This window comes from Malaya genurostris, chromosome 2 (assembly GCF_030247185.1).
Source record: "Malaya genurostris strain Urasoe2022 chromosome 2, Malgen_1.1, whole genome shotgun sequence".
NCBI lineage: Eukaryota > Metazoa > Arthropoda > Insecta > Diptera > Culicidae > Malaya > Malaya genurostris.
In genome coordinates, this window is record NC_080571.1 from 348,526,215 (window position 1) to 348,814,572 (window position 288,358).

The 288,358-nt window shown below is 38.5% G+C and overlaps 14 protein-coding genes across 18 annotated transcripts in view; 6 read left to right on the plus strand and 8 right to left on the minus strand.

The window, feature by feature from the left end:
* Window positions 1-1,563: 1,563 nt before the first annotated feature.
* Window positions 1,564-12,539, plus strand: LOC131432057 (acetylcholine receptor subunit alpha-like 1). 2 transcript variants are annotated; one of them, XM_058598104.1, is made up of 7 exons: window positions 1,564-1,777; window positions 2,444-2,564; window positions 2,655-2,724; window positions 9,982-10,311; window positions 10,378-10,699; window positions 10,764-10,933; window positions 10,996-11,296. In XM_058598104.1, the coding sequence occupies exons 1-7, from the start codon at window positions 1,705-1,707 to the stop codon at window positions 11,194-11,196; spliced, it is 1,287 nt and encodes a 428-aa protein (XP_058454087.1). In that variant the 5' UTR covers window positions 1,564-1,704; the 3' UTR covers window positions 11,197-11,296. The 2 variants fall into 2 exon arrangements, with proteins under 2 accessions (XP_058454087.1, XP_058454088.1); XM_058598105.1 differs by lacking the exons at window positions 9,982-10,311; window positions 10,378-10,699; window positions 10,764-10,933; window positions 10,996-11,296 and adding exons at window positions 11,326-11,649; window positions 11,710-12,031; window positions 12,088-12,539.
* A 9,119-nt stretch (window positions 12,540-21,658) lies between these two features.
* On the plus strand, window positions 21,659-22,350 carry LOC131432060 (ATP synthase subunit g, mitochondrial). Its single transcript, XM_058598108.1, has 3 exons — window positions 21,659-21,781; window positions 21,844-21,906; window positions 21,986-22,350. Exons 2-3 carry the CDS (start codon window positions 21,867-21,869, stop codon window positions 22,243-22,245), a joined length of 300 nt encoding a protein of 99 aa, XP_058454091.1. The 5' UTR covers window positions 21,659-21,781; window positions 21,844-21,866; the 3' UTR covers window positions 22,246-22,350.
* LOC131432059 (tubulin-specific chaperone C) lies at window positions 22,324-23,649 on the minus strand. The gene is made up of 2 exons (XM_058598107.1): window positions 23,510-23,649; window positions 22,324-23,440 (listed from the first exon to the last, which is right to left on the minus strand). Exon 2 carries the CDS (start codon window positions 23,409-23,411, stop codon window positions 22,365-22,367), a length of 1,047 nt encoding a protein of 348 aa, XP_058454090.1. The 5' UTR covers window positions 23,412-23,440; window positions 23,510-23,649; the 3' UTR covers window positions 22,324-22,364.
* On the minus strand, window positions 23,600-24,319 carry LOC131432061 (protein CEBPZOS). Its single transcript, XM_058598109.1, has 2 exons — window positions 24,038-24,319; window positions 23,600-23,912 (listed from the first exon to the last, which is right to left on the minus strand). Exons 1-2 carry the CDS (start codon window positions 24,165-24,167, stop codon window positions 23,752-23,754), a joined length of 291 nt encoding a protein of 96 aa, XP_058454092.1. The 5' UTR covers window positions 24,168-24,319; the 3' UTR covers window positions 23,600-23,751.
* Window positions 24,320-30,317: 5,998 nt separating this feature from the next.
* LOC131432062 (cytidine deaminase-like) lies at window positions 30,318-32,661 on the plus strand. Of its 3 annotated transcripts, none has more exons than XM_058598112.1 (3): window positions 30,318-30,387; window positions 31,181-31,298; window positions 31,360-32,661. In XM_058598112.1, the coding sequence occupies exons 2-3, from the start codon at window positions 31,238-31,240 to the stop codon at window positions 31,764-31,766; spliced, it is 468 nt and encodes a 155-aa protein (XP_058454095.1). In that variant the 5' UTR covers window positions 30,318-30,387; window positions 31,181-31,237; the 3' UTR covers window positions 31,767-32,661. The 3 variants fall into 3 exon arrangements, with proteins under 3 accessions (XP_058454095.1, XP_058454094.1, XP_058454093.1); XM_058598111.1 differs by lacking the exon at window positions 30,318-30,387 and adding an exon at window positions 30,457-31,000; XM_058598110.1 differs by lacking the exon at window positions 30,318-30,387 and adding an exon at window positions 30,462-30,896 and having other exon boundaries at window positions 31,360-32,660.
* A 12,657-nt stretch (window positions 32,662-45,318) lies between these two features.
* Window positions 45,319-53,296, plus strand: LOC131429385 (uncharacterized). The gene is made up of 3 exons (XM_058593463.1): window positions 45,319-46,247; window positions 48,272-52,343; window positions 53,258-53,296. The coding sequence occupies exons 1-3, from the start codon at window positions 45,319-45,321 to the stop codon at window positions 53,294-53,296; spliced, it is 5,040 nt and encodes a 1,679-aa protein (XP_058449446.1).
* Window positions 53,297-57,595: 4,299 nt separating this feature from the next.
* On the minus strand, window positions 57,596-60,842 carry LOC131432065 (protein HIRA homolog). The gene is made up of 5 exons (XM_058598114.1): window positions 60,632-60,842; window positions 58,598-60,579; window positions 58,421-58,535; window positions 58,116-58,365; window positions 57,596-58,059 (listed from the first exon to the last, which is right to left on the minus strand). Exons 1-5 carry the CDS (start codon window positions 60,666-60,668, stop codon window positions 57,705-57,707), a joined length of 2,739 nt encoding a protein of 912 aa, XP_058454097.1. The 5' UTR covers window positions 60,669-60,842; the 3' UTR covers window positions 57,596-57,704.
* A 2,082-nt stretch (window positions 60,843-62,924) lies between these two features.
* LOC131432066 (V-type proton ATPase subunit H) lies at window positions 62,925-66,519 on the minus strand. Of its 2 annotated transcripts, XM_058598117.1 has the most exons (7): window positions 66,301-66,519; window positions 65,619-66,106; window positions 65,050-65,298; window positions 64,455-64,589; window positions 63,617-64,179; window positions 63,424-63,537; window positions 62,925-63,365 (listed from the first exon to the last, which is right to left on the minus strand). In XM_058598117.1, exons 1-7 carry the CDS (start codon window positions 66,347-66,349, stop codon window positions 63,287-63,289), a joined length of 1,677 nt encoding a protein of 558 aa, XP_058454100.1. In that variant the 5' UTR covers window positions 66,350-66,519; the 3' UTR covers window positions 62,925-63,286. The 2 variants fall into 2 exon arrangements, with proteins under 2 accessions (XP_058454100.1, XP_058454099.1); XM_058598116.1 differs by lacking the exon at window positions 65,050-65,298 and having other exon boundaries at window positions 66,301-66,517.
* A 5,394-nt stretch (window positions 66,520-71,913) lies between these two features.
* LOC131432067 (protein brunelleschi) lies at window positions 71,914-77,402 on the plus strand. Its single transcript, XM_058598118.1, has 6 exons — window positions 71,914-72,617; window positions 72,679-74,456; window positions 74,515-75,659; window positions 75,718-76,133; window positions 76,215-76,422; window positions 76,486-77,402. The coding sequence occupies exons 1-6, from the start codon at window positions 72,425-72,427 to the stop codon at window positions 76,673-76,675; spliced, it is 3,930 nt and encodes a 1,309-aa protein (XP_058454101.1). The 5' UTR covers window positions 71,914-72,424; the 3' UTR covers window positions 76,676-77,402.
* A 6,359-nt stretch (window positions 77,403-83,761) lies between these two features.
* LOC131432068 (uncharacterized) lies at window positions 83,762-84,852 on the plus strand. Its single transcript, XM_058598119.1, has 2 exons — window positions 83,762-84,504; window positions 84,557-84,852. The coding sequence occupies exons 1-2, from the start codon at window positions 83,832-83,834 to the stop codon at window positions 84,850-84,852; spliced, it is 969 nt and encodes a 322-aa protein (XP_058454102.1). The 5' UTR covers window positions 83,762-83,831.
* A 2-nt stretch (window positions 84,853-84,854) lies between these two features.
* Window positions 84,855-85,467, minus strand: LOC131432069 (COX assembly mitochondrial protein homolog). The gene is made up of 2 exons (XM_058598120.1): window positions 85,287-85,467; window positions 84,855-85,226 (listed from the first exon to the last, which is right to left on the minus strand). Exons 1-2 carry the CDS (start codon window positions 85,360-85,362, stop codon window positions 84,913-84,915), a joined length of 390 nt encoding a protein of 129 aa, XP_058454103.1. The 5' UTR covers window positions 85,363-85,467; the 3' UTR covers window positions 84,855-84,912.
* A 4,396-nt stretch (window positions 85,468-89,863) lies between these two features.
* On the minus strand, window positions 89,864-167,210 carry LOC131432070 (uncharacterized). The gene is made up of 10 exons (XM_058598121.1): window positions 164,121-167,210; window positions 132,920-133,267; window positions 125,991-126,119; window positions 125,593-125,930; window positions 125,424-125,523; window positions 118,354-118,378; window positions 117,697-117,841; window positions 117,469-117,614; window positions 117,287-117,407; window positions 89,864-91,691 (listed from the first exon to the last, which is right to left on the minus strand). The coding sequence occupies exons 1-10, from the start codon at window positions 167,208-167,210 to the stop codon at window positions 89,978-89,980; spliced, it is 6,156 nt and encodes a 2,051-aa protein (XP_058454104.1). The 3' UTR covers window positions 89,864-89,977.
* An 11,016-nt stretch (window positions 167,211-178,226) lies between these two features.
* Window positions 178,227-179,185, minus strand: LOC131432071 (uncharacterized). Its single transcript, XM_058598122.1, has 2 exons — window positions 178,832-179,185; window positions 178,227-178,770 (listed from the first exon to the last, which is right to left on the minus strand). The coding sequence occupies exons 1-2, from the start codon at window positions 179,119-179,121 to the stop codon at window positions 178,227-178,229; spliced, it is 834 nt and encodes a 277-aa protein (XP_058454105.1). The 5' UTR covers window positions 179,122-179,185.
* A 3,033-nt stretch (window positions 179,186-182,218) lies between these two features.
* The window catches only part of LOC131432073 (cadherin-related tumor suppressor), a 317,261-nt gene continuing 211,121 nt past the window's right edge, over window positions 182,219-288,358 (minus strand). The window contains exons 5-11 of the mRNA XM_058598123.1: window positions 286,112-286,345; window positions 282,950-283,151; window positions 262,872-263,059; window positions 262,376-262,792; window positions 261,081-261,594; window positions 191,396-196,769; window positions 182,219-185,904 (exon numbers count right to left, since the gene is read on the minus strand). Of these exons, the coding sequence (XP_058454106.1) occupies window positions 183,201-185,904; window positions 191,396-196,769; window positions 261,081-261,594; window positions 262,376-262,792; window positions 262,872-263,059; window positions 282,950-283,151; window positions 286,112-286,345 (9,633 nt within the window). The 3' untranslated portion in view covers window positions 182,219-183,200. The remainder of the gene's footprint in view (window positions 185,905-191,395; window positions 196,770-261,080; window positions 261,595-262,375; window positions 262,793-262,871; window positions 263,060-282,949; window positions 283,152-286,111; window positions 286,346-288,358) is intronic.

The window sequence follows — 288,358 nt, forward strand, 5'->3', positions numbered from 1 at the left end:
GGTCATCATTTTCACGAATTTTTTTTCCAGAATTATCGTTCAACAAAATAAATTCAAATGTTTTGCATGATTAAAAGCATCATTCGAACAACATTTTGTAATTTTTTCGATGAAAAGTATTGAGAAATAAGTCGGTGAAGAGGTATTTTTGAGAACGCTTCTTAAAAATCATGATTTGCGGTGTCCACAGTATCTCAGCGCACGCTAATCAGAAGTGAACAAATGAATGCAGCATAGTTAGAGTAGAAGTTTTTCTAGACCCCAACGTTTCTGTTTGATTTTCTTTTTAATTTTTAAATTTTTGGTGGTTGTTCAAAGTGAAAACGAAAAAATTCGCCATTTTGTAGCTATTAAACCTCCCCAAAATAACAAACAACGAAAAAGAAAACGTTGAGGTCTGGTTTTTTATATTTAGAAAGTGTGTGCAAAATTTGAAAAAAATTGGTGCAGTAGTTTTTGAATGACGATGGACACGGACTTTCAAAACCTGCTTTCGAGAAAAACGCGTTTAAAGTTTTTTGTCTATAAAATCAATGGAAACAATTAATTACTCCAAGGAGCCCGTAAAGATCATATTTTTTCTTTTTAATTTATTATAACGAAACATTTCAAGAATGTTTTGTCAAGTTTTGAAGTCAATCGAAGTAGAAATCTTGGGCCTGTGCGCCGAGCTCTTACGTCTTCGTAGAATGAGATAGTCATAGATAAATTCTTCAAATGTTTTACTATAAGAAAATATAACGAAAATATTAAATGATTTTTCAATTTGTTAGACCCTACCCGCCCCTTAAGATCTACTTGCTGCTCAGTCAACTGCGCAGGCTAGAACGAATTAAATATATCACGTGTTTTAAAGCTACCCAGTAGGTAAGGTAACGCAGAAATGAAATGCCGCTTACTATTTCAAGATCGTCCTCGAGAGTACGAGAAAGGCAAGAACAAATTTACTGTAGGTGATCGTTCTAAATGATTTGCACTTGGGGCAAATAGTGTGATGAAAAGCATCATAAACGGTGAGATTTTCGGTAAGCAACCGCTTTCGCACAATAAAAAAAAACGTTGTTTTTACGCGATTTGGCTTCATGCCACTACTCCAAAATTGTGCAGGAGTTATATACCCATTAAACTTCTTATGGGACATGATGAAGTTCGAAAGGAACGTCGAAACCTATGTTTTCCTGATTAAAGTCAAACTCCCGTTAGGCTGTAACACTGCGAGAATGTGTAGATAACGACTCCTCAGAATTATGCCGAAGAATGAATGGCTAAGAATAGAAGTATTCGGGGTGCTTTATTTTCAGCTCATTTTGTGGGATCGTCGTATAACATACGGCTTATATTGTCCAACAATGCAAAGGGAATCGTGTATCGTTTATGATGGGGTCCGACTAGCACTAACTGCAGTACTGAGCTGCAATCAGTGTTCGTACCGAACAGAAGCACCCTAATCAACATAAATGTAGCAAATATGTTTTTTATCATGAATGGTTGTGCGTATTGCTGCCATAGAGCCGAATTATAAAAACTAGCTCCCGGAGGTCAATCAGCTTCAGTTCTCGCGTGGAAGCCATTCGGATAAGTTCCCAGTTCAGTACGGAAGTGTTGCAGTTGGATAAAGTGTTTAATGATAAGAGTGCAGGCAACGGCTACAGCACATTGTACCAGTAAAGTTAGAGAAATCAGTTACTTAAATAAAACATAAAAATGGGCAAAGGTTACACGTTGACCTTAGCAGTGATCATATGCCTTGTGAAGTGCTGCTACACGAATGATGCCTGTAAGTCTGCTGATAAATTTACATAATCGAAACCAAAAGTTGTCACTTCTGTCAGAGAGTAGTTTAATGCATGAATAGTAGATGTTGGATAGTGCGGTGCAAATTTGAAAATAACAAACCGGATGTTCAATTGGATCGTTAAATTTGTGCCAAAATATAAGCATGAAACGCTAACAAAATAACAATGCACTTTGTATCCGTGAGTAACAATGATTGAATATTCATGCTTCTAGAAGAAGATTATCAAGCAACGGATGTGTCGTCAAGTCCGATTTGAAAAATCAACCAAAGTGGCAAATAATGGATCATAAAAAAAAGTAATGATAACATCCATCATGTGACTAGCGGCACATGCTAAAGGGAAACTAAATTATGTGGCTTGCAGAAAGTGCAGTTTTGTGTGATCTCATGATCTCCTGATATGAAAAACAGGGTAAAGCGAGGTCAAATCGATAATAACAGACCGCGCTAGTGTGAATTTGAAATGGACCTGACAGATGCTGATAAGAGTGACGGAAGGATTTTTTTTTTCTTTCTATCCGGTGGATGATATCTACTAATGTGCTGCGCGAATGATGATGTATCACCGGCTTTTTTACAAACAATAAAATATTAAGCAATAAAATCTGTGAACCTAATGTTTGCTCCTTCGCTCTTCTTCTGCAGCCGACGTAAAGCCATTGACTGGTCAGACCTGGGCTGATAAATTGAAGAAAGATTTGTTGGCCAACTATGATCGAAACATTAGACCGGCTCAGCACTATAACGTAACCAACGTTGACATCAAGTAAGTATGGCGATTGAGTGCTGCCCAAACGAATATACAGTATATTTACATGGTATCTTTTTGTTTTCTTTTTGCTCATTTTTCTTCAAGCATGACTATCACACATGTGGACATCGATGAGGAAACCTCAATTTTCTCTGTATATGGTTGGGTAAAAATGGTGAGCTGCAATTGAAAATCCGTATTTATATTATATCTGTAGATGTACAGAATATAAAAAAACCTTTTACTTTTTAATTAGTCAAAATTTATACCGGTGATCAAATTACCGCAACGTTTTTCTTGAAAATATTAGACCCGTATTTTCTTTCATGTTGACATTAGGAAGACTATTTTCATGGTAGATCAGAAAATCGATTTTTTTCGATTTTTTGGAACACTAGCAGTGTTCCAAAGTTTCAGTTTCAGAATTTTATTCCTGAATTCAGCTTAAATTTTATTATTTCTGAATTCAGTTTCAAAATATAATTCCTTAATTCAGTTTCAGAGTTTAGAACTTGAATGCTAAAACTAAATCCCGAATTTTGGTTCTGCAATTACTTTTTGGAACTGAATTCAGTTTCTTAATTCTGGTTCGGAATTTATGCTCAGAATTCCGAATTCAGAATTCTAGAACTAGATTCGGATCCTGTATTCTGAAAATGAATTCAGTTCCAAAATTCAGAAGTTTGTGGAGTGCATATCGTATCAGTATATAAGTGAATAATATTTTACCATTCCTAATGAGTTTTTGAAGGAATTATTGATACTTTTTGTCCACGGTTGGCTAGTAGATATCAATATTATATATTGAAGAAATCTTAAATTCGTTTTATGGATATTCTTTCAAATCGCTATACAATTTGTATTTTCGAGACGGGTTTTACAAGTAAGTTATTAAAATTAACGTCATAGTAATTCCCAATTTAAATTTATGGCGTTTTCGTTTTTAATTTGCACTACACCGGTGCAGTGCTACACTGAGGCATAAATAAACGAACAAAAATGACGAAAACATAAACAGTAACCATTGACTACAATACACGATTCCATTGCACAGAGCTACACCAAACTTTTGATGAGTGCTACACCAGTGGTATCGGTGCAGAAAAAGTGTAGCACTGGTGTAGTGCAATTGGTAAAAACGAACGGTTTCAGTGCAGCTTTCGCTACACCAGTGTAGTGCAATTTAAAAACGAAAACGACATTAGAAATCATATCAGGTGTACAACTTTGCTTCCGCCGTTTTTTTTTTCAAAATTAAAACCTTGATTACGAAAAAGTGCTTATAGATGTATTATTCAAAGTATTGTCCGTCGCTAGCGACAACTTTCTCCCATCTTTCCGGCAATTTTCGGATCCAGGCTCGAAAAAAGGAGTCCTCTTTTGACGCTATCCATGGAGCAATCCATTTTTCCAACTCTTCGAAGGATTGAAAATGTTGATTTCAAGCCCAGGGCCTTGAGACGTTTTAAAATGGCTTGATGACTCACTCCCAATGATTCGGCAAGCTCTTCTTGTGTTTGACACGAATCTTCATCAAGCAATGCTTCTTGTTGTTCATCTTCGACATCGAAATCACCATTTTTAAAACGTTGAAACCACTCCCGACACGTTCTTTTACTCAGAGCAGCATCACCGGAAGTTTCTGAAAGCATTCGATGCGCTTCAGTTGCATTTTTTTTCGAATTGTAACAGAAAAGTAACAATTTGTAACAGAAAAGTAAAACTTCCCGCAAATGGCGAGAATTGGGCACATAAACAGACATTTTCGAGCGTGAATAATACGAAAACAAGAACAACTGTCACTGAAACGGCGATGACAATTCGTTAGGCACTGTACACACTCACTTTAAAGGCATTGTCATTTATGTATTTTGACCAGCTTCAGCCGGTACAGCCACAGGAAGCAAAGTTGTAGATGGCTAAAAACGTAGGTTTTGCAATTTATGAATGAATTTGAACATTGTACGTTTAATTCTATCTGTTTTGTACCCTACACAATCCCGTATTATCCTGCTTTCGTGTGTTCCGTCTTATAATTCTACCGTTACTATTTTGCAAGTGACGCATTGAAAGTTTGCAAAACTCACAGAATCAATTAACTAGAACGTGTGATTATCGATATTCGAAAGTGAGAAAAACGTGTGTCAGTTTTAATCAAGTTATTATAGACGTAGAAACAGTTCTAAATAGCTGTAATCATTCTTTTTCTCAAATTAATGACGCCAGAACTATTGTGGCTGATGTCATTAAAAATACTTAATTGAAAAATCCACAAAATATAGGTGATAAAGAACTAGTAAAACAATTGCGGGAAAAGCATTATGTTAAGGCTGATAAGGGAAATAAAGTGGTAATTATGAACAAAGAAGATTATGACAATCTGATAACACAAAAAATCAATGACGGCCCTTATGAGAACAAATAGCCGACCCCCTTCCAGAAATTATCAAAAAAGTAGATAAAACTCTTCATGAATGCAATCCAAACTCTTTATCCAAAATCAAAGGACTACCAAAGGTTCATAAACCTGGTAACGAAATAAGGGAAACGATTTCTTCAGTGGGAGCCCCAACTCAAAAAATCTCCAAATGGCTAGTAAAAGAATTCCAATCTATACCAAAAAAAAATCTTCAGTAAATCAGTTCCCAACACACAGGTATTCGCTATTCAATTTCAAAGCTCAGGCGGAATTGAAGATGACGAAATGATGGTATCTTTCGATGTAACCTCCTTATTCCCAAGTGTCCCGGTGAAGGACTCAATCAATCTGTTGGAAGACTAACTCGGCTTTGCACGGATTTTTTTCAAATTCAGTGGTGAATTTTATAAACAATTACAAGGGGCATCCTCGTTTATATGTGAATTATTTGTGGCAAACCTCGGAGAACTTTAAAAAAAAAACAGGGATTATTGACTAATCGCTTGTGGAGATACGTTGATGATATATTTTGCATCATCAAACGCAACGACTTATCAAACTTCTTAGAAATAATCAATAATTTACATAAAAATATTATTTTATCAATGAGGAATAGAAAGAAAATACCTTATGATAATAAAAGAACCGGAATTTTATTAAAAAACGCAAAATTTCAATTTTTAATAAATTTCTTTACTCTCCTCCTGCGGCAACACATGCATGCCAACGCTTGATCCAATTTTCCATACAAGTTTTATGGGCTGCCGAAGGTATGGCCTTTAGTTCACGCAGCGACTTCTCTTTTATGGTCTCTATGGTTTCAAAACGCGTTCCCCGCAATAGCAATTTGAGTCTGGGGAAGAGGAAAAAGTCACACGGGGCCATATCTGGAGAGTACGGTGCTTGGTTGATGATATTGGTTGAGTTTTTGACCAAAAACTGCGACACAACCAAGCCGGCGCATTATCGTGGTGTTCAGCTTTTTTGGCACAAGCCGAGAAGCGACGCGTTTCAAACCCAAAACATCAGTTAAAATGTGTTCGGCTGATCCATAAGAGATGCCCAACAACACAGCAATCTCTCTAATCGGTACAGAACGATTTTGCAACACGATTTGCTTCGCCAATTCAATGTTTTCTTCAGTAATAGATGTTGTTGGGCGGTCAGGGATCTCATCATGATCCAAGTTTGTACGACCACCTTTGAAGCGTTTATACCACTCGTATGCTTGCTTTTTTCCTAGACACGATTCACCAAAGGCCTTTTCTAACATTTTCAACGTTTCGGAACACTTAAATCCATTTGCAACACAAAATTTGATGCACGCACGTTGTTTCAAATTTTCATCCATTATAAAAATCGCCACACGAAAATTTTTCAACTTCTTTGTATAGACGCCAAACAAAAACTAATCGTACGATATGCGACAGAATGTGTATAAAAGTGTTGCCAACGTTGAGAGAATAAAAGTTTACCGATTGGACAAGCGCGGGAATTTTAAAATGAAAATTCCGGTTCTTTTTTTATCATAAGGTAGTTTACCTTTATAGATATCCTCATTGTCAGGAAGGCAAAATCCATAGCTTTCGAAATATATAGGAAGCCGGACCAATACGGACCGTGTCATACCAAATATTTCTAACTATTCCCACCAACACAAAATGGCAGCATTTTACCATATGATTCACAGAATGCTATCCTTGCCCCTTAGAAAAGATGCTGCAATTAAAGAGAAATTGAAAACTTTACTAAGTTCTACAAAATATCCAACAGATAAATTGAAAAAATCTGGGGATTACAAAATCTGGTCTTGTCATTGCGATAAAATATACATCGGACAAACAAAGAGAACACTAGACATTCGTTTCAAGGAACACATCTCAGAAATAGCGAAAGCATACAAGTAATTGGAAAAGGGACTACCACATCACTTCAAGTCAAAAAGTAGCAGAGCATACCTTTTTTGAAGATTATGAACTCACTACCAATGACATTAAAATTTTAAGACAAATTCCCAATCCATGGAAATTAGAAATATTCAAAAATAACTCCACGTCTTCAATAAACCGATACCAAGGGAATAGATCTTCCTGGCTTTTAAGTTACTACCTACACACAGGGGACAAACAAACATATACCGTTTTCGTTGATTGATCAGAGCAGCCCGAGAGCTGACCCAGAGTCGCCCAAACAACTTCTGATGTGTTTGTTTTAGCAACCTGGGGTCGCTCTAGATCGGACTCCATTCGCGTAGTTTCGCTCTGAAAATTTTCTCGGGTCGCAACACGCATCCATGCGAGTTTATTTATTTTTTCATTTTTTCATGAGTTGTTGTTTAGGGCGCGTACCACGTGTTCGTTTTACTCGGAGTCAGACTCGCCCGCGTCTAGGTTCAAAAAGTTTTGTCGTGAATACGACTTACTTTACTATAAGGCGCCTTTTCAAAATTAGCCATATGGAAGAATGGGCAGAGCTTAATCGTGAATATCTCGACTTGTATTAAGGGCAGCAACATAATTCTTTCGCCATTTCATCAAAAATATGATCAGGAATTTAGGATATCATTTTGAACAGATAACAACAAACAACTCAAAAATGAAGATTCCTAAAACTTTGAAAACAACGCGGAAAACTCTTTACTTTTGCTTGGCTTTTTCGCGCAAGGACGACGAGTTTGAGGTAGTCAGGCACATATTTGAATGCATATAATGCGATTATTTCATCTTGTGTGTTGGGTGGAAGCAGACGTCGTGAGAATGATTTATCATTTGCTTTCCGGTCGTCGAGGGAGCGATATCATCAACCAACAGTGACGGAGAGTGCACTTTCTGCGTGGTTAAAACCTCAAACGCTCAGGTAGCAACTCTCATTCGCTTTCCGGTCTTCAAGCCTAGACTCTGAGTCTGCTCTTAGTTCTAAATTTGGTTCTTGAACTCAGGTCCAGTTCCTTATTCCAGAATTCTTCTGTTTGATTCTTTTTAGAATTATAATAATACTTCCAAAGAATTATGTGACATTTTACTATACTCTATGCAACCCATTTTGGTAGTCTTGGCGAGAAATCGTCTTCAAGCTTCAGAGCTTTTTTCCGGAATATGGGTTTAGAATTCAGAGCCTGCGTGCTGAACTGGATTCTGGAAAAAGATTCCGGAACTGATTTCAGTTTCGAAATTGTAGTCTACTAAAATTCAACTGAATTCCTTACCTTACTATGGGGCGCCTTTTCAAAATTTACCCTGTACAAGATTTTCGTGATTAAATTTTCAACAGCGTGAAAAACCCTAAAAAATAATTGAAAAACAAAGTTTTCTAGAACTTTTGAAAAAAATTTATCACGCTTGCTTGCCTTTTTCGCATCCGGACGACGGTTTTGAGGTAGTCAGGCACATATCAGAATCTACCGAACAAATAGAAATGGAAATCTTTGAATAAAGACTGTTCATTTGCTACAGACGAAACTGGATGTCGAGGTGAGGTTCTCCCACCAACATCAGTAAGAACAAACCAAGTATAAAGCGTGAAAGTCTCATTTAGACTTCGGTCGTCAGGAGGAGCAGTCGGCAATGAAAGTTGACCTTTTGCGTGGTGTAAAGCCTCAAACGCTCAGGTCACAGAGCCAGTTTTCAGGATAATTTGATAAGCTTTGTGCAATTTTCGCAGTGCAAAATTCACAACAGTGTTTAATATCTTAGAGAATTACACAATTTGGCCCTTCTGAATGCCAGAAATTTATCTCGTACGGCATTTAGATAACTTTTTTCACTGAAATATTTAGATCCGAAACGAAATGATTGACATCAAAATTCTGTATAGTTCTATTTAGAACAATAATTGTATACCCAAAAAATTATGCGAAATTATCTTCACTATACTGTATACGGCCCATTTTTCAACCAGTTGAAGTTTGTAGTAAAACTTTCTGCTGATTTGCTATATAAAATGCATAGCACCGACTTAGAAGCCATTAATGAAGGTTTCTTTCAGAACCACCATTATTTTATCATTAAGAACTACACTATATATTTCGTAATATTTAATTGAGTGTCAGAACGATTAATGTAACTAATCTGTACTTTAGTTTAGGAGTATCGTTTCAAATTCTAGTAGTGAAAAAGAGGAAAGCTTGCACAATGCACACAATCGATCAACTAATTGATATTCGAAAGTATAAAGAAAGAGTGTCAGTTTTATTCGTATTCACGACATCCAGTTATGTCTCTGACATTACACATCCGTACTTTTTTTTAGTTTTGAGCCCAGTTTTGAACAAAGTTATGGTTTAAAAATTACCGGAAGTCGGTTCTGGATGAAATTCAGGAGGTTTATATAAAATTTCATGTGAAAATCGGTCTCGCCATCTCTTACGAAAGAGAGAAAATAATTTGAAATTACAATGTATGCTCTAGTCACCGAGTAATTCCTGAACGGAAAGTCTGATCAATATGAAATTCAGGAATTGTCTATTGCATCTGATGACCTTTTATTTGAATCAGTTCAGCCATCTCCGAGAAAAGTGAGTGTATAAAAATGTTACATATTGATACACAGTGAAATGTTACATACTTAAACACAGTAGCGGAATAGAGTAACCAGTAAAACCCTAAAGTAGTAAAACCCTTAAAAAAAACTGATAACTAAAAGCGGCATGTGAGTAGAAACCCAGTGCAAATATTCTTGAAAAGTTTTTCTTACGCCCGATGCCAGATGGTCTCGAGCCCGGTTCTGTCCGGAGATGGGTGATAGGTACTATTCAATCTATGTTATAAAAGTCCCACAAGCTGAAGGTGTGAGCTCTGATCCAAAAATTGCTCCGTTAGTTCTTTGTTTGAAGACGCGCGAAACTCAAAATTCAACCTACGTCTACACAACGATCAAGTGAGTGCCTTTGATGTTATTGCGTAAGAAGCATGTAAGCCAATGCATGTTGTCAATTCTATGAAAGGCATGATCTATCTCTCACATTTATTTTAAGTCGCAGGTTAAAAACGATTCCTAACATTTCCTCATTTCTAGCACTGGTTAGACAAACGATTGATTTGGGAACCCTCGGACTACGGTGGCCTGCAAACGTTTATTGTACCAAGCTACTACCTGTGGGATCCTGAGTTAAGTATCCATTCGACGACACTGGAAACGGCTGGCACAACTTTCTACGCGTCCACCAACATTCGAGTAGATAACCGAGGAAACCATAGCTGCACGGTGAGGGTAAACCTGAAAACATTCTGTGAGATGAACTTCCGCAGGTGGCCCTTCGATACACAGCATTGTTCGGTTGTATTGGGAAAATCGGTTACCCGGGAAGAAGAGACTGTCCAAATGAATGTGCTGCCAGGGGAAATAGTAAGAACTGATCGAAAAAGAACTGAAAGAAGCTGTGAAACATTGTGCGTTTTTATTCTATTAAAGGTGCGATCGAGCCAAAACAATCCTAGCTGGAAAGTGATTGACATGCTAATTGAAAGATATGATAATCCGATGGAAGAGGATCGTGGATCGTTCACCGGTGTTCAGTATGGGATTATAGCTCAACGGAAAGTAAAGATATTTCATAGTACGGTCATCGTTCCGGCTGTCGTTTGCATTCTCATGACACTGATCAATTTCTGGCTACCACCAAAGGCCACTGAAAAAGTATTATTGCACTGTATAAATGCAGCTATATTATGTGCATTCTTACTTTACTTTACGATGCATCTACCGCTGCTGGCTACTAGAACACCGTTAGTAGGTTAGGCATTTGAAAATTACGTTGAATTGCAAAATAACACTTCTTTCACAAACACATTTTTCAGTACTATTTTTCAGCAACAGTTTATACTTGACTGCATTCTGTATGGTTATGTCGGTCATCACGATGAACATGGCTAAATCTAAACATCGGAAGCCTGTGCATCCGTTTGTCAAAAGCTTCCTAACTCTTCCCGGTATTAGTATTTTAGTTTGGTCAGGATCTAATATAAGGGTAAAAAGTCTGCACACAACAATTATGCAGCAGAACAACTCATTACTAATTTTGTACTACAGGAAATTACTGAAGATGAAGACTGGAACGAAGAATTGAAAACGGACTCCTTGGCAGTGGAGTCGAGTTCTTCGGCGGAAGAAACGACAAATGAAAATAGAAATCAAATAGACTGGATAAAATTCGCAGTAGCTTTGGAACGACTTTGCTTCATCGTTTACGTATTTCTCTACAGTGTTATGTCGGCTTGCTACTTGAACTAGTTATTATACATATATTGACTACCGAATCTATTACATAAACAATAATAAAATATTGACATGATTGTACTCTTTTAATGAACTATTTTTTACAATTCTGCGAAATTCATTTATGATAATTACAACTCTCAGGTTTGGACAGACGAAAAGCTCAAGTGGTCCCCAGCCGATTACGGAAACTTGGATTTAATCCGTACTAACCCGGACAGTGTTTGGAAGCCAGATCTGGTATTGTACAACAATGCCCGAGGATCGGATAATCTGCATTATGGCAAAACCAACGTACTTATCTACAATAACGGACAAGTACTGTGGGTCCCCCCAACCGATTACCACGGGTTCTGTGAGCTGAATCTACGATTGTGGCCGTTTGACTACCAGACGTGTATGTTGAAGATCGGATCATGGACATACGATGGCTTTAAGCTTAATCTTACCGGCAGTGGAACCCCCGAGGTAAACCACCCCCAAATACGTGCATGTTTGATCAACCCACTTCATATTTTCGTATTCTAGATCAATATTAATGTACCGAACAATGAATGGAGCATCCGGAAGGTCACAACCGAACGCCACATTGTCTATTACGCGTGCTGTACGGAGCCTTACCACGACGTCCAGTACAATGTCACACTACAGCGCCATTCATCGACGCACAAAGCGATCGTGATTAGTCCGGCGTTCGTAATTATGTTACTGGCGCTATCCGTCTTTTGGCTTCCATCACACTGTAGTGAAAAAATTGTTCTCAACGGAGTCATTATCCTAATTGTGACAGTGTTTCTGGTCTACTTTGCCCAACAACTACCGGCTATGTCAGGGAACACACCGCTCATTGGTATAATCAAAGCAATCCATTCGTTTTATGACGCCCCTTTAAACTTTTACTTTCAGTAAATTTCTTCAGCACCACCCTGTACCTAGTGGCTATCAGTACCATTATATCGGTCATTGTGCTTAGAATTACACGTACGAAACACTTTCAACCTGTTCCGAAGTTCCTGAAAAATCAAGTAGATGGATGTCTGGGATCAGTTCTGGGTGTTAATAGTAGCAGTGGCACTCTGCCTTCCGACGAAGACAAAGAATCGGCCGGAGGCGAAAACATCGGCGATCCAAAACAACGTGACTGGTGTCGAGTGGCGGCCTTGATCGATCGATTGTTTTTCGTTATCTATTTAATTATTTTCATCATCTCAATAATATATTACAGTCTCTAGAGATGATATACACGTGTGTTCAGCAATCTTTCCGAAGTTTTCGCTAGTGTTATAATTTAATGTTACCTCGCTTTGTTATCATTGATAAATTTACGATTGAGCAAATATATACGATAATTTTGTATATTTGATTGTCTGTTCATTGAGCTTTGCATTCGACTTAAGGTTCTATTTAACCATTGTTGGAAAATGCAAAAGTTTTTTTTTTGCTGCTGCTAGATGACACATCAAGCGAAAATAGACGGGTGGGTAATGCCAAAGACATAACTGGATGTCGTGAATACGAAAACAACTGACATATTCCTTAACACTTCCGAATATCAATTAGTTGATCAATTGTATGAATTATGCAAGCATTCCCCTTTTCCACATTTTTCGCAAAAACAAAGAAGGCTTCACTTGATCTCGATTACTGTGAATTTCACACAGAGAAAAGTGCAAAAATCTAACCAAACTGTTCTAGATTTGCACTAAACTGAGCATATTTCCTTTCGATTTGCGAACAACAAATCCTAATAGTTCTTTAGAAAACTTTTAGAGCCATGAGAACGGCTGATTTTGTGTAATGCTCTCCACCGTTGCTTTTTCGCCAATGCGAATGACTGGCAGCTGCGACGTCATCGCTCTTGTCGGAAGCGAAACTAGCTTTGCAAACGACACAAAATACATCTGCTCGCAGTGGCGATAGAATCCAAACTGATCCAATTTTTCTTGAGAGGCTTGTTTTTACCAGATTTCGTTTGTAGCTTTTTCACTAATGGGCGGTCCTAACGGCTATAAAAATAGCAGCATATAGAATTTTAATTTCGATATTTCATTTCGGATTTGCGTATCATTGAAAGAAACTATCAGGATGCTCTACGGGATTCATTCCTGCCTTTCAGAAGGACCAAATTGTGGGACTCACTACGATATCAAACACTGTTCGGAACATTTTCTAGAACGATACAGATATTTTATTCTCTTCCCCAGAACGCGTTCTGATTGGCTGGTGTTGACATGGGTCGAATGAGACAGGGTTTTCAATAGTGTTCTATTGAAATACTTCAATGCTTTTTCTTTACACGCTTAAGTTGAAAAATTTCGATTCTATTGGTAGTTAGATTATATAAATCCTTTCACAAATCACTGAGCTATGAGCTTTAAAAATACGAGAAAGGCAAACGCGCCGTATGAATTATCCTCTTTGATACTCGTTTATACCAAACATTTCAGAAAAGTTTAATTTTGAATTGTTTGAGATTAACAACACAACTGAATATTTTATCATAAAATTGTGATCATATTTCCGATGGCATGTAGCAAAAATTATGTTGATTCGTTAGATACAACAAGAGATACTCACGATCAAAAACTTATCACTCTCTCAGAGGGTAAATTTTGAAAAGGCACCCCATAGTAAAGTAAGTCGTATTTACGACAAAAAAACATCAGTTTATTATCTTTTCTACTTTTGCGTTTGGCAACAATAACTGTTTTCCTAAGATTGTTAATCACCCCTTAAAATCACAAATTTTCGTTTTATTCCGATTGAATACGTATGTGATTTAAACGACTTGGGAAAACGAATAAAATGCGTGTTTTACGGATTTTCGCCATACAAGTCTGGCAGGACCATTTTGAATAGGTTCTTCATTTTTAGCGCCTTCGGTTTTTTTTTCATTATCATGTCAATTGTATGGGTGCGCAGTGCTGCTATTTTTGCGCGCACGAATTTGACATTTCTCTCCCCTACTTCTGTATGCGAGATTCGATGTGGACTCGCCTGAGGGCGCCATACTTACAAAAAAGGATGTTGCCAACGATTTGTTCGGGAAATGTTAGAGCTGGATATCTTGTTATCAGGTGTACAACTTTGCTTCCGCCGTTTTTTACCAAAATTAAAAGCTTTTTTGCGAAAAAGTGCTTACAGATGTATTATTCAAAGTATAGTCCGTCGCTAGCGACAACTTACTCTCATCTTTCCGGAAATTTTCGGATCCCGGCTCGAAAAAAGGAGTCCTCTTTTGACGATATCCATGAAGCAATCCATTTTTCCAACTCTTCGAAGGATGTTGATCTGCCAGGCCGTGTGCTATCGAACGGAATAGGTGGAAGTCAGAAAGGGCAACATCTGGGGAATACGGCGTTTCCAGGTACTTTTTGACCACTTTTGCGACGTGAGGCCGAGCATTGTCGTGTTGGAGGATGACTTTGTCATGTCGCTCTTGATATTGTAGCCGTTTTTCTTTTAGAACGCGACTAAGGCGCATCAGTTGCGTTCGGTAGCGATCTCCTGTGATGGTTTCATCCGGTTTTAAGAGCTCGTAGTAAATCACACCGAGCTGATCCCACCAAATACAAATCATAAGCTTGGCGCCGTGAATATTCGGTTTTTAGCTCGACGAAGTAGCATGCCCAGGCTTTCCCCATGATCTTCTGAGTTGAGGATTATCGTATCGAACCCACTTTTCATCACCGGTTACGATTCGATGTAAAACCCCTTACGATTTTGTCTTTGAAGTAGTTGCTCACATACAAATAGACGGGGCTCGATGTCCCTCGGTTTCAACTCGTACGGCACCCAGTTTCCTTCTTTCTGAATCATGCCCAGGGCCTTGAGACGTTTTAAAATGGTTTGCTGACGCACTCCCAATGATTCGGCAAGCTCTTCTTGGGTTTGGCACGAATCTTCATCAAGCAATGCTTCTAGTTGTTCATCTTTGAAGGTTTTTTCTCTTCCACTACCATGTTTGTCTTCGACATCGAAATCACCATTTTAAAACATTGAAACCACTCCCGACACGTTCTTTTATTCAGATCAGCATCACCGTAAGTTTCTAAGAGCATTCGATGCGCTTCAGCTGCATTTTTTTCGAATTGTAACAGAAAAGTAAAACTTCCCGCGAATGGCGAGAATTGGGCACATAAACAGACATTTTCGAGCGTGAATAATACGAAAACAAGAACAATTGTATAAATACTAAACTAAACGTATACTGAAGGCGTTCGAGCAAAAGAAGGAGGTTTCAGTTCGGGATGTGGCCAAAAAAGTGGGCACTTCGAAGTCAAATGTTCTTCGTGCTAAAGAACGTTTGAATCTTCGAACCTATAAGAAGCAGAAACAACCAAAACGTAGTCCGAAACAAGAAGCATCGATCAGGCCGAGGGTTCGAAATCTGTACAATACGATTCTTGCTGGAAATTTGAACTGCATAATCATGGACGACGAAACCTACGTGAAACTCGATTACAAATCCTTGCCGGGACCACAATATTATACGGTGCGAGAAGGGCAAGCTTTCAACCAGTCCAAGACATCGATTGAAGTCGAAACATTTGGTAAGAAAGCTATGGTCTGGCAAGCAATTTGTAGCTGCGGTATGATTTCGAAACCCTTCATCACCACTGCTTCAATGAACAGCGAATTATACATCAAGGAATGTTTACAAAAACGACTTCTACCCATGATTCGAAACCACAAGGATCCTGCTGCCTTCGGACCAGATCGTGATTCTTGCCACTACTCGAAATCAACGGTAGAATGGTATACTACCAAAAATGTCACTTTCGTCCCAAAAGACATGAATCCACCAAATTGCCCACAACTTCGACCAATTGAGGAATTTTATGCATTAACGAAGGCACATTATAGGAAACATGTCTCGGCAGCCGAAACCATTCAACAGTTCGAAAAAGATTGGAAAAAAAGTATCAAAACTTGTCGCCAAGAAGTCTGTACGGAATTTAATGAGGAACGTTCGCAAGAAGGTACGGCAGCTAGTCTACAATGGCTAAGTAGCAAATGTTGAGAATAATATTCTGTTGTTGTAGTCTAATATTATCAGTATATCGAATAAAATTTGATTATCCAACACTTGTGAATTATTTACAACGAAACCAAAGTGCGTCCATACTTTCTGGGACAGTCTTTATTTCGTTTTATTCGAGCTTCTCAACAATTCAGGCGTAAGTTTTTTTTGTTTCGATTATAGAGGTTTTAACCTTAAGGTCATTCATCTCTTCGGCCAGGAAAACTTTCTATGTCCGGGGTTGGGAGTCGAACCCAGGTGGGCTGCGTGAAAGGCATCGACTTACCCATCACGCTTCACCCGTCCCCCAGGCGTAAGTTAATTGTGGTTAGTTAATATCATTACTATAAACTGCATAACATTACATAACTCGTTTTTTCTACAAAAACTAGGGTAACAGAGGTACCACCTCATATATTTTGGCCTACCTAACACACTTTTGGATTTAACCGACGTTAAGTAACCCATATTGCAATTTGAAGCTAATAACATTAGATTACCTATTGGAGAGGTATTTTTCAAAGATAATATAATTTTGGTAGATATTCTTACAAAAAATCAGTTATTAAAATTAGGCAGTCGGATTACGAAAAATTAAGAGGAGGTTGAATTTTCGCAATCATTTTTCAAAAGATATTGCATCTCAAATACGACGTGTTTTGTGTGTGTAATTAAGTAAGTCAACAATTGCACACTATTTGAAGTAAGGATCATGAAAATAAAAGTAACGCCATATTATATAATTAAAAATTACACCATGTTTAAAATAGCTTCCAAATTTTAAGAAAAAATGCATTTTCGTCATGACTTTTATTATTGTGTAAGCTTGCATTGTCAACAATAACTCTCTGCAAAGACGATTATCTTTGATGGTGAATTGTGTTTGTCAACATTATTCAAATATATCTATAAATGCATGCTCAAGTACTTTATTTTATCGTAAGGTTTAAAAAAAATACACTTCATTTGCTAAACCTAGTTTTGGACGGAACTCTCTGAATTCTAGAATCGCGTTGGAATACCGCGATCTACTAGAAAATTCCGCATGGATAAATATTACAAGCAAAAAAAATCAGTTTTGGACCATCTACTGCACTTCGAAGAAACAGAACTGGATTGTCCTTGGCATCTTAGAGCTAAGACTTATTGAATATATCATTGGAAAAAAAAACAGAACTGGATAATTGGATATTAAAAGATTCCCGGAAAGATTTTCCAGTTACTAAGTTAATAAATAATAAGTTCCGGTTAATAAATAGAGCGTTGTTTTTTTCTTCTTACATAAGATTTACTTTCTGTGTTATCTACAGATAGCGCACGGTTTAATTACCTCATGAGCTTGCATATTCTTGGGCGATTCGCATTGCAGAGACTTGGGCGATTCGCATTGTTCAGATGCCTAAACCCGACTCCTCTGGTAGAAGGTAAAAGTTAAGTTACTAAAAGATTTCTCCTTGCCTAAATGACCCTCTGTCACGTCTCTCATTTTCCGTTCTATATATTCACATCCTTGCTCTCTCTTGAGTACTATCATTCTATAATTTTCATTTTCTGTTTCTACAAAAATGGTCTCTGGTTAGGTGAATATCGCATAAAAAGAAAAAAACTTGCATATTATGTTTAATATTCGTGAAGTATCACAATGTTACAGAACTGGATACACGACTCGATATTCGGATTTGGTTCAAGCAAGTGTTAGTGATTTTGAAAGAAGATGGGCTCTCTGTCCAATTGTTCTTACTTCACGTCGTAGATTCCAATATGTAGCGATACCTTTTTTGCATTTAAATACAATGTTGCTCATATTCTTCGTATAACAAATTCATTCGTCCATCTTCAGTGCGCATATCATATATTACTCACACCTGCACAACGTTGAACTATTCACTGCACAAAAGAGAGAAGGGTGAAAATGAATAAGCAATAATCGTAGAGAATCTGAATTTACTAATACACTCTTCGCTGCTGGTATACATCGTGCATGTTCGTTTTATACATTCGTTCATTTATTTTACTCTTCAAATTGGTTCCAATAGCGTCATTGCGATGATCGTTGGATTCTATTCTTCGCGAAGCATTCTTCATCTTATAAATTCATCATAGCGCGTTGGGTAGCAGCAATGAGAGAGTGCTGGGATATAGTTCATCACATATACGGGGGGAACGTCTTAATTTGCTTGTTTCAATGACAGCACGAACGATCATCGCGAATGAAATTTTGACGATGATCGCTGCATGAATATTCGTTACATATTCGCCTTAAGCAAAGACATCATAGTAACAAGATATCCAGCTCTCACATTTCCCGAACAAATCATTGGCAACATCCTTTTTTGCGAGCATGACGCCCTCAGGCGAGTCTGCATCGAATCTCGTACATAGAAGTAGGGGAAATAAATGTCAAATTCGAGCGTGCAACAATAGCAGCACTGCGCACCCATACAATTGACATGATATGTTGAATGTGATGCCGTGCGAAGTCGTTGCTGAACTGAAGATTGATTTCGCTCTAAGCTGACAGGGTCTGCCTTAAGTCATTTGAGGGTATGCTCAATGCAAATGACTGCAAGGAATACAGGGTCCGGCACTCGAAGTGTAACCAATTAAAAAGGCCATAAATTCAGTTTGGTAAATTACTTTTACTTAATTCAAAGTACAAAATGTGTAAAAATAATACAAAATTCAGAATCAATTCACTTTTGCTCGATATGACCACCTTTTGCCTTGACTTGATGACTTGAGAGAGCGAAGGAGTTGCTTCGTTTGGACGAATGTGACTTGCAGGTATTTTGGCCCAGTCGCGGACAATAACTTTTTTCAGCGCCTCGAGACTGGTGTATCTTTTAGCTCGGACTTTGCTCTCCAAAATGGCCCAAAGAGAATAATCCATTGGATTCGCATCTGGTGAATTCGAGAGCCATTGTGTGGACGTGATGAAGTTCGGAACTTTGTTTTTCAGCCATTCTTGGTTCACTCGAGCTTTGTGAGACGGTGCCGAGTCCTGCTGAAACGTCCATGGTCTGCCACCGAAATGTTTGTCTGCCCACGGCTTCAAAGCAACCTCCAGAATACTTTCCCGATAATATGTCGCATTTACCTTGACGCCAGGCTCGATGAAAACGATTGGAGAGCGCCCATCTGCGGTTACAGCGGCCCAAACCATTATCTGTTGCGGGTGCTGCCTCCTGGTGGCTAATCGATGACTCAAATTCTCGTATGAACGGTCGGTCAAGTAAACTCTATCGTTTTGAGAGTTTACGAATTGCTCAATTGGAAAAATTTTCTCGTCAGAAAATACAATGTTCGGAAATTGACCGCTTTCGGCCAAACGAAGCAACTCCTTCGCTCTCTCAAGTCATCAAGTCAAGGCAAAAGGTGGTCATATCGAGCAAAAGTGAATTGATTCTGAATTTTGTATTATTTTTACACATTTTGTACTTTGAATTAAGTAGAAGTAATTTTCCAAACTGAATTTATGGCCTTTTTAATTGGTTACACTTCGAGTGCCGGACCCTGTAGATCTTCATGCGAGCGTCGCCTTCGTTCGCACCCGAATGTACGGACAAGTCCGAATATCAGAGCGATTATCGAACAAAGGCGAAGGGAAACGAACGATGATCATTGGCGTTCGTCGAATTTTTTTATATTCAAGCAACATTCCTTAATAGACAGATTGAAAAATTACGTGCTGCGTTCAGCTGAATTGGAGATTACCGGTTTTGTTCTATTGATAAATAGAATAGCTTTGCAGTCAAGCTATAGCCTAATTTTAAAGTAGGAATGATTTATTTTAATTAAAAAGATCATTTTTTAAAGTGGGCGAAAATATAAATGATCCATTTATACTATGGCCAAAATATAAATGAGGTGGCGTAAATAAACAAAAAAACATGATATTTATAATCGTTTATCACGAATACAGTTTCGATGGTTTTATGTCACAATATGTTTCATATAATACAAAAATTGTGTATTAGTAATCTCTATATGAGATTTTATCATAGTGTATGGAATTAATACATGAATTTCACAATATTCTGCAATTGCTTCCTAAAGCGGGCCAAAATACCTCTGTTACCCTATTACATTTCCACTGTGTTTTCCCTAGCATTTTCAAGACTTTTAGGGACTCATTGGCAGTGTGTGATCGATTTCGGAAATCTGTGTAATTTCTAAAATCAGAACTGCATACTAAGTATTTGATTAAGCTGCGAACCAGGGGTGGAACCATGTAAGGTGATAAGTGACTATCACCTCTTGGTGATAACGAGGTGATCACCAGAATGTTTGGAATCACCGAAGGTGATCACTTTTACTATCACCATCACCGGTGATTGAGCCAACTTCACTCCATTTATCACTTGTAAAGAAACGTCAATTTTTCAGAAGTAAAATATGAATGTGGCGTATACCGTTGATATTAGGAGGAGTAACATATGAAAGTGGCGTATACCCATATAATATTTTAAAATCTAAATTTTTATTCCTATAGTTTTCAATCCTTTTCATTAATTCGAGTCATGTTTATCAATGATGATTTGTATGGATCGAAGAGTAACGTTGAAAAAAATTGCCTGCGCACAAACAAATAAAAAAAATCACTTGTTGGTTTAATTTAGCGCCGATTTTTATTTTTCAATGGAAATCAATGTCACAGTCAATTCTTTGGGATAAATTTGCTAGCTTTGAAATGACACGAATTGTTAGATCTTCTTGATGTTTCACAACGAATGGCATTCCTCTCGAATGAGAAAGATCCGTTAAATAATTTCTTGTATAGTTTTCATTCACTTTACGATTATTCTACTGAAAATGTTAGCATAGTTTTTTTATGTTACGTTATGTGCAACAGGAGATGTCTACATTCATAAACTTATCACTTTTCCAGAAAGCAATTTATCTTTGATTTTACGAATACCCCAATGATATTCCTTCAAATAATAATTATAACATAAATGAATTGATTTAATTGATAAATACTACCGTTCATTCTATGAATTCTTTAAACTATATAAACTAAGTTACTTTTCATTTTGGTATTTAATTTTGACACAATATGAGTACGAATTTCATTAAAAATTATCCTCTCCGACCAATATTGGTAGGTTATTTTTATATCAGTGGCTTAAAATTCACCTAACGGACAATAATTTATAAAGCCACTTCTCAAAAAATCAAATCACTACTGAAAGTGATAACTAAATTGCTATCACCTCCATTTTGACATGAAGGTGAATAAATCGTGGTGACTATCACCTTACGTAATGCCAACGTTTGATAGTGATGTTAGCCTCTCAGCAGTGGTGACAGAACTTGGTGATTATCACCTTACGTGATTCCAAATTTTCAAAAGTGATAATCACTTGGTGATAATCACCTTACATGATTCCACCCCTGGCATCCTTGCAAAAAACTACACATTCATTTCAATGATTAATTTACGTTCATTGTAATATTCTTACTCCTCAAAATCACTGTTCACTATAAGTTCATCGTTTCGTTGTGACATTGACATTTCGCTATCTTTTTCGCTCGTGTACTGTTGGTTCAATTTTTCCGAAGTGACGGATCTGCAATGTATGTTTCCGTAAGATTTCATCGAATTTATGCCTAATTGAAGTTTGTTTCGATCATTCCAGCACAACAATATCCATTTTGAACTATGGCTGCTTTAGCAAACAAGGGATCTGCACTGGTATCGAGTAAGCATCGCACACCATTTTGAGAATAAATCTCAATGGCTACTGGCTAGGTTACATAATTTACGATGTACATTTCCAGCTCTGCTGACCCAGGCCCGACCAAAATTCAACGTTTTTCTTAAATATGCCAAAGTAGAACTCACGCCGCCAACCCCAGGAGATATCCCGGCTATTCGAAATGGCATTGCCCGGATCATCTCTGGAGCTCGCACCGGAGCATGGAAAAACCTGACCGTCAAAGAGGCATGGTTAAACTCGCTAGTTACGGCAGAGGTGTTTTTCTGGTTCTATGTAGGCGAGTGCATTGGCAAGCGTCATCTCGTTGGTTATAAAGTTTGAACGAATTTAGTGGAAAACAATTTGAGTTAGTTGCAATCGATAGCCAGGACATCGGCATAAAAGAAGAAAGTACACAAATACATACTACAAAAAGCGAAGCGAAAAGCCTTTTTTATCTATTATTCATCGCTGTTAGATAGATTATAAGTTATTTGATGCTGGCTTTGAAACAAGTTCCAGTTGGTGATGACTTGATCATCCTTCAGAATGGACCAATTCGGGGATGGTTTGTCCGTGGCAAGCCAGTCGAAATCATCTAATTCATTCCAATTATTAGCTGCTTTGTCCAAACCAGATTTCTCCAGGTCATTATGAAATTCGTCGTAGCTCATATTGTATTCGGCCACCTGAATCTGTCTGCAATCCTCAATAATAGCGCGGGATGTTACTTTCAGATATAAATCGCAGTTCTTCGAACGATGACATCGCAGTTGCTGACAAGCAACTACAAATTTACAATCGACGCAATCATCCAGAAAAATTGACCTCGACGTTGGCCCGCAAAATACTAGGCAATTTTTAAGCTTGGAAAATTGCAACGAACCTGAATGCCCTTCCAGCCGAACTATGCAGTTGCATAAATCTGATCCCGTAATTGTTTGATCGTTGACTGCAGCACGAGATAGCTTAATTAATTCGTTCCGCCTTCCCGAGAAAGTCCACTTCATACGGTCTTCCGCAGTTTCAACGCTTGCTGCATTCGCAGCTTTGCCAATAGCATATCGTCCGTCTTGACTGTTTTTAACCGTCTTCTTACTCTTGAACCCAAACTTTTTCTTGGGAATATGTTCGTTTTTCAACGTGTCCAATCGTTTGCAAAGCTCATTGATCGTATTCTGACACACCTTGATTTTGTACTCGTGAAGAAAGAACGTCGACGTGGACAGATATCGTTGCAGATTAAAAATATCCTTTTGGACATTTTCGAAAATGACGGCTTTGCCGCTGTCAATCGTTACTACCGTATCCAAGTTGTTACTGATTTTCTTAACCTCTTGTTCGAACGATGCATCAAAATATTCAATAGCTTCTGATTCGTCCGCATCTTTCTGACGTTCTAACTTCGCAGATTCAATTTGATTTTTGCGCTCCTTGTGCCGTCTATCAAGAAGGTCAGTTATTTTCTCCTTTTCGCTAAATCCACCGTGTTCCGTTAGTTCTGACATGTCTACGTTTTATACTAACGATGTAAAACCTGTAAAACAAAAATTGGAAATATGAAATTTTCTTGCTCATTTGCATGTCATGTTGACAGAAATCATACTAGCTTGCTATTATTATTCCTTTTTCTTTTGTAAATAGATAGGGTCCTTATTCTCAGCTGCTTCTTTCAATTTTTGCATAAACAAGGCTTTCTGGCCAGTTGCTTGCCCAGAACTAGCTTGCTTTTGCTTGATTTCGTCGATTTTTGCCTGACTAGGTTTAGTAATTTCTAGCAGCACGTATCCAATTCCACCGAAGACTGCTAGATAAACTGCGGATTTGATGTACACATTCATCGTTTATTTACTTGCTAGTCGTAGCGGTGGCAGCAAGGGAAGCCTTTTCTTGCTTCCAGACCAGCTCGTCGTGATTGCGAATTGTTTTGTCGCCGCTTAGGTACTCGCCCAGCTGGTAATAGTTTTCCAAAATCGAGGGATAATTCTCCTTTATGTAATGTCGAAAATCTACACCAAAAAAATTTAAAATAACAATAAATCAATGTCAGAATTTAAAAGGAATTGTTTGTCTCTTTTTCCACAGGTAGAGTTAAATCTTACCCGCAGCGAATAATTCAGTCGTCCTTACATACCTCTATTTGTGTTGAGTCTTTGCCACCCAGCGTAGGTGACAGCGAAACCTAATACTTCGATAGCGAGCAAGATCGTAGCTGATTTTTTTATAAACCTCTTATAACCGGGACGTGCATTCTTGTACAACATATCTATCGAACAAAAACCTCCGGCATGGGAAGCTGTTTTACGACGAAAGGCTGCCAAGGAAACCGAATACCGCACAATGCACAGACACAGACCAGAACAGTCGTACAAAACGTATGGCGATGATGATTCACGTACGTCACACAATCTCGAAAGAAAAGACGAGAACCAAAAAAACGTGCGAAATGAATATCGCCCGAATATCTTCCAGATTCATTTTACACGCTGCCAAAAAACATCTCAATATTGAGTGCTTCTAACTAATCTAGTGGGTATGTGCTGAGACAAGATGAGAAGCGGCTCTTACACGAGAATTATAAATGTCATTTTAATGACTACATTTCAATTTTGTATAGAAAATTCATCATTACTGCCCTTACACGTTCATTAAAAATGACATTACTCGTTAGTGATCGTTTTTTTTTTGTTTCGATTATAGAGGTTTTAACCTTAAGGTCATTCACCTCTTCGGGCCAGAAAAACTTTCTGACCCTATGTGCGGGGTTGGGAATCGAACCCAGGTGGGCTGCGTGAAAGGCATCGACTTACCCATTACGCTACACCCGTCCCCCCGTTAGTGATCGTGTAGTGCATACTCGATAGCTGGATTACCGCATAATTAAAAATGGCAACTGGTACAGTTCAAATTATATAAAAATCATTAGCATCATTTGTTATGGTATATTTTGGATTCAATGATAACATGGTTTTCGTTCAACGTTGTACACAGATGATATGATTTGTTGTTTTGTTATAGTATATGGTTATTTTATGATATGTTGTAACAACACTTCTGGAACCATCCCACTTGAATTCACTATGGCTATTATCGATGTAATATAGTTTTGTATGGCTTCATTTTATAATGCTCCAGCCACTTACAGTAATAAATGAGCGAATTTTAAAGTTCTATTTGGAGTGAAAAGCCTTGGTATTACATTCCTGTAGTGGAATTTGACCTTCTGTTTCAACAAACTTCGCAGCCGATTCAGAATGTACAGACACATTGCATGGCTGGTGCTACGACTCTAGTGACACTACCAATCTTTCCAGGTCGGGGCTCGAACATACGACAACTGGTTTGTAAGAACAGTGTCTTATGCATTAGGTTTTGCACGATGACCACTCGAATGAATTACTAATGAACTGCCGATGAATCAAGTTCACCATTTATCAGCTATCAGTGGTTTGTTTACATATCTATTAGGTTTTGCACGATGACGACATAAATGAATTGCCGATGAATCAAGTTCATCTTTGACAGTTGCCGTGTACTTGTTTTGTTTTGCGACTGCAAGTTAAAAATTGAAAAAATGACGAAAAAGTGTCTGTTGAAAACGTATTCCACAGTGAAAATAACTAAAAAGATTGCCCTGTATGTGTTTCCAGCATCTAGGAGCGATATATGTATGAATCTGTTGAGTGTGAGGCGACTTGCAATTTTTACATTCGACCGATGAACTTCTGATGAATTTTTAAACTGTAAACAAGTACACGTCGACTGTCAAAAAAAGTTCATTCTGTTCATTTTTGTGAGGTTATGTCATGTTCGTGCAAAACCTAATTAGGTTTTGCACGAACATGACATAACCTCACAAAAATGAACAAAACGACAGTCGAGGTGTACTTGTTTACACTTTAAAAGTTCATCAGAAGTTCATCGTTGGAATGTAAAAATTGCAAGTCGCCTCACACTCAACAGATTCATACATAAATCGCTCCTTGATGCTGGAAACACATACAGCGCAATCTTTTTAGTTATTTTCACTGTGGAATACGTTTTTAACAGGCACTTTTTCATAATTTTTTCAAATTTCAACTTGCAGTCGCAAAACAAAACAAGTACACGGCAACTGTCAAAGATGAACTTGATTTATCGGCAGTTCATTTGTGTCGTCAAAGTGCAAAACCTAATTAGGTTTTTTACCGTCACTGCTAACCTCAATCGGATGAACATATTTTGACAGTTCAGCAGTACTGTTTGTAAACAGAAATTTCTTTTGTTTGTTTATTGACAAATTGGATCAGACCATTTACGATCCGTATCGCCTAAATAAAGTTTAAAAACATTTGTTCACGATTGAATACGGATCGTTTTTGATATTTATTAAACAAAAGTGACTAGTTGCAAAGTGTAAAGATGATTGTTTTAGATGTGCTCTTCGATTTTTGTTTAAGCTTGTTTGTAAACAGTACCGCTGAACTGTCAAGGATGAATACTTGTTCATTTGTGTCGTCACGATAAAAAACCTAATTAGGTTTTTTATCGTGACGACACAAATGAACAAGTATTCATCCTTGACAGTTCACCGGTACTGTTTACAAACAAGCTTAAACAAAAATCGAAGAGCACATCTAAAACAATCATCTTCACACTTTGCAACTAGACACTTTAATTTAATAAATATCAAAAACGAACCGTATTCAATCGTGAACAAATGTTTTAAAACTTTATTTAGGCGATATGGACCGTAAATGGTCTGATCCAATTTGTCAATAAACAAACAAAAGAAATCTCTGTTTACAAACAGTACTGCTGAACTGTCAAAATGTGTTCATCCGATTGAGGTTAGCAGTGACGGTAAAAAACCTAATTGAACCGACAACCCTATTTGGAGTAAGGCCAACTTGATTATTCTAATTCACATTTAGAGTAACTCTATCTTCTACGGAACATAAGATCTACTTTTTCTAACCAAATATAGCAGCAATACATTATGACCTATCATACGCATTGTTAAATGTAAATATTGTACTCATTGCTTCTCGTATATATTGAGCTTATGAATACTCCGGACCAATTCAGAGTCTTGGATTACAGCTACATGTTCGATTTGATATTTTTTTTATTAGTTCGTCGAATAGATAAAATGTATTATTTTGTCCCAACTCTACATCACACACGAGGATCATTTGTCACTTGTCACAAACCCGAAGAATCTACTATTGAGATTTGCAATTTCTGAAAAGTGCAACATATTATGAGGAGGAACTAATGACTAACTCAAGTGCAACTATAGCTCAATTGGATAAAGCGGCAGGTCTTCTCTAGGATATAATCAAATTCATTAGATTTACATTCATCGGTAGAGTGGAAATCAACATTAAACAAAGGAAACGGAAGCAACACAAAACATTTATAATGATTTTTCCTATCCCTTTTGACACTATCGATGAAACAGTTGGATGAGTACGCTCAAACAATTTTGAATAGTATTTTGCTGTAAAACGATAACAGAACAATACTACAAATGGTTGAAGTGGTGATTAGAAATCAGAGTGTAGACAAATATATATTGTGGTACTGAAACTCACTGAACGAGAGTAATGCTAAAATGGAATGTAAACAAGCAATTTCTTTTATCGTTTCTGCTAAGAATTCTTCGAGAAAATTACCATTTTTGTATGGTTACGTTACTTAAGGTCTGAGGACAGAGGGTCGCGTATTGAGTTTTAAATCGACCACGTGGCTCGCTCAATTCCCTTTGCGCATCGTTTTTCTCTTGTACTCTCTCGTATATGAGCAAACTGTACCGGGTTGCCAGCATACATTTTATTATTTTGATGAGAAGTTTTATCACATTAATCTATCGTATGGGTTAAACATTACATGGATTCCAATGAACAATGGAAAAATATTCAACTTTCACAAAGATTGAATGTCTGTGTGGTTGGCAGCCTTATCGAGCCAATTTTATTTCTCTCTCCTTTTTCAAAATGCTACCAGGAAACCAAAGCGAAAAAAATGGAGGATGCATTGAAACTGACTTTGTTTCACAGAAAAATACAAGACTTTATTTTTATCGCGATAACATATATGTTTTTATGTACTAATCGCATCTAAACTAAATTATCTAGACTTTGCACTGTAGATTTATGATACAAGCTTTCAAAGCCGAGATATTCGATGAACAAGTAGAGGTATGCATTTCCGAGCGTTCCAATTTTCAGAAGTTCTTCAGTCAGAAAAAAATACAATGAATCATTCTGAAAATTTCACAGAATATTCTCAACTAAATTTCGAAGACATTGTCAGGTGGGTTTTTCTATATTCTGCACCATTTCCAAGAAAATTTAATTAAAAATGGGAAAATAGCAAAAAAACCTACCACTTTACGGTACTGCATTCAGCCCTTGACAGCCTATTCGGTATATTGTAAAATTGGGTATCCAGGAGAATCGTATGCAACAAAACTATACCATCTAGACAAATGTCTAGTGGACGAAGCCGCGGTCTCTACCTAGCAACGTTCCTATAAACGTATCAACGATATTGGAAATCCGCAGCTGTGTCGTGCTTTGCTGGACTGCGGTTCACAAGTGAATCTTCTCATTGAAAGAACGGCATCTTTGTTACGAGTAAAACATAAATTTATCGATATGAAAGTTATGGGTGTCGACGGTACCAAGACTAGGGTAACCAGTTCGGTAAACGTGGAGGTATATTCTCAAAGAAATCAATCTTTAATCAATATGGAATGACTTGTTATTTTACGGGAACGATTCCTTCAAACTACAAAAACATTTCGCATTGGCCGATACCAACGGATCAAGAACTGGTAGATCCAGAATTAAATCGCCCACAAGGAGTGGACTTGTTGATCGGAATAAGACATTTCTTTGGTTTACTGAAAACAGGTAAAGTCAAACTTGCCGATGAACTGCTATATTGATTAGAAACCGTATATGGATAGGTCGTTGGTGGTCTCATAAATCCAGTGGTTGGCAGTACAGTCTGATAATGATCGTTGCTGTGTGGAATTTCCCAAGAGAGAATCGCCAGTTGACAATTATCGCAGAAAATCGAATCGATGCTTCAACTTGATGATTCTCATACTAGGTTGCAATATTTCAAAACACTTGTGTGGAGCATTCACACACATTTTCATAGACACAAAGGTTATATGCACAAAGTTTAAATAAGCGGCAATAGTAAAATGATTCTATCGCAATTAGGTTTTTTACCGTCGCTGCTAACCTCAATCGGATGAACACATTTTGACAGTTCAGCAGTACTGTTTGTAAACAGAGATTTTTTTGTTTGTCTGTTGACAAATTTGATGAGACCATTTACGGTTCATATAGCCTAAATAGAATTTTGTGCACTATTGGATATGATTTGTTTTTGAGATTTATTAAATAAAAGTGACTAGTTGCAAAATGTAAAGATGATTGTTTAAGATGTTTTCTTCGATTTTTGTTTAAGCTTGTTTGTAAACAGTACCGCTGAACTGTCAAGGATAAATGCTTGTTCATTTGTGACGTCATGATAAAAAATCTAATTATCAACTGCCTGTATAGAATCGGATCGCGAAACGAGAATAAGCGACCGCTTGTTGCTTCAGAGAGGAACCCCACAGCAGTGTGCTAACCTATGATTCTCAGAAATGTCATCGAGAGAAACTCGCTCTCGCACTGGTGTCGATTCTATGTTAAATGAGCCATGCCGAGTTTTTGTTGTTGCGATGATATCCGTCTCTCTTTGATGGTACTGAATCAATCGTGTGAGGAGTTGCCAGTGAGCGTTCTTTGATACGATGAAAGCCATCCTTGGTTGCAGCGTCTTTTTTTTAGCGAATCACTCATTAATACAATTAGCACTTGATGAAGGCCATGCTCATCCCCTGACAGCAGGGATAGTGAAGAACGATTTTTACATCGATGATGTGCTTACGGGAGCTGAAACATTGGAGAAACTAGTAGCGGTTCGTAAAGATCTGGATGTACTTCTTAGCAAAGGTGGTTTTACACTGCATAAGTGGTGTTCGAACTCTGCCCAATTTCCAGACAACATTCCAGAGCATCAACAAGAGAAGCAGGTATTATTTGAACAAAATGGTATGAACCGTTCAATGGAAAATGGGACGGGTAATAGCTGTTCACCCGGGTAAGGGTTCTTCCATTGGACGAGGGCGATACGAATCACGGATCTTATTGAACCCCGAGGAGTTCAATGGCGGGGAAGATGTTCAGTCCTAAAGAAAGACAAATATTTAGGTGAAAAAGAAAACCATAATTAGGTTAATACCGGGTCTAAATAAACCTTATAAAATGAAATGCTCAGTCGTCAAAGAACCTGGCAGCACGTCTTTCAAAAATGATTTTTATTGACTATGACTAATACGCATTCATGCATTTCCGTTTCCTTTCTTATAGAGAAAAAGTTTAGTTGAACAAAGAACGTTGAATATAGCCACGCATTTTTCTGATATCGCTACACCAGGTATACCTATTTTTGACCTCTACACCGCAATATAGATATGTTCTCCTAAAATACCGATAATTAACTGATCATACAGATAAATACCAATTTTGGGTTTAAGCTAGGATAGACTTGAGAAAAAATTGTCGCCTTTTTTTGCTCACCTAACTGACCCCCGGTGACATTTTCCTGGTACTTCTGTAGCAGAGTCTGTAATACCGATATGGTTCAGATAGATTTTTATGCCGAAAACAGATTTTTGGAAAAATGACCTGGCAACGCTGATAACTTCACAAGAATGTAAATAAATGTTGCATGCAGGGAGGGCGATAAATTCAACTGGTGTTATGTAACAGTACCCCGAAACTGCTGATACTGATGTAAACAATACCCTGAAACTGCTGATAAATATGCAAATATTTGTGTAGCCATCTGTGATAACATTTTCGAATAAAAAGCTTCTTCCTTTCTGTCAGCTCTGTTTGGCTAGGTCAACATCGATGTCGCAAATTAAAAAGGCAAACTGAACGGTGAGTTGTAGTGCAAAACGATACAGCATCTAGGTATTCGCCAACTTGACCTTGTCGTTTGATTTTGCAAAATAACTATCAGTAGACTGGTTTGGTTGCTATAGGTAATAAGCAGATCTGTAGTTTGATTGATTGCTCCAAATGCATTCTAGGGAAAATGATTTCTTGATGTGACGATGTGATACTGAAGTTTTCAGATCTTTTTGGAAATGAAAAAAACTGCGCTAACCAATGTTTTGAGCTTTCCTTTTTAAAATAATCTTAAATTGTATTTTTTCATGCAGGTGGCTATTAAAACTGCAAAGTTTGTTTCATATACTAAATAAATTTAAACAAAGAAAATGAATAACAATCTGAACGGAACGGTGGACGGAGAAACGATTGTGGAATTTACTTCGCTCGGTAAGTATGATGAGTGTTTTGAGATAAAGTACCTACATTTAAACATTCTTATTTGTTTTAGAATCGAATGTACACCAATTAATTGAGGCAGCGATTCAAGTGCGTAAAAATGCCTACTGTCCGTACAGTAATTTCGCAGTAGGAGCAGCCTTGAGGACGACAACCGGAGAGATCTTCACCGGGTGTAACGTCGAGAATGGCACATTTGGGCCAAGTGTTTGTGCTGAACGAACGGCTATTTGCAAAGCCGTCAGCGAAGGTTTTCGCGAATACGCAGCCCTGGCGGTAGTCGGTTTCCAGGAGAAACAGTTCACAACCCCTTGCGGGACCTGTCGGCAGACGCTGTCCGAGTTCTGTCGCCGCGATATTCCGGTGTACCTTGCCAAACCAGCCCCGGCTAGGGTTATGGTAACATCCCTATACAAACTACTACCGCACGCATTTTTTCCCACCTTCCTGGATAATTGATCTTTATGCACCATTGTTAACACTGACAGAAGATAACTTGTTCTACCTCCAAATCAATCACGAGGCTAAGATGTAATGAGATGTAATTAGTTTCGCATTGACAGGTTGCATCTCTTAAATGAAACCCAAATATATACAGTTTTTTGTTGATTCAAAGTGCGCATTCGGTGTGCATAAATAATATAACCTTTACGATTCTGTACTACTTTAAAGTCATAGCTAGTGTCACGAGAAATATTTTGAATGTAATTAACTCTACCAATTTCAATAACACCTCAAAACTATACATTTCTACTTTGTTTCTAAATGTGTATCATTGCATAAATGAAGTCAGTAGATTTCAATACAAACAATAGTTATGAAACGATTTTCGATATTCGCTAATTGCTATATAAATTAAACTAAATGTATCAAGTCCAAACGCTTCAAAAATTTTTTCAACTAAATCGTAGTACAACGAAAATTTTCATTCGTCATGTTTTAATTTCTCTACATACCTGTTATTTCGTGTAATTCGATCGGTGTTGTGTGTTGAAAAAGTATAGTTAAAATCGGACTTAAATAAAGTAATAAATTAAATAGTTTTGTTAGTGTTAATTTCAAAAAGTTGAAATAAGAATTAAGTTGATCTTATTATTTATGATTTACAAAAAAAAATGTAAAATACCACGTCGTTACATTCGTTACATATAATTTAACTAGCGTCAATTTTTTTTGTTAAGCAAAATACACAATTGAATTTCAACGATTGACTACAAAAGCTATAGAGAAATCCTTCAAGAATAATTGTGCCCGTAGACAATATAGACAAAATAACAAACCGTTCAAAGTTCTGTGCCGAATTAAAATTAAACTTTTCGTCTTCACATTCAAAAGTGATGGAGTTGTGTTCAACTTTTCTGGAAATAAAACGACCTGATATTGTGTATTTATACCCCTGGAATCGGAAGTCATCATTATTATAAACCTGAATACAAGTGGATAGATTTATAAAATCAAGAAATTGTAATACTTTCTTCGGAAATGGAGGCGAAATTCTGGTTTTAACATTACGATGGATCCGTTTCGTTCTGCGTTATCATTTAGAGTTTTAGATAAATTGAAAATGAGTTTCACATCAGGACCGCTTTTACAGAGGGGCAGTGGGGGCAAGTTTTCTAGCACTTACCTTACCTAACAGCTATAGGCCTGGGGTGTCCTTTGCTGTATCAAGCATACGTCTCCACATAACTCGGTCCATGGCTGCTCGTCGCCAGCCACTCAAGGCACGGATGCTTCTGAGATCACCCTCCACTTGATCGATCCACCTTTCTCGCTGCGCTCCTCTTCTTCGGATTAGATTCAAGAACCATTTCACTGGGCTGTCGTCCGACATCCTTATGACATGCCCAGCCCATCGTAGACGTCCGATTTTAGCTGTCCGTACGATAGGTGGTTCTCCTAGCAGCTGTTGCAATTCGTGATTCATACGCCGTCTCCACGTTCCGTCGTCCATCTGCACTCCGCCATAGATGGTCCTCAGTACCTTTCTTTCAAAAACACTGAGGGCGCGTTGGTCCTCTGCCAACATAGTCCAGGTCTCGTGGCCATAGAGAACAACCGGTCTAATGAGCGTTTTGTAGATGGTCAATTTCGTGCTTTTCACGATCGGAGGGTTTTTCTGAGTCCAAAGTACGCACGATTGCCTGCCAAAATACGTCTATGGATTTCTCTGCTGGTGTCATTGTCGGCGGTCACCAGTGAGCCCAAATGCACGAACTCGTCAACCACCTCGATATCGTCACCGTCTATCAATATTCGTGGTGGAAGGCGTAGTGTTTCTTCTCTAGAGCCTCTTTCTCTCATGTATTTTGTTTTCGACGCATTTATGGCCAGTCCGATACGCCTAGCTTCATCTTTCAGTCCGATGTAGGTTTCCATCATCTTCTCAAGGTTACGTGTCACAATATCAATATCGTCAGCGAAGCCAAAAAATTGTACGGACTTTCGGAAGATCGTGCCACTCGTGCCGATCCTCGCTCTTCGAATCACACCTTCCAGGGCAATATTGAACAAGATACAAGAAAGTCCATCACCTTGACGTAACCCTCTCCGAGATTCGAAGGGACTCGAGAGCGTCCCAGATACTCGGACGTAGCACATCACTCTATCCATCGTTGCTTTGGCCAATCGCGTCAGTTTATCCGGGAAACCGTATTCGTGCATTATCTGCCATAGCTGTTCTCGATCGATTGCGTCGTATGTCGCCTTGAAGTCAATGGTGATGCGTGGGTACGTTGTATTCACGACACTTCTGGAGTACTTGTCTTATCGCGAATATGTGATCCGTAGTGGCGCGGGCTCCAGTAAATCCCGCTTGGTACGGCCCTACGAATTCCTTAGCTATTGGCGATAGACGACGGCAAAGGATTTGGGAGAGTACCTTGTAGGCGGCGTTCAGCAATGTGATTGCGCGGTAATTGCAACAGTCTAGCTTATCGCCTTTTTTGTAGACGGGACATACCACTCCATCCTTCCATTCCTGCGGTAGAATCTACTCCTCCCAAATCCTAGAAATCACCCAGTGCAGCGCTCTAGCCAGTGCCTCTCCTCCATGTTTGAGCAGCTCGCCTGGCAACTGGTCATTGCCCATAGCTTTGTTGTTCCTCAGCTTGCCGATCTCCTCACTTATCTTCGACAGATCAGGGGCTGGGAATCTGTCGTCGGCTGAGCGTGCACCCAGATTGATTCCTGTACCGTTCTCTGTATCTTGTACTTCGCCATTCAGATGCTCGTCAAAGTACTGCTTCCACCTGTCGATAACCTCACGTTCGTTCGTGAGAAGGCTACCACTGGTATCTCTGCACACTTCGGCCTGTGGCGTGTAGCCTCTACGTGAGCGGTTCACCTTCACATAGAACTTCCGTGTGTCATTTGCGCGCTGTTCCATCGCTTCGCGATCTTGGTCTTCCTGGTGGCGCTTTTTCTTCCGGAAAACCGTGTTCTGTCTGTTCCGCGCCTGTCTGTATCGTTCCTCGTTCGCTCTAGTGCGGTGTTGCAGCATCCTCGCCCTTGCTGCATTCTTCTCTTCGAACCAGTCATTTCCTCGATTCGATAACCTCGTACCTAGAACGGTTGCAGCAGTGCTACTCACGGCGGACCTTATGTTCCTAGCTGTCGTAGGTTCGTTCCAGCTGCGCGTAGAATGGTTCATTCTCGTCATCGGGTCTCGTCTCATTGCACGTTGATGATGCTGTAATTGAAGAAACGGCCCTTGATCTTCAATACGCACATTCTATCACTGATTGGCTGCCACCCAATCATGCGCTGGCGCATTTTGCCCAACACTACAAATCCCGTTCCCAGAACGTTGGTTGTGTCACAGCTCTGGTAGAAGGTAGCCGCTCGACGGCTACTTTTCCACACCTCCTGTCCCATCCAACAATGTTCCTGCAGTGCTACGACATCGAAGCCGCGGATTTATAGCTCATCATGCAGCATTCGGTCGTATCCCGGGAAGCCAAGCGATTTGCAGTTCCATGTGCCAAGCTTCCAATCGTAGTCCTTTGTTCGTTGCGTAGGTCTTTGCTGATTATTCCGTGTCGTATTTCTTTCTTGATCGTACGTAACATGTGTTTTCCGGGTGGCTTGTTAGGCCTGCACCAACCTCCTGTCTCGCCGGAGGGCCATCGTGTCCGCACTGTTTAGAGTCCCACACTGACACAAGGACAGTAATCAGCCGCTCCTAACATGGAGAACAGACGCTGTTTCGAGCCGCCCCAACATGGAGAACAGACGCTCGGGTAGGCTCGCTCTCTGTAAAGAGAAGGCAAGCCCCCCCCCCCCCCCACCCCTTTATCAGCATACGAGGTCCCACCGAGGTTTGTTACCCGATCTTTCCTATGGTTACTCGTATCCCAGCCGGCACCGCGGGAAGGTAGGGATAGGACTTACTGGACAAGAGGCTAAAAATAACATTGGAGCCTGACTTGCGCATTGTCCAGTCGTTTACCAACCAGTTGTTCACAAAAAACCGGCATGGTTAATTTAACATAGAATTGACACCAGTGCGAGAGCGAATTTTTCTCTCGATGACCCGTCTGAGCATCACAGGTTACCACGTTTCTGTGGGGATTCGCTGATTCTCGTTTTGCGATCCGATTATATATGGGCAGTGGATAATTGCGATAGAATCATTTTACTATTGCCGCTTATTCTAACTATGTGCATATAACCTTTGTATAAATTGTGTCTATGAAAAGGCGCTTGCTGGCCAATGACAGCAAAACGATCTCTTTATATTGCTTTGCCGTAGCCAAAACGTGACGTTCTGAACTCGAGCATTTTTTCTTGTTTCCTTATATTACATTTTGGTGGGGAAAGGGCTCCAATCAGCTTTTTACAGCCCTGTCCAAAATGTATTGCCCTCCCCGTTAGTTTGTATCAGGCCGAATTAGCGCATGCGCGCCATATAAACGCCTCTTTCAATATGAGGAAATTTTATTATTACCCAACAGTTTTTATTATTCATTTATGTTGGTTTTCTTACCTTTGGTCATAGTTATATTCTGTTTTACCTTAATTTCAGTGTTCTATTCAGCTGTGATTCGTAAGTGTCTTTTGTTGTCATTTTTCACTCCGTACTTTTGCTGGCATGTTATGTTGTTTCCTTAAATGTAAAAGTTAGTTGTATGCAGTGGTGTTTATGTTCTTACCAATATTCTTTTCTAATTCTTTCAGCTTTTTCGTATTTCTTGTTCCTCATCCAATCATTCGTTTCCAAAAAAAAATATTAGTGTTTCTTTGATCTTTGTAGAGCAGCTCATCATGGTTTGACGGATAAGAACTGAGGACATGCGTTTTTATTTAAATGATATTATTACCACTTGGGTTTTGTTACACGGACGCAACAAAGCTATTGAAATCCATAAGAAACATTTATGATATTTCGCTGCAAGTTTCCAATATGGAAATCATAAGTCGATCTTATGATCTTCAGAAAAATATTTTCATTGTCCTACTTATGGATTTCATAAATCATACTTATGAAGTTCGTTAGGTAGACTTATGATTATTATTATGATTGATTTACTTATGATTAATATTTATTTACATATTGCATAATCCCTACTTATGAAATTCATCGCTACATCGCTATCTTATGGTTTTCATAACTGATTTCCTTGGTGAATATATGTATAACTGAAAAACACTTAAAATTTTCATGATACAGAATTTATTCTTCACATTGTTTATTTGTTTACAAAAACCGCACCTACCTACTACAAAAAATCTTCTTTTTGTCTGAATAGATAATGATTTCCTGTTTCGTGGATAGCAAATGATGGATTTCTGCATGGATGGATTTAAGTCATGTAAAAACGAGTCCGAATTAACAAAAGCTTCCGATTTCTGGATGTTTTCTTCCTCCACAAACGCAACATTTTCTAAATGCTCTGTCATGCATAAACAAGGTGTTACTATCATGAAATAAAATAATTAATAGAGACTTACATTTCTTTTCTTTCAATCCGCAATCCAATTCCAAACAATTTCTGAATGAACTGGATATTTTGAAGCTAACGAATTTAGTTCTTCATCTCCACAGGCAATCAACTCTATCAATTGTAATTTCGAATTATGAAAAAGTGTTTTGCACGCTTCACATGGTGCGCTTTGCACAAAGTTTCGAAACAAAACAACGGTGTCTTCGTTTTCCATTTTTATGGTTTGACTGTTCTTATAAGGAATGACATTTTCACAAGGTAGACTGTTAAAAAAATCATAAATTGTGTTTTAAGTAATGTATATGTCTTTGATATGAATTTCATAAGTCATGCTTATAAAGTTCATATGCGTGCTTACTAAATGCATAAGTCTTCGATGAAATCAAAATTGTTCTGGTTCATAAGTCACAACTTATGAAATTATTAAGTTTATTTTCTTCGGTGTAGTATTGCTACAGCATGTTCACATTTCGTTATCTTCGGTTGATCCTTGACAGCATTACCATCCGCTCAGACACTTTAGAACATCTGGTGTACACTGACTCACAATCGAAATGCATCACAACCAATTTGATACAACGCACCCGAGGGAACGGTATAATGTATATTGTACACACAAAAAACACATACATACACACAGGCACACACGCATACACACATGCATACATACCTACATGTATTCCACAAGCAGGCATCACAACATTGAGTTACTATTTCTATTCTAATAGATTCTAACTAAAATTTGTGTGCCTTTAGTCATCTCAATAGTAGAGTCACCATGTTATTTTACCGATTACTCGACTTTCAATAAGTTTATTGTGATAAAATCGAATACAAAATCTTTACCTCGTCTGTAAGAAGCAATGGCGTATAAAAGTAGTTCGGAAATGGTTCAATACTGCTATTTTAACGAAGCAAAATGCTCCAAATTTCATGTTACTCTTGAAATTGATCTATCAAAAAGAGATAACAGATCTCACTCTAACTAGTGGTTCTCGTATATGAAATGACTAATGGATTTGAGATGAATGGGGGTACCGTTACCCAATTTCTATCTCTTTTAATGGTCGATCGTTAGTCCTGACCTGAAACGATGGCCTTTATTACCATTCTTGCATGCTTACACTTACATGCTTACTCTTACACTTCACTCACACATCATCCCACCCATCAGGTCCCAAACGATACATCCTCACAATATAAACTGGATGAACATCGTTTGACAGCTATCAGTGGTTTGCTCATTGGTTCGGTCATTATTATTAGTTCATTCTATTCTACAATATTCTATTTCATTCCACAGTATTCCATGGTACACAAACCACCAATAAACGTCAAAGATGGACTCGATTTACCGTTCATTTATTGTCATCATGTGAAACCCAATTGGGATACGTTTACTCTACTTAATTCTCACTTCTCACTGGTAATAAGGGCCGGTAGTATGAAAATAAAACATAAAAAAGAGCTCAGTTAAGCCCTACCGGCCTCTCCAACCCCGGATGTTGGAGCGTAATGCAATCAACATCTTATTCAAGTCGTTCCATATATTATTCATTTAATTCAATTATGAAACTAAATGCTGTAACGCATATCTTTATCAAATTGTAACGCTAATTGATTGTATGTGATGATGTTTGCAATACCGTCAAGCCCACCAACCAATGGGAGGGAACTCGAGCATTTTTTCTTGTGCAGTGGAATTGCGTGTATTTATACTCATCTCATATACATCCAACTTAAAATTTCAAGTGTCTTTTCAATGCACATGAGTAACTACACATAATCAAGAAAAGAAGGAATTGCTCAACTCAGCTCTGATATTTGTTGTTTTCGCTGTCACGTCACGCTCTGTGAGTACTTGTATGCACACCTTCAAGCGAGGCTTCAGTGGCATATGCTTATGGTAGTTGAAAACAAATTGCTGTCTCAGTTGCACCGTCGAAGCGGTTTTATTGATGAAGTTATTGACAAATTTACTTGCCATACAGAGCGCCGAATTCTTCTATTGCAACGATGATGCGAAATAAGTTCAATAAAAAAAAAATCCCGTCCAAAAGTACATTATTTCCTTGTATTGAAAAACACAAACTAATATCCATTCCTCAAACTTTAGTGTTCATTTACAACGAAATGGTACATATGATTTCATACCACATAAGCAACGCAAAAGCCGTAAATTTTAAAACGAGGCGCCACTGGTAGTAACCAATTTACCACCGCAAGGTTACTGTGATATCCTACGTGAATCGCAGGAGTGGTCGATATTGATAGGGTAAAGTGTTATAATATGCCCCCATTGAGAAAACATTAAGATATTATTTAATTTATTGATTTACACCCCGATTCTGCAATCCGACGGATTTGTGATACGAACGAGTCTACACTTTCGTTCGAGTTCGAATTTTGCATTCTTTATTCCGTTCGACTTGTATGATTCGATCGACTCTCGTTCGGGAACACTTGAAATTTCCTTATCCTTATAGTTTTCTTATATTACATTTTGGTGAGGAAAGGGTTCCAATCAGCTTTACAGCCCTGGCCAAAATGTATTGCCCTCCCCGATAGTTTGTATCAGGCCGAGCTGACTCACAATCGAAATGTAGAATGTAGAATGGTAATAAAGCGAGCGAGAATGGTAATAAATAATGTATATTATACACACACGCATACATACCTACATGCATTCCATCAGCAAGCATCACAACATTGAATTACTATTTTTATCCTAATAGATTCCAACTAAAATTAGTGTGTCATCTCATTAGTAGAGTCACCATGTTATTTTACCGATTACTCGACTTTCTATAAATGAAGCGATAACATCAAATACAAAATCTTTGCCTCGTCTCTAAAAAGCAATAGCGCATAAAAATAGTTCGGAAATGGTTCCATACATGGTTACAATGGTTTTAGCGACGCAAAATGCTCCAAATTTCATGTTACTCTTGAAGTTAATCTATCAAACAGAGATAACAGATTTCACCATAACAAATGGTTCTCGTATATGAAATGACTAATGGATTTGAGATGAATGGGGGTACAGTTACCCAATTTCTATCTCTTCCAATGGTCGATCGTTAGTCCTGAGCTGAAACGGTGGCCTTTATTACCATTCTTGCATGCAGTTACTCTTACACTTCACTCACACATCATCCCACGCATCAGGTCCCAAACGATACATCCTCACAATACAAACTGGATGAACATCGTTTGACAGCTATCAGTGGTTTGTCCATTGGTTAAGTCATTATTATTTCGTTCTATTCTACAATATTTTATCTCCTTCCACAGTAATCCATTGTACACAAACCACCAATAAACGTCAAATATGAACAGGATTTACCGTTCATTTGTTGTCATCGTGTGAAACCCAATTGGGATACGTTCACTCCACTTAATTTCCACTTCACACTGGTAATAAGGGCCGGTAGTATGAAAATAAAACATAAAAAAGAGCTATCCTTTTTGAATCTGCACTGAAGAAATTACCGAAAAAATCAGGAATGTTTCGCAATAATCGAAAGAGAAAGTAAACAAAGAGAATCTCAGATTGTTACATTCGTCGTTTTAAACATTTTATACAGATTTGTCTTATTGCATTGAAGTAGATGCACACGTTTAATGTCAAGACGCATTTGCTCCTTAAGCAAACCTTCAAGTTCTCGTATCGAAGGTCGAGTTTTGCACTGCTTGAAGTCAACAATAATTGTATTCTTTCGTGTCAGCGGTAGCTTTTGTTCGTTTGGTTTACTCATTTTCGAGGTCGTACTATTGTTCACTTCACAATACTGTACTTGGTTTCTTCCGTCCCGAACGTAAGCGGTTTTGTTTTATCGACTGACTTGGATGAGATGTGAAAGCGAACTGGTTTCCGAGCTTTTGTCAATTTACATAATAAATGTGTCAGGTTTTCTTAGCGCAACCCTGTATAATGGATGGCAAATATTTTATGACCGATAAGAGAGGTTACGTATCACACTTCAGATTTAACATTAACACAACCTTGAGACAACCGTGAGGCTTTCACGGTCCTAGGGATTGTATGTATCCTTACTCAATGAAGAAGGATGCACATCAATGGTGCCATGGGTGATGCCTGACATAAAAACGTGCTTAATCCACCTAGCAGTGAGATGATACCTTTTTTTATCAATCCGCATGTGTTTTTTGCATGAATATTCTTCGGTGTTTCAGTTTTCATGACATTATTCTAATGTCCATCGATTCAAGTGGCAATTTGAGATTATAATCACTCATTACTCTGTAATGTCGAAACAGCAAATCGGATCGAATTTGAATCTAAAAGTGTAACAATCGATTAAACATTCCATGATATGTCGAAATAATTTCCACTTTAGAGTTTAGGGTAATTTAAGGTACTACCAGAGCCGGTATTCAAGAACCAGCATAACCCAAACCCAATCGTATGGCCATATGACGATTAAATTGCAATATTTTTGAGTCCAACTTTGAATCTTTTCGGGATTGTTATCTTCTATATCGCCTTGAATTTTTAAAATTCATCATCCTACAATTCCAGAATCGGAAGTCAGAATTGGATAAAATTGGATTTATTTTAATTTGAACTTTTGTTTCTGAAATTCGATTTGGCTTTTTTTAGAAAACGATTGAGCTTTGAGAATCGATTCGATACTGGAACCGGAATTCAAAATTCGGTGTAGCCGAAGTCAGACAAATTTATCTGAATAGCTATGTAGTTCACATTTGATTTAAAATGTTTAAAAATCAGTGCAAACATCTTTGAGGAATCGTAGCGCAAATTAAATTTTTGAATACCTTCCGAATCGAAAACTGAGTACAACCAAAAATGAAATAAGTTTTTTTGGTTATCGACTATACAAATCTGCTAACCCGATAAATCTGATTAATTTATTTGAAATAGACATTTTTATACTAATCACCATGTATCTCTCTAAACCGGAAGTTGGATTTAAATGAAAAGCAAGATGTTTTATAGAATCTTAAAACTTTTCATTTGAATCTTAGATGATTCTTAGATTTCATTTAAATCTTAGATCGGTTCAGCCATCTACAAGTAAAATGAGTTACGCAGTTTTCATTTCGTTTCACATATCATCCTGTAGTTCCGGAACCAGAGGTCGGAACCAAACATAATTCAGGAGTCTTGTTTGGGAGTATACGATTTTTCATATGAATCTGAGTTTGTAGAACACGGTTGAGTCATCTCCGAAAAAAATTGAGTGAAATTATTGGTCACACACGGATTTGCTGAGCTTGAGCTTGAGCTTGAGCGACCACCCCTGGTTGCTACTCCGTTACTGATCGGGATTAGCTGAAATTGTACAGGGAATTTCTAGATGATCCGACCTGGGACTGGTACCTTCAATGTACATCTTCTGGTAATCCCGGAATTCAGTGATCAGTACCGGTGCCGGCCAGGCCCGAACGTAGATCGTCTAAGGAATGGGAAGGGATGTTAGTCCAACACTTGTTGTTACTAGAGGCCGTATATACTACTGCGCACTCCACAAGTGTCACGGGAGAAGGATATTTGTTAGTAAAAATTTCAGTATTGGTATTATTCGCGCGCGACTCAGTATGTTCCGGTTTCAAGATGTTCGGATGCACCACTAAACTTATTGACTTCCCGAGTGAACGTTTCAACAATATCCTATATTGAAGTCCCGGCAAGTCTTGATTCACAGCTCTTGTTCAAGTAAACTGAAGAAAAATTTGCAATACTATCGCGTAAAGAATAAAAACTTCCCCATTTTTATAACTGAAATTACGTGATACAAAATAAACGAGTGAATAGGATTTAGACAAAATAGTTGATTCATTGCATTGACATATTCTAAACAGTTGTTATAAAATCATTTTAAATCACCAAATAAAGGTCAACCGATTTCACGTGCGTCTTTATTTATTATTTATTATTATTATTTCCGCTTTATTATTTTAATTACTTATTAAAATTATTAATTGGTTATATTGGTTGATCTGGGCAGCCGGCTACCGAGAAAAATATTAATTTATTGTTTGAAATATTAATATCAAGTGTTTTTTACTACGTGTTCAATATATCGATATATGTTATCTCTGTTATTAACTTTGTAATATCAAAGGATTTGCGCAATAGTTATAGATTATTTATTTATTTACCATTCAATTTATAATCCTGACAGACAATCAATAACATGGAAGAAGAAAACATTCCAAATAAAACTTTTTTTCGAAGTTAGACGGAAATTGATAGGTTGAATGAAGAGATAATTTAGTAAAATAGAATTTAGTAAAATAAAAAGTAGTAAATCAGAAGTGAAACATTGAAAATATCTGATAACTAAAAGGAACAAGAAATTCCTGCAGTTGTCGCCTTTTACGACATGGAAGCAGGAACCCAGTGGATCTATTCTTGTTTCATTTTTTTCCGCCGGATTCCACACGGCATCTAGGCTGGTGGACCACAGCCCCTTGGTCACACACGGATTTGCTGATCTCGACGAACTGATTCGAATGGTATATGGCTGTTATTTTCTTCCAGCATTTATTTCTTTAAGTCGTTTAAATCAATATAATTATGGAATTGCTTTCAACTCGAAAATTCGTCTGGTTTACATATGTCATATTCGAACGATTATGTTGCCAAAAACGAACCGTGCTAAAATCGGTCCGAGGCAAAATATCATGTTGTACACAGTTTTTTGGGTACTTAAAACCAAATGTATGTAACAGTATAAAAAATCGTGTTTTATGTTGTTCCCAAGCATTTCTTTGCCAGACAGCGCTCAAAACTTCTACTGCTGGAATAGGGAGAAAAGTCGTTTACACAAAAATTTCGATATCTCCATTAAAAATGGACGGATTTTAACAATCTATGGCTTGTTGGATAGGTATTATCGTGCGGAATCTAAGTCTGAAAACATATTCTGTTTTCAAGGTCAATTGTGACAGATACTGCCAAAAAACTGAAAATTTTGACATAAAACTTCGTATAACTCAAAAAGTAAACATCCGATCTCAAAACCATTCAATAGCGTTTTGGGTGACTGGGAGACCTTTCATTTGCGACTAGTTTGATCAAAATCGGTCCAGCCATTTCTGAGATCTCGACCTCTTAGTTGACAACACACATACAGACACACACATACACACACACACACATTTGCTCAGTTCGTCGAGCTGAATCGATTGGTATATGTCATTCGGCCCTCCGGGCCTCGGAAAATTTTTCGAAAGTTTGAGCGAATTCTATACCTATTTTTTATATATATAAAAAAAGGTAAAAAGCAAGAATATACAGAAGGAGAACAATAAAATATGATGACCGAATCATGTTCTCTCTATTGCCGCTTATGGCGTGGACAACACCGTCCAACACTTGCAACACTAGTAGTTTAGTTGCATGTTAAATTTAGCTCTCTCTTAGATTACATTGTAGAATGCTTGCATTTGCACATAGTGATAGGACCAATACACAATCCCTGGTCTACCGAAGTGTTCAGTTGGCCAACATAGACATTGATGACACGTGTAATTGCATTTCGGTAGACCCCTTGGCTTAAGAACTAGAACTCAAGTGAGAGAGAAGAGAGAAGCTGGACTTCATAACTCAGTTAGAAATATACGCTTGTATCGAAAGCACGTTTTATTATTTGACTCTTGGAATCACCATTAAACCACCTGAAACTTAATTCCTCTGAGCTAAATTAGCGAACATTTTGATCCATACGAACCGGATAGAAACATTTGATATGTTTATTGTTGGTTTATGGTGATATTCTGACAAAAAGTGATGCCTTTTGTTTCGCGATTTTCACATTCTGAAAAAAATCCGCCATTTTGCAAACGACGCGTCCTATAACATAGTGTGTGCGCGAACCTATGTGATCGTGTTCGAACACGATATACGAATCGAAAAGTGAACCCACGATTTTCCTATGAGTGGAGACGAAAAAACTCCAATAGTGACGCGTAAAAAATCCCCGAAGAAACTTATAGACTGTTTAAGTGGGGAATCTATGAACGATTCAGTGAAAGTGCAAAAACAAAAACAAAGTGACAAAAAGGCAAAAAAAGCCATGGCTAAGCGTTTGGAGAAAGTGATCGATCGCCAAGACCTGGCGAAAGAGAAGCTGTTACGGATTCATACGAATATGCAGAGAACGGATAAAAACATTTATTGGTTAAATCTACAGTTGGAGAATCTCCGACGGACCAACGATGAGCTGGAAAAATGTTATTTGGAGATTTGCGAAATTGTTCCCAGAGACGATCGAGATGAGTTTAAACAGAATCGATTTGAAACTGAGGAACTCTACGATGAACTGTACGTGAGTATTCAATTGGAGATTGCAAAGTTTAATGCGGAAGAAGCGGAAAAAGAGCATCAAAAATTGAACATGTTAGCATGTACAGGCAACCCTGTCGCCCCGCAGCCGGTAGTGATGAACAATTCGACACCTCATCTGCAAGTACCCCTTCCAACCTTTGACGGTAATCTGGGAAACTGGTACTCTTACAAGTGCATGTTTCAGACTATAATGAACAGGTACCCTAACGAATCTCCGGCTATCAAGCTCTACCACCTGAAGAATTCGCTTGTCGGAACTGCTGCCTGTAAAATCAATCAAGAAGTCATTAACAATAATGATTACGCAGGTGCGTGGAAGATGTTGGAGGATGCGTACGAAGATGAACGATTAATCATCGATACGCACATTGACGCATTGTTAAGTTTACAAAGGATGACGACTGAAAGCGGCGAAGAACTTCGTAAATTAATCGATACCTGTACCAAGCATGTTGACGCTCTCAAAAACCGTAAGTTTGAAGTAAGAGGATTAGCCGAGATGATTTTAATGAATGTGGTTGCTAAACGTCTGGATAAAGAAACACGGAAACAGTGGGAGTCGCAGCTATCCCAGGAGGAGCTGCCCTCATACATTGAAATGATGGATTACCTGCGCGAACGAACCCGCATTCTACAGAAGATGACTGGACCATCAATGTTAACTTCCCTCTCTGAGCAGCCTAGATAGCCGTGTAGTGTCGGTAGCGGTTTCCCAACTGCTAAGAATAACGCTACGGTCCACCTGTACCGGTGGTATAAGTCCACCAAACAGGTAAGCCGTGTGGCATCCGGCGGAATTATTTTTTACCAAGAATTGATCCACTGGTTTCCTATTCCATGTCGTAAAAGGCCACATAAATAGGAACTCCTAAGTCAAGGTGTATTTCCGTGCCGATGGCTGAATGGCTGCAGGAGGTTAAACATTGCAGTCGTGAACGGAATATCTTGGGTTTTTCCCGGGAAAAGAGAGGCTTTTGGAAAATCATGGGGACTCAAACCCAGATATATTCATTGGATCTACACAACTATCGTTAGACCAATTTTAGCATATGGATGTCTTGTATGGTGGCAGAAAGGAGAAGTCGCGACAGTTCAGTCAAAGCTAAATCATCTCCAAAGGATGGTCCTAATGGCGATGACAGGAGCATTCACGACAACTCCTACTGCTGCTCTAGAGGCGCTACTGTGCATTAAACCACTACATGTGTTCCTAAAACAAGAAGCATTATCTTGTGCATACCGTCTTAGGGTTACAGGGCTTTGGAACAGTAACCCATTAGAATATGCTACCAGTCACACTCGCTTGTGGTCCCAAATGGTTCCGTGGGATGAGTATTTACTCGCTCCTAGTGATCTAACTCTCACATGCAGTTTTCCTTTTAAAACATTCAATGTGAGCTATCCTCTTCGTTAGGAATGATTGTCTGGTTGTCTGGAACGACAACTTGATGAACACATAGTTTGTTTTACGGACGGTTCTCTGTTGAATGGTCGTGCTGGTGCTGGTATCTACTGTCGTGAAATAGGCTGGAGCAGTCTCATTCACTTGGTAGATACTGTACTGTGTTCCAAGCAGAAATCTACGCAATTCTGTGTGGAGTACAATCGGCACTTCAGCAGAGGATCTGTGGTAAACGTATTTATTTTTGTTCCGACAGTCAGGCAGCCTTAAAAGCACTCAGTTCGAATGACTCACGGTCGAATCTAGTGATCGCATGTCGAACTCAAATTAAAGACCTCAGCATTTCAAATGCTGTTTACTTCTTATGGGTACCCGGCCATTCTGGTATTACTGGAAATGAATGGGCTGATGAGTTGGCTAGAGCTGGTGCAACGAATGATTTCGTTGGTCCTGAACCAGCTTTACCACTTTCAACTAGTTGGATAAAGCACAAGATACGTTCTTGGGCTGCATCCAAACATGCCAGCTACTGGCGCAGCTTGCAAACTGGCGCTCAGACAAAGCATTTCAACGTGCTGAGTATTATTCGTGTGATTTGTGTGAATGCGATTATGGTACTTCATATCATCTGATATGTAACTGTCCCGCATTGAGGCAGCTACGTATCCGGGTTTTTGGTTCTCCATACATGGTTGAGTCTGTGTATGCGGAGCTAAAATTGAAGGATATTCTCTCGTTTCTCACCCAATGTGGTAAGGAGCTATAGTCAGAAGGGTTCATCGTTCTTCCTGGAGTGAATGAATCCCTTCTGTATTAACCTTAAATAGGGTTTGGCAGATTGTTTGGCATCCTCTGGGGGGTACCGAATTTACTTCTGCTCGTACATACTGCGAGTCGTTCTGCATTCTTCCGGGAGTGCAGAATGATGTCGCTTTTGTAAGATCTCTAAATCCTCTCGGGGGTTGGAGGTTTTATTAACAGCAGACTGTTCGGGACCTCGTAGAGGTTCAGAATTTCCTTCTGCTTCCACTAAATGTGATCCTCAGCAGATTGTTCAGCATCCCTTAGGGGTGCAGAATTTACTTTTGCTTTTATGTGTTTTTGTGTCGTCAATTTTTCCCATCCTCCTAGTCCAACCCTTACCATTTCCTTTCAATCCTTCCCTCTTATATATCGGGAAAATGATGCTAAAAACAAATTGATGGCAAGGCACAAATCTCCAAATATCAAGGGGAACGTGCCATTTGAGCCAATTTGTTCTGATTCCTGATTCCTGAAGAGGATTAGCCGAGATGATTTTAGTGAATGTGGTTGCTAAACGTCTGGATAAAGAAACACGGAAACAGTGGGAGTCGCAGCTATCCCAGGAGGAGCTGCCCTCATACATTGAAATGATGGATTACCTGCGCGAACGAACCCGCATTCTACAGAAGATGACTGGTTATGCAGAACAAAGGCCATCCAGCGCTCTGAAACCGAGAACCAAATCAGAACAGAAGATCCAGCCAGCAAGAAACTTCGTACAGACAAAAGAATCTTGTTACTGTTGTAATGGAGACCATCTCATTTACAAGTGTGGTCAATTTAAGGAACTAAACGTAAGTAGTCGATATGCCAAGGTGAAACAGGCCGGACTATGTTTCAATTGCTTGCGTCATGGGCATCGTACATTGGATTGTAATTCTGACAAGACCTGTAAGAGCTGCAAGCGAAAGCATCATAGTCTCCTTCATGAAGAAAAGCCTGTACCTGTGAACCAATCCGACAACCAGCCTACTGAACAAACTCCGAAGTCTGATGATCGTCAAGAAGCAGCTGCGCAATCTGGATCAGTAAATTGTGCAACGTCGCTGATGGTGACACAACAAGTGTTGCTGTCCACTGCAGAAGTACTTGTTACAGGAGCTGGAAATATTAGCTTTCCGTGTCGCGTATTATTGGATTCAGGTTCGGATTCGAATTTAATCTCTGAGCCGTTTGCGAAACGATTGAAGCTCACCCTAGTAAAAATCAACATGCCGATCAGCGGATTGAATAACACTGAAACTCAAGCTAAGTATAAAATTTCCACGAAAATAAGTTCACGAGTCAATTCTTTTAGCGCTATTCTGGAGTTCTTGGTTGTACCAACCATCACAAACCTACCAACGGCCAAAGTAGATATTCGATCCTGGTCGCTACCCGCTAGTCTTGCTCTGGCGGACCCGTCTTTTTATGTTCCCAAAGAAATCCAAATGATCATTGGCGCTGAACTATTTTTCGATCTCGTAAAAAATGGACGCATGAAATTAGCAGCTGGAAGTCCTATGCTGGTTGAAACCAACCTGGGATGGATTGTCAGTGGTCCCGTAAAGGGTCAGTGGTCCAGTCGTAAAGGAGGTGTTTGTCAACTAAACTTGTGCGAAGAGCAGATAAACCACACACTTGCAAGATTTTGGGAATTGGAAACTGTCCAAGAAGCATCCCCATTTACACCTGAAGAACAAGCCATCGAAAATCACTTTGTAGAAACTCATTCTCGTGACGACATTGGTCGATATACTGTACGATTGCCGTTCAACAAAAACAAGGGTCAACTTGGTGACTCGTTGGAAACTGCTCGAAGTCGATTCAATCGACTATTGCGATCGTTTGTAGATACGAACAAACAGATTCGCTATACTGAATTCATGACAGAATACCAGACTCTAGGACACATGGTTGAGGTTTTCGATAATCCTAAAGATGGTTACTTTCTCCCGCATCACGCGGTGTATAAGGAGTCCAGTTCAACTACCAAAATACGTGTAGTATTCGATGCTTCGGCGAAGACCACATCCGGTCTCTCGTTGAATGATACATTGGCTGTTGGGCCAACTGTACAGAAAGATCTGATTACGATTCTATTGAGATTCTGTTGCTTTCCGGTTGTTTTGACTGCAGACGTACCAAAAATGTACCGTCAGGTACAGGTTCACAAGGACGACCGAAAATTCCAACGAATCCTGTGGCTAAATTCGAAAAACGAAATTGGAACATATGAATTAACGACCGTTACTTACGGTTGTGCTAGTGCACCATACCTGGCAACGCGCACGCTTATTCAGTTAGCCAGAGACGAAGCAATGGAACTTCCACTTGCTGCAAAAGTGGTCGAAGAGAATAGTTACATCGACGATTTCCTCACTGGAGGTAGTACCGACGAAGAAGTAATCGAAATTTACCGACAGCTGACAGAGCTGCTACGACGTGGTAGGTTTGGAGTACACAAATTCTGCTCCAACAGCGAATCAGTTTTGAAGATAATACCAGTTGAGTTGCAAGAAAAACAAGCTAATTTCAAGGATGCGGATATCAACAATGCGATAAAAACACTGGGGCTCATCTGGAATCCACACGATGACTATTTTTGTTTCAACGTAAAACCTCTTGATGGAAAAGTGCCGACCAAATCGAGTGTACTATCTGCTATTGGTCGCCTCTTCGATCCATGCGGCTATCTCGGTCCTGTTATCACAACGGCGAAAATGCTAATGCAAGATTTATGGCGACTGAAGCTTAATTGGGACGATATTCTGCCTGACGAACAAATGAATTTATGGTTGGCCTTCTGCAAACAACTTCCGTTGGTCAACGAATTGAAGAAAAAACGATGCGTTGTCAATGGTAACGCAACTGAAGTAGAGCTACATGGATTTGCAGATGCGTCTCTGCGCGCATACGGGGCTGTCTTGTACACAAGGTGCATCTCCCCTAATGGAACAATTGATGTGCAGCTGGTGTGCAGTAAATCTCGCGTTGCTCCGTTGAAGCCGGTGACGATTCCACGTTTGGAATTGTGTGGGGCACTTCTTCTCGCACGACTGGTTAATAAAACTGTTGCAGCAATGAAAATTCCGTTCAAGAATGTGACACTGCATCTCGACTCGCAAGTGGTTTTGTGCTGGTTGAGAAAATCACCGCTTGCTCTTAATCAGTTTGTTTCAAACCGTGTTGTCGAATCCATCGAACTAACACAAAACTATCGTTGGCAGTACGTACGATCTGAGCACAACCCAGCCGACTTGATCTCACGTGGCGTGCTTCCAGAAGACCTTTTGATGACGAAGCAGTGGTGGGAACCATCCGTTCTTTTGCGACAACAGTTTCTAGAATACGACGAAGGTGAAATCCAGCTGAACGATGATGAAATTCCTGAATTAAAACTAGCGACGGTTGTGGCTACTGTGCAACGAAAGCTTTCGATTGAATTGACAAGATTAAGTAATTTTAGACGACTGCAGAGATCATGGGTGTACGTGTTGCGCTTCATCATGAACACCCGCACTAAAACCCGTGACACATCGGAGTTCAAGGCACACGAAATGACTGATGCACTTCATGCTATCGTTCTGTTGATTCAACGAGACGAATTTCGAGAATTATTTCACACTTTGGAAAACAACGGTAAAAGGCAGAACAGATTCAGTGGGTTAGCTCCATTTATTGGCACTGACGGTCTGATGAGAGTCGGTGGTCGGCTCAAATACTCTTCCATTCCATACGACGGAAAACACCAGATTTTGCTTCCCGAGAAACATCATGTAACACGTATACTCATCCAACAACTACACGAAGATAATCTTCACGTCGGACAGCGAGGATTGCTGTCGATTGTTAGAGAAAGATTTTGGCCTGTAAACGTGAAAATGTTAATCAAAAGATTAATTTCGAAATGCTATGTATGCTGTCGAAACAATCCTCAACCAATAAATCAATTCATGGGCAACTTGCCGGATTATAGAATCACTCCTTCAGCCGTGTTTGCCAACACGGGAGTCGACTATGCCGGTCCAATATATTTAAAGGAAATGGGAAGGAAGACAACGTTGTATAAAGCATACATTTGTGTGTTTATTTGTATGGCCACCAAGGCTATTCATTTTGAAGTGGTATCGAATCTCACGACAGGAAATTTTATTGCAGCACTGCAAAGATTCGTAAGTCGACGAGGATATGCTGCTAATTTGTACTCCGATAATGGCACTACGTTTATTGGAGCCAATCACGAACTTGCTGCCATGCGCAAACTATTTGAAGATCAAACACACCGGAGCAAATTGAACGACTTCTGCACTGCAAAGGGAATCCAGTGGCACTTCATACCTCCTCGTAGTCCACATTTCGGTGGCGTCTGGGAAGCAGGCGTCAAATCAGCGAAGCACCATCTGAAACGTGTTGTTGGTGAAACCAAATTAACATTTGAGGAAATGACCACTTTCTTGGCGCAATGTGAAGCCGTATTGAACAGCAGACCGCTGATTCCAGTTTCCAGTGATCCGAACGACTATCAGGCGTTGACTCCATCACATTTTCTTATTCAAAGAACAGCAGTAAGTATTCCTGAACCGTCATACGAAGGGCTGAAGGTTGGGCGGCTTGATCGTTGGCAACATATTCAGCTTATGAAGGAGCATTTCTGGAAGCGATGGTCCGCTGAATATTTGCATCATCTTCAATCCAGATCTAAGTGGCACAAAAACATCATTAAAGTTGAACTCGGTGCAATGGTAGTACTCAAGGCAGGCTTCCCAAATGTACCGCCGCGCGACATTATTATTGAGGATGTCATGCTACTCTTTCCATGACAGCCTTGTGATAGGTTTCATCACGACAGCCCTTAGACAAATAGTTCTGTACAGCCAACGTTGCCGTCATTCACTTCGTTCGACAGTTCATTCCATCTCAAGACATTTTGTCGTGGTCCACGACAGCCGAAGAAGCATGAAGTTCTCGCTATTGCAACAGTTAACTTCGGGTATCAGTCACTGCGTTGTTTCTGTCGAGAGCAAAATATTACTCTCCCTTGACCAGGTCTGCGACAGTAGCCGGTGCGGTCGAATATATTTCTCTAGGTTTGATATGACGATTCGAGGCAACATGGGGGTTTTTAGTTTTGCCTTTGGTGATTGCTTTGCGCAGCGGTTGATCATTGCGCATAGCAATCACCGTTGTTAGGGCATTGATAACAATATAATTGATAATTAATAATATACGAAACTACTAATACGAAACGGATTGAAGAAAGGACTTTGGTTTTAATGAAAGTTAATTTTTATATTTTGGTCGATCTTCTATGAATCGATCGATCGATTAATTAAAAAGCAATGTATTTCAATAGCTGAGACAGTTCGGCGTGCTCCTTTCAGGCAGTTTGCGGTCGGTTTGTGGGCTGTAACATTCATAGTGTATGCGCGCACTGATGTGCGTGGAGCATTATTTTCATCCTCTTTATCTCTTCCTTCAGGGTAGTAAAGACGCGATCGTTCCTTATACGAGTGTATAAGCCAATTGAATCAGATTTTAGATTTATATGTTAACGGTAAATAAATGTTGGTAGCGAAAGATATATTCAAATCAAAGATTCCATATTCGATACTCGTTAGTGTTAGCTTTGCAGTCGACTTGTAAGTCTACGGGACTTTTGCATGGCCAGTGCTGCAATACTACGGACACTAAGAATCCTTTCAAGTCAGGACTGAAACATACAAAACCTGGCTCGTTAAGTTCGTTATACATTGAACCACCAATCGAATAAAAACCTTGAGTGTAAATTTTGGAGTCGGAATTTGCAAGGCAAAAATCATTTAGAAACATCTTATTTTCAGGTACCGTACAACAAAGCTTTGAATGCAAAAACTGAATGGAAAATTCCGGTTCTTCCAAAAAATATGTTTCCAAGCGTGGAATGCAGCATGGTTGCCCGTAACAGATTCGAATGTTTATTTTGTTTTATTTAGAAAAAAAAAGTTTTAATTCCCCAAGTTATGTAATAATGTCTTTCTTGAGTAATGTGGTCTCAAGCTTTCCAGACATATCAAGTTCTCTTCTATATATGAATAGTATAGTGTTTCTATTACCCTGGGATATATTCCAAAATACATATCGGGTACTGTACGGTTACTTATATGATATAAGGTTGTGCTGATAATCTGCTGAATCATTTTCTTCCTGTTATGCATAGAATTATCTTATTTCCAGAAACAGCATATTAACTATAACATTATTTTGGTCATAGCTACCAGAAGTTCGCGACTTTTACACACGTTGAAACTGTCACTTTACATTGTAAAATTTGAATCTCGGTTAAAGCGTATCTTTCATCAAGTAGAAGCTTGTATTCAGTATATTTTGAATTCTTTAACTTAATGTCGTTGTTTGCCACAAAACTTGCTATAAAAGTAACTGAGGCCCAAATTTATATCTACAGTTAAAAGGACAATTTCATGTAAACTTCTAGAAGTATCTCAATCATTTCCTCTATGTGCTTTTACGCTCAATCCAATTTTGGAAATGTAGATGTTGCAATCACGAGCCGCACGCAGAAGAAGATGCGGTGCATTGAAATTTCAAACAGCACATCCAGTTTATATGCGCTTGCTACAATTCTCGTACACATTTTTGGTTTTCTGTTTGAGTAGGCTCTCACGGAAAAGGAAAGTTGTTCGTGAATAGCAAAGCGAACTATTGAATTTAATTCGGATCCGACTTCCGCAGTTACAAGTCTAATAATGTCGAAAATTTTCTAAAGTCGAATTGGCTTAGTAGCTTGTGTCTGCATTTAAAAAAAAATCAAACGTTTGGAACTATAAATATTGTAACTAAATAGTGAAACATTCTGAGAGCCGAGTTCATTGCACATATTAAACAGTTTTCTTTCTGAAAAGAAATTATGTACTGAAAAATGTAGGTGTAAATCCCCGGTGAACAATTAAGTTTGAAACCGGGAATAAATAAAAGATATAATAAAAATTATAATAATAATAATCATAATAATAATAATAATAATAATAATAATAATAATAATAATAATAATAATAATAATAATAATAATAATAATAAGAATAATAATAATAATAATAATAATAATAATAATAACAATAATAATAATAATAATAATAATAATAATAATAATAATAATAATAATAATAATAATAATAATAATAATAATAATAATAATAATAATAATAATAATAATAATAATAATAATAATAATAATAATAATAATAATAATAATAATACTAATAATACTAATAATATTAATAATAATAATAATAATAATAATAATAATAATAATAATAATAATAATAATAATAATAATATTGTAGCAGTCATTTCCGGCCCTAAGAAACTCATTGTTTTAGTTATCCTAGGAGAAACAGAAGTATATGACACGAATTTGGCTTTCATTTATTTAAAATTCAAAAATTAAATTTTTAAATTCCCAGTTTTGGTACTGATCATCTCTTAATTTCGAAACAAGAAGTTGGATATGGATGAAACTAAATGGAAGGCTTTTAATTAAATGATTTGCGATTTGAAAATTTCTTCTGAACTTTTCTTCACATAAACAACCATCTGTTGAACTACTTTTTATCTGAGGGCTCCCCCAATCAACTTCATGGTTGCGGACCCTGTATTTGTGTAGATGGTATTAAAAGATCTACCACCTCAACGAAAAAGAGCTCAATTACAAGGTCCGGGGAGTACATAGAAACTTGCAATGAGAGCAAAGGGAAAGTCAATTTCAGCCGCAATGAAGCTATATTAATAGGCACTGAATTCCATATAACAAAATTATAAACTTATTTTTCTAGTTTTGTGATATTTATGAAAACAAAAGAGGTTTATTGAAGATCGGTTTTCAAAGGTAGTAACAAATTAAGAACTCAACGTTTTTATATTCTCATTCCTTCAACTGCTGCAAAACCTATGTGAATGTTAAATGAACAACTAAATTTAAGCTATTTTAAATAAATTTAAGCTATTAGTTGATTGATTCCTATGTGAAAAAGAACAATTGAGAATACTAAATTTGTAACAAAGTTTGGGGTAAACCAAAAAATTTGATGCTTTTGGGATAAATGATGGTTTCATCATATATTTCTTTTTAAAACACTTTTATCGAAAATCTGAAAGCACATGTTCACATATAAACATAAAAGTTGCTCATTCAATTTTATGGTCGAAAACTATTCAAAGTGCACCAAACATCTTATTTGGGTTAAGAGTATCATATTCTATAGTTTCAACGAAATCGGTGAGGCACGGGTACCAAAGTGTGCCGACAATTGGTGGAGTAACGTTAAATACACTAAATAATTGAATAGTTGTGAAAAGTAGCTACGATTCGATCCAAAAATCAAACGTCATTATTCAGGATAAGGGTGAATAAGACATTTTCGGAGTATTATTAATGAATGGAAGTGTATCTGTTTCTTTAGGAATAAGAAGGAAGCACTAAGGATGAATATTTTAGAAATTCATATATATGAGCCGTTACACAAAACTCAGTGCTTATCTTTTAATGTAGTTATTAAAATTCATTGCCCTCGCCGACAGTATATATAAATCTAAAACAATTTCTTTATTTCACAATGGTAATGTGTAATGAAACCCTAATGTTTCCTGCAAAGGTAATCCCAACAACGCAATCGTATGTACTAGTCCCGTTTCATTGAGGCAATCGAAATAGTGCGAGCGCACTATGAACCACAGCACGTCTCCAGAAACAGCCGGTTTATTGCTTCAAGAGAAATTGATGAGACAGCCGGCCGCGACAGCCCTTCGTAACAGTAATTCCCTAAAAATCAAAGGATGTCTTCGATTTTCAAAGGATGTCGCCGTAACAGTTCATGCGAATGAGCTAACATAAAGAAACAGGATACAAACAGCCCGTTCTGTTTGACTACTCTCCGGATAGAATACTCTCATCAATCTGGCGAGTACAAACTGTCTCAGTGACAGCATTCATTTAGGCATGCGAGCGCTGTTGCCATTACAGTTCGGCGTATGCTTCACACATATTGTAGACTGAGCTTTCGACTTTGCGCTCAGACAGTTCATGCTATCTCGTGGCGGATGTCATTGAAGAGCAGTACTGCTGGGAAGCCTGACTCAAGGAGGACAATATGCCGCCACACCAATGGCGACTGGGACGCATCGTAGCAACGCATCCAGGAGCAGATGGTATAGTTCGAGTTGTAACCATCAAAACAGCTACTGGAGATTTCCGGCGAGCGGTGACAAAGATCTGCTTGCTTCCTTCAGTTGATCCGGTGGACTCAACGGGGGCAGAATGATGACACGTGTAATTGCATTTCGGTAGACCCCTTGGCTTAAGAACTAGAACTCAAGTGAGAGAGAAGAGAGAAGGTTGACTTCATAACTCAGTTAGAAATATACGCTTGTATCGAAAGCACGTTTTATTATTTGACTCTTGGAATCACCATTAAACCACCTGAAACTTAATTCCTCTGAGCTAAATTAGCGAACAGACATTCACATGAAAAAAACCGGATAATATCGTAGAATTGACGGCAATCCCGACCAGCAACGAAATAGAAACCAGGGGTGGTTCAAACCAATTTATCCTCACCATTTTTTCATTCATTAAACGAGAAACGAAGAGAAAAGTCAGTTTTAAAGTGACAATGATACAGAATATAAAATGTTTATCAGAAGCAAACGAATACAACCCTTTAAGAAAAACCCAAACTGAGCCTTAAAAACACTAAATTCTTTTTTTTTTCGCTTTATACATCACGGTGGACTAGGCGCGTTTCGGACAGTTCCAGAACCGTAAAAACATCTTCTTCGTAGATCTTTTAACGTTGAACAACGTCGTTTTAGAGAAGCATTTCATGCTTCCCCGGATGGAAGCAACACAATTCAATCACAAACATAGAACGGTACTAACTAGCGGTATCCTTACTTGTGTCATCCGGTTTTCGCATTTTTATCTGGTCCGTGTAGTCCATGTAGAGCCGTTGCCAACTAGGTTGCGTTTTCAACTGGCCAAGAATTTCCTGTGCAATGTCATACTTTGGAATACCAAGAATAGATGCCTCCATGTCTATCTCAAACGAAGTTCCTAGCAGGTCGTCCAGCACTTGGCGAATTTTTTCCTCTGTTCCATGCTGAGCTAGTTGAAAACCTAGCATCAGATACCAGTGTCTCATCTCCGTCGGTGAATTTATCGTCTCCGCTATTTTTATTTGATTCTCGACAAATGCCAGCATTGCTGGATTCTGCCAGCTGGTATTCGGCCTACAAAAGATAAACGATGAAACCAATTTACAGGTAACTTCTTCGTTTCGACTTACGCCTCCAGAAAACTTCTCGGATTTATTGCTGGGAAGTTGGAAAACGACTGGACCGCAGTCAATGGGAAGGATTTTATATTACGCACTGTAGGAATAACTTTGCTGCCGAACAGTCCATGTCGCATAACTGGGTCCGGAGAATTTGTGATTACCCAACTCTCCAGCTTTTTGCTATAAGAGAATGATGACCCATTGGCCAGGATAATGAAAGGGACCCCATTGTCGGAGATGTGTAGTAAAGTAGCATAACCTGGAAATATAGAATCAAATGACGCTGAGTAACACGGTAACACGTAGATACTCACTATTGCCCATGATATCTTTGCAGCTACCATTGAGGAATACACTTTGATCGTCTAAATCCCACACTCGCATGGTGCAGTTCTCAGTGATAACGGCACCTAGTCTGCAATCGGAACTCTGTCGAAAAATATAATTTCATTTAAATTATCATCTCAAACACAGTAAATTTCATAGCTTACAAAAGCACATTGAACAACCGGACTCGTTAAGCTTATTATCGGCAGTACCGGTGCTCCAGTATGTATGTTCACGTAGCGGATGCTTCCATCCATACTGCAGAATACGACATACTTCTTTGCCACAGCGTAGTTGACGACAGGTGAACCTATTACAGATTCCCAAATTTGTTTATCCTTGCGCGGAACCGTAATAAGATTGCCCACAACCCGGCATAGCATACCGTAACCAGTTTTGATGGAACCGTTAGTAACCGTTATCCGATAATCACCCATAGCCTTGATTATAGTACCCTGGAGAGGCGTAGCTTTGCCAGAAACTACCGGCTGCTGTTGACTAGTGTCGGCATCGGATCCCTTGCCTGGACTGGTAGGAGTTTTCATATTCGCAAAAGCCTGTGTTCGAAGCGGAGGTTCTATCGGCTTGCGTTTTTTCAATCGTATATCCAACTTACCGGTTTGGTCAATTAAACTTTCTACACTAGCTGCTGCTGTTTCGCCTTTCGAACTACTTTGTGAAGTCGTTGGTTCTGGTGGTTTTTCTATGGTAATAATGCTGCTCTTGTTTGCACTGCTGCTGGAAAACTGCCCACTCGTGCTAGCAGTGACTTCTGTCTCATCGGACAATGGGATAAACATCGGTGTGATTCTTCGTTTTCCGTCGGCAGTTTTTGTTTCAATTTGTTTTAAAATTGGCCTTTGCGCTTCTTGACTTACAGATGAGGAAACAGAAACAGCACTTTCTTTGGGTGTTTCCTTATTGGTGGCAGTTTTCTCCACTTGAGATTGTTGTTGAAGAGGAACCAACGATGGTACAGTCAACTTTTGCGTAACGTTCAGTAAATCCGCATTTTCAATTATCATATCTTTACCCGATGGAGCATTAAGACCTAAAGTTATATCTTCTCCATACATTCGCTGGTAGAGACTATTTTTGTCCTCTTCAGAGAGAGGTTTCCCCAATTCTTCTTCACTGAATTGGAGACATGCCACATGTCCGTCGCCACTGCAAGCTAATAAAATATAGCCATTATGACTCCAGCTGAGATCTAGAATGGAGTCTTGAAAGAGATCGTGAATCACCACCAGAGGTCTTTGTAAGGCAGTTAGCCAAACAGACAAGCTTTTATCTCGAGCTCCGACAGCCAAACAGCAATACTGCTGAGATTTGTTAGTTTTCGGAGCCGTTCTCTTCAAAATAGAATTGTGAAATCGAACACAAGTGACCGCTTTCCGATGACCTACAAAGTCTTTATCGCATTTCCATCCATCTCGTTCGATTATCTGCGCCGTAGGACCTCCGCCATTCATTGCATGGGCCGACACTAAATATTGGCCATCCGGAGACCATGATAACCGCAGAATGTGCGTTGTTCCTCCACACTCTTCGAATGGTTCTGTGATGGTTTTAAACAGCTTAAAATCTGTCGTTCTCCAAATTTTCAATGTTTTATCATCGCTTTGCGATGCAACAAATTTTCCAACCGGATCCCACGCTACTCCTTTCACGAGCCCTGTATGCCCTTTCAGCACCTGCAATACACTCGGAAACTCCTTGGCATCCCAAATTATCACCGTGTTATCAACACTAGAGCTAGCTATGAATCGGTCCTGTGGAGACCATGCTAAATCCAACACATCTCCGGCATGACCCCGTAGTGTCGAAATACACCGCCAGTGTTCAACTGTTTTTGTTGATCCAAAAGCAATCCCACCACCAGTGGATTTTTTCCATATCATTATAAGTCTATCATCTGCACAGGAAGCTAACATTATTCCGCTGCCGCTCCAACGCACACAGTTTACACATGCTAAATGATTGTCCATCTGACATAATATCCTTGGCAGGTTTGGATTTTTCTCCGCTTCTTCCTTGACAACCGGTGCCAGGTTCCAGATGACAACTCGACCAGAGTCGTTCCCTTGACCGCCGGTTGCGAACTTTTCCCCTCCAGGATGGATGTCGATGGAAAAAATTGATTTCTCTGCAAATCGCCAAAATTAATTGTAAGTTTAACACTCAAACTTGTTTCATACCATCGTGATGAACCCAGCTAGGTTGAAGGATTTTCATGTTGATTAAACTATGTATAACGAAGAATATTGTCCACTCCGTATTTTTCCCTACTGATCATGCATTCCGCTAAATATTAGTTGTTGCTTTAAAGAATGATAAAATATATATTTTCGTTTAAAACGAGAAAATACCGGCCGATAACTAGATTAGCGCCAACACTAAATAGCAGAAGAAACTTTATACAGTTTGACATTTGAAGTCAGAGGGCCAGCGCCACTGCAAAAAAAAATGTTACGTACACACTCAACGAATAATAGTTTCAAACAGACTTAATACGTTTACACTGAGCAAAAATAGATTAAACTTTGAAGCGTTCCATTTTCGTTTCAAACTTAAAAATATTTTCACCACAGTTAATAGATATCTGCTGTTTTTTAAAGAAGGCCGAATCTACTATTATTATTTACTATTTTATGAAAAAAAACACAATCGAAAATTAAAATACGAGATAAAATAATAGTTTAACAAAACACAGGCAAGATGAGCCCTTACTTGGCCTTAGCCTGTCACGTTAGTGACACAGTAAAGAAAAAAAACTGCAAGTCCAAAAATTTAAAAAGGCGCAATAATACAGTTAGCGTAGAGTTTCGCGGATGAACCACAGTGCAGACTAACAAGTTTCGTAGCAAATAGTGTTTTTGTACGCTAATAATCGGCTAAGAAGTCTGTTGAAACAGAAAGGTTAAATTCCACAAAATTGATGTAATACCAGGACTCTATATTCAATGACAAGAAAGGTAGGCATGGCAAACAGCGGTCACTTAGAGCAGTTGTTATTCACAGCTTAACACACATGTCAGTACTGCACAGGAATCAATCTGTTTTTTTTTCTGATGCACTATAACTGCAACAGGGGCGCTATCAAGAGCACAGTTTATCATAGCAACGCAACAACTCGCATAACAATTAAGTTGGTCGTTTATTACGTTTGAGAGCTATGGGAATAATTTAGATCAGAAGATGAGTGCCTCATGAATTGTCTGATAGATAGAAACAAAACCGAAAACCCATCAGTGAAATACTGCTCGTCAACTACAAAATGAAAGTCTTTTTTGCATCGAATTGTTATTTTCCATGAACATACCGTTCATTTCGTGAATCACATGCGAAAAAGACAATTTTTTATCGCAGCGATAAAGCCAAGGAAAGCTGACAGCTCACAGCTCTTTTTAAAAGAACCGCAGCTCACCAGCACACTCATTTGCTACCCAGTTCGCCGCATTGTGAAGAGGAGAAAAAGCTACGAGTTGAACGGATCTTCGGCACTTGAAGAGCGAGTTCTAAACGATAAAAAATGTTTGCACCAAGTTTCGTGTTTTCTAACATGCCTGCATCTATCCTTCTTTAATGCCCCGTTTACACTTCTGCTGGCTGCCAGCATGCTGGTGTCAGTGTACTGCCCTCTTAGGAAAAAAACGTTCAACGGTGGTCCTTCGTTGGTCTAATACTTTGGATCATTGGACCACAGTTGAACGTTTTTTCCTAAGAAGGCAGTACACTGACACCAGCATGCTGGCAGCCAGCAGAAGTGTAAACGGGGCATAAAGGATTGAATGAGACATTATCAGTAAGAAATCTTACCTCGCACGGCGCGAGAAAAACGGATCACAAAATTAACCATCAGTTCCATCTAAATGAGCTGATACATCGAATCGATTCATTTTGGTGAGCTGCTCACCAATATGAGCTGTTTCGCACACCTCTAGCTCAAATCCCCGTTGCTAAGTGCGAGGCAGGTGGTGAATGAGATTTTTCGAACAGGGCGTGCCGAATTAGTTTCTACGTTAAAATCGATTAAAACAGCCATTTTTGTCACAGACAGTGTATAAATTTAGAAAAAAGGAGGAATCTTATGTCGTTTTTCATTGAGAACACTCGTGGAGTGTTTTGCTCGATTCGTGCAGTCGGGCAATCAAAACAGGTGCACTGTGTTTCATTGATTTGCACCGCACGAAAAAAAATGCACTTTCGGGGCAAATCGCGAGCAACTATTTTGCATCCGTTTTCTTTTCCGAGCAGCACGCGTGCAAACCAAACTTTACAAAACCGTTTCATTGATTGGCTGCCAGGGCAAAACACTGGCACCGAGCGAGTGGAATCAATGAAAAACGACATAACTGCTGCCAACAACATTTGACCAGAATAATAAGTGTAAGAAAATTTCGTAGGAGTTATAATAATCCAAAGAATCTCATATAGATCTGTTACACGAGGTTATGGTATTTCGGGTTGTAAATGATCACAAAATCAATATTCTAGCATATAGGGTTTCGTAACACGATTGTAATTTATTTCTTAAAATACATTTGCTGCGCACTTCGAATGCTATTTATGACTCGGCATACGACACTATTCTCCAGTTCTAAGTTTACACTATAAATCTTAACAATATTTGATCAATAATACATCATTAATAAAACGCAAATAGTCCAATCAAAACGATCGTAGAATTCTCTCGACGGCCATCTACACAATACATCAATGAAAATCGGGAAACGGACAAGTTGATAGTAGACGGGAATGTTATACCGGTCGATCCACAATTAAATCTTCTTAACTCTTTTATGCTCAGAAAATTAACAAGAATAACAAAGCTATATTATATGAACAACAAATTAAGCCTTTCCGCTGATTGTAGCTCCTGATTGAGGAGCCTTTTCGTTATCTTTCTCCAGTTGTTTGCCAAGATATTCCCTGAAAATAAGCGAATGATTTATTTCCCTGCTAATAGAGAGACAGAAGGTTGTATTACCAGTTATGAACCATTAGCTTTTGAACTGCTAATAATGCTTCGTAGCGAACGTTCGGATCTTCGTGGGCCAGTAACTGCATGACCAATTGTTTTCCTCCCAGTTGCTCAATGACACTATAGAAATGAAATTGATTATTGAGTATGCAACTGAAGTTTTGAAGGATGAAACGAATACGATGCGTAAAATACTTACTGTTTGCCCCTCGGGTAATGACGCACGTATTCACCAATATCGTAGCTTGCAACTGACAGTACCAGGGGATCCTTTGAGGTTTCCAGTAGGTGTACCAAAATGCGTAACAATTCATAGTTTTTCTCATTCAAACGTTGGGCATTTTCACGCCAGAATTTAGCCGACTTATGAACAGGTGACCATTCCAGCCGAGCACTCTTGATTTCCGTTGCGTACTCATCGAACGAACTTAAATCCTGAACCGAGTTTTGCAGCTTCTCGATTAAGAACTCTAGATCTGCAGAAATGTCCTCATCATCGAACCGACGTTGCTCCAAAATCTGCAACTGTTTCATCACCTTGCACTGTACCATCGCAATACAGTGCTCCTTGGCAACCTGTAAATCCTCCGGCTTCTCGATCATGTTGCGAAACACGGCTAGGATGATACGGGTCACCTTTTCCTTGGCGCTATCACTTAAGATGTCAGCCAAAATGGGAATCACGTTGAACTTGTTCATCTTCTCCGCCAATAACGGGTTGAACGTCAGAACCCACAAGCAAAATACCAGCTGGTATTGGACCTGGCAATGATTATTTTTCATGTTACATTTTTATTCATCGCTATTAATTTGTGTTTTCGAAAAACCATTCTGCTTCGTTCTGGACCGACATGTTTTACTTTACTTTTAACTTTTTTTTTTTTTTTTTTTTTTTTTTTTTTTTATTGGTTTATTTAACCCCGGTTTTAACCAATTGGTCATTCGCCGGGGGGATGACTTTTAACTTTTATCAAATCGTTCGTTTGATCCAGAACGTGATCAGAATGACGTTTCTAAAACCCGTTCGAACATTGTACCTGGAAGTTTACGCGCGATGACAGAATACTAATCAACGTACTGATGCCGTCAACAGTGACAAATGCGAATCTGTATTCATCCACACGAAGCATCATCTGCAGACAGCGACCCACCGATTGGATGTATTCGTTGTTCTAGATAGGAAGATAGCATTCGATGAAAATCTGTCTACCATTTTTCCATCCATGATTGAAGAAGCAATTGAAATGAATGTACACCAAGATTATCAGCTCTTTAAATTTATGATATTGTTATTGTTGCCATGAAAAACGTAAATATATTGGTTAGAATCTGGTGATTCTACTTTAAAATGAGTATCATGTTTGAGCATAAGACAAAACGATATTTGAATTTATTTAAAGTTAGTCGGGTCGTTTTCAGTTGTTCAACCGTTGATTTATCAGTAAACAACAACTTGTGGAAATGATTCAGTAACAAGTGTTTCAATGTCAAAACACAAAATGGTATGATTCTTTTTACATCAAACAACAAAATTTATCGTGAACAGGATATTGATGATAGCTAGTAGATAGTCATAACTAGCTGTAGCAAAATGGATTTCAGAACAAGATGAAACGATTTCTGATCGACTACCGTTAGGGAGACATTCAGTGGCTCTCCTTCCACGCGCTGGCGTGGCTCATCGATGGCACTCGATATCTCACGGAACTTTTCGGTTATCTGGTGGTGATGGTGATGATGATGATGATTGTGATGATCACCACCGTTGACTCCCCCGTGATGAGCGTGATGTCCGTGGCCGTAGTGGTGTGCGGCTAGAGCAAGTGCTTCTTCCGCACGTTTCTTTTCTGCAGCTTCAAACTCGATAACCAGCTTTTTTGCCTATCTCAAAGAATATTTTACAAACAGTTTTACAACAATTTCGAGCATTCTTTCAAAATAATAAACTGTTCACAAACACAGCGATCTGTTTCTAAGAATTTAAGCATTTTCGAACAATTCAATCATTAGTTGGTTATAAAAGCAGTGCTACATGCACTTAAACCACTACAAAGCCGGGAACGTCACACTCATTACAGTTTTGTCCTGTTAGAGTGGATTTTTTGTTATTGAAACATTAGTATCACGAAAGAGTATAGCTAGTTTTGTTAGAATAAAACCAGTGCCAATAAACCAGCAAATCTCATAACATTCATACTTACAGCAACTGTTAGCTGATCCTTTAACCACTGCAGATAGAAGTGCAGATCGGATTTTGGCATCAGTTCTTGACCCCAGCACGCAAGCTTCCCGACGACTCGAGATGCCATGTTCACAATAAATCCATCCTGCCGATTTAGAAGATTCAGAAACGGCGCCCAAACGCTTTCCTTATGTCTGTTGGCATAATCATGGAAAATCTGCACTCTGGTACGGTCCTCCTGCAGCAGATCGTCAATCATCACCAGAATGTATTGAATGGTTTGGTCCTTGGAGACGTGAGCTAGCAGATTCAGGAACGTCTTGGCACACTGACTTGGGTTGTCTTGCAAATACTGACTCTGCGACTTCTTATCTTTATCCAAACTACCAACACATGCAAAATCCTCCTGCGATATCATCTGCGACTGCATGTAAGATGACCAGTTTGGCTTATTCTGACGAATATCTCCTGCCTGTTGTTGCAAAACGCTGGTGGCAGCAATCATATCTGCAGACGAAAAGTCACGTGATAAAAAATATTTTGATCGAATTATCATAGGCTGTTTAATTTAACTAAGCATCAATCATATTGTTATTAAGAACATATTCCCTCTGGTACACCAATAATAACCACTACAATTTTATTGATTTTCTAGGAATTCGAGCTCTGAAAAAAGTAATGTTGTTCATATTTACACTTACCAATTTTATCATCCGGAAGGGACGACATTAGATCCTGCACTTCCGACATTGTTCCCACCTTTTAGGATTGTTTGTTCTGGCAAAATTTAGAAAATTTTAGCTTCAATTCAGTTGGTCGGAAAAATAATTTCCGATTTTTCGCAAAAGGAGTTCGCAAAATCAGCTAGATGAAAATTCTGTACTGCGTATACTCAGATGAATGTCATATGACTTGGGGTCAACTTGCTAATAAGTGGCAATGTTTGGTGACGTTATGGTTTGCGTCCCAGTGGTTGATGAAACGTACGATTGATACATACATGCGAGGGGAATGACAGTTTTATGAAATTTTGTTTTATTTTCTTTTTAAGGATCACATTATTGATTGATAAAAACTAGGGTAACAGAGGTAAATTGACAAGCTTTAGGAAGCAGTTGCACAATATCGTGAAATTAATGTATTAATTCAATACAGTATGGTGAAATATCAAATAGAGATCACTAATACAATATGAAACATATTGAGACACAATACTTTTATAGTAGATCGCGGTATTCAAAAGCGCATGCTTGCACCACAGACTAACAGACAGGACACTCAAATTAGATTCTTCAATCATTTTAACGGTCATTTCGAATATTCCTTTATTTGGGACAGTACTCACATGTGTCATGATGGCGCCACGTTACCCTTCCGAAAACATCCTGTCTGTCATCTAGACTGTGTTTATTTTTTTCATTTACCAACAGAGTTGCCATTCATGCAGAATTACCTGTAATGTATTGATTTGTATACGTCCATGCGAATTTCATGCAGGATACAAATTTAATACATATTGCCAAAACTATATACAGAATTATGCCTACTTCTCATCCTCCAACGCAATACAAAATCGAACCCGTTTTGTTACAATATTTACTTGCTTCTGGTCTGCCGCCACTTAATTTTGGGTGAAAACTACCAACACAATAAAAAATCCTGTCTAGATGAACTACGTTGAGTCAAATAAATGGTTACCTTCCAACATCGCGAAAAAGTTAAATATATTATCAACGTAATCCAAAAATTTATTGTGACGATTCATTTTCAAAAATTTTGATGAAATCAAGCATCCCTGCAAGCAGCTGATCGGTGTTGACAAACGAGGGGAAACCAACTAGTAGAAAAACTTTTACGTCACACAAGGGGTGTACCGATAGTAAATAGTTCGCGCAGTACAATATAGGTGGAACTAATGCATCACGAAAAATTATTTTTATAAGAATTTACTCATACTGTCATGTCTGTTAGTCTGTGCTTGCACTACGAAAAGATATTCCGCTGCTTATCTCACTGAATCATTTTAGCCCTTTTTTCCGTGTACTTTTTTCTCGATTGTTTTGTTGTAGCCATCTGAAAACTAAAAGAAAATATATAGTTATGGACGAACCCGAATAACATATGGCACGTATATATAGACGCCAGCAATAAGGCGCCAGTGTTTTCGACACATGGAGATGTCAGCTACTCTGTTACCAATTATCGAAACGCTGACATTGCAGCAGATATTCGGACATCGTGGTTGCATCAGCCAGGAACTATTTGTAATTACATCAACCCTAACTCCCATACCGCATCAACGACTTCGACATGTTCGCACGAACATCCAGATAACACAGGCTAGTCAGTTCTTTTCCACAATTTAGAAAGTTTAGTCCAAAATTAAGTTTAGTAAATGAAATGTAATTATTTTCAAAACCCTTACGATGTTGACAAACACAATTTACCATCAAAGCTAATCAATTCACACCAAGGGGTGAAAACGAGAGTGGCAATATTGAGACATGCACCAATGCATTGTGTTAATGTGTGTTTGGAACACTACTCTAAGCGACCCACACTTTATTTACTTGCCAAATGACATTATGCCAAACATGTTTATGTCAATCAAAAGTTATGGCGAACAAATTTATGCCAAACAAAATTCGGTCAAATTACTTACACCCCTCGGGCACAGAGCATCTCAGCCGAAGGTTTTTTTTAACTTCGAACAATTAAATCTATTGACATATCCATTTCGTTAGAATGATCCGATGCGATTGTTGAAGCTCAATGCCATAAACTCTAAAATCGATGCATAGCGAATGCGAAACTATGAATACATCGTTACTTCTCGGTCCACTTATACAATTTGAAAATGTTATCTGAAAACTAAATGATATCCAAATATCTTGCAGCAGTTTGATTCAGCATATCTGAAATAAATATACATGCAAACTTTTGCCAGCAGAATAAACAGTATTCACAACAAATTGAACTGCCGTCACTCTGACAGTGTAGCATGACAGTGTCTGGCATGCCGAAAAAAGACTCCTCGAAAATTTATCGGAGCATTCCGTATTATAATTTGTATTTGCTTTTAATGCAGAAAATAGTGAATAAGACGATAAAAATACCCAGAGATTTGTCTTTGTCGCAAAATCAGCAAATTTAATGAAAAATGCGAAAGGGCATAACTTCATAATTTAGACAGGAAGCATAAAAATAAACAAATCGATAAAGAGCGATGTTGATTTATTCAGTGGATATATAAGGAACGTGGTAAAATGTGCATGCTTTAAAAGATAAACCAACAATTCATCGACTAATCAATTGATCTGAGAATATACGATAATTTCTAAATAGGATTTGAAACTGCAGTCGAAACATTCAACGATGTTTTTCTCCATTTGCTGTCAATGTTAGATTCGCCCTTCTTTGAAAAACAGCTGATATACTTTTGGTCAATTGAGGTTACTATGCCTGGTAAAAAATAAACGGGCGACCCTAGTGAAAAATGGGCGGACAGTATATTCACTGATGAAAACAAAACAATATGTAAGAGTGATTCACACATGCGTCAAAATTTACAGACTTTAACATCGTTGCCACCCTTTTTTTGCTCGTCAAGTCAGTTTAGCGTCAGAAATATAAACATACACTGAGCTAAATTTTCTTTTTCACATTATATGATATTCTAATGATTTTGCACTATTAGCATTTCCAATAATAGTTACAAGATGTGTTCAACATCATGTCAAATATATGAGATAATCTTATGAAACATAAAACTCTTCTTAACGTTATTTTTACAGGATTTCCATATAACGAATGAAATTTCCAGTCTGAGTCAAATTGATTGGCGCGTCTTATAACCATTACTAGATATCCGCACAACATGCATTGGAACAATTTATGAAGCGCATATAATATTCACTTCGATTTTATTTAGATAGGTTCATATATACCATATGACTAGTTTTAAAAAATTGTATATATATATATATATATATATATATATATATATATATATATATATATATATATATATATATATATATAACTTTCAATAGAGCTCATACGAATAGCAGATAATCGCCAACTACTACTTTTCTTTGAGGATTCAAGCTTTACTAGTATTCCGTTCGGTAAGGGAGCACCTCATGATATTTGCGAAAAAGAAGTGAGATTCCGAGACTGAAAATAAAAATGAATCTTACTAGACAGATAGAGTAATGAAATGTACCGGATATATATTTCATGGTCCGTTAACGCATATCCTTGAACGAAGTTGGATGAGCTGTCTTGTCAGCGATTTAAAATTACATTGAGATGCGGAACTTCCTGAAAAAAAATGGTCTGGAGCAGTTGATGAATATCGGAGACACAACTATTTCTTCAGCTTCAAGCAGTACGATTCACGACTTCCATCGGATTTCCATATAAATTATATGGGATATTTTTATAACTTTCATTATGATAACGTCCATTTAGATTTGACGTACACATTAAATAAAGATTATAAGTTTCCATATAATTTCTATGAATTATATTCTGCATATGATTCATATGACAAATCTAATGAATATAAATAAGATTTTCATTTCAGTGTACTTGCTAACTGCAGATTTTTTTTCGGATATACAGACTTTTGCAACCCTGTCTGAAGATATTTCTCGGGTGATTTTTCAATAGGGCGTATAAGCAAGTGACAGTTTATCTTTAATCACTCTCTCTTTCGATTATTGTAATGTGATTAAAAAGATTTTCTTTAATATCACTATTCTTTTTTAAAGTCGAACGTTTCGGGTATCATTTCATGCAAAGAGTTGAGTGATAAACGTGCAAAACTACTTGGTTATTAACAGAAGAGAGAGTAACCAAAAAGAAACTGTCACTTGCTTATACGCCCTTTTGAAAAATTAACCGAGATTTGAAATTTTTGCCTGGTACCAGAGATGCCAGGTATTTTCAGAGAAAATCTGTATTACCCTGTATAAAAAATCTGTATTTATCTGTATTCAGAGATGTCTATCTCCTCTGTGTGACGAAGAGCAAGCAAAATTTCTCCCCCCGCACTGACAACTTCAGCGAGAGCTCATCTCTTTCACATTTATACACCACTGTTGTTTAAAGTGTGCACGCATCATGAGTGCGTTTGTTTATTTCCTTTTACCTCTTCCACTGAATCGCACCAAAGTGCTAGAGCATTAGCTAATAAATTCTCTGAGGTGGATGCAGATACTTTCACAGAGGTGTACACTCCGGTGAGCACTCTGCTGTATGGTTTGCGTAGAAGAAGCGTGGACACGCAAAATCAGCAAAATAAAACAATTTATCGTAAAATTGTCGGTTTTCCTTGCAAATTTTTCATAGCAAGGCCAGATCTACTCTCTATTAATTGAAGTTCACAGAAGTGTTCGCTCACCATCACGCGCCAGTGGTCACTTGGGTGTATTTAGACGAGAGCGCGTGTGAGCGATTCATGCGAAGAGAATGTGTTTCACTCGCGCCAGCTGCTTTAACCACAAGCACACACTCAAATGCTGTCTATTCGACACTGAGAAGAAGTGCGCTTTCCTCTTTGTGCGGTGCTTCGTTTTTTGCATCCTCGGTCTGGACAAGAATCTGACTCCAGCGTGTATCACTCTGGTGAAATGCCATCTCTGTCTGTATTCACTAATAAAATGAAATTTCTACAATGAAATGATGTTGAACGCTATCTCAACAGATTATGGTTATATAATGAGAGTTTCAATGAGCATTTATTTTTTATCTTCGTGGATCACAAAAATATGCAAAGAGTGGTTCACAAAAATATGCAAGTGCATTACTCGCTTTGGTCAGTACCAAATTTGGCTCCGCTTCATCGTGCTCATTCTGTCTACGACCTTAGCCTATCAATAATGCTTCAAATTGTGATATAAATGTTTCTTTTGTGTTAATCATCAAATATCTGCACATAATTTTTTACTTTAATTTGTGATTTGTCGGTTGATTAAAATTTTTTCAAATCGTCACTGCAATCAAATACTAAAAGATAGCTCAGATGAAAACAGTTGAATTTTTCTTTATTACTTTTTGTGACATGTGTATAAATCTGTATTAAATTTAGGGAATCTGTATAAAATCTGTATTCTGTATTAGATCTGTATGAGGATGTAAAAATCTGTATAATACAGATAAATCTGTATAAATGGCATCTCTGCCTGGCACCTCTGAGGCTAATAGATGATCTGACATCTTTATCCCTCATTGTCTATCCTTTGCGTAACGCACGTAATGTAACATGCTATTTGTTTTTATATAAAGTAACACTCAAATGTCAGGTCATATATAATTGAATCAATTTTGTTTGTGTGAGAGCTGATCGTGATGGAAAAGTTGCAAAATAATCCTTTTTAAAACAAAACTTCTTGTGTTACTTGTCGCTGAGCCTTGTTTATTATGATTAGTCTTTATATTGTGGTAATCATGATCTAGAATACATTTGAGTCAAGGCCAGTTCCAGTTTCGTTCCCATGAACAGAATTGATCAATTTGTAGTGTCAGGGAACATCAGCAGAACGTAGAAACAATAATAGGAGGTGGCAAGGGAAAAGCAGCACGCAGATCGAAACTGAGACGAAAAAGATGATGTGTCAAAGTGAAAGAGCTGATCATAAGATAGAAAAGCTCTCTTGGTTCGAATAAAAACAAGTTAAATTGTGGGTTGTTTTATCAGCCACTAAGTTGAAAAATACGAATTGATTGGTCTACATAAATTGCTTTAATTTGGAGGATATTTGATATCGAAAATCAATTCTGATCAAGTATCCAAAAAAAGTGTTACTAAATGAAGATTAAATGAGATCGACTGTAAGCTATATGTTATCGCAAGGACCAGGAGACCCGATAATGGCGCACCCAGATTATGAGCAACATCATTATCACCATGGTTGTCTGCTGATACTAGTGCGTGGAATCGGTCCTCTCAAACCACGGTCACTACAGCGAGTGTTCGAACGTATCCAAAGAGTAAACAATGTCAAAATTCCAGGTATTGTTTTAATGAACAATAAAAAATATGTGTATATTTATCAATTTGGTATTTCGTACAGATTCTTCTGGCTCGACAAGAGACATATGGGTTCGCTATATTCGAGAGCATCCGGTGGAGAATAATGATTGGGGTGATTTCCAAACTCATCGTCGTTTGCTAGGCCTAATCACTGTTGGCAAATTTGACAACCAAAACGAGCTTAACGAATTGTGCCGTGTTCACGAATCTCTCAAAGTAAAGTACACCAATACGCTTTTTGATTCGCGGTGTCTATTGTTTGGTCCGGCCAGTGAAGAACTGCATAAAATGGTCAACAGTTTGGAAGAGAAGAAGGACCCCACAATCGAGAGCTGTTTCCAGACACCGTCCAACTTTAAAAGTAGAGCTTTTTTCTACCCAGAAAACGATTCCTGTTCGAATCTGGAAACAAAGATTTCAGAATTTATCACCTCTCTGTATTACATCTTGGAACTCAAACGTCTTGAGAAAACACGGGAGAAGGTTGATAAGGTGCCACTTCTGCTGGCTCCATTTGAAAAGAAAGATTTCGTTGGACTAGATCTTGAAAGTCGAAATAATAAGAAGCGTTGCATCGGTCGAATGACAAAGCATTTGGGAGATCTAACGCTACAGGCTGGTCTGGTAGCCGAATCGTTGAACCTCTTTCAATCTGCGAGTGAAACTCTACGTGCCATAAGCGATTCGCTCTGGCTTGGGGCGGCCTTCGAAGGATTGTGCGCCGCCTCTGCCATCCTGTTGTATCCCAATTTTCGCTACGCGATGTCAATTCAGCGGAACTCTAGTCTACAAGAGAATACGTCATCATCTCCGCAAAAGTTCAACCTTGCTCGTAGTCAGCTGGTTTCGAACAATGGTTACAATGGAGAAGTAACCGGTAACACTGTTAATCAGAAGAAAACTGACATGATGATCAATCTTAACTCGGAAACTGCCTCCATACCGGATAAAACTTCGGCCTCCTCTAACTCGTCTGCTTCGTCAATCAGTTCGACGTTTTCCTCTGGTTCCGGTGGGAGTACGGCTAGTGGTAGCTCTTCCTCTCTGACTGATTCCGGTACACTGGTGAACAAATCAGCAGTAGCACAAAAATTTCCACCGAATATTCTCCAACCAGATGATATTCCTTTGCGCTACCGGGAAGCCATCATCAATTACAGTAAATATCGCAATGCTGGTATAATTGAAACGGAAGCGGCTCTCAAAGCAGCCCGTATATGTATTGAACAAGGAAAGAATTTGGATGTAGCAATGTTTCTTCAGAACGTGTTGTACATAAATCTGAACATGAGTGAATTGCAGCGGGTTCGGAGATTTGAAGTGCTTACTGATTTGTATCAGAAAATAGGTTACAATCGAAAGGCAGCCTTTTGTCAGCGGTTGGCTGCCTGGCGCCATGTGGCCGTCAGTAACACTAACCCGGACTGGGGTCAAAGTTATCGACTCATGTTGGAGAGCTTTTCCGGTCACAAACTTACGTTGGAACCCCACGAAGTACTGGAGAATAATACCGGTTGGCCAGTGTTGCAAATTGATTTGCTACAGCAATTGGTCGGAACAGCTCGAAGGCTGGGTCAACCGGCACTGGCAACTAGGCACATGACATTCCTGCTACAAACCATGTGGAAACATCTGACGGCACACGATCAAAAGGAGATGGCACTGCAGTTGCAAAATCTAAGCTCGCAGTGTGAGGGTGCTCCGGTTCCATTGGTGTTGGAAAATGGAACTGTGATTCCACCGGCGAATTTAACCGATCTACCCTTGTGCAGTCAACTGGTGGTGAAAGATTTGCCGTCACATATGAGACCGATGAAGGTAGGTGGAGCAATAATCGAATCGAAAACTTATCACGACAATGGTTTTATGTTTTTAGATTGTAATAGCCAAAGTGGACCAGGGCCCGTTCCTGTTTACTCCCATTCATTTTAGTTCGATGGATCGTCGTCAGGCAAAAGACGACAGCAAAATTTCCTTCAACTGGATTCAGAATGATGTGTGTGAAGTCAATGTGAAGCTGACTAATCCTTTGCCGTTTGAGCTGCAGGTGACGGATATTCGCCTTTTGACCACGGGAGTCGTGTTCGAGGCATTCCCGCAAACGGTAATGCTACAACCGAATGTGCTGACAACGGTAGCACTGCATGGAACACCGATCGAGAAAGGTGAATTGGATATTCAGGGTTACAGCACTCATACGCTGGGTGTAAAATCGAACTGTCGTTTGAAGCACATGTTGCACCGAAGGCAACGCAATCTGCCTTCGCACTATCAGGTCAATGTGATTCCGGCGCTTCCAAAGCTAGAACTAAAGACAAGCCTCCCACAGACTGCGACTTTTAGTGGAATGCCGAACGCGGACTGTGTCACAACTTCCGCCAGCATTACACTGTACAATGGCGAGAAGGGAGAATGTGTAGTAACTCTGACCAACACCAGTAACATCCTGATCGAGTACATTGATGCAACGTTTCATTCGAATATGGATGCAAATTTGCAGAATAGGATTTTTCAATTAGCATATGATGAACTGATGTCAAAACTACCTATCAAACCGAACGAAAGTATCGATTTCAAGCTTATTATTTATGGCGAGGCTGATTTTATGGGAGCTGTGGCAAACGGTCAACAGTTGTTTTCCCATCACGACGGTATAAATAGTGCGGGACCTCAAAGTCTAACGGCATCCCACAGCGGAGGTGTCATGGGCGGTACCATCAGTGGTAGTGGCAATCCAAGCATCCCTAGTCGAATCAGCTCACCAACTAATACCCAAAGGCGGAATGATCCGCTGACGTCCAGTTTTAGGTCGTCACATTCGGGCCACTCTTCGTTGGCTACCCTTAGTGTCGGAATAGCAACAGGGCATATGCCCCGGCAGCTGGAGGCACAGCTGCGTTTCAAATACTCAGGTGGAGAAGGCATGCAGGAAGGATTCTGTAGGCAATGCGCGATTTCGTTCAATGTTGAACTACTGCCGAGTGCACAGATAACTAATTGGGATGTTCTGTCAGCGGAAATGTAATTATGGTGATGTGTTACGGTGAATGCTAATAATAAGTAACAATTTTTTTTCTAGCCCTTCTCAGTTTTACTTGGTGTTGGATGTTGTCAATCTAACCGTTCAGGAAATGTCCCTCAACTACACCTCCAATAAGACAATACTAATTGAAGCAAAGGAAAGTTGTCGTGTTCCGGTGCCAGTCGATCGATGTCCGTTGGAGCGAATTCTGTCGGCTATGGAACAACAGCTTCAATCGTTGAATAGCACATCTGTCGATGGTCACCCCAGCATGCTAAGTGGGGTCGGTGTGACCACTACCAGCGGTGACACGGCAGATCTAACGGAACGGGTGTGCTCCGAACACATCTCTGAGAACGTAAGTTTGAAATGGTCTCTGCCAGGATTGGACTGTAGCGGAGTTGCTTCCCTGAGAGGAATTACACTTTCACCGACGATGCTGGATCTAGTGACCGTACCACCGTTGCAGTGGGGTAATTTTAGTCTATTTTCACAATTGTCACTTTAGACAATTGTCACTTTACCAAAATGTCAATCGAAAATATTTTTTGCAGAAGTAAAAGTCGATAACCAATTGGTTGCTCCCCAGTCGGAAGTAACATGTGTGACGGGACAGTTCATGGCACTGAGCATCGGAATCTGCAATTTATCGGCATCAGTTTTGCAAAAGGTACAACTCTCCGTTCAGTTCTACCAGGACTATCAAAATGGGCACCACAACTATCGACTGGAAACACGAGTCACAATGACCGGTCCGAATCAGTAAGTTTAGTTTTTTTTTATATCTACAAACTAGCCGATTAATGGTTAATGAAAACTTTGCAGCATCCTCATCCCATCCCTCAATAAAGATGAGAAAGCATTCCACGAGTGTTCGGTGCTGTTTTTTACACCCGGCCGCTTCAAAGCGGACATTCAGTGCCGATCGCTAAACTCAACCGGGGATCATGGGTCATCGTCTTCGCACGTGTGGCGCTTCATACCACCTGTGGAGATAACCGTAATCGATCAATGAAGGATTAGTTTTGACTCACGCTTTGTAGCTTGTTCGTTCGTTACTGTTAGGCGACCGAACAAAACGAGCTATAATTATCGCCAAACTACTATAACAACTCAGCTAGGCTCACAATTAAACGAAGAAAGTTTCTATCGTGTGATCGGGTTTCGCATGTGTAGTTTCTTGAAGATCTTTATTATAATTATTATTTTATATAATTGTAAGTAGGTTGGTAGCGAGTAACTGGTCTGGTAAATAATTGGAAAATATAACAATATAACGAGGAAATTAAATAACTTTGTCAGAGATAAGAGCTGTCATGATTCCAGATCACAAATGCAGAACAAAAGCAAAAATAGTTTTCACATTACAATTCTGTTTTTTTTTCTTGTAAGATTATTACTCTTTCAAAATGCTAGAGCATCTAAACTACATAACGTAAAATGAAATTTTTTTCGTACAGTTTTTACACTTATGATGATTCTCACACTTACGGTTTTTTTTGTATGGACTTGGTGAGGATAGTCGAATTTAGTAGATATTGTGCAAACGTATAGCAACAAACAAAACATAAAAAAAACATACAAACATGAAACTGTTAAGCCAACAAACGTACAGTTTAAAAATAAGAAGAGCTATTATAGGACGCTGCAAGAACACTAAGATTTTTCTGTTAACATGAAACAATGGATGTTATTTATTATCTAATAAAGTTGCTGAAGCAATGCTTATTATGAATTGTAAATCATCGTTTTTTTAATGTCCTAACTTACCATACCTGCCCCGAACCATCGTGGTTGGATTGGTAACGATTTGTTCCGTTGTTCTAAACAAACGGAAGTTTTGTGCGTGTGTTTTGTTTCGAAGCTTACATACTGCGAATGATATTCTACCACACACGAGCCAACTCTCATACAGTCCGTGTGCTGTACCTTTTCAAAAACACGCACACGAAGTCCGAAGCACACGCTTGTGTGCCATGTTGCTACTAGATCGAGAGACGTATGCTTCGAAGAACCAGCTCGCGATGCTGGCCCATGAGCTGGAATGGGGGACTAGCTCGTGAGCTGATTCATGTGCTGACTTCAGTGTCCGTTTTTTATTTTATTTAATAATATAATATAATATTTAATCACACAGTGTCCGCTCCTTATTGTCTCTTGTCAGTAGGTGGACTACACAAATAGCACACGCTCATGAGTCTGGTTTGAAAAGCACAGCACACGAGCTTATTAGGCACACACTGCAGGTATAGAACAGCTCGTGTGCTGAGCTCGGACATCACTGCTACCGCAACACTATTTTTTATCTAGTGCACCATCTAAGTTTTATGATTTGAACTAGCAGAATGACGATTATTTATTTTACTGTCTGCTACGGAGAACTCATATCGTTTTGATTATTTGATAATTTACGGATCTTTTACAAAAAAAAACAGTTTAATGAAAAACGTGAAAAATATGTGTTTCCTTCAACTACATATATAATAGGTGTATAAATAAGTTTGAGCTGACTTTTTTTCGAGATTTGAAAGTTTATTTATAAAAAATGTGGGGTGGGGGTTCAAAAGATTGAAAGAATAGAGCGTCCACAATATTGACTCTGTAAAACAAATTCTGATAACGAAGTATGAATTGTCAAGTTATTTGCACTTTTATATAATACTCTATTGTTTATGGAACTTGATAATGTTGAAAAATATTCCATACGGTGGGAGAGGGAAGGGGCCAAAATCCCTGCACACATCAATTTCTCTATAAAGTATGATACACAAAACTGACTTGGCGAGCAAAAATAATAAAAAAAACCCTTCCTAATCCACCTAGTGGTGTGATAATGCCTTTCTCTTCTTTCATAACAGTCTCATGAAATATGTTTCATACTTTTACTAAATAATTTTGGATACTAATTTTGTCACCAATTGATTCAGATTGATTCGAGTGGTTCACAAAAGCATGCTTCAGTGTTTATGTCACACAGTCAGCATCATTTTTCCAAACTAGTGCTTGACATTTACGTTGCCTATTTGTAATCAGTGATGCTAATCTAAAAAAAGCCTTCTTAGTGCATATAGTGGAATTTTCATATATCTTGAAAATCACCATAGGGGGGAGTACATGAAATTTTCGAAATCGAAAAAAAATTTTTGATGCCAAAAGGCTTAGAATTGCATGAAACGTCGAGATTTAGTGTCATCTCGAAAAAATTTTTTTTGAAAAAGTTGACTTTTTGGGACTTAGAAAAAATATGAAAATTTTTCTAAGTCCCAGAAAGTTGATTTTTTCAAAAAAATTTTTTTTTGAGATGACACTAAATTTCGATGTTTCATGCAGTTTTAAGAGTTTCGGCATCAAAAAAAAATTTCGATTTTGGAAATTTCATGTACTCCCCCCTATGATGCTTTTTCAAGATCGAAAATTGTCAAACCTTTACCACCGGGCAGCACCCCTTACGCATGTCCGATTTAGCTCAAATTTTGCATGAAGGCTTTTTTCGAGGTGCTAAAACTTTTGAGCACTAGAGCTTAACGAAAATAGAGGTGATCCCAAAATTTTGGCACCCTTATATATATAAGAGCGGTAAAAATCAATGTGTTTTGTCGGTTACGTCACTTATTTCCATCATATATCTGGAACCAAAAGTCACAACCATTTGATCTTCGAACTCGATCAATGGCTCGACAGTAGCTTTCAAACGAGCCCAAGTTTGTTAAAATCGGTTCAGCCATCTCTGAGAAAATTTAGCGCGTTCAAATACAACGCTTTTTGTCGGTTACGTCACTTATACAACCATATCTCCGGAACCAAAAGTCACAACCATTTGATCTTCGAACTCGATCAATGGCCCGACAGTAGCTTTCAAACTAGCCCAAGTTTGTTAAAATCGGTTCATCCATCTCTGAGAAAATTGAGCGCGTTCAAATATCTTCGAAAAGTGCACACACACACACACACACACACACACACACACACACACACACACACACACACACACACACACACACACATACACAAACACACACAGACATTTTCCGATCTCGTCGAACTGAGTCGAATGGTATATAACACTATGGGTCTCCGAGGCTCCGTTCGAAAGTAGGTTTTTCCAGCAATTCTAATACCTTTCTATAGAGAAAGGCAAAACGTCACGTCAAGTTCAAAAGTCTGCGAAAAACTCGATTTTGAAAAGTCTGCAATTGGCACAATGACGCCAAAATGAAATGTAGAGGCACCGCTTGTCAAATCGGTAGGAAAATTTTTAATTACTTCTCCTTTTCAAAGGTTTTTTATAATTCATTTGAAAAAGCATATAGAATCAGTGGAAAAAATGTTTTTTTTTGTGATGTGGTCACGTTGATCTTAATTTATTGTGCGAAAACTAACGTTGATTTAGAATGGAGCATTCAACCTGGTTCAATACCATTTTTCAAATATCCAGAAATAACAAATAAAATATCCAAAATACATGGTATTCGAGAAACAACATAACACTGGTTTATGTTTAAAAAACTACAAGGATCAGCCCCATGTGGTTGTTCGAGCCATTGATGTGGAACAAGACAACCAAAATTTCGAATGACCTACAATCAAAAAGTTCAATCAATCGTCAAACTTTTGAATCCGCAATTGCACGAGAGTCTGCTTAGATTGATCTTGATTAGGAACCAACACCGAACATTGTTTGTCTTGATTTGTATTTGTTTTATAGCCGACGAAATTACACCAATATCCCAAATGTATGCAATTATATCTTCGTACATACTTGCGATACGGACTTCGATATTTAAGCTTCTCTTCGCCAAGCTTGTGTTAAAGTTTTGTGGGCGAGCAGTTATTTTTATAGCGTTAAGTTTCTCTACCATTCTGCAATTTCGGTTGAAGTGATAAACTTTTTCTCATTATCAATCGAGTTCATCTTATAAATTAGAAATTATTCTTAAGCACTCAAAATTTACCCTGGGGTTGTTGCGAATTTCTCAGGCGAAAACGACATAACACAAGATCAAAGAATACCAATTAAAGCTTCAAATCGTTTTATGGCAGTATTTGTCTTGCTGTCTAGCAACAACCTACCTCTAGCATGCTACGCGTAGGACTGAAACGTTAGCTATAATTTCGCTTCTATTTATAGATTCGCCTGCTTCTATTTATAGACTTTTGCATCGATTGACCAATCAGAGCGATGCTTTCCCTTTGATATATCGCTAACTCCTTCAAAACCGTCGTCTATGCCAGGGAAATCCGATATGCCGGAGATTTTTAGCAGACAAAATAGGACACTGCTCGCTACTAATAAAAATTTCAATAATTTATAATTGAAAATACGTGGCTTGATACATTCAAATCGAGTCTTAGAAATATTTCCAATCAAATGATAAAATAATATTAATAATTGATACAAAATAGACTGAGCTGTAAGTGTTTAAAACCTGACCACATTTTTACGTGTAGTTTTCCTTGAGTTTCTGATTTGCACCCTTATGTAGAAAATAAAGATGTGTTCCACATCAAAATGTTGATACGCAAAAACCTAACCTTACCAAATTTTACACATTACACAAAATTTTCCATGTTTTATAGCAGTTTACATAAAAAAGTAGTATTAATTACTTGAAATCGACTTTCTTCTACTCCGAGTATGTTTTTATTGCTGATATTTATTCGCTACCGTCGATTCAGTTTTGCGACAATGCACAGAGGTCCAAAAGCTCAATTTCACAAGCTCAATTGATAACTCATTAAAAACTTGGTTTTCGAGCTACAGTATCTTCAGCAAAGTGGCTCAAAATGATAGACGCCATATTTTGGCAGATTTTATTTTTGTGATTAATCCCCCTAAAAGTGAGATAAAAATATTGTTTTAGCTCAGGGTCAACATAGGGGCTAAGTAACTTCGGCAAAGTTGTTTAGAAAGTCATTTCAAACAAATTTGCAGATTTTGGTACTATTCTCGGAACTTGAGTGTTTGATTTGATTGACATCAAATTAGTCAAAAATAATCCTGCTCGAGAGAATGGTTATTTTTGACAGATCGATGGTTATTTTCCGACACTGAAAAAAAATCTCGCAATGAAAATTCTAATATTAATTCTTTAGTTGAAATTATTTCCAGTGGAAAATAAACCCAAATAACCTAGGACAGGACCAGACAACTGGTTTCTTTTTCCAAAAAAATATTTCTCTTCCTATTCCGTTTGCTCCCTGCTGTAAATATAAAATGCCTCGCGATCACTGTTGCCAGTAGAGATAATTATTCATTATGAAAACTTTCTCCCCTTATAACATTCAATTATTTATCATTTGAAAACACTTAGACAAATGTTATATCGGTCAAAAATATAGCTCTGGATTCATTCTGATCAGATGTTTGTTTTGAAGAAACCGTTTAGTTGAAACAGCTTAATAATTTTTTTCGAAAACACTCAATTTTGGGTAATTAATTTCTGCAGCTTTATTAACTAAATTATTCAACATACTCTATTTGAGAAAAATAATAACATACAGAAGTATCCAAAGATTCGGTGCTATTCTCAACCAACATAATCAATATTCTCGTTCATATCACACTTCGTGATTTCAGGCTTTCTCTTTGTATCATCCAGTGATTGTTAAATTTACTCGTATACTTTCCGCATTGACAGGATTTAAAAACAAATTGAACTTAAATCCTATTGAAATTAATAATTTTGAAAAGATGACCCGAAAAATAAAATATCCAATATCAAGCTACATTGTTACCGACGATACTGACAACACTTTTTCTACCACCCTGCAGTAATCTTGATTTCAACAACTTGTACTTGCTTATGTCAATTTCAACCAATCACGAGCTGGTCTGAAATTGGTCCTAAAAGTGGATTAACAATTGTCAGGTCCTGTCCTAGCAAATAACTTTCCTTCCGTCAAATTTCGAAATGGGCCGCAGTTTTAGTTAAATTTAACTACTCGATACAAAATAACCACTCAAGTGGAGGAAATAAACATCGTTTTATTTCGTTCTTTCTGTATTTAGAATGCTTCCAAAACTTCCGTTTTGGCGAATTTTCATAGACCACTAGACCAAGAACGCAAGTAATAAGGTTGATGATACAGATATACATATTTAACACAGGGCAGAATGTTAAGACGATTAACAGAAGCATTCGAACATTTATTTATTCATTTATTCATCCATTTTTTTTTTTGTAAAGCTGACCTAAGATTTATATTTATATATTTCATTCTACGTATATTACATCCTCCACAAGTGTGAGAGCCACGGAAATGCATGAGCGGTATGGGCGATCTGAAATTGTGTTTCACAACTAGAGGTGTCCGTGTGCGAGGAAGCGGGATATTGAAATAAATCAGTTGTAATTCCATTTGGAAAAAAATCTATTTTTCTTCTCCTATTACGACAGAATCGATTGAAAATTCACTGCTGGATAAATGTTCCTATGTATTTTTGACAGCTCCATTAAAAAACACCATCGTTTAACCAACAACGCAATCAAATTTGTGCGTACACAGGCACACAGATTTTCCAAGTTGAAACGCAGATTTTAAAATGGCAACTCTGCTTGAGAGCCGCGGTTCAATTTTGAAGAGCCGTGGTTCGTTCGCTCATTGCTACGAGTCGGTTCAAATGAACGGCTCGTGAGCGCTCGCCCATCACTAGATGTTATTAAAAAGATTTTCTTGGGTTTCACAATTCTGTTTAAAAGTCGATTGTTTTGGGTATCATGTTATACAAAGAGTTGAGTGGTAAACGTGGAAACCGCTTGGTAATTAATAGAAGAGAAAGTAAACAAAGAGAAACTGTCACTTGCTCTTATGGCCTTCTAAAAAATCGACCGAGAAATGAAAAAAATAATTCTCGTTCACTGGAACAGCTCAGGAGCGAATTGCTCATCTCTACTTCAAACCTTCTTTATACGGTTGCGATCGTCGGGACTTGTATTACTAAAACTTCTATTTCATAATAAAATTGATCAAATTGGTTTGAAATCAAAGTGTACCGTTCATTGGTAAATACAGATATTTAGTAATTTTAGAGAGATTTCAATTCTGGAGTACGAATGTTCCAACAAGAAAGCGTTAACTTGCAGAATAAGTCACGAGAGATTCCAACGATTTTATAAAATTTTATCTGGCATCCCTGGTAACCATGCATATTCTGTATATATCATTGCACCATGAGCGACGGATTACATCCGCACGTCCCGAAGGCGAAACGATATACGCCAGCAGCTTTAACGACCGTGGATTCACTGCCAAGAAATGCTACCGAAACATCAGGAAGTAAATTTGTTGGAATATTCACTGGACTCTCAGTGGAAGTGTGTGATCCTGAAGCAATCGCACAGCTTTCTCTTGGTGGTTGTTTTGGTCAAGGAACGATGTCCCGTTCATTTCCCGCGTCTATTAGAAATCGTGAACAAGCTGAAGTACCGCTGGAGATGATACGAGAAAGACAATTGATAAGGCGAGAGGAATGGAGCCGCAAATATGGACTAAGTACAAGTAAGGATAAGACTAAGGTTTATGTGATGAGCGAAGTCATCGAAAAGCAAATAGAACAAGAAGTTCTACCTATCAGAGAATTTAAAAACAATGCTGATACCGTATACAACTCTTATCCTGTTCAAGAAAATCTTAGTTTGTTATTTGAAGAAGCGATGTTTTTAACGGATAAAGTGGGATGTCTGGAAGTATTTACTTTGGATGGAGTACAATTACCACCTGAAAGGTTATTGTTAAAAATAACGGAATGTACTAACAATTTCATAACTTCATACGTATCCTACATTTATTTTAAATCGAAAAACTGGATAATCAAAAGCGGCCTTAAATTTGGAGGCGATTTTCGTAAGTTGATGTTAATGACAGCGAAACATTTCTAAAGCGATTATTTTTACAGTGCTCTATCAAAAGGGCCCCCAATTCTTCCATGCGTCATTTATTGTGCTTCTACTGCCATTTCAAAATGGACAGAAACTACCAGGTCATCATGATTTTCAGTGTTTGAATCGAATAGCAGAAACAACGGCAAAGGAGTTATTATTACTGGAAGTTCACTATCCGCGTGGTTTGTTTCCTACGGATTATGTAGAATGTGCTAAGCGATTGCATGAGTTCAAAGTAAGTGAGACGTTTCCAAAGCACCACAACTACTTAGCTGCCCGTGATAGTCATCAGCAAAGCACCACCAATTGAAGTAGTTAAAGAACTGGTCTGTTTCACTGTTAATAAATTCTATAACACAACACAAAATATCTACTGATTAGCTTGCTCTAAATTCCGATATTTCTTTGGGATTCCAGTCCGTCTATATTCGCTCCGTTCTTTAAGATAAATCTCTTTGCACTCTGACTTGAATTGTTCGTCATTGTACCATTTGAGGCTGCAGGCTTTAAGAGCTTCATTCTGCTTTTGACATTTCACAGTCATTAGGATGCCCGAATCTTTGCAGCAGGCTTCAAATTTAGAAACTTCCTCTATGCATTTTTCCACTTTTGATCGTTCTCGCATAATTTTTGGGATGAGTACTTCGACTTCAACTTTTCGAAGGCTTCTGTCGTTGGGATCTCCTATGTGTGTAGAACGATGATGTAAGTTTACTTGTTCAATTGTAATGAAAATGAATTTACCCAATCCATGAGGATTCAACTGACTGAGTCCAGTTGTGTTGATGTTATACTCGCTACCACCATAAGATTGAGCCATTAGTACTACCTTTGGTTTTGAATTACGTTCTGCTTTTAGAATTCTTGGCAAAATGTTGAGTCGCCGCCGGGAGAATCCAAAACAATCTTCGCTGACTGCACTCAGCTGATTGACAAATTCAAGATAATACACATGGCAGGTGTATGTATTTGCGGTCGTCTACACGCTACCAGAAAAGTGGATATTTCTCGGTTAATTTTTCAAAAGGGCGTAACAAAATCGTAGGCCTAACTACGTAGTTCTGGAAGTCAACAGAACTAAAATCAATTCTTAATTTTTGGAATGAAATTATAAAATCGAATTGATATATGTGTACTTGTGTATGAATATGTTTTTTAAGTTCTCATATAGGGGACGGGTGTAGCGTAATGGGTAAGTCGATGCCTTTTACGCAGCCCACCTGGGTTCGATTCCCAACCCCGCACATAGGGTCAGAAAGTTTTTCTGGCCCGAAGAGGCGAATGCCCTTAAGGTTAAAACCTCTATAATCGAAACAAAAAAAAAAAAAAAAAAAAGTTCTCATATTTTTGCTTGTAAAATAGCGGAATCACAGAGTGATAAGTGAGAAAAATGCAATTTTCAATTGTTTAATATGGGGCACATTCTATGTATGAAACTAATCAGTAAATTCTCCTACACATCTATTTTTTCATCGAATTTCGGCATTGCCGAGATTTGCACCGCCAAGTACTCAGAAATCAAAAGATAAAATTGCGGAGTCTAGGCACTCTCAAATTTGACAAACGTCAGTTATTACCGAAACTAGTTCACTGTCTGTTTGGTATATCCTTTACTGAATGTTCGGCAAAAGCATCGAAGTGAAATTTATGAACTACTAAGCCTTCAACAATTCAAAGTAAACACTTTGTTTTTCTTTAATTGTGAACATTCAATTGTGGATCAAGATTTCATTTTATTTTCGTATAAACATACTAAAAAATAATCACTACATTACTTATGTTTCGGAGATGAACAATTGTAAAACATGCATTCAGGGTTGGCGGTTCAATGCATAGTACGCTGGTCTTATAAGCCAGTTGTCGTATGTTCGAACCCCGACCTGGAAGGATTCTTAGTGACAGTAGGATCCATAGAACTAGCCATGCAATGATCTGTACACTAAGAATTGACTGCGAAGTCTGTCGAAACAGAAAGGTCAAATTCCATAAAAGGAATGTAATGCCAAGACTTTGCTTTGCAATTCAGACTGTTGTCGGACTCTTTTTTTCATAAATAAGTTTATTTGATAGGCAATATACATAAGTTTTTCTTCGCCGTGGCATCCACAATACATAGTTATTTAAACCTAATACATTTCGAATAACATATTAGTATGTTGGTATTCATTAGTTAATCTAAACACTGTTTTTATCAAGCGAGTTGCTATTATAAATTACATTAAATGAAATACATTTATTTTGTACATGATCTTATAATTATTTCAGGTTTGTTTGTATCAGTTCATCACTTTTATTTAAAATAAGATAGCTGGCTATTGGTGGAACTCATGGAAGAGAAAACAGTCTAACATAAAATAAAATTTAAATTGGAACTCCAATGGACTTAATGAAATAATAAAGAAGTTTCATGTAAGGAACGTCACGACAAGAGAGATCTGACATCACGATACTCCACGCATGTCCAAACAACATGGTCAATATCGCGGTAACCATCGCCACAAGCACAATGATTAGTCTCGGAAAGTCCAATTCGAAGGAAATGTGCATCTAACGTATAGTGATTGGCCATGAGTCTGGACATCACACTAATGAAATCTCTACTCACATCCAGTCCCCTGAACCATGCCTTTGTCGATATTTTAGGAATAATTGAGTGCATCCACCGACCCAGATCATCTTTATCCCAAGAAGCTTGCCAGCTGGCAAGTGTTCTTTGGCGAGACGGGCTATAGAATTCGTTGAAAGCAATCGGTCTCTCATAAATTTCACCCTCAATAGCACCACGTTTGGCTAAAATATCGGCTCTTTCATTGCCTGGAATAGAGCAGTGAGCCGGGACCCAAACTATTGTGATTTGATAATTATTATTCAATATGACGTTCAGGCACTGTTTTATTTTCCCCAAGAAAAAAGGTTCATTTTTGCCAGCAGCGTTTGAGCGAATGACACTCAAACACTCAAACTATAATGAACTGCTGCTTACTCTGCTATATAAACAGATGCAGGTTCTTGAAGCCTTAATGAGACCGAAACATTATTGTTGAATATACCAAACCCAGTAGCCTCTTCAATTCGTGATCCGTCCGTGTAAAATATTTTCTCAGAGTCAATATGCCTGAACTTACTTGAAAATATTTTTGGGATTTCCATCGAGCGTAGGTGTTCCGGGATTCCACGCACTTCGCGCTGCATGGATGTGTCGAAAAATAGAGTTGAGTCAGGGACATTTAGGAGGCTGACACGGATAGGAATATATCTTGAAGGGTTGATTTCCTGTGACATATGGTTAAAATATACTACCAAGAATCTTGTTTGAGATTGAAGCTCAACTAGCCTTTCGAAGTTATTAATAACCAGGGGATTCAGTACTTCACATCTTATTAGCAGTCGCGATGAAAGCTCCCAAAAACGATCTTTCAATGGAAGAACTCCCGCCAGAACTTCAAGACTCATTGTATGTGTCGAATGCCTGCAGCCTAAAGCAATTCGCAAACAATGATATTGAATTCGCTCTAATTTGATAATATGAGAGTTTGCAGCGGAACGAAAATAAACGCATCCATATTCCATCACTGAAAGTATCGTTGTCTGATACAATTTTATTAGATCTTCCGGATGAGCACCCCACCAAGATCCTGTTATTGTTCGAAGAAAATTTACTCTTTGTTGGCATTTCGTTATCAGATACCTAATGTGTCCTCCCCACGTGCATTTGGAATCGAACCACACCCCGAGGTATTTAAAAGTTAAAACCTGTTGGATCATTCTTCCCATCATATGGAGCTGAAGCTGTGCGGGATCATGCTTTCTTGAAAAGACGACTAAATCTGTTTTCTCCGCAGAGTATTCGATACCAAGATGAACAGCCCAAACGGACAAGTTATCTAAGGTATCTTGCAATGGTTTTTGCAGATCAATAGCTTTGGGTCCAGTAACTGAAACTACGCCATCAACTTGCAAGGTTATGCAAATAATTATTTATAACCGCTGGGAGTCCATGTTGGTGGAGCTTGTCTGAAAGAACATCAATGGAAACTGAATCAAATGCTCCTTTAATGTCTAAAAATACAGAGGCCATTTGTTGTTTTTGAGCGAAGGCAATTTGGATGTCAGACGAAAGTAATGCAAGGCAGTTCGTCCCTTTATTTCTACGGAAGCCAAACTGAGTATCTGAAAACAAACCGTTCGTCTCGACCCAAATGTCGAGACGTCGTAGAATAATTTTTTCGAACAATTTTCTGATGCAGGACAACTTCGCAACGGGTCTACATGAGTTGTGATTGGAAGCTGGTTTCCCCAGCTTTTGAATGGCGATAACTTTCACTTGCCTCCAGTCAGGTGGAACAATATTTTGCTCAAGAAACTTGTTAAACAATTCCAACAAACGTCTTGTTGCGAGGTCGGGCAGATTCTTCACCAAGTTGAATTTAATTCTGTCCAACCCACGAGCGTTATTGTTAAAAGATATTCATTCAATTCATCAAAATGGATTCAACCGAGAGCATTACTATTACGTTTAGAACTGAGGCGGTGAAAACGTTGTCTGAGAACATAATTTCAAAGTCCCGACGCCGAATATTTTCAGAGCTACTGTTCTTAAAATTTACACGCGCCTTGCCTTTGAAGCACATAAACTTTGAAGCATGTTTTCTCCAGAGATGTCCATCTCATCTGTGTGACGAAAAGCAAACAAAATTTCTACCCTCGCACTGACATCTTCAACGAGAGCTCTTCTCTTTCACATATTTACACCACTGTTGTATAAAGTGTGCACGCATCATGAGTGCGTTTGTTTATTTCCTTTTACCTCCTCCACTGAACCGCACCAAAGTGCTAGATCATCAGCTAATAAATTCTCTGAGGTGGATGCAGATACTTTCACAGAGGTGTACACGCCGGTGAGCACTCTGGTGTATGGTTTGCGTAGAAGAAGCGTGGGCACGCAAACTCAGCAAAGTAAAACAATTTATCGTTAAATTTTCGGTTTTCATTGCAAATTTTTCATAGCAAGGCCAGATCTACTGTCTATTAATTGAAGTTCACAGAAGTGTTCGCTCACCATCACGTGCCAGTGATTACTTGGGGTTTAGGAGAGAGCACGTGAGAGCGATTCGTGCGAAGAGAATGTTATTCTCTCGCACCAGCTTCTTTCAACACAAGCACGCACTCAAAGTCTGTCTGTCTGGACACTGAGAAGAAGTGCGTTTTTCTTCTTTGTGTGGAGCGCAACAAATGTATCCGCAGTGTATAATTGAAACCTAAGTAAGTAATGAATAAAAAATAAAACGTCTTGTAGATATTTGAATAACATTTAATCGTCTAATCATTGCCATATTTTTTGTACAGATGCCGCATTATCAATGATTCAACGAACGCGGTTGAAAGTGAGCTATAAAAATAACGGAAAATTAGTCTATCCTGTGCTATAATAATAATTACATCTGCCTGATGCTCTTCAGTGCTTTCTCGATGTTGCGATAGATTCGCGATGGAATGACCTCCAGTAATACTTTGTTGTAATTTGGATGATCCGAGAGCTGTTTGAACATACTCTTGGTGTAGTTTCGCGTTTCGAGGGAACCCTCGAGTAACAACTGTGCACCGGTTAGTACCAGTTTGTCCCGGGATTCCTTGGGCAGTGAAAATACCTTATCTGGACCGATCTGACGAATGATTCTGTCAAGCAGTTTGGCGGCAGTCGTTCGGACAACAGCATTCTGATGGGTCGCCCCCTTGGTGGAGATAATGTGGATTACTTTTGGGTGGGATAGATTCTCACACATCGATTCTAAGGCATGGGTAGCGTCGGCCCGAAGGAACTTGTTGGTATCGGCAGTACGGTGCAGTAGGTGAGTGGCGATATCCTCTGCTTCCCCTTCGATACAGCGTCGATGGGTGGAGAAGAATTCGGCTGAAGCTTGACATGCTGTTCGTGCTACCTGAGACCGTAAATTACGCACTTGCTTTGCCAACGCCACCGACAGAAGGTGGATTTGTGAGTCTATAATGGCAGGGTGATGTCTAATCAAGCGTACGAAGAATTGCAAGCCACTGATGTTCTGCTCCCAGTTAGGACTTTCCAAGTGTTGGATACAGTTTGACAGTGCATCCTTTGGTTTATCGAACTTTCGCAAGTTTTTCTGGAACATACTCTCATTAATCTTGTTCTTTGCCTTGATTCCGCTGACCACATCTTTGACGGGTGCAACCTTACTTGTCTTCCGAGCGAGGTATGGTTTTTTAAGAATTTTCTTCACCGGCGATTGTTGGATGTTTGTCTCTACGGTCTCCAAATGTTGGAGATTGCTTAGACTAGCCGATTGTACGCGACTTTTAGATGGTGCTATTTCGGTATCCTCGGTTTGGTTATAGCAGTTGTTGGATAATTCTTCAGTGGAGTAAGACGTTTGCAGGGGATGTGGACTAGGAGTTGGGTAGCGTTTGGGAGTTACCGTTCGCTTCGGTTCCATCACATCTTCTTCCACATCGTCATCGTAGTCGGATTCATATTGAACTTGATTAGAGCTAATCACGTCCTCACTTTGCACCGGAGTACCTTCTCGATCGTACCATACTTCATTCTGTCTGCTCTTTGCCGATCTGTTGGACTTGATCGATAGGTTATCGTTCGTTTGTTTCATAGAGAGATTGCTGTATGAAATGTTGCTAGTTCTCGAGAGTCTACCGTCGCTTTTCAGGATACCAGATCCAATCGATTTGCGTGAGGTTACCGATTGAGGCCTTGACGAAAGAATCGAAGGAGGGTGACTGATGTTCGGTGAGCTAGGGTAATTGTTACTTCCTTGGCCACCGAAGTTAAATGTGCTGTTCGAGATGATTCGTGTCGAGGTCGAATCATTGCTAGACTTTTCGTCATTTTCACTATCATACTGCTCGTCACGATGAATTATGTAGCTCTCCTGGTTGATTCCGCTGCCGGTACCCTCAGCTGTTGTTTCCCCTAGGAATCGTGATCGACTCGGTGTCCCGATTGTGTCGGCACCGGCAGCGGAGGCGACGAAGAAGCGCCCATTGCCGTTGTTGTTTTGGTGGTGGCCGACGTTACCGTAGTTTTTATTGGGTGATAAACTGGGCCGCTGGTCTACATCCAGCTTTTGCACATGCGCGTTCACTTGTTGTTTGTTGTTGCTGGAAGTAAATAATGGAGAAAAAAGAAAGGATATCAGGTGAGAATGGTGTTCGCCCGTCGATGTACTGCTGTGCTTCATGTGGTCAACATTTCGTGAATAATTAACCACGATGAATAGAGCAGAACGTGTCCGAAGAAGTGGAACTGACGTAATTGAGGTCATGTACACCGATTTGACTTCAATAGAATATATAGGGGTATTTTTTTTTCAAATTTTAGGACGTTTTCGGAGAATCGCCTGAGCCACGGGGTTACGTTGACTTGTCGACCTTGTCTGTTATCACATTTGAACTATATAAGGTACGCTTGTTAGTCTAGTATAGATGATCGATAAATATGTTGGTAGAATACAACAGTTCTATCAGTAGATGAAAACATGCTCGAAGACGCCAAATTACCAGGTTTACTGAACAAAGAGAATCGTTGCTGCCTATAATTTAGGTCATGAGGAGCCCATTTTTAACTAGGGGAACGTACCACTTGAGCCAATTAGTTCTTATACATTTAAACTCTCTGCCATCTGGGTTCAAGTTTGGGTATTACTTGAACCCAGATGGCAGAGAGCTTAAATGTATAATAACTAATTGGCTCAAGTGATACGTTCCCCTAGTTAAAAATGGGCTCAAAATTAGAGTTTTCCTGAATGTTTGGTATGAACGAGCATTAAGGTGAAATTTAGTGATAAAATAAGGCGCACAAAGCGTATCGTGCAAAACCGACATCTAGAAAAAAGGCACTATTTTTCACCTGGAGCTGTTAGCGGAATATATTCAACAGTGTACCATTGAATTCCACTATTTCACTGTCACGTCACGTTTGTTATGCATCATTAAAGTATAGTGACTTTGTGAAAGTGTAATAACGTGACAGTGAAATAGTGGAATTAAATGGTACATAAATAGTGCAACTGTTGAGAAAAAAAGGAATATTTTTACGTTTAGAAGAATTTTTACGTTTTTTTACATTATAGCTTTTATAGGTTGTAATTTCGTACAATTTACTGCATCAACTAATGGAAACATGATACTTTTAATTTAAATGCGAGTTTGCGAAGGTCGGTCTGACCGTTTCTGAGAAATTGGAGTGATTTATGGTTTGTAGCATACGACCAATTTTCTGGAAAACCAGGAACGATGATCCGGTATACCCAAAACCAACGTATTTGGTCATCAACTAACCATACCTGTCTGATTGAGGAATTATACGGCTATTTAAATGCATTTGGTTTGATTTTCCGAGTTATGCATAAAAACACAAATGAATTTTTTATACTTATCAGCCTGTAATCTGAGAAAATCGGGTGCTGTTTTCTAGTTCATTTTGCATATTTAACCCCGTCCTCTAGAACCGGAAGTCGAATCCAGAAGAAATTTAAAGTGAACCTATGAGCTGTAAGGACTTTAATTTGAATCTAAGTTGAAGAGAATCGGTTGAGTGGTCTCTGAGAAAATCGAGTGCACTTAAGAAAATTAAGTGCACATTTTGGTTACATACACATACACTCGGTTCAAAAGTCGGTTTTCACAGTGATTGCATAGCCCTTCTATGTAAGAAAGGAAAAACAAGTTTTTTTTGTAGGGAATCTGCTCTTGAAAATTTTTAAACATACTTTTTCACTCTTCCGATATTGGTACCATTTTTGATTTTTTTTAGTAATAGGGTAACGGCGAAATATCATTACTTAGAGTGTTGATAGAATAACCTTAAGCAAAGAAATTGTATTAACAAGATCACCAGCTCTCACATTTTCCGAACAAATCATTGGCAACATCCTTTTTTGCGTGCATTGTGCCCTCAGGCGAGTCCGCATCGAATCTCGCTAGTAGAAGTAGTGAAAAGAAATGTCAAATTCGTGCGCGCCAAAATAGCAGCACTGCGCACTCATACATTTGACATTACATGTTGAATGTAATGCCGTGCGATGGCGTGCGATTGATTTCGCTCCAAGCTGACAGGGTCTGTGTTAAGGGTAAGATGAAAATAGGTTCATTCGCTTCGAGTTTTCGAGTCGCTGTAATAGCAGTTTTGAACAATTTCTTTGAGCCGAAGCAAAGATATTGGATCAGATTTTATTACAGTTCGTTGATTGAAAGTCGAGTAATTGGAAAAATAATACGCACGGAAAAACCAGCGATTGCAAAACAACAAAAATATAAGCTGTTTTTCTGAATTTGATTGGTTAAAATTTGGTACAACTAATCGATTGTTGTTTCAACTAAACTGTCATTTTTTATTTATCATGCTGGCAGTTTAGCAATGACACCCAGCAAAGACACGCACCACAAACGAGCAATGAAATGTTACATCTGAGCAATGACATATAGCGTAAGGGCATAAATCAAATAAACATAGATTTCCCAGTGTAATACTAATGTAGTTGAGCAACCCGTGACAGCAAAAGCACCGTCTAGTGGAGAATGGGTGCGTAAATGCTCCTAAAATGCATGCATAAAGTTGCCTGCGCATTCAACAAAACCACAGTAGCTAATGGAAAAAAGTACACCCGTTTCTCACTAGAGGTGCTGTTAGTGTCACCGTACAGTCGGAAATCTATGTTTATTTGATTTATGGTAAGGGGTAAATGAAACTGAGCAATAACACAATCCCAGCAAAGTTACCCGTATGCATGAAAACGCAAATTGTCTGTTGTTTTAACCAATTATTCAGTTATTTGAATTTATGAATGTCAAGAGAAATGTCAAATTCGTGCGCGCCAAAATAGCAGCACTGCTCACCCATACAATTCACATGTTATGTTGAATGTGATGCCGTGCGATGGCGTTGTTGAACTGAAGATTGATTTCGCTCTAAGCTGGCAGGGTCTGATGAAACGGACACTACAACTTTTGTTTTGCGTGTTGCTGTTTTTCGTTCTCCCCCAAATGACAGTATTTAATTACAACAATTTCGTTTACCTGAATGGTTATGACAAAATTAACAGATATGTAATTTAAATCAATAGCATTTTAGTCGAAACAATCAGGGCGTGAAACAACAATTGCTATATTGTAATTTTGTGATCTGCGGATTCTCCGTGCAGTGACTTTATTAATGAGATGACTATTGGTACAATAGTCCCAAATAAATATTTTTGAAACACGTTAAAGTGCTTCGGTTTCATATTTTTGCCTTTCTCATATTGAAAGGTTATGCAATCACCGTGAAAACTGACTTTTGAACAGAGGCCCTGAGGGCCGAGTGTCATATACCATTCGATTCAGTTCGTCGAGATCACAAAATGTCTGTGTGACAAATAATGTCACTCAATTTTCTCAAAGATGGCTGAACCGATTTTCACAAACTTAGATTTAAATGAAAGATCTTTTAGTCTTATACAATTTTCCTGAGTTTTATTTGGATCCCACTTCCGGTTCCGGAATTAAAAGGAAATATGTGAAAATTTATGAAAAAATATGCAACAAACCAAGAAGCAAATAAAAGGTCTTAAAATTCTTTAAAAAGTCCCCGAAAAGTTGATCCAGATCCGACTTCCGGTTTCGGTATTATAGTGCGATAGGTGAAAATTTTCAATTTCATGAGTATTTTTTCACAAGCGATGGCGAAATGAGGTGCACATTATTATAAAACTTACTGCTAAATTGATCTAGTTGACGGATCTAATTAGTTGGTGATTATATAAAACTACTTTGGGACTACAAGCTCCCGGTTTCCGCTTCCGAAAGTACCGGTAATAGTGAAGAAAATCTGCAAAAATAGAACTCCCGTCGATTTCTCAGTAACGGTTAAGCCGTTTTTTCACGATTTATGATTCAAATTAAAGCTCTCATTGTCTTTAAATATACTGTGCAATTTCATCCTGATCCGACTTCCGGTTCCAAAATTATAGGGCGATGAGTGTCAAAACATTCAAATTCAAGATGATGATTCAGGGCAACGGGTATAGCGTGATGGATAAGTCGATGCCTTTCACGCTGCCCACCTGGGTTCGATTCCCAACCCCGCACATACGGTCAAAAAAGGTTTCTAGCCCGAAGAGGTGAATGACAACAATGTTAAAACCTCTATAATCGAAAAAAATGACGATGCAAAACTGGTACGCGACGGTACGTGCGGCTTTGCTTCAATCACAGCGTGTTTGTTCAATTTCGTATAGCGTGCAGGGTTGCCACATTAAAATTCATATTTTTCAGGTGAAAATATGTTAATTTCTAATCCTTTTATTCAATTTGTACTTACTTGTTAATGTTATTGCAAGATCATGATAAAGATGCTTTTCAATAAAAGTGCACTTATTACCTTTCTCATAAAGAAAGTTTATACAATCACTTGAAAAATTGACCAGTAGAAACTGACCCGAAGGGCTAAGTGTTCTATATAATTCGACACAGTTTATCGAGCTGAGCAATTTATGTGGGTGGGTGTCAAATAATGTCACTCTCGTAGTTCTGTAGGTTGCTATTGAATTTCACACCGTCATTTAGAGCGACGAAGGGTAAAATTCTTCTAGATTTGGCTTAAAACTGATTCAATTTGTAGGCTGTATTAGTTACTTACTAAACGAACCGACTTCGGCTATACTGGTTCCAAAGATCCTGGTTCCAGAAGTACCAGAAGTAGTAGTCAAAAAGTTTAAAACGAGACTCACTCAATTTTCACAGAGATGATTCGATCGATTTCCACAAACAGGCTCAAATAAAAGTTCCTACAGTCCTACGGCTGTTTAATTTCATCCGGGTACGATTTCCGGTTCTAGAACTATAGGGTAAATTGTGTTTAATCATTTAGTGCGACGATGCAAAATAAAGAAAAATTTCTTATAAACTTGACATAACTGAAAATTTGAAAAGGTTATGTTAGTTTAACCCAAAGAAAGTATTTTATTTTATTCAAGATTGCAAAAAAATTTTTTTTCACAAAATCTTCTGGTGATATTTCTGAAAATATTAGTGATATGAGAAAGGCATCATTACCCCACTAGGTGCATTAAAACATATTTTTTAAATGACGATCACAATATTTGATTTTTTCTATAAAAATTAACAATCGTTTAATGCGTTTCCATTGAAGCTCTATTAGAAGGAAATGCTTGGTGCTTAGTTTAGCAGTTTATGCACCATGTGTTTTCTTAATAATAGAAGTTCAGTGGTGATTTAGGAAAACTCAAATATTGTTATCGTTTACATAGAATATGTAGAATAATCTTCGAAAAAGTTCGCTTTTAAAGTCTCTGTACATTATTAGAGGAACACAATTTGTCTCTAATTGAAAACAAAGTTGGTGAAAATCGGTCACGAATCTGAGGAAAGTGAGTAAGTAATTTAAAATTGAAATTTTTACACTAATCACCCTGTTTTTCCGAAACCAAAACTTTTGTTCATATAACATTCAGGAGACGTGATTTAAAGCTACTACACCCAAATCCTATGAACATGTATTATTGGATGTGTATAATATAATGGATAATTTATGAACGAAAAACCTGTACAGGAAAATGATGTTCTAAGTCGCTTTAATATCCAAGATGGCGACTTCCGGTATATCGATATTCGTTACAAACCATCAGAATATGAGTATTTTCGGAATGGGTTTGATGAGTAGATGTCAGAAAGCGATGTTTGAGGTAGTTCTGAATTTTAAAATACCGATCAAATCAGTTTCAAATTACCAAGACATTTTAAGCTAGACGAAAGGTGACGGTAAATTATCAAAACTCATTCTTTTTAAATTTGAAATATTAAACGGTTACCTAAACAATGAGAAATTCTGCTCCAACGCCATCTGACTGACTTGCTATATTCAATTCACCGCCCACTGCAGATCGCCAGCTGAAAGCTGAATTCTCGAGTATACGCTACCCCGATACTACATTACCTAATGATATCTAGTTTTTAGTTAGTGGTTAATTAAGATTAGAAAATACCCTTGGCATCTTAGAGCTTAAGCAGTGTGCCTTAAAATTATATTATACTATTGAATAAAAAAAAGAAAATTCCGAACCATCTCAAACATCGTTTTCCGATATCTACTTATTTAATTCGTTCCGAAAATCCTCATATTGTAAAGATGTTCATAGAATATCAATAAACCGGAAGTCGCCATCGTGGAATTCAGAACCATCTCAAACATAGTATTCCGACATATCAACAAACCCGTTTCGAAAACACCTATGTTATAAGGGTTTTCAAAGAATATCAATGAACTGGAAGTCGCGACTTTGAATTTCCACAATACCTCAAACATAATTTTCCGAAATATACTCTTTAAACCTGTTCCAAAAATACCCATATTGTAGTATATTCCATGGAATATAAATGATCCGGAATTCATTTTCATTACCCCTTTTACGAAGTAGGTTCGTAAAAAATGTTCACGCTATTTTAGATTTGGTTCATAAAAAGACTTACGTAAAAACGTAAAAAATGTTTACGTAAACGGAGGTTTGTGTGTATAAGGCAGTGCGGTAAAACTTCATTACAATTGACTATTATTAGTTGGCTGTCAGCATATTCCTTCTCATTCATTTTACTTTTGTTTGCCGAAGCTCCCAGAATTCATCGTCAATTGAATAACCGTACCTAGTCACTTGAAGGACTTGTTCACTTGCTCAGTTTGTAGTGCCAAGCCGTCTACTGTTTCATTGTCTTCACTGTGGGTAGTGAGCGAGTGCGAATGAATAACATAAACATAAACTCGATAACACAAAACTCTCACTGACCATAATGATAAAAAGAGGGTGGCGGTTCTCATTTGAGTGTTCAATTATCACCAGCAAGTTAAAATCAATAATTTCGACTGTTTGAAATGTATTGAGATGTGTTTCGAAGTATTTATTATGAAAACTGAAAGCTCCCTCTTTATGTTAATTTATGTTTATCCTGCAATTGATATTTCCTAGATTAAATTAGTCTAGGAATAGACTTCTAATTTAAATAAGTCTTGAGAAAGAGCTGAGGAGCTAAAAAATACTGTCTTGACTTAGTCTTGACTTGTAAACTGATTAGCTCGTAATATCAAAATTATTAGTGTTTAAACAGACTGTTAGTGTTTTAGGTAGTTTTGAAAAAAGAATTAGCCAAAACTAGTGTCAGTAATGAGGGAAAGGTTAACTTGATCCAATGCACTGTTTGAATCTGGATTATCGAAAATTTCGTCACCTTGAAAAGGTTCACTATCACGATTCTATTACAATACATAATTAATTACTTCTCTTCCATTTCGTTCCCTGATTCTGCAGTAGAAGCGGTTGAACAATGCGTCAGTCCTTCTTCGCTAGCGCCCGACGACCTCGGACTTGGTCCCTGAGAATTCCTTTTCGTCAACGCGTCGTCCTCCGGTTGGTGTTGAACGAAGCTATCGGCATCTAATTCTACCACCACCCGACAGTCGCCATTTTCCTCTGCTTCGCGCGCGATAAAATTTTTTGTTGGGGTGTAAATTGTGCTACCATCGAGTGGCACCACGTTGATTACACTATCTCCTACGTCCCCATCGTAACCACCGCACGATAGCCCTGTCTGCCGATTGTTGGGACTGTCCGTGGGTGATGATGAAGCACTTCGATGTTTCATGAAACACCAACAGCAAATGCGAACACACTCCGGAGGTTCATCGTTAAATTTTTCAAACGCATTATGCTTTCTCACCCGTGTCCTAACGTGATTGTCGGTGCCATTTGCGTGGTGCTCTGGAATACCATCATTCATCAGCACTTTAAAGCTACCATTTTCGATACCATTGTGATTGTTCACATTAGTTACATTTTCACTCGACGTCGTACGTAAAAATCCCAAACAACAGCTCGTACATAAATGATAGTAGGGAAGAATTTTCACAAACATTTTAACACACAAAAATCACTTGTCTGCAGAAAAAGTTTGTCCAACGCGCAGAGATTGATTCGGAGTTTCCTGTGTTTTCAATGGCCTATTTCCATATTTACAAAATGCAAACATTGCCAGTCGCACGCGATTCACTTCATTAATTTGAAAAACATGTGCTCTCCATTGGTCAGCTAACAGGCTACTAGTGGACAATTCTCCAAAACAGCAGGGGAAAAGTCATTCCACACGTCCTCACGGTAATGTTGGTTTAACTGTGACTGAACCACTCGACTGATATCCTTCTGACTGGTAGCCAACTTACCTACCTGGTAGAAAGCTGTTTGGTCGTTTGGCTGTGGTAGTAGCGTTCTATCCTTAAAAGCCCATTTCTTCGGGGTGGAATTGGTGCTAGGGAAATCGGACTGCTGCCAACTGAGGGACGGGACGAGTGACTAGAACTGAGGAACAACCAAAGCACTGTGTTAGTGTGGGCGTCATTTTCATAGTTCGATTTCCATTCTTTGCTGTTTTGTTTATAACAACGACTACGAGGGTGGTACCAATCGAGAAATGATGAGATTGCACGAAATTCTACGGGCTGCGGGTTGCGTCGTTATTGGGTATTGAAATTATTTCGCATTGTAATCTTGTAATCGTGAGCTTTATTTTTGTAACTGTTCAACAATCTTCGAACAACAGTTCTTTTCACAAACTTAGATTCAAATGAAAAGTCTCTCAGTCCCATAGCACAGTGGTTTGAATCGACAAAAACGTGAACTTTTTTCTCTAGCTGCTAAACCGTTGATCCGATATACATAGTTCCTTTGGAGGTGGGGACGGGTATAGCGTGATGAGATAGTCGATGCCTTTCACGCAGCTCACCTGGGTTCGATTCCCAATCCCGCATATAGGGTCAGAAAACTTTTCTGACCCGAAGAGGCGAATGACCTTAAGGTTAAAACCTCTATAATTGAAACGAAAAAAAAAGGTCCTTTGGAGAACTCATTCACAAAAATATACCTCGTGATTTGATCACAATAAAAATGTGCAAAGCCTACTACGATAAAAGTTCATTTCAACAACTTTTTTCCCTTAAGAGATAGAGAAACGATGTCTTCTACAAAGTTTTAAAACTTCTAACGAGAGAAAACTTTGCCGAAAAAGCTATAGGTCAAACGCAAAATGTTTCGGATATATGAAGCAATTTCGTTTGAAACCACTTAAAACCAGTTTTTTGTACATAACTTTTTTCACAATTGTTTCCAGTGTCTACTATGTTCGAGACAATTACTAAAAACATTTTTGTTAAAGACTGTGCACGGTTTGGCTTTTTGAGCTTGAGCGACCACCCCTGGTTGCTAATCCGTTACTGATCGGGATTAGCTGAAATTGTACAGGGAGTTTCTAGATGATCCGACCTGGGACTGGTAAATCATCCTTCAATGTACATCTTCTGGTAAACCCAGAATTCATTTATCAGTGCCGGCGCCGGCCAGGCCCGAACGTAGATAGTCTTAGTAATGGGAAGGGATGTTAGGCCAACACTTGTTGTCACTAAAGGCCGTATATACTATTGCGCACTCCACAAGTGTCACGGGAGAAGGATATTTGTTAGTAAAAATTTCAGTATTTCTATTATTCGCGCGCGACTCAGTATGTTCCGGTTTCAAGATGCTCGGATGCATCACTAAACTCACTGACTTTCCGAGTGAACGTTTCAACAATATGCTATATTGAAGTCCCGGGAAGTCTTGATTCACAGCTCTTATTCGTGGAAACTGAAGAAAAATTTGCAATACTATCGCGTAAAGAATAAAAACTTACCTATTTTTGCCTTTCTCTATAGAAAGGTATTAGAATTGCTGGAAAAACCGACTTTCGAACGGAGCCTCGGAGACCCATAGTGTTATATACCATTCGACTCAGTTCGTCGAGATCGGAAAATGTCTGTGTGTGTGTGTGTATGTATGTATGTGTGTGTGTATGTGTGTGCACTTTTCGAAGATATTTGAACGCGCTCAATTTTCTCAGAGATGGCTCAACCGATTATAACAAACTTGGGCTCGTTTGAAAGCTACTGTCGGGCCATTGATCAAGTTCGAAGATCAAATGGCTGTGACTTTTGGTTCCGGAGATATGATTGTATAAGTGACGTAACCGACAAAAAGCGTTGTATTTGAACGCGCTCAATTTTCTCAGAGATGGCTGAACCGATTTTCACAAACTTGGGCTCGTTTGAAAGCTACTGCCGGGCCATTGATCAAGTTCGAAGATCAAATGGTTGTGACTTTTGGTTCCAGATATATGATGGTATAAGTGACGTAACCGACAAAACACATTGATTTTTATCGCTCTTATATATATAAGGGTGCCAAAATTTTGGGATCACCTCTATTTTCGTTAAGCTCTAGTGCTCAAAAGTTTAAGCACCTCGAAAAATGCCTTCGTGCAAAATTTGAACTAAATCGAACATGCGTAAGGGGTGCTGCCCGGTGGTAAAGGTTTGACAATTTTCGATCTTGAAAAAGCACCATAGGGGGGAGTACATGAAATTTCCAAAATCGAAAATTTTTTTTGATGCCAAAACTCTTAAAACTGCATAAAACATCGAAATTTAGTGTCATCTAAAAAAAAAATATTTTTGAAAAAATCAACTTTCTGGGACTTTTCATATTTTTTCTAAGTCCCAAAAAGTCGATTTTTTCAAAAAAAAATTTTTTCGAGATGACACTAAATCTCGACGTTTCATGCAATTCTAAGCCTTTTGGCATCACAATTTTTTTTTCGATTTCGAAAATTTCATGTACTCCCCCCTATAGTGATTTTTCAAGATATATGAAAATTCCACTAAGTGGACTAAGAAGGGTTTTGCCTTTCTCTATAGAAAGGTATTAGAATTGCTGGAAAAACCGACTTTCGAACGGAGCCTCGGAGACCCATAGTGTTATATACCATTCGACTCAGTTCGTCGAGATCGGAAAATGTCTGTGTGTGTGTGTGTGTGTGTGTGTATGTATGTGTGTGTGTATGTATGTGCACTTTTCGAAGATATTTGAACGCGCTCAATTTTCTCAGAGACGGCTGAACCGATTTGAACAAACTTGGGCTCGTTTGAAAGCTACTGTCGGGCCATTGATCAAGTTCGAAGATCAAATGGCTGTGACTTTTGGTTCCGAAGATATGATTGTATAAGTGACGTAACCGACAAAAAGCGTTGTATTTGAACGCGCTCAAATTTCTCAGAGATGGCTCAACCGATTTAAACAAACTTGAGCTCGTTTGAAAGCTACTGTCGGGCCATTGATCAAGTTCGAAGATCAAATGGCTGTGACTTTTGGTTCCGGAGATATGATTGTATAAGTGACGTAACCGACAAAAAGCGTTGTATTTGAACGCGCTCAAATTACTCAGAGATGGCTGATCCGATTTTAACAAACTTGGGCTCGTTTGAAAGCTACTGTCGGGCCGTTGATCAGGTTCGAAGATCAAATGGTTGTGACTTTTGGTTCCAGATATATGATGGTATAAGTGACGTAACCGACAAAACACGTTGAGTTTTACCGCTCTTACATATATAATGGTGCCAAAATTTTAGGTTCACCTCTATTTTCGTTAAGTTCTAGTGCTCAAAAGTTTAAGCACCTCGAAAAAAGCCTTCATGCAAAATTTGACCTAAATCGGACATGCGTAAGAGGTGCTGCCCGTTGGTAAAGGTTTGACAATTTTCGACCTTGAAAAAGCACCATAGAGGGGAAATGGTGAAATTTCCAAAATCGAAATTTTTTTTGATGCCGAAACTCTTAAAACTGCATGAAACATCGAAATTTAGTGTCATCTTAAAAAAGTTTTTTTTTGAAAAAAACCAACTTTCTGGGACTTTTCATATTTTTTCTAAGTCCCAAAAAATCGACTTTTTCAAAAAAAATTTTTTTTCGAGATGACACTAAATCTCGACGTTTCATGCAATTCTAAGCCTTTTGACATCAAAAATTTTTTTTCGATTTCGAAAATTTCATGTACTCCCCCTATGGTGATTTTTCAAGATATATGAAAATTGCACTAAGTGGACTAAGAAGGTTTTTTTTAGATTAGCATCACTGATTACAAATAGGCAACGCAAATGTCAAGCACTAATTTGGAAAAATGATGCTGACTGTGTGACATAAACACTGAAGCATGCTTTTGTGAACTACTCGAATCAATCTGAATCAATTGTTGTCAAAATTAGTGTCCAAAATTATTTAATAAAAGTATGAAACATATTTTCATGAGACTGTTATGAAAGAAGAGAAAGGCATTATCACACCACTAGGTGGATTAAGAAGGGTTTTTATAAATGAAATTACGAGATACAAAATAAACGAATGAATAGGATTTAGACAAAATAGTTGATTCATTGCATTGACATATTCTAAACAGTTGTTATAAAATCATTTTAAATCACCAAATAAAGGTCAACAGATTCCACGCGCGTCTTGATTCTTTATTATTTCCGCTTTATTATTTTAATTCTTTATTAAAATTATTAATTGGTTATATTGATTGATCTGGGCAGCCGGCTACCGAGAAAAATATTAATTTATTGTTTGAAATATTAATATCAAGTGTTTTTTTTTACTATGTATTCAATATACCGATATATGTTATCTCTGTTATTTACTTTGTAATATCAACGAATTTGCGCAATAGTTCATTTTTATCATTCAATTTATAATCCTGAAAGACAATCAATAACATGGAAGAAGAAAACATTCCAAATAAAACTTTTCTCCGAAGCTAGACGCAAAATTGATAGGTTGAATGAAGAAATAATTTAGTAAAATAGAGTAATCAGAAGTAAAACATTGAAATTATCTGCTAACTGAAAGGAAAAAGAAACTCCTGCAATTGTCGCCTTTTCTGACATGGAAGCAGGAACCCAGTGGATCTATCCTTGGTTCATTTTTTTCCGCCGGATTCCACACGGTATCTAAGCTGGTACTGTCCGAGAGAGCTCATAAGTACTATCAATCTCCTAGTGGATCCCAGCCCCTTGTGTGTGAGGAATTCAACGGTTGTTCGACAAAGTGGTCACAAAGTAGCAGTGCTGTAAAACTGCATTCAATTCAATTGAAATCGAATGTGTGCACACACTGACGAGCACTCTACTGCAGTAAACTTCACATTCTAACAGAAGTCAAATAAATGAGAGGGATATGCTGATGGTCAACGGCCATAAATTTCATTTTCACAAAAAAATATTCGATTGAAATGAAGTTTTACCGCACTGCCAAGTAGTCCACTCGACAGTAATTTCAAATTTCATTACCAGTCCAAATTCTATATACCGGAATCTAAATTCAAAGAAAAAAAAAACGAATTGACGAAATTTACGACATAGATATAGATTCAAACCGGGATACTGAACAAATATATATTATATATAAATATACAAGAAAAAGAAAATACTCATCCGTAAATGCGTTCATAATCTGAGAATGCAGAAGTTGAAAATGCTGCGCTAATGGTCCTCCTTGATAGTTTGAGGGATTACTCCGTAGACTCTTGTACTTTTGACTTATTTTGATTGCTCGTTTTCAATCTTGACTAACTTAATTTCTCTAATTTATTTCACTTTCACTTCCTACAAACTTCATACCGGTTTTACTCCATAAACATGACTTAATTTTCCAAATTTCGGAAACAAAAACTGACGGGAGCGAAATGTTTTGCTTCCGATATTTTTGGCGCCGCCTACTTTTCTCTGTGCACGGTTTGGCTTTTGCCTTAAAAAGTTATTTAACATTTAAACTTTTAAATACACTAACTTTAACTACTAATAGGAAGCAGGGTCGCAGACCAAAAGGCACATACATATACTTTTTGGAAAGCTTAAATCAAGTAATATAAAGTAACGAAGTGTGTAGCGTGGCCTTTTTAAATTGTGTGAATGAGACAACAAAATATATTGAGTACTTTTTGGCCATTTTCTTAGCAAAAACATTTACTAAAACGACTATTTTTGGTTTATTAAAAGGAGCTTTGTAGGAAATGTTCAAAAAATGGAATCGGTCGTTAGTGTAGCTTTGGTGCAATGGTGTAATGATTGAATATAATTTCATGATGCATTCTTGTATGCAATTGATCAAACTAAAGAAACAAGTTTTACTTATTCTTTTAATAGAATATTCCTTATCCGTTCTTTTAATTCCAATCCAATTCATTTCAAGGATGATATCTTACACCATTGCCAGTACGCCTAAAAACAAATACGTTCTTATGAATTAAACCATACACTGAAAAAATAATGAAATTCACGCTATTTCTGAATAAATGGTACTATGAAATGGATATCAGTTGAATAAAAAATTCGATTCAAAACCATCCTCGATGTAAAACTAAATTGGAATACATTAATTTCAATGAATATGATCGTCTATTTATATTGATTAAAATTAAAATTAATTTTTTTTAAATTTTTTTTTGCAGTGATTTAGCTTTGAGGATTCAGAGCCGAATTACTTATCGGTAAATAATATGGTAAATGTGAAAGTTATTGAGCGTTTACATACCTACGTGAAAGGTATATATTTATTTGAACGGTTGAATGCAAAAAGCGGAAGTTGCACTTCTTCGTTTTCAAAATCCGTTTGAGTATTTTTAAATCAAAAACTGGATGAAAACATTGAGTTAATAGATCGGACACGGATTTTGCTATGCAAAAGTCGTGTGTAAACATATTTTTTGCAATAGTTTCCAAAAAACTTTTAATGCTAAAACCGGATAAAAACTGTCAAACCATACACTAGTGTTATTTCCTTTGTCAGCCCGGAGACTTTTCGATCGACGTGTTATAGAACGAAAGAAAACGAAAAGAAAGGAAGAGCAGTCTGTGACGCCAAAGGATCGAAATGTCGATAGTAAACTCAGACTTTCGTTTAACCTTTAGTTAGCTTTCACCACCAATTCAATTATTGTATAAAACATTTTCATTCGGAAAGTGAAGCAATAATGTCTCATCATTTATGGATGCTCACTCCATTTACAAGTAAACCACACAATCAACCTTTTCAACGCTTCGAACCGCAGTTGCTGGTCAGTCAGACTGTCTGTCAGTGGCTAAGAATAATTGTGGGTGTCGTGTTTGAAACCGGTAAAGATTGTGTATGTGTGAACACCGCGTCATTTCTATTCTGACAGAAATGGGGTTAACAAATTCTTACCCCAAGGTCGTCCTCGAGTGGGGTTCGATGGGTGATTTAAACAAAAAGTTGCCCACCCTTCTGGTCGAGACTACGACTATCTATCATTAATCATACGTTTTACGAAGGTCAGAGTGCTTTAGATAGTGAAGGAAAATTTGAATATCATGAGAATTCAAAATAGAAGTTCAAATACCTTTATCGTGGGGTTTTCTATCCGATGTGCGTCATTTTGTATAAAAGAGTACATTTGAGCTTCCTTCAACGACGTGGTTTACTGGAAGGGAAGGTGGGAGACGAGTTCCAGTACGCTTGGGTTTTCACTAATTGGCATTGCGTACGATTATATCCCCTCTATCAGTATATCACAAGAAGCCTGGTTTCGTAAACCTGGTTGTAGTTACTCAGATCTACCATTTAGAGGCCGTTGATATATCATTGGATCACAATTACGCTACCAGATGCATTTCGAAAAGAGCGCAAAGTAATTGAATTGATGGTAATAGCTAAATTGGAGCATTGCGGAAATCAGAACCATAGGAAGGATACAAATTTCAAAGTCAAGGACTGTTGAAATGTTGAGAATTCTCGTACAGAGCGACGCTAGTGATTTCGCAGACATTCGATAGACTACACTGCTATGAGTAATTTCTTCCAATCTTCAGATTGGAACTCTTTATTATCCAATGAATGCAACTCAGCTGCAGTAACTTGGACTCACATTGTGCATTACGCAATAGATTAGTTCATACAAAAAAATACACCCCGGAAAGCAATCCACCCACCATATAGCTATTGTAATATGAGCCTTCAAGACTAAATCTCCTCACACATCCCAGACCACACGCACTTAAAAAAACCCGTAAAAGCGCCCTTTCATGAAAATCTAGAAACCTACATAAAATAAAAACATTACCTACATGAAGCCAACTAAAATGTCAGCACTTGCACTTTCCGGTGACCCAGCGAAAAACGCCGTGGTCATAAAATTCGACTACAGAAACAAGGAAGCATCAAGTTTCAAATCGTTATGTCATCGAAAAAACAGAACACAAAAACATAACAGCCTGTGTCGCTTCCCCCTTCTGCACGTCCCTCATGTCCCACAATCGATACCAGTCAACACGACCTAGAATAACAGTAACTCAGGAACACACACTAATTCAAATCGACACTCACGAGAATAACCCAACATGCTATCGCCCTCTCCTCTCCGTATCACATCCGCTCACGCTCATCAAGAAGCTTTACTCCCCCAGATTCTCAGAGATCCTAATTGTAAGAACTAATTAGCTAGGCTAGGAGAGAATAGGCTATATAAGTAAACGAATTTATAAAAATAAAGCTAATCTTAATCTTGGAAGTAACATCAACCCATGTTTTAATCAATCAAATTTGAAAGGGTTATGGCAAACATTTCGAGTTCGGGAGATGTAATCCAATATGTGACCTTATCGACAAATCCCAGTGTTTTTAACGCCCCAAATTTTCTCTGAGATGAGATAATCGATTTCGAACGACTTAGACTTGAACTATTCGCGTTTGAATTATCGTGTCTAAATGTCTAAATAATAGTCTCTACCATAACTACCAACAGTGGATTCACAGCAGTCTTAGATCGAATCTGAAAAGCTTCTAGAGCTATGTCAACAAACAACGTAAAGAAATGGACTTTCAACATCTTTCGACATCTGTGATCTTTTTCGTTAGCACTTTAGCAGTGTTTTTTTTCGGACGAAGTTTTAACTGACGATCAAATTCATGGTTCTTATCTAATTATTACGACCACTGTAGTTAACGAAGCGTGATTTAAGCTGAAGTTATCTATCAGGGACATAAGCTTATTCGTTTTGCGCTTCGCCAACTACCATGGAGAGACCCCCTAATTCAGAGTTACCATAGATTGTTGCAAGCTCATAGATTGCGATCTACTGTCCGTTCGCATAAATGTATTTCAAGTAGTTTTCATTGCAATTTGATTGCTCGGAGCTGTCATATTTGCTAGATGTTGATATTCGTCGTCCTTGTCTTCAAGCTCGTCCTCTCCTACGAATTTCTTCCGCTATAACTAACTATGGCCACAACGAGTCGATTGTCAGTATGTGTCGACTGTTTAATCGCTGTTCATGTCAGTTCGACTTTCATCTAACCCGTCATACTATCAGAAAATTGTTTTATCGAACATTATCTCTTTAAACATTTATCGTTAGTTTTAAAAATTTAGTTATATAGTTATAATAGATAATAACATGAAATGTATCACTTGGATATTCAGTAATCTGTTGGTACAAAAGATGAGGAGGTTTTATGCCTACTGGAGACATAGTGATAGATTGATAATAACTATTCTCCAGTGGGGTTTTCCCTGATCCGGAAAAAAGAAGGAGTTAACGCAAGTAACCAAAAACAAAGATCGACCCAGGTGTGCGCACCAGCAACGGCGAACCCAACCCACCTAAAACTCCAAGGAGAAAAACCTGTGGGCCATCCGCAAGGGGGCCGGACCCCCTTGGGATGACTCCCGCGGCCACAAAACAACTGGCGGAGAAGGAAAATTAGGTATACATAAAAAAACACTGAACTCTGTAGGCCAAAACTGTAAATTTTTTTTACCTCTCCGGTGAACGACCAAAATGGTTAAAGCCGGGGGTAAAAAAAAGAAGGAGTTAAAATTTTATTAAAATTTGTTAATTTATTTTACAAGTGTTATACCAAAGATGTAAGGGGTTTGAACAGAGCCAAAATTGTTAGAAATTCCACAAACTCGAAGACTTTTTACTATCGATTTTATGGCAATTATAGAATCTCATTATTGGAAACAATGTGGCTGGGAAAGGAACAAATAAATTATTGACAAGTTTAAGGAGTGTATCGAAAATAAGCTATCTACATACATTTGTGTTGTACGCATGTATTTGTGATGGTTTTTTATGCTCAGATGACAGTATGCTGTACGTTTGGCTGTTAGCTTTCGTTTGTTTACTTGTTTGTGCGGTTGAAATTCTGCGTTTTCTAAATGTCGCGTATTAAAGAGGAAGTGAAAATTAAGGTTCTGGACACATGGCTAAGTGAGAAGGGTATTATTATGTGAAAATTGGCGAAGCGGTTTGAAATTCATCATGCCAGTGCACAGTGGTCCAAAACGGCAATTTCATGACTTTAATTATTTTTCAGCAAAACGGTGGACTTTTCATCATTGGTGTCTTATGAAAAGTTGCACGAGTTATTACTGCGGTTTTATGTACATGGACGGCCATGTTCCAGTACACGTGTAAAGACAGATAAACAAATTAACTTTTTACTGGAAGCAGCTAGAGAATTTTCGTCTTCGACAATATTGTATAAAATTAAATTTCGAGTAACTTTACTTAAGAAAAAAAAATTTCTAACTCTAGCCGTTAATTATTTTTAGGTGGTTTAAATAATAAAGTTTTAAAAATCAGTTTTTTTGTTCTAACAAGTTTTATATTTTTCTGAGAGTAATGAATTTTTCTACAAAACTAGATTTTGTGCAAATACTTAACAGTCTATAACATTTCAAAGTGCTATGATAAATTTCAAAAGAGCTATGAATATTTTTATGTAAAATACAGTCGAAATTCAAACTTATATATCGCAGATGAGTGCAAAAAGTAGCAGATCAAACAGTTTAGGTTGGATATCAATTTCGATTTAGAACAAAACCTCGAAGGAATGGTTTGTATCCGATTGTATCCAAGGATTATATGGGTGAATATATGTCTGGTGTGAGGTTTTTATATATTGTATATATTTTTATGCGCAAGAATAATAAAAACAAAATCAACATAATGAAATAGTTCTGTATATTACATTTCATCTTCTGAATTGTCACTAGAGGTGTATGCTGATTGCTCATCCTCTTCGTTAAAATTTAACAAGCTTCTCGCATCTGATGAAAGAGATTTCATGGATTTTTGAGGTAATCTAACGATGGAAACTCGGCGCGAATTTTTTTCTCCTTTGCTGACCAAACAGCTAAGATAACGGAGATTGAAGTTAATGTACTCAAACGATGCGGCAGCATTCTTCAAGCAATTGCATCTGGCTATAAAAAATCAGCTGCTATCTGGCTATCTAGCTGCTTCCAGTAAAAAGTTAATTTTTTTATCTGTCTTTACACGTGTACTGGAACATGGCCGTCCATGTACATAAAACCGCAGTAACAACCCGTGCAACTTTTCATAAGACACCAATGATGAAAAGTCTACGGTTTTGCTGAAAAATAATTAAAGGCATGAAATTGCCGTTTTGGACCACTGTGCAGTGTTAAACCCATCATTAATAAGTTTGGGGAACACTAATCTTTAGATGAGCTACCAGGAAGAGGCAGTAAACCCGGTTTTTCTAACCTGAAACTGAACCAGAAAGTGGTATCTCTAATCATGAAGAACAAATCAGTGTCAATACGTGATTTGGCCAAAAAAGCAGGAACGAGTGTCGGAATGATCCAGCGTATCAAGACGCGAAATCACCTGAAGACCGACAAGAAAAAAATTTCGAAACAAAGTGTAGAACAGAAGAAGCGAGCAGTAGCAAGGGCCCGGAAATTGTATTCGCGTCTTTTGCAGTGTCGGGATGCATGCGTTTTGATGGACGATGAGACTTATGCAGGCCCGTGCGCAGGAATCATCAATGGGGGGGGGGGGGGGGGGTGGTTCAAGGGGAGAGGTGGGTGTCCAAAAGGCGAAAAGGTGCCTCATCCACTATATTGACAATGTAAAACTAATTCTGACAGGCTCGTGCGCAGAAATCATTAAAAGGGGGGAAGGGTGGGGGGGGGGGGGGGGTTGGGGTCAATTTTGTCGAACATTTTTTAGCGAAAACGATAAAAGAAATAGTTCCCCTGTATGTGAGTATTGGGCTTTACTCTAGAGAAAAGATGCGCGTTATTGAGAGCGGTGGTAGTCGGTACTTCGGGCACGCACTATACAAATGCGTAACATCGATGACTGCATTTCCAGTAACACTTGACAGAAAGTGGGAAAGGCGCTAAAATTTGAAAAAGAAAGTTGCGTCATCCACAATATTGAAACTGTAAAAAAATTCTGAAAACGTAGTATGAATTGTCAAGTTATTTGCACTTTAATATAATAAGTACTCCATTGTTCATGAAACTTAATTTAAAAAAAATTCTTCATGGGGGGGGGGTTAAAACCCCCAAAACCCCCCCCTGCGCACGGGCCTGGACTTATGTAAAGACTCAAAAACCCTTCCAGGTCCACATTACGTTACTGTCGTCGTTGGGGAGGATGTGAGCGATGCGGACAGGTCAATTCCAATGGAGAAAATTGCTCGAAAGGTATGGCAAGCAATATGTTCCTGTGGATTGAAGTCAAGCATTTTTTACACTACCGAAACTATAAACGCAGAAATCTTTCTATCCAGAAGAGATTGTTGCCTTTATATAAGAAGCATAGTACACCTCTATTGTTTAGGCCGGATTTAGCGTCGGCTCACTAACCAAAACCGGCCAAAACCACTCTGAATTGGCTTGCGGAAAAGGGTATAAATTCCGATGAGAAAAATATCAATCCACCAAATCAGCTTCGACCCATCGAACGTAACTGGGCAATCGTGAAGAGTGTCTTCCAGAAGACTGGTAAGGCAGCTGGGAACATGCAGGAGTTCAAAAAATTTGAACTCAAGCGTCCAAAAAATGCGATGCATCACTTGTCCGGAACTTGATAGAGAGCGTTCGTTATGCTCAAGTTTAAACTCGTACAATAAAGTATCAATTTTTAGTTTGAGTAAAATATCGTTTTTTATCATAGTTTGAAATAAAAATTTGTGGATAGCTTATTTTCGATACACTCCTTATACAGATTATTGGGAAAAATTTTCAATAAATCATTACTAGATAGATAAAATCCAAAACCAAACCAATCGAAAAGTTTGAAACAAATAAGAGAAAAAGTGGACAAATAAAAGTGAACCTTTTAATTCCGGTCAGATTTGTACAAAAAATAGGAAGAGTGAGAATTTCAAAATTAATTCTAACATGATGCCTGATTAATTCTAACATGATGCCTGATTAATTCTTAACATTTCATCAGGTGATTCGTAGTTTATTTTGAACTTCAATAGTAGTAGTGCTTGGAATAAAAGAATTTTTCATAATTTCGAGACAATCATGAGTTATAGCTACAGTTATAGTTGTTTATTTCCATCCCTGTTTTAAAAATTTGACCATTCGTCGGGGAGTCATGGAGTTCAATGAAGGGAACGATGCTACTTGTGTATTTGTACACAAAATTCAAAAAAGAAGTCCACTTACAATGGCAATGCAATCATTTGAATTTCTTTAGGATGGAAATTTTTAAAAGAGCCTTCACACACGAAAACTTTTTTTCCTAAAAGCGTTGTTTTAACAAATGATCTCTGACAAGATTTTCAAGAATCAATGTGTTAGTCTGACACAATTGTATTCGATCTCCCAGGTAAGCACCCTACCAAGAATATTTCGTTCTAAAGCATGTTTAAATGGAAAGTATTACGGAATCAGTCAAAATTTGTAACGTGGGAAGCAATTCGCGTAGTAGAATAAATGTCCGGATGTCAGATCCGGATGAAATTCAGGAATCCTATATGGCACCACAAAACCTCTCATTTGAACCTGATTTTGTGAAAATTGGTTAAGCCATCACTGAGAAAAGTGAGTGAGATCTATTTTGGAATATATGACCACTACTTCTGGTGCTTACGGAATCGGAACCGGGATTCAGGAAAGCCGGAATTTGTTTGGTTGTCTACTGATAATGGCTACCGATTAAAGTAGTTTCTTGGATAGTTTAGAACTTTACGCTATAATTACGGAACTGGAAGTTCGATCCAGATAAAATTCAGGAATTTACTATGGGACCGCAAGACCATTTATTTAAAGTTAAGTTTGTCAAAATCGGGTCAACTATTTCCGAGAAATCCTAGTTAGATTATTTGAGATTATTTATCAAGTAGAACACGCGGTGTGCTTCGTTCATAGAGGCGATGTAGTATTTTCATCTTCCGTAGCAGCGCATGTATGTTTCATATGATGGTTTAAAAGTTTTGACACTCCTAACCCTGTAATTACTGAACCAAAAAGAAAAATGGAATGAACGATCAAAATTCTGAATACCGTATTTTTTTCAATCTTAGTAATATTGATAGAACAGTTTCAGAAAGTCCAGAAGTAGGTTAAAAAGTTCTAGTCCAAGGAATCTTTTTCATTCTTTTCTATCCCAACTCATTATCTAACGTTTTCCGTTGGGTACTGATCGATAGTTAAGCGTAACTCGTTGAAACGAAATGTAGCTTTGAAAGTCATCGATCGTACTACGACCAGGCAGATTTTTTGTAAGTCCGGCAACTGCTTCTAGGCCCAGCACTGCCGGGCGGGGCGATGACGAAACGATCAAAGATGCGAGCAGATCATCTGTTCCTAAATACTTACTGGATAGAAATGAGAACACATCTCCAGCAAAAAATGGGGTTTCAACGAGATCCACTAATAAAACTTTGGTTGAAATTCCGGTTCCGTATAATCTATAAATCTTGAACCGTTCCAAATAAATCATTTAAATATGAAAAATCAACTAAATCAAATTACACCATACAATGTAATTTCATCAAGACCTGACATGATATTACAAACTTAATTATATCGAACGTTTCAAAGTTTCACACGAATGGAAAATCAAACATGAAATTTTGCACGTGCGAGAGAAGCATAGCAAGCTAAGATGGGACCGTTATGCGAGTATCTTTTCCTTCGTTAACAAAAGTACTCGCATATGGATTCCATCTTGTTGCGTAAAAGATTTTATATAAACGAATGACAAAAATGTAATATTTCATTCCAGATGGAAAGTTTATAATGTATTAATTTTGCCTTTCTCATATAGAAAGGTTATGCAATCACTGTGAAAACCGACTTTTGAACCGAGGCCCGGAGGGCAAATTGTTATATACCATTCGACTCAGTTCGTCGTGTACGCAAAATGTCTGTGTGTGTGTATGTGCGTATGTATGTATGTAAAGTTTTTTTGCACTAACTTTTCTCGGAGATGGCTGAGCCGATTTCCCCAAACTTAGATTCAAATAAAAGGTCTTGTTGACCCATAAAAAATTCCTGAATATTATTTGGATCTGACTTCCGGTTCGGGAGTTATGGGGTAAAATGTGCAAAAAAAAAGAAAATATGTGTTCTAACTTTTCTCATAGATGGCGCGATCGATTTTCACAAACTTAGTTTCAAATGAAAGGTCCTGTGATCATATACGTAATTCCTGAACTTCATGCGGATCCGACTTCCGGATCCGGAAATATAGGGTAAAGTGGGTTAAAAATTGTATACCATCACTGAAAATGGGGAAAAACCTTAAAAAAATTCTAAATCGACCTCAAATATTTTCCAATTGATAGTTTTTATCAGTAGACGGTCAAACAAACCGGTTTCGGTTATTCTTTTAAGAATCGAAGAAAATTATTTTGAAGAATACCACAGTTTTATATATGATAGTATGATTGATATGAGAAAGGCATCGTTACACCACTAGGTGGATTAAAACAGGTTTTTATTATGTTGTTTATTTATACCCGGCGTTAACCTAGTTACGGTCGTTCGCCGGGTTAATTCATAGTGTAATTCAAGTATGTGATTCAATAGTATCACGAATCAATCATTTTAGTAGCGGAAAAAGTCTTTTCTCACCTTGTCTATTTTCAATATGGGACAGTATACTACTACATGATTGAAAATTGTAAAAATCGTCTCTGGGAAATCAGAATAAGTTCCATTTTTATATTTTAGATAGCTGTCTGCTATCCCTACTCAACGTATTGGTTCAAAAGATAACACGGATATTGAAGCATTCGTTCCAAAATTTCGCATCGTTCCATAGTAGAGATGGGCAATTCGTTCGCGAACGGTTAAAAAAAACTAGTTCATTTGAAAGAATGAACGAGCTATAGTTCTTTTTTCGAGAACGTTAGTTCCTCAGTTCAAAGTCGAGGGATCTTTTTATTTTGTTTTTTTTGAGCAGCGCATTTTTCATATTAGATGTTCTTTGATATTGTTTCCGTCGAGTCTTATCTGTATATGAACAAGCTGACTTCGGTTCAACTGGTTCCCGGTTTCCTATTTCGGAATTACTGGAAACAACCGTGTAAAACTTCCAAAAAGGACTTACTTTGGTTGTTCAAACGAATGATCTAAGAATCCCAGGGTTGGCACTGATTTTAACTTCTGATTCCGAATGTACAATATTACAAATTGTCATCTAAAGTGACGATGCAAAAGACTTAATAAATCTTCTAAAGTTGGCTCAAAACTATTAATATTCGTAAACCCTGGTAGTGAATGATCCTACAAATTCTCTTTGGTGTATCGACTCTCGTTTTTCGCTTCCTAAAGCACCGTAAGTAATGGTCGAAAGACTTGGAATACAAACTTCCATATATTTCTCATAAAAAGCATCAGGTGGATTGAATCCCGTGTTGGCGGTTCAATGCAAAGGATGCTGGTCTTACAAGCCAGTTGTCGTATGTTCGAGCACCGACCTGGAAGGGTTCTCAGTGTCAGTAGGATCCATAGTACTAGCCATGCAATTATTCTGTACACTAAGAATCGACTGCGAAGTCTGTTGAAACAGAAAGGCCAAATTCCACAAAAGGAATGTAATGCCAAGACTTTGACTTTGGATTAAAATCATGCTGATCACAAGGACCAAACGTTTGAGAAAATTTTTCTAACTTTGCAAGTGAAGTTTTTGAGCTTTGACTGAATTTTGAATTTGATTTTTGAAACGACTTCAACCATCGTATTTCGACATCTACTCATCAAACCCAAATTAATTAACAAATCTTCCAAACTTCACTCATTTAATCCGTTCCAAAAATACCCATATGGTTTTGGTTTGTAACGAATATCGAAAAACCGAAAGTGATTTAGAACATTCTTTTTATGCGTGTTTGCATTATATTCTTTCCTGAAATATCCATTATACATTATAAGGGAAGATTTGATGTTCGTTCCATAGTAACTTTCTAGAGTGAGGAAGACGATTTTGATTGTTTTACTCCATTTACCCCAATCTAACAATATACACCAGGAAAGCTTTTTTAGGTTGAATGTTTCAAATCACGTAAACGTCATGATTCGATTTACGAGCCTCGATTATTATTCAATATTCAGTTCGGTAAGCAATTTGCACCTGATCGACTATTCCGTAGCGTTGTCAATTCATGGTGAATGAACTGTTTTTTTTTTCTCAAGCACTCAAGCGGAACAATCGGATAAGACATTCTGTAAACTTGTTGATATTTAAGAATTGAAGCAGTTTGCGTAACATCCAAAATACAAACAGTAAGTCAATATTAATGGTTTGGATCAGATTCCTAGAAGTTGACAAGCGAATAAATTCGCGACTCGAATCATCCGGCCGTCGAATGGATATGAGCATTCCTGTTAGACGCATACAAAATAAAGAGACTTTAAGTGTAAATGACAGTACCGCGTACTCTCACTTTCATTCACACAAATTTCCGGTTCATTTTCGGTAAAATTTGTTGACCACATAAAGAATCCTGACCGAAATCAGGTCCAGTAGATTAAATACACCAACGGGAACTCACCTGTTCATTAAATTGGGATTATAAAATCTCATTCCATTCCGTGACTGCCTTATCGCTCCATTGTCGATGGCCGGATCCGTTGCTGGACGAGAATTACTCTGCAGGACTCTATTGGCGTTAGCTAAAAGAAAAATTATGTCAATTTTTATGCATTTAATCAATTCTTAACTCGAATTGCTTACCGATCGTATCACTCATAAAGCCATCACTCATTCTCGAGCACAGCCTACTGCGCATTGGGCGAACCGTTTTCATCTCATAAGGGTTGGAATTTTTCCCATTCGATACGTTTCTTCCGGTCTGCTTTAGGTGGTCCATCTCGGGGAACCTGCAACCGATTTTTGTTTTAGCAATTGAAGGTCGAACATTGCCAACCGTTTAAAACACGTTGTTCTGCTGTCGGTGGTTACCTTGAAATTGTCGGTTGCTTGGAATGCCGGCTAGCACCGGTGCCGTTTGCTTGCGATTTCCCGCCCTTTCGGCTTTGCGGCTGTTGGTGTTCGGACAGCTCCGGATATGACCGCGATTGTAAGTTTCCAAAGAAAGGTCTCGATCCTGATGCCGGTTGTGTAGTAGTCATTATCGTCATTCGTCGGGGGTTGGCCAGGCGGTCGGAAATAGAGGAGGAGGAGGTGGGGAATCATTAGGATATGCATTATGTTTTCTGAAAAAGGGCGAACAGCAAATAAGTGGAGTGAATTGTTCTGGAAAGTGTTTTATCCAAATTAGCATATTTTCGCTGGTGGATGACGATGACATATTTACCTACTCGGCTTTGTTGTGACGATGTAGGAATGTATGTCAAGTAGGTATATTATGTATGATTACGAAAGTGGTGGAATTTCGTGCCTTCGCAGTTGGAATCGGTTTCGTGAAAGTGTGGCTATGCCTTATATCGGCACTATTTTGAACCTATAACTCTCGCCCCAGAGGTTGTCAGGTGTTGTAGGCATACGTGCACATTGGTTTGACTTTATGGGATGGAATTGTGTCGGCAGTCCGTTAGACCGGTGTTTTTAAAGTGAGAAGTGCATTTGCTGTAGCATAAACGATATTTCGGAACTCACCATTATTGCCTGCGATGTTATTATCCTATAGCACGCAGCATAGTAATGAAATTGAATGTATGTTTAGATATGTCTTGAATTATGACTTGTATAGGGTTTTGCAACGAAACATTCAATGAAAACCAAAAATATCCTTTCCTATAATGTGTGATCTTTCGACTAATTTAAAGGCTAACTTTGTGCTTTGATAACATATCAGTTTGATAGACTGAGGACAACATGACAAAAAGCAGTCATTGTTCCTGTACACATGTCTACTAATTCAAAACTCATCCATTGAAAAAAATATCTGCTACCTAGTTTCCAATAAAAAGTATTGTTGTTTTTCTAAGAATAGAATTTCGTATCCCAATTTTCACCCAATAACACTCCAAATACCAAGCCTGAAAACAAGTTGGAACGGTAACTTCGAGCTGTCATAGCCCTCGAATTTTGTGAAGTTCGTAGATTGATTCAAAAACTTTGTAGGAGATGATTGGTAAAGAAAAACCAATGAAAATTTGATTTTTCCCGTTTCAGGTTCTTTTTAAGCTCAAAATATACCCTATCTGCATTCATGCGGCACCTGCATCGCGAATAGGATAATGAGAATTTCAACTTTACCGAGTCATAACTTTGTTGTTAGTCAACCATTGGAAAGGTACTACCAAATACAAATTATAATACGGAATACTCCGACAAATTTTCGAGGACACATTTTGCGCTATGTGTCGAGGTACACTGTAAGAGTGACAGTGTATTTTAGAGAGTTTTCTGTAAAACTGGCAATGCTGAAGGGTACGATTCAATTCACCATAGATACAGGGTTGCCACATATACAGATTAATCTGTATTTTACAGATTTTTCAGATAAATTTGTGATCAAGATTCTGTATATACAGATTTCAGATTTTTGGCAAGAAATACAGATTTCTACAGATTTATGAGAGTGTGGATTAAAAATTGAATAATGATCGAGTTAAAACATATTGAATCATGGTACTGTTGTTTCTCGAGGTAAAGCCATTATCTTGATTTTGTGTTAATTCTTAAAAGAGGGTAAAACTTACATAAATAAGAACACCAAGAACAGTAAACACAGATGTCCTATCTGCTAATAAGGATTTTTCTATGCTGACTTCATCATTTCGAAAGGCTCAACCTCAAAAATAACTTCCCGCAATTTTCCAACTACAACATAAAAAAATTCAAACCAAGAAAGACTTTTTCATTCCGTTCTGCTTCGATTTCTTACCACATTCCACATACAGATTTTCAATACAGGTTTTTGATCTCCTGATACAGATGTACAGATTTTTCTTCTGAAAAATGCAGATTTATATGTGGCAACCCTGCATAGATACTGTTTATTATTTTTTTCGGTTGAATAAGAAAAAAAATGCTGTTACGAACAAGGCATGTTTTTGTGAAATTAATTAAAAAGGATTTTGTATTCTAGTAGCAAAAATTACTTTGCTGATAAAGTATAACTTTCTGTGTTTTCAGCGCTGTCTAATTTATCTTCATAACAGAAAATGGTTGAATCATCGAGACAGTCAGACGAAGAAGTGCTGCTCATGAAATCCGCTTAGAACTCATCGTAGTCTCGTTTGAAACCGTTTTTAGGTTACACAATGAGAGTTGTCGATTGTTATATCTGAATTTTAAACTTGTCGACGTTTTCTCTCTATCTAAAGAAATTACTACCAAATAGTTCCCTCCCTACGACAAGCTCCGCTTACAGGTACAACAGAATTAAAATCATAAATACGATGGTTTGTGGTTGTTACGATGATCTTATTATCTAGGGCATTAACCAGAATTCCATCAAACCGAAATTCTTATCCTGGAACGATCGTCAACCGTCCTGAGATAAACGAAAATCTCTAAAACCAAAAAATGCACCAAGACATTGAACAGCCTAAATATTACTTTATTACTGAAAAACACTTTATACTTAACCATTCCATCATTCAGTTAATAAAAAAAATGGGACGCTGAAAATCATTCCGTAAAACTATCTTTTTAAATCTATCCATTTAGTGACATTCGACGCCTATTTCTTTGAAAACGTGGTAGATTTTCATTCAGCTCATCGACTCAAGGCTCTTTCCAGGTATCGGATTTCATCATCGGAATTCGGTCCACAAAAATAATACACATTATTATGAACGGTTGCACTTTTTTCGAAAACAACAAAAATACATTTGAAAGATAGTTTAATCGATAATTTGACAATAAAAATTTTAGTTTTTGATGTAAATCTGGAGCGATAGATTTGAACTCAAGCTGGCTGCCAATATGTTTCAATGTTATAGTCCATAATGACAGATATGTTTCTCCAAGACTGCTCAATATTTATTACAGGGCATGTAAAGCTCATACATGTCGGTGCAATGTTTGTGTATCTAAATCCCAGCTAAGATCGCTAAGTTGATTATCTCTTTGCTCAGAACAGAACATTGTCCTTCTGTCCGATACATACAGTTCGGTTTTCGGTCTTAGCCAGTATCTGTAAGATGCAATACTTCCGATAAATACATATATTTGCATAAAGAATAGATTTATAAGTACCTCAGTTTACAAATAATTGAATACTATCTTTTTCACTACAATTATATTTTAATATTCAAAAATGGTTTCTGTCAGATTTGTAAACAATAAAAATAAATAACAACACTAAAATAACCATAGTTACATTCAGAAAAGTTGCCAGTTTCGTCAAGTCTTCCTTGTCAGAATGGAGTAGATTAGAGTGACTATAATATAATATAATATAATATATTATATAATATATTATATATTATATAATATATGGTTATAGGCACTCTAGAGTAGATAAATGGGCCAAGGTAAATTGATCATCTCGTGAACCAAACAATGACGATCGTTTTGTATGGGACCTAGGGGTATTATTATTTGTATTTGGTACTACTTCCAGAAATAAAATGCACTACAAAAACGTGTAATAGGGTTGTCTACCCAAAGTTATAATGAAAACTGTAGATAGATGACCTCAGAAAAAGTGAGACTATTTACAATTATCGTAAATATCTCGAATTTCAAAGCGATGACCTATATATTTTTACACATCATTCGATTGCTAGTGATACCAGCTACAATTTTCGCCCAACTACCATTCTTGCACTGTTAAAAGAAAACCTAAAAAAATCGATGAACTTATAAGTATATATGAATTTTTCATTTTTGTTCACATGTTTGTTTATAACTCAAAAATTAAAGCGATGACATGATGACATTTTTCTACTCCAAAATATTGGAATCATTACCAGAAACAATGTATTGATGAACAAAATTAAATATCCGTTCAAAGAATCTCAAGAAATTTGGTACAAAAACAGAGAATTTAAATTATTGGAAAAATTTTGCAAAACAAAATCAAAACGAAACTTTTAAATTATATGACATATATTTTTTATTATTTTAGTTGAAAATTTATTTTGAACAAAATTTACAACAAAAAAACTGAAACTTGGATTTCACTGACAATCTTAAAAATTTTGGTAAATATACCTAAACTCTAAAAATAATTATATTTTTGTATTTGACAAAAGATTTAAACAATTTTTATGCACAACCCCCCACAACGCAATTGATAACTACTACAATTCTAATTTTGTTTTAGGTTTTCCGTAGAATCCTAGAAAAAAACGGTAGAAGATCGGAAATTTCAAAATTTTAAAATCATAAATCTTAAATTTTCAGCTATCCTAAACAACATCAATTATAATCGACAGAATATTATAATTTATTTTTCACAAACTTAGAATTATTCCGGAATGTACAGATTGCGAAAATTATTTGAATTTTCTATTTGTAAATTTCACTCGAAAATCTATCATATACTTGTTTTACAATTCAGAAAAAGTAGGATTACGAATTTAGCACAAAAAATCTCACGAAATTAAGTAGAACCTGTTTTTATCCACCTAGTGGTGTAATGATGCCATTCTCGTATCTCTCTTATTCTTATGTAAAAAATGAATGGCATTCTTCAAGCAATTTTGTTTGATTTTTTAAAAACATAAAGGCTAGTGCATGAACTAGTGTAACGTACAGAATGAAACAGTTCTCAGATCGGTTAGGCCATCTTTCTCAGTGAAGTGAGTTCCACTATTCCAGGTACTTCTGAAACTGGAATCGCCCCGAATATTGGCTTTGCAGCAGCCTTTGCGATTAGCACCAACAGGTTATCTACCTGCAGCTTACAGTTGTTTTCGTCTCGAAAAACAACCTCTCCGTTTGAATGCTTTTTACTGAATGAAACCCTTCACTGCCAATATTCTGGGATCATCTTTAATTGCGTAAAGCGGTAGGGGGATGAGTGGTGCCAGCCGGCCTTGGAAGTTATTTAGGAATTAACCTTGTTTGTGCTAGAGTACATAATCAATTTCATTATGTTTACGTTTCGGTTTAGCCTCGGCGGTTCATGTTGAACTGCAGGTGGCATAGCAGTTCAACATAAACTGCTATGCACTGACGAGTCTAAGACGAAACGTAAAGATAATGGTGAAAGTTTGATAATTTTCCATTTTGAAAAATCACCGGTTTCCATGAAATTTCCGAAATCGACAAAATTTTTTCAATTCCAAATATCTTAAAATTTGCCGAAACGATAAGATCTAGGTCATAAAAAAATTTTTTTTTGGAAAAAAATCATCGAAATCGGAATTTATTTTTTATATCAAATATCTTAGAATTACCTGAAACGAGATAACATCAGATCTCGACGCTCGATTTCGGTAATCTTAAAATTAAAAGTCCCAGAGAATCGATTTTTTTTCAAAAATAAAATCGAGATGACTCATGATCTCGACGTTCGGTGAGGAAGCGTAAGAAAGTCGAAATTAATCAATACACAGGTATAGAAAAATGCAATCGTTTGGTGAATCTGGAGGAGGTAACATTATCAAATAGATTAACAACCAACGTGAGTAAACTTCATCTTCCCGAATATGCACCTGAGTTAGTTTTAACACTCTTGAAGACAAAAATACCTTATTGTCATATGAAGCTAATAAATGTCTCACAGTGTAGTTATTAGAGTATTTTTCAATAAAAAAAACCAATGTTTAAACACAGTTTAAAATATAAAAAAAATATCTCCTCCGCCTTTTTTTATAAACATGTTCGAAAGTATCTTCTGTCAAATGCAAAAAACGGATTTTTTTTCGTTTGCCTCAATATTAGATACAACAGTTTAAAAATAATAATTTTTGAATTAGTTTTGCTCATAACTTCGGTTCAGAATGCGACATCATCAAAAAATTGGTTTTAACAATGTTCAAAAATACATAATACGAAAAGTGAAAAATGAAAATGCTACAGTAAAATGTTTGTTTTTTTAGGAACACCCTAAGTTGCTCTTCAAAAATGACTGTAACACTAAAACCGTTGGAGATACCACAATGGTGTCTTCAGAAAAGCTGCTCGATATAAGTTTATCTTCAATTCTGCCGAAGGATGCAGTCCTCTATCTCAACACATCCGCAAATAATTTTTGGACCACCTTCATAATAAGAGCCACCCTAATACCATGTACATCAAAATATGGCTTATTTTTCACTGATCATTTGGTTTGAAGACATCATAGCTCTAAAGTATAAGGTTAAGCCACAAATATTTTTGTCCCCCTAAATTGTGGATCCGGATCACTGTGCAATGCAATTAAACTCGTAAATTTTAAAATTTCCAATCGTCTACCTATTTTTTGAGATTCTACGGTAAACCTAAAACAAAATCAGAATTTTAGTAGTTATCAATTGCGTTTGGGTATTGCATAAAAATTGTTTAAATCTTTTGTGCAATACAAAAATATAATTATTTTTAGAGTTTATATATCTAAACTAGAATTTTTTAGACTGTCAGTGAAATCCAAGTTTCAGTTTTTTTTGTAAATTTTGTTCATAATAAATTTTTAACTAAAATAATAAAACAATATATGTCATATAATTTGAAAGATTCGTTTTGATTCTGTTTTGCAAATTTTTTCCAATATTAAAAATTCTCTGTATTTGTACCAAATTTTTTGAGATTCTTTGAACGGATATTTAATTTCGTTCATCAATACATTGTTTCTGGTAATGATTCCAAGATTTTGGAGTAGAAAAATATCATCATGTCATCGCTTTAATTTTCGAGTTATAAACAAACATGTGAAAAAAAATGAAAAATTCACATATATTTAGAAATTCATCGATTTTTTAGGTTTTCTTTTAATAGTGCAAGAATGGTAGTTGGGTGAAAATAGTAGCTGGTATCACTAGCAATCGAATGATGTGTAAAAATATATAGGTCATCGCTTTGAGTTTCGAGATATTTACGATCATTGTAAAAAGTCTCACTTTCTCTGAGGTCATTTATCTACAGTTTTCATTATAATTTCAGGGTAGACAACCCTAGTATTCGTTTTTTTATTCAGTGAATTTTATTTCTGGAAGTAGTACCTTTCCAATGGTGAACAAATATTGAAAATCGGTTGACTAACAATAAAGTTATGACTCGGTAAAGTTGAAATTCTCATTATCCTATTCGCGATGCAGGTGCCGCATAAATGCAGATAGGGCATATTTTGAGCTTGAAAAAAAACTTGGAAGGGGAAAAATCAAATTTTCATCAGTTTTTCCTAAGCGATCGTCAATAATGACATACATAAAATAATCTACAAACTTCACAAAATCCGAGGGTGTAAAATTTATCGAAATTGGTCAAGTAACAACTGAGCTATGATAGCTCAAAGTTTGGGTTCCAACTTTTTTTTAGGCTAGATATTGGAAGTGTTAAATAAGATAAAGTTGTTCACACAAATTTCGATACAACTGAACGACAATAAATTGTAGAAAAAACGGAACTATTCCAGATCGTTAATAATATGCATAAAACGATAATACTGTCAAAAAATAAATAGGTTGCGTTGAATATTACAACGAATTTCGTACATTGGATTAGCTTTAACCAATAGCATATAATCAAGTACTGCATATCATTACAATTATTATTCACGATAACGATATCATCGTAGCATGACTGCTTCAGGTATGGAATACTATATTCAGTTCGTAGTTACTCACCGTCTGGCTCACGGGGATCTTGGATGACCAGCCGGAGATGGTACCTTTGCGTGTTTCGGATGGTTGGCTTACCTCATCGAACACTTGGAAGCTTGGTTTTCTGAAAAAAAAACCAAAACAAATGTTAACCTTTACCCGGAAGTTGTAGTAGTTTGAAATCATGTAGTACCTGCTACACTCGTCGTATAATCCACCGTCAACCTGGAAGCTAGGATAGTGCTTGAACCGTGTCGATGTCGGTGATGCAGATCCGCTGCCGGATTCGATCCAATCGACATCAGCACCGAACATGATTACGGAGCTGTTTCGACAGGAGGGCACTTTCAGTGCATACTCTACACTACCATCGGGACCGATGAACGGGAGTTGTTTCCGGGCCAGGCGAGCCTTGACCGCTGCTATCAGATGATTACCATCCGGACGCTGGGCTGCGGTAGAACATACCACGTCTAAAACTAGTTTAGGGGAACTGATTTGTCCTAATACTGCGAGCACATCGAGCGCCCCCTGTAACAACAATCGTCGTGAAAGTGATGACCCAATAGCACGATGGCTGGTTTTACTCACGTGTCGGACTCGTTTTTTTCGATCGATCGCCGCTTCGGTGGCTCTCGATATTAGCGTGTTGATATCGAAGTACGTGCTAGGAAATGTCATTAGAGCAAACAGAACCATTTGCAATGCATTTTCACGGAACTAGAACAATAAGATAATGCATTAATCTCGTGACTAAGATTAGGTTTTAAGTTTCATCAGCATATGAAAATATAGAAGGTCTGAGAACGATACAGATTCATCACTCTTGTTTCTAGATGGTGCTAATATGTGTCATTTTTTTCATAAATTTGCACATATTTCCTTGTAATTCCAGAACCGGCAGTCGGATCCTAATGAAGTTCAAGATACCATAAGATCTTTTATCTTTTGAATTTAAGTTTGTGAAAATCGATTCAGCTATCTCTGAGAAAGTTGAGTGGCGTTATTTGTCACACACAGACATTTTGTGATCTCGACGAACTGAGTCGAATGGTATATGGTATAATCGGCAACCCAATTTTTACGACATCTCAAGCATCTCAAACTTAAAAAAACATTCTTAAGATTGCTCTAATTTTATTAAACAAGACGGTTGACATACAAGCCGGCGGTAGAGCCTAGTAAGGTGTCTTTGCATGTAGAAACAAGTTTGTTCTACAGACAGCAGTTCGCATCAAAAAAGTTGCAATTAACGGCAACAACAAATTGGAACAAATTCAACGATTCGGTTCATTTGAGATTCGAAACATGAAGCTTATTGGGGCTTTTTGATATTTTCATCCGATGAAATAAAGCATCTTCACCCGATTTGGCAATGAATAGATTCTGTTGAATTTTTGATTGCATCAGCCCCGCCGCAGTGACTGTAACCTTCAAATGACGCAATTATTAAAAAAAAGCATTATTTCATTCAGCATCAGAGCGACTATCGATATCCGGAAGTTTGATGAAAATAGATCAGTTTTACTTGTAAACAGTGTATCGTTTAGAATTTTAAACGGTACATATTAAATTCATTCTCGAAATTCGAGTTTTATTACGATTATCACCAAATTTACAGTGAGTTAAAAGAAATTAAAACAAGTTTTGACATCAATCATTTAATTGTTTTCGTCTTTGTATCCGAATGCGCGAACCTTGGCTGCACGACCTCAGAATCAACATTTTTTGCATATAAATATTTTCCTTTCCTAATTACTTTATTATGGGCTAGTATTTTTCTGTTAAGCTCTAGAACGTCCTCCGTGGTAGGGCATGACACCAAATCCGGCCAGAAGATCATCAAACCGTCACCTTCAGAAGATTGAAACGCCTCTCTTAGTAGCACCCTTTTAAATGCACCTGTCCATCCATGATGCTTGCGATGGCGAAAGGTATACTCCACATTCTGCAAGTACAAATCGTTTGCCAAACTAAGAAATTTTCGACAAACTTCGACATCTTCTGTGTCCGTTTGTTTCGGGGAACCTTCGGACAGTGATATCACAATGGCCGCTGAGACCTGGCTTTGATCGATCAAACCTTTCAAAGAAAAAAACACTATTGTCTATTACACAATAACGACATAATCTCGTTTCGATCGTCCGGCACTGGCCTTCACACACACAGCACTGGTTTTCAGCGCTTTCGCAGCAAATCCAAAGTACTCGGAAGGTTGAAACGGTAATGGCTGCAGTCGCTTGAGCGAAGAGAGGTCATACAAAGCACTAAGTGCAAGTCAATAATCAGAAACATTTAGTGTTTTATTATGTGCAATATTTCTGGCCAGGCTTAAATAACGAATTATATTTGCTTTGAACATCTCCGAAAAGCTATGATTTTCAATATCCCACATTTTTGATGATGTTCAAAGTGAAAACTACGATTTTTCACAAAAAAAATCCGCCATTTTGTTGCTGTAAAACCTTCCCAAAGCAACAAACTATGGAAAGGAAAACGTTGCGGTCTGGTTTTTGTATGTAGAAGTGTGTGCAAAATTGGAAAAAATGGCGCAATAGTAAATCGTACTTTTTATTTTATAATTTATTATAATAAAACATTTCAAGAATGTTTTGTCAAGTTTTTAAGTCAATCGAAGCAGAAGTCTTGTGCCTGTGCGCCAAGCTCTTACTTCTTCGCAGCATGAGATAAACAAAGATAAAGGCCCATAACTTGCTGAGTTGTTTTCCGATAGGCTTTAAAATTTCAAAGATTATTTTTGAAATGTTTAACTATAAGAAAATACAAAGAAAATGGTTTTTGAGAAATGTTAGACCCTATCCGCCCCTTAAAGGTTTAAATTTAGTCCTAAGTAACCGGTATGGAAACTGTGATAAAGCTATTCCCCAAGTAGCAATCCGCAACTAGTTCTGATACGACAAAGTCCAAACTATGTTGCAACAAGAGCACGAATATGTTTTACTGGTTAAAACATGGTGACAGCAATGTTTCATCATAACATAACTAGTTACGAAATAGTTATTTAGGTTTCCAATAATAACATCTTTGTGTCATATTGAATTAAATATAATTTATAAGCTATCGTTACTTAATCCAAACATATCTTTAATCACAACAATGCTTCTAGCTACTAGTTGAAAATAAGTTTATTTGACTTCAATAGTAGCAACCCGAAACTAGTTTTGATATCACTTAACCCAACTGTGTTGCAACAAGAGCACGAACATGTTTTTATGTTATACTGATTAAAACAAGGTGACTGCAGTGTTTCTTTATAACGTAAACATTGAACTAACTATCATTTGTAAGTTATCGTTACTTGATTCTAACATATCTTTAATCACAGCTATGCTTTTAGGTACTAGTTGAAAAAAGGTTTATTTTCCGTTGCGAAACCATTATAAATACATAAGCGTATATGTAAATCGTTACTGTGAATTGATGTAGTAATAACTTAGATATTATAAGATTATAACATATAATTTCTTCATTGATTCAGATAGTTATCGGTAGGTTTTCCCAACGTTATGATAACGAAAATGCAAACAAAACAACCTTTGTTGGCTTGAATATGGTGAACACAATATGGAGTCTCAAGAAGTGTATGAAACATAAATAAAACCAGGATATTACTTGTTTTAAAACTACTTTTTGCCGAAAATAGTGAAAGGCAGAATAGTCATTTTTGTTCTATGCACTGTCATAAACACGAAGAAAATAATATAGGGATTGAACATCGATTGTGATAATATCATAGTTCTCATGATATATGAATTTAAAATGATGAGAAATCACTCTACTTGGAATAATTTTGAGCATTATGAACATAGTGTTAATTTGCTGTTTATTTTTTATATCTTTATAAACAGATTTTGATTGAAGGCGCATAAAAAACAGTTAAGTAAAATTTAATTCCGCTCGACAGTTTCAAAATCGTTGTGAAATTTGTACCTTGTATCAAGTTTGTGATTTAAAGTACTCTTCTGCTTTTTTATTGATGATAGAAAAGTGTTCTGTATTCATTCAATGTTTATAATGTCGATTGTGACTAAATTTCAACTAGTTTACTTGAAAACAAGTTATTTTCAAGTTATGAAAAGATAAGTTCTTTCAGTATGGCATTACAACGTAACGACAACTTATTTTTAACCGACATAGAAACTAGTAGAAACTGCGCTTTTTGAGTCATGCAAGTGGTTAGATGTTAGTAACAATCACTCAAATATCTGGTTGCAAACTAGTCACAAACAAGCTAGCGTAACAAAAATTGTTACTTGGGTCATTATTCTGGCCAGCTTTGGTAAGATCTTCCGATTGCATTCACCATAACATATATTATGAAGTATGACATACTTTTGAAATAAATACTGTCTAAATAATGTAATGCATATTATACTTAGGTCCAAGGATGGCTTTTATCGTATCAAACAACGCTCACCAGCAACTCTTCACACGATTGAATCAGTGTCATCAAAGAGAGACGGATATCATCGCAACAACAAAAAAACCGGCATGGCTCATTTAACATAGCATGGACACCAGTGCGAGAGCGAATTTCTCTCGATGACATTTCTGAGAATCAAAGGTTAGCACGCTGCTGTGGGGATCCTCTCTGAAGCAACAAACGGTCGCTTATTCGTGTTTTGCGATCCGATTCTATATATATGCAGTAGATTATTGCGATAGAATTGTCAACTTGCGATTCTCTCTTGGGAAATTCCACACAGCAACGATCATTATCAGACTGTAAATTTTTTTTAAGGGCCGTGAAATACTCAGAGTATGAAGTGGAACGAAGAAATGTAGCAAAATTGCATTGAGAGACTCGAGTTCTTGTAGCATCTTCTACCGGATTGAAAATGTTGTATACAATATATGTAGATAGCAATAAAGCAGCTTCTGTCAAATTTTCGGCAATCACCAACACTGCTTAGATCTGTTTCATTTTTATAGCTTCGCGTAAGCCTAGCTTGCGTATGAAGATTGCAGAAAAACTATAAAACTGCAACATAATAAAATCGTTTTTATTGTTTTCCTCTTATCCCTCTCATATAATTCAGATTACGCACTAGTACGAGGGTTGTTACATATGTATTTAGCCTACAAGCATTATATTTTATCGGAAATGGTTTTATTGTTTGCATACGCTTGAACTAATTTTCATAACATTTTTTTCACTCTTCTTGAAGTACCCTTAAAACATGGCCATTTAACGCTTCAACAGCTGCTTCAGGAGTATAGAATCGCTCTCCACGCAGTTTATTCTTCACGGAAGGAAACAAATAGAAGTCGTTAGGTGCCAAGTCAGGACTATTCGGCTGGTGGCCCGTCAATTCGACGGTTTGGGTGCTCAAATATTTGGTTGTTTGAGACATTATCGTGGTGAAGAATGATTTTACGTCAATCAGTCATTTTACATCAATATTTAAAAAGCAAGAAATTGAATTTTCAAAGGAATTTGTTGATGGGCCTAAGTTAATTTTAGTAAAGGGGTCCATGGCCCAAAATAATTTGGGAACCCCTGCTCTGAAGCAACGAAAGGCGATATGTCCGTTTATACCCAAAAAACAAGCCACCATTTTCTTTTAAGTGCTTCGAGCGCAAACAACTTTTGTTGGATTTGGTTCTTCTTGCAACATTCATTCAGTCGACTGCAGTTTAGCTTCGGGCTCATATGAGTAAATCTATGTTGCGTCACCTGTGTAGATGTTATACACAAAATTTGAAGCTCCACGATTGAATATTTTTCAGCATTTTTTTACACCAATTGTCACGAATCTTTTTTGAGCGATTGTCAAATTATGTGAGATTCAACGAGAACAAATTTTTTTCACGGCCTAATGTTCATGCAAAATAACATAAAAGCTTTTTACACTAATGTTCAAGGCTGCCTCCATTTCACGGTACGTCACATGGTGTTCTTCTATTATCAGATTTTTTCACAGTATCGACTGTGACTGTGACCACGATTGAAATCGTTATACCAGTGTTTTACAGTCGCAAGGAATGGTGCTACACTGCCAAAAGTCGAACTAAGTTGAATGAAGCACTCTTCTTGATAATCTATTACGAAAATCGTAATAAATCATTGCACGAAAATGTTAACGATTCAATTCCATTTTTTGGCTGTGGTAAAATTTTCAACTCACTGTAAACAAAACAAATAGCACTTGAATGACAGAATGTTCTGAAAATGGTTAATGGTTAATGGTTGAATGGATAAAAATTGTCTAACATTGTGGAAACGCGAAATCCTTCGGGCAACATTTAGTGTAGTCGAGGCTAAATACATAAGTAACAACCTCGGACTTTGATGTACCGAATTTCACGAATTTTATTACTATACATTTAGTTTTGCAGCGGTATTGATTCCTACATGTATTTTTATGTTTCGACTCGTTTGTTTGATTTGTTGATTTGTTTTGTTGATATTTGTTAATTGCACCTAATACGTAACCAAGGTTACGGTAATTAATAAACGAATGATAACAGTTCATCGGTCCAAGTAACCAGTTTCTGAAAAATTTTGAGCGAACTCATTTTGACATTACGAGTTACTGAAGGGTACTAAAATTCACGACACAGTTTTGATGGACGAGTGATAGATAGTGTCGTCGGTTATAGCTTCATTATATAAAATTACACAAGCGTTAGAGCAAATTCAGCAGCTGCAAGATTCATATGGGTGGTCTATAATGTAAATGAAACTGAAACAGACGTATCCCCAGCAATCCGTTTTAGTTTTATTTATTCGACCAGTTCTACTGTCAAATTTAAAACTGGTATACATTGCCGTTCTATTTTTTTTATATTTGAAACACAGATAAAACGCTGCTGGGGCTGCCAGTTTATTTTGTTATAATTTCTAGATTTAAATTTTAAAACTGACATAAATTATGCAACTAGAACTAGAACACTCCTGAATATGCCCTTACAAGTAGTACAACCGATTGGGTTACGGTACCAGCAATCATCTTAGCTCCCTTTTCATCTCATATAGGAAAACCATTAGCTAGAGTGAGATTTGCCATCTCATGGCGTTTTCGTTTTTAATTTGCATGAATAAACGAACAAAAATGACGAAAACATAAACAGTAACCATTGACTACAATAAACGATTCCATTGCACAGAGCTACACCAAACTTTTGATGAGTGCTACTCCAGTGGTATCGGTGCAGAAAAAGTGTAGCACTGGTGTAGTGCAATTGGTAAAAACGAACGGTTTAAGTGCAGCACCGGTGTAGTGCAATTTAAAAACGAAAACGACATCAGTTTAGTCCATTGCATTGCTTCAAAGGATAAGATGCAAAAGGTGCGATCTCTTCGCACATTCGCGTCACAACAACAGAAGTATTGCACATTTTTCCGGACCGAAGCAATTTGCAATTGCAGTAATGAATAATTTCGGGACTGATAAGACTCCATTCACCACACTGTGGATCGGTCTGTTTGCAGTTTAAATTAATGAACAAGTTGTATCAACAAATTACTATGAAGAAATTATAAGAAAAAAACCTACCTTCGAACTTTTGGCATGCAGAAAATCATCGGACAGCAATCGTTGCACAATCGCGGCCGTCGGTAACCGTTGCATCAAGGCCTTGGCGACGGTGTTACTGCCGGGACCGCCCTGTCGGCACAGACCGATCATAATCTGATTTATGCGGTCTTCCAGGTTCTCCAGCGGAAGGCGCGACACCAGATTGACCATCATTCGTACCTTGTCCTCGATGACATCCGGATTCCGCTCCGAGGAGAGTAACGTTCGCAGTAACGATTCCAGATACGGTTGAACCTTGGCCAGATTGTCGGACGATTTAAGAGATTCCTCGATGGCACAGAAACCTTGAGAACGCACTCGCCAGTCCTGTAATGGAAGTCATCACTTGCTTACATAACTGAACACCCTGGTTGGCAGTCCCACCCATGTAAAACGATGCAGTGACATGCATAGCGAATGTGCAGAACATAAATTAACACCAATAAACGTTACGAGAAAGGGTGTGTGGGTGGGTGTCAAGAATTTCCACTCGCGACAGGAAGCGATTAATTTGGCTCACATTTCTCATTTCAACTTCTCGATTCGTGCTGTAACTGAGTTTCGTCCTGATGGACTATTATTTTGCCGTACTCGCTATCTGGTAGAAAATCTAAAACGTAGAGCTTCACTCGAGCATAACTTCTCTCACAAACACACGAAGTGATGATTTAGTTTAAAGTTTTCCATGCATGAGCTTTAAGGATTAAGAATAGTAAAAAGAGCTACCGTTTATCCTACGAGCACAATGAATCAAACGACTGCTTCCAACTGCAACTGGGACGGCTCAATTGCGTTGAACAGAACGTTCGGTACGCCGGACTGCAGATTCGAGACTGTCGATTGGGAAAACCCCAGCCAATGTAAAAGCTTGCGTCCTCATTGGCCTCCAGCCGGGTTTTCCAATTCGACCCGATGGCGACCAATGGTAGTGGCCAGCCTAGAGGGCAATGTCTTCGCAGGAAAGAAAGTAGCAAACGAATGAAATTGATTTACTTTGTTGACACTGTTTCTAGTCTAGCGACGGTTGGTTCGGCTGGTTGGGCTGGTAGGAGTGATACCAATACTAAGTAGATCAGTTTTAATGACCGGGTGCCAGATAAGGACTTCGCCACCACTAGGCAACGCGAGGCTCGAATTCTGAACACGTCGCATTCGACGGTATTGTAGAAATAGGGATGGAAAATGAGATGGATGTAGGCAAATCGCATACAGTTATTCAGGCTTACACGGTGGGGGGGGGGGGGGGGTTGGTGAATGAGTACCTAGGGAAGGTGTGTGTCGTAATTGTTGTTGTCACGCACGCGATTTGGCGTTCGACATATTTTTTGATTTTTTGGCTATGTTCTAGATTTGTTTTTGCGTGCAGTGGTGTTTATTTTTTTGCTACCAGCAGAATGAGGTGAAGTTCTTTGGGTTGATGGAATCGAGTTCATTTATTATCGTAATGCTTTAGAGTTTCAATTGCATGTTGTTTGTTTGACTTTTGCGAATCGATAACTGGTGTATCTTTTTAAATTGAACTGAAGAATTTGATTTTTTTGCGAATCTATTAGAAGCATTTACTAATTCAATCTTATGCTGTCTCATATGCAATCGGGCACTGATCAAATTTCTGTAGGGTAGAGTGTACCAAAGCGTTATCTTCTAATTTAAATCGGCGACAATTCAACACGGAAAGAAATCCGTTACTGCGGTCATGATTAGAAAATCACGAAACCAATAATTTAAACTTCTCATGAAATCATGGGCAATAACCCTTTTGCGATGAAAATTAATCATGGTTCGAAAATGCGTTACTTTTAAAGCTCGTAACTCCAATTTTCTACCCGGATATCAATTTGAATGTTTACTTGATTCTGAAGCATATTCATTTAACAATCGTGATAGAAAATTGACAACAAAAAGATAATGAACCGAAAATTGACATCATAAAGCTTGCTTCATTTAGAATTGGAACAAACTTTTGCTCATATTGTGGCGCTCCTGGTGGACGGATTTGGAAGTTCTTGTGACGCTCATGGTGGACGGATTTGGAAGTTCTTGGCGCCCACGTGTCAACTTCACGTATGATTTTTGACATTCCGCAAATCGACTGTACTTTGTAAACAATCAACATGGAAGCCGAAAGAAGGGAAAAAATTGTGCACAGTTATTTGGAAAATCCATTGTGGTCTGCATCTAGGCTAGGTAAACAGCAGAAATTGCCCAGAAATACCGTAAATCGTCGGAGTGGAACTGTCGACCGGAAACTGCGTGGTAAGATTTTGAAGACGATTAAGAGGAATCCTAATCTGTCGGACCGTGATTTGGCCAGAAAATTCGGTGCTGCCCATAGTACCGTGAGGAGAACTCGACTCCGGGAAGGAATCAAGTCGTATCGAGCTAGCAAACAGCCAAATCATACCATAAAATAGAATAGTGTGGTCAAAATTCGTGCTCGGAAACTATATGACTAGGTGCTGACCAAGTTCGACGGGTGTCTTCTGATGGATGATGAAACCTATGTCAAGACTGACTTCGGGCAAATCCCAGGTCAAAAATTTTACTTGGAAACGGCTCGGGGGGATGTTCCAGCCAAATTTAAATTTGTTTTTTGCCGACAAATTTGCAAGAAAATTTATGATTTGGCAGGGCATTTGCAGCTTTGGCAAAAAACACGAAAGTTTCCGTTAAAAATAAGACAATAACATCGAAACTATACCAAAAAGAGTGTCTCCGAAAACGAATTTTGCCGTTCATTCGATCCCACGACCATCCCGTAATGTCTTGACCAGATTTGGCAAGCTGTCATTACAGCAAAGTCGTTCAAGGATGGTATGCAGAGAAAGGGGTCCAGTTTGTTCCGAAAAACCTTAACCCACCCAACTGCCCCCAGTTCCGCCCACTTGAGAAATACTGGGCAATCATGAAGAGGAGACTCAAGGCAAAGGGAAAGGTTGTCAAAGACATCAATCAGATGACGACCTGGTGGAATAAGATAGCTAAAACGATGGACGAAGAAGGTATGCGCCGCCTAATGAGCCGTGTGACACGAAAAATTCGAGAATTCCTTCGAAACCGTGACGAATAATTTTACATTTGTATAAAAAAAGATCTTGAATTCAATAATAAATAACTGAAATACAGGCAACTGTCTTTGTTCCAATTCTATCTGAAGCAAGCTTTACATTTTGTTTGAATGTATTTTTACATATTTGATGTGACCATTGTTGTTAGATTACTATTCCTAGAGCTAACGTAAACCAAAAAATAAATTCGATTATGAATTTGGAACACCGCCTAACGAAAATCAGAAAAATTTGTTTCATAGATATAACAACACAAGCTGTATTGATTCACCTAAATATTTTAAATAAGATGATTTTGCAAACGATGTTTTGAAATCATAAAAGGTATTTGCAAGAATTCGACATAGAATTTCTTTTTAGGAGACTTTTTTCATGCAGTTCGTTTAAGTGTTTAAATTCTGAAACACAAAATCAAAACTGGAGCAATGATCGCCAATAAATACGTTATTTTAGTATTCGTCGTCGTTTTTCGAAAAAAAAAATATTTTAATTGTTAATGATTCTGATTAAAACAAGTTCGTTGTGCTTTTCACTGTTTTGCTATTCAAATGCACATCTTTTGCGACATTAGTTAAAATCTTTTGCGACATTAGTTGAAATCATCATATACAAAACATAACGCTTGAATTTATGTTGCAAAAATTACCATCGTAGCAGAAACACGCCTGAAGTTATACCCAACAAGGTCAAGTGCGTAACATTAAAAGACGTTACAGTGGGGTCTCGTACAACGCGGATTCGGTTTTGCCGGTATTCGTTGTTGCCGGATTCGTTATTGCCGGATAACCGCGATAAACGGGACCCAGAGCATATGGGATTTCGACTGATTGGGGCTGTGAACGGTTATCTCGCTTCGGTCGACAGATAGAGCCACACAATCTTCGGCAAACTTGTTGTAGATACTTAGACCAACAATTTAGTGTAGTTTGACAGACAATTAATTAAGAACTGCTCCGCTGGGGGCGCTTTGAAAAATGCATTCGCTTAACACAGACAAAACGATTTGAGCTTCAAGTAACTCGCAAATTATTGTATTTTGAAAAATGCGGGAATTCAAAGTTTGCCGAACAGCAAAAGTATTAACTTGGACTTACTCCAACAGATGTATCTAGTGTGCTTGAATACAAATATAAACTATCAGAATTATGTTTATTTATTCTGTGATATCTCTAAAACCTGATGGTATAGATTGGCGGTGTTTTCGGAAAGAAAGTAGAGGAGGTAAAAACAGATTAAATAGTGTGAACAGTTGTAAAAAATTTTCCCACTTGGTGAGGCTGGTGTGCAATTCTGGGTTGGAAATTCCTGTAATCTTGATTTATTTTGATTTATTAGGATCGTTTTTTCGAGGGTTTACAAACTGGTTAGAAGATTGAAAAAAGCTTGTGTGTGATAATTTAAGAGCGGTGTATCTTCCTGGACATTGCTAGGGATATCAAAAAGTATTGGATAATGTGAACAGTAGAAAGGTATTTTTTGGGAAAATTATATTTGTTTGTTTCGTGATTTATACTAGTTGACGGTAGAGATTTCTTCTACAATGCTTGTGTAGGAATTAATAGCTGTCTAGTCGCGGACAAATTTGACAATAAATATGATAACTTTTATGGGATTTCTCAAGTTTCGCAATATGCGGTTTCTATATAGTTTTCTAAATTTTTCGGTTTGATTCTTTCTTTCGTTTCATTTGGTTGTGTTAGAGACGTGAATATATAATTGATTCCTATAAATACGTTGTTGCTAACTTTATATCCAGTAGAAATCAAGCAGATAGGGAATTTTGGGTGCGTGAAAAAAAACTGGAATGGGAAAAATCAAATTTTCATTGGTTTTCCTTTACCAATCGTCTGCTACAAAGTTTTTTAATCAAATTACGAACTTCACAAAATTCGAGGGTGTAAAATTTATTGAGATTCGTTGAATAACAGCTGAGCTATGACAGCTCGAAGTTACCGCTCCAACTTTTTTCAGGCTTGGTATTTGGAGTGCTCATAATGTAGCTAATGCACGTGATTTAAAAAATTTGCAGCCTTTGAATCTCCCAGTACACTACCGGAGCAATAAAAAAGGCTGGATGACTCGTAGAAAAAAATTGATTTCAAGAATTGCTTTGATTCCATTCAATCAGTTTTAGTTCAAATTAAGTCAACAACGTTGAAAAATTGCTGGAAAAAACTACTTCCATTTTTTTTGGAGCCTGGTACACAAATCGATGATATTGAGAATGAAAGAATAATTTCTGAAATTAAGGATTTCGGTGGAAAGATGGGTGCTGAACATCTTTCTCGTGAGGAAATTGATAACATCATCGCTGATAAATTGATTACGGCAGAAAAAATTGTCACTGATGTTGATCCAGATACAGATGATATAGACGATATTATTATTCCACAACCAAGCGCTGAAGAAATCAACTCAAAAATTTTGCAACTCAACGAATTGGAGAACTTTTGTTCTTTGGATAACAACATCGAACAACGAGAACAAATGCAACACATCCTTATACAATCTAATACACAACTAAAGAAGTTATTGATTGAATGGAATTTGAATAATATCTTCATTTTCGACTATTTTTGATACTATTTGTTATTTCAATAAATTCAACCTTCCACAACAATTTCTAAAACTAACATTAGCCAATGATTTTAAATTAATTAATCCTTTCAAAGATCTGGGTAATACCAAATTCCCACAGAAAAAGCTCGATTATTTTCTCCAATTGATGCGGTCTCAATAGAATGGTTTTGTATGCATCAAAATAATTCGTAAATTCTTTCTATCGCAAACGCTCTACAGTATTCGACCATATCGCTTCCCGAAAGGTTTTCAAACGGAATTCGACCGTAGAGAATTTGAGAGTTAGAGGCGATATTCCTCGCCAAGTTTTTCGCACCGTCGGCGCTGGAAAAAACTCGGCCAGGAATATCGGTGGCAATCAAATGGATTTTATCCCGGATCCGGGATTCCAATACATACACACGCCGGCAGCTCAGTCACCGCCGATGAGGAAAAAACGTCCCGGATAGTCCCGGATGGTCCCGCCCCGGTCGTCCCGGATAGTCCCGGATGGTCCCGCCCCGGTCGTCCCGGTATAGTGCGAACAGGCTATAACTGGATATCCACCGCGTCGAAGCCATTCAGAATAAACTTCTTCGGTTTGCTTTTCGTAGTTTCCCTTGCAGTGATCCCTGCAAACTTTCCAGCTATCAGGAGTGTTATAAATTTATCGATTTTTACTTTTTATCAGTTCACAGAAATGTGTTTACGTTTACGTAGCAGCTTTTGTTACAATCTCGAATTGGTTATCCGCACTTGTTAAAAAAACTGAATTTAGAGGTTTACTGCCTGATGAAGAGTGTGACTATGAAATTTTCGCTCCATTGGGCATTTCCCTGTTCAATAAAGAAGGTTTAATTCAAATAAAAAATATAATGAAACAATATGAGCAATATATGTCACATTTAATGTACTTAACATTATATACAATAACAGTTTAAATTCTGTCTCTCCTTCATCAACTCATTCAAAAACTGATCGATAAGATCACTCTCATAAACAAGTATGGTATTCAGTTACATAAGTTCACATTGTAGATACAATAAGAACTGTTTCATCAATCATTCAATAGGTATTGGAACCCTCAAACTTCTCGAAGAAACCATCTTAATAATTCAACATGATTTTGAGTTGCTGAATTGCACACTAGAGTCAGCCATGCGAGAAATTTGAATTACTCAATTACACCATTTGATCTGTTTTGACCTCCGGAACATTCTTTCCGAAAACACCGACACCACCGAAAGTAAAATATTCGCGATATTTCATGTTCAAACTGTTTTCCTATTGTGAACATATGAATTATTTCATGCTCTTTTTAAAGCGCTCCTGGCGGAGCAGTCAGTTGTCAGTCAAACTATACTAAATTGTTGGTCTAAGTATCTACAACAAGTTGGCCGAAGATTGTATAGCTCTATATGTCGACCGAAGCGAAATAATCGTTCACAGCCCCAATCAGTCGATATCCCATATGCTCTGGGTCCCGTTTATCGCGGATTCGCTTTTCACGCCTCCGGTGTACCGCGTTATACGAGTATTTTGATTTCTAAGCCTAGCGTTTGAGTTGCATAAACTACTAGAACAAAGCACTATGCGTTTCCTTCTAACAGAACTTGATGGGGACGCATGGTCGACTGTTATTTATTTTTTAGATGATCCCACCTCATACCCCTACAAAGGTGTGAGCAGAACGAGTTATCTAAATGATAATTAATATTTTTGCACATATCTTAACCAGTAAACAAAAGAAAACGATCTGATTAATCTAGCAGGTATTGATTCTTCTTCAAAAGAACGACTGACCACAAAATAACATTCAAATATTTCGGATTTACTATCCAGGGTTTATCAAGAAAATTTTCAACTCGGGAAGACCAGTACCAGTATCAGACAGTAATTCATCTGGCCCTTCCCGCCGGACCCGTTCATCGCTACACACATCAGCTACGATGGAGTAACGAGACTGCGGATGAGCAGAGCCAAGCCCAATTCCATCAATAACAGTCGATCCCAATTAGTTTCCTGAATCTATTCCTTAAATTACTAATCAAACCTTGCGATCAAGGTCAAGAGCAAACTTAACACACCGAATGCTAAGGCTCTTCGGCCAGTCCTGTTCGCTTTCCAAATAGTCACTACCTGCTTCGAGCGTGAGGCTCAAACGTTTGTAGACTGCTCATTATTTTTAACTCTCAAACAAACTAAAAATCCATCATCATCATACCGAACATAGTAACTTAATACGTCTCACAATAATTTATATAAACAAAAAAAAATACAATCTTCGTAATACGTAAAAAAAAATAAAAAATCTAAAAAAATTGAACTAACTAACTAAATATTTGCTTACAAAGCGGACTTTATGTGTGAAATACACAACTTTTTTAACTACACCAATGTCGCCGCGCGCTTGATTTCTCTTGGCATCGAATTGAAAAAACTCAAATCATAAAAGGTATTTGCAAGAATTCGACATAGAATTTCTTTTTAGGAGACTTTTTTCATGCAGTTCGTTTAAGTGTTTAAATTCTGAAACACAAAATCAAAACTGGAGCAATGATCGCCAATAAATACGTTATTTTAGTATTCGTCGTCGTTTTTCGAAAAAAAAAATATTTTAATTGTTAATGATTCTGATTAAAACAAGTTCGTTGTGCTTTTCACTGTTTTGCTATTCAAATGCACATCTTTTGCGACATTAGTTAAAATCTTTTGCGACATTAGTTGAAATCATCATATACAAAACATAACGCTTGAATTTATGTTGCAAAAATTACCATCGTAGCAGAAACACGCCTGAAGTTATACCCAACAAGGTCAAGTGCGTAACATTAAAAGACGTTACAGTGGGGTCTCGTACAACGCGGATTCGGTTTTGCCGGTATTCGTTGTTGCCGGATTCGTTATTGCCGGATAACCGCGATAAACGGGACCCAGAGCATATGGGATTTCGACTGATTGGGGCTGTGAACGGTTATCTCGCTTCGGTCGACAGATAGAGCCACACAATCTTCGGCAAACTTGTTGTAGATACTTAGACCAACAATTTAGTGTAGTTTGACAGACAATTAATTAAGAACTGCTCCGCTGGGGGCGCTTTGAAAAATGCATTCGCTTAACACAGACAAAACGATTTGAGCTTCAAGTAACTCGCAAATTATTGTATTTTGAAAAATGCGGGAATTCAAAGTTTGCCGAACAGCAAAAGTATTAACTTGGACTTACTCCAACAGATGTATCTAGTGTGCTTGAATACAAATATAAACTATCAGAATTATGTTTATTTATTCTGTGATATCTCTAAAACCTGATGGTATAGATTGGCGGTGTTTTCGGAAAGAAAGTAGAGGAGGTAAAAACAGATTAAATAGTGTGAACAGTTGTAAAAAATTTTCCCACTTGGTGAGGCTGGTGTGCAATTCTGGGTTGGAAATTCCTGTAATCTTGATTTATTTTGATTTATTAGGATCGTTTTTTCGAGGGTTTACAAACTGGTTAGAAGATTGAAAAAAGCTTGTGTGTGATAATTTAAGAGCGGTGTATCTTCCTGGACATTGCTAGGGATATCAAAAAGTATTGGATAATGTGAACAGTAGAAAGGTATTTTTTGGGAAAATTATATTTGTTTGTTTCGTGATTTATACTAGTTGACGGTAGAGATTTCTTCTACAATGCTTGTGTAGGAATTAATAGCTGTCTAGTCGCGGACAAATTTGACAATAAATATGATAACTTTTATGGGATTTCTCAAGTTTCGCAATATGCGGTTTCTATATAGTTTTCTAAATTTTTCGGTTTGATTCTTTCTTTCGTTTCATTTGGTTGTGTTAGAGACGTGAATATATAATTGATTCCTATAAATACGTTGTTGCTAACTTTATATCCAGTAGAAATCAAGCAGATAGGGAATTTTGGGTGCGTGAAAAAAAACTGGAATGGGAAAAATCAAATTTTCATTGGTTTTCCTTTACCAATCGTCTGCTACAAAGTTTTTTAATCAAATTACGAACTTCACAAAATTCGAGGGTGTAAAATTTATTGAGATTCGTTGAATAACAGCTGAGCTATGACAGCTCGAAGTTACCGCTCCAACTTTTTTCAGGCTTGGTATTTGGAGTGCTCATAATGTAGCTAATGCACGTGATTTAAAAAATTTGCAGCCTTTGAATCTCCCAGTACACTACCGGAGCAATAAAAAAGGCTGGATGACTCGTAGAAAAAAATTGATTTCAAGAATTGCTTTGATTCCATTCAATCAGTTTTAGTTCAAATTAAGTCAACAACGTTGAAAAATTGCTGGAAAAAACTACTTCCATTTTTTTTGGAGCCTGGTACACAAATCGATGATATTGAGAATGAAAGAATAATTTCTGAAATTAAGGATTTCGGTGGAAAGATGGGTGCTGAACATCTTTCTCGTGAGGAAATTGATAACATCATCGCTGATAAATTGATTACGGCAGAAAAAATTGTCACTGATGTTGATCCAGATACAGATGATATAGACGATATTATTATTCCACAACCAAGCGCTGAAGAAATCAACTCAAAAATTTTGCAACTCAACGAATTGGAGAACTTTTGTTCTTTGGATAACAACATCGAACAACGAGAACAAATGCAACACATCCTTATACAATCTAATACACAACTAAAGAAGTTATTGATTGAATGGAATTTGAATAATATCTTCATTTTCGACTATTTTTGATACTATTTGTTATTTCAATAAATTCAACCTTCCACAACAATTTCTAAAACTAACATTAGCCAATGATTTTAAATTAATTAATCCTTTCAAAGATCTGGGTAATACCAAATTCCCACAGAAAAAGCTCGATTATTTTCTCCAATTGATGCGGTCTCAATAGAATGGTTTTGTATGCATCAAAATAATTCGTAAATTCTTTCTATCGCAAACGCTCTACAGTATTCGACCATATCGCTTCCCGAAAGGTTTTCAAACGGAATTCGACCGTAGAGAATTTGAGAGTTAGAGGCGATATTCCTCGCCAAGTTTTTCGCACCGTCGGCGCTGGAAAAAACTCGGCCAGGAATATCGGTGGCAATCAAATGGATTTTATCCCGGATCCGGGATTCCAATACATACACACGCCGGCAGCTCAGTCACCGCCGATGAGGAAAAAACGTCCCGGATAGTCCCGGATGGTCCCGCCCCGGTCGTCCCGGATAGTCCCGGATGGTCCCGCCCCGGTCGTCCCGGTATAGTGCGAACAGGCTATAACTGGATATCCACCGCGTCGAAGCCATTCAGAATAAACTTCTTCGGTTTGCTTTTCGTAGTTTCCCTTGCAGTGATCCCTGCAAACTTTCCAGCTATCAGGAGTGTTATAAATTTATCGATTTTTACTTTTTATCAGTTCACAGAAATGTGTTTACGTTTACGTAGCAGCTTTTGTTACAATCTCGAATTGGTTATCCGCACTTGTTAAAAAAACTGAATTTAGAGGTTTACTGCCTGATGAAGAGTGTGACTATGAAATTTTCGCTCCATTGGGCATTTCCCTGTTCAATAAAGAAGGTTTAATTCAAATAAAAAATATAATGAAACAATATGAGCAATATATGTCACATTTAATGTACTTAACATTATATACAATAACAGTTTAAATTCTGTCTCTCCTTCATCAACTCATTCAAAAACTGATCGATAAGATCACTCTCATAAACAAGTATGGTATTCAGTTACATAAGTTCACATTGTAGATACAATAAGAACTGTTTCATCAATCATTCAATAGGTATTGGAACCCTCAAACTTCTCGAAGAAACCATCTTAATAATTCAACATGATTTTGAGTTGCTGAATTGCACACTAGAGTCAGCCATGCGAGAAATTTGAATTACTCAATTACACCATTTGATCTGTTTTGACCTCCGGAACATTCTTTCCGAAAACACCGACACCACCGAAAGTAAAATATTCGCGATATTTCATGTTCAAACTGTTTTCCTATTGTGAACATATGAATTATTTCATGCTCTTTTTAAAGCGCTCCTGGCGGAGCAGTCAGTTGTCAGTCAAACTATACTAAATTGTTGGTCTAAGTATCTACAACAAGTTGGCCGAAGATTGTATAGCTCTATATGTCGACCGAAGCGAAATAATCGTTCACAGCCCCAATCAGTCGATATCCCATATGCTCTGGGTCCCGTTTATCGCGGATTCGCTTTTCACGCCTCCGGTGTACCGCGTTATACGAGTATTTTGATTTCTAAGCCTAGCGTTTGAGTTGCATAAACTACTAGAACAAAGCACTATGCGTTTCCTTCTAACAGAACTTGATGGGGACGCATGGTCGACTGTTATTTATTTTTTAGATGATCCCACCTCATACCCCTACAAAGGTGTGAGCAGAACGAGTTATCTAAATGATAATTAATATTTTTGCACATATCTTAACCAGTAAACAAAAGAAAACGATCTGATTAATCTAGCAGGTATTGATTCTTCTTCAAAAGAACGACTGACCACAAAATAACATTCAAATATTTCGGATTTACTATCCAGGGTTTATCAAGAAAATTTTCAACTCGGGAAGACCAGTACCAGTATCAGACAGTAATTCATCTGGCCCTTCCCGCCGGACCCGTTCATCGCTACACACATCAGCTACGATGGAGTAACGAGACTGCGGATGAGCAGAGCCAAGCCCAATTCCATCAATAACAGTCGATCCCAATTAGTTTCCTGAATCTATTCCTTAAATTACTAATCAAACCTTGCGATCAAGGTCAAGAGCAAACTTAACACACCGAATGCTAAGGCTCTTCGGCCAGTCCTGTTCGCTTTCCAAATAGTCACTACCTGCTTCGAGCGTGAGGCTCAAACGTTTGTAGACTGCTCATTATTTTTAACTCTCAAACAAACTAAAAATCCATCATCATCATACCGAACATAGTAACTTAATACGTCTCACAATAATTTATATAAACAAAAAAAAATACAATCTTCGTAATACGTAAAAAAAAATAAAAAATCTAAAAAAATTGAACTAACTAACTAAATATTTGCTTACAAAGCGGACTTTATGTGTGAAATACACAACTTTTTTAACTACACCAATGTCGCCGCGCGCTTGATTTCTCTTGGCATCGAATTGAAAAAACTTATTCCCTTGTACAATAATGAATTTTGCGATCTGGCTAACAAAAAGCTTGGTGTTCTAGCATCAGATGCGTTTCTAGTATTGTACCTATGCAAATCAGTTCCTTTTTCAATTCGATCACACAAATATCGAGGCAGCATGCCATTTAAGATCTTGAAAATAAATACCATGGTTAAGTAGTAAATTCTCTGTTTCACTGAAAGCCATTGTAATGCGTTCAGTAGAAAATCTTAGGAGGTATATCTACTACATTTAAGAATTAATCGCATGATTTTATTTTGCAGTCGCTGTAATCTCAAGATTTGTGTGTTATTAACAAGAAACAGAATGGATGGGCAAAAGTCAATGTGTGGTGAAATGACTGTTTTATATAAAAGAATCTTACTATGGGTCGTTAAGTCATTTTTCAAACAACATAATACACCATACTTTTTGGCAATCTTCTTGATGACGTTATTCTGTGACTTTTGGTTCCAGAGATATGATGGTATAAGTGACGTAACCGACAAAACACGTTGATTTTTACCGCTCTTATACATATATAAGGGTGCCAATATTTTGGGATCTCCTCTAATTTCGTGAAGCGCTAGTGTTCAAAAGTTGAGGCACCTCGAAAAATGCCCTCATGCAAAATTTGAGCTAAATCGGACATGCGTAAGGGGTGCTGTCCGGCGGTTAAGGTTTGAAAGTTTTCGATCTTGAAAAAGCACCATTAGGGGGGAGTACATGAAATTTCTCAAATCGAAAATTGTTTTTGATGCCAAAAATCTTAAAACTGCATGGAACGTCGAGATTTAGTGTCATATAAAAAAAATTTTTATGAAAAAATCAACTTTCTGGGACTTTTGATATTTTTTCTAAGTCCCAAAAAGTTGATTTTTTTCATAAAATTTTTTTTTCGAGATGACAAAACTCGACGTTTCATGCAATTCTAACCCTTTTGGCATCAAATTTTTTTTTTTCGATTTCGGTCTATGAAAATTCCACTAAGTGGACTAAGAAGGTTTTTTTTTTAGATTAGCATCACTCTTCTTATATAAATAGGCAATGCAAATGCCAAGCGCTTGATTGGGAAAACGATACCGAGTATTAGAGATGGTCGGGTATCGGGTATTTTACCCGAAACCCGACCCGTACCCGTACCCGACGGGTTTTTGGTCGGGTACGGGTAAAAATTTTTATTTTCGATCGGGTACGGGTCGGGTACGGGTAAAAAAAATTTACTGCTTACTCGGGTACGGGTCGGGTCGGGTAAAAAAATTTACTACTCACTCGGGTACGGGTCGGGTACGGGTAAATTTTTTTTTTCTGATCGATTACCCGAGCATTTGTACTTCACATAAATATGTTTACACGTTGACGAGAATTTTTTATTGCAAAACAGTTGTTCCGAAAAATAAACAATTTGATTCAAGGGGTTTTGACATTCGCGCCTAGAACCAGACCTGAAAACTGGCATCTTTTTCCAGAAAAAAACATTTCTTTTCTTCATTTAAAAAAAACGATCAATCATAGTTACGTGAAAAGTTATGTGAATATTTTCCACCCTACTTTTTTATAACATATTTAATAAGATACACTGCCTTAGCTCTAAGATGTTGCGGTCAGACCCTACTTTCCACGTAGGTTTTAATGGACTCCCATTTTTTTTGTTACAATTATAGAGGCTTTAACATTAATGTCATTCACCTCTTCGGGCCAGAAAAACTTTCTGACCCTATGTGCGGGGTTGGGAATCGAACCCAGGCGGGCTCCCATTTTAAAGCTGTTTAATGCACAATCCAGTAAAAATTATTTGATTAATATATAAAATGTAGTGTAGTACTCATATCACATTCAGATACCAGAAAACTGTTATTTTAAATATTGGTTGGAGATTTTCAAAATTTACATATAAATCATTAGGATTCTAACCATAAAAACATGAACATTTATTTCAGAAAATCTGCATAGAAGTTCTTCTTATTCTTCACTTCTGGGTGGTGTCACCTCACTTGAAATGACACCGATTGATGGCACAGCAAGTTGAGCTATATTGCCAGTTCGATGTCAACATTTCATAAGGGCACATAAACCAATGAGAGTTTCTCTTTGTTTACTTTCTCTTTTGTGAATATCTCCTTAATTTTCACGTGTACCTACAAAGTACCTACAAATGTTCAAACTACTAACACTTGAAGGACTCACAGTTCACCATTTTCAAAATTGAATTTTTCACACCGGGAATACACGTGAATTATTCGATGTTTGGTCAATTCACGTAAACGAACCGATGATACTCTATCAATTTTAGGGGATGTTCGTGATTTTTCAAGTGATTCTAATGTGAATTTTTATTTGTGTGTCAAGATAATGAGCACGCTTACTTGTGGTTCTAAAGAATTGGATCAAAAGTCGCACTGTTTCGTAAAAACCATACCTACCAAAAATTGAATAGAATGGGTATTACGACATTTTGTATAAATATGCTTCTCGAAAAATTTGAGTAGATATTACTCCCTTTTGTTGACATTTGTAAATGAGTATAAAGTACCAAAGACATTGGAAATCTATTCATGCTTCACAGTGTATTTATATCACAAACGAATTTCCAGACATGACAGTCACGATCTTTTTTTGGCGCACATCTACGGTCCTCCGTGAAACTGGCACCAATGGTGATAAATTGGTTGCACTGCTGAGTTCCCATCATCGCATTCATAATGCCAATGTCAAACCGTGAGAACCCTTTCGATACGTTAGCTCATTTGTATATATTGAGATTTCATGGCACACTTTGGTCGAAATGATAACAATGCAATTAATCTCGCGCTCCACCAAGCGGTGAGTGCGGTCATTTCAGAAGACCGGGAACGGACCAGATTTTTATTTAATACTAGCTGAAATACCCGGCGTTGCTCGGAAATTTTCGTGAAGGGATGACCGAAAAAACTTCTCGAAGTTGTCCTGCTTAGTGAAATACTCTTGTAGTGAAACATAACTTAGACGGAACCCCGATCGAACAATACTCCGTTCATGTTCAAATTGCGAATGATCAGTGCCCCATCTCAGATCTCTCAATAATCATAAATTTCATTTCTCGACAAACCTCATTTAGTTGCTAGAAATTTGTCAGTGAACGTACTACAGATTAGAGATGGTCGCGTATCGGGTATTTTACCCGAAACCCGACCCGTACCCGTACCCGACGGGTTTTTGGTCGGGTACGGGTAAAAATTTTTATTTTCAATCGGGTACGGGTCGGGTACGGGTAAAAAATTTTACTGCTCGCTCGGGTACGGGTCGGGTACGGGTAAAAAAATTTACTGCTCACACGGGTACGGGTCGGGTACGGGTAATTTTTTTTTTCTGATCGATTACCCGACCATTTGTACTTCACATAAATATATTTACACGTTGACGAGAATTTTTTATTGCAAAACAGTTCTTCCGAAAAATAAACAATTTGATTCAAGGGGTTTTGACATTTCCAGAAGAAAAAAAACATTTCTTTTCTCCATTAAAAAAGCGATCAATCATAGTTACGTGAAAAGTTATGTGAATATTTCCCGCCCTACTTTGTTTATAACATATTTAATAAGACACACTGCCTTAGCTCTAAGATGTTGCGGTCGGAATCTACTTTTCACGTAGGTTTTAATGGACTGCCATTTTAAAGCTGTTTAATGCACAATCCAGTAAAAATTATTTGATTCATATATAAAATGTAGTGTAGTACTTATATCACATTCAGATACCAGAAAACTTTTATATTGAATATTGGATGGAGATTTTCGAAATTTTCATATAATTCATTAAGATTCTTACCATAAAACATTTATTTCAGAAAATCTACATAGAAGTTCTTCCTATTCTTCATTTCTGGGTGGTGTCACCTCACTTGAAATGACACTGATTGATGGCACAGCAAGTTGGGCTATACTGCCAGTTAATTTTCGTTTCTTTTCACTGGACTACAAGTGGAAATCTCGATGCGTGACAACGTGGAGTCGCAAAAGTACGGGTGAAAATCTTTTCTCGCGAAATACTCAAATTTTCACCGTGTTCACTCGTTGAGGGTTTCACCGGAGGCGGCACAGAAGTTCAATGGCTGTAAAAACCACCAGCTACCGTTAACATCGTGGGTGTGGGTTTGTGAGGCTTACAAAACGGGCACAGTTGACAGATAAATTTAAATCAAAATCATAATTCATTTTGCTTTGTAGTAAAAAATTGCAACCAAAAAAAATTCCTGCGAATGTTCATACTACTTACACTTGAAGGACTCACTGTTCACCATTTTTAAAATTGATTTTTTCACACCGGGAATACACGTACATTGTTTGATGTTTGGTCAATACACGTAAACGAACTGATGATACTCTATTCATTTTAGGGGATGCTCGCATAACATTCGTTTTCGTCACGTATAATATTCAATTAGACATTTTGGAACCATTTTACGTGATTTTTCAAGTGAATTTTTATTTGTGTGTGAAGATAATGAGCACGCTTACTTGTGGCTCTAAAAGCGGACCTTACACGATCATTAAAAGTGTCATTAATAAAAAAATAATATCATTTCAATGAACGTGTAATGGTCAGTAATGACGAGATTTCTGTCAAATTTGAAATACATCATTACTTAGTCATCATTAAAAATGACAAAAATAATGCTCGTGTAAGGGCCGCTAAAGAATCGAATCAAAAGTCACACAGTTTCGTAAAAACCATACCTACCAAAAATTTAATACAACGGGTATTACGACATTTTGGGTAAATATGCTTCTCGAAAAATTTGAGTTGATATTACTCCCTTTTGTTGACATTTGTAAATGAGTATAAAATACCAAAGACATTGAAAATCTGCAGGGTCCGCCATCTAACATTTATTTTTGAACTAGCGGTTATTTCGACATTAGTAACCTTAATGTCACTTCTGATTTGACAGAAACTTAGTTGTATCCTTCCGCTGAACGAAAATGGTTGTGTGTACGCTTGAGAAACGTGTGAAAATAGTGCAGTTTTACTTTGAAAATCATGGTAATGTTGCGGAATGTGTGCAAAAAAATCATCTTCTCGGATGAGGCGCATTTTCATCTCGGCGGGTTTGTTAATAAGCAAAATTGTCGCATCTGGGGGACGGAAAACCCGCACGTTATCGTGGAGAAGCCGATGCATCCTCAGAGAGTGACGGTTTGGTGCATCATTGGCTCATTTATCTTCGTAAATGAGCAGGAGCCGTCGCCACGGTCAACGGCGAGAGCTACCGCACCATGATTAGCGATCCTGTTACTTGAAGAGGAAGACTTGGACACCATTTGGTTCCAACAAGACGGCGCTCCGAGCCACACAGCCAACGCTACGATCGATCTTCTGCGCACAGTCCTCGAAGATCGAATTATCAATCGAAATTCGAATGTTGTTTGGCCGCCTCGGAGCTGTGATTTGACGCCGTTAGACTATTATCTTTGGGGAGCTTTCAACGATAAGTGTTATGTGGACAAGCCAGAGACAATTCAAGCTTTGAAGGACAACATTCGTGCAGCCATAGCTGAAATAAAGCTGCGTACTGCAAGGCCAGCCGAGGCAGCCATTTGAATGAAATTATATTCGACAATTAATCGGAAGGATTGTACTTTAATATGAGAAAAATAAATTTTGAAATCGAATGAACCGTTTGTGTTTTATTGCATGTTTAAAAAAAAGTTACATGGCGGACCCTGTATTCATGCTTCACAATGTATTTATATTTTGTCGTGAATACGGCTTACTTTACTATGGGGTGCCCTCTGAGAGAGTGATAAGTTTTTGATCGTGAATATCTCTTGTTGTATCTAACGAATCAACATAATTTTTGCTACATGCCATCGGAAATATGATCACAATTTTATGATAAAAATTTCAGTTGTGTGACATAATCTCAAATAATTCAAAATTAAACTTTTCTGAAATGTTTGGTATAAACCAGTATCATAGAGGATAATGCATAAGGCGCGTTTGCCTTTCTCGTATTTTGAAAGCTCATAGCTTAGTGATCTGTGAAAGGATTTATATAATTTAACTACCAATAGAATCGAAATTTTTCAACTTTAACGTGTATAGCAACAGCATTGAAATATTTCAATAGTACACTATTGAAAAACCTGTCTCATTTGACCCATGTCAACACCAGCCAATCAGAACGCGTTCTGAGTAAGAGAACCAAATATCTGCTGCTGTACAACAAATCGTTCGAGAAAACTGTTCCGAACAGTGTTTAATATCGTAGTGAGTTCCACAATTTGGTCCTTCTGAAAGGCAGGAATGAGTCCCGTACAGCATCCGGATAGTTTCTTTCAATGAAATGCAAATCCGAAATGAAATATCGAAATAAAAATTCTATATGCTGCTATTTTTATAGCCGTTAGGACCGCCCATTAGTGAAAAAGCTACAACCGAAATCAGGTAAAAACAAGCCTCTCAACAAAAATTGGATCAGTTTGGATTTTATCGCCACTACGAGCAGATGTATTTTGCGTCGTTTCTCCTCCGACAAAAGCGATTACGTCACAGCTGCCAGTCATTAGCATTGGTGAAAAAGCAACACTGGAGAGCATCACACAATACCAGCCGTTCTAATGGCTCTAAAAGTTTTCTAAAGAACTATTAGGGTTTCTTGCTCACATATCGAAGGGAAATATCCTCAGTTTAGTGCACTTTTCGCTGTGTGAAATTCACAGTAATCTAGATCAAGTGAAGCCTTCTTTGTTTTTGCGAAAAATGTGGAAAAGGGGAATGCTTGCATAATTCATACAATTGATCAATTAATGGGTGTTCGGAAGTGTTAAGGAACATGTCAGTTGTTTTCGTATTCACGACATCCAGTTATGTCTCTGACATTACCCACCCGCCTTTTTAAATGTAAACAAGCATTTTAATGTATTTTACTTACCAACTAGAGCCTGGTACGGCTCGATATCTAAAACACTTTAATTTTTCCATACTGAATTTTGGTAAAATTTTTCCTACTCATTCGGGTCGGGTACGGGTACAGGTAATTTTTAATCGGGTACGGGTCGGGTACGGGTAAAATTTTTATTTTTTTTTCGGGTACGGGTCGGGTACGGGTAATTTTTTTAAATTATTGATCGGGTACGGGTCGGGTACGGGTAATTTTTTTATTTTTTGATCGGGTACGGGTCGGGTACGGGTAAATTTTTTTGCTGATCACTCGGGTACGGGTCGGGTTCGGGTATAAGAATTTCTATACCCGACCATCTCTACCGAGTATGTGACATAAACACTGAAGCATGCTTTTTTGAACTACTCGAATCAATCTGAATTAATTGGTGTCAAAATGAGAAAAAATTAGTGTCAGAAATTATTTAATAAAATGTTAAAAAATTCATGAGACTGCTTTGAAGAAAGAGAAAGGTATTATCACACCACTAGGTGGATTAAGAAGGGTTTTATCATTTTGTTTGGCATTTTACCCCGTTACTTCCGAACTGGAAGTGCGATGCGAATGAAATTCAATTGTAGGCTATGGAACCATAAGAACTTTCAATTGAATCTAATTTAGTGAAAATCGGTCCAGCCATCTCCGAGAAAATCGACGACACATGCATGTTACATACAAACACGTACAGACATTTTGCGTACTCGACGAGCTGTGTTGAATGGTATATGACACTCAAAAAATCATTGGCTCTCACGCAAGGCGAACGGCGCATAAAAATCCGCGTAAGACCTATTTTCTGATGAGAACAGATGATCCTTTTCCACAGTGTTAACGAAACGCACACAGTGCAAATCGGTTCAATATAGCCGCGTCCATGCTATGCAAAATGCAAAATGATCTTATGCATACGAAGTTTTCGTCTCTGCTAGGGAAAGCTATGAGAACGACTTGGTAAATAGGGAAAAGTATACATTGTTCGTTATTAATTGAAGTATTAACCACCAATTATCTCAAATTTTTAGTTTTGTCGTGCCTTTCCAAAATTAGCCATATGGAAGAATGGGCAGAACTTAATCGTGAATATCTCGACTTGTATTAATGGCAGCAACATAATTCTTTCACTATTTCATCAAAAATATGATCAGGAATTTAGGATAATATTTTGAACAGTGTGAGATAACCACGAACAATTCAAAAAAATAAGTTTTCTGAAAATTTTAAAACAACGCGGAAAACTTTTTACTTTTGCTTGGGTTTTTCGCGCAAGGACGACGATTTTGAGGTAGTCGCTGTGCGAAAATCGTTCGAAATAAATGTTCCGAACTGTGCTAAATATCGTACACGGAAAGAAATCCGTTACTGCTGTTATGATTAGAAAATCATGAAACCAATCATTTTAACTTATCATGAAATCATGAGCAATAACTCATCTCCCATGAAAATTAATCATGGTTCGAAAATGCGTTACTTGAAGAATGCGTTTCTTTCAAAGCTCGTAACTCTAATTTTCTATCCGGATATCACTTTGAACCCTCTACCTTATTAATAGATTAATGGTAAAGCAAAAAGCAGACATTGAAAATTAATACCTACTGAAAATGTTTACTTGATCCTGAAGCATGTTATTTAATAATCGTGTTGTTTTACCCACCGGTTGATAGAGAATTAAACATAACATGAAAATAAAGATAATGAACCGAAAATTGACATCATAAGAGACTAAGCACGGCTACGCTTTTCATTTGACAAACATCAATGTTACATTTTGTTCGAATGTATGCTTACATATTTGATGTGATCGTTGTTGCTAGAATAATATTCCGAGAGCTATAGTTTAATTCGATTGTGAATTTGGAACACCATCTAACGAAAATCAGAAAAATATTTTGTTCAAAAACTTTGATTGATTTGTTTCATAGATATAACAACACAAGCTGTATCGATGCACCTAAATATTATGAACAAGACGATTTTTTTCTGCAAGAATTCGACATAGAGTTTCTTTTTAAGAGGTTTGAATCACTCGAGTTTTTTCGTGCAGTTCGTTTAAGTGTTTAAATTGTGAAACACAAAATCAAAACTGAAGTAATGAACGCAAGTAAACACGTTATCTCTTGCGTCGTCGTTATTCAAAAACAGAATATTTTCATTTTAAAAGAAGTTCGTCGTACTTTTCACTGAATTTATATTGCAAAAATGACCATCGTTGCAAAAATCACACATAACGCCTGAATTTATGTTACAAAAATTACCATCGTAGCAGAAACACGCCTGAAGTTATACCCAACAACTTCAAGTGCGTTACGTTTAAATTTCATAGAAATCAGTCCAAATGGATCATGATCCGAGAAATTTTAATCATGGTGTATTATCATAACATGAAAATATAAGACTCGTATACCACGTTTGAAAAATTCCTTTTTCTCAGATTCTACGAATGACCCCATTTTTGGTGGTGTCGTAGTTTTTGAAACTGACCTGACAAGTTATGCGCCATGGATTGGAGCAAATGGCAACCGTATTTGGCAATGTCTGATAAAAAAATGGCGGCTGGCAGAACTTTTCATTGCAGCGATTACAAAAAAAAAAGCTTTCACAACTTTCGAAACATGGAGTCTTGCATTGTCATGAAGCAAAAATACTACGCCATTGCGTCCGCTTTTCATGCAATGCTCTGTCCTACTGCATCAAGTGTAATATGTACACTAAGGTCACTTTTTACACAGTATTTTTTCGCACGGTTTTTTTTATACACGGCTTTTTTACACGGATTCCGGAATTAACACGGTTTCTGATGAGAGTTTGTTTTTTGAGAAAATTTTTTAAAAGGGACAGGTTGTCTGTAAGAAAACGATTATTAGAGCTAATTTAAAGTTTAAAAGTTAACTAAAATCATTCATTCAACAATTCACGAGATCATTGACTATCGTTCCATAAAATGTCAATCAGTTGTTAATGTTGTTAATCAGTCTTCAGATTTTAATCCCTGTCGTAAATTACACGACAACGTCTCTTCCGATCAGTTGTGGTGTATGATGTCAGTATCGTCATTGATATCATCGAGAATTTCGTAGCGTTGAAGAAATAGTCGGATTTACTAATCTCTTCAACTCTTCATCATATCGAGCAGTACAGTATTTTATACCCATTCGAATGATATAGCTGTAGTAGTATTATGATTTGCGCCGATGGAATGAGTTGTTTCAGCATGATATATAATAATACCTTTTCTAATTTGATCCATATTCATCTTTATGAATTCTTCCCCTTTAATTCTGTCGCTGCGTACACAGATCTTCTTTCAATACCCATATCTTCCCACTCAGTTTAGTTTAAAATGACAGTTGAGATCGTTAGAGTTTACTACACATTAGGGATGTCCGATACCGAGTCGATACTTTGAGGTATCGATACTTTCTTTCACGAATCGGGTATTTTTGGTATCGATATAGCATCAGAGCGATACTGTAAATATCGATACTTTTGGTCTCGATACTTACAGTATCGCAACAGATTGAAGTTAACTTCTATTACGACGGAGCATTTTTTTTATTCAATTAAAGAGACTTTAACCTTAAGGTCATTCACCTTTTCGGGCTAGAAGAACTTTCTAACCCAATGCGCGGGGTTGGGAATCGAACCCAGGTGGGCTGCGTGAAAGGGACGTTATCAGAGCTAATAAAAGTCATTTTCATTGACACAAAATAGACGAAAATGTCAATAAATTACTGTCACTCTCATCTTCGCTTGCAAATTATGAGAACGAAATCCATGTCCAGTCAATGACATAAGCGGGACAGTTCTTTCTTTCATTTACCCTTTCAGTAATTTGCGGTTTTCTGTGAAAATGCCATAGTAAGCAGTGTCGATATTCAACCAAAGCTTTGAGAATCGAAAATGACAAAAAAAGGTTTCACAACGACTTTTACCTGTTACTGCTCGAATTTGTAGTAGTTTTTTTTCAAAGAGGTTCTGGAATGTAATTACTTCGATATGTCATATTTTATTCCCTCTTTATAGCCAAACATCACACATTGTCAATACATCGATGAAAAAATGAGAATTGAAATTTTGCTGATGCTCCCTGAAGACGTTAGTTTGGTTTCGTCTTGTCATAGAGGAAAGAGTGACATTGGCAATTATACTCTACTTTCAATGAGAATCGAGAATAATTCGTCTCTCTTTATTTGTTCTGGTGTAGGTCATTTACAATGAGACAGTAAAATATTGAAAATGAGGCTGTTGGATTGAATTCTTTCATTGAGAATGCGTGACAATTTTAAGCTCTGGACGCTATGCCCGTCCCCAATGGAACATTTTTATTTCTTTGGCTTCGACAAAGCGCCAAGCTCGCGCATGTATTGGTATGACGTGGACTAGCCGTCGTTGAAATTCGTTCTCGATAATTTCGCTTTGTCCAACAGGTGCGCTGAAAGAGAATGCAATGTGCAAAACACGCACATAAAGATCATACTCTCAGAGGATTCAATCATTTCCATTTTTCACACTCATTGTACTCTCTTTCAGTGCGCCTAAAAGCGATGGAATAATAGCAACAGGAATTGGCTTTTAGTGTAGTATTCGTGTATCGACCTAAAGGTTACGCCATGTAAATTGTTGAGAAAATAAGTGAAATGTGGCGTGCAGAAATTCTTTGACGTGGACCAGAAATCGCGAAAGGCGAAGTGCAATCTATGTGGCAAGGAATATGCGTATACTGGTGGCAAAACAAATTTATGCACAGCAAAAAAAAAAGAATTGTAACAATCTTATCAAATGCAATAATTTCCAGTTTTCAAAATATATTGCAAATAAATAACACTTTATCACATCGAAACAACGTATTGAGTAGATTACATCAGCTTGGCTGAAGACTTAGACTATTCTGGTAGGAAATTACACTCACTACAGCGTTTACGATATAATATCATACCAATCTTAGTGTCGATCTTAATGTTGTAATATTACACGAAAAGATGCATAATTTCCCATCAGAATCGTCTCAGTATTCAGTCAAGCTAATGTAATTTACAAAATACGTTGTTTCGATGTCATAACATGTGATTTATCTGCAATATTTCTTGAAAACAGAAAATTATTGCATTTGATGTTCAGTACGTCTAATTTTTTTCACATCGATTAATAATCACATAGATATTAATTTTTTTTTGCTGTGTGGAAACATCTTTCTGTACGCCAAGTCAACAATTTTATTTTGAAATGATTGCTGCGCAAGTATCAATTGATACTTACAGGTATCGATACTTTATTGCTTTTTGATACATTGTATCGATAGATAAAATTTCGATATTCCGATCCCCTAGGTATCGATACTTTACCTTCCGAGTTCTATCACTACTACACATCGCACCTTATTCTCAAGCTTTATTTGTAGTGAAAGTGTTTATGGGTGGTATTATTAGTACTTCTTTAGTCGAACGTTCTAAATTGTACGTGTTATCGTTCTTTTGAAAACCGAATTCATTAATCAGAAGGCATGAGCCATTTAGATTAGTTTGCTCATCATACAACGTGTTTCCTGGGTGTTCTAATTTTGATTTGTCATCCAATGTGTTTTATCAAGTATGACTAGACCTTCTCGTAACCTTTTACTTTTCCGTTTTTATTGTGAAAAAAAAAGTTACATTTTATCAAAAACAAAACAAACAAATACTCAAATATACGGTTTTTGGAATTATTACGTCAAATTTTCCACGCGGTTTTTTGCACGGTTTCCGCAATTAACACGGTTTTATTTTACACGGATTTTTTTAACACGGTACGTAACCCCCGTGTAAAAAGAGACCTTAGTGTATATGGAACCAGTGATGGTGTCACCTAATTTGAGTAACTCATAATAAATAGCGCCCAGTTGATCCCACCACATGCACTTTTTCAGTTGTCACTTTTATAATTGTTACTCTCCCATCTTTACTCATAGTGCAATAAACTTCATCAGTTGCAAGTTCAGGAATCAGGAATCAGAACAAATTGGCTCAAATGGCACGTTCCCCTTGATATTTGGAGATTTGTGCCTTGCCATCAATTTGTTTTTATCATCATTTTCCCGATATATAAGAGGGAAGGATTGAAAGGAAATGGTAAGGGTTGGACTAGGAGGATGGGAAAAATTGACGACACAAAAACACATAAAAGCAGAAGTAAATTCTGCACCCCTAAGGGATGCCGAACAATCTGCTGAGGATCACATTTAGTGGAAGCAGAAGTAAATTCTGAACCTCTACGAGGTCCCGAACAGTCTGCTGTTAATAAAACCTCCAACCCCCGAGAGGATTTAGAGATCTTACAAAAGCGACACCATTCTGAACTCCCGGAAGAATGCAGAACGATTCGCAGTATGTACGAGCAGAAGTAAATTCGGCACCCCCTAAAGGATGCCAAACAATCTGCTAAATCCTATTTAAGGTGAATACAGAAGGGATTCATTCACTCCAGGAAGAACGATGAACCCTTCTGACTATAGCTCCTTACCACATTGGGTGAGAAACGAGAGAATATCCTTCAATTTTAGCTCCGCATACACAGACTCAACCATGTATGGAGAACCAAAAACCCGGATACGTAGCTGCGTCAATGCGGGACAGTTACATATCAGATGATATGAAGTACCATAATCGCATTCACACAAATCACACGAATAATACTCAGCACGTTGAATAGTAGCCATGTGATAATTGAGTTTGCAATGTCCAGTCAGAGCTCTGACCAGAATACTGCAATGTTGCTTGGAGAAATGCAGTAGACACTTTGACATTTTCAGATTTAAATCTGGTAGAAATGCTTTTGTCTGAGCGCAAGTTTGCAAGCTGCGCCAGTAGCTGGCATGTTTGGATGCAGCCCAAGAACGAATCTTGTGCTTTATCCAACTAGTTGAAAGTGGTAAAGCTGGTTCAGGATCAACGAAATCATTCGTTGCACCAGCTCTAGCCAACTCATCAGCCCATTCATTTCCAGTAATACCAGAATGGCCGGGTACCCATAAGAAGTAAACAGCATTTGAAATGCTGAGGTCTTCAATTTGAGTTCGACATGCGATCACTAGATTCGACCGTGAGTCATTCGAACTGAGTGCTTTTAAGGCTGCCTGACTGTCGGAACAAAAATAAATTCGTTTACCACAGATCCTCTGCTGAAGTGCCGATTGTACTCCACACAGAATCGCGTAGATTTCTGCTTGGAACACAGTACAGTATCTACCAAGTGAATGAGATTGCTCCAGCCTCATTTCACGACAGTAGACACCAGCACCAGCACGACCATTCAACAGAGAACCGTCCGTATAACAAACTATGTGTTCATCAAGTTGTCGTTCCAGACAACCAGACAACCATTCCTCACGAAGAGGATAGCTCACATGGAATGTTTTGAAAGGAAAACTGCATGTGAGAGTTAGGTCACTAGGAGCGAGTAAATACTCATCCCATGTAACCATTTGAGACCACAAGCGAGTGTGGCTGGTAGCATAATCTAATGGGTTGCTGTTCCAAAGCCCTGTAACCCTAAGACGGTATGCACAAGATAATGCTTCTTGTTTTAGGAACACATGTGTAAAAAGAAACACATGTGTAAAAAGGGTTGAGTAACTCATAATAAATAGCGCCCAGTTGATCCCACCACATGCACTTTTTCAGTTGTCACTTTTATAATTGTTACTCTCCCATCTTTACTCATAGTGCAATAAACTTCATCAGTTGCAAGTTACAACGTATCAGAAAATAAAAATAATAAGATAAGGAGAAATTTTTTAAAGATTTAAGGAAAAAGTTCGTTTTCTCAGTGTATACATTTTCCACACAGGTTTAATAATTATTTGAAACATTAGCGAAAGTTCCTAAACACGAAATAAATGGCCAAATAGCTGTTTATTATGATTAGCAATGCGATAAACTGGACAAGAAGATTTGGGAAAAGCTGAAACCTATTCTCTTAATTCTCAAACCCGATAAAAACTTATTTGAAGCAATTATCGACCAATGAGGTTACTTCCCTTTTATTTGTAATTTTTTTGAAAAATTTACTTTGGTAAAAATGACAATTAATATCGTTACATTCTCACCGGTGCCGTTATTTGATCAAAGATCCAGCCCCATGCGCAAAAACATCGTGCGCAGCCCAATGCTGTGTACCGTCTTTTCGACAGGGGCAATCTTGCTGTTCCATGGCAGAATTTCCACTTGGCTGTGGTTTTAAGCGGGTGCATAATAGCAGAATTGAACATCCTGTCAACAGATGGACTTAATTCTAGCACCACGAATACCGAAGAACGTGGAAAATCGACCCTTTAGATTTTACCTTTTTTTTGAGATCTCAATAACCGACGGAAATTATTTTTCAAGAAAAATTTTTGACGGGAGCGAACACTTTTTTCAGTTACCTTGTATCATAGCTTGATATGATCATAAAGTGCTAATCACCCTCATTCTTGTTTACGTCCGTATCCGCAATACGACGAATGGGTACTTTCGAACGAATACGAATAATCTATTCTTGTTTTCACTCGAATGAATTCGAACGCGACTCGTTTGCCACAAAATATTCAAATATCTGTAAACTTCTTCAAATAAATGCTAAGCCTTGATGAAATCAGTCCAATTCTTGTGAAACGCTAAAATGTATGCCAGTTTAGCTTCAAACGAAACGTGTATTCGAACATCATTCGTACGAACGAAAAATCCCATTCTCGTTTACGGACGAATAGACGAAATGCCGTGGTTTCGATTCGTCAGTTTAATGTTGCGTATCAACCGTTCGAACACATCGGAAAAAGTTTAACCGATTTCTATCAAAATTATTTTCGAATCTAAAGGTGATTTGTAATCAAATCATAAATTTGTGTTTTGCATAAAACAAGAATGACTTGTTCGCATTCGTTCGAAAGTATGTGTTCGTCGAATAGTCGATACGGACGTAAGCAAGCATGATGATACAAAATCAGCGAAAAAAAAACAAGTCAAATAACAAATGATATCAAAGATTTTTATTTACAACTCAAATTTGTACCAGAACTGATAGTTTAAAGTTGGATTGGCGTTGTTTTTATGCATGTACGATGTTTAAAAGTGTGATTGATTCGAACGTAAACGGAAATACGAATTTGATACACTTTCGAACGTATCGCATACGGCCGTAAACAAGAATGAGGGTGAATATAAAATGCTCAAGCATTAGCGATATATTATTTATAATGGATTGAGGAAAAGCACAACCGTTTGAAACAAATTAATAGTTATACCAAATTTACGAAATGTAAATTTTAAAACCATGCTTCTCTTGTTTATTCGGTTAATTCTGCTCCAAGTATAATTTAAAATCGAATAATTAAATCTTTCGACTAACCAGCACTGATTATGAGAATATTCTGAACAAAATCATGATGAAATTAAAATTTCTGCACTAAATGATATATGGAGTTTTTATCAAAGAAACCGAAAAGTTTCCAGGTTTGAAGTTATTTAAAGCTAATCTCGGCTTGATTGCCTCATTTTGACATTTGTGCATGGTGTTTTAGAAAACATTATTATTGCAGACGTAAAGCAATCAATCTACGCATTAGCAACAGCTGAATATTTCTCCACTTGTGGTTACTGCAACATTTAGCTTTTTGATCAATTGGTTTCTCGTCAAAACATTTATTTCTCGTTACCGGCCAACGTTTCGAAGGTTATACCTTCATCTTCAGGGCAAAACTACTACATATATTAAAATAGTTGGTGCTAAATCGAAGTCGATGTGCGTGGGAAGTGCTTGTTTTAGAGTAGCCGTTTCTCAACCAACTATTTTAAATGTTACACCATACTTGACGAAAAATATTTGTAGCCTTTTTGCCCTGAAGATGAAGGTATAACCTTCGAAACGTCTGCCGTTAACGATAAATAAATGTTTTGACGAGAAACCAATAGTCCAAAAAGCCATCTTTTGATTCGAAGCAACATTAATTGGTCACACCCGCATCAAATAAAGTAGCATTTAGAACTGATGAGTCTTTAATGGCATTTCCTTGTATGAATATAGAGCAAATACATGACATAGTTTTGCTGCTTATTATTTCGCAAGTGAATCTTCTACAGACCTCGTGCTAGTGTTAGCAATGCGAAATGTGCCGAATGCTATGAGCACTTCCTGTTTTCAAAAGCCTGAATGTTGAATATCTTTATGAACACAGAAGCATTAAGAAGAACTCGCAATGACCGTTAGAAAATCCGTAGCAAAAAACCAAAATCGACGAACTCACTGCAATCTTCTGGTACGCGCTGGTGGAAAACACGTGCTTACGGTAAGACAATCAATGCAAAGTTAAATCCGACTACTTTGATGGAGTAGATTGCTGTCATTGCTATAAGTGTATGGACGTAGAACATATTTCATTACCTTTGAGTGCCCGAGCAAAAGCAAGCATGTTGGGCTATAAAAATATTTTTCTATAAGTCAGTTTGGAGTAATTTTCGAATCTACCTTCTCATACAATTTTTTTGGTTGCAAATGGTGGAACACCAATTACCAGTCACTCTGTAAATGACAATTTCCACCAGCTACTACCAGCAACGAATCGTAGAAAATTTTCAAATCAAATCGACACGAAATGGTCCGGTTTGTTTTCATCATTTTCATCGAACCAACCGAAATGTGTGTGTGTGAGTGTTACGATGCGATAGTCATTATGCAAATTACCCAAATTTCCATCATTATGCGGCATCGTATTCGAACAAACAAGGCTGTTTCGGTCATTTTCACTTGGCCATTCAACCGAACAGTAGTTTATCAAAATCGTTAGAATGAGATTCTTCGCCTCGTTTAAAGCCCTTTCTTGGGGTTCGCAAAACACATAAACCATCAACCGTCTCCATCTATTTTTTTTTCGCTTTCCGAAGTGAAAGAACCCTCCGAAGGTAATTCCCATTACTCTGGAAGTGCCTATAACCTACACCTTCTGTCGACGCCTTGTTGGGTAGTCGGTTCCGAACAGGGAGAAAACAATATCCTTATGTACAGTTAATCATCGCGTGTTGCACTTGATTTTGCCGAGAGTTTTTCAGCTTGCCCGACTTATGTGCCCCAAAGCCGGGAGGAGGTTTGCGTGCCGGCGAACATCAGAGAAATGAGACCTCCGTGGAATTTAGTCCATTCATCGTTGTGTTGGTCATCACGGCGACTACGACGTGTGTCCGGCGTCCGGTGATTATGATATGAGTGAATGAGTTCGCTTTGACTTTCAGCTGAAAAGAGTTCCGAAATGGGGTCGTCATGTTTGTTGCGCACGACGACTCCTTCTGAATGGTGGTCGCTGACGTTTACTATTTACTACACTAGATCTGAACTAGATTTTTACCTCACTTTTTCGCCCTACTAGCTCAGATGAGTGCGAACAAAAGAGGAAAGAGCAAGACGGTGCCGGCGGATGAAGCCAAATTAAATTACTTAGGCTAGTGGAGCAAAAAAGGAAAAAAGGAAAAGAAAAATCAATGACGGTAATTGTGACTTACTCCACTTTTCAGTTGAACCAGAACGGACGCATCAACGATGCCCAGATCTTCCCAGGAATGGACAATTCTAGGGTGTAAAATTTTAGGAGAGCCGGATCGTGGCGATCGTCGTCCGTCCGTTGCAGGTAGATTGTTATTCTCGGCATCGGTGCTTTCGAAAATGTTGGCAATGTTGGAAATCTCCCCTTCCGTATCGGATCTCGAGACGACAACCGATGGCGGCACAAACTGATCGACTGAGGTCTGGGTGGCTATCGTTTTACCGAAAACATCGTAAATATCATCCTCGTTAACATTGACACATTTATCACTTTTCGTTCCATTTAGGTTGTTCATTTCGAGACTGTTGTTGTTTTTGTCACTGGCAGTGGAACGATCTCCGGCGGAACCTTTGCGCCGGTTTCGATTGGGAGAAGTCGATGGGCTTCTTAGCAGATTGTGCATAATCTCGATGCCGCTGTGCGGAGCCGGACTCAAAGCCGACGGACTGATGTAGGTGCTCCGTTTCAGGATTGCCGAAGTCGCTGATCGAGTCCGACGCCTCGAACGGCTTCTGTCTTCAACCGAAAGCAATTTACTCGGCGAAAGACTCGACTCGTCTGGTTTGGAGGGTGGTTTGTTTCTTCTCGGCGAGGGCATCGTGTTCACTTTCGGTACTCCGGTCCTAATCATCTTCGGTATTTTCGAAGCGGGATTCAATTTTTCGGTGATCGGTTGAATGTCGTTTATGATTTTTTCCTCAATTGGAATTTCAATGTTCAACTCTTTGGTGTAATCTTTTTTGTCCTGGCTTAGCCCAATATCTTCCGATTCCAGATTGTTTTTGGTGTCGGTGCTAGTATTAAGCAAAACTTCCAGTGACAAATTCGGTTTCTGTAGTTTTGGTGACGAGGCAGTTGCCGAGTCGACCGACTCTGTTTTCATAAGGATTTCTGTTTTCTTGGAAGGACTTGTTGGAAGTTCCAAAATGTCGGCATTCCTCAAGACGGCATTAGTAATTTTATCTTCGATACCTTGAATTGCTAGTTTCACTTCTTCTATTTTTTCGGCTAGTATGTGATTCGATTCGGTCGGTTCTGGTTGGCTTTGATTGTCTGGGGTTCCGGAATGGGACGCAGTTTCTCCTCCTGTCGGTTCTGTCTCATTGGGAGGTGATTTTGTTGGTTCGGATTGAGCAGAACTCGCCGACGATCGGCTCGATTTAGGACGAGATGTTTTCGGCCGTTCGGTGGCTGCTGGTTCCGGAGGCTCCGGTGGTTCAGGGCTTGGAGACGGTGTGTTGGAATAATCTATCGTGGTCATCGATAGGCTCGATGTTCGCATATCGTCTTCATCAAATGTGACGCTTCTTCGTCTGGCGAAAGCAATGTGTCGTTGATTTGCGGTGTCTTCTGAACTGAAATAATCTCTGGATTTGGCAGACATTGGTCTTTGGTTTTTGCTGATATACTCGCTGTTTATTGGTGGCGATGATCGTTCCGTGTCTGCCGACTGTGAGTATTGTCGCCTTAGTGAGGAACTCGACCGGTCGATTGATGAAGTGGAAGATTTTAACGCTGAACGTTGAATGACCGGTGATAACTTATCGGAAGAGCTCACCGTGGCAGATGAGTTGTTGTTATTTACATTATTGATAGCACTAGAACTAGAAGACTGTGAAGCGGTTAGTACGTCTTGATCACTCTGTTCGAACGTATCACTATCCGGTGTTCTCATTTTCACTATTTCTCCACCAAAACGAACTCGTCTAGGAGTACTCCGAACATACTCATCGGACGAATTATCCAGATTGACACTAGATGTAGCCAGAGTTTTAGTTCCTACACTATCGTCAACTTCACTATCGGTTAACACACGCACTATACCGTACCGCTTGGAAATATCCTCGTCACTTTCGTCACTAATCGACTGGGAATTTTCAGCTTCTAAGATACGCATGGTTACTGATTCTTTGTTAATCTTAATCTCAGTTTCCATGATCACTTTGGAGTCATCGATTCTATCGATGTTGTCTACACTGATCCGACGAACAACGGAACTGCCATGGTGGGGAAGTTTACTGATTGCGTATGGATTGTGATTGAGCCGATCGTCTGACGTCGATCTACTATCGTAACTATCCAACCTCGAGATATCATTGTGGCTTCCGGATTTCCACCGTTGCGCTTTGGGAGAGAGATGCTTGATGGGCTGATGAATCTCTGTCGTAGGTACTTGAGGGACGTGAGGTTTCCACGACTTATGCATAGTAATTGCCGATCCGGGTGGGGTCAGATTCAATGCTGTCTCTCGACGTGGACTTTTCGGTGGATTTGGAAGCCCATACACATTACATAACAGATCGAAATCTCTCCGATAGGATATCGAAATACATTCGTAAAATTCTCGCGATCCGATAGAGTTCTTTATCTTCAGTAAGATTTTCAATGCTATTTCCTGGTAGGTTATCTGCGTCATTTTACCACCAAGCGCATTGATGACGGCCCGTAAAATAAATGTTCGTTTAGCGGTTAAAATTGCCGGTTGTATAAGCGATGGTAGTGCCAGCATAACGCCCACAATGTACCGAGTGCTGAGCGGATCCTTCGGGTTCCGATCCATTCCGTAGTTCATAATTTCCAACATCACCGTTTCCGGCATTTTGGTTTGTGCGATGTACACTTTTAAAACATCCAAAGCCCCTTTCCGAACGGCAGGCGACGGGTGACCCAAATTGTCAATGATGGGCGGTAACAAAGGGCCAAAGTACACATCGGACTCGTCACGGAGCACAATCAACACGTCTATCAGCACTCGCAGTGAATGCTGTCGGACTTGATATTCGGGATCGTGTAGACGCTCTAAAAACTCCCCGAAAAGTTCGTTCATGTTCAATCCGGTTGGAAGCTCATTGTTGCGGATGATGTACTCCCACAGTGGAGTCAGTTGCAGAACCGATAGCACTCGTTGATTGTCCTCAACGTTCAAAACACGACGATACCGAGCCGGAGATGCACTTACCATATTCGAAGAATTACTATTGGAAGAGGAACCCTCCCCGCTCGTCGATGAACTTCCATTGTTTTTCGCGAAAACCCTTCGAAAAAACATTTTCCAACAGCGCTTGTTTCAACTATCACATCGGCGAGTACAAATTTTCCACGGTTCACGAATGCATCGGTCACAATGAAACTGTAGTTGAGACCCGTTAATCGACCGGAAAGGAAAAAAAGTATTATCAAACACCGAATCGCACGAAAGCCACGAGATGAATATTTCCATAGGCACAAATTCTGACACTTTCCACTAATCAACACCGACTGACATCAGCTGAAACGTCTAGCGATTCTACCGCAAAGCATGCGCCGAAAGATTGTTGTGCCGTCCAGGTAACCAAGGACGACCGCCGCTTGGATTTCAGTCTCGCGTTGATGTTTGGACATACATATATGGGCCTGTAGGCTACTCTTACTACTCGCTACGTTAACCTACATTCTTTAATTTCTCTAAACACATACCACAGGGGTAATGTCGGTAGAACGGAACCGGGGAATTGAGGACTATAATAATGCTTCACGGAGCTAGTGTCAAGTGGATCGTCGGTTACTGGTTCCTAACAACGAATGAATTAACCGTGTCGAAGGAGTCGGAGGAATGATTACAGAACCATCTCCTGCCGAATTTAATGAGCATACTAGGCGGCACGTAGCTAGATTAGTCACGGATCATTGATTGTGGGTATTTTAGATAACCTGATGTATTTTGTAGGAAAATTAAGAAAGATTCCAACCATGTTTACCAGAAATGGCATAATTATGATAGTTTTCCTTCAGTCTCTGTTGTGTAGTTTCCCAATTCCAAATTTGGTCCTTTGAATCCAATCTTGCTGTTGAAGAGAAAAGCTCCGTTCTCTCTTGTATCCAATAATGTAATGAGGGTGTGAAGTCTCAAACGATTGCTGTGATGAAGATAAACTGGTTGCTAATGATTGTGGAATCAAGTTATACGTGGTAACCATGTTGTGGCTGGTACCACACATCCTCCCTCATCTCTAAATAAAGTATATGTTTAGGATAAATTTATGTATATATTTTAATCATTTATTCTATTGTTTTTCGATTGTGCTTATATAATTGTGCAGGTATGCTGGAAATCTTTTTTCTCTAACTGGACGTTTATTTATTTCCATTCCCGTAGATACCTTTTTACCGTATTGGGTTATTGTTTTGTCCTGTTCCCTTTCGTCAGACTGTCTCCATTCTCCAACTCTCTTGGTTTGGGTAACATGTCTCTTCAGTACTTGTCCATTTTCATCACCTAAAAGAAGCATTCCGTTCTTTTCTTGAATCACTGTATATTTGCGTGGATCGAAACGGGAATCGGTCTTTGTTCGAACTTGACGTTCTATAATTACTTCGTCTCCGGGCTTAACTTGACAAACGCGGGCTCCACGTTTCGTATCTTCACGAATTTTTGCTTGTATCTTTGATTCACGATCTCTGCTGGTAAGCAAATCGTTGTCAAACACTGCTTTTCCGCGGCACAATAGAGGAAGTCCGCGTTTTATTTTTCTACCCATCATTATCTCTTCTGGTGGTATTTTTGTAACGGAGTGGCCAGCTGCATCGTAAGCGTTCACTGCAGAATTTAGTTCTTTCAAGTAACTGTTTCCACTTGAAGAAGCTGCGATCATTGCTTTGTTGACTAATTTCATGCAACTTTCTGCCAAACCGTTCTGTTGTGGGTATAATGGGGTAGAGTAAATAGTGCTGATACCACGCTCACGACAATAATTTTTGTATTCTGTTCCGTTGAATGGCGGACCATTGTCCGATTTTATATTTTGTGGGAAACCCTCTTTTTCAAAAACGTTTTCTAATATTTTTCTAGTGCACTCGAAACTTGTTGAACTAACCGGTCTGGCTATTATATACCTAGATCGATAGTCTACGATAACCAGGATTGAAACTCCACCAAACTTTGCATAAGGTCCGTTAAAGTCCATGGCAATCGTTTCCCAAACTTCGTTTGGTGCAAAAACTCGCTTCATAGGTGTGGGTTTTTCAGGTTTTCCATTTGTAGCACAAATTAGACATGAGCCAACCCATGCTTCAGCATCTTTCGCCATTCCGGGCCACCACACACGCTGTCTTAGGATGCTCTTAAGCTTTGCTGTAGAGGGGTGTCCTTCGTGAGCAATTGCGAGTGTTTTCTTACGTAGATTATGTGGTATAATTGCACACCCGGTTTTAGATAAAATTCCTTTGTGATAAACTAACTCGCTACTTACTGCTTTGAATCGTTTCAAATTTTCAGGCCAAATATTAGTTTTAAGGGCATCCACTACGTCTTGTAACTGTTGATCACCCAAAGATTCTTCTACCAACTCTTCTTCAGTCAAAAATTTTATCGAATTCGCCTCAAGGGAAGCTATTTCCCATGGGCTTCTGTAATCATCAAAAGCATCATCATTACCTTCGTATAATCTGAAGGATGGATCTGCGATATTTTCACGTCCTCGCACGTATTCCACATCAAATTTATATGGACTTAGCCTGAGAGCCCAACCATCCGCACGGTTTAACGCTCGTTTAGAGTCTTCACGCGTTCTGTTTAAGATAAATGTAAAACCCTGTGCATCTGTTCGAAGGGTGAACGTTCTTCCAAGTAAAAAGTAGGCAAAATGTTCAACTGCCCACACGGCACCAAGTGCCTCGCGTTGGTTCTGAGGGTAACGTCTTTCTGTTGTAGTCAGGGTTTTTGATGCAAAACTGATCCTGATGATCCGGGGAGGTTGTTTATTATTAGATTGAACAAATACCGCACCGAGGGCGTTTGGTGAGGCGTCCGTGTACAATATTGTTTTGTCACTTTCTGAAAAATATCCAAGAGTTGTTGTGCATTTGGAAATTTGTTTTTTTAGTTGATTGAAAGCTATTATATGTTCTTCATTCCAGGTCCAAGTATTGGAGCTGGTGACTGCCCAAAGTGGGCTCGCGATATCAGCGAAGTTTTTTATGTAAGGGCTAACATAAGATGCCAATCCCAAGAAACTCCGGAGCTCGGAGACAGTTGAAGGTTGTCTAAATTTTTCAATATCCTTTATCTTTGTCTCATCAATATTAAAGCCGTTTTCATCAAGTTCATGTCCGAGAAACTTCAACCGGGTTTTATCAAACTCGCATTTGGTTTGATTTATTGTTAGATTATTGTCTTTCAAAATCTTCAGAACATGATCAACCGATTTATGCAGATCTTCCAAGTTATCCGCGTAAAGAAGGATGTCGTCGATGTATATTATTTTATTATCTATGTCTCCGAGAATTCGAGTCATTTCCCTCTGGAAAATTTCCGGGGCACAATTCACACCAAACATTAACCGTGTGAATCTAAACATGCCTTCTTCTGATAGAAAAGTGGTTAGGTCTCTCGAGTCCGTATGCAGTTCCAGATGGTAAAAAGCGTTGGTCAAATCAAGTTTACTAAAGATCTTCGCACCATGAAGTTTTATTCGCATTTCGTCTAGTAGCGGCAACCGGAAATACTCTCGCTTTATCGCTCGGTTAGGAGCCCGCATGTTGACCACAAGACGGAAATCGTCTTTACCTTTTGCTACCGCAGACATACCGCTTATCCAGTTAGGAGCCGTCGTAACACGTTCAATTATTCCACGCTTTTCCATTTCACGAAGTCTTTTCCTCGCACTTTCTCTGAAAGCCGCAGGGACATTATAGTATGCATTTTTCGTCGGAGGTATGGACTTGTCTACACTGAATTTTATAAGAACACCCGGTACTTTTGGAAACTTCTCGATGAGGTCAATCACTTCGCAGTTATCAACATTTATGCCAACCTTTAGTAACCTCAAATCGCTAGCTGTGGAACGACTTAATAGTGAACGAAGACCTTCCTGGACAACTAAAAATTCAGTGGTAATCAATGGTTTATGGCATCCAACCACCTCGATTTCTGCCTTAAATCCACATTGTACAGAGATGGGTGTTTTCGAAGCATATGATCTAAGATCATTTGTGGTCTCTAAACTCACTGGTTCAAGTTTGGCTAAACCTAAGTCAAACTCACGCTTCAAAAGTCTCCAGTCATTACCACCGATAATATTCACATCAGCCCCAGAATCTATTAAAAAACGAATTGGGGAAGATGATCCAATTTTGCAATTGATTAGTGCATCTGTTAGCGATATAGAGTTACTTTACTGGGTAATAACAATGATTATTTAATTTTTTTCTTTTTTTTTTTTAATTACTCAAAGTTCATCATTATATTCATTTACCTTGATATTTTGATTTGGCCATATTGACGAATCAACACGTTTACTCGAAATATTGTATGCATTTTTCTTGCGACAAGCAGCTGCGAAATGTCCCAGCTTTCCGCATGTGTTGCAATTGCTGTTTACTGCCGGACACATTTCAAATTTGTGAAATAGATGGTTACATTTGGGACAACGAGAGCGACGTCCTATACTATGAGATTTGTCATTGGCAAATTCTTGACGATTTTTTTTATGATTCCATTCATTGCCAGTTGTTTCAGGTCTACGTTTCAGCTGTTGTCGTTCGTTTATGAAGTTCTGTCGTTTTTGGGTTACTGCAAATGCTTCTGAATGTTCAGATAGTGTGGACTCAGATGAATATGCTTCGTCGCGAGTTGCTGCTTGCACAATAAAAGTCGTCCCATATCCAAAAGTTCTAGCAGTTTTGACTAATTCCTTGTTTCGCATTCCCTTTAGAAGCTGCGCTCTGACGAATCTGTCTTGGTCCTCGGTAGTATAGCCACAAAGACGAACTTTTTCCATTAAACGTGAATGAAATGTTATTGTGGATTCGTCTAATCCTTGTTTAAGATTTGAGAATGCTTCGTGCTCCGCGGTGATATCGATCATAGACTTTAAATAATTTTCAATATTCTTAACAAAAATTTTGTAGCAGTTTGGATCTTGCAGGCTTGGGCGAAGTCTAGCGGCTCTGGATATTCCCTGAAGCTTTTCACCCATTGATAGGAATAGAATCTGTGCGCGTTTAGTTGGATTGTGTATGTTTGAAAGAGATGCGGCAATTTCGAAACGGTCTATGAATTTGTTCCATTGTTCCCTCATTTTGTTAGCGGGAACATCGTTTGGAAAAGGGTGAATGTGTTCCCATCTAATGCTTGCTATACTTGATGATGTATCTGTCTTATCACTTTCGATGTTCCAGTTGTGATCATCCTCATACAATGTTGAAGTATATACTCCCAGCGGTTGATATGAATTTACTGCCCGTGTCAGAGTATTCAATGTTTTTTCCATAAGCTCCATTCTAGTTTCGTAGTCTTTTATTTTATTCTTGTTTGTTAAAGGATTTCCGTTGCGCTTCTCGTTGATAGAGTAATTGTTTAATGTTTCGTGGTTAACAATTTCGCCGGATAACTGTACAGGCGACCAATCAATAGACGATTCATTGTCATCTTCCGAATCGTACTCGGGTGCTCGTACATATTTTCCCGCCATTCTGAATTAGTAATCTACAATAAAGAAATACCGAATGTATAAACTATTTGATTTTAATATCTCTTTTTAAAGACAACAAAATAATAACAAATATCTTCAGCAGACGTCCCGATCCGCGCTGAAATATCTCACGGCCGTCCCGGTCCGCGTAATTTTTTTTTTTTTTAGCGGTCGTCCCGATCCGCACTAAAATTTCTAACGGCCGTCCCGGTCCGTGTCCATTTTTTTTTCAGCGGTCGTCCTGATCCGTACTAAAATTTCTCTGGGCCGTTCCGGTCCGCATATTATTTTTTTTTTTAGCGGTCGTCCCGATCCGCGTTAAAGCATTTAAATTTCTCACGGCCGTCCCGGTCCGTATCATTTTTTTTCAGCGGTCGTCCCGATCCGCACTAAAATTTCCCGATCTGCGTAAAAGCGTTTAAATTTCTCACGGTCGTCCCGGTCCGTATTCATTTTTTTAGCGGTCGTCCCGATCCGCACTATCAATTCTCAGGAATCATAACCGCAATATTCATTTGCCGACGTATAAGTTAAGTTGCTTTATTTTCTTACCTATTTTTTTTTTTTGTTTTGCTTGAGGAAAATTTCTCCCGTCAATTTGCTATGACGATCAAATCAACTTGCTTGACGACAGTAAAACAAAATTTCTTGCAAGTCTTTTTTTTTCGAATTTATAAAGGCGCTTTGTGAGCTTCGTAAATTCGTAAATTATACTAACCGGCTCCTGGCAGGATTGCCAATGTGTAGTTTCCCAATTCCAAATTTGGTCCTTTGAATCCAATCTTGCTGTTGAAGAGAAAAGCTCCGTTCTCTCTTGTATCCAATAATGTAATGAGGGTGTGAAGTCTCAAACGATTGCTGTGATGAAGATAAACTGGTTGCTAATGATTGTGGAATCAAGTTATACGTGGTAACCATGTTGTGGCTGGTACCACACATCTGTGAAAATCGTCAACCGAGGCCCGAAGAGACGTCATTTCGAAAAATATGCTCTCATAAATTCATATTCATACTAAGCCTTCATATTATTCTAAGCTATTATTCTGTATTAGATTTAATGAAGATCTTACTCCAACCAACTACAGAATATAAACAAAACTACATAGAAATCAGATAATTTATTTTGTCGTGAATACGACTTACTTTACTATGGGGCGCCTTTTCAAAATTTACCCTCTGAGAGAGTGATAAGTTTTTGATCGTGAATATCACCTGTTGTATCTAATGAATCAACAAGATGGAACTTAAAATAATTTGCACCGTCAGTAACACATTCACTTACGAACGGCAATGCAAAAGTGGAAGTGATGATGTTGAACACATCTTCATGCTAGTATACAAATATCCCGTGCGAAACAGAGTTGCCACGTATACAGATCAAAATGTATTTTTGTCGTGAATACTTTAGTATGCGGCCGAAAACAAAAATGAACAAATTGTTAGAACAATGGTTTCCACTTGAATTGCGCATTCTACTTTCCAGGCGTATCAGAACTGCCTAAACTTAAAGCAATCTTAAATATTTCTTTATCACAGTGATGTGATCGTCCTAAAAAGGACGGGGTTTTCAACTCCTCGTCGTTACGGATGGCCAGCTGCAGATGGCGAGGGATGATTTTCGTTTTCATGTCACGGGCAGCGTTACTGGCCAGTTCCAACACTTCGGCAGCCAAGTACTCCATCACAGCCGCCAGATAGACCGGTACACCGGCACCGATACGCTCGGCGTAGTTCCCCTTCCGGAGCAGACGATGGATTTTGCCAACTGGGAACTGCAGACCAGCACGATTTGAGTGGGACTTTGCCTTGCCCCTAACTGTTCCTCCTGTGTGCGTTTCTGTGTAAAAATTCCACACGATGCTGTTGACAGCTAGACAGCCAAATCAGTATTACTGGCTGCCGCTCTACTAACTCTCTCTTTTATGTCGTCTCACTGTTTCCCGTTCTGCGAATAAGGAAAAGCAATTTTGGCAAAGGGGCTGTCCTTACACCGCTGCCAGTAGCAGGTATAAAACGAAATGTCATGTGAGAAATACCGTCATTCGTAATCTAACACTCGATGTGGATAGACGAATAACCTACGTCTAATTTCGATTTTGTTTTATTTTTTATTCGCAGTTGTCTACCTACCCAAGCTATGGGTAAAACGCGCCATAGATCCGAGAAGGATCCAAAGAATGCTAAGCGTCTGAAGCCAAGTGATGTACAGGTAAACGATCGTTTGCTGAGTAAAAACCAATATGCTGATCTGCCAGTTGATGTCGAAGAGGAACTGCAGAAGAAGGAAAAAATGCCGCCTTTCTACCTGAAGGGCTTCCCACCAACTCAACGCTTGGATTTCAACACACTGATCAGCAAAGGACTACAGGCAACAATCCGTTTAGTACTGAAGGCTACAAAATAACTGTTCCGGCTTTGAACCACTACAAAGGAATGGAATGTTATCTGAAGCAGACAATAGCGGAATACTTCACACACGATATTGCCGCCAACAAACCTATGAAGGTTGTACTTCGAGGACTACGCGACATGATGGAAGCCGAACTAAAGCAGGCACTGTTGGAGGCTGGACTAAAGCCTATGATGGTGTTTAAAATGAAACGACATAATACGGACAAAAAGTTTAGAGATCAACTGTACCTGATTCATCTGGAGAAGGGCTCCATCACCATGAGTCAACTGAAAACGATTAAATCATTGTTTCACATAATCATCGAATGGCAAAAGTATAAACCGGTACATCGGGATGTCACACAGTGCACGAACTGTTTGAACTACGGCCATGGAGCGAGGAATTGCCACATGAAAAGTCGGCGCGGGAAAAATGCCGAATCACATAATACCAACGATTGTGTCTACTAGATGACATCCATCTACTAGCAAATCGTGTCCCAAACGTGCTGAGTTCACAAAAATTCGACAACAGGCGTCCCGTAAACAATCAACGCGCAAGAATGTTCCACAGAAGGATGAAGTTAATTTCCCACGGCTCCCACCGAAGAGGGATATTCCGAATTTGCCGCCACTTCCTCGCAGCAATCCAAAAGATTCAGCCGCTGGATCACAAAAAGAATCTTCCTCAAAAATCCCTCCTGGATGGGGCAAGAATCAACCACAAGCAAAGGATGACTCTGGTGATTTATTTTCTGCTGAACAACTGATCGTCATTTTTGAAACAATGACAACAAAACTACGAAACTGCAGAACGCGGTTAGATCAAATCAACGCCTTAGGCAAATTCATCATCGAATATGTAATATAATGAGTTGGTTATAGTAAATTGGAATGCTTGCTCACTCAGGAGCAAAACAGCTGAGTTATCCGACTTTCTTCAAGAGAAGAATGCCGATATTGCTATTTTAACTGAAACTCATCTCAAACCTGAAATTTCTATTTGTATTTCCAATTACAGGATTCACAGGCTCGACAGGGCAACTACCAGAGGAGGGGGAGTTGCCATTGCCATTAAACGATCCATTCAGCATAGGCTTATGTCAGCCTTTAAATTGCAACTCATAGAAGCCATCGGAATTGAGATTACAACGACGATGAGACCCATCATCATCATTGCAGCGTACTGCCCCAAACAAACCAATCTTCGAGATGGTACGTGTGCATCATTGAAGCGAGATCTGGCTATACTCACTCGACGACAGAACAAATTCATCATTGCTGGGAACGCACGGCATGAGCTGTGGAGAAACAGAAGACAGAATCGAAACGGATTCGTACTTGCCGAAGATTACGAAGCTGGACAATACAACATCTTCGCTCCGGATCAACCAACGCGACTTTCCAGATCGGGAGTTCATTCCATTTTGGATATATTCATCAGCAACATCGCCATAGACAGCTCTCCGGTTGTCTTCTACGAGCTCTCTTCTGACCACTTTCCAGTAATATTGACGTTGGGATCTTCACCAGAAACAGTGCCTTTTCAACCACGGAGGAACTATTATCGCACCGATTGGGTCCAATTTGAACAAATCGCCGACCAACTTATTAATAACGATTTGCCACTTGATTCCCCGATGGAAATCGATGCGGCCCTATCTTCCTTCCAGCATTCAATCACAGTCGCTCGTGATAGGACGGTTTCAGTACAACATATGCCGAGTTCCTCTCTTCAAATTGACAGTGTCACCAAGAAACTCATCCGACTTCGAAATATCTACCGGAGGCAGTATCAACGAACTGGTATCCTAGATAGGAAGACTTCTTATAACAACTTAACTGGGATAATCCAGGAAAGGATATCTGAGCTTCGCAACAGGAACTTCCAGCAAAAGCTTCGAGAAATTCTCCCACATTCAAAGCCCTTCTGGTCCTTAATGAAGGTGCTTAAGAAAAAACCGAAGCCTATTCCTCCTCTGATGTCACCCCAGGACGCAGCTGAAGGAATACCTTTAATCACACCAGTAGAGAAGGCAAATGCGCTAGGCCAGCAGTTTGTGTGTTCTCACAATTTAGGACTCAACATTGTTAGTCCATATGAAAGAGCCGTTGTTGATAGCGTAGCTGAGGTTGACCAATCAGACAGCTTGGTTCCTGAGGAAAGTAGAGTCACTGCGAATGAGCTGATGGCTTTTGTGAAAAAATCCAAAAATATGAAGGCCCCCGGTTTCGACAACACATTCAACATTGAGCTGAAACATTTGAGTATTCGCTCATTTGTTTTCTTAGCTAAAATTTTTAACAGGTGCTGGGAGCTTGGTTACTTCCCTTCAAAGTGGAAGTTAGCTAAAGTTATCCCAGTTTTGAAACCGGGGAAAGATCCTTCCTTTTCCAAGAGCTATCGGCCCATCAGCTTACTCTCTGCCCTATCCAAGCTGTTTGAAAAGTCAATACAGAGGCGAATTCTTGCTTTCGCAGATGAACAGGATATATTCTGGAAGAACAGTTTGGGTTCCGGAAAGGAAGATCCACCATCCACCAACTTACAAGGGTTAACAACGTCATCCAGCAAAACAAATCAGTGTCCAAAACGACTGCCATGGCAATATTGGATATTGAAAAGGCATTCGATAATGTGTGGCACGATGGCCTGGTGTTTAAACTGCATCGGTATAATTTTCCCATGTATCTTATTAAAATTATCAAAAATTATCTTGCAGATTGAGCATTCCAGGTTTCTCTGAATAATTCACTTTCAGAAAGATTTACTATTCCTGCTGGTGTACCCCAGGGAAGTATCCTAGGTCCCATTCTATACAACATTTTTACATCAGACATCCCACCTCTTCCGGGTGGTGGTGTTCTGTCACAATTTGCTGATGATACTGCCATTCTTTACAAAGGTCGTGTCATTAATGCTCTGAAAAATAAACTACAGACAGGTCTGGACGCTTTAACGGAATATTTTACAAGCTGGAAAATTGTGATCAATGCAGCAAAAACTCAGGTCATCTTGTTTCCACATTCAAGATCTCCAAAACTTGTTCCATCAGACCAAAAGGAAAAAAATGGAACTGAAAAGGATTTTTCAGTCTAACTCAAAAGAAAAAAAAATGCGCTATGGGGTTTTCAATCGATCGAAATAATGAATTTTGAGTTTAAACTGAGTTAGTTACAACACGCTTCTAATTCGAAGGAGATAAACAAATTTTTACTAGTTCTTAAAGTCCAGTGGACAAAATGGTATTCATGCGTTCCCAAATTGTTTTAAGCCACTGCAGCCAGCTAGAGGCATCTTGGTCGTCCAGTTCGCCGTATCTGGATATTTCGTTTACTAAATATTCGACGCGATTCGCCAACAATACGGTTAAGTATAGTATCAGGCTGGTGATCAAAATAATCAACGTTATGCTTGTGATCCAAACGCACGACATTCCGACCGATTTGACATTCTGTTTGTTGTTTGCTTTACAGACGTTCATGAAACTATTGCTGACATTCAGTTTACTTAACCGCTGACTACAGCCACTGGAATCAGGGTCCATTTGATTTTCGCGCACGAAGCTGAACACAACATGCCTCTCTAGTCCACCGTCGAGACTGCTACTGTCGCGTATAAAAACTCGGCTTGGCATCTCCTGGCAAGGGCTGGGAATTCCGTAAAACGTTGCGGAATCGATGGAATTTTGATGATGTAACCCGGATTCCTGTCTGTCAGTAAATATCATCGTATCTTCAAGGTTCAACGGCTCTTGGTATGTATTACTGTTGAATATGAAGAATATTTTTCAAACCTAGAGATACTTTCGGAAATCCGCATTCATACCTTTGACTAGATAAACCTTCCACGGCCCGTTGCAGCGAATAATCGGCGGCAACTTTCGTTGCAGAATTGCTATCTACTTGCTGAGGTTCCCCAATGTTTTTATTTTTCCTTCCTTGCGGAGTGACATCCTGATGCGGTGAAGTGAATGGGCGACCGTCAGCTTTTAGTATAACTCCCGACGGAGTTCGTTTTGCACCACTAGATTGTTTCAACGGTTCTCGATACGCCGAACGAGTTGGAATTTTTGAGGAAACTGGTCGCCGACGATTTAGTGGAGTTTTGCTGTCCATAATGGAAAAATGGGAAGTAAATTCTGAAGTTTAAAACGATTACTAGATTGCATATCAACAGTTGTGATGAAGTAAAGTTTTGTTGTGACGGATCGTTTTCAGCCTGCTATGCTGGTTTGATTTAAAAAATTTTTTCCTAGTTTGTGTTAGATCAATTTCTAATTGACATCTTAACGCAACTGGTTTCACAAAGTGAATTGTATTGTATGGCATAAAAAAGCAGTTGATTCAAACCAAGATATTCCAGAACTGTTATGTTTGCTTCATCAAAAAACAAATCATTAGAACTATCTGGATCTTAATCATTTTTACAATATTTTTTTCGGTTAAAAATAGAAAAAGTAAAATGAAACAAGTTCGTTAATGTCCCAATATTTTCTTGAACAACAGGAACCGAGGCGGATTCACTGATATTCAACTCAAATTTCTCGGTGTGGACAACACCCGGACGGCTTCCCTACATTTTCAATGTGATGGACTAGCTTAGTTAACCATATTCGGAAAAGAGTCAAAGGACGCGGACAAATTGGGCCCATCACCACCTAGACGCCATAGAACATGCATTAAAAAAAAGCTTCAATCAACGAAGTGGAACACTTTCAATGATAGCTCCGCTAACGATTCACCACATAAGAAATAGCGATAAGGAACGCGTATGAATTGAGCCTACCACAAGCTATAGTTTTGAAGAATAACATGAAAGAAGAAAAATACTTCCACCTGATTAGACTGTTATTAAAAGCTCGAAGGAATAGAAATATAGAGGAAATAAAAACACTTAGTTAAACTATGTAAGTTCCAGAAATCGTGGCCTTTTACGACATGGAAGCAGGATCTACTTATGGCTAAATTTTTGACACCGGATTTCACACTCGCTCCTATTCGGAGAAAGATAATAGACACTATCAAACCCTGAGTTAGACCTCAGCCCCTGCTCAATCCGATGGACTCATCGATGGCGACCGAAACCTTATTTAGATTGACAAGTTACCGCATTTTATTTTAAAGTCTTTTAGCTCATTCCACTAACCGTTAAATAATAGTTTTTGTTTGTAAAAGCAGCCAATTTTAGGTTTCACGCAAAGAATGGCGGAAATGAAGAAAAAGCACCATTTCTGCGAATTTATCGTTAAAAAAAAATACAAATGTCGGTGAAGAAGTATTTTCGAGGACACATTTAAGAATGCATGATTTGCGGTGTCAACTGTATCTTAGCGCTCAATTGTCAGAAGTGAAAAAATCACAGCAACACATTTGTAGTAGATGTTTTTTTTTTACCCCTACACGCTAATTGGACATAGCTTAAAATTTGAGTTGCGATCACTCAAATCTACTAAATAAAGCAAACATTTGAGTTCTGATTTAATTCAAGTTCTCTTACTCATACGTTAAAGAGTAAGCATTGAGTTTTCAAATATTTAAGTGAAACAAAAATCTAACCGTCATGTTCGGTGTGTGTTGTTTAAATACTGTCAAGAATATAATCGATTAAATGTGTTGTTCATTGACGATTCGAAGACGCTTTCCTGACATAGTTCGCTATTTTAGTTAAATATGTTATTTTTATGGGTGTTCTAGGTTTCAATTATATTCAGAAGAAATCAAACAGGAATATGGAAAAACCATTTAATTTTAGTCCCATACAGGTCACTTCATTATGGACTGTTGGAACATTTTGGTTCAACGTCCAATAAATCTAGAAACGCGGACTGGTATGAAACAAAAATTAAACGATTTTGAATATATACAATACAATTTATGAAATAGAATGTTTTGAGGTTAAAGAACTCAATGTTTAGTAAAATGTACTCAAATATGAGTGAACATATGTTATTAAAATTAGAGTTCAAACAACTTAAATTTCTAGTTAACATTTCCCAAATTTTTAGGTAATACACATTTTTCCTACATCGGACTGAAAGCTGAAGCTAGGCGTATCGGACTGGCCATAAATGCGTCGAAAACAAAATACATGAGAGGAAGAGGCTCTAGAGAAGAAACACTACGCCTCCCACCACGAATATTTATAGACGGTGACGATATCGAGGTGGTTGACGAGTTCGTGCATTTGGGCTCACTGGTGACCGCCGACAATGACACCAGCAGAGAAATACAGAGACGTATTTTGGCAGGGAATCGTGCGTACTTTGGACTCAGAAAAACCCTCCGATCGAGAAAAGTACGCAACCGCACGAAATTGACCATCTACAAAACGCTAATTAGACCAGTTGTTCTCTATGGCCACGAGACCTGGACTATGTTGGCAGAGGACCAACGTTCCACAGTGAAAAGAACTAAAAAGATTGCCCTGTATGTGTTTCCAGCATCAAGGAGCAATATATGTATAAATCTGTTTGGTGTAAGGCGACTTGCAATTTTAACATTCAAACGATGAACTTTTAAACTGTAAACAAATACACGTCGATTGTCAAAAAAAGTTCATTTTGTTCATTTTGTGAAGCTATGGCATGTTCGTGCAAAACCTAATTGGAAATGTAAAAGTGTCAATTGATGTTCATCCTGCAAATTTTGTGAGGTTATGTCATGCTCGTGTAAAACGTAATTCAGGTTGCCTTAGTCATCATGGAATTGGTATTGTTTGCTATATGTTATCGGTTGCTTTGGCAGCCACAGCATTTTATCGAATAAAGACAATTTTTCTGAGAACTTTGTCCGAATTCGATTTGAGAAAATTCTCTTCTTTTGCAAAAAATAAAAGAAATTCTTCCTGACGACAATTTTTCAATTTATTGTTACTACTTACTACTACTATTGTTGTTTCTCATTGTATTGCTAATATTGTCATGATTTTTCAACGAAATTTCTCAATTATTTGCCGGTGTGAGAAAATTTGACCTGTGGTAGTGCGGGCGCCAATGAACCGTAAACCTTTTTTGCGTGAGGTGACTGAGGGAAGGCCTACGCGGTGCTCAGTCAGAGAACCTGGAAGAAGTTGCCGAGTGCAATTAAAGGGGATGTACGTGTAGTGCGAGTGCGGCAGCCCAAGATCGAGCATCGTGTTTCGAAGACGGGACTAAAAAAAGTAATTACGAAAAAAAACAACGTATTTTCATAGTTTATTTGTTTATTTCTTCCATTTAATTTGAAATTTTACAGAAACTAATTTCACTAGAACAGTTTTGAGTGTTTGTCGTTCGCTCGTTCGCTAGGCTATTTACAAATTGTTTAAATGCCAAGAGGTACGCCTGAAACCGACTGATCATTTGTACAACGCGTGAATTTCGAATTGTTCGGTTTTTGTTTCTACAGAGAGAGGGAAAAAGAACATCTACATCTACTGGATAAAACTTAGCGTCTAAACTCTTACCATTCTATTACGATTTAAAAAAACAGTCTCATTTGGAAGTCATGTTTTGCGAATATGTAATATTGCTGTAAGAATTTTCACTACACCTAGGGGGGGAGGGTAGCGGAATCGATTCAAACGTTTTTTTTTTGTTCGATCGGAACCGCACTACTTTTTCGTACACCCGGTTACTAGTTTTAGGATTGAATCTTTTTAAAAAGCATATGGCAAGATAGTTTACAATAATTCTCATTGTTGTGTTGTTGTGTTAAAAAAAATCACTATTTACAGGTTTAAAATCCTTGACAATGTCTTAACACTTAAACATAGCACTGATTCAGTTTCCTACACGGAAGGTTAGTCCCCTATTCGATCACCAGGCAGGGCTCGCAAGTCAGGGGGACGAGCATTCGAACGAACAAAAACAAATGCTCCTGGGTGTCATGGTAATAAATGCATATTTGGAGGACTTTTACATACCGACCAAAAATGGGTAATGGTATTTCCAACGCGTTCATTGCGCTTCTATTGTCTATGTTTTGTGCTGGAGGTCGTACCTTGATACAAGGCATTGCAAAATTTGCACAAATTAAAATATATGAAAAGTATTTCCGCTTCGTTCTTCTTTCTGTGCTCGTCCACTTTTAACTAAATAAAATGCGTTAGGTTAGTGGCTAATATTTACATGTCATTTGAATTAACATATTTTTTTTGTCTAACAATTGCGCCTCTATATTCTGTTTCCTAGCTTGATTTTACATTTTACATATTTCTACACGTACTCCTCCGAAGGTTTCTGTACACCGGCCGGTATCCGAAGCGAGCTCGGGACGCGCCCATTCACCGTATCCGGCAGCTCGGCAATGTCCTTGAAGACACCCATCAGACTTTCGAAATTGGGTCCCCAGTTCAGCAGGTAATCCCAACCGGTCGCCGATGGTGAGGCTCCGTTCGGTTGACGATACATTCCTACCATGTGGGTGGACAGATCGTCATCGGATGCCACCAGCGTACTCAAAGAGCCCCGGAAGGAGGAATCAAATCCATCGTAGGACGACGGTGGAAGGTGGGGTGGCTTGTTGCTGTTGTTGTTATCACTGACCACCCGTCGGCTGGTGTCCTCACGGTTTTTGCTGTACTTGTCTCCGCTGATACTGTTATTGTCGTACTCGATTTCCGAACAAGTGAAACTGTCGTTTCCACTCTCATCGGTGGACGTGGAACTGTGGGCATCCACTGCCGGTGAGTGGTGCATGTGGGTTAAATGGGGAGCCGGTACCCGTGGAGCTTCACTACTGCTCGAAACTGCATCCAGCGTTGATACTAGACTTGAGGTTCGTGGTCGCGAATTCAGTCGTTCGATTTCCTCTGCTGTTAAACCCATCGGTCCGGAAACGACCGAATTGACATTCTGCGGTTGCTGGGGTACGCCCGGGTTTTTACGGCTTGCACTGGAACTTTGGCCGGACAGTTGACTCATGACCGGACTGTTGAGGCTACGTTCGCTATTACTGTGCAATGCATCTTTGCCGACTCCTCCCGAACTGGAGGTGGTTGCTAGCAGGGCACTTTGCAGAGGTTTACCCGAGATGTCGTGCAGTGTCAGAATTCTAGGTTGCTGAGAGCTCAGTTCGGAACTTGGGGAAAGTCTTGCCAGTGGAGTGGTTTGATGTGGCCGCGGTGTATTCGACGGCGGAGGTTGACTAGCTTGTGGTGGAACCCGCGGTGCATAAGGTCCTGCATGGTGCGGCGAATGTCGGTGCTGTTGTTGGGCAGATGTTTGATGCTTATGGTGAGTGTATGTCGCCACCGGTGGAGGTGTGGCCTTGTACTTCCGAACACCCCCGGCTTCACGGTATCCTTTGTAGTGATATACAATATCGATATCGGAAGGAGCTATCGAGCTGGCATTTTCCAGATCATAGTGTTCGGGATATTCCGATCCTAGATCAACGGGATTTGTGTGATCGTGTGTGTGATGTGATTGACTTGGTGGTGGCAGTGGTGGATGATGATCTTCTCTGAGTGGAGGACTCTTGCTTACCACTTCCCGTTCAATGATATCTGGACGCTGTGGGCGTTGTGGTTCGCCCGAGTTGATATCACGTTCTTTGTATTTTTTCGAAATGAGTTCCGGTCCTACCAAATGGTGCCCTCCAACTCCTCGTAGCATGTCGTTACTTTCCGAATGGTATCCAACCACTGACAAATCGTTAACGTGCAGGCCCCGTCCGATATCACTGTGAACACCGGAAGACACCAGCTGGGAGGTGCTCAGCAGTGTGGATCCACCGTTTTGTTTCGAGTGCATTGTCGAGGGACCTCCGAGACCACCACTCTTCTCTTTGTGTTGCTTCCGTAAGCGGAACACCAGGAACGACAGGAATATAGCGACCAGCAGTACGACAAAGAATACGATCACCAGTGTGATCCCGATGCTCAGAGGATCGGTAACTTGTGCTGCTCCCAAACCAGCCAGTAAACATCCCGGTAGAACATTTCCGTGATGAATCACACGCTTGAAAATACTGCCGGATCCATTGAACGGCTGGATTTCGTTGTTGATGGTGAAATTAGTTAGGCAACCTTGGAAGTACACTGGCATAACCTCATTCACGAACAGTTCCCGCCGTACGTTACCGATCGACAGTACTGTTAGATAGGGATCGAGGAAATCGTGAACTCCAGCTGAATCAAGATCTTCGATGGCACTCCTACCATCTACGATCACCTGCAAAATTCGGTTGTGTGCGTGCAACGTGATGTTGTGCCAATTTCCATCGGCTAAATTATCCAGTGACGAAGCCGTGATATTGATAAACGATGTCTGGTGGGAGTTGTAGAAGATCTTTCCATTTTTAAGCTCGATTGAAGTGTAGTGCTTGTTGGTAGCTGCATAGATCAGCAGTCCGTTGGGTTTGTTAGTTTTGAACAATAGACTCATATATTTCGGTGGATCTTCTGCGATCGTCAAGCTCGAAATATTCTCGGTCTTGATCGAATAACGCTTGTTTCGAGTCACATCGTAACTCCAGATGCTTTTCCCGCTGTAGATATTTTCCAGCAGCTGCATGCGTTTGTGTTTCTCGGAGATTTCGAACTCGATGAAGCCTCCATCCGCTATCGAGTAGTGTTCCAGCGAGTTGGAACAATCGGGCGATAGGATCGATGCTCCACACCGACACATCGCCGTATGCCACCGGTCCAAACATTGACCGTATGCACCGCACCGAGGTTGCGCCGGATCTTCCGGTAATCCCAGACTGCAGGGACCGCCGTTGTTGCTTCGTTTACAGGTGGATTCTACGCCGAATGATTTCAACGGACTGCTCAAATTCAGAGCGCGTCCGTTAATCGAAACACTGTGCACGCAGCCCACCAAATCATCGGAATGCACCTGTCCCGGCCGTTCCAGGACTGGATCGGCGGATGCCAGACCACCTACCAGCAGGAAGTGTTTGTTGAAGTTTAATGTTCTGTAAGTAGAGAGAGAGAGAAAACAAAATCAGTTTTGTTTAGAGAGAGAGAGAGTTGAACGTTGCAAGAATATTTCAATCTAAGTGAGCGTTGCCTTGTTTTGTTTTGACAGTTTTCTCTCTGAAGTTAAATTTTGCTGTTTTATTTCGAGTCATTTTCGCGATTGCCTCAGAATACGGAAGAAACATGGATGGAAAATTTATCCGTGACCTTGAAATCGCTTCTATTTCACAGTTACTTCGAAAAATCCAAGGCTGTCGGAAAATAAATGTTCGGTTTTCTTATATGAAGCCACTGCGAAAATAGAATTTTTGACCGAGACCTGGGAAACCAATTGTCACATACCATTCAACTCAGTTCGTCAAATTGAGCTATCTCTTCGTTTGTATGTATGAGTAAGAAAATCTCACTCACTTTTTTCGGATAAGGTTTGATCGATTTTCATTAACTTAGGTTCAAATGCAAGTTCTTATGGTTCCATAAGGAATTTCTGAATTTCATCTGGATCCGACTTCCGATTTCATATTTAAAGTGTAATGAATATTTGAAATTTCATGCCTTTAATTATTTTGCGGCCTTATCCTAAAATTTTCCTTGTTGGTTTCTTCTGCAAAGAATAAAATAATTGACCATTTTCCGACACGCGTGCAAAGACAGATAAAACAAATTAACTTTTTACTGGAAGCAGACAGAGAGTTTATGTCTTCCACAATATTGTAGACAATGTAATTTCTGATAACTTCACACTAATCCTACATAAATACTACATAGCGTTAGATTTTGTAATAATACGTACAATAACAATTGTAATTATAGACCACTTCAAAGCTGTGTGGATATTTTGAAAAAAATTGAATTGTTTTATATAAACAATGGTCATATTTCGTACTTAATTATTTCAAAAGGTTGATGCATACCAATCCACTCTAGTTTGAATGTCCTTTTAATGTACTTCAAAACCTCAAAGAAATGGTTTGTATCCGTTAGTATCCTAGATCCTATCTTCCTAATTGTGCTCAGAACTGTTTCAATTTGTAGGACATGTTAGTTGCTAGCCGTACGAACCTTTTTCTCTGTTTTTGTTCCCGGAAGTACCAGAAATTGTGGGCAAAATTACAGAGAGGATCTCACTTCACTTTCTCAGTTGTGGCTTAACCCTGTTTTTACAAGCTTAAACCTAAATGAATTGAATTATTGTCCCATAGGCTGCTATCGAATTTTTTACCCGGATCAGACTTGCGGTTCCGGAGGTTGTGCTAGTTTACATCAGAACAAACTTTCCTGTTTCTATTCAATGAATAGGTCTTTTAAGAATTTCTTAGTAATATTTATGACAGGATGAGTAATGTGAGAAAGGTATCATTTTTCCAGTAGATCCATTAAAACTGGGTTTGCGAGCGCTTCTACCGTCGTAGCTTTGGCTGTTTAGAGCTGTTCAACCAAAATCTGAACACCAACAAGATTTATGGTCACAGGCTCCTGAAATCGGTTGATTAGATGTTCAGAAGTGACCACGAAAATTGGTTGCTTCAAGAGGATAGTGCCCCAAACACCGTCGCTGCCTGATGCAGCTATGACAGGAAAATGCGCGTACACTTTCTACTAACATAGTCTGTAAGCACTTCTACGATCTCACGACAGGGAAACGCCTTTCAGGTGCGTTTGGCATTCTGCCACTACGTGAGACAACAATATCGTATTTGTTTCAAAAGATTAACCCATCGAACTCGCCAGCGCTTCATCCGATTTTTTTTTGTGAGCGTAGCAACCCATGAAATAAGGAAGTAACGCTCGAAGCAAACGGTCATCAAAACAAATTTTTCTCATTGTTACCAGTTTTTACTTGTCATTCTGTTCGACCATTTCTTCAAGTTATGCTTTTTTCCAAAAAAAAAGGAGCATCTTTGAGCACGGGCGGCATCGAGTGATGTTCTTTCTAGAAGCTGTTGAAGGTTCGAAAAAACTTACGGAAAAAGTTCCTGCTGAAGGTGAGCCAAGAAACAAGTTTTTCAAGATGGACCGAAAAACGAAACCGTTGCTGGTAGAAATCTGCGACAAGTCAGACCCTGTTACGCAAACAACTGACAAGGTTACGAATGAAGGATGGCGCACACCAGATGCGGAATCAATTCGTGGATTTCGACGAGTTCAAGTCTGTGGGAGGGAAGCTGGGGAAAAACGATTTAGTTTCCCAGCTGCTTCCGACGCTTCCAGACAGTTACGATACATTTCTAAGGCGGAACACAGAACGAGTGCGAGAAGCTGAGCTGAGCTGAGCTGGTGACTGATATTAGTTGGTCAAAAGCGGAAAACATACTTACAGCAAACCAACGGGAACCCTGTCAGAGTATAAGCGATAAATCTGCTCAGCTTCTACTCTGACAGGGTCCCTCTGTTTTGCTGTAAGTGCGATTCCCGCTTTGGTCAGCGCCAAGCTCGGCTCAGCTTCCGGTCTCCCCTCTGTCTGCTCTGGAAAATATCGACGAAAAAAAGCTTACCTTATACGCTACCCATTTTTTACGATCGAGTTAAAGTTTGAGTAGATAAAGACCTAATTTTGGGTAGCTTATAGAAGAGCTCGACAATGAGTGATTTCTCCTCAAAAAATAAGTGAACTCGATTTTCAGTGTACCGAACATGAAACAACGGTTGCTAGGAGAGAAAGCAAACGGGCTGCTAAAGAAAACAGCCTGCTGCGAAACTCGAAAATTCTACTGACAAAACGTCTCCTTTAAGCAGCGAAGCAATTCACAGGTCCAATAAAAAAAATTGTTATCGGTTGACGGACGGTAAAATTAGAAATATTCGATTAGATTCGATAGTGAAATTGAAAATATAAAAATTTACTTTTCCTTGATAGATCGTAGAGGAAAGTGGGGAATTTCAAACCACACTTTGATTCGAACGAAAATTGTAATTTTTCAAAATGTGAGATATAAAGGTTAAACTAGAAACAAAATGCTACGTTCTAGGATTTTTAGAATTTATAAATTTCAAATTATTACAAAGTTTTTAAGGTTTATAGAAAAAAAGTTTTGAATTTGGTCGCTTCGAGATATTGAATTCCCAACAAGCCACATTGAAAATGAAAATTATTAATAAAATTTAGATGTTTTTTTTCGAAGTCGTAGTTTCAGATCAAGTTTTACAACGTAACGTGACATATTAGCGATAAATTACCAAACGTAATATTAAAAAACCTGTTGTAACCTCTCCACCTAATGGTGAGATCGGAGATTTTGATCCCTATTTTCGGTACTTCCGGAGACCGCTACATCCAAAGTGAGTTTGTGTGATTATCAACATACCAGACCTATGAGCTGGAGGAATTTATTAACTATTATTGAGAAATTAGCTCATCTTTACACATACTTGTATACATCAAACAATTGAATTTGCATTCTTCTTTCTTCCGCCACCATTTCGTTTTAAAACCGGAAGTTAGATTCATATGAAATTCATATTTTTATGGGGCAAGACTCATATGAAATTTATACTTTTTTGGTCAATAATTTGACAGGCAAAATCATTTAGAATCAAATAAAATACATTAAAAAGCATACAAATATGTATGCAACGACTCAACATTTCCCACATGCAGTATTCTTTGAATTGTCCGCTCATGATTTAGAGAACCAAATGGTATGCATACATTTTTAGAGTGTACACGGAACCGCAAAACAACCTAATTTTAAGTACATTCCACCCAATTTGGGGGTCCCGTTCAATAGCCTAATTTCAGGTAAAGTGGTTCTGGGTAGTTTACGTAAGACACGTGCACAAAAAAAAATTAAATATGAGTTATATTTACTCTACAGTTGAGTCGTATTGACTCAATTTCAGGTTGTAATTTCAGCCCCTGTTAATTAGGGCTCAATTTCAGGTTGTTACGGTTTACTTAATTTTAGCTTATTGAAAGAAACTCGCGCAGTTGGGTGGTTTTGCTCTTTGTATTTTAACAACAATGGAAGAAGCGAATGAAAGAAAAGATTCAAAAGAACTCAAAACTAAGTAAAAAGAAGTCCAATAATAGGTGGTTTCTTTTTTCTGTGTAAATAGTATTCACATATAATGGTTTAGAAGATATTTATCTACTTAGTTTTACGCAAACGTTTTTGTAAACCAATGTAGTTTTTAGGACACCGAAACACATTTGCAAGCTCAAAAATCACTTGGTTCTCGCAGAGACCACAAAGTATGTAAAAAAAACTGAAAAAAATGTTTGATACGAGCGAACAGTGTCAAAACTAAATAAAATGGAGATTAAATGCGGGGCAAAATGAACGACAATAATAATAAGACACTAAAATGATGACCGGAAACAGAATGTGCGCGAGCTTCCCATAGTTGGGCAAAATTGTGCAGATGAGAAAGATATTCTGCCGCTGGATCCCACACATACTTATTAAGGACTGAAAAGACGAACGCAAGCGCACTTCAGGTACATGATTGGCTGGATTTATTATAATACGTAAGAGAGCAAAATGAGTCGGAAAGATCATGATGCCGGTTTTCTGGGATTGTCATAGTATTCTTTTGGAGGACTACCTCAATGCAAGTATTAGCCATTAATGACCGAAATCGCTGTTAAAGGGCCTTACATGAAGCACATGAGCATCGCTACCATGGTCAAAATCAACGGTTTAGAATTCCAATTACTTGTCCATCCACCTTGTTTACCTGATTTTGCATCGAACTACTTCTCAAAATCTGTTACAACTCTTGCGAATTTTTGTGCTCTAGAAATGGACATTTAGAAGGTCTTAGGCATGTGCGACTAAAATGGCATCACAGTAAACGTTAAGAAATGTAATACAATTTCTCGGTCACAGTCACAAATTTTATTTAAATGAATAATAATGATAGTTTGAAGGGATAAGTAACTTTAATATTATTTTTTTTTATCTGAGGGCCCCCCCTAAATCGAAATCCTGGGTACGGTCCTGAATCGATGTCGGATAATGACAGATAAGACTAATGGTTCGAAAATATCCATGGTTTGAAATTTCCTACTTTTCCCTAAAACCTTTTCCTTAAGCTCTAACGCATGTGGTGATTTATTTCAGTATTACTCAAAATCTCGAAGGGAATTAATTAAATCGATTATTGCAATGAGTTCCTCGTACGCGTATCGTTTCAAGCGTGTCAACATGGAATTTGGGTGTTCACAGAAGCCAAACTGCAATACAGCTTGAAACTTCTGCTAGACGAAAACTGTATGGAAAAATACCGATGTGAGCATGTGATCGAGATGAGCGTGCCTGATTGGGAAACGGTACCGTTTTCATTTTGTGCACTGTCAAACATCCAGTAAAAGTTTTTTCGGCAGTTCACTTTGGCTATTTGAATGTAGCCAAAAGTTAGTTCCATAAAAAAGCATTGATTTCCCACATCTATAGAGAACCTCAATGATAAAGCAGTTCCACGTTTTGGAGATAGTTTACAATCCCATTTCAAGGGCACAGAATTTCAGATTAAAAAATAACTTACCCAGTCGGTCCAGTATCATCCGCGTAGCAACTGGAATCTCCGGGTTTGCAGTCCACACAGTAGTCCCCGTTCTCCGAACACTTGGAAACACTCAGTGACATCACGCGTCCATTTCGGGTAGCGGTAATTTTGTGCCACCGTCCGTTGGAGATCGTATCATTGCTGGAAGCACCCTGGCCAACGACCAGCGACGTGATGGCAGTTCGTGCTCCGCCATAGGAAAACACAGCTCGCCCATTGACCACTTCCATGGCGACGAAGTCCGATCGTCCACCGCTCTGAATTCCAAAGTTATAGATCAACAGGGCATCCGGTTTGGTGGTGGCAAAGATAACCGAAATATCGTTGGTGGCCGAGTCTAGAGCAGGAAATGCCATGTACGATAGTTCCTTGAATCCAAAGGTAGTCTTCTCGCAGTGCCGCCCGTAGCGTCCATCCACGCAGCTGCATTTGTAACCGGGTTTCAAACCGACACATAAACCACCGTATAGACAGGGATTCGGTCGACAGGAATCGGCTACTGCCTCACACTGGTTTCCTCGATAACCCGGCCGGCACAGACAGAAGAACGATGAACCATCGGAACTTTCCCGGCATGATCCACCGTTTTTGCAAGGACTGCTAGAGCAAATATCACCTCGCTCAAGCTGACAGAACTTGCCTTCACGATTGGCCGGACAGGAACACTGAAAATCGTATCCTTGCCGACGGCACAGACCTCCGGCTTGACATGGACTCGGCGAACAAGGATCCTGTCGTTTGTCACACTTCTGGCCGGTGTATCCATCCGAACATTTGCAACGGAAATCGTGTCGCACCAAGGGAGATGTGAAAATCAACGATTGACTGTCCGTGATTTGAGTGTCTTCATAGACATTAATCTTCTCGAAGCAGACACCACCGTTGTCACAGGTGTTACTGTCACAAGGAAGAAACCCGATCAAGACTCGGGTGTTCTGCAGTAGCAGATTGATGGCGTCCTGCTTTTTACTGAATCGTTCGATGATAAACTGTTTCGAACGGAAGCCTTTCCCGTCATTGGCAACGGCCACGGAAATGTCCATGGCTTTATCCGTATCCAGAAAACTGTACACAATCAGATCGTTTGAACTGTCGATCGACGATTTCAAAATATCGACAAAATTTCGGTAGTAGTTTGCCAGAAACCGACTGCTGGTCATATTCTCGATTCGAATGGTGATCGAGTTCTCCACGGTGACATTGTCGAAGCGAAGGAACTCTACGCTTACCGTCGATACTACGTCCGCATGTCTGCCATCGTTTCCGGACACCAGGAAGGTATGACCATTGCTCGGAATGGATGACGATATTGTTCGAAGCTTGCAGCCCGTGCCGATTGCAAATTTGTTGACCGGATTTTTGTTCAGATCACCGATAATCTTGCAACGGTAATCGCCCGTCGTATCCGGATCATTCGGATGAACATTTGCGATATCCCCATTAATTTGATCATTAAACACGTACACCAACACGTGAACGACTCTCGGCGTCGAAGGGCTATCGTTCTGGTCCATCACGTTGACCACAATCGTGTGCTGGGTTCGCATTTTGGGTTTACCGTTGTCTTCCACTTCAACCAGAAGCTCTAGTTTGGGTGTTGTTTCGCGATCGATACTGCGAGCGGTCCTGAGAACACCGGAATGCTTTTCCAGTGTGACCAACGATTTGTGGCGACCTCCAACCAAGTAGTACGTGAATGGGGCCCCGTTCGGTGGTAAATCCGGATCCGTTGCCGAGAGGGTCATAATAACGGTGTTGGGTGGTTCATTCTCAAGCACAGATCCGACCGCATCTTTTGGGTCGAATACCGGCCCGTTGTCGTTGATGTCCGTGACGGAGATTTTCACTGTCGTCGTTCCGGTTTGTGGCGGTGATCCCGTGTCGATTGCTCCCAGAATCAATTTGTGAACCGGCACCGTTTCTCTATCTAGCATTCTCGCCGTTTCAATTTGTCCCGACTGGGGATCAATCTTGAACGAGTGATCATTGTTTCCTCCTATAATCGAATAGCTGAACTGATTGTTCTGTGGTCGTACATCTTTGTCTATGGCTTTCACGGTGATGATCCTCGTTCCAACTTGAGCCCCTTCCGATACATCAGCCTCGTAAAAATCGAGTAGAAATTCCGGTGGATCATTCCCATCCTGGATTGATATGATCACCTGGGCTTCATCGGTATCGTTACCTCGGATGCCACCGAAATTTTTCGCCAAAACGGTAAGCACCACTCTGGACTGTGTTTCACGATCGAGGTTTCGTGACACCACCATCACTCCGGTCTCCGGATGGATGTTGAAGCCTTTATCGTTACTCGATCCAACCAGCAGGTAGTACACTTTACCATCCTCTCCGGCATCTTTATCGGTGGCCTGAATGGACCCAACACTGGATCCTACCTCTGCCGATTCCGACACGTCAAAGTGAAACACCGGTTGTACGAACTTCGGGTAGTATTCATTTACCCCGGTGACATGTACAATCACCTTGGTTTTGTTCTTCATCGCAGAATCCGGATTGATGGCCATCAGATCCAGCGTATATCGATTCTGTTCTTCATAATCGAAAGTAGCTCGAGACTTGATCACTCCAGTGGTGGTTTCAATCAAAAACAGATCTCTTCCTGTGCCACCAACGATCGAGTAATGAATGATAGCGTTCTTGGGTGAGTCGCGATCATGGGCGTAGGCTTTGTACACGAATGTGCTGGGCGGTGAATTTTCCGGAATAAACGCATCGTACTCGGTTTGATTGAACGTCGGAGCGTTATCGTTGATGTCGGTCAGAGTAACCGTAATCATGGCCATCGATTTTTTCGGTTTGAACGCCAGATCTTCGGCGGTAATGTTCAACTGGTACGTCTGAATCGAATCGTAGTCCAACGGTTGCAGGATTGTGATCGCACCCGATGCACTATCGATAGTGAACTCTTTCCGTTCGTTACCTCCGGTGATCGAGTAGCGTACCATTCCGTTCGGCCCGTCGTCATCGTCCGGTGCACTTACTGTCAGAATAGTGGATCCGATTGGTTCGTTCTCCGGGACGATTACTTGATAGGATGGACTTTGGAAAACCGGAGCATATTTATTCATACCGGTTACTACGATCGTCACAATAACTTCGTCCTGCTGGGGTGGCACTCCTTTGTCCACTGCTCGGACATTTAGAGTGTACACTTTCCCCGGATTGTCGTTCAAGGCATTTCCCACAATGATCCACCCGTCATTTTTATTGACTACAAAGCTACTCGTGCCGTTTCCTCCCGTTACAATGTATTCGATTTCCGCATTCACTCCGTAGTCGAATTCATCTCGGGCTACGAGTTGCATGATCTTTTGACCAACCGTCGCCCCTTCCGGCGCTGGGGACAGATATTCCCGTTGCGTGAAAACAGGCGGATTGTTATTGGCATCCACCACGTTGATGTTGATCAGACATTCGGAGTACATCGGAGGTTTGCCGTTATCCGTGGCCAGAACGGTTAAACTGAACATGTTCTCCGGTGATGACTCCATCTGGGTGTGTTTGTAGTGGATAGTTCGTTTGCTGAAAATCTCTCCCGTGGCCGGATCGATTGAGAACGTATCCGACGGTTGCTGGAGTGAGTAGGAGATGACCGAATTCGGACCGTGCTTATCGCGATCGGTAGCGATCACCTGACCTACAAAGGTAACCGTTTTCTGCAGTTCCGGAAAGTTGAAGCTGTAGTAGCTATGCTCGAACTCCGGTGCGTTATCATTCTGATCTTGGATTGTTATTGTGAGCGGTGTTTCCGCTCTCCAGGCACCATCGACGGCCGCCACCTTCAGGATATATTCGTCTTGTTGTTCACGATCCAAATGACCGGCCACGGTGACATTGCCGGAAGTTGAATCGATCAGAAACTTGTTGCCGATATTTTCCGTAAAGATGTAGGTTGCGTTGGCATTGATACCGATGTCCGAGTCGGATGATGTGATCTTGATTACGAAAATTCCGATCTCAGCATTTTCCGTTACGTTGACACTGAACAAACGAGTAAATTTCGGAGGATTATCGTTTTTATCCAGTACATGCACCAGGACGGTTGCACTTCCCGTTAGTTGCGGTACGCCCTGGTCCACGGCCTTTACCGTCAATGCGTATCGTGGAATATCCTCTCGGTCCAATCTCGTTGTAGTGTAGATCTCACCAGTATCACTGTTGATTTCAAAACTATCGTAGTCTTTAACTAGGCTGTACGTGATTTGACCGTTTTCTTCCGAATCGACATCCGTGGCTTGGACCTTGGTTACGAACAATCCCGGAGATTCTTCTTCCATAACCTCGGCCATGTAAACCTGTTTCTCCATGACCGGTGGATTATCGTTCGCATCCGTTACATTTATGATCAGTTGCATGACACTACGTAGACTTGGCCGGTCCGAGTCAGCAGCTTCGATCCAAACCTCGTACTGTTGATTGCGTTCGTAGTCCAGTCCACCTTTGTTGACTGCAACTTCACCGGTATTCGGATCAATCCGCAGCGCATCACCGATATTGCCACCAGCAATTGCATACCGTATGTTACCAGAAGGACCCTTCTTCGGTGAGGTAGCTGATATTTTGGTAACGATCTTACCATCAGCAATATCCTCCGGTAGAACGAATTGAGTTTCCGACAGATACGAAAATACCGGAAATAGATGAGCCGACTTCAGAGCGATAGTTAGCTCGCTTTTGGTTGATTTCTGATCGTAGCCCTGATCACGAGCCTCGATGATTAGACTGAACACACGGTCGGCATTCTGTCCGGGCAATGAAAGCTCAACGGAAGCTTCGATTACGCCGGTGTTTTCGTTGATGTGGAACTTGCTGGCATCCGATCCACCGATCGAATACAGAATCCGTGAGTTCATGCCTTCGTCCAAATCGATCGCCTTGGCACCAAACACGAACTGGTTCCGTTTGATTCGGTCTGGTATGTTCACGTGGAAGGTCCGGGATTCAAACGTTGGACTATTATCGTTCATATCGGAAACCGCCACCGTCAGGTTGACGACGGTTGCCCGTGGTTCCGTGGTTGAGCTATCTTGGGCCATCAGGGTGAAGTGATACAGTGCAATGTCTTCCCGGTCCAGCATGACAGCCGTGGATATTTCGCCACTGTCTTGTTCCACACTGAATCGTTGCGAATACTCTCCGAGTAAGGTATAGCGGATTTTGGCATTCAATCCGGTATCTCTATCGGTTGCGATCGGCCGTAGTACTCTGCTACCGACTGGAAGATTTTCCGCTATCGTTGCTTGGTAGGACTGTCGTTCGAACTCCGGACTGTGGTCGTTCATATCCTGCACAATGACGCGCACCGTTCCGGTTCCGGTGAGGGGCGGTGAACCTGCAAGGGGAAGGAAATTCGTTGTCGTTTAGTTTTCGTTTATTGATCTATGGAAGTAAGTTAATACTAAAATAAAAAATATTTTTCCAGAACATGCATTGCAAATGTACTTCAAACATTGAAATAATTCTTGTTAAGGCATAGTTTCATCTGAAAAAATTTCTATTCATAGTCCAATGGGCTTTACTTTCTCATGCTTTCACTTATGTCAACAGTCCACCAGACGAAAATACAAATGCGTTTGTTGCGTAAAATTCTGCTCACACGTTAGGAAGTGCTAATTTTCAATTATTTATACATTCGCAAACTTTATTTGATCGGATAAAAAAAGTTGAATTTTCGTTAAATGTCCCGAAGTAAAAGGTGATTTTTTTGAGGTTAGGATTTTCATGCATTAGTATTTGCTCAGATTTTTTGAGGTTATGATTTTCATGCATTATTATTTGCTCAGTATGCTCTGACATTTCATCATGAATAGACTTACTAACGAGCAACGCTTGCAAATCAGTGAATGGGCCCTAGAAAAGTTGGCAGAAAATCCGCTTTTTTATCGACAAATTTTGTTCAGCGATGAGGCTCATTTCTGGTTGAATGGCTACGTAAATAAGCAAAATTGCCGCATTTGGAGTGAAGAGCAACCAGAAGCCGTTCAAGAACTGCCCATGCATCCCGAAAAATGCACTGTTTGGTGTGGTTTGTACGCTGGTGGAATCATTGGACCGTATTTTTTCAAAGATGCTGTTGGACGCAACGTTACAGTGAATGGCGATCGCTATCGTTCGATGCTAACAAACTTTTTGTTGCCAAAAATGGAAGAACTGAACTTGGTTGACATGTGGTTTCAACAAGATGGCGCTACATGCCACACAGCTCGCGATTCTATGGCCATTTTGAGGGAAAACTTCGGAGAACAATTCATCTCAAGAAATGGACCGGTAAGTTGGCCACCAAGATCATGCGATTTGACGCCTTTAGACTATTTTTTGTGGGGCTACGTCAAGTCTAAAGTCTACAGAAATAAGCCAGTAACTATTCCAGCTTTGGAAGACAACATTTCCGAAGAAATTCGGGCTATTCCGGCCGAAATGCTCGAAAAAGTTGCCCGAAATTGGACTTTCCGAATGGACCACCTAAGACGCAGCCGCGGTCAACATTTAAATGAAATTATCTTCAAAAAGTAAATGTCATGTACCAATCTAACGTTTAAAATAAAGAACCGATGAGATTTTGCAAATTTTATGCGTTTTATTGTTTAAAAAAGTTCTCAAGCTCTTAAAAAATCACCCTGTAGAAACATAGCAGGCCTTGCCTGAATTCTACCGGGCACGCATTCCCGCATAGCGTTTTGGCTACCTGGGCAGCCATGGCCACCAGAAGGCTACCAAAATTGATTCAGTGATGGTTGTGAAATCCAATTTGACAAAACAAAGTCGCCTGTATCCAAGTTAGCCGAGCGTTTTCATCTTCTCACCTTCGCTGAAAATGTCAAAGATTTCAATGTGGAAAAATCCTGGTGGATACGGTTGTATCGTTTGAGTTGTATTTCTGGCAGCGGTGAGGCAGTCGGTCACCAGAATGTCTGCCAGCCATATTTTTCCAGCTGGCAGCGTTTAGTCAGCCATCTGGCAGCCATGCGTATGCGGGTTTCGTGTCAATTTAATCGCGCGAATTGTGCATCTATCGGGCGAAGGCATCGCAGTAGGCGTGTGCGTCGGACGCTCAAATTTATCGTTCTTGTCAAAGTTTTGCAACAGATAAATTCTTACATACTTTTTAGTGAGTTGAAGTGAATTTTTAACATTTGAACGTTTTTACTGCTTTAGCTAGTGTGATTTTTATAATTAAAATTACTATTGTGTTTGCTGGTGCCGTGCTCAAAGAGAAAACATTCCAGTAGGTTTGATCGGACACTCGGACACTAATCGCATATCGTTTATAAGGAGTGTATCGATAAATAGTTAGCAACATTCAAACAGTTATTACTCTGAAATGGCTTAATTTTTTGCAGCGTGTTTTGCGGTGACATGTTTGTTTACATGTCAATAACAGCTGCGAAATCGATTGGTTTCGGTACGGTTTATCGTTTCAATGATGAGTCGAATTGATCCGGAAACGCGAAAAAAAATTCTGCACACTTGGTGCTCAGAAAGTGGTGTCACGTGCAACGAAATTGCAAAACGGGTGAAAGTGCACCACACCAGTGTCAAATATATTATCGAGAAGTTCGGTAAGACCCTTTCCATGAATTTGCCCCGATCCGGTAGGAAAACGAATCCCAACCAGCCCGACCGGGACTTAAAAGTGGTTGAGTACATCAGGAAAAACCCATCGGCGTCGACGCGGGATTTAGCCAAGCAGTTCACAACACCAGCATCTGAAAACGTACAAGAAACAGAAGGTGCCGAAAAAGTCCCTGGTACGCCAACTCCGTTCTACAGTGGTTGTCAAAAAATAATGTACAATTCGTGGAAAAGGACATCAACCCACCGAACTGCCCGGATCTTCGGCCAATTGAAAGGTATTGGGCAATTGTCAAGCGGCACTTTCGGAAGGAAAGTACAGTGTCCCAAAACATGCAGGAGTTCAAAAAAAAACTGAACAGCTGCCACCAGGAAAGTCACAAAAGTAACTGTGCATAATTTATTGAAGAATGTTAAGTCCAAAGTGCGAGCGTTTCACAGAAACTAGGATTTTCTTCAATATAATCAGTGAAATGCATAAAAATGTAATTTTTCTACAATATTTCGAAAACTGATGTCAAAATATGTTTTTTTTCTTCGCTTTTTTATTCAATAATCAATGTTGCTAACTACTTTTCGATACACTCCTTAGTTCAGCCAAGTTTTGGGGTTGACAATATTCAACAGTCTCCGATTCGATCGTGTCTGGATCGAGTCGATGGAGTGTGATTTTTATATTCTTGACAGACTAATTTACAATTGTGCAGATACTGGTTCAGGATACTTTCTAAAAAATCACACAATTGGATTGAAAAATAAAGTTTTCTTGACTCAAAATCGTGCATCTCTCAGATTCATCTATTTTATTTATTACAAAACATCAAAGCATACGCTTGGGGTGAAAAAAATGCTACCACGAAAGAGCTACCTTAGAGACGGGACTGGAACCGGTAGCTACGTCCTATCCAGAGAAATCGTTTTTGCCAATTAAACTATTCTGCATGTGATCACATCGAAAGCATGGCTTTTTCAACAATATCCGATTCTGAAGTCCCGGAAAGTCCTGATTCACAGCTCTTCCCGCTAACGCGGAACGAATACAAAATTCCCTACATTTTCTAAATGATATTGATTATTTCAGCATAAACGAGTGAATAGAGTTTAGTCAAAATAGGTGGTTCATATCTATATCAAACCATTTTAAATTGAATATTCGTTTATTATTTACGTTTCGTCTTAGACTCATCAGTGCATAGCAGTTCAAATTGAACTGCTTAACGCAAAACTCGGACTTAATTTAAAACGATTATGTACCGTAAGCACAAAAATAGGCTAACCCCCGAATGATATTTTAAATTACCAAACAAAGGTCAAAACGCTTCACGCGTCGCTTAATTGATTTTTTTTCCTCTCTACTACTATTTACCAAGAAAAATGGTTAATTTGTTATATTGGTTACATTGGTTGAAAAATTATTTAGTTTCAATCTAGAGTGTGATACGTAACCTCTCCTATCGGTTATCAGGAGTTAGGTGATCACACAAATAAGTATTTTCTTACTGTTTAATAAATCCATGAAATGACGTATCCATTCAATCAGAAATGAGCTTCGTCGCTGACCACAATTTTTCCATAAAAAAGTGGATCTTCCTCCAACTTTGTCAGCGCCCATTCACGATAAAATTTCAGACCAAACGACGATTCATGATCAAATCATAGACCAAACTGACCAAGTTTGACAATGACACAAGACATGATTCACGCGTGATTTGTCAAAAACAGTGTTGCCAAAAACATACAAGCAAGAAAAATCACCCTTTATCGTCAGAAACAGAAAAATAAATCATAAATTGAAATTTTATTCTCAAGTTTTAATAATATTAAACAACATATGATGTTTGTATTTGAATTTCGTTCATTGAAGGAATATTCAAAAGCATATTATTTGTAATAATTCAAATTTAAAAATGTTACATTCGGGTGTAGTTTGCAATCACTCTTATCACTCTTACTTTCCACATCATCTGGAGGGTTCTTATGCAGCAAACGTTGAATCAATTCCACTCAAAAGTTGTCTTCCATACAGGCGTGACATATGCAAAAGAGTTTACATAGCTGACCTTCTTTTGCTTAAGTGGTTCTGTTCTAAAGCTTTCGTTTGACAATTCCATCCGAACTGATAAACTATTGTTATACCTGAAGAACGATTACAAGGTCAGCATTTTCTGCAAATTTGTTTGAAACGGCTTTCTGCATAACTTTGTCGAGGAAACTTTGCCTCTGTGTCGACTCTGAGCTAAAATAACATTTTTATCTCACTTTTAGGGGTTATAAATCACTTTTTCTAAAATTTTCAAAGGATTGCGCCTATCTTTCTGAGCAACGTTACTGAAGTTAGCGCACCTCGGAATCCACGTTTTTAACGTGTTATCAATAAAGAGCGTAAAATTGGACCACTATGCATCGTCAAGAAACCATAGAATCAGTAGTCGGCAAGATGCAGATCGAAGCAAACTGGCGGAAAGGACTGTGACTAAGGAGGCTGTATGAAATTTGAGGAAGCTAGCCCAAAGAAAGAAACGGCAATTCGATAAAGATAATTTTTTTCTTATTTTTCAAATCGTTTGAATAATTTTTTTGATCGTAACATTCTAGAACTAGGAGTCCCATCATGTGTGTTAACTAGAATGGTTTGAAACATAAAAGTATAGAATTTTACCAATTCTCTAATTTAATTTCTGTAATTTGATTAGGAATATCTGTTTCCTATGAGTTTACCGAAGTATTCTGTAGCTATTGAAATTCTTCAGAAGTTTGCTTGAATCATCTACAGTTTTGTTGCAAAGTTCACTGAAATACCAGTTTATGGACAATATCTGTCCCAATTGACCTCGAAGACAAAGTATGTTTTGAGACTTAGATTTCACACGATAATAGCTTTCCAACAGGTCATAGATTGTTAAAATCCGTTCATTTTTAACGGCGATATCGATATTTTTGGTGTAATCGACTTTTCGCCCTATTCCAACAGTAGTGAAACACGAGTTTTAACCCCTTAACGCTCAAGGGAAATATGTTTCCTTTCTATTAAAATCGTAATAGATTCTTCAATTACTATTAAATCGATGTTTTTTAACTGAATTTTAAAGAAAATTTATTTCCAAGGTGACAAATGTGTTCCTGAACTATCAATCTTTATTGCACTGAAAAAGTTTGTGGAAAATGACGTATAGAAAATAGAACACCTCATAAATGTGTTATGTGCAACGTCCACAAGTACATGAAATCGTTTCGTAGAATGCCATCACTAACTATATATTTTACAATTATGATAATTAAAGCAATAAATTAAATTACGATATAATAAACTCAACTCTTCTTTTCTTAATTTCTAAGAATCATAGGAAAAAATATTTCCCATGGAATTATAGGAAACTTATGCACCCAGCTATGTTTTTCTGGTGATATTCTCTTAATTTACACCCCCAATAGCTGAAATATTGTCTAATACTGACAAGTCAATACTGTTGTTCGCAATTGTTTCAAAGGCACCAAATAGATTGAGTACAACATCCTTTTTCATGACATTTTGTCTTGTTTCTTTTTTAGCACGGTTCGTTTTTGGCAACATAATCGTTTGAATATGACATATGGTTTAGAAAGATGGCAGTATTTTCGGATTCAAAGCAATTCCGTGTTTATATTGATTTAAACTGCTTACAGTAATAATCGTGTGTGTGTTGACAAATAATTTCACTCAATTTTCCTGGAGATGGCTTAACCGTTTTCTACAGACTTAGATTCATGTGAAAAGTCTTATGCTCCCATACAAGGTTTCGGAATTTCATTTGGATCCAGCTTCTCGTTCCGGAACTACAGGATTACATGTGCAACAAAATTAAAATAATGTCTCACATTTTTCTTGTAGATGGCTGAACCGTTTTACCTCATCTTAGATCCAAATAAGAGGTCTTAAGATCCCATAAAAACTTTTTGTTTCATAGTCAGATCCGACTTCCGGTTGAGGAGATACGGGGTATTTAGTGTAAAAATATCTATTTTACCTAAATTAATCGGGTTCTTCGAGTTTTCAGATTTTGATAGTCGATGATCAAATAAACTAAATTTTAAAATTTAAACTTATGTTGAGATAAGAGGAGCTCAATTGTTTTTTTTTTCAAAGAAGACCAAAACGAAAAGAATTTCACAAACAAAGCCGCATTATGACACTCGAAACATACGAAAAAGTCCAAAAATTCTAAAATGAAATTGACTCCGACATCTCATGGAATGCTCAATTGATTGTCATACGTTTGGATTCAATGGAATAATGTTATGATTTCATACAATTTTTCTCTTCGATCCGACTTTCTGTACTGAAATTACAGTGTAATGAGTAACTGAAATTTCAAGTTAACACTGAAGAATATTCAAGCAAAAAACACATGCGGATTGAAAATAAATGTATCCTCTCACTACTAGGGGGATTGCGCATGTCAGAAGTGTGAAGACATACTGCAAAAAAGGTGATTTACAAGTTTTCTCGATTTTACCTCGAATGTCCATGTGGAATGGAATTAGTGGATTGATAGTTTAAACACTTCGAATATGTTCCATTTCAATATACGTCGTTGTTGAATACGTTTTCAAACTAATAAATGATTTTACAATAAAAATTGTCTACAGAACTGTGAGAATTAAACGAAAAATAATGGAAATTTATTCGATACATTTATTTATTTATTTGAGAGCAGGGAAAAGCCTACTGAGGATGAAATTTACAATCTCTTTCTCCAAAAGGCATAAAACCTCCTCATCTTTTCTACCAACAGATTACAACATCCAAATGGTACAATATAAAACTAAGATTAAACTATATCACATTACAAATTATTTGCTTGTAAAATTTCCTCAGATCTACAACTAGATCGATAATGAATCACGGAACAACCGCTTTATTGCATTTCGGGATAGATGACAATCAAAGTCGTCAGAGGAACTATTAAATAAACGGCCTGAAAACGGACTTGTGCGGCATTCCTTCGAACAGACACCAGAAGTCGTGGGTCGATATTTCGGCAGCGATCCACGTAGCTTGGAATGTTTAATGGATCACTCCATGGCAGATTCCGAATCTAATGAATTTGCGTTGAACAGCTTCGACACGACCGATGTCAATTTGATAATGAGGTAACCAAACAATAGCTGCATATTCTAGGATTGACCAGGCTAGTGCGCAATAAAGAGCTTTCAAGCAATGTATGTTACGAAAACTTTCAGCAATTCGAAAGATGAAACCTAAGTCTTAGAAATTACGGAACCGACGTGATTCTTGCAATCAAGTTTGCTGTCGAAAATAATTCCTAAGTCTTTCACAAGCGGTTCACGTTTAAGACCGTTTTGCGAGAGGATGAAACGGAGCATCTAGAAGGCATTCAGTACCATTCTGTTGACATGACACCATTTTGCGAAAGCATCCAATTGAGCTTGCAGAAAGCATGCATCACCTTGACTATTTATCAGATGATACAGTTTGAAATCATCAACGAATAATAGCTTGAAACATTTTACGTTGAAGTTGAGATCGTTGAGATAGAGTAAAAATATAAACGATCCTAAATGTCTTCCTTGAGGCACTCCAGAACTAACAGCAAATAGTGTTGTTATCCTGTTTCCATCCATTCCAGTAGAGAAACCGTTAAAACCAAGTCTGTCAAATTTGGCTATTGCTACTTGATGGTGTATTTCATTGGTATTTGATTGTGTAGCTGTAAATCCGTGTTGCGTTTCAGATATGTAGTCGTCGCAATTGTAGGTTAAAAAGTCAAGAACTATTTTTTCAAATAACTTTGAGACAGCGCACATTGAAGGTATTGTTGCCTTTTTTAAATACTGGGAAGATATATGACTTTTTTCAGGATTCGGGGAATATTCCCGGCTCGAGAGATGTGCTGAAAAGTATTGTCAGTAGCGTTAGGAGACTGTTCAGGCACCTTTCAATACCATTGAAGGAATACGTAAGTTTCCTTACGCCGTTCGTTGACGTGATTCCAAAAGCTCTGATGGTTATTTTTAAATTTCTTTTTATACGAAGTAAATGAGCGTGATGTAAAATTCTGTTTAGTCGCTTATGGCGACTATTAAGATACAAAACATCACGCAAAAAACATGTATTAATCCACCTAGTGGTGTAATGATCCCTTTCTCATGTACATATAATATTGTGGTATTCTATTCAAAATTTTTCTCTTCGATTTTTGAAAGAAACCAAGAGATTGTTTGGGTATAGCATACAGAATAAAACAGTGCTTTGATTGCGTTGATCATCCTTAAGAAAACGAAATGGGTTCACTAATATATGCACTTTCGGCACCGGAACCCGAGAACCGGTATAATCAAAGTCGGTTCGTACGGCCTCCAACTAACATGACATACAAACTCTACTAGTACGCACTCTAAATTACGATTTAAATGTTTGTTGCATCCGAAAATATTTCAAGTGGCGGAGTTCAATATTGAACACACTTTACGGAAGTCGGATCCGGATGAAATTCAGGAATTTCGTATGGGATCGGAAGACCTTTCATTTGAATCTAAGTTTGTGGAAATCGGTCAATCCATCGCTGAGAAAAGTGAGTGAGATCTATTTTGGTATGTATAACCACTATTTCCGGTACTTCCGGAACCGGATACCAGGAACCAGGATAGCCGGAATCAGTTTGTTCAGTTGCTTACTGATAATGACTATCGATTTGTGTAGTTTTGAGACCAGTATAGAAATTTTTTTACGGATTTTTTGTTTTGCCGGTTTAAGTGACGGTGTACAATATTGAACACACTTTACCCTATAATTCTGGAACCGGAAGTCGGATCCGGATGAAATTCAGGAATTTCGTATGACCACGAGACCTTTCATTTGAATCTAAGTTTGTCAAAATCGGTTCAGCCATCTCCGAGAAAACCTAGTGAGATTATTTGACACATACACACACACACACACATACACACATACACACACAGACATTGCTCAGCTCGATGAACTGAGTGGAATAATATATAACACTTGGCCCTCCGCGGCAATTTTCACTAGTCGGTTTTTCAAGTGATTGCATAACCTTTCTATAACAGATCGGCTGAAAAGTTCGTATCGTTTCTATGAGAGGGCGCCACTAGAATTAAATCCATACCATTTTCAGTTAGTACCAACCTTCAAAAGATACGTGTATAAATTTGACAGCTGTCTGATTATTAGTTTGTGAGATATTGCATTTTGGGTGAAGCTACTTTTGTTATTGTGAAAAAAATGGAAAAAAAGGAATTTCGTGTGTTGATGAAACACTACTTTTTGATGAAAAAAAGTGCCGCCGATACCAAAAAATGGCTTGATGAGTGTTATCCTGACTCTGCACCGGGCGAAGCAACAATTCGTAAGTGGTTTGCAAAATTTCGTACTGGTCATATGAGCACCGAAGACGATGAACGCAGTGGACGTCCAAAAGAGGCTGTTACCGATGAAAACGTGAAAAAAATCCACAAAATGATTTTCAATGACCGTAAAGTGAAGTTGATCGAGATAGCTGACACCCTAAAGATATCAAAGGAACGTGTTGGACATATTATTCACGAATATTTGGATATGAGAAAGCTTTGTGCAAAATGGGTGCCGCGTGAGCTCACAATCGATCAAAACCAACAACGAATTGATGATTCTGAGCAGTGTTTGGAGCTGTTATATCGAAATAAAACCGATTTTTTTTCGTCGATATATAACAATGGACGAAACATGGCTCCATCACTTCACTCCGGAGTCCAATTGACAGTCAGCTGAGTGGACTGCACGCGATGAACCGAACCCAAAGCGTGGAAAGACTCAACAATTGGCCGGCAAGGTTATGGCGTCTGTATTTTGGGATTCGCATGGTGTAATTTTCATCGACTACCTTGAAAAGGGAAAACCCATCAACAGTGACTATTATATAGCGTTATTAGAGCGTTTGAAGGACGAAATTTCAAAAAAAACGGTCTCATTTGAAGAAGAAAAAAGGTTTGTTTCATCAAGACAATGCACCGTGTCACAAGTCGATGAAAATCATGCTGAAATTGAACGAATTGGGCTTCGAATTGCTCCCTCATCCACCGTATTCTCCAGATTTGGCCCCCAGTGACTTTTTCCTGTTCTCAGACCTCAAGAGTATGCTCGCTGGAAAAATTTAGAAGCAATGAAGAGGTAATCGCTGAAACTGAGGCCTATTTTGAGGCAAAGGACAAATCGTACTACAAAAATGGTATCAAAAAGTTGGAAGATCGCTATAATCGCTGTATCGCCTCTGATGGCAATTATGTTGAATAATAAAAACGAATTTTGGCAAAAAAAATGTGTGTTTCTATTAAACGATACGAACTTTTCAGCCAAACTGTTATGAGAAAAGCAAAACGATGATTTGAGAGAGTAAAAGGGGACGGGTGTAGCGTGATGGGACAGTCGATGCCTTTCACGCAGCCCACCTGGGTTCGATTCCCAACCCCGCACATAGGGTCAGAAAGATTTTCTGGTCCGAAGAGGCGAATGACCTAAGATGTTAAAGCCTCTATAATTGAAACGAAAAAAAAAAGATGATTTGAGAATCGAAGAACGAAGATATTCCTCCTAAAAGTATCCATTTTCGAGATATTCAACCATAAAATTCAAAGGATTCAGTACCGTTTTGAACAGCGTAGTTTCAATAAGCCGTCAAATCAAATGAGTAACCGTTTGGTGTGGTTTGACCGCAAAATGTATAAAAAATGGAGCGTACTTTTTTGAGGATGAGCAATTGAAGTCACTTACCGTTAATGGCGACCGTGACAATTGCGTGAATGGATACTGATTCTAATAGCTGCCAAATTTATGAAAAAAAAAAACTGTGGAATCTAACATATAAGGAGTGTATCGAAAATAAGCTATCCACATACATTTGTGTTGTACGCATGCATTTGTGATGGTTTTTTATGCTCGGATCACAGCATGCTGTGCGTTTGCCTGACAGCTTTCGTTTGTTTACTTGTTTGTGCGGTTGAAATTCTGCGTTTTCAAAATGTTGCGTTTGAAGTCAACCACTATTTTACACTACCGGAACTATAAATGCAGAAATCTATCGATCAGAGTGTCTTCAGAAGAGATTGCTGTCTTTATATAAGAAGAACTGTACACCTCCACTGTTTTAGCCGGATTTAGTGTCGGCTCACTATGCCAAAACCACTCTCAATTAAGTCGCGGAAAAGGGTATAAATTTCGTTGAGAAAAATATCAATCCACCAAATTGACCTCAGCTTCGACCCATCGAATGTTACTGGGCAATCGTGAAGAGGGTTTCAAGAAGACAGGTAAGACAGCTGGGAACATGCAGGAGTTCAAAAAAAAATTTGGGCTCAAGCGTCAAAAAAATGCGATGCAACACTTGTCCGGAACTTGACGAAGAGCGTTCAATCAAAAGTTAAAAAATTCGTGAAGGAATAACTTAAATTTCATCCGGTTTTCATTATGCTCAAGTTTAACCTCGTACAATAAAGGATCAATTTTTAGTTTGAATAAATTATCTTTTTTATCATAATTTGAAAGAAATATTTGTGGATAGCTTATTTTTAATATACTTATTGTAAGAAATAGCGTTAAAACTTTTCGACTCGTCGTTCAAAGCAATTTCAACCTCACTCAGATCAGACCACTCCGAGTAGTAACACGGATTTTGCTCTGTTTCACTGTTGGCATTTAAGATTCAAACAATTTGCGGTAAAACAAGTCTGCCGCTCTCAATCCACGTTGCCACAAAATCTGCGCTAGATCTCAGCCGTAAGGAACGCATAACCGTACCGATTCCGACGACGAATTGTGGATGCACGCGACTTCGAATCGAGGTTATGTTGTGTCTTTCAGCCATAACCGTTTCAGTTGTCAATTACGACAACTTTTGCGATTGTTTTGAATATATAATATAATAACAATAATTATTATTATACTTGCTACGACGATTCGATGCTGGCCAAGTCATCGTGATTGCTAGCACCGTCGTCGTTGTCGTCATCATCATCATCATCTTCGTCGTCGTCGTTTGTCGTGGTAGGAGGTTTCGTCTGGTTCGAGATTTCCTGGTTGGTCATGCTTTCTCATACTATTGACGGTGATCTTCCCCGATAGTGCGAAGGCGCCCGTGCCCGTCATCTATGATCGTCGTAGCCCAGCGTGGGAATTTTGTACGCTGACACGAAATTCTTTATGCACTTTTGATTCAATTTGTGTTGCATTCTATGTCCCTATTGTTTGAAAAAAAAAAAATATGGCCGAGACTCACCGATCGACGTGACCAGTGAGCTCGGAACTTCGGATTAACTTCTGGAAATGTTTTGAAAAATAATAACGAAACAGTCAGCCTAGTGAAAGCGACATCCCATTCTCGGAATTCATCGCTGGAGGCGACTGCATCCTTCAAAAAGCCGATAGTGCATCCCCAGTGTCAGGTAGAACTAAGCGAATCCTTACAACCGACAGCCGAACGCATCAAACTACTGCCCGAGGGGGCGAAATATAATACTCCTTTTTGCATCAATTATTTTTCGACGTGAGAGCTAACAGTAAGAAGCCAGCAGCAGCAGCATCAGGCAGCAGCTCCCCATACAAACACGCACCACAATCGACAATCGTTCACTTTGTGCCTGCCTCCTGTCGTTCTTCTGCGTGGTCGCCTTTCGCCGCGCCGGTTTGCTGAACAGAAAGCATTCCAACCGATCGACCGTGGGGTGGTAGATCAGCGGGCAGCAACAGTAACAGCAACAACAACAACAACAACAACAGCAGCAGGAAGACGTCTTTGGCCGAATGAGTGTGTACTTGCATGAACCGCGTTTTTTATTTTGCTTGCCTTTCTACTTGGACCGCCTGTATATAACTGGAAAGATTTTATGACCCCGGGCTATAAATACTTCATCTGCATAACGTTTAAAATTTATAAAAATGATATCAGAGCTCTCCCTCTCTGCGAACGTTTTGGTTGTAGGCTAAAGCGAGTGCTCCGATCATGTAGCAGCTAAGGTGCGTTCATACATACGAACGATCGCCGAAACACTTGTTTCTTGAGTTGCTCCGAAAATGGCCTCCGATACGATGTTCCGGGCGGAGCGAAGATTAAGATAATCTAAATCACCCCACGTTAGGTGAGATCCAGTCGAACTTATGGTTTACGGGTTTTCAACTTTTGCATGGAAAGTGTTGATAAATTGTTCTAAATGAGGCACTGGCATTGCGTTTTTGCTGCTTCTGCTGCACCGGTCAGTCAACCGGCCAACCAACCAACCACCAGCTGGCCAGAGGGAACATATTTTCTCACGAACCGGTAAGCCGAGTGTAGGGTATTGTGTAGCTACGAACAAAGACACGAACAACGCGGTCAGGCATAAGCTTTAATCGCAGATTGGTATCAGTCAGCGGAACAAAAGCTTACCATATTGAATTGTCATTATCAATCACGTCCACCGAGTGTGTGTGTGTGTGTGCGTTGGTCGCTCCGGGTAGTCGGCAATTTAATATATATAAGCTTGGTTTGGCATCGACACGGCATCGTACAGACTACAACCGTAGTTAGGTTCCTGGAGGTAACGCTCAAAATGGTGCGTGAAAAATCTTTAAAATGGTCGTTTCACTACGAATTTGGTTAGAATAAAAGTACCACATTCTTAGGCGTCCAATGAAATTGTAGGATCCGTCAGATTTCAAACAACCTCCCTCAATACAGTGAAAATATGTCGTCTTGCCCCAGCCAAGTCCGTCACCATCCAAGCAATCGTTTGTTCAAGCTTATCAAAACAGAACATTTTCGTTCAGCATGTCAAGGCATAAACAGGTGCCACAGAATGCATGGCTTGCTGGCGTTGGTAACCAAAAAAAAAAAAACAAACAAACAAATCAGAAGTTCTTCGGGATTGATTCAATGAAAACTAGATCCATCGCACGGTATGATGAAAGTGAACACGTGTTTCGAAAGTTATTTGAATTGCTGAAGCCAAATTCAGCTGCCATGTTGACATCGGTGGACTGTGAGATTGGTAATTTATTTTGTTAAATTCCATTCCATTTTCATTTAACTTAACTTTAACTGCATTAGATACTAGCATTAAGCGGCGGGTAAAATCTCACACTTTTGAAAAATCATTTATTTTTTTTTGTATTTTAATATTTTATGAAATCTGCAATCAGGGCCGGTGAAAGAGGTGGGTACGGTGGGTAGTACTACCCATCCGAAAATTCCAAAGGTGGGTAATTACCCACCTGAAATTTCGATCGATAAACAATGGTAATATTCACCCTCATTCTTGTTTACGGCCGTATGCGATACGTTCGAAAGTATATCAAATTCGTATTCCCGTTTCCGTTCGAATCAATCACACTTTTAAACATCGTACATGCATAAAAACAACGCCCATCCAACTTTAAACTATCAGTTCTGGTACAGAATTGAGTTGTAAATAAAAATCTTCGATATCATTTGTTATTTGACTTGTTTTTTTCACTGATTTTGTATCATAATGCTTGCTTACGTCCGTATTGACTATTCGACGAACACATGCTTTCGAACGAATGCGAACAAGCCATTCTTGTTTTCACTCGAACGTGTACGTACGCGATTCCTGTGCAAAAGAAGGATCGGTAGCGCAGGTAGTTTTTCAAGGAAGATTCCAAGCATCAAGGAAGTGACGAATGCTACATAATAAATAAATATCGTACTCAGGACCAATTGTATTCAAGGCGGTAAATGAAATTTTCAAATTAAACTTCGTGCAAAGTAAAAAAAGCATTTAAAATACCAGTCCGATAAGTAGAATCTGCGAAAAATATGTTGGATTTTTCTTGCAATTTTGTCTTGTTTTCGATAGCCTACATATTTATTACATTGGTAAAATCATTGATGCGTTGAAACTTGGAACCTCGCATATATTCAAAGGCTCCCCAGAAAAAAAACAGCATTTTACTATACTGCTATGCTTTCTAAATGTTTTATGCAAAACACAAATTTATGATTTGATTACAAATCACCTTTAGATTCGAAAACAATTTTGTTAGAGATCGGTTAAACTTTTTTCTATGTGTTCGAACGGTTGATACGCACCATTAAACTGACGAATCGAAACCACGGCATTTCGTCTATTCGTCCGTAAACGAGAATGGGATTTTTCGTTCGTACGAATGATGTTCGAATACACGTTTCGTTTGAAGCTAAACTGGCATACATTCTAGCGTTTCACAAGCCTGATTTCATCAAGACTTAGCATTTATTTGAAGAAGTTTACTGATATTTGAATATTTCGTGGCAAACGAGTCGCGTTCGAATTCATTCGAGTGAAAACAAGAATGGCTTATTCGTATTCGTTCGGAAGTACCCGTTTGTCGTATTGCGGAAACGGACGTAAACAAGAATGAGGGTGATAAGTTTGATTCATAAATAGAATATTTGCAAAACAAACATTTCTTTAATAATTTTATTTCAATCCTCAACTCAAAGTTCACTTTCGAGGCAATTTTGATAAGTGTAAATTGTAACCAATGTTGTCAAATTTTGTTGAAAAATTGAACTAGAATATTATTCTACTGATTAAAAGAAGTAAATTTACTCATTACGACCTAAGCCTTTTTCTTAAAAATAGCCTTCTCGAGAAATTCAGACATGAAAGTCAGAAAAAAAAAACTTTACGCCGTTTATACAAGTCAAGCGCGCTATTAAAAATTGTTAGTCGCGAGTGGGTCATTTCGCCAAAAGCCATTTCGCCGAAAGTCGTTTCGCCGAAAAGGTCATTTCGCCGAAAGGACATTTCGCCGAAAGGGTCATTTCACCGAAAGGGATATTTAACCGAAAGGGTAACTTCGAATACATCATATTATTATTTTTTTGTGTTATTATGCCTCCTGTATAACTGATGTGGCGCAGCCACATAACCGAAACCAAGATTGCTCGGCAGCGGCCTCTTGCATAAAGCTTGCTTCATTTAGAATTGGAACAAAGACAATTGCCTGTATTTCAGTTATTTATTATTGTATTCAAGATCTTTTTTTATACCAATGTAGCGTTTTCTTCATACTTTTAAGAAAAAATACGGATAAAATTATTCGTCACGGTTTTGAAGGAATTCTCGAATTTTTCCTGTAACACGGCTCAGTAGGCGGCGTACACCTTCTTCGTCCATCGTTTTAGCTATCTTATTCCACCAAGTCGTCATCTGATTGATGTCTTTGACAACGTTTCCCTTTGCCTTGAGTCTCCTCTTCATGATTGCCCAGTATTTCTCAATAGGGCGGAACTGGGAGCAGTTGAGTGGGTTAAGGTTTTTCGGAACAAACTGGACCACTTTCGCTGCATACCATTCTTAAACGGCTTTGCTGTAATGACAGCTTGTCAAATCTGGCCAAAACATTACAGGATGGTCGTGGGATCGAATGAACGGCAAAATTCGTTTTTGGAGACACTCTTTTTGGTATAGTTCCGATGTCATTGTCTTATTTGTAACGAAAACTTTCGTTTTTTTGCCACAGCTGCAAATGCCCGGCCAAATCATAAATTTTCTTGCAAATTTGTCGGCAAAAACAAATTTAAATTTGGCTGGAACATTCCCCCGAGCCGTTGCCAAGTAAAATTTTTGACCTGGGATTTAACCGAAGTCAGCCTTGACACAGGTTTCATCGTCCATCAGAAGACACCCGTTGAACTTGGTCAGCACCTGGTCATATAGTTACCGAGCACGAATTTTGACCACACTATTCTGTTTCATGGTCCGATTTGGCTGTTTGCTAGCTCGATACGACTTGATTCCTTCCCGGAATCGAGTTCTCCTCACGGTACTATGGGCAGCACCGAATTTTCTGGCCAAATCACGGTCCGACAGATTAGGATTCCTCTTAATCGTCTTTAAAATCTTACCACGCAATTTCCGGTCGTCAGTTCGACTCCGACGATCGGCTTGAGGCTTCCGAATCGTCGTCAATGTTTTCTTATACCGTTTGATAACGCGCCATACGGTATTTCTGGGCAATTTCAGCTGTTTAGCTAGCCTAGATGCAGACCACAATGGATTTTCCAAATAACTGTGCACAATTTTTTTTTCCTTCTTTCGGCTTCCATGTTGATTGTTTACAAAGTACAGTCGATTTTCGGAATGTCAAAAATCATACGTAAAGCTGACAAAATTCCCGACACGTGGGCGCCAAGAGCTTCCAAATCCGTCCACCAGGAGCGCCACAATATGAGCAAAAGTTTGTTCCAATTCTAAATGAAGCAAGCTTTACAAACCTGTAACCGCCTCGTTTGCCCGTTCTACTCAAAGCTAGGTTTCTTTGCTTTAGTTAGGTCCGAACGGGCGGTAGCGAGGTCGGACAGCACACGAATAAAATCGCCTATGCAATTACTTTGATGCTTAGTGGCTAATAGTAAACAAGTTTCCTTGGGAACTCCGTTTTGAGGTTCATGAATCAATCTTGATTCAAGATGTATAATTGAAGGTCACCAAAACGGGTGTTAACGTCTTATCATTTATTTGTGTTAATTTTAAATCAATCCCAATTAATCAATCAATACCAATTAATGTTAACACAATTGCAGAAATCGACGAAATTACCGTTTCGGCGAAATGACCCTTTTGACGAAACGACTTTCGGCGAAACGGCTTTCGGCGAAATGACCCGAAGGTCAGAAAAAAACTCGGATTTTTGTTGATTTACGCCGTTTATACAAGTCTAGCGCGCTGTTCCAAATTGTTAGTCAATCAAAATATTGGTATGAATTATTAGTAGGATCGTAGCACCTAACCATATTGAAACAGAATGTTAATTACTGCATCGGAATACAGTACCCTGGCATTGTTGTTAAATCTATAGGAATTACTCGACAATATCATACAAAATATTCTACTGGTTTGACAAGTTGCTTCCGGTCAGTCTTCAGGAAAACAGTTATAGCGTTGAATTTGTGTAAAATGAACTTTAACAAGGGTTTGTACTCAGATTTTCTACAAACCAGAACATAGTACACAGGAGTTGTACACAAGTGTGTGAGGTTAGGATTGAAGATATGTTTAAACATCGAGTTTTCGCACAAGGCACTACTCTAGAGAGGCTCAACGTTTCGAATGAAAACTTGAAACCGATATAGACGAAGTCGGTTCGTATGATCAACAACAACGCCAATCGGTCGAGCCATCAAGCTGATGTAGAAAAATCCTAATTAGAATCAAAACTGTTCTAATTTGTAGATCATGTTAGTGATGCTATTCCGGTAATCCGATTCCGGTTTCGAAAAAACGGATATAGTGGTCAATGATGAAAATTTCGAACAGTTATGTGAATGAAGACTAGAATAATAATCTAAGTACTCTTTAAAGTTGATTTCTAAACTACTTAAATTTTTAAGCCAATCGATATCATGATATTATCGAATGGTTTTATTAATGTTTCCATGAACCTCACTTGAAGGCCGCTCTCTCATTGAATTGTAAGTGGTATGTTGGTACTTCAAGAGGAACGGAGTGATGCCCATTCAGTGCGACAGCGAAGCTTGTGTCTTGGAATGTGAAGTTTGCTGCAGTACAGTGATCGTCAGTGTGTGTATAAATTTGATTTCAATTAAATTGAATAAAGTTTTACAGCACAGCTCACCACATTAGCAAACGTTCTCCAAATACTTTTATTACATTAGTAACAGTTAGTTTTGTCACACTAATCACAACAATCATTGATCGACTACATTGGAAATCTTTGGATTTTTGAAGTGAGTAGTTTGGATTTTCACGATGAGCGAGCAAAATTTTTCGACACATTGCTGCTTTTTATTTCGATGCCATTTTAACATTCGAGAAGTGTCAAAGTTAAATAGTAGGCATGAGGTTTGATGATTCTTTGAACACAATTGTGGATTCGTGGAACTCTGAATCCGTTTGGATTTTTTAACACTTTATAGCTATGTTCCGCAAAACATGATAGTTAGTCATTTGGTCTCTCGTCAGTTCAACCGAGACCCACTTGGCTGGAAGAAGTTGAAAGAAAATTCTAGAAATCAAAGCAAAACTTTGGTTCAAATGATGGATGAAAAGTTTCAACTGATAATAAATCAAAGCCTACTTCTACGCAAATGCTTCTAAAGCTTGGTTGACTGCACGAAAAAAAAAAACAAACCGAGTTCAAACCGAAATCGGTGTTGGTGAAATGTTTCTGTACAAAACAAAACTATCAGTGCATAATCGAAGCTCAACATCCAATTCCCAAGCAACAATCATAAATGGAATGATTGTAGCATCTCGACGGAAACCAGCTGCTGAAGCGTTCTGACTGTTTCACTGTTCTATCGGAACAAATGATTCGAGCCCATCCTATCAACCCACCAGACCAGACATCCGTCCAACCTGTTGACATTTGACACACACGCCGATATCCCGCCGTGTATGGGGCCTCGAGAACCACTTTTCGAGCGCGAGAACGAGCCGCCCCACGTTTCAGCTTCTGGTTCGAGCTTGGATGAGAATGCTCCAAGCTCTTTATCTGCCCACTCCTGATCGCGTGTTCGCAATCGCGTATATCATTTCATTTGTGGTTGGCGCATTTCTAAATGCGTCCGTCCCGCCGTCTGCGCTGCCGGTTTCGCGGGAGGGAACGCTTAAAGTGCGAGGGAATCAAAACGAGATAGGCACCGCAATAGCCATTCTTGTGCGCAAACCTGGACAGTGACAAGCAGCCCCAGCAATGGCAACAACAACAACAAAAAAAAGCAAATCTTTGATAAATGCTTATATTAAAAATGTTGGTTGATTGGCTCGTTAAAAACTACATTCCTCGGACCCATATCCATATAATATTTGTATTGTGTGTATTTCACTCCTTCCGCGATCTGGTGTATGAAACCCCACAGGCTATGCAAGCAAGCAACAGCCGGATCAGGGCCTAGACTTTGGCGTACGGCAAAACGGCGCGTACTTACGTAGCTGAGTAGCTGTGGCATTACTTTTTTCTATATTTGTATCGCAGTAATTCCGGTGAAGTTTAGCTCTCAAGTAAATAGCCCCCTTGTCAGTTGGCCGATTCACATGAAAATTCTTTGTTGTCACAGGCTGTCGTACCTGGGGACGTAGTTTCCCAACTGTAAAGTAAATCGGAATCATTTCCATTCAGCCCTTATGCCCCACTATGGCAGTGAAATACGACAGTTATAATGTTACCATCTGGTCTGATCTTGTTCCGAGCCTGCCACAATTCATCATAGCACATTCATCCGTCCGCCAGGTTCAGGTTGCATGCCTGAATCGATTTTAAACTTTTTTAAGTCTCGTTAATCACGACATGGCGCGCAGGGGTCTGTCAAAGTTCAAATCGCTCCTTTGCTGGATCATACAACACAGCAAATAATACACTGAGTCCACTTTCACCGTTTCCCCTTCGTCAACGCTTAATACACGGTGCGGTGAAATTTGATGAAAATTCGCCTGTAACTACTCACCTAGCAGCGGTTCCGAAGGTAACAGCATCGCCTACTATGGTTGGAAATCAATCGATACCGCCTGTCAGTAACTGAAGCGATCGGTGCAACAGTTGAACCAAATCGCTATGGTTGTGGCCAAAACTGCAGGGCTCAAAATAGTATCAACCATAAATGGGCGATTTCTTGGGAATCGTAGTTTTCACAGCGAGAATCATGTGAAACATATTTGGATTTTGGATTCCAACTATTCTAAAGCAGTTCAAGTTACGGTGTAGTGAAGAGAGTAAAAATCATTGAAATTAGTAGCACTACGTTTGAAGAATTAATAAACATTTTGAACAGATGACGGATGACGTCAATTCTAAACAAATTGCAAACATTTGGTTACCTTTGGAGGAAATCCAGGTCTCTAAAGCAGGTCTAGGTGGCAGCATTTTGGAGGAAATTCTTTTTTAGATCCTCTTGAAAGATCAATATAAATATATAAAGACTGTCCCTGAAAGTATGGACGCACTTTGATTTCGCTGTAAATAATTCACAAGTGTTAGATATTCAAATTTTATTCGATATACTGATAATATAAGACTACAACAACAGAATATTATTCTCAACATTTGCTACTTAGCCATTGTAGACTAGCTGGCGCACCTTCTTGCGAACGTTGCTTATTAAATTCCGTACAGACTTCTTGGCGCAAGTTTTGACACTTTTTTCCAATCTTTTTCGAACTGTTGAATGGTTTCAGCTGCCGAGACATGTTTCCTAAGATGTGCCTTCGTTAATGCCCAAAATTCCTCAATTGGTCGAAGTTGTGGGCAATTTGGTGGATTCATGTCTTTTGGGACGAAAGTGACATTTTTGGTAGTATACCATTCTACCGTTGATTTCGAGTAGTGGCAAGAAGCAAGATCTGACCAGAAGACAACAGGATCCTTGTGGCTTCGAATGATGGGTAGAAGTCGTTTTTGTAAACATTCCTTGATGTATATTTCGCTGTTCATTGAAGCAGTTGTGATGAAGGGTTTGGAAATCTTACCGCAGCTACAAATTGCTTGCCAGATCATAGCTTTCTTAACAAATTTTTCGACTTCAACCTACACCTACACCTTCCATTTATGCTATCTTTCTCAGTGACAGCCCACGTTCTGTGCACCATTTTTACACAATTTTTCGACGTTGTTCTGCTGAAATTCCTCGCATTTCGAAACAAACTAATGAAAACGAATAAACAACTGCACAAGTGGTTAGAGAAGACTGTAAACAACAGGACGTAGTCATAAAAATTGATAGATTCTGAACCATTGCGAAATGGCAGCGGTTTTTGGTTTCCATACTTTCTGGGACAGTCTTTATATCGCATCAATTTGTTAGCGTTAACAGATTCGAAGTGGTTGATCGTTTCTTCAGTAATTCGCGTTAAAAAACTGCAGTTATTTGGGTCACATTAGAGTATATTGTGTTTTATATTAACTTTTTCATTCTTTTTGTCAGATCAGAATCCATTACTATTTTTCACACTGTTAGCAACTTTTCAAAAATGTTAAAATGTTTTATTAATTTTAGTTTGTTTCACGTAAAGCCGACGTAGCTAAGTTCAGTTTTTTTGCAATGACTAAGGGGAAGCATATTTAGGAGAAGCCAAATGAATGTAAAACTAACAGAAAAGATGATTTATTGGAAAAAACAGATACGCTCAGAGACAGGGCTCGAACCTGCGTTCTTATGCAGTCCGTGCATACGCCCTACCATTTCGCCACTGTAACACGCAGCCAGACATGGTAGAACGTACATCAAACATGGTCTACATCTTGGCCATCACCCGATCGATACCATACATCCAAAGATCTTCTCTGTCCATCAAACATTAGTCTTCTCGCTTTATACCTATTCTTCCGCTCAAGCACTGAGTGGGAGAGTGTATTTATAATCGTTTGTCACCAAAAAAAAACTTATCAAATGAAATTATTTTGGGTGAATCAGCTTTCGACGATTCAGGTGCTTCCGAATGCTTAGCGGTTAATATTGAACTGCTCAGTTTCGTTAGCAGTTCAATACAAACTGCTAATGCACTGATGAGTGGAAGACGAAACGTTAAAGTGAACATAGAACCTAGCTTTGAAAACAAAAAAATCAATAAACAAGTGATTTGATCAGGTTTTTGTAAGCGGCTGCCCTCCGGTTTCACTCGAGATTTTTAGTTTTCCAAGAGAAACAGCATTAACCATGTTAAGTGGTTGTGTTAAGAATAGCATTTTTTCAACGGAGCTACAAAACTATGAATTCGGCGATATGGCTTTGGGCGAAACGGTTTTCGGTCAAACTATCCGCTTTTGTTTTGGCCGTTTTCGAAGGTCTCACGTACAAATAAAATCTACACCAACCAACGAAAGAGTTTCTGGTTCAATCTTATCAAGTAGATTATAAAATTGAAATAATTCACAATCAAAATTGGCAACGATATTTAAAATGCTTATAGCATTTCCGGTATTTCTGGAATGAGATTATCGAGTTCGATGTTGATAATCACAATCCCAGATAGCGAACATGAAGTGTGTTTTTAGGAAGTTTGGGATTACTCTATTGTCTGAACGTTTTTTTTTTTGACAGTGTAGAGTGACAGCTCTACTCAGTATTGGTTGGCAAATCATCATGAATATGTTAACTCCAGAACAACGCTTCCAAATCGTGGAAATTCATTCATTTGAAGAGCCCTTCGTGAATTTCATGGTGCACATAATCGTCCGTCCGAGACCACCATATAAAACGTAATTGCCAAATTTCGGTCTAGATTCACTCTTTTGGATGCCAAATCATCGACAAGAATGAGAATAGTGCGTACAGAAGAAAATAGGCCTGTGTTGAAAAAATCGACCATTTAACGATTGGTCGTCGTGCGCAAGAAGTTAGACTTTGTCCATCGACTTTATGGAAAATTTTGCGTAAAGTTTGGAGCAAAGATATACCACACGCCGTTCAAGAATTATCGATGCATCCCGATAAATGTACTGTTTTTTGCGGTCTATGGGATGGTGGAATCATCGGTCCTTATTCCTTTAAAAATGACGCTGAAACGACGCGTTACAAGAATGTGCATTTCGAAAAACACTAATATAAGTACACAGATAAAAATATTTATATTTTCATGCACATATTTGGAGCAGGAAATTGGATATAAAGTTACTCCTTAGATCTTTACTTTTCAATTTACTTTAAAAGCAAAACTAAGCGTAAATTAATTTTTGTAAAGTTTTTCATTGAAAAATCAAGAATCTAATTTACTTCTACATCGATGATGGATTGCAATCAATTTTTTGATTCAATTGATGTCTATTTTAATGTATCATTGAATTACATGTCGTGTAAGATTTAAAATATTGTGCACTAACCGGAAATCGAAATTGTCAGTTTTGACATACTCCGAACTTCATGTTTAACACGAAATCTCCAGCCTTGTTTAAAAAACAATCTATATAGCAAAGATCTGAAGTCATAATATTGAATTTCAAACATCTTTTTGTGACACCTTCAACTTGTAGTTCCCAAATGGTGATGTCTATATCAAATTCTTTCGCCACCTCGAAATCAGCCGCACAACGCAAGAGCATGGAAGCAACCAATCGCATCTCACCAAAATCGCTCATCGTTGCAGCAGTTCAGTGTCATAAGCTCTTCCGTTGGTTTACTGATGGCTAGACCCTGCAAGAACGATAAATCTATTTCCAATCAAGTGTGCATTGGTTTTTAGTCGCTTACACTGATAGAAATGATCACCATAGCATCGTGTGCAAGACACACGTGTAAAATGAAAATGTCACTTAATTCATTAAATAAGTGTAAAATCTGTGAACTTTTGATGAAACTTATTCACAATTTATTCAACCTTGACATCATATGAAGCTCCGACGAGATGACTATCAATTTCAATTGTATTCAAGATTCATGAAATCAAAGCTTTTTCAATGATTCATTAATGACGGAAAACAGTTTTGGGTTCTTCAAATTTGACTTAAACTTTAGAGGATGTGAAATAACATCGGTGAAACAAATTTGGCCCGAACAATCATCGTTTGTCAAAATGGGGAAAGAGCAGTAGCAAGCCATGCCTCGAACATATATGCAAAAATTCAAAGTTTTGGAAGCTTTCGATTCAAAATCGTCTGTCGTTATGGTAACATGATTTTCGACAGTTACTTTGAGGTAGGTAGGATTCACTGTACTTCACTGAAGTCAATGATTGTTAGTGATGATTAGTTTCTATAGTTTGATGCTTCACGAATGTTCGAGGCACTTTTTACGCAGTTTCTTTGTAACGGGGATTTTTCTACGCTGACTTCCGAACATACACGGATTACCAAAGTATCGCGGATTTCCGAAGTTAGGCGGTTTTTTTACGCGGATTTCCCAAGTTTTGCAGTATTTTCAACGCGGATTTCCGAAATCACGCGTTTTGTTCATGAGTTTCCTAATTTTTTTTATGCGAATTTCCGATGCTACGCGATTTTTACGTAGATTTCTGAAGTTACGTGGTTTTCTGAAGATGCGTGTTTTTACGCAGATTTTCGAAGATTTTTTTTTACATGGAGTTTCGTAGTTACGCGGCGTTTTACGCGGATTTCCGAAGTAACGCGTTTCCTAAGTTACGCATTTTCTAACGCGGATTTCTGAAGTTATGCGTTTTTTTACGTGGATTTCCGATTGCGTTACTACGTAGTATTTTTATCGCAGATTTACGAAGTTTTTTATTCAAATTTCCGATGCTACGCGTTTTTTTACGCAAATTTCTGGAATTTCGTGTTTTTCACGCGGATTTCCGAAGATGCGCAGTTTTTTCACATGGATTTTCGTACTTACGCGGGTTTTTACGCGCAATTTCGAAGTTACGCGGTTTTTTACGGGGATTTACGAAGTTAAACGAAGATTTCTTAAGTTACCCATTTTTCTTTACGAGTATTTCTGAAGTTACACAATTTTTTTCATGCGCGTTTCAAAATTTCCGCGGTTTTCTTATGTAGATTTCCGAAGTTATGCGTTTTTCTTTATACGTAATTTAGAAACAACGAAGTGTTTTTTACGAGGATTTCCATAGTTTCGCTTTTTATGCGAATTTTCGAAGCTACCGCATATTTTAACGCGAAATTCCGATATTACGCAAGTTTTTCACGAGTATTTTCGAAATTACTTGTTTTGGATTTCCGAAGTTACGTGGATTTCCAAGAATGGACAGTTTTCTTCATGTGTGCTTCAGAAGATTCGCGGTTTTTTATGCAGATTTCTTAAGTTGTGCGTTTTTCTTCACACAGATTTCCGAAGTTACCGCACATTGTGCAGTTTTTTTTACACAGGTTTCCAAAGTTACGAGTTTTTACACGAATTCGAAATTACAAAGTTTTTAAACGTGGATTTCCGAAGTTGAGCGGTTTTGTAAGCGGATTTTTTACTCGTTTTTTACTCGGAATAATGAGGTTACATACTTTTTCTTATTTTTTTTTGTGCGATACGTACAAAAGGACTTTATAGTAAATTGAAATGAGCTTCGTACGTCTGCAAGTTTCTAATATTAACGGTGACAAAAAGCTGTAATTGTGATCCGTAAGTTTTCATAATTATGTTCAGTGAAATTTCCACAATCATAATCAGTGTTTTATTTTCGTTTATATACTTTTAACCTTAAGGTCATGCGCCTCCTATATGTGGGCTTGGGAATCGAATCAAGGCAGGCTGAGGTAGACATCGACTTACCCGTCCCCATAATCAATGTTATACTGTGGGGTGTCATGCTTAAAGTGCAATGTTTTGTACTGGCTCGGTCCAGTAGGTTAAGGGGGGGGGAGAGGGTAAGGGATAAACAGTTTCGAAAAATCGTTTTTTACATTTTCTTGTAGTTTAACATGAACATGGAATCACATCGAGCCGTGTGTATGATGGTTTTGTGTGTGCCTAAATTTCCCAGTTGACATTTTGAGAAAGAAAAAATTAAACACGTATTTCTGAAAACCAATTTTTCGAAGTTCGTGAACACGATCCTGCAAAATCTACTGAACCGATTCTTTTCAAACTTGAAACATACTTTTTTGGTATAAAATGGCTCCCCCCTTCGTTTTTGGAATTTGTGCATTTTCATATTATGGTAGTTTTTCACTTCAAAATTGGCGGGAAATTTTTGCTCAAATATGCCATGAACTGTTAAAAAACCAAAATATTAACTAAGCTATTTCTCTGCAAAAAATTAAAAAAACGAATGTTTTGATTCAAATTATCCCTATTATGAGAGGGAAGCCATTTAATAAGTCAATTGACGTGTATCATGAGATTGATCGGAACGATTTCTGTTCGATAGGACATTTTGAAACCGAGGAATCCTCTGCATTTCAACATGCATCACTGGAAGGGGTTGTTTGTTAGTAAATTGTCGAATAATATTATCATGTGTTTATTGCTTTATTTAGTCGGTTATTGAAAATACATTGCAATTTTATCGCTTTTTGTATTAATATGTGCTTCCTACTAAAATACGAAATTTCTTCCGAAACTCATAAAACTCCGGACAGTCGGCTGTCGGGAGGTTGATCCATAATTCAAACATTCCCCGAACAATCAACATAATTTAGTCTAGCCCGGTCTTTATTAGGGAGAAATACAATAAGACATTGCAAACAAGAAAAATGTTAAATATCTTCAAGGAACGATCTCATCAGTATCCTGCTTCTCCTATTCGCATTGCTGTAAACAACGCAAGATGACACATCACCACTGAATGAACTGCTGCTAGCTCTGCTATATAAACAGATGCAGGTTCTTGAAGCCTAAATGAGGCCGAAACATTATTGTTGAACATACCAAACCCTGTCGCTTCTTCAATTCGCGATCCGTCTGTGTAAAACATTTTCTCAGAGTCAATATGCCTGAACTTACTTGAAAATATTTTTGGGATTTCCGTCGAGCGTAGATGATCCGGGATTCCACGCACTTCACGCTGCCTGGATGTATCGAAAAATAAAGTTGAGTCAGGGGCACTTAGGATGCTGACACGGATAGGAATATATCTTGAAGGGTTGATTTCCTGTGACATATGGTTAAAATATACTGTCATAAATTTTGTTTGAGATCGAAGCTCGACTAGTCGTTCGAAATTATTAATTACCATGGGATTCAGCACCTCACATCTTATTAGCAGGCGTGATGAAAGCTCCCAAAATCGATCTTTTAATGGAAGAACTCCCGCCAGAACTTCAAGACTCATTGTATGTGTCGAGTGCATGCAGCCTAAGGCAATTCGCAAACAACGGTACTGAATTCGCTCAAGTTTGATAAAATTAGAGTTTGCAGCGGAACGAAAACAAACGCATCCATATTCCATCACTGAAAGTATCGTTGTTTGATACAATTTTATTAGATCTTGCGGATGAGAACCCCACCAAGATCCTGTTATTGTTCGAAGAAAATTTACTCTTTGTTGGCATTTCGTTATCAGATACCTAATGTGTCCTCCCCACGTGCATTTGGAATCGAATCACACCCCGAGGTATTTAAAAGTTAAAACCTGTTGGATCATTCTTCCCATCATATGGAGCTGAAGCTGCGCGGGATCATGCTTTCTTGAAAAGACGACTAACTCTGTTTTCTCCGCAGAGAATTCGATACCAAGATGAACAGCCCAAACGGACAAGTTATCTAAGGTATCTTGCAATGGTTTATGCAGATCAATAGCTTTGGGCCCAGTAACTGAAACCACGCCATCATCTGCCAATTGCCTTAGTGTACATGGGGTTACTAGACAGCTGTCAATGTCATTCACGTAAAAATTATAGAGGAGCGGACTGAGGCATGAGCCTTGCGGGAGACCCATGTAGCTAATTCTGAATGTTGCCAAATCGCCATGTGAAAAATACATGCACTTCTCTGACAAAAGGTTGTGCAAATAATTATTTATAACCGCTGGAAGTCCATGTTGGTGGAGCTTGTCTGAAAGAACATCAATGGAAACTAAATCAAATGCTCCTTTAATGTCTAAAAATACAGATGCCATTTGTTGCTTTTGAGCGAAGGCAATTTGGATGTCAGACGAAAGTAATGCAAGGCAATCATTCGTCCCTTTATTTCTACGGAAGCCAAACTGAGTATCTGACAACAAACCGTTCGTCTCGACCCAAGTGTCGAGACGTCGTAGAATAATTTTTTCGAACAATTTTCTGATGCAGGACAACATCGCAATGGGTCTATATGAGTTGTGATTGGAAGCTGGTTTCCCCGGTTTTTGAATGGCGATAACTTTCACTTGTCTCCAGTCAGGTGGAACAATATTTTGCTCAAGAAACTTGTTGAACAATTCCAACAAACGTCTTTTTGCGAGGTCGGGCAGATTCTTCACCAAGTTGAATTTAATTCTGTCCAACCCAGGGGCGTTATTGTTACAAGACAAGAGTGCTATAGAAAATTCCATCATTGAAAATGAGTTATTAATAAAACCATTATTTGGAGGAGATTCCCGTATAATGCTTTGCGTAGGAACAGAATCTGGGCAAACTTTCCTAGCAAAGTCAAATATCCATCGGTTCGAGTATTCATCACTCTCATTGCCCACGTTACGATTCCTCATTCGTCTGGCCGTATTCCAAAGAGTGCTCATTGAGGTTTCTCTTGACAAACCTTCGACAAAATGTCTCCAATAGCTACATTTTTTGGCTCGAAGTATGCTCTTGTACTTGGTTTCTAAAACCATAAGTTTTTCAAAATTCTGAGGAGTTCCTCCTCCCCGTTTTAGAAACGACTTGCAAGCATTTTGTTTTGCGAGTTTAGCCTCTGAGCACTCTTTGTCCCACCAGGGGTTGGGAGGCCTTCTGTTAGTCGTTGGCCCAGGAAAGCGTTTAGTTTGGGATTGTTCTGCTGCCTCCAAAATCGAACAAATGAGGAAGTCATATTCTTCAAGTGGAGGGAGCTCTTCCATTGAATTCAAAATACTAGAGATTCTACTTTGGTATTTAATCCAGTCGATATTTTTTGTCAAATCATATGGAATACTAGCTGAATTAGCAATACATTTGTTACAGCTAATTGAGATGATGATTGGTAAATGATCGCTACCGTGTAAATCAGGCAATATTTTCCAGGTGCAATCTAGTCGAATTGATGTTGAGCAAAGAGATAGATCTAATGCACTTGGGCGTGCAGGAGGTCTTGGGATCCGTGTCATGCTACCCATATTTAATACCGTCATGCTAAAATTGTCACAAATGTTTTGTATTAAAGATGATCTGCTATCATTGTAAACGGAACCCCACATCATTCCGTGCGAATTTAAATCCCCCAGAATCAATCGTGGAGCAGGAAGGGCTTCAACCATTTCATTAAGATGTCGCTGTCCAACTTGTGCTTTTGGAGGAATATAAACCGAAGCTATGCAAATATCTTTGCCTTTAATGTTTATTTGGCAAGCAACAACTTCTATACTAGAAGTTGAAGGGATGTTTAATCTATAAAAGGAACAGCATTTCTTAATTCCCAAAAGCACTCCACCATACGGAGAGTCTCTATCGAGACGTATAATGTTAAAATCATTGAAATTTAAAGCTATGTTTGAAGTAAGCCATGTTTCGCATAAAGCAAATACATCACATTTTTGACTATGCAATAAAATTTTAAATGAATCAAGTTTTGGCATGATGCTTCGACAATTCCATCATTTTTCATTTGTCCTTATTTTAAATCAATTCCAATTACAATTTTAAGAGGATTCGACGAAATGACTATTTCGGCGAAATGGCCCATTCGGTGAAATGTCATTCGGCGAAATAACCCTTTTGCCGAAATGGATTTCGGCGAAATGACCCTGATCCAATTCGCAGTATTCGCCATTTTTTTAGTTTCGCACGGAACGACCGAAATCAGCATTTTCGCGAAAAATTTAGTTGATTTGCTGATTTTAGTTAGTTATTTTTTGAGACAACTAAAAAAATCTTACTTTTGCTGATTTAGATTTTTTATTCTCATTCCCTTAATAAGAATAAAATATTTGTTGAAATGACTATTTTTTTTAGTTGAATTCACAAATTAAACGTACTGTCATTTCTTAGCTAAGGCACACTTCATATCCAGTCAACTAATTTTTTAGTTGAATTAAAGAAATATAATGTTGTTTTCAACCAATATGAATGGTTGAATTGGCTTCTGCAATCTGCAGCTATATGGCGCCCTGTCACCGAAACGTTAACACCGTAATGACTACTAGCCACTAGATGGCACACTACTGCCGAAAAAAATTCAGACGCGGTTGTCTTTTCTATATTGGCAGGTATAAATACGATGTTGTGTTGGAGAAAAAGACATAAACGAAACGTAAACATCTTCTTGAATTTTTTTTCTTCTAAATCACTGTTTTCTTCATTCTCACTGAAAACTTTGAGCACACGGAAAACAAAAACCGAATACAAATAGTACACCGGACGGCGCAGCTCGGAAGGTTTGAAGATACAAAAAAACTTCATCACAATTAGAGTGAAAATTCGAAATTCACTTCACTGTTCCGCGTAAAAACATTATTACCCACCATCGCTTCAACTGCGCACAAATTCTGAATAAATACACTTTCCACTAACAGTTTACGTCATTTTTACATATCGGTTTAGAAATTTATATAGGGATATATCGTAACACATGCGAAAAACATCTAAACAATTTGCGAGCAGTTTCAACAAGACTGTCCCTTTTAGCTTTTTAATGGATTGTTTTGCTTTGACACTGCTGTCCTTCAGTAATGACGGTGATAGATAAATAGAATCAAAGTTTCTGATTTTAATAACGAAATTAGTTGTCAATGAGAATTTCGTGTTGGATTGAAATATTACTGGTTTGTGTCCAGAATATTCGCCAACTAAACACATTCTCTAAAAATAAGAGTTTTTTTCAGCACAGTAAATTCTAAATTTTAACTAATTTTATAGTTATTTTGGAAATTTTGTTGTTAAAATCAACTAATTCAAAAACAGTAATACGAATTAGGCGCAGAGCTAATTTCGGTCGTTCCGTGCGCGAATTAGCATTACTCTAGCACTCAAACTAACGTTTTCGACCAATACTTTATTTTACTTTACTATGAGTTGTTGGATACACATTGAATTTAGACATTTTTTTGTGAGCAACACTTTGGCACCGCATCGTACTACCAGTGATGCTAACCGATTTTTGCACTATCGGAATGAGCAGAGTTAGTAGAGTCTAACTTCCAGTGTTCAAGTGGGCATCATAGCCTAGTTATTATCCGATTTTCTCTTTTGCCCTTATATTTTGTAACGTAATATACTATTCTCTGTTGTTGCAGAATATTCTATTAAAAAAGCATTCAAATAAGAATTCTTTGATAACTACAAACTGTAAAATCGCAGGGACAAAGTACAATACAACACTTCATAGAATTTCGACTTGGCAATTCCCGCTGTGCGCTCCACGTGCATACCACGAGAAAAACAATGACTGTGTGAATTATGCATTGATTTTTTCCAACCGCTAGATAGTTATCTAAGCCGGATTTACTTTTCTTCGCCTTTCGAAAGCTCAGCAAGCGATCGGTCGACGTCGTCGTCGTCGTCGTCGTCGCGAATGATTTAAAGCCGCTACAATAACACCCCAGGTCATAGTTGAAATTTCTGGCAAGCTGCTATCACCGAACGGCATCGGAAAAATGTCAGAAGTGGGGGGGAATTTCGCGCGAGTCCTGGCACCGGAGAATATCTTGTACACAATTGGAACCATCGTTTTCACAGACCCCGAAGGTCTTCAAATCGCGCCAGCACCAGTCATGATTTTGTTTTCCTTCTACAGATGCCAGAAATTCGGATTTGTTATGGGACCGTTGTTTTTGCGTTTCTTTCGTGTTGGAACTACAACTGCGCGATGGCGGAATTGTTTCAATAATAGAAATTTATTAAATTAACCCGTTACTATCGTTAATCGGCGAGGGCGCACTTCGGGTTCACGGAGTTGTGGAGGAACCTAATGTGCGCTTAGTTTGCTACGGATGAACATTGGCATGGAATCTTGGGACTGTCGGATGTGCACGACTTAAATTTAAAGATTTACTGTTCATTAGCATAAATCGTAAGCGTTCATAATTTGAATAGTGTCACGGCATGAGGAACGGAATCCGGCATAATTAGGTTGATTTGGAAGAAAATTTTCATTCCGTTTGGTAATTATTTTTTCCACCAAGTGTAGTGTCAACCTTTGACACTGACCCACCGAAACATTTTTTCAGTCAGTCGATAAAATAAACGAACCTGAACCAACCGTTGAGCACGTTCTTTCCCGCCGCCCCCAGTCCTCCACCTTATATCTGGGTAACGAAAAACCCATTATAGACTCTGTTGCTAATTTCTCGGTATTTGCGCTGACATCGATTAAGAATATTATTTATATTTCGGACGATAGCGGTGAAAGACAAAAAAGGCGACCGTCCCGGCAAAGTCAGGGCGATATCCCCCGTCGATCGAGCACTCGTTGTCGTGTTTTTTATTTTTTTTTTGTTTCTTCGGCAACCCATCCGTGGTTGGCGGCCAACACGCCAGGTTAACCACGGTCAGCCAGAACTTTAACAAAAATAATTCATGTGCACTATCAGTGCCCCGCTTATTGCCGCTCCGGTGAAAAAAAAAAACAAATCCCGTAGGAACAACAAAACCGACCGGGGGGAGAACACGTTGCAATTGAAGAAAGTAAGGAAGTGAACGATGGCAAAAATGGCTTATAAACGCTTGCCAAGATAAAAAAAAGATAGGCGTGTCGTCCACCGGAACGCTGTGGACCCACGACATCTTCAACCTCGACGACGGTACCACCAACCAACACCAGTCCCAGTGGCCCCAATTTCTGCCCCGAAGGGAACGAAAGCAAAAGAACACATCCAAACTCCGGCCTGTTTTGGACCGTGCTCTAGCTCTGATAGTGGGTCTGCCCGGAGAATATAGTGTAATGCATTGGCTGCTGCCATCATCATCATGTTGATTCTTCGTGAGATCGTGACGTCAAAAGACCCCTGCGGCTGATAAACTACCTCAATAAATATTCACTCAATTTCGTATAATTCGCTTCTCTTTTATTTTTACGACGCTACCGATGCAGTACGAAAAGCAACGGCGCTGCACCAGCGGAGGCCACCACCTCGTATCTGGTCGACGGTCGATTCTGGCATCGGAGTCAGTGTTTGCACTATGCTGAACTATGATGAAAGTAGCAGCAGGTTTGGGATTTTTTTTTTCATTATATTGAGATTGTGTTTACCGATAAAATCACTATAAAAACTCTGATTCGGCAATAGATTCGTCGCTGCGGCTGAAACATATTACTCGAAGTAACAGATTAGAATATGAACTCAAAACATAAAAAAGCAAAACAGTCAGAAAAGTCTGTTATAATCCATCTAGTGGTGTAAAGCAATCATACTAAAGACTGTCCCAGAAAGTATGGACGCAACCAAAAACCGCTGCCATTTCACAATGGTTCAAAATCTGTCAATTTTTATGTCTGCGTCCTGTTGTTTGCACTCTTCTCTAACCACTTGTGCAGTTGTTTATTCGTTTTCATTACTTTGTTTCGAAATGCGTGGACTTTCAGTATAACAACGTCGAAAAATTGTGTACAAATGGTGCACAGAACGCGGACTGTCACTGAGAAGGATAGCAAAAATGGAAGGAGTAAGTGAAAAAGCCGTGCGAAATGCAATCAGGAAGTTCGGTGAGGATAACATCTTTGGGAATAAACCGAAAACGGGTCGAAAAAAGGTCCTGCTAACCCTCAGCTGGATAAACGTATGCTGAAGGCGTTCAAGCAAAAGAAGGAGGTTTCAGTTCGGGATGTGGCCAAAAAAGTGGGCACTTTGAAGTCAAATGTTCTTCGTGCATAAGAAGCAGAAACAACCAAAACGTAGTCCGAAAGAAGAAGCATCGATCAGGCCGAGGGTTAGAAAGGTACAATACGATTCTTTCTGGAAATTTGAACTGCATAATCATGGACGACGAAACCTACGTGAAATTCGATTACAAATCCTTGCCGGGACCACAATATTTTACGGTGCGAGAAGGGCAAGTGTTAAACCAGTCCGAGACATCGATTGAATTCGAAAAATTTGGTAAGAAAGCTAAGGTCTGGCAAGCAATTTGTAGCTGCGGTAAGATTTCGAAACCCTTCATCACCACTGCTTCAATGAACAGCGAAATATACATCAAGGAATATTTACAAAAACGACTTCCACCCATGATTCGAAGCCACAAGGATCCTGTTGTCTTCTGGGCAGATCTTACTTCTTGTCACTACTCGAAATCAACGTTAGAATGGTATACTACCAAAAATGTCACTTTCGTCCCAAAAGACATGAATCCACCAAATTGCCCTCAACTTCGACCAATTGAGGAATTTTATGCATTAACGAAGGCACATCTTAGGAAACATGTCTCGGCAGCCGAAATCATTCAACAGTTCGAAAAAGATTGGAAAAAAGTGTCAAAACTGGTCGCCAAGAAGTCTGTACGGAATTTAATGAGGAACGTTCGCAAGAAGGTGCGCCAGCTAGTCTAAAATGGTTAAGTAGCAAATGTTGAGAATAATATTCTGTTGTTGTAGTCTAATATTATCAGCATATTGAATAAAATTTGAATTTCTAACACTTGTTAATTGTTTACAGCGAAATCAAAGTGCGTTCATACTTTCTGGGACAGTCTTTATCATATGTAATAAAATATGGGCTGAAAAGTCCCGGGACTAACACATAGACGGATCTAGTTTTATTGCAGTCACATTTTTTCAGTTAATACTACCCTTTAAAAAACAGCTGTTAAAATTTCATGATATTCTATTCATTAGTTTGTGAGTTAGAGTGACGCTACTTTTTGTTATTTTCAGAACAATGGATCAAAAAAAAATTTCGTGTTTTAATTTTACACTGCTTCTTGGTGGGAAAAATACCGCTCAAGCGAAGCAAAAATACCGCTCAAGCGAAGCAATGAAAAGTGTTATGAAGGCTTTGCTCCATCAGAAACAACAATAAAACGTTGGTTTGCTGACTTCAAACGTGGTCGTAGAGGCCATGTTTAAACGTAACAAACCGGAATTTTTGCGTCGATATGTGACAATGGATGAAACATGGATTCATCACTTCACTCCGAAATTGAAACGATCGTCATCTGAGTCTATGAAACATACTTGAGACTTGTTGGTTACTTGGGTAAGGATCAGGGTCAGTTCGCCGGAAGCCGTTTCGTAGAAAGCCATTTCGCTGAAAGCCGTTTCGCAGGAAGCCATTTCACCGAATGTCATTTCGCCGAATTCTTCAATAGTTTCATATTGTTATTGGAATTGATTTGAAATAAAGACAAATGAAAAATGGTAATATTTACTCCCGTTTTGTTGAAGTACTTCTAAAATAATGCAGAAATAATGATTTTTTTTTTAAAATTTTTTTATTTCATAATCTCCAGAACGGAATTCCCAAGAAAAACTGGTTGACTTTATTGGAGTATCTACCAGGAATTGCTTGCGGTATTGCCCGATAACTGAGTGAAAATGAACATCGTTTTGCTCGTGTGCTATCCGATCTAGCTATCGTTAGGTCGTTTGGACCTAACTGAAGTAAACAAAACTAGATTTGAATAGACCGGGCAAACGAGGCGGTTACAGGTTTGTATGCAAAGGGGCGCCGCTTCCGACCACGAGTCGGCGGCCAACTCAGCTGGTGTCGCCTCGGCGGCTTGGTTATGTGGCTGTGCCACATCAATTATCTAGCAGACATAAAAACAAATAGATAACTTTGATGAATAACCAGAATTTGTAGTTTTCTAATGCATTATGTGATGTAAACGAAATTACCATTTCGATGAAATGATCCTTTCGGCGAAATGTCCTTTTCAGCGAAACAACCCTTTCGGTGAAATGACCTTTTTGGCGAAACGATATTCGGCGAAATGACCCATTCGGCGAAATGGCATTTGGCGTAACAACTTTCGGTGAAATGGCTGTCGACGAAATGACGCGCTCCCTTGGGTAATGTTACGGTCCTATTGATACTATGAATCTTCTGGAATGGTGACGTTGCATTAAAAAAGAATTCCCACAAAAGCAGCATTCAGAGGAGTTTTGCATGCCACATGCGGCTTTTTGGATGCGAGGTTACAAAAAGCAGCTCCACATGAAATGTTCTATTTATTTTATATAGTGAAAGATTTGAGTCGACATGAAAATATTTGTGGCTCTTTAAGAAAAAGGAATATTTTAAAATTTTCGACCTTTTCGATTCAAAAGATTTCCGACTTCCGGTCTAAGATTTCTAAGATTTTGTGCAACCATGGCTTGATATAAATTAATTTTAATATTCAACATTCCAAGAAATTTTTTGAATAGGCGACCAATTTGTAGTTGTAGTCTAAAATAGAGTTTCCATTACAATAGATTCTATGAACATAGAAAATGTCTATGTTACTTAGGATTTCGGTTTTAGTCAGCAAAAAATTAAGTTTTCGTTGGAAATGTGTGTGGAAATTTGGGAATTTTTGCGTCGGTATGTGACAATGGATGAAACATGGATTCATCACTTCACTCCGGAATCAAAATGATCGTCATTTGAGTGGACCGCAACTGGTGAAGCTCGGTATTTTGGGATGTGCGTGGTGTAATATTGATCGACTTTCTTGAGAAAGGAAATACCATTAACAGTGAATATAATATAGCGTCATTGAAGCGTTTGAAGGCTGAAATTGCAAAGAAACGACCGCATATGGCAAAGAAAATATTTTGTTCCATCAAGACAACACACCGTCACAAGTCAATCAATACAATGGCAAAACTACATGAATTGAACTTCGAATTGCTTTCACATCAACCGTATTCGCCAAATTTGGCTCCCAGCGACTACTGACTGTTCGCAGACCTGAAAAAAAAACTTCTCGCCGGTAAGAAATTTCGCACGAATGAAAAGGTTATCGCTGAAACTGAGGCCTATTTTGAGGCAAAAGATAAATCGTTCCACAAAAGTGGCATTGAAATGTTAGAGCGGCACTGGAATGATTGCGTTGCTCTTGATGGATTGCTTTGCGTTGGTGAGTAATGGTAATTTTGAACCAGAAAAATCGCGTTCTCTTTGTTAGGCTAGGGACTTTTCAGCCCATGTATTACTGTGGTATTCTCCAAGTATTTTTTTTCGATTCTTGAAAAAATAACCGGAATCGATTTGCTTGGATGTCTACTGATAACGACTACCGATTGGGGTAATTTTGAGGCCAGTTTAGAAATGACTTTACGTTTTTTGTTTCGATGGTACAAAATTTTTAACACACTTTACCCTAGATTTACCGAACAGGAGGTCGGGTACGGATGAAATTTTGAGATTTCATGTAGGACAACAAGATCTTTCATTTGAATCCAAGTTTGTGAAAATCGGTTAAACAATCGTTGAGAAAAGTGAGCCAAATACGTTTGGGGAAATATGATCACTATTTTCGGTGCCTCTGGAATCAGAAACCGGGAACCAAGATAACCGGAATCGAGTGTCGGAGCAAGATGGAATTCAAGTATTTTTAATGGGACACTAAGACCTTTCATTTGAATCTGGCTTTGTGAAATTCGGTTCAGTCATCTCCGAGAAAAATTAGTATATTAGTATTTCATTTTTTTTGCATATTTTACCCTATTAATTCCGGAACCGGCAGTCAGATCCGAACAAAATTCAGAAATTTTGTATGGGATCCCAAGACCTTTCATTTGAATCTAAGTTTATGAAAATCGGTCCTGCCATCTCCGGAAAAAGTTAGTGCAAAAACGTTACATACACACACAGACAATTTGTATACTCGACGAACTGTGTCGAATGGTATATGCCCCTCGGCCCTTGGTTCAATTTATTTGGTAATTATGTAACTTGTGCGATATCTCCGAGTCTTGAAGTGTTAGACTTATGATATGATAGGAGCCTAAAATGAGTTTTGTCGTTTACGTCACTTATACTGCCCATACTTGCATATCAGTCCCATATCGCCAATATTGAGTTAGCTTCAGGAATGCAATCTATCATTAATATACTCTCAGAAATTGCAATAAAATTTTATGGTTTGTTCATTAAAATGTGAAAAAAATATCAACTTATGTCTGTCCCATATGCAAAGTACCCGCATATCAGTCCCATTCAGTGCAAATATCAATAATTTCATTTGTTGCAATATTGGAATAGCAACGGTGTATTACCGATATTTCATGTAATAATACCATGATTTAGCATTAGGTAGCGCAATAAATCAAAAAATTCGAAAATAAAATTTTAATCGTCTTTTTCGCGACATACCGATTTTCCATATGGGACTGATATGCAAGTATGGGCAGTATACCTCTATATAACCGGAGCCGTAAGTGACAGCCATTTGAACTTCAAATCTGTGTTCTGAACTAAGAACAGTACTCAAAAGAGCCTAATCTTTTTGTAATCGGTTCAGCATTCTACATTATATCTCCTGAATCGGAATAACAGCCATTTAATCCTTGAACTTGTTTAATGACCCAATAGAAGCTTTCAAATGAGCCTAAGTTGATCAAAATCAGTACAGTCATCTCTGAGGAAATTGAGCGGTAAAAAACGAGCGTTTTGTCGATTACGTCATTTATTCAATTATATCTCCGGAACCATCAATCAGTAACTCACTAATAGCTTTCAAACAAGTTTGAGTTTATGGAAATCGGTTGGGCTATCTCTGAGAAAATTTAGCCGTTAAACTCCAACGCTTTTTTTCTGTTACGTCACTTATACCATTATACCTCCGGAACCGGAAGTGACTGCCATTTGATCTTCAAGCTTGCTCAATGGCTCAGTAGTAGCTTTCAAACGAGCCTAAGCTAGTCGATTTCGGTTGAGCCATTTCTGAGAAAATTGAGCGGTAATAAAATTCGTTGAAAGGTGCACACACATACGCACATACATTTTCCGATCTCGTCGAGCCGAGTCGAGTGGTATATAACATGGATCTCCGAGGCTTCGATCGAAAGTCGGGTTTTCCAGAAATTCTATTACCTTTCTATAAAGAAAAGCAAAATGTACTCACGACATTGTTGATATTTTTGACGTAGGACTACGTTTTGTATAGCTCTTTGAACATAACTCATGGTTTGAGTGACGATTACTCACATTTATAAACTGGAACATTATGTCAAAATTTAAGTAAAATTTACTCAGACCATGAGTTCTCTCGCATTTATTCATACAATAGTGTAAGCGTTGAGTTTTCAAACATTTGAGTGAAAAAAAACACTTCTTGCAGTTCAGTGCGTTTTCATTCTCGGAATATTCTTATGGAATTTCTAGAAATGATATCCAACTCGTTTAATTTGGACTCCGAACCGGTCAAAAAGAAAATGGGTTTGATTCACTTTTTTGCGCTTTCCTTGTAAAAGAAAGAAGAATGACTTTACCTAGGGATTCCATGTGTATAAACATTAACTAAAAAGACTTTCTTTATTTTGAGCTCATGGAATTCAAATTTTTAAGTTAAACTCACTGACTCACACTTTTTAAGCGCTCAATTTAAAAAAAAAAAAGGTTTTAGTTTCTTATTTTAAGTAAAAAATACTCAAATTTTGACAGCTTCGTCCTTTAACTCAAAAATGGGTGGATAGTCGGTACCTCAAGTACCTCAGAGTACGTGCACTTTTGATGAATTTGAGTGGTGTTTGGCTCAATTTTGCGTTATGTTCAATGAGGAATTCAAAATAATCCGTGTTTAGAATTGCCGCATAACTTCGGAAATCCGCGTGAAAAAAACACAAAACTCAAGATTTTTGACATAACAAATGTTTCAGAAATGCACGATCGTCCAGATCTGGTGTATTTTGTTTTGAAGAACACACTCAGACTTCGAAGTCGATAGTAAGCGTACAGAAATTTTGATCGACTGCCCAAGCAACCTTCAAATCCCATATTCGCTTTAGATTTGAGGCAGATATGAGTCACTATTGTCTTATATCTGCTCCATATGCACCTATAATGCTACGGTCTCATTGGCACTATGAATCTCTCCGAATGATGCTATAAAAAAGAATTTCCACAAAAGCATCATCAGAGGATCCGTCTACGGCAACTTGCGGTTCGCGAGCCACATGCGGCTTTTTGGATGTGAGGTTACGGCAAGGGACAATTTTACATGCAAAGTTCTATTTATCTTATAAAGTGAAAGGTTTAAGTCTACATGAAAATATTTGTGGCTCTTTAAAAACCTAAGTATTTTGAAAATTTCGACTTTACTGATTCAAAAGGTTTCCGACCACCGGTCTACGGGAAGGCTATCGTTCTTAACACACCAACAAGTTTCCAAATCGGACACCGAATCAGAATCGAACGATCGATAGGTTTTTGTAGCCATGGCAAAATATAAATTGATTTTAATATTCAACATTCCAAGAAATTTTTTTGAATAGGCGATTAATTTGTAGTTGCGGTCAAAAATAAAATTTCCATTACAATCGATTCTCGGAGTTTTGGTTTTGGTAAGCAAAAATTGAAGTATACGTAGGAAATGTGTCTGGGAATTTGGAGCTTTGAAAAGTCATCCAACAACAACCATGAAACACATTGTAGCTAATCGATGCATGTTAGCTGCAGAAGGAAATTTGTAACTCCATATGCTAATGTCAAGGAATATGGCTTCGGTACGATATGGAAGCATAGTAAAAAAGGGAAGACGCATCCAACATTGACCCTCAAACGTGACAGGCAAGCTTCAAATGTCTTGCATTTTTATAATGCCATGCATTTTGATCAGTTCAGGCCATGGTTGCTTTGACCGAAGAATAATAAAATCCTACAGGTTCGCTGATCGATGAACATTTGGTGCAGTGGGAAAAAAAACCAAGCAACCTTTTGTTCGCGCGGCAGTTTGGTTAGGCGACCTACCTCTACACGTTTCTAAATGTGGGCTGCTGCCTGGTATAATAATCCTATGCCTACTACCATTGTCAGGAAGCATGCTGATTTCGAAAAACAAAGGATTTGCGATAATCGTTTTGCGCCCTCTGACTAACCGAGTGTATGTGTGTGTGTATGTGGCTGTGTTTGCTTGGATGAGAGCAGTGGACTTATTGTGCTTAGTCTCGGTAATTGAGGAATTTTTTCTCCATACCCACGATTCGACGTATCCGGACTTTGCGGACTCAGCGGACACACGGACCACTGCGGAGGCTACCAACAACGGTGACCTCAATTTCGCGCCGTTTTTCTGCCTGATTTAATCGTTAGTTGTAGTTGCTGTTTTTTTTTGCGCCCCATTTGTTGCGTTGTACCTTTCTACCGTTTTTCTATATTTGTGCGAATAACTGCCACCGCCGCCACCGTCTTCGCTGGTCGCCGGAGGAACCACCGGAGGAAGATGCTTCACTATTCCGACAAGAAGTGCGTTGCTGGCAGGTCACGGTATTCGCTGATGACCGATTTGGATCTAATGCTGTATATGCGCAGCAGACGAGTCACGGAAATTGCCTACTGTCAACCGAGGGAGAAAATATCGATAACGAGAATTTTCGCAGTCGCCTAGGTGCTGAAATTCAAAGCATTTCTCTTCAATTAAATTTTTGACATTTCCAAGTACTGAAACGTATGTTTACCTAGCAAACAAACGATTGTTGTCTGTCTCGAATAAGATCATGACGAAACCAGAACCTTTCGTTCTCGTGTTTTGCTTTGCTTATCTTTATTTTTTTTCGTTTCGAAAAGGAAAGAGCCTTTTAATCCCGTGAGTGATGAAGCGAATGAATCAAGCAACAAAGGAAGGAAAAGATAAAAACATTGGCGGGCCCGCAAGCCGGCTTAATCTGCTCGTTTATTTCTCATTTCACGTACGCCCGGGCCAAAGGTAACCTCCGTTCAGTGGTGCGGGTAGCGGAGGAAAAGTCCAACAGAGGACATATAAAATGAAATTTGTTTTGTATCCGAGCAACATTTAATCAAATGTCATTCCATCAAATTGATAATTATAATTATTATTTTCCTATACGTCCATTTCGTGAGCGCACCGAACCACACATCTCTACTGAGCATGCTTTTTTTCTTGTTGTTGTGTCGTCCACATTTGCTTGCTCGGCTGATGATCACCGTGTTGGCGCGGAGCGTGGTCCGTGTGTTCCCGGTGTGGCATTTTTTTTGCTTTGTGCCTGAAGCACCTTCCGGATTCCTAAGCAACATTGCCACATCATGACTCTAAAGCACTCTAGACATCGTTCTAACGTGCCCGTCAGGCTGGTCTTGGTATTATCTAGCTACACATAGGTGACGACGTGAACGAAAGTTCCTCGCATTTCCGTGGCAAAACTTAACTTGACGATTTCACGGCGAAAGTATTCCCACAAGGATAGAGCATCGGTTGAACTGAAGGGGAACAGTTTGTTGAAATAATTTGAAAGTAAAGATCTGTAAAATCTACTGTAGAAAATATTGTGGAAAACACTACAAAATTTTGTTACAATCTGTCGAGAGATTATCGAGATGTTCCGGAGAAGTTTCGGAAGAAGTAGGTCGTATAATTTGCCAAGTAATACTTGGTATGGCAGGCTATCTGTGGATGATGTGAATTCAGCAGGCTTTACATTACGACCGGCACCATTAAACAGCCAGATGTATAAATAAAAATGCCTCCAGAAGCGTCTTCGACCAAGGAAAGATAACACTCTATGTCGGCCGGATTTTGCATCGTGCCGCGAAACCAGTGATGGAGTGGACAGGACAGTGCAGGACAGTGTAGGAGACAAATTCACCAATCATTCTGGGCGATTATGAAAGGAAAGCTTCAAAAAGCAAGGAAGGTCTAGGGGCAGAATGTTTTCCTGGTCCGAAGAGTCGAATGGCCTTAAGGTTAGAACTTCTATAATTAAAACAAAAAAGTCCAGGTTTTGGGCGTTTAGCCTGGGAGAAGAAGTTGAATAAACTAAACTTTGCAAACATATGTGTTCATTTATTCCCGAAAATATCCGACTTGATTTTTCATTTTTTCTCGGGTGCGGTTTTTAATTAGTTTTGTTCGTTAAACAAAGAATTTGTTTTTCCGAAGCCATTTTATGAAGACTTTTTTGAAGTTTCGCTAACAACGCAATTTTTAAAGCAAACTTTGTATTCCCAAATCTATCTAGACTGACTTTTGAAAAGGGCCGAACCATTTTTACTAATTTTTATCAAAAGCTTATTGTCGAAAAAAGATCAGTCATATTGTCGAATAAAAATACTGAAAAAAATCCTGAGTCTTACACTAAAAACCTTTTTTAATCCCCCTAGTAGTGTAATGATGCCTTTCTCATATTATTCATTACATCATAAATATAATCGTGAAATTCACCAAAACAACTGTTTATTGAATAGAAATAGGAAAATTTGTTCGGACCTAATCTCACAAACTCTACAAATCCTGTTTAACCTGTAGTTTCGGGACCGAAAGAAGTATCCACAACAAATTAAAGAATTCTGTATGAAACTGTGTGACTTTTCCTTTGAATCTATGAGTTTGTGAAAATCGATTTGGCCATCTCCAAGAAAAGTGAGTGAGATCCTTTTTGCAGTTTTCATCACTATTTCCAATTCTTCCAAAACCGGATTCAGATAAAAGGAATAGCCGAAGTTGGTTCGTTTGTTACCAACAAATATGACCAACAAATTGGGGCAGTTTTGAACGTAGTTAAACCTATACTTACTATCTCATGCTCTATTTCGATTAAACCAAATTAACGAAATCTAACAAACTAAACGAACCTGCGTTTTTGTTACTTCTGCATATGTAAGTCAAGCTAAACAGCATGAATCAGCAGCATAGAACATGTAGGATTATTATTACTATTATTACTATTATTATTATTATAATTATTATTATTATTATTATTATTATTATTATTATTATTATTATTATTATTATTATTATTATTATTAATAATAATAATAATAATAATAATAACAGATTAATTATTATTATTATTATTATTGACATCACTACACAACGTGTACGAAATAGAACAAAGTGCGCCTTGTTCGTTTTGTGTTTTCTTCTTCTTTCGGTGTTGTACATATTGTCACTCTATATGGCGATTTGATAACTTTGACACTCTTCGCCATGCAACTGCGGAACCGGAAGTCGGATCCGGATGAAATTTCATAGTAGCTTTAAAGACAGTATGAACTTTAATTCACATCAAGATTTGTGAAAATCGGTTCAAACATCGCAGAGAAATGGAAGTGAATTTAGATTTAGGAGTTTTTCTTCTCCACGTTCGGTGCTCTCGGAACAGGAAAAGAGGGGACCAGTAGTACCGAATTAAGTTTTCATGTCCACAAACTAACAAGCTCTGCAAACTAGAAGAATTTATCAGACAGTTTAATGGGATTTGTACCTGTATTTAACCATCGTTCGTGGGAAAATACTAATAAAATTGGTAATTTTCCACTTATCACGCTTTAGTTCCGGAACCGGAAGTCGGGTCCAGATAAAATGTTCTACCAATTTTTAGGATATTATATGACCTTTCATTTGAATTTTAATTTGCGAAAATCAGTTGAGTTGTTCCAGAGATAATTTAGTGTAAACTTTTTCTCAAATTTTCACATATTACCATATAACTCCGGAACCGGAAGTCACATTCAAATGAAATTCAATAGCAAGATATGGGAACATAATACCTTTTATTTGAATCTTAGTTTGTGAACATCGGTTCAGCCATCTCTGAAAAAAGTGAGTGTAATTTTTTTCATTTTTTTGGTGCATATAATCTTATATCTCCGGAACCGGAAGTCGGATCGGAATGAAATTCAATAGCAGGCTGTATGACTATGAGATCTTTCATTTGAATCTTTGTTTGTGAAAATCGATTCTGTCATCTCTGAGAAAAGTGAGTGCACACACACACAGACATTTGCTCAGTTCGTCGAGCTAAGTCGAATGATGCCTCCGGGCCTCGGTTGAAAAGTCGATTTTCACAGTGATTGCATAGCCTTTCTATATGAGAAAGGCAAAACACACTTTTAAAAATTTAAAATCGATTAGCAAAAATAAAACACAATTTTGGATTTTGATGAAATTATGTTCTCTACCAACCGTTCGTACATTGCAATATGGGTACTTTAAGGGAAGGTTTCTTTTTACGCGGGGGATACGTACTGAGTAACTTCGGAAATTCGTGTAAAAAAACTCAAAACCAAAAAAAAACATTTTAATGCCAAATATCTTAGAAATGCATAAAGCGTCCAGATCTGATGTAATCTAAACTTTTTTTTTCAAATAGAAAATTTTTTAGTGTCAACAATTTGGGATAACACCAAATCTCGAAGTTTCATGCATTTCTAAGACAAAACTAGACGCGTAACTTGAGAAAACCGCTTAACTTCGGAAATCCGCATAAAAAAACAGCGTAAAAAAGACCCCAGTGTAAAGTTTTTCTTATAAAAAGTTGTTTTTTTTTAAACTGAATTTTGTTCAGTGTCATCGAAAACTAAGTGAAACTGAGATTCTATCGCTAGTTGCCTGATATTAGCAAAAATCATGTGTATTGGAAAAAAAATTGTTAGAAAACTTTTTTTCTGAAAATTATCATTTTACAATGTATGGACGATTTGAAGGGAACATAGTTACCTATATTGGGATTAAATTTCATTAAAATCGAAAATGGTGTTTTGCCTTTCTCATATAGAAAGGTTATGCAATCACTGTGAAATCCGACTTGTGAACCGAGTGTGTGTGTGTGTGTGTATGTGTGTATGTAACTTTTTTTTGCACTAACTTTTCTCGGAGATGGCTGAACCGATTTTCACAAACTAAGATTCAAATGAAAGGTCTTGAGGTCCCATGAAAAATTAATGAATATTATTTGGATCCGACTTCCGATTGCGGAGTTATGGGGTAAAATGTGCAAAATAAAGAAAATATGTGTTCTAACTTTGCTCATAGATGGCGCGACCGATTTTCACAAACTTAGGTTCAAATAAAAGGTCTTGTGGTCCCATCTGTAATTCCTGAATTCAATGCGGATCCGGAAATATAGGGTAAATTGTGTTAAAAATTGTATACCATCACTTAAAATGGGGAAAAACCTTGAAAAAATTTCTAAATCGACCTCAAATCTTTTCCAATTGATAGTTTTTATCAGTAGACGATCAAACAAACCGATTTCGGTTATTCTTTTAAGAATCGAAGAAAATTATTTTGAAGAATATCACAGTAGTGAAGCCCAAATCGTATCAGGAGTGTATGAAACTTTCTGGTTATGAAGGCCAATTTCCATACTAAGGACAAATATTTGTTAATAGACAAACTTTTTTTTCCTCTAAAATGGCCATCTCCTGTCAATATTTTTTCGTAACCCCTTAAACCATTTTCGAGAGAATCAAGTGCATATTCCTGTCTCATAAACATATCACTATTCTCACAGACATTCAGCGATATCGACGAACTGAGTCAAATGGTATATGAGGCTTGGATTACCGTGCCTCGGTTCAAATGGCGGTTTTTACGGTGATTACATAGCTAATGGAAGAAAAGCAAATCTTATCTCACATACCGTCTAACATATATTCGCTAAATTACATGTGCTGCAGGAAAGCCATCTTGAACCACTACAATTTGTACTCTTCGTGAATGACATATGTAGAGAGTTATCGTCGTCTAACGTGATGTATGTTGATGATCCTGAAGTCATCGCAAACCTTGTGGATTGCTGTGGCTTAGAAATGAACATTGAAAGTGTATTTGATTAGTGAGACAGATTCGCTATGATATTAAAGACTAGAAAATTTAGCATAGGGGAGACAGGGGCTAAGCCAGACATTTTTTTTATTAAATCGAAAAAGCACCCATTTTAACTAGGATTTTACCTAATTTATCTATACAGTTATGTGACTTCAACATCCAGCTACAATGCCCTATTTTGTCTTGAAAAAACATGCATTCGTTTTTGTATCAAGTGATTATGAAGTGACCAACACAACATCCAATATTTAGGAACCGCGGAACTAAACCGTACTATAAAGTTTCACACAAAAATGAAGAACGAATGAATACAGAAAACGTGTTCGAATCGATTGTCTGTTGGTTTCAACACACCCAAACTTTCGTTTACGAACACTTTTTTACGTTACCTTTTTTACGTAACTCTTTTTACGAATCAAATCCCAAATAACGTAATCTTTTTTTACGAACCTACTTCGTAAAAAGAGGTTTTGGCATGCATCGAAAGCGATTTCCGGCTCATTTATATTCCATGGAAACTACTATAATATGGGTATTTTCAAAACGGGTTTAAAGAGTAGATTCCGGAAAATGATATTCGAGGTGGTTCTGAAATTCAAGATGGCGACTTCCGGTTTCTTGATATTCCTTGAAAACCCTTACAATATGGGTATTTTTGGAACGGGATTGATGAGTAGATTTCGGAAAACGATGTTTAGGTGGTTCTGAAATTCAAGATGGCGACTTCCGGTTTCTTGATATTTCTTGAAAATCCTTACAATGCGGGTATTTTCTGAACGGGATTGATAAGTAGATGTCGGAAAACGATGTTTGAGGTGGTTCTGAAATCCAAGATGGTGACTTCCGGTTTCTTGTTGTTGCAAAACACTTATATACTTGCTACCGAAGTACCACGTCTTTCCTGACGTGCCGAACGAAAACGTTGTTTTCGGCTTATTCTGGCCGATGCAGGTATGGTCATTTAGGGGTTATCCTATGTTTGTGCTTAGGGCACATAACCGTTTTTACTTTTCTTTACGTTTCGTCTTAGACTCGTCAGTGCAGAGCAGTTCAAATTGACCATACCTGCATCGGCCAGAATAAGCCGAAAACAACGTTTTCGTTCGGCACGTCAGGAAAGACGTGGTACTTCGGTACCAAGTATATAAGTGTTTTGCAAATAGCATTAACTTTACGTCTGCTTAGCGGTTCAAGTTGAACTGTTTAAGTTTGCAATAAGCAGTTCAATTTGAACTGCTCTGCACTGACGAGTCTAAGACGAAACATAAAGAAAAGCCTTACAATGTGGCTATTTTTAGAACGGGATTGATGAGTAGATGTCGGAAAACGATGTTTGAGGTGGTTCTGAAATCCAAGATGGCGACTTCCGGTTTCTTGATATTCCTTGAAAACTCTTACAATGTGGGTATTTTCTGAACGGGATTGATAAGTAGACGTCGGAAAACGATGTTTGAGGTGGTTCTGAAACTCAAGATGGCGACTTCCGGTTTCTTGATATTTCTTGAAAACCCTTACAATATGGGTATTTTTGGAACGGGATTGATGTATAGATGTCGGAAAACGATGTTTGAGGTGGTTCTGAAATTCAAGATGGTGACTTCCGGTTTCTTGATATTCCTTGAAAACGCTTACAATATGGGTATTTTTGAAACGGGATTGATGAGTAGATGTCGGAAAACAATGTTTGAGGTGGTTCTGAAATTCAAGATGGCGACTTCCGGTTTCTTGATATTCCTTGAAAACCCTTACAAAGCGGGTATTTTCTGAACGGGATTGATAAGGAGACGTCGGAAAACGATGTTTGAGGTGGTTCTGAAACTCAAGATGGCGACTTCCGGTTTCTTGATATTTCTTGAAAACCCTTACAATGCGGGTATTTTCTGAACGGGATTGATAAGTAGATGTCGGAAAACGATGTTTGAGGTGGTTCTGAAATTCAAGATGGCGACTTCCGGTTTCTTGATATTCCTTGAAAACTCTTACAATGTGGGTATTTTCTGAACGGGATTGATAAGTAGACGTCGGAAAACGATGTTTGAGGTGGTTCTGAAATCCAAGATGGCGACTTCCGGTTTCTTGATATTTCTTGAAAACCCTTACAATATGGGTATTTTTGGAACGGGATTGATGTATAGATGTCGGAAAACGATGTTTGAGGTGGTTCTGAAATTCAAGATGGTGACTTCCGGTTTCTTGATATTCCTTGAAAACGCTTACAATATGGGTATTTTTGAAACGGGATTGATGAGTAGATGTCGGAAAACAATGTTTGAGGTGGTTCTGAAATCCAAGATGGCGACTTCCGGTTTCTTGATATTCCTTGAAAACCCTTACAAAGCGGGTATTTTCTGAACGGGATTGATAAGGAGATGTCGGAAAACGATGTTTGAGGTGGTTCTGAAATCCAAGATGGCGAGTTCCGGTTTCTTGTTGTTCTTTGAAAACCCTTACAATGTGGCTATTTTTAGAACGGGATTGATGAGTAGATATCGGAAAACGATGTTTGAGGTGGTTCTGAAATCCAAGATGGCGACTTCCGGTTTCTTGATATTCCTTGAAAACCCTTACAATATAGGTATTTTTGGAACGGGATTGATAAGTAGATGTTGGAGGACGATGTTTGAGGTGGTTCTGAAATTCAAGATGGCGACTTCCGGTTTTTATGATATTCCTTGAAAACCGTTACAATGTGGATATTTTCTGAACGGGATTGAAAAGTAGAAACGATGTTCGAGGTGGTTCTGAAATTCAAGATGGCAACTTCCGGTTTCTTGATATTTCTTGAAAACGCTTACAATGTGGCTATTTTTGAAACGGGATTGATGAGTAGATGTCGGAAAACAATGTTTGAGGTGGTTCTGAAATCCAAGATGGCGACTTCCGGTTTCTTGATATTCCTTGAAAACCCTTACAAAGCGGGTATTTTCTGAACGGGATTGATAAGTAGACGTCGGAAAACGATGTTTGAGGTGGTTCTGAAATTCAAGATGGCGACTTCCGGTTTCTTGATATTTCTTGAAAACCCTTACAATATGGGTATTTTTGGAACGGGATTGATGTATAGATGTCGGAAAACGATGTTTGAGGTGGTTCTGAAATTCAAGATGGTGACTTCCGGTTTCTTGATATTCCTTGAAAACGCTTACAATATGGGTATTTTTGAAACGGGATTGATGAGTAGATGTCGGAAAACAATGTTTGAGGTGGTTCTGAAATCCAAGATGGCGACTTCCGGTTTCTTGATATTCCTTGAAAACCCTTACAAAGCGGGTATTTTCTGAACGGGATTGATAAGGAGATGTCGGAAAACGATGTTTGAGGTGGTTCTGAAATCCAAGATGGCGAGTTCCGGTTTCTTGTTGTTCTTTGAAAACCCTTACAATGTGGCTATTTTTAGAACGGGATTGATGAGTAGATGTCGGAAAACGATGTTTGAGGTGGTTCTGAAATCCAAGATGGCGAGTTCCGGTTTCTTGTTGTTCTTTGAAAACCCTTACAATGTGGCTATTTTTGGAACGGGATTGATAAGTAGATGTTGGAGGACGATGTTTGAGGTGGTTCTGAAATTCAAGATGGCGACTTCCGGTTTTTATGATATTCCTTGAAAACCGTTACAATGTGGATATTTTCTGAACGGGATTGAAAAGTAGAAACGATGTTCGAGGTGGTTCTGAAATTCAAGATGGCAACTTCCGGTTTCTTGATATTTCTTGAAAACCCTTACAATGCGGGTATTTTCTGAACGGGATTGATAAGTAGATGTCGGAAAACGATGTTTGAGGTGGTTCTTAAATCCAAGATGGCGATTTCCGGTTTCCTGATATTCTTTGAAAACCCTTACAATGTGGGTATTTTTAGAACGGGATTGCCCAAGTAACAATTTTTGTTATGCTAGCTTATTTTTGACTAGTTTGCAACCAGAAATTTTAGTTATTGTTACTAATATCTAACCACTTGCGTGACACAAAAAGCACAGTTTCTACTAGTTGTTAAGTCGGTTAAAAATAAATTGTCGTTACGTTGTAATACCATACTGAAATAACTTATTTTAAAGAACTTGAAAATAACTTGTGTTCAAGCAAACTAGTTGAAACTTAGTCACCATCGACATTATAAACAATGAATGGATCCAGAGAACTTTTCTATCAGCTATAAAAAGTTAGTTAAGTACTTGAAATCACAAACTTGATACAAGGGTAAAATTTCACAACGATTTTAAAACTGTCGAGCGGACTGTTTTTTTATGCGCCTTCAATCTAAATTTGTTTATGAAGGTATGAACAATAAACAACGAAAAAACTCTTTGTTGAGAATGCTCAAAATTAATCCTAGTAGAGTGATTTTTCTTATTTTTTTAATTCATATATTGTAATATAACAATCGATGTTTAATCCATATATTTTTTTATTCGAGTTTATGATAGTGCATAGAATAAAAATGACTATTCTGCCTTTCATTATTTTCACCAAAAAGTAGTTTTGAAAAAAGTAATATCCTGGTTTTATTTATGTTTTATACACTTCCTGCGACTCCATAGTGTGATCGCTATGTTCAAGCCAACAAAAGTTTTTTTGGTTGTATTTCCGTTATCATTACGCTGGAAAAACCTATCGATAGCTATCTGAATCTTACGTATTTATAATGGTTTCGCAACTAGTAGCTGAAACCATAGCTGTGATAAAAGATATGTTAGAATCAAGTAACGATAACTTACAAATGATGGTTAGTTTAATGTTTACGTTAGAAAGAAACATTGCTGTCACCTTGTTTTAACCAGTATAACATAAAACACATGTTCGTGCTCTTGTTCCAACATAGTTGGGCTAAGTGGTATCAGAACTAGTTACGGGTTGCTACTGTTTGAGTTAAATATACTTATTTTCGACTAGAAGCTAGAAGCATAGTTGTCGTTGAAGATATGTTTGGATTAAATAACGATAGCTTAAAAATTATAATTAATTCAATATGACAAAATTATGTGGTGATTTGAAACTTAAATAACTATTTCGTAACTAGTTATGTTATGAAGAAACATTGTTGTCACCTTCAGGCGAAATCAAGTGCACTCAGAAAATCAGAAAGTTTAGAAAAAAAATTTCTGTGAAAAACGAATACGTTTTGACAGAAACACGATTGACGCCAAACTGAATTGACTCAGCTTCATCCAACATACCTATGTCTGTTTGTCACATGAAAGCGCGTTTATAAAATCAATCCATGGATCGAAATAATTGCTGGGTTGGAAGATATTTAAGTTGTATGGTGTCGGTCTAGCCCCGGTCTCTCCTAATCACTTTCTTGCGATAACAGATTCGACTACGGCAAAAGTTTATACCTAACGAAAACATCTCATTCAAAGTATCAAGAACGTCTTGCATTTTGGTGGACTGAAATTACATTCCAATGAAATCATTTTCCGAACTATCTTCACGGCAAAAGTCAACACCATCGAAATCAACTCCCATCTCAAGTAACAAATCATGCTGCGGCATCAGCTTGAAACAAACGAAACGAAACGTGTGAGAAAATCAAAGCATGCTGCGATGGGGCCGATATGCGAATATTCATGCAAATTTTTTAACGGATTCGAATATGATGCAATACCCATTTTTTAGTGTTTCACTGAAGAGAATATGTTTACAACACAATGCAAGTATTTCGTCGATAAACACCGAATCATACTGGTAGCGAAAAACTTCATACGAAATTTTAAGCTCATCATAAAGCCGATTGCATGCAAGTATTGGTTGTTAACGTCATGTAATTCTTGCGCCCACTGGTGGGCTCTAGGAATTCTTTGGCAATCACCGGCAGTAGGGTCTCTGAACTCGACTGGAACTGAGAAAATTCGCTCTGCTACGTGACTTGTTACATGAGTTCATTCGACCTATGGCCTATGACGGAGCGCTTGATGGCATAGGAACTCCTCAGCATATATTCATACAAGGTTGTCTCTTCAGGCAGCAGCACAGGACTGTGCACTGACTGAGTCAGTGCAGGTCTCAGTGTGCTAGTGTTCAGGAACTACAACACCCCCCTCGGCTAAACCGTTTCGGGTTGCCATCGTTTCATAGACTAATTGATAATTTCTTCCCCCTTCGAACTGGCGTCTGATTCTTTTGCACGACCGAACGCACCAGTATTATTCGCAATGAAGGCGCTGACACTATCGACATGTTAACGATCCAATTCTCGCCCGGTACATTTGAATGCGGTACAAAACTTTTTTTTCACTAATTAGCTGACCGGTTCAGAGCTCTGTATTGATTTAAGAAAAACCCAAACCAGTTCTCCTGGCTGCAGTAGCGCAGCCCGTACGAAACGTTGGCTTGCTGGCTGAACAACTCTACAAGTGAAAAAAAAACCACTTGCAGTCAAACCGAGCAGACGAGCCCCTTGAAGCTAATCAAGACTGAGAAACCTACTCGAAAGGAGTTTAATGGCTGCAAGTCTGCCTAGAGAGGGCTGGCTGGCTGGAATCCGTTTCATGTTTTGCGGAACGAAAGCAAAGTACAAAACGAACAGTGATGGCTCCAAATGGTAATACAGCAGGCCTTGCTTGCTTCAATTAGAATGATTCAGTTATTTTTTCTTTAATTCTTTCTCTCTCTCAGTGTCTTTCTCTGTGCCATAGTCATTGAGACGGAAAATGCATCTAGTTGGCGATTAGTTCGGTCGGTCATCACCATCGTCACTGCCGCCAAAGAGGTCCTCTGGTTGGTTAGAGATCGCACTTATTTTTATGTTTTGTTTTAGTTTCGCTCGCTCGGTACCCGGAACGGCTTACCCAAAAAAGCACGTGTTGATGACGGAGCAGAAATTCAAAGTGAAAAGTCATTACTATTAACCGTTTATTAATTAAACCTCATTTAGTTCTTTCTGTTTTTTTTGTTCAACCATAGAACCGCCGGGAAAAAAAACTGCCGCATTTGCTGCCCCTGTGTACGAATCGTGTCGATTTGTCGTCATGGTCACGGGGTAACCTGTTCCTGTTGTTGCACCTTCTTCCTCTTGTCTTCGCGCGCTCATTTACGCTTGGCCAACAGCCCCGTCGCCGTCGCTACACCGCCATCTTCGCAAGCAGTGAGTGTGCAGCAATTCTCAGGCTTGGCCGGCCATCATGGTTATGTTCGTTCTCGCCGCCTCGCCTGCCATTGGTATATATGGAAGGGCACCTCACCAGCTCCCGTTCGGACCTCCGATGCTCTGTTGTTGTTTTTGTTGTTGTTGTTGTAACGTTTTGTTGCTTATTCGTGCGTACATTCGTCAGGGGGCAGTCTTTGACAAGTTCGACATCCAAATTACATACAATAGCATTGTCATCATATCCCCAATTTTCTCTTGTTCCTGTGCAGACCGTGTGGTACTTGACTTCCGAGCATTGAAGATCAGATGCCGTGCCGTACCGTTCAGTCTAGGTGTTAGCTTATCGAAATGATTTTTCGCAGATCGAATACTCCGGCTCAGCATTCATTAAGGCGTGAAATAAAACATTCTTGTTAAAGGCATCCGCTTGAATGAAACCATAGAATTGTATCCGAATCCGGTACGATTCAGTTAATGCAGCGAAGGATTCAAGTCGCTTTAAATATTTCGGTGTGCCCTCTCACCAACCAACCCGGATCATGATGGAGTGGTCAACAGGAGGCTAAACATTCGACCAACATACGGTTGAGTGTTTGCAAGAAGACCAAATCGTGCAGTTTTTAGTCACTTGGGGCATTTCCGTTCGGTTTTGATTGTGAGCCGTTGCGTTTTTTTCTTGTTCCATTCAACCACATTGCAAACTGCAATCTTCTGCTGCGAAAGATTGGTCCACCAACAGGGGACCGGCTTCGGAACGACACCAACGGTCGAGGTATTATCGAAAAGTGCTTACAACACACATTGCGTGGTCACCAGCCAGTCAGCCAACCAGCTAGCCATCCAAGTACCTAATGTAGCTGCCAATTTAGGCTCCACAAGAAGGTAGGTGCTCCTGCTGCTGCTGCTGCGAGAGGAAGCAGGATACCCCCGCTTAAGTGTAACTGAAGGCCAAATGTGTTTACGTTCATTAACGACGTTTCGCTTGTGCAGTTCTGCAGTTTTTCGCTAATTTCAAGCCATAGCCTGATAAAGGTTGGTGCCATCATGAGGTTGGTTGTTTGTGTGCGTGTGTCTGAAAACTGTGGTAGGGAAACCAGCCGAAATCAAACGACGTTGATCGTGAAAGAAAAAAAAACGACTCGATCTATCACTTTATGACAAGAACAGAAACAATTAGTCGAAGATATTTTATCAATAGGAATAAGACTGTATTTGATTCATGATAAAGCTGGAAAGCATAATGTATTCTGCTAGTCGACAAAAGCTTAAAATCGACACTTAGTCATTATGTGGTTTCAAGCCTGAAATTGGATACCATTTCGAATAAATTTCATACGACTGAGGTGAATTTTAAATTAACATAAAAAATAATATGCGCGTCCACAATAATGAGAAAAAAAAGCAGTCAAACGCGCGAACAATCAAACTCTTTAATTCCTAAAAAAGGCCGAGTTGGTGGTTCAATACCAAGGGGGCTGGCCTTACAAGCCAGTTGTCGTAGGTTCGAGGCCCGACATGGAAGGATTTTTAGTGTCAGAAGGATCGTTGAACTAATATGCAATGATACTGAACGCTAATAATCGACTGCGAAATCTGTAGAAACAGAAAGATCAAATTCCACAAAAGGAATGTTATTCCTGGACTTCACATTTTATACATAAAGAAAAATTACAATCAGTTGAGTGTCAGTAGGAAAACCGTTTGGCTCAGCGAAAGCTTACAAATACGCAAAAAAAACAGAATCGGGTTTCTCATAAAAATATGCACTCGTGTCCGCAGTCAACAAAAAAAAACTACGGTCAAAAGTCTGTACAGGTTGTCAGTGACGATAAAGAGCTAAGGTGTCTTGAGCGTTTCACAGAATTATAGAATTTCCAATTTGATTTCCAATTTCAAATAAAAAAAAACCTTTTTTAATCCACCTAGTGGTGTAATGATGCCAATATTTTCGGAAACATCACTAGAAGATTCTGTCAAGATTTTTTTTCAAACATGAATAAAATCAAAAATTTCCTTTGGTATAATCTACCATCACCTTTTCAATTTGTAAACAGTTATGTCAAGTCAATATAGAATTAAATGTGGCAACCCTGCACGTTATACAAAATTGAACTAAGCAAGCTGTGTGCTAGGCGGTTGTGTTTTCTTCTTCTTCCGTACCAGCACGTACCGATTTTGCATCAATTTGTATGACAGTGTGAAAGTTTTGATACTCATTGCCCTATAATTTCGAAACCGGAAATCGGATGTGGATGAAATTACACAGTAACTTTTAAGAAACTGAGGGCTTTAATTTGAATCATGATTTTTGAAAATCGGTTTACCGTTGCTGAGAAATCGAAGTGAGTTCCAGTTTTGGAGCTTTCCTTTACTATTATCGGTGCTTCCGGAAGCGGAAACCTAGGACTAATAGTCCCAAAGTAGATTTATATATTCACTAACTAACAAATCTGCTAACTAGATAGATTTAGTAGTAAGTTTCATGAAAATGTGCACCTCGTTTCGCCATCGCTTATGAAAAAATACTCATGAAATTGAAAATGTTTGCTAATCGCACTGTAATACCGGAACCGGAAGTCGGATCTGGTTCAACTTTTCGGGGACTTTTTAAGGAATTTTAAGACCTTTCATTTGCATCTTAGTTTGTAAAAAGCGGTTGAGAACTTGAGTGCGCATTTTTTCATAGATTTGCACATATTGCCTTGAAATTCCGGAACCGGAAGTCAGATAAGATAAAATTAAATAGCGATCTATGGGACCATAATACCTTTCATTTGAATCTAAGTTTGTGAAAATCGGTTCAGCCATCCCTGAGAAAATCGAGTGACATTACATACATACACACACGGACATTTGCTCAGTTCGTCGAGCTGAGTCGAATGGTATATGACAATCGGCCCTCCGGGCCTCGGTTCAAAAGTCGATTTTCACAGTGATTGCATAACCTTTCTATATGAGAAAGGCAAAAAACTGCATTTTCTATGGACAATTTCTGTTGTTTTTTTATCGATGTTTTGAGCATTTAACAATTTGTTTTACCTTTCTCATATAGAAAGACTACGTAATCACAGAGTCTGCTATTGAATTCTACATGGATAAAACTTCCGGCGCAAGAGTAACACAGAAAATCAAAAAATTCGGAAATAAAATTTAAACCGTATTGCCCTCAACATGCCGATGTTCCAATATGTTGTATTCAAAGCATGAAACAATCTACTTCATCGTAGCAACTAGCAACCATTGATATCAAAGGTTTAATTTTTGTTTTAGCCGAATCACTTTGCAATAGTCAAAGTTACACTATTTTCAAATCTAGTAGGCGGTTTTTACTTTACACGTTACTAATGTCGTTTTCGCTTGATGCCAAACCTAACCCAGTTTCTACGCTAACTGCTGTCAAACCATTGGTTTTAAGCTGGTTTCGAACCTAGTTTCAACTTTGTTGAACTGAAAATCGAGTCAGTTTCAAACCAGTGGTTTTTATATCAGGTTTGCTCGAACCCCCGTTGCTAAGTGCGAATCCAACACAGTTTCGTGAAAAGTGTTTGTTTGATGAAACTACCCTAGGTCGGTTTCAGTTTGCTCAAGCGAAAACGACATAAAACAAATAATTCGTGAAATATTCCGGATCTGAATGATTTTTTAATACAATCTACTCAGTTACGACAAAAGCCGGACCTACTCAAAACTAAGTTGTTATGCAGAATAAATACGTGAAATTGGTTGTTTTAACAATAACTAGGTATACTACAATTAGATATCGCGATTATTAGTTTGACAAAGCGACTTAGTTTTCGAGGAATGATAGCTATTTTGAGAAACAAGGTAGTAACGAAAAAGGAGATCTAATCTTTTGACAACCACAAAAATCATTATGCAAAATTTGAAAGCGCGGAACACTTTAGAACTGAAGTATTTTTGCGTTTTTTTTTCCTGTAGATATTATGTACGTCTGAAAAATTCATGCGATTTTTCAAAATATTAAGATTTCAATGTAGGCACATAACCGGAGCTATGTGGTACGTCCATAAAAAACAAAACAGTGAAAATCTACGAGTCACAAGATCCTGGCAGTCGTTTTTTTGTGAACTTAAATTTAACTTATCTTGAGACATGAACAAACCCGTATCCCAAAACAACCCTCAAAGAATCAGAATGCTCCGTACATGTAGATTGTGTACGGTCGAAGTAGTTTCATTTTAATTTCGTCATAGCTCTCCACTCACTTGAAATCGCTATAACAGAAGCAACAGAACCGCAAGTCTCGAATCCAATATTTCAGCTGTAAGATCGCTAACCCTATAATACTCATTCCCCTTTCGTGTGGATTTCTTTGCTTCTCAGGAAAGAATGATTTATGAGAAAACGAACACATATTCTATATGATCCCAAGTACGTCAATAAAATCTAGCTGTCAATACACCTTGCATTGCCCATGTCTCCACATCAAATGTCGTCCTTGGCTACATTGCCCACTCGAACACTGGTAACATTGGGAGCGAGTGATTTCTCTGAAAGCCGTTCCTCCGAGAATCATTTAGCTGAAGGACATTTCGTCAAAATCCGTTTTTCCGAACGAGTCGTTTCACCAAAATGGTTAATTCGCCGAAAGAGTAAGTTCTCCGAAAGAATTTTTCTACTGAAAATATCGTGTCGTAGAGCATAATATCGATGAAATAATATTGCCCGCAAATCTAGCGGTTTCTTAAATAAGAACGTATGTAGTAAACCCGACGCTTCCGCGACTGATTTTTTTAAATGATTTTCAGACGTCAAACATTAAATATTTCTGATGTGCATACATACGTCTTACTTCACTATGGAGTGCCTTTTCAAAACTTATCATAATAAGTATCACAATAGTTTTATCATGATAAGTTTTTGATCGTGAATCTCTTTTGTTTTATTCAACGTATCAACATATTTTTTTCTCCACGCCATCGGAGATATGATAAGCAATTTGTGATTAAATTTTCCGTAGTATGAGATAACCACAGAATTAAAATTTTCTAAAATATTTGGCTAGTGAAGGCAAGGCTTTACTTGAGTAGTTGACTCGTTTAGTTCAGACCGGAATTTAGGTCCAGAATACAGTTCCAAAATTCAAATTCAGAATCCAAGACCAGATTTTCATTTTCATATCCAGAATTTGATTCTGAGCTTGGATTTTTAATACGAAATCTAAAATTAAGATCAGGACCTCGATTCTAGACTCGGACACTCGAACTGAACTCGACTTGCATTTGAATTTTGAAACTGAATACTGGAAGTTGAGGTTAAGATCAGAATTCAGTTTCAAAATTTCTGTCCGTAATTAAGAAGTCAACAACAGAATTCCGAAACTGAGTTCTGAGCCTGAAGTTCTGGAACTTCAGACCGAACAAAATCTAGATCCAAAATTCAATTGTTTTTTTTTTTCAGAATTCAGAGCTAAACTGCATTCCAGAATCCATGCTAAGAATTCAGTTCAGTGCAGGACAAGAATTTGGTTCCAAAATTTAGTTCTACAATAATAGAAGAATAACCAAATTAAGATTTTTGAACTAAAATTCAGATCTGGATTATAAAAAAGAATTCCGGAGCTGAATTCTGGATCCGAATTTGAGAACTGATTACTGACTCGGAATTCTGTAGCTGACACTCAGCTGTAGAATGCAGGTTCAGAGTTCAGTGCTAGGATTCAGGTTCAGAATTCAATGCCGAGCCAGAATCCTGGTCCCGAATTCAGTTACATAGCACAGGTTCAGTAAACAGTTTTTTCAATCCAGAATTCAGTTCTAGAATTCAGCTTCAGAATTCAGTTCCAGAATCTAGCATCAAAATTTAGAATTCGGATCTCAAATTCAAGTCTAGCATTCGGCTCCAAAGTTTAGTTTAGTCTTCCGGCTATGACTCTGACATTACCCACCCACCTTTTTATGGTAAAAATCAAAACTATCGATCGAACTCTTCTTATTTAAGTGACCGCCAGAGTCAAATATATCACAATATTATTTGTTTAAAATTAAAGGCACCATTAAAGAAGGTGACGAGCGATTATAAATACACACGGAGAACCCTTCGATCATAAAATTGCGATATCGCAGTTTTTGATTTTTGCGATAGTTGATTTAACTAATTTCTTTTTGATTCAACCAATATGGTTTTTGATTTGCATATATTCAAGTAGTTGAAAAATATGTTGTTTTGAATGCTGTCAAATGCCGGAGACAGTTGAAAGCAAAACAATAATCGCAATGCAAAATCAATAACTTTTTTAATTGAAATCTGTTCGCGTCGCTTCAAAATGTCAATGAAAACAACATCGATGGTTAAAGCGTTTGGTGAAATTGTGTTCATTCGATTTGAGAAATTTATGATAACAAGTGTTTATCTAACAGCGGTGTTGTGATAAAATTAACCTTGTTTAAGATGAAAAAGATTTGGTGACAAATTAAAAAATGATCATCTCGTAATGTTTCTGGTATGCGCAAAAATTCTATGTTACAAATTCGATCATTGATTTACTTCCAGCAGACTGTTTTACTCCCAGCTGTTTGATACCGATGATGATGTTCATGCATTAGCAATAAAACGCTTTTTGACATGAATTTAATTTATAAAATTAACAGGAGCGAAGGGTTTCAAACACACAGTACGCGTTGCGTTTGAATGGCGCGTTTGAATTGCCGTCGCAAAATTACAATTCCCAGCGGTTGATGCACCCAAGCTCAAATAAATTGACTAAAATTATCAGTGCATCATCTTTCAATACTCATTTTAGGTAAATTTAATAAAAATATCTAAAAAAAATTAGTTGTTTCAACCATCGTTTCTGCTAATCGAAAAACAAAAATGACAGTTTAATTAAAACAACAATCGATTAGTTGTACCAAATTTTAAAAACTCGAATTCAGAAAATCAACTAATATTCTGATTGAAATGGGATCGCGGGTGGTTCCGTGCACTCTCCTACTCAATGCTTGATGGGAGAAATAGGTATAAAGCGAGAAGACTGATGTTTAATGGACAGAGAAGATGTTTGGATGTAAGGTATCGGTCGGGTGACGGCCAGGATGTAGACCATGTTCGATGTATGTTCTACTGTGTCTGACTGGCGTTATAGAGTGACTAAAACAAGATTCAGAGTGGCGAAATGATAGCGCGTATGCACGGAATGCATAAGAACGCAGATTCGAGTCCTGTCTCTGATTGTATCTTTTTTTAATAAATCATCTTTTCTGTTAGTTTTTCATTCATTTGGCTTCTCCAATATATGTTTCCGCTCAGTCATTGCAAAAACTAAACTAAAACAAATTATTTCTGGCTCTAGTTGAGTAACCTTTCTCAGGCCCGTGCGCAGGAATCATTCAAGAAGGGGTACGAAAGGTGGGAAAGACAAAAATTTGAAAGAAAAGTGCGTCATCCGCAAGATTGACACTGTAAAACAAATTCTGAGATCGAAGTATGAATTGTCAAATTATTTGCACTTTTATTCAATAAGGATTCTACTTCATTCTGAGTACCATTATTTAACCTCAAAAATGCTATCAAGAATGTATTTTTTTTTTTTTTTTTTTTTCCTTTATGGGCTGCTCTGGCCGAGGGGGGTGGTTACAACGATCCACACTTTCCATACCAGACGAACTAGGCTATGGTGCCCAAATGAACACTAGTAACGAAGGAGGAAATCCTCCAGCATGTAACCCAAGCGACAGATTCCTTTGCGGCTATCAATTTGCAACGAAAGATACGAGTATCTTCTATTGCAAGTTCGCCAGAGAATTTGTCACTTGAGCAGGAAGTGTGTGCTTCACCCTGTAACCAGTCAATCATTGAGTCGTGCGTCTCTGTCGTATTCGTATTTTGTCATCCTACCAGCTGCTTCTGTGTCTTAAATGTCCTCGTCGATGAAACTTTGCAAATTTCGCATTGTATCCGCTTCGGTCTTGTCCCTGCTTTCCTAAATAGTCTTATATGTCTGAAGCGGTACAAACGATTATTACTTTAAAGTTCCTAAACAGATGTAGATATGTTTGATCTACTAACACTATCCATTCTAATCGGCTCTGATTAATTCTATCTTTGTCGAAGTTACGTTACATTTCCTTTTCCCCATTGCATCGCTTTTTTATTATGCCGGAGAAACCTGTTAATATCTCAATGTGATAATTTATCAAGAATAAAGAAATAAATATTTATAATATTACAATAACAACAACAATAATAATAATGATAATAATAAAAGTAATAATAAAAATAGAAATATTGTGACTTACCAAAAGTTAATATGTCATCAAAAGATTTATTACAATAACATACCAATGTTTCGTCGTTTCACTGGGGCTCTTGATTTGTTTTCAATTTCCTTTTGGTATTCCTGTAGCATCCTAGTATATCCATATCGTTTTTGTCTATAATCTTTTATTTTGATATTTTCTCGTGATAAGAATAAAAGAAAATTAGGTGTTAGTAAGCTTGTTAAATTATATAATGTAAGGATGCGCATTTAACACTAGATTGCCCAGGAAAGTCACAATATGTAAACAATGGAAGGACCGCGTGAAATTCTGTGAACTTTTTTAATTCTTTATTTACCGATATATGCACTTAGGAATACTGCACTAGCTTTTATTTATTCTGTCACAGTTTATATTATTGACTTTCTCTCTTTCCATCATTCTGACTGCCTTTGAGCAGTCTAGGTCTAAACTAAGTGTTGGGCCTTCTAGTGTTGAGCACGCATCCAGGAAACAAGAACTACATGTATTTCGTGAAGAAATACTAGGTGTGATTGGATGAAATGGTCCACGTGAACCGCTCTCTTCCAGAAACACACATCTCACACTCTTAGTTAGAAGGTGACATCTGTGTCCAAGTTTGAGAAATCTAAGTACATTCAAACCTTTCCCGATATGAGAATGTATTCACACTTGATTAATCAGTTTCGTCATCATTGCAATTTGTAAACATTACCGATACCGAGCCGGATCGGAAAGGTTTGAAAGTTCTTAAACGGTTCATAGGATATCAATTTACTCCTATTCCTGATAACAATAGTCCTCCTTTTAGAATTAAATTCACCAAGCTCAGGACGAATATGATATATTAATATTCATCCCAACTGGATCAAAATAATTCAAATTGGTGACCAATTCCAGGCATAAGAATGCTCGAAACCACCTAATGACCTATTGTCAATTTCAAGCATTATTAGTCCTGTCCACTCCGTGATCGATTCAGACAACACAATAATTTTCATCTTTTAAATTTATAAGCTAACGATCGATCTCGGTATGGTCAGACTTTGTAAATACGCGAAGTGTAAATTGACTCCCACCCCCATCCACCAAGCGGGGGTACGCACCCTGTAGCTCATCATCCAAAGCCTAGGGTAAAAATGCTATCAAGAATGTATTCTTTCTAAATTGAACACATAGAAATTAATTCATTCGTTTTTTTTCTTCAAAATAGGCAATATTATGTATATTGAGACTGGTTAGTCTGGTTTATGTAGTATGATAATTATCTAAAAATGCAAAGATTTAGTTGATTTTGGGTAGGTTTCTATCCAAAGTTAGAGAGCGGCTGATAAGAGTGTAGGGTTCTGATTATCCGGAAGTTAAATATGAGTGGGTGATACGCATCGTTTTGTCTGAGAGGGTTGTTTTGAATTAGCAAATTTTCAAACCAATGACCAATCTAGCAATTGAAACAGTGAATTCAAGGATCATAGGACTCATTATGTAGTTCATAGGATCATTATGTAGTATTTACAAGGGTCATAACAAACTACTATAATTTGAAAAGATGTCAAGGACATATACAGAACTAAAGAAATAGTGACCAATTACTTACCGGTGTCCATCGCTACCAGTGTCAGGATATATTCGGCTTGAATTTCCCGATCGAGTGCCCGCAGCAGCGAGATTTCCCCGCTGGATGCGTTGATTTTGAAGAAGTCCGTGTCGCCCTCTTTGAGAAAGTAGCGAACCTGCGAGTTGAATGGTGGCGTATCGGCGTCGTATGCCTTCACCGTGATGACGTAACCACCGTTCGGTGGGATCACATTCTCCATCACGTAGGCCAGATACGGCGAGTCGAGAAAGGTTGGCGGGTTGTCATTGATGTCCGTGATGGTGATGGACAGTTTGGCCGTATCAAAGCGGATTTCGCCGTTCTCGGTGTCGCTGGCCGAGTCTTCCGCCCGCACCGTTACAATGTAGTGCGACTTGCGTTCGTAGTTCAGATTCTTGGCCACACGAACGATGCCACTATCCTCGCTGATGGTGAAATCCCGATTGTCGTCGCCGGCCGCAATCGAGAAACGGACCCGTCCATTAGCGCCCTCGTCGATATCGGTCGCGGAAACCTGCATGCGTCCGTACGTTCGTCCGTTCGTTCGTTCGTTCGTCCATCCGTGCGTGACAGCACAAAGAGAAGGGATTCGAGTGGAAGAAATGAAATGAAAAAAAAAGAAAAAACGGAACATTTTAAGGTTTTGCTTTCAGTCGATCGACGGCTTTCTAGGAGTGCAAAAATTCAATCTGACTGGCCGGACGGGGGACCGCAGAATCGGCAAGCGAATTATAATAGTTAATTAGTCATCGTCTGCGAATGTGCGGCGCTTGATTTTGGAGCAACCATTAGGAAGAAGTAAGTTTGTATTTCGTAGGAACGAAACCGGATTACACAAGGTTTAGCGAAAGTGTACTAGAAGTAGTCGAATTTACGAATCCCATCCGTAACAACTCAATCGAACGGAACTTGGCCCCGCTGGGACCGATACGAAACGCGTAGGATCCGGTGAATGTTTGTCGGTGGCCTGATGGCACGAAAAAGGTACCCGATTCTACCGCACATATGTGCGCCGTATGATCAAAAGAAAAATTATGTTTTGAATAAAGGCATTTCGTGACGGTCCGGAATAAACAGCAAAAACGTTTTAAATTTACCTCGCCGGCACCTTTCTCGTAAAACCGACATTTTGCTGTTATGGTCTGGTTCGCGAAGGTTGATTCGAGATTAAATACTGAACTGCAAAAAGGGGGTCGTCGCCGGGTGCCGTGCGAAAATGCCTTCATTCTTCATTTTATCTTACGGGGCAGAAAGATAAATTTCACCGGGAATGTCCTGGCCCTCGACACACTTACCTGCAGCACGCTAGCCCCGATGCTGGCGTTTTCCGCGATCGCCGCGCTGTACTGTTTCGGGTCGAAAATCGGACTGTTGTCGTTCTCATCGAGCACGTGTATCAGAATCTTCGATTGGCTCGATTTGGGCGGTTCGCCGCGATCCTTCGCCGTCACCATCAGCTCGTAGCTGGCTTTGGTTTCGCGATCCAGTCGACCAGAAACCCGCAGCAACCCATCGGCCGATCCGATCGTAAACGGGGTCTGAACATTTGGATCCAGCTGGTACTCGACGTACCCGTTGCGACCTTCGTCACGGTCAACAGCTTTGATCGCCATTATCACCGTGTTCAGGGGAATGTTTTCCGCCACCGTCGTTTCGTTCGGCGTTACAAACTCCGGCGCTAGGTCGTTGACATCCTTCAGCACGATTGTAACCTGGTAGGAAAAATCGAAGCCAAAAAAAAAGATGCAATTTAAAAATCCTGATCAATTACACCCTGATAATGCGATTTACCTGTACGGTGGACGAAAGGCGTCGTTCCGGTTCCTTCGCACAATCCCGTGCGGTCACGATTAAATTGTAACTAGCCTTAGTTTCGCGATCAAGAACGCGGCGGGTGCGAATCGTGCCATTGTTGAGGATTCGAAAATCTTCGTTTTCGTCGCCCATCGTAATACTATACTCAATACGTCCATTAATTCCTGTGGAGGAGAAACGAAAGCAAAATAAAAAAGAATGAAGCAGACAAAACAGTTACAAGTTACTCTTTCAGGATGGTTGATTGCAGTGCCACCAAGAGACGTGATTTTATCGAAGCGATAAATACCGGGTTCGTCACTTATTGTATTCAAATCCCCATGGGCTTCTTCCACACACAGGGTCGGAATATGAGAGAACAAAATGCAAAGTGACAGACAAGGCTCAAACTCGGTCGGTGTCTGTGGATGTGTGTTTGTGGTGTTCATGTAGGGAGTAGTAGGCCATGCCAGAGGTGGGACTGCAGAAACAACAAAACGAGAAATCGCGCGCGCACAGAAGTAAGATCTGAAGTTAAAACATGATGGAGCAGTCAATGAACATGTCTCTTAGCTGACTACGACAAAATGATTGTCGGTTTCACTTCCCCATCCCCCATCGCCCCCTCGCCCGCCCGTCTGTCGATTTTCAATTCTGACCAGTGGATTGATCGTTCTCTCTCTATCTCTCGAAACTTGTTGAACTGTGTGTGCAAACAACAATTCGAGTAGTCGATCGCGCACAGTATGTTACACACCTTCACCACAGAAATCTTGTTGAAATGAAATGAGAAAAAAAACATATATTTATTTTCCAGTTCAATTTTCTCGCATACGCGAAACCGATCAAACATCGATGTTAAGCCAAAAGTGGCCTGTTTTCCGCCGGTGTCTCAACCCGGCTCTTAACTACAACTTAATTAATATTCAAAAAGAGTACTCAACTCACACTCCTTCGCGATGGTACCCGGAATTTCGATTCTCGCTCGCACCGCTCGCTCGGCTCACCTGTCGTCTCGTGGCAGAGGTCCGTGAGGTCGTGGGGGTTTTCGCTTTCTTACACTTGATCGCGACGTGTTCTGTCCAGCAGCGTAAAAACAGCGGAATTGGTTCGATTTTTGGGTGTCGAAAACAGATCGACACATCGATGCGAATGGTCTCTACTAATTGGGTTCTGCTTAATCCGGACGCTTCGGTTCAGTTCGGTTTCCAAGCTCTTTGGGGATGACTCGTGAATCATCGTCTTTACTCGGATTTCGGGGTTTCGCTTAATTATTCTAATTTCCCGAATATTAGCTTGCCAGTGCTTCTAAATTAGCTCTGACGGGTTCACTCCGAGGTTCGTACGGTTGGCGTGATCTTGACATATGGCTTCGCTTAAGTGATTAAAGGATTTTATCTAGCTAGGACCGGTAACCAACGCGCGGTGGCGACACAAAAAAAACACAAAATAGCTAGCTAAATCAGACCCGTGGGTGTTTTTTCAGGCAAAAACTGGCTTTGTAGAGAGTTTTGTGCTGTCTTGCTCTAAAGAAATATTACACTGTTTCTAATTTAACAGTCTTTTGCCTAATAAGAGTTGACTTTAGTCGGTCGAAGATCCGAAATAAGACGTGGTCCTGGGACTAACTAAGAAAAACACTAAACTTGATTCATCAATACATTTCTATTCCTTTCCTGTAGAATCATTTATTTTTGCCTCTGATTAAGCATAAAGTCTCCTTCTTTGGATCATTTTAGGGACCTGCAAAACAGGTAATAATCGCTAGGGGCCATATCCGGTGAATATGGTGGGTGTGTGCCAGTAATTTGAAGCCAAAAATATGCAACTTCGCCATATAAGCGAGTGTCTTGTGATTCGGCACATTGGCTTGGTGAAGAATCACTTTTTGGCCGAATGTCATATACCATTCGAATCAGCTCGACGAACTGAGCAAATGTATGTGTGTGACAAATATTGTCACTCACTTTTCTCGGAGATGGCTGAACCGATTTTCACAAACCTAGATTCAAATGAAAGGTCTTAAGATATCAAAAGAATATCTCAATTTTCATTTAGTTTAAACCTTGCTTCCGGAGGTAGGGTGCTTAGTGTAAAAATGTTAGTTTCAAGAATTTTTTTCCACAACCAAGCTCTTTATATTGGCTAGTTAATTTCTTTAGCTTGCAGATTATGAGAGTCTGTAACCAAACAAACCATGGATAGTCCCATGATTTATCTACTGAATTTTATCCAAGTCCGACTATCGGTACATTATTTTTCCAAAACTCAAATCTTCATAGAGTATTGTAAATAAATTTGTAGGCTATATTAGTGTATGGTTGAACGAAACGAATTTCACTAAACATTAAAACAGGTTTTTCTTGTCAGTTTTGAGTTTTTCCTCACCGATTGTGTAATGTAACGATTCGTTTTTCATAGTAGTCGATGAACAACATTTTACGAGAATCTCAGAATTCTGAGTCTGAATTTTTTAGACGGTTGTCACGGTTGACTGCAGTCCACTCGGCTGCAGACCGCTTTCACTCCGAAGTGTGTTGATGGATCCAGTTTTCGTCCATTGTCACATATCGACACGAAGACTCCAGTTTATTTCGGCCAAACGTGGCAAACAAGCACCTACTTTGACAACAGCTTCCTCGTAGACAAATGTTCGTGCAAAATAGTGTAGGACCTATTTTTGAAAAATTTATTTTGGACGTTTTCAGCATTAATCATCCTTTGGATCGTTTGATTTTTGGACTTCGGAGTGTTTTGCTTTCTAGTCATAGCGCAGGTCTGGGGTGTTTCGCTCGGTTTTGAAGTCAGTACTACGTCGCTTAGTCAGTGGCATGTTTTCAAACTTCGCAGTTTGAGAAAATGATGATTTTTTTAACTCAATGTCGTTAGAAATATGTTCAGTGAATAACGATGAAATACATGTTTCAAAGTTGGATTTTCCAACAATTTTAGATTTAATAAGAGCGTCAAGTCGCAGTTCATTCAATAGAACATAAAACAATGAAAAAATTTATCTGTATTGAAATCGATAGAACGATCAAAATAATTTATTGTTTGAAAATGATTTCATGGAAATGTTGTCCGCTTCTCCGCTTTAGATGGCCCATGCGCAAAGTCTAATTCTGGCTCCCTCATGCATGTCCATTTTGATTAAAAAAAATCGTCAATCCTCACACGGTAGTCGCAGTACCGTTCCGCCCATCGTCATCCCTATAGTCCCAACTAAACAGTGACTTTTTTGGGATGCATTGGTAGCGTTTTTTTGCATTTTCACTAAATTTATTAAAAATTTCTAAAGCTTCTCTAAAAGTTATCAAAATTTTCTAATAATTTTTTGAATACCTACATAAAAAACGGCTGTAGGCTTTCCTCGAACAATGCGATGGCTCCGATCCGTTTTGGACGAATTTGGCATCTTGCCATTACGGAAAGAATGATGGATCAATTGGTTTCGTTCATCTAGGAGCGAATCATTTCCGCTGAAGTCGTTTAGTCAAAAGGGATACCCAGCGAATTTAGCTCTTTATCTGTAAGCACCCAAAAAGACGAAAGACGGTTTCCAGCGAGATGCAGCTCAAAGCAAACTGGCGCATTGCGATGAGAAAATTGGAGGCTTTGTAAACGTTGATGGAAGCAGTCAAAGGAATTTAAAGGCACACATCTCCAAATAACTAGGAGAAGGTGCCACTTGAACCAATAAGGTCTGATTCAAACGAAAGGGAAGCATGAAGAAATAATTTTTCTTTATTCTAGATATTCTCTCGGAGATAAAAACGTGTTCTGTTGGTTATGCCACTTGTATCATCATATCTCCGGAACCGGATCTTCAAGCTTGATTCACAACCCAAAAGTAGTTTTCAAACGTGCCTAAGCTTGTTACACGGATAAAGTCCATTGCCGGTACCAAAATCGCAAAAAATCGTAAAATCTACAAACATGCCCTATCTTGAAATTATGCCTATTATTCATGATTTCTCAAGCAAAATGATTCATATCAAGATATTAATAATTTTGCTTATGAAAGCATGAATAATAGGCACGATCTAGTGAGAAGACATGTGTCGTGAATACGACTTACTTTACTAGGGGGCGCCTTTTCGAAATTTACCCTCTGAGAGGGTGATAAGCTTTTGAACGTGAATATCTCTTGTTGTATCTAACGTATCAACAAAATGCTTGCTTTGTGCCATCGGAAATATGATCATGAATTTATGATAACATTTTCAGTGGTATGACATAATCACAAATAATTCAATTTAGAAGTTTTCTGAAATGATTGGTATTATCCTTTCTCGTGCATGGGTAGATATAAAAGGTTAACATTTGATATATTTCGTTCATTCTGGTCTGCGTAGTTCACTGAACAGGAAGTAAAGCAAGTGTATCATTCCGGTTGGCTCAGGTCCAGAGCTCAGTTTCAGTTCCGAGATCAAGAAATCAGTTTGAATCCAGCTGCTGGTCGTTTGCATTGGAGCAAAATACAACGAAAAGTGAACAATGATGAGGAACATTATGCAAAATCAGCTATCTAAAGAACTATAAAGATTGCTTCTTTGAAATCGAAGCTACAAATCATCAGTTCAGTGCAAATCTTGAATAATTTTATTAGCTTTGTGCACTTTTCGCAGTGCGAAATTCGCATTAAATGAGTGTGGATAAAGCGAGCATTTAATTGCTTCGCGTTCGAGAAAAATGAATCCCGTACAGCATTTCGATAGTTCCTTTCTCAGAAATATGCAGATTCGAAATGAATTATTTGACATTAAAATTCTATATGTTGCTATTTTTGTGACCGTTGGGACCGCCCATTTGTGAAAAAGCTACAAACGAAATCACGTAAAAAGAAAACGCTTTACCAAAATTGCTTTAGTATTGAACCATTTCGCACAGGAAGCAGTTCTGCGAGCAGGGACGTTCGCAGAGCCAGTTTTGCTTCAAACAAGAACCAGCTGCTGGTCGTTTGCATTGGAGCAAAATACAACGAAAAGTGGACAACGCCCTTCCAATGACTCCAAACGTTATCTAAAAACTATTAGAATTACTTATTTATTGAAATATGCAAATCGGAAGTGAATATAATCAGTTTAGTGAAGGTTTACAGTCTGTTAGATTGAAATTATAAAATTTTCGCATTTTTATCTCGGCTCTTTTTTGGTTGGATTTTGTGTGCATGGGTTTGAATGCGTTTTGTTGACATCAGGTCAGGCTGGTAATAGATGACGAAAGTCAGCGGCATCCATTGGAACTCGAATTCAACTCGGCACTTTCCAACACCAACGACTTCACAAACTAATATTCTGATGAAAGGTCTCCGAACTGAAACCGATTTTCACAAACTGAAGCTGAACCGATTTTCACAAACTAAGACTCAAATAAAAGGTCTTACGGTCGCATAGCCTGCTTTTGAATTTGATTTGGATCCAATTTTTGGTTCCGGAGTTTCATGGTAATAAGTGAAATCTAGAGAAAAATTGTGCATACAATTTCCTCCGAAACGGCTCAACCAAATTTTCACAAACTAAGATTCAAATAAAAGGTTTTATAGTTTTCTAAAAATGGCTAGAACATTATATCCGAATCCGACATCCGGTTCCGGAACTAAAGCGTGATAAGTGGAAAATTACCAATTTTATTAGTATTTTTTCACGAATGATAATCAAAAACAGGAACAAATCCCAAAAAAATTCCTGAAAAATTCTTCTGGTTAGCAAAGGTTGTTAGTTTGTGGGCATAAAAACTTAATTCGGCACTAATGGTCCCTTTTTTTCCTGTTCCGGAAGCTCCGAAAGTGGTGAAGAAAAACTACAAAAATAGCACTCACTTCGATTTCTCTGCGATGCTTGAACCGATTTTCACAAATCTTGATTTGAATTAAAGCTCATATTATCTTTAAAGATACTGTGAAATTTCATCCGGATCTGACATCCGATTCAGTTACAGTTACAGGGTGATGAGTGTCAAAGTTTTCAAATCGCAATATAGAATGACAATATGTACAACACCGGTACGTGGTGGTATGGCGGAAGAAAGAAATACAAAACGAACGATGCGTGCTTTGTTCTATTTCGTACACGCTATAAAGAAAATGAAACGGTTACGGATGTCTGCTACTGGTGTGGGATATTGATAAAATACGGTGCTGTGGCTTTTAAAATTTTTAGCTATTTTATGATAAGTGCAACCGAAAAAAGAAAAGAATTTCAATGAGTTGAAATTTTTTTTGGAAAATATGCAATTTTTACAGTCGGTAGTACAGTAATACCGTGCTGGTGGTGTGTGTAGGGATGTCAATAATAATAATAATAATAATAATAATAATAATAATAATAATAATAATAATAATAATAATAATAATAATAATAATAATAATAATAATAATAATAATAATAATACACCCAAACCTCCATTTACGTAACTTATATATGTATATATGTATTAATATACGTACGCATGTGTGCAAATATTTGTATTTCTTAATACATATAAATATTGGTTAAGTAAAAGCGATCATTTATAAGTATAAATATATACACATATACGCAAACGACTGAGTGTGTAAGCATACATACATACATATATAAGGTTCGTAAATTGAGGTTTGGGTGTAATAATAATAATAATAATAATAATACTAATAATAATAATAATAATAATAATAATAATAATAATAATAATAAATATGACTTCCTCGTTGGTTCGATTCTGGAGGCAGCAGAACAAGCACAAACCAAATGATTTCTTGGCCCATCGTCTAATAGCAGACCTCCAAATCCTTGGTGGGACAAAGAGTGCTCAGATGCTAAACACGCGAAAAAAATTCTTTCAATACGTTTTTAAAACGAGGAGGAGGAACTCCTCAGAATTTTGAAAAATTCTTGATTTTAGAAACCAAGTACAAGAGCATACTTCGAGCCAAGAAATGTAGCTATTGGAGACATTTTGTCGAAGGTTTGTCAAGATAAACCTCAATGAGTACTCTTTGGAATACGGCCAGACTAATGAGGAATCGTTACGTAGGAAATGAGAGTGAGGAATACTCGAACCGATGGATATTTGACTTTACGAGGAAGGTTTGTCCAGATTCTGTTCCAACGCATAGCATTATTAGGGAGTCTTCTCCAAATAATGGTTCCATTGAAAGCCCCTTTGCAATGATGAAATTTTCCATAGCACTCATGTCTTGTAACAATAACGCTCCTGGGTTGGACAGAATTAAATTCAACTTGGTGAAGTATCTGCCCGACCTCGCAAAAAGACGTTTGTTGGAATTGTTCAACTAGTTTCTTGAGCAAAATATTGTCCCACCTGACTGGAGGCAAGTGAAAGTTATCGCCATTCAAAAGCCGGGGAAGCCAGCTTCCAATCACAACTCATATAGACCCATTGCAATGATGTCCTGCATCAGAAAATTGTTCGAAAAAAATATTCTTCGACGTCTCGACACTTGGGTCGAGACGAACGGCTTGCTGTCAGATACTCAGTTTGGTTTCCGTAGAAATAAAGAAAGCATGATCCCGCGCAGCTTCAGCTCCATATGATGGGAAGAATGATCCAACAGGTTTTAACTTTTAAATACCTCGGGGTGTGGTTCGATTCCAAATGCACGTGGGGAGGACACATTAGGTATCTGATAACGAAATGCCAACAAAGAGTAAATTTTCTTCGAACAATAACAGGATCATGGTGGGGTGCTCATCCGGAAGATCTAATAAAATTGTATCAGACAACGATACTTTCAGTGATGGAATATGGATGCATTTGCTTTCGTTCCGCTGCAAACTCTCATATTATCAAACTGGAGCGAATTCAGTATCGTTGTTTGCGAATTGTCTAAGGCTGTATGCACTCGACACATACTATGAGTCTTGAAGTTCTGGCGGGAGTTCTTCCATTGAAAGATCGTTTTTGGGAGCTTTCGTCGCGACTGCTAATAAGATGTGAGGTGCTGAATCCCATGGTAATTAACACTCAAACGCTCGGGTAGGGATTTTCAATTACTGGAATAACTCCGGTGTTTTTGGACCGCTGCGGTTCCGTATGAGTCAGCATGGACTAGAAGAAAATCTGTTTTTTTTACACTGGACGCATCGAAATTGATCAACGGTATCAAGAGTTATGATTTTTTGAAAAATTAAATTCGTTGAAAATCCCTACCCGAGCGTTTGAGTGTTAACCATTATTTTCTCTTCACAGATAGTCTGAGTGCAATTGAAGCCATTCGTTCAAACGCTGCTGGCAAAAATGAACCGTTTTTCATGGGCAAAATAAAACAGTGCCTGAACGACATATTGAACAATAATTATCAAATCACAATAGTTTGGGTCCCGGCTACTAGCTCCATTCCAGGCAATGAAAGAGCCAAACGCCAAACGTGGTGCTATTAAGGGTGATATTTATGCGCGACCGATTGCTTTCAACGAATTCTATAGCTCGTCTTGCCAAAGAATACTTACCAGCTGGTAAGCTTCTTGAGATAAAGATGATCTGGGTCGGTGGATGCACTCAATTATTCCTAAAATATAGACAAAGGCAAGGTTCAGGGGACTGGATGTGAGTAGGGATTTTATTCGTTTGATGTCCAATCACTACACGTTAGAAGCACATCTCCTTCGAATTGGACTTTCCGGTTATCGCGATATTGATCATGTCGTTCGGACATGCGTGGAGTATCGTGATGTCAGATCTCAACTAATAAATTTTTTGCGTACCCAAGGTAGACTATCAAATGTCCCAGTTCGAGACATTCTTGCTTGTCGTGACCTTCCTTTCATGAAACTTCTTTATCATTTCATTAAGTCCATTGCTTGGAGTTCCAATTTAAATTTTATTTTATGTTAGACTGTGTTTTGACACTTTTTTTCCAATCTTTTTCGAACTGTTGAATGGTTTCGGCTGCCGAGACATGTTTCCTAAGATGTGGGCAATTTGGTGGATTCATGTCTTCTCGGACGAAAGTGACATTATTGGTAGTATACCATTCTACCGTTGATTTCGAGTAGTGGCAAAAAGCAAGATCTGGCCAGAAGACAACAGGATCCTTGTGACTTCGAATCATGGGTAGAAGTCGTTTTTGTAAACATTCCTTGATGTATATTTCGCTGTTCATTGAAGCAGTGGTGATGAAGGGTTTCGAAATCTCACTGCAGCTACAAATTGCTTGCCAGACTTAAAGCTTTCTTACTAAATTTTTCGACTTCAATCGTCGTCTCGGACTGGTCTAACACTTGCCCTTCTCGCACCGTATAATATTGTTGTCCCGGCAACGATTTGTAACCGAGTTTCACGTAGGTTTCGTCGTCCATGATTATGCAGTTCAAATTTCCAGCAAGAATCGTATTGTACGGTTTTCGAACCCTCGGCCTGATCGATGCTGCTTGTTTCGGACTACGTTTTGGTTATTTCTGCTTCTTATAGGTTCGAAGATTCAAACGTTCTTTAGCACGAAGAACATTTGACTTCGAAGTGCCCACTTTTTTGGCCACATCCCGAACTGAAACCTCCTTCTTTTGCTCGAACGCCTTCAGTATACGTTTATCCAACTGAGAGTGAGCAGGACCTTTTTCTCGACCCGTTTTCGGTTTATCCTTAAAGGTGTTATCCTCACCGAACTTCCTGATTGCATTTCGCACGGCTTTTTCACTTACTCCTTCCATTTTTGCTATCTTTCTCAGTGACAGTCCGCGTTCTGTGCACGATTTTGACACAATTTTTCGACGTTGTTCTGCTGAAAGTCCACGAAAGTTTCGAAATAAAGTAATGAAAACGAATAAACAACTACACAAGTGGTTAGAGAAGAGTGGTTCCGAAACCACAGGGTGAACAGGATTTGTAGGGTTTGTTGGATTGAGTCAGAACAAACTTTCCTATTTCGATTCAAAGAACAGTTGTTTTTGCAAATTCCACAGTAGTATTTATGATGTTATGAGTAATATAAGAAAGGCATAATTACACCATTAAATTAAAATTGATTCAAACAAGTTTTTTTTAATGGTAAAGCGCTCAAACATTACTGCACGGAAACTACTTGTGGCGTCCTTTTTTGTGAAAAGCAGTGCTATAATGACTTGAATCCGTAAGGCAGTGAGAGTTCCGTGTCACCAAAGAGAACTGCTTTCAGCAATACAGTGAACAGTGGTTATTTGTCGTGAACAAAAAGAAAACATTTCCAAAACCACAACTTTTCCAGTATGATGTTGTTGAGATAAAGGAAGAAAATCAGACTACTAAACAGACTGCCTTGTGCCATTGCGACATTTTCTCGAGAAGAAACAAATTTACATTACAGAACTGAAATTTAACCCTAATTAAATTGGCTCTTTCGTATTAATCAATATCACACCCACTTTAATGATCGCAATGGTACGTTTACGGTCCATACCGTTGGTTAACGAAGAATCTTTGGCGGTAGAGTGAAACTGTCAATATACTCGTACTGTATGCAGAGCGAGAGAGAGAGAGAGATTTGACAGTACACAATTTGTGCGCATCGGCTGTTTCGTACGGTTCCCACAGCGATCGAAGCTGCACGAAATTGCCCGGTCGCCTGGAGTCGAAAGAAGTCGAACTTCCATCAGCCTAATGACAATAGCACGTCCCAGCGGACCACAGATGATGAAGACTAACAATTGACTATCAGTTAACCGCGCGCAGCGACGACCCCCAGGAAGTCAGAATTGGTTGCGAGTATGGCAGAGAGAGAGAGAGGAAAAAAAAATCACCGCGAGCATCTCAAGCAGGGCAAACTTAATATTTACGTAGAGACATAAACAATAATAACAACACTCATTCCGCGCACCATTATCCGGCACAGGGAAAATTTACAATGAATTGAATTCTCCACCGAGCGGCTGCTCCTGTTGTTGTTGTTATTGCTGCTGCTGCTGATGATGATAATGATGACTGCGCGTAATCGTAAGCTATTTCATTACAATTCGAAACCTGCATTCAGACATTTGCTCATTACGTGTGTCCAATTCCTCTGCTGAGCTCGGGGAAGCACAGCGGATAAAAAAAATGTCTTCCTTCGGAATCCCCAAAATTAAACATAACGACGTCAAAACAGTTTCGAATTGTTCATGTCAGCAGCACCTGTCTCAATTTGAGTCTAACGCTCGATTTGAACGCAATTTAGATTAGTTAGCATTTGTACTCGGACCACTGAACTTGGGATGAACAAAACAACAACATCCAGTTTCGGTGGGAAGTAGCACGATAAAATTACAGTGTCACCCTCCAATCCCGTCCCCGAGGATCGCAACAAGAACGAAGGAGAGCAAAGAAAAAAAAAACGAAAGAATGCAACGTTTATTAATTTACATAAGCCATGTGAGTTGATTTCCATCCCATCCAAGTTGGCGTGCTATTTTGTAAGCGTAATTGCGATGATTGCTATCTACTAAGTCACCGAGATATGTCATTGAACTTCAAGTGACCTGCGGTAGGACCACGGAATGTTAGATTATGAGAAAGAAAGGATCTTGACCAATCAACTAAAGTGTCTCGGGGTCAAAAAATCATTCGGTGAATGCTCGTCGTGAAAACCAAAAAAAAAACGAAAAAAGGTCCACCCATCAGAAGAATTAATACCGATCGTAATCTTACAGCATAGCCTTCTCGATCGGACCACTCCCAGCGTATTAGAAATTCAAAACATATAAAACAGGATTATCATCGTCAATCGAGTCACCTTTCCACGCGCACACACACACATGGGTCTGCGCGAAGTTGCCGCCCGCGATGGGGAAAGGGGAAGTAGTAATCGGAATGTGTCGAATCAGCACCGATCGCTCCCGTTGTTGACGGGCCACTGGTGTGCGGAAAGATGATCGCCGATCGATGGCGGATGGCGTTCGCCAACCATTTCCAGAGGTGACCAGAAATGATTGTTTCAATCAGTGTTAGACAAAGTCAACAATCTCCACGGTTTCTTCTGTCCGACTGTCACCGTCGTGCAGAGCAGGCCCCGGGGATATCGACACGGGTTAGGCGGCCCGGATTCTTCGTGTGGCAATCACGGGACCGTCCCACGCAGGAATAATAAAAAAGCGGCTTTGAGGGAAACGCTTTTAACACCCCCGCGCACACGGTTCGGGTTTGACACCCGGCCACACGGTCAATCTCCTTCGCGCGTTGATTTCTCTTTATCTTTATCGGCACAATAAGCAAAAGAAACAGAATAAGAAGTCAGTTATTTTTCTTCCTGCAAGGTCTGGCTCTTCCGATGCGGGGCGGGAAACCTATTAACGAGCGAGCGAAGAGCCCATAAATTACGAAATAGATTCAATAGATTAGTATGGGACGACGATACACCGGTCCGCGGCTCAACGTCGGGACAAAAACAAATACCGAAAGTGGGAGTGCTGCAGTGTGCCGAATTAGCAACCAACCAAAAGATGTTCAAATTTAATCGGTTTTGAGGTGTGCGTCTGTACGAATTGCAGATATGTTTTTCAGGTCATTCTCCCATCCATTCAGTCGAAACTTGTTCAGATAGGTTGACCTTTCTTTCTTTTTCTTTTGAGTTCCTTAGGATATGGTTCTCTGGAATGAAGTCTTTCCAAGCTAGATCACTCATTTGAATTTGCACATTTCAAAAACAGAAGCTGGCAGAAGTTCTACAACTCGATCGATTTCCAAGAAATTACGATAACTTTACGAGGGAATAGTATGAATTTTCGCGATGCACAAGCAAAATTTTGACGGCCATTTCCACAATCGAAAAGCAAATATCAAAATCAAACAAGTCAAATGCGTACTCAACAAAAATGCTACTCCAATTTCAACTAAATTAATTCGGACAAAAAATTTTACAGCTTAGGTTGCAGATTAAAGAGAGATGCCAAAAGTTCACATACGTAAAATTCCCTGCAAAGGTCGTCAATTCGAGATTTTATTATATTTTTTTTCAGGCACCGAAGATCGATTCCCAAGAAGTTTCGATAACTTTGCGAGGGAATAGTATGAGTTTTCGCTATGCACAAGCAAAATTTTGACGGCCATTTCCATAATCGAAAAGCAAATATCAAAATCAAACAAGTCAAATGCGTACTCAACAAATTGCTACTCCAATTTCAACTAAATTAATTCGGACAAAAAATTTTAGAGCTTTGGCTGCATGTTTCCGAAGTTCACATAATCTTCGTTGTTCGCCCAAGGACAGGCAAAAGATGGTGATCTGTAGGAATACTACGCTCATTTAAACGTTCCACCGAAGGTCTTTATTTCAAGATTTGATGATATTTTAAATTTTGATATCCCAGTTTACAATTTCGAAAAGATCACAAATTCACAACTACAAGACATTCCTCAGCTCTATTCTGGCCTAACAGATCGGCTGAAAAGATCGTATCGTTTCTATGAGCGGGCGCCACTAGAATTAAATCCATACCATTTTCAGTTAGTACCAACCTTCAAAAGATACGAGTATAAATTTGACAGCTGTCTGATTATTAGTTTGTGAGATATTGCATTTTGAGTGAAGCTACTTTTGTTATTGTGAAAAAAATGGAAAAAAAGGAATTTCGTGTGTTGATGAAACACACTTTTTGATGAAAAAAAGTGCCGCCGATACCAAAAAATGGCTTGATAAGTGTTATCCAGACTCTGCACCGGGCGAAGCAACAATTCGTAAGTGGTTTGCAAAATTTCGTACTGGTCATGTGAGCACCGAAGACGATGAACGCAGTGGACGTCCAAATGAGGCTGCTACCGAAGAAAACGTGAAAAAATCCACAAAATGATTTTCAATGACCGTAAAGTGAAGTTGATCGAGATAGCTGGCACCCTAAAGATATCAAAGGAACGTGTTGGACATATTATTCACGAATATTTGGAAATGAGATAGTTTTGTGCTGAATGAGTGCCGCGTTAGCTCACAATCGATCAAAAACAACAACGAATTGATGATTCTGAGCAGTGTTTGGAGCTCTTATATCGAAATAAAACCGATTTTTTTCGTCGATATATAACAATGGACGAAACATGGCTCCATCATTTCACTCCGGAGTTCAATCGATAGTCAGCTGAGTGGACTGCACGCGATGAACCGAACCCAAAGCGTGGAAAGACTCAACAATCGGCCGGTAAGGTTATGGCGTCTGTATTTTGGGATTCGCATGGTATAATTTCCATCGACTACCTTGAAAAGGGAAAAACCATCAACAGTGACTATTATATAGCGTTATTAGAGCGTTTGAAGGACGAAATTTAAAAAAACGGTCGCATTTGAAGAAGAAAAAAGTTTTGTTTCATCAAGACAATGCACCGTGTCACAAGTCGATGAAAACCATGCTGAAATCGAACGAATTGGGCTTCGAATTGCTCCCTCATTCACCGTATTCTCCAGATTTGGCCCCCAGAGACTTTTTCCTGTTCTCAGTTCTGTTGTTGGAAATTATTTCTGTTAATGATTGTCTTTGATATAAATGTTTGATGCCAAAAATCTTAGAATTGCATAAAACGCCGAAATTTAGTGTCATCTTGAAAAAATTTTTTTTGAAAAAATTGACTTTCTGTGACTTCCCAGAAATTCGATATTTCAACAAAAAAATTTTTTTTTAGATGACACTAAATCTCGACGTTTCATGCAACTCGAAGACGTTCGGGATCAAAAGATATTTGGAAAATCTCATGTACTCCTCCCTATGGTGATTTTTCGAGATCGAAAATTTTGAAACCTTAATCCGATTTAGCTCAAATTTTTCATGGAGACCTTTCTAAGGCGCGTCAACTTTTGGGCTCTAGTGCTTTACGAAATTAGAGGTGATCGCAAAATATTGGTACGCTTAAATACATTAGAATGGTAAACAAAACAACTTGGTTTGTCGGTTACGTCACTTATACCATCATATCTTTGGAACCAAATGTCACAGCCATTTGATTTTCGAACTTGATCAATGGCCTGACAGTAGGTTTCAAACGAGCCTAAGTTTGTTAAAATCGGCTAAGCCATATCCGAGAATTTTGCGCAGTGAAAAAAACGCGTTTTGTCGGTTACGTCATTAATACCATCATATCTCCCGAACCAGAAGTCGCAGTCATTTAATCTTCAAACTTGATCAACGACCTAATAATAGCACTCAAACGAGCTTAAGCTTGTTGAATCGGCCAACTCTGAGAAAATTGCGCGTTATAGAAAAAGGCAAAATTGAAATAAATTCACAAAAGCCAAAAAAATGTGTTTTTTTTATCGAAAGCTTCACTAAACTGAAAGTCATTATAATCCAAGAATTTACTAAATCTCAATTTAAGAGAAGACTTCACAGAAAACTGGTAATGGACAAGAAATAGTTTTAGTTGAAAACGCTTCACTATTGTTTTACGTTTCGTCTTCGACTCGTCGGTACAGAGCAGTTCAAATAGGACTGCTTAGTGCAAAAACTTAGACAGTTCAATTTGAACCGCTAAGCAGACGTAAGCTCTGTGGTCGGCCAGATCAGTCGCCTAGTCGTTTCCTTCGGGACTTTGTAAAAGACATTGCGCTTCTGCGCAATATATAAAAAAGTGTTTCGCAAATAGCGTTAACTTTACGTCTGCTCGGCACTGACGAGTCTGCTGGCACTGACGAGTCGAAAACGAAACGTAAAGAATAGTGAAATCGGTTATGTGCCTGAAGTACAAAACGGTTTGTAGCCAAACCCCTAAATAACTAAAAATATTCTTTTTTCTAAAACTGCCCGCCTTACAATACATGGACGGTTGAGAAGAAACTTAATAACCTACCTTGAGACAAAGTTTCGTTGAATTCGAAAGTGGTGGAATTTTGAACAAAGTCGTATTCAGAGTTGACAGCATGAAGACTTTATCATAGAAAGTCACTTTGCTCACTTTAATTTTTCAAAATTGATCTAGACTATCTTTTGAAAATGACTTAACATTTTTACCATTTAGAGTAAATAAAGTAATGCAAATATTTAGAGTAAAAAAATTACAAATCCTACAAAAAATTGTTGTGCTGTTGATGTGCTCAAAATAAGTCTAATTTTCGATATTGGGATTGATTGGAATCTCTTGAATGATTATGACTGTTAGTTTAGAGTAGTGTTAAAAAAAAGACACTGGGTAAAAAACTCAGTTTGAACAAGCAATAGATGTCACATTCAAGGAAACTTTTTTTCTTGAATGTGCCCATCTTGCAATGTATGATCGGTTGGCAGGGAACTTAATCACCGATCCTGGGACTAAATCTAATCAAAATCAATAATGGAAATGTTTTGTGAATCGATTTAAAATTTTCAAACTAATTTTTTTTCAGTGTAGGGCTCGATGAGGATTTCTTTCAGCATTTATTTTTGAAAATTTAACTGATTTTATGAAAACCATTAGTACAACACTTTTTTGTTGGAGTTAAAATTTTCGGCAATAATTCTTTGAAAAAAAAATTGGTTTAAAATGTTTAGCTCTTTTCAAAAGACAGTCTTATTTTGGATTAATTTTGGAACAACAAAGCATGCAAAGTGACTTTTTGGAACAACAAATCGAGCTGGCGCGAATTTTTTCATATTCATAGAGAAAAGTTTTCATAACATAATATTTTTTTCAAGTATCGGGAGGGGTTTGAACCTCTAAAACCCCCTTTTTGTACACGCGCTTAATTTCTAACAATCATGGAACCATTGGTTCATGGTTTTGTTTTTGTCTCTCACACAAGAATCTAAAAATAAAGTTATAAATCAACCGCAACCTTCTTCAATCAGAGGGGTAATCGTTCTGCCAACTGAACTACTGAGGACGTGATGAAGCAAAACTCAGAAGACTTCCCGGTAGAAAAGAACTTGGTATTTGATTTGACTAGGCACGGCAGGTGTGGTTCAAAACATATCGAGTCTTTTCCCTACCAATTAAATATCTCTTTAATTCTTCGGCTGAGCATTGATATGAGAGATTTTGTTATATCTATATTGACTCACATTTTGCTTATCCAATCTTTAATTCACATTTAATTTCTACCGTGCAGGATAAAGAAGGAAATTATTTCTATATATTTTATATTTAAATTCCAAGATAGTTAGCAAAAATGATAACTCGATATCCAAAGATTTTTTTCAATTCGGTGGGCAGTAGAACGAATAATATATTCAAAATAGGCATTCGACCAAAAAAGTTTAGGAACCACTGCCTTAGTCGATCTACGTTTAGGTCTGACAGGCGCGGGTATTGATCAATCAATTCGGGGGTTACAAGAATATGTAACATACATTGAAAGATGATTTGCCAGTCCAAGGTCAGCGTATCTAGAAATGCCCTGTAAAATTTCAACTAATTTTGATCAGTAACGGAGTAGCAAACATGAGGGGTCGCTCAAGTTCAACAGAAGCGAACATGCAACAGAATAAATTCTGTTTATTTTATTTATGTTCTTGTCAGCCCCGCCTTTTTTAATGTGCAGTGACGCGAATATTAAAAAGCAGCCCTTGCATTCCGCTTGCGTCAGTGATAACACTGTGCAGTCAATCTATTCACTCAATTCAAGTAAATAATCTTTCTGGATTAAACGCGGGCATATGAATTTATCCGTTATTTTAAACATGTGATATTTCAGAAGTACAATTGTAGATCAACAAAACTTCAATGTCTTTAATTTAAATCAATTTCACTTACGATATTAAGAAAACCAGCGAAACGTTTAATACGAAATGACTTTCGGCAAACTGGTTTTCGGTGAAATGGCTTTCAGCGAAATGGCTTTCAGCGGAATGGCTTTCAGCGAAATGGCTTTCAGCGAAATGGCTTTCAGCGAAATGGCTTTCAGCGAAATGGCTTCCAGCGAAATGGCTTTCAGCGAAATGGCTTTCAGCGAAATGGCTTTCCGCGAAATGGCTTTCAGCGAAATGTCATTCGGCGAAATGACCCTTTCGGTGAAATGGCTTTCCGCGAAATGGCTTTCAGCGTAATGTCATTCGGCGAAATGACCCTTTCGGTGAAATGGCTTTGGTGAAATGTCATTCAGCGAAATGACCCTTTCGGCGAAATGTCTCTTTCGGCGAAATGGCTTTCAGCAAAATGACATTCGGCGTAATGGCTTTCGACAAAATGGCTTTCGGCGAAATGGTTTTCGGTCAAAAGACCCTGACCCACTTTTCATAAATTGAAAAATTCTGAATATCGGCACGATCGAAGGAATTCTGAACCTTCAGGAACTGAAGAAATGAATTAAAGATCTAAACTCGGAACCTGGAAGTGGCTCCGATTTTTTTTTGCAAAATACAGGTTCGGAATTAAATTCATGAATTTAATTCTAGAATTGTGGAACTGAACTCAGTTCGAAATATAATTCTAGAAATGTATTCTGAATTTGGGTTCTGATGTTTTTATTAAGAAACTGAACTCAGTTCCACAATCAAGTACCAGAACCCATGAATGCTGTTCAATTATGCAGATTTTTCCAAAACTGAACTCAGGAAGTAAATTCTGAAACTGAGTTCAAGAATTAAATTATGGTTCAGAAGTCAGTTCTAAAATTCTACTTCGGAGTTCAGATCTAAAATTTTGTTCCGGAATGCAGATCTAGAATTTTGTTCCAGTTTTTTTGCACTCTGAAGTTGAATTTTTTAATCAGAATTCTGGTTACGATTTGAGATCGATTTTCACAAATTTAACATCAAGTGAATGGCCTTACAGTATTTTAAATGTATCCCGATTCGATTTCCGGTTCCGTTAAAAAAAGTTCACTCAATTATTCAAAGTGACGATGCAAACCCCGTAAAAACTTTTCGGGACAGTGCTAAAAACTGTTTCATTTTGTAGGTCTTTTTAGTTTATGGTCAAATGAGAGCATATCTTGACCCATAAAATATTATTTAGTTGAATATAGATCTGATTTTCGGCTCCGGAATTACACTATGGCGAATGACAAAAAAACGGGTGGTTAATGTCAGAGACACTGACAGAACCGGAATTCTGGACCTTCAGGAACTAAAGAAACGAATTAAAAATTTAAGCTTGGAATTTTTCAGAATCTAGATCATGAATTCAGTTCATGAATTTAATTCTAGAATTGTGGAACTGAACGCTTTTTCAAATATAATTCTAGAACTGTGTTCTGATGTTTAATGTCAACGTCAACGATGTCAACGTACTGTTTATTTTTTCGGATTTGACGCTCTTTTAAATTCTCATTCAAAACAAACGCGTCTACGTTCAGCACATCAGAAAACTTCCTCCGCTACGTTGCAGTTTCCAACGACGATCAATTTGCAGCACAATTTGTTTAACTAACAATAATTTTCGTTCGATTGGGTTGCGTTCCGTACCGGTTTCAAGAGACAAAGAAACGAAGAGACCAACTCAAAGCCTCGTAGTGCGCCTTGATCCATGTGATTGGCGCGAGAAAGCCAAACCCTGAATACTTTCCAGCACATAATTTATGGTCAGTAAATATTAGTAATAAACTAGTATCAATTCGGGGACGGCTCAAAAGTCGGACTGAGGGGGCAAACATGGTACATGACAGGGCATGGTCGGGAAGCGAGATTTTTCGAGATGTGCTGCGAACTCAATTCCATCATCGATTGACGAGCGGAGAAGGCTAAGTCAAATGCCAGGCGAAAGTCTGTTGTTTCCCGTGCTGAGTGAGTCGGATCACGATGGCCAGAGGTGCGTAGATTCCCTTTTCCGTATGCCGTGAAGAGACTGGTTGTTTTTTTTTTTATTTTTGGGCAGCAATTCTGGGTGGAAGCAAAATAAAAATGTCTGATATATTCTATGGGGGACTGTAAAGCGAAAGACCTGATGCCAATAAAAAATAGGTCCCTCGTAGGTTATCAGATCAGGCCAGCCTACACTACCAGTCGATCCGATGGAGGCGAGGATTATCGATCGTGCCGATATTTTCCTGTAGGGAACGGAGTATTCGGTCGTAAAATCCAAGCGAGGTGTAGTAAAAAACGTGTTTTGTCAGCAGAACGCATTTTTATAACGACACAGATTTGGGAAAAGTTGGTTCGTTATCGACATTGTAGTTTTAATACTATTGGCTTAGGAGGATTATCGAACCTGTGTTCGATTCGTCAATAAACAGTCGAACCCGATATTAAATCTACCTGGGAAATATTAAAAATGCTATATAATTCACTTACCGGAGTCCGTATCGGTGGCACTAACCGTAACCACGTCGGTGTTGATCGGAACGTTCTCGAAAATCTCGTTAGAGTAGCTCATCGGGTCGAAGATTGGCGCGTTGTCGTTCAAATCGATCACATTGCAGTAGACCGTCAGGGTGCTCGATAGGCTCGGATGGCCATTATCTTGGGCCTGCACTACCAGAATGTAGTGCTGTACCTGTTCGTTGGATGGAGAAATCATAGCATGGAAAGAACGGAAATTAGCTACTACTGTGGCATAAATTGTAATTTAGGTCGATAAACATTTAATAGGCTTAACGTTTTCTTCATGCTTCTAGGTTCGAACGCTTATTTAATGATTGTTGAATTTCGTGCTTTCCAATAAAAAAAGTGATTCTTTAACTGCGTTTTAATTTGAAGAGAATCATAAAAAAGGTTCAAGTTTGTCTCATTATTTATGCATGGTCTGGATTTTAATTATCGACGACGGGAGAGCGATGAGTTTTATGGTCTGTCAACAAGCGCCACGACGTGGCTTCAAGATTGCGCTGCAGGTAACGGTAACAATTTAACGAGTTCGTATCAATTCCAGTGGAGGAATTCTCAGTTATGAAAGGATGATTGGATGACTCAATCGAGTGTGTTCGTGAAAAAAATGAATCCTTTTGAATAAGGTTTTACACCTACATTCTACATTCATACATTGGGCGTTCAGAGGCAGTTAGTTCACGTTATCAATTTCTAGAGATTAACCTTTGTTGAACAATACAACAAAAACCTAGTAAGCCGAGAGACGAGTTCAGGTATCATGTCTTTGAAATTCAAAACAAAAAGCTCGTTTTGAGTGCAATGTAATCTAAGGAACCCTTGACATAACGATTTATTGCATGATGATTGAGAACAGGGGATGCGAGCGAGCGACGCAGTTTTTATTTAGCAGGACGTAGTATGCTTTGCTAATTGAAATATCCGCCGCTTTCAAAACATCTATATATAGGGCAACGGCTCCCTATTTCATCTGAGCTCCTATTTCCATCTCATCCCTTCACCTCATAACTTTGAACATGAATAATATTTTACAACCTACCGGAAGCAAACTGTGAAATGTTTTAAAATGATTTGAAAAGCTATTGTCACACTTTCCTATTGAAAGAAATGGTTTTAAATTCTTCGGTGATCGTTTTTTTCATATAAAATAAACTCACTTTTCAATTTAGGACACATTTTCGTCTCAAGATTTACAGTTCGTCATGTTTCTGAATATCTACTAATCGATTCGTCTCAAAACATGATCACTATTTCGCACAATTACACTACCATTGAATGCTGGATGACTTTATAATTAGTTATGTTCACTTGCCACTTGTTTAGTTAACGATTAAAAGCTTCAAAAATTACCCGACAAGCAATAAAAGTCTTCAAAAATATGAGATGAAAGTTTTTCACTTCGTTCACTTGATTGCGCTTTGTTTTCATCTCATTTGGTTTCGCAAAGTTGCCAAGTTATCTCACAATGCTACAAAACACTATTGAGTACGGTATGTACTCGTAGTACTGTTTACATAAAATTGACATACTGATCTGTACAAGCACTTGCTCATCCAAAACCTCCTCGGAAAAGGCCTTAAGGTCTACTATTGTGACCGAGGATCCATCCGAAAACTTCCTGGAGTTAAGACCCTCAGATCGACCAGTATAACAAAGTGCATTAACGAACTTATCGTTTTCGGTCTTTATTCGTGATGGCACATGCGATCAATAGGACAATTGTGATTGCTCTAGGTCATCCAAAAACTACCTGGAGTTCAGGCCTTAAGATCTACCAGTATAACAAAGTGCATTAACGAACTTATCGTTTTCGGTCTATATTCGTGATGGCACATGCGATCAATAGGACAATTGTGATTTCTCTAGGCCATCCAAAAATTACCTGGAGTTCAAGCCTTAAGATCTACCAGTATAACAAAGTGCATTAACGAACTTATCGTTTTCGGTCTATATTCGTGATGGCACATGCGATCAATAGGACAATTGTGATTGCTCTAGGTCATCCAAAAACTACCTGGAGTTCAGGTCTTAAGATCTACCAGTATATCAAAGTGCATTAACGATTTTATCGTGTTCGGCCTATATTCGTGATGGCACATGCGATCAATAGGACAATTGTGATTTCTCTAGGTCATCTATAACCTACCTGGAGTTCAGGCCTTAAGATCTACCAGTGTAACAAAGTGTATTAACGAACTTATCGTTTTCGGTCCATATTCGTGATGACACATGCGATCAATAGGATAATTGTGATTGCTCTAGGCGATCCAAAAACTACCTGGAGTTCAGGTCTTAAGATCTACCAGTATAATAAAGTGCATTATCGAACTTATCGTTTTCGGTCTATATTCGTGATGGCACATGCGATCAAGAGGATAATTGTGATTGCTCTAGGTCATCCAAAAACTACCTGGAGTTCAGGTCTTAAGATCTACCAGTGTAACAAAGTGCGTAAACGTATTTATCGTTTTCGGTCCATATTCGTGATGGCACATGCTATCAATAGGATAATTGTGATTGCTCTAGGCTATCCAAAAATTACCTGGAGTTCAGGCCTTAAGATCTACCAGTATAACAAAGTGCAACATTGGATATATACGGTAGGATATACGAATTGATCATGTCGTACAGTTTCTGGAAGACGAGTATACGATACATTTATATATGCATAATGCTCGTATAGATCCTAAGACCTGTTTTCACTGAAGTTCTTGGACGACTGGGAACCTACCTGGAACAGCTATAAATAGACAAGTAAGCTATGTGTAGCTCTAAAAATATGAACCACAAACCAAAAATGTATTTACCGTCGTAGTTCTTGCTGTGACACAATGTAGGCCCTAAGGTCAATATTCCAAGCAGTTCTTGAATCTTGGAACATCTCTTAAGCATTTCTATAGGTCCTCAGGCGCTAAAGCATCGGACGTAGTAGCAAACTTACTTCTAGTTATAGGATATAGGAATACAAATTTCATTCTCATGCCTGGAAAATACTTCGAAAAATAATTCCGAAGGATTTTAGTTATTTTATGAGAATTAAAACTCAAACCAAAAATGTATTGTAATGGGTCTTAATGAGGAACAATGCACGAATCGGCACAATTTAAATTCTGTTACAGAAACACCTACCTCCTCATAATCCAATCGGGCCGTCAGCGTGAAGATCCCGGTCTGCGGATTCAGCGAGAACACATCGTTGGCCCAGTCGGAGATGACACTGTAGGTGACGGCAGCGTTGGTACCCAGATCCGAATCGCCGGCCGAGATGATGCCAACCTGGAAGCCGCGCGGAGCGTTCTCCGGTATGTCGAACGAGTAGGCCGGCTCGGAAAATGACGGTGGATTATCGTTGGTGTCGGTGACCTGTTCCGGGGGAGAGTGAGAGAATAATACGTAATCAAAATTAGTGGAATTTCGTTTGCGGGCCAATTTGCCGTTGATTCGATGCCACACAAGTCTGAATAAATGAAAAAAAAAATTATGCGGGAGAAGGCAAATGATCCGGTGCAACCGCCGCCGGTCAATGGCGAACGATGGTGCCATCATCAGTGTTGTTTGAAGCAGCGGAAACTTTCGCTAATTTTTCAAATTGGGCAAATCAGTCGAACAGCAGCAGCCGTTTTTTCGGTGTGCTCACGTAAGACTTAAATTATGGCCAGATACGCAAATGGGCCGATTTGACCATCGATTGAATGAATGGCCATCCTTGTGCTGTTCCTCTTAATTGTGAGTTCGTTGGGAAATTTCGAACATTGAAATCGTTCAACTGATTTGGTCTGGTAGGTGATTGTCGGAAATATATTGCCATCAAAAACCAAAAAAAAAAACAACTCAGCAGAGTTGTTGGATCACGATTCCTCCGCATTCACATTCTCGGTCCAACTTCAAATCTGAAATCATTCGATTAATAAAAAAAACACCTTGTTTCCGCGCGCGCGCACGCTTCCCGTGACTCTACTCTTCGACAGTAAGCCGAACTGACCGCCGGGTATTTTGTGACCTACAATCGGACTAGGCTTGGACTAGAATACACATCGCTGATTGCTTTGTAGATTAGGAAATAAAGCGTTCCGAAAATCATTTTCCCCGGCTCTGGCCACGCTTTGTACTTGGTCGCCCGTCGCCGTTGTCGGACGCCCGCTCCATTAGAACTGGGAGTGGAAGGCACAAAGCGTGACTTGTCCCAAAATGGTGACTATGAAAAGATGACGCGAGTAATTGAGAATTGGAGAGTGTGTGTTTGAAAGCTTCATCAACGCGTCGTCGCGATCGTGGCCGACTTCTTTCTCCCCCTCATACCACATATTTCGTCTGTGCCTTGTGCGGACGATCTGATCTTTGAAAAAGAGTTTAAAATAAATAAATAAATAATGAAAGGTTATTTTTTTTTCTCTCGTTGCCTTCCAATTGTGGCAGAGTGGTGTGGCATGGACTCACATTGACGGTGCGGTTCCGTGACCTCCCGCCATTGGACTGGCGAATCCCACCTTGTTATGACACGGAACAAATGTTTCGAACATATTTCATATTAAGCCAGGTGAGACAGACAGACAGACAGAGAGACAGAGAGAGAGAAAATATTCGATAGGAACAATATCATTTCAATCTTTGGCCGATGGAAAAATACCTTCACCTGGTCGTCGGACCTGGTGCCGTGAGCAGCGATGCCAGATTGTAGCCGATTTTTTTACCACCCGTGAAAGTATTTGTTTCAAGCAGATTCGTTTCCAATCAAAGCATGCCAAACTCTCGAAATGCTACGCACTGACAAGCCGAAGACGAAATGTGAACGAAAAATTATTCCAGTTTAGTTTCCCCAAACAAACAATTTTGACAGCTGGGTTGGTGTAGCAATAAAACGAGATGAGGTAAGAGAGCTCGAGATGAGCAGGTTAAAAAATAACCTGAACTTCAGAGTTTTTAAGGATGAAAATCGTTTCAGTAATCTACGAGAAAAGTTGGTGCACTTATTTTCACATTTTTTGCACATTTTACCTCATAATTCCGGAACCGAAAGTCGGATCCAAATATTCAGGAATTTTGTATGGGACCACAAGACCATTCATTTCAATCTAATTTTGTATGAAAAGTTAGTGCAAAAAAAAGTTACATACGCACACACACAGGCATTTTGCGTACTCGACGAACTGAGTCGAATGGTATATGACATTTGGCCCTCTGGGTCTCAGTTCAAAAGTCGATTTTCACAGTCAGAACCTTTCTAAATGAGAAAGGCAAAAAATGACAGCCATTCAAGTGAAGCTATTTTCGTAATTTACAAAACAATTGATTCAATCGATTTCGTATGTTAATTTATCATAGCTTCTTGATAAGAAAAAAAAAATACTGTATGACCTCAGCAATGGCTACAAATGT

Bases quoted from the DNA above. Each gene is read 5' to 3' on its own strand.
- LOC131432057 (XM_058598104.1), top strand. From the start codon at position 1,705: ATGGGCAAAGGTTACACGTTGACCTTAGCAGTGATCATATGCCTTGTG. The intron at 2,565-2,654 runs GTAAGTATGGCG...TTTTTCTTCAAG, and splicing joins GTAACCAACGTTGACATCAA to CATGACTATCACACATGTGG. The intron at 10,312-10,377 runs GTAAGAACTGAT...ATTCTATTAAAG, and splicing joins ATGTGCTGCCAGGGGAAATA to GTGCGATCGAGCCAAAACAA.
- LOC131432060 (XM_058598108.1), top strand. From the start codon at position 21,867: ATGGCTGCTTTAGCAAACAAGGGATCTGCACTGGTATCGA. The intron at 21,907-21,985 runs GTAAGCATCGCA...GTACATTTCCAG, and splicing joins GGGATCTGCACTGGTATCGA to CTCTGCTGACCCAGGCCCGA.
- LOC131432059 (XM_058598107.1), bottom strand. From the start codon at position 23,411: ATGTCAGAACTAACGGAACACGGTGGATTTAGCGAAAAGGAGAAAATA.
- LOC131432061 (XM_058598109.1), bottom strand. From the start codon at position 24,167: ATGTTGTACAAGAATGCACGTCCCGGTTATAAGAGGTTTATAAAAAAA. The intron at 23,913-24,037 runs GTATGTAAGGAC...TTTTTGGTGTAG, and splicing joins AAGACTCAACACAAATAGAG to ATTTTCGACATTACATAAAG.
- LOC131432062 (XM_058598112.1), top strand. From the start codon at position 31,238: ATGAATAACAATCTGAACGGAACGGTGGACGGAGAAACGATTGTGGAA. The intron at 31,299-31,359 runs GTAAGTATGATG...TATTTGTTTTAG, and splicing joins TGTGGAATTTACTTCGCTCG to AATCGAATGTACACCAATTA.
- LOC131429385 (XM_058593463.1), top strand. From the start codon at position 45,319: ATGGCTAAGCGTTTGGAGAAAGTGATCGATCGCCAAGACCTGGCGAAA. The intron at 46,248-48,271 runs GTTAACTTCCCT...TGATTCCTGAAG, and splicing joins AAGATGACTGGACCATCAAT to AGGATTAGCCGAGATGATTT. The intron at 52,344-53,257 runs GTAAGTATTCCT...CTCTTCCTTCAG, and splicing joins TTCTTATTCAAAGAACAGCA to GGTAGTAAAGACGCGATCGT.
- LOC131432065 (XM_058598114.1), bottom strand. From the start codon at position 60,668: ATGAAAATCCTTCAACCTAGCTGGGTTCATCACGATG. The intron at 58,536-58,597 runs GTAAGCTATGAA...ATTTTTCGACAG, and splicing joins CGGTTGTTCAATGTGCTTTT to AGTTCCGATTGCAGACTAGG. The intron at 58,366-58,420 runs GTGAGTATCTAC...CTATATTTCCAG, and splicing joins CAAAGATATCATGGGCAATA to GTTATGCTACTTTACTACAC.
- LOC131432066 (XM_058598117.1), bottom strand. From the start codon at position 66,349: ATGTCGGAAGTGCAGGATCTAATGTCGTCCCTTCCGGATGATAAAATT. The intron at 64,180-64,454 runs GTACAATGTTCG...AATCATTGCCAG, and splicing joins CATCGCGCGTAAACTTCCAG to GTCCAATACCAGCTGGTATT. The intron at 63,366-63,423 runs GTAATACAACCT...GCTTATTTTCAG, and splicing joins AAGCTAATGGTTCATAACTG to GGAATATCTTGGCAAACAAC.
- LOC131432067 (XM_058598118.1), top strand. From the start codon at position 72,425: ATGAGATCGACTGTAAGCTATATGTTATCGCAAGGACCAGGAGACCCG. The intron at 72,618-72,678 runs GTATTGTTTTAA...TATTTCGTACAG, and splicing joins AAACAATGTCAAAATTCCAG to ATTCTTCTGGCTCGACAAGA. The intron at 76,423-76,485 runs GTAAGTTTAGTT...AAAACTTTGCAG, and splicing joins ACAATGACCGGTCCGAATCA to CATCCTCATCCCATCCCTCA.
- LOC131432068 (XM_058598119.1), top strand. From the start codon at position 83,832: ATGAGCGACGGATTACATCCGCACGTCCCGAAGGCGAAACGATATACG. The intron at 84,505-84,556 runs GTAAGTTGATGT...TTATTTTTACAG, and splicing joins TAAATTTGGAGGCGATTTTC to TGCTCTATCAAAAGGGCCCC.
- LOC131432069 (XM_058598120.1), bottom strand. From the start codon at position 85,362: ATGGCTCAATCTTATGGTGGTAGCGAGTATAACATCAACACAACTGGA. The intron at 85,227-85,286 runs GTAAATTCATTT...CTACACACATAG, and splicing joins GTTGAATCCTCATGGATTGG to GAGATCCCAACGACAGAAGC.
- LOC131432070 (XM_058598121.1), bottom strand. From the start codon at position 167,210: ATGTTTTTTCGAAGGGTTTTCGCGAAAAACAATGGAAGTTCATCGACG. The intron at 117,615-117,696 runs GTAACCACCGAC...AATCGGTTGCAG, and splicing joins AAGCAACCGACAATTTCAAG to GTTCCCCGAGATGGACCACC. The intron at 117,408-117,468 runs GTAAGCAATTCG...TTTTTCTTTTAG, and splicing joins CTTTATGAGTGATACGATCG to CTAACGCCAATAGAGTCCTG.
- LOC131432071 (XM_058598122.1), bottom strand. From the start codon at position 179,121: ATGGACAGCAAAACTCCACTAAATCGTCGGCGACCAGTTTCCTCAAAA. The intron at 178,771-178,831 runs GTATGAATGCGG...CATATTCAACAG, and splicing joins GAAGGTTTATCTAGTCAAAG to TAATACATACCAAGAGCCGT.